At 42.4% G+C, this 288,358-nt stretch overlaps 1 protein-coding gene across 3 annotated transcripts; it reads left to right on the top strand.

The window, feature by feature from the left end:
* The first annotated feature begins 114,699 nt into the window (after positions 1 to 114,699).
* Positions 114,700 to 266,039, top strand: TPK1 (thiamin pyrophosphokinase 1). Of its 3 annotated transcripts, XM_066362946.1 has the most exons (9): positions 114,700 to 114,827; positions 115,136 to 115,194; positions 151,243 to 151,314; positions 175,031 to 175,100; positions 190,821 to 190,893; positions 202,889 to 202,984; positions 205,185 to 205,331; positions 221,667 to 221,778; positions 264,937 to 266,039. In XM_066362946.1, exons 2-9 carry the CDS (start codon positions 115,152 to 115,154, stop codon positions 265,053 to 265,055), a joined length of 732 nt encoding a protein of 243 aa, XP_066219043.1. In that variant the 5' UTR covers positions 114,700 to 114,827; positions 115,136 to 115,151; the 3' UTR covers positions 265,056 to 266,039. The 3 variants fall into 3 exon arrangements, with proteins under 3 accessions (XP_066219043.1, XP_066219044.1, XP_066219045.1); XM_066362947.1 differs by lacking the exon at positions 114,700 to 114,827 and having other exon boundaries at positions 114,845 to 115,194; XM_066362948.1 differs by lacking the exons at positions 114,700 to 114,827; positions 115,136 to 115,194; positions 175,031 to 175,100 and adding an exon at positions 119,633 to 119,669.
* The last annotated feature ends 22,319 nt before the right edge of the window (positions 266,040 to 288,358 follow it).

Here is a 288,358-nt window from a genome sequence, read left to right as displayed (position 1 = left end):
TTGCAGCATTGTTCACAGTGGCCAGGACATGGAAACAACCAAAAAGCCCATCAATAGATGACTGGATAAAGAAGATGTGGCACATATACACTATGGAATACTACTCAGCCATAAGAAATGATGACATCGGATCATTTACAGCAAAATGGTGGGATCTTGATAACATTATACTGAGTGAAATAAGTAAATCAGAAAAAACCAGGAACTGCATTATTCCATACATAGGTGGGATATAAAAGCGAGACTAAGAGACATTGATAAGAGTGTGGTGGTTATGGGGGGTGGGGGGAGAGAGAGGGGGGAAGGGGGAAGGGGAGGAGCACAAAGAAAACTAGATAGAAGGTGACAGAGGACAATCTGACTTTGGGTGATGGGTATGCAACATAATTGAATGACAAGATAACCTGGACATGTTTTTTTGAATATATGTACCCTGATTTATTGATGTCACCCCTTTAAAAAAATAAAATTATAAAAAAAAGTGATTAAATGAACAGTCACCTTGGGAGAGTTTTCAAAGACACAAAATTTCAGTAAGGATATAAAAGACTTGAATAGCATGATTAACAACATTCAAAGAAATTATATATATATATAGTAATCTATTTATAAGTTGCCAAAAACACTTTCTTTTCAAGTCACATAGAACATTCATCATAATCAACACATTCTGGGATATTAAATAAAGAATTTAAATTACATAGTATTCTCTGATTGCAGAGAAAGAGGTTAGAAATAAACAATAAATAACTGCAGAATCTCCATGTATTTTGAAATTAACAAGTGCATTTCTAAATAACTCACGCATTATAGACAAAGCCACAGTGGAAATCAGAAAATATTTTTAACTGAATGCATATGCAAATATACCAAAGTTGAAAAATGAAGAAAAAGTTGTGCTTATTCAAGAGCAAGGTAGAAGCTATAAGACTTCCCAAGAGCTGGGCTCACAATTATGCAAATTCACTTCTTCAACATTCCTCTCGTGAAATGCTTGTGAAAGGGCTAGTGTAAATTTAAGGGAGGCTGGCACAGTTGTTATAATCATACTTTTTTTCTCCACATAAGAATCCAAATTGACCCATCTATCAGATAGCCTTCCATAGTGGGGTCTTCTAGGTGCCCCACTAATGGCTGAATCAGTTTTCTTGAAACTCTCTTCCTCACTGAGAAGATGGGGGAAGATACGTGGGCCATGTCCTTTATCCAACCCTGTGGCTTCCATTGAATCAAGACATGGAGCATTCTAGCAATGTGTGCTGTCTTGGATTGACCCTTTCAGTCAGAGGGGAAGTGGCCTGTCTCTTTGGCCCATTTGGATCAAGTTATGTGATTGTCTTTAAGTAAAGACCTGCATGTGTTTAGGAATCACCTGTTGGAGTTTTCAAATTTTTATTTCATCAGGTGTTCAGTCTCTGCGATAGATCCTACCCTCTCCTGAGGGCAAATAATTTAAAGAACAAGGAGTTCTTTTCCTGGTGGGCTTTCCCCCCAAAGTCTGCTGTTTCTCAGGGCATTTGGAGGCATCCTAGTCTTCGAAAATGACAAACCACTGCTCCAATTTCATAAGGTCTTCCAGAAGGCCTTGGCAGGTAACAGGACAGACATTCATCTCACTGCACCATTTGAAGAGCACACCTCTGAGACCTCAGACACGGTGTTTAAGGGCTGGGGGCGAGAGGTCAGTGCTCCTGATGCAGAGAGCAGCAGCAGATGGGGGCCGTAGTGATAGTAGATGGGGTAGGTTCTCTTCTTCAATACTCAGCTCTCTATACACCTGACTTTATCATAGCCTTCCATAACCCCTCCTGTAAAAGTTAATCTTCTCGTTCTTTGAAGTCCCATGCTCCTTCTGCATGCAATTACGCTCACCATAACTGAACCTTTTTCTGTATGGGATTATGGGTACAATATAATATGATGTTGAAGGCAGAACTGGAGATATTGGTGACTTCCCGACACTAGTACTGTGTTCTCATAGAGTATGCCCTCAATAAATCTCAGACAAATGTGTGGATTAATGCTAATTTACCAAGCCATTAGAATGCGTACCATTCAAAAGCTAAGTAGGTGAGTTTGACATGACTTGTTCTGAGCGCGCACATGGTGGTTCCTAATCTTCATTTCTTCATTTTCCATCTATACTTACAGCATTTATAGGACAGCCCATGTTATAATTCTGGTGGGTGCTGACCTCAAGGCTTCCTGACTTGCATTTCAAAATTGAGTTCAATGATTTTGATAGGATGTCCAATTTGAGTTGGTAATTTTACAAATGAGACCATTTAATTATTTCCAGCATTAAAACAATGTTTCCATTGACCATGATCCCTCAGATTTCAAGAGTTTTTGAGAGCACAGGGTTGAAATCTTGGACTCCTCTTATATATGATGGACCTGGGATTAGAAAAGGGAAAATTAAACCTGATTAAATACACTGAGTATATTTTGTTTGGTCTTACTATTTGATTATTTTTTATTGATGTAGGATTTAAACTTTTCTTTGCAATCATTTTCTTTGGTGGAAAAAAGAGAAGGAAAAGCCAGAATCAATTACTTCTCCATTCTCTTTGTCAATAGTGCTGAGCCTTTATTAAGCACTTTATATACTGTGTTAAATAAATTAAATATATTCGTAAATGCTATGTTACCTGCTCTTCCTTCATTCATCTTAATGCATTAAAAAACAACTGTCTCAAAATAACCTTTTATTACCATTGACATTGTTTCCAAGTGTTAAATCACTGGCTTTTAAAAAAACTTCAGACACTATTGGTAGAGATTTCTGATGCTTTTTACTCATTTGTTGTTGTTGTAGATGTTATATAAATAGCCTTGCATTCTGCACTCTTTTTTTTTTTTTTTTTTTTTTCCTCTGACTTTCTCAAGGAATTCCGTCTGTGGTTCACCCCTCCACATTTGGTCTCCCTGGAAGGCATTTTTGGAGGAAGACCAGAAAAATCCCATCTTAACCCATGAATAATTCATGTTGTACAACTTCAACTTGACCTTCTCTGGCTCCCAGCGATTCTTGTACTCACCTTCCATTGTGTGTTCCTGGAGAGGAATCTAGCCTATGGAGAAAACTAAGGCCATGGGCATTCTCTTCTTCACAGCCAAGAATCAATGACCTTGTATTTATGCAACTTCCAGACTCAGAGAAAGAAGAGAGCTGTTATTATAATCACAGACCTGTAGAAATAAAGGGAAGTTTGGAGGTCACCTAGTCTAAGCCAAGAGAGGTAAAGCCGAGAAACCCAATGAGTCAGGGTTGTCTATTTCATTGACCTTTCAATTCCTTCTTTCATTTTTTACTTTATTTTTTTCCTTGTTATTGAACTTATTGGGGTGACCCTGATTGACAAAATTATTTAGGTTTTCAATGCAAAATTCTACAATACATCCTCTGTATGCTGAATTGTGTGTTTACTCCCTCCAAGTAAAAAAAGAAAAAAATTCTTTTATTCCCTCTCTTTACAAGATGCTGCTTAATTAAAAATCTCTTCCCTTGTTAATATATTTTCAGCATATCCCATTGAACTGGCAACTTTTGTTCACGCCATATGTCACCGTAGCAATCAGAAATGCATCAAACTATAAGCAAGAAAAAGCCTAACAGTTGCTTTAGAATATATGGTTTATTTTTCTCACACTTCAGACTGTCAGAAGTTGGGGAAAGGGGGGGGGGCTGTCACTTTGGTTCAGCAGCTCAAGGACACATCCTGGTTACTCTGTAATCATTCAGCCTTTTCGTCTTTAACTCAAGATCGTGGCTCAGCGTCTAGCCTCCCAGGTCTACAAGGCGGGGGGGTAGGGGAGGAAGGGCCAAAGGCACGGTACCAGTCAGAGCCTCACCTTTAACCAGAAAGCAGAATTTTCCTGCAAGCTGCACTCAGACATCTCCCACTTGTGTGTTTCTGGAAAGAGCTATCACCTATGGTGCTTCTGAATGCAAGGAAGGCTGGGGACCACAGTGGTTGCACTCTATTGGTGGGTGGGAGGTGGTTACACCATTTATGTGGTTTCATTTTTATATACTCATCACTAATAAAAATAAATATTTTCTTATAAGAATATTTCTCATTCAACAGTATATTGAACATCTACTATGTGCTTAGCACCGTTACAAGATGGCAAAAAAAAAAAAGTGCAGGTCCTTGTTCCTTGGACCATTGCCAAAATAGTGAGGGATGACGTGCGAACTGTCCATAAGTGAAGAACAATGTGTTTATATAATTGGGACTTCTAAAGATAGTCACACTTGTTGGCCACAGAAATTTTTGCTCATGGGAGTTTGATCTCTGCTCTATAATGTGACCTTTTCGAGGACGTGTGCTTGTAACGGAGAAAGTCTTAGACATAGTTTCAGAATGAGTGATTCAGTCAGATTTGTCTCCACAAATCTTTTTCATGTTTAAAAAAAAAAAGGTATGGGCGAAGAGAAGGTGGCTATAATGGGCCGGTATCATGTACCAACTCCAAGGAGAGATTTACAATTTGCAGAAAATTATGATGATCATCAATTCTAAAATGCCTACCACTTATACTGAATTTTAAGTGAACGTTAGAGTCATTTTTCTCTGGTATAAATGTATGAATGATAAGGTACTGCTCTTTGAGGTAAAAAATGCTTTATCCCTGAAAACATACTCACATCTTTCATTCAGATTAGAGATGAATGTATACATCTGGGCCACTTTCCTTGTCATCAAGAGGAAAAGGGAAAAGCTATTTTTCTTCTCTCTCACCTCCCCAGTATATGTAAATACTGGAATAGAAATGTAGATATACGTAGAATATGCATGTATATATTTTCAGTGTATCCTGAGAGTTTTACTCTCTACTTCTTTAATTCCGTGATTACCATCAACTTAGCATCTCTAGGTGTTATTTGAAGTAAGTAACTTGCCTTGCCCATTGCACTTACGTGCAACAGGAGTCTCAGGTACCAAGGCTAACCTGTTCATTTAAGTCAAGCTAATGCTGTCAGGGAGCCCAGAGGAGTGGGCAGGGCAGCAGCATGCCGCACAAGATACTCTTCCCAGAGTATCATTGAGGATAACATTTTTTTTTTGTATTTTTCTGAATATGGAAACGGGGAGGCAGTCAGACAGACTCCCGCATGCGCCCGACCGGAATCCACCTGGCACGCCCACCAGGGGGCGATGCTCTGCCCATCTGGGGCATTGCTCTGTTGCAACCAGAGCCATTCTAGCACCTGAGGCAGAGGCCACAGAGCCATCCTCAGCACCTGGGCCAACTTTGCTCCAATGGAGCCTTGGCTGTGAGAGGGGAAGAGAGAGACAGAAAGGAAGGAGAGGGGTAGGGGTGGAGAAGCAGATGGGCACTTCTCCTGTGTGCCCTGGCCGGGAATCGAACCCAGGACTCCTGCATGTCAGGCCGATGCTCTACCACTGAGCCAACTGGCCAGGGCCTGAGGATAACATTTTAAGCAGCTAGTACAGAGGTTAGAGATTCTGCTCTCCCAAACGTTTGGATTCACCTTGCTCTCTGGACAGGGGACAGAGGAGTAAGTCATATCAGAATAATATTTACTCTCATCTCAATTCTGCCTGTCCGTGTGTATTCTGGGCAGAGTCGTGGTCCGTGGTATTCAGAGCATCCTTCAAGGTGAATGCAAAGGGCTTTTTAGCCCTCCATTATTCATTTTTGTAATAAAGATGGTTAAGGCACACAACACATTGTTCTGATAGACACATGCAGAGTGAAATGGGTATGATAGTCAAGCTAATTAACCTACTCATCTCTTCCTGTGATTACATATGTGTCTGTGGTGAGCACGGCTCAGATCTACCCTCTAGGCTGATTTCCACTGAACAACATGGAATTATTAGCCATCGTCATCAGGCTGTGCATTAGCTCTTTAGAACTTACTCATTCTACATGAATGCAAGTTGGTACCCTTGGACCAACATTTCTCCATTCCCCTACCTCTTCACCTGGTAACTACCTTTCTACTCTCTGCATCAATGAGCTCAACTCTTTTAGACTCCACATATAAGTGAGCTCACTCAGCATTTTTCTTTCTATTGTCTCCTTAACACAAAACAAGAGAGATGAGGGGGACGCAAGGAAACTCTGCGAGATGTTGGAAACTCTACGAGATGACTATTATTTTGACTGTGGTGAGAGTACCACAGGTGTTGGTACATGCCCAAACATACTAAATTGTACACATTCAACATCTGCATACAAGGGATGTTGAAAAAAATAAACTAAGTGACAAAAAGCATGACAAATGTTCATTAAAATCAGAAAGGTATTAGTTTTTTTTCCAGTTATTTGTAGTTCTATAAAATTTATCTTGTGTTTGTTGTCATATTATTTCTGATTTATAGTTTGGAATTAGTTCATTATTGTATATGATTTCAGTAAATATGTAATTATAAATATACATACTTCTCTCTTGTTTATTTATACCATTGAGTCAGTGAGTCAAAAGTGTTTCTTGAACACGTATTATGTGCCAGGCACTGTTTGAGGCGCTGAGCTACACAGGGAATAAGACAGACCAGAGTCTCTGTCCTGAGGGAGCCTGACTCCATTGAGAAACCCAGCCCTTGAAGGATAGTCAGTTATTCAGAAACCCACTGAGTTTGAATAATAGTACCAAACAGGAAATAAAAGTCAATGATAATCAAATTTAAACATATGACACATCAGGAATTGTCGACAGGGTGTTGGGAGAAATATGGATAATGATTAGATCCCATTACTAAAGCATTTGGGTGGGTGTACAGAATTCTGCTGTCAATGTGTACCTAGTTAAGAAAGAAAAATTAACCTCCACAAGTCAGGAGAAAGGCTGTTCTATTTACTGAACTACATCCTGAGTATCACCCAGGACGATGTTGCAGTGTGGGAGAAAACGATCCTTAAATATGTCAAACGGTGATGTAAAATGTGTTTACTGCACCCTGGAAACTGCTTCATAATAAAAGACACCATGCAAATGTGCAAAGTCTTCTGCTGGGCTTGTAATTTATATTCATGAGAGCATGCATTCAACAATGATCATTTAATTAACAAATATAGAGTATCCTAAAATCCTAAAGAAAAATGATCCTTCCCTTCTACCAAATGTGTCACCCAACATCAATGTCACTGCTCAGGTATCAGGACTGTCAGATAAATCTTCAGGTGCCTCCTCTTCTATGCTGTGGAAGTAATTCCACTCAGAGAGAAAACTTCCATTGGCTCAGTTACCTTCCTACACTCTAATTCTAGAAGGCAGACATGTTTCTTTCTTAACACTCTTTTAAGCTCCCAGGGGTTCCATCACCAGAGTGATTCCCTAGATGTGGAATAGGTTTTACTTCAGCATTAAATACAGCTTAAAACCAAACAACTTTTTGCCTGACTAGGCGATGGTGCAGTGGATGGAGCATCGGACTGGGATGCAGAGGAACCAGGTTCGAGACCTCAAGGTCGCCAGCTTGAGCACAGGTTCATCTGGTTTGAGCAAAGCTCACCAGCTTGGACCCAAGGTCGCTGGCTTGAGCAAGGGGTTACTCCGTCTGCTGAAGGCCTGCGGTCAAGGCACATATGAGAAAGCAATCAATGAACAACTAAGGCGTTGCAATGAAAAACTGATGATTGATGCTTCACATCTCTCTCCGTTCCTGTCTGTCTGTCCCTGTCTATCCCTCTCTCTGACTCTCTCTCTGTCTCTATAAATTAAAAAAATTGGGGGGAAAGATTTTAGTGGGTAGTTTATATTTCCCAGCAAGCAGTTTCTTTTGTTTTGGGGGTTTTTTTTAAAGCATGCACAGCAATGAGAAAATGCAGTCATAGAAAGAAAGAAAGAAAGAAAGAAAGAAAGAAAGAAAGAAAGAAAGAAAGAAAGAAAGAAAGAAAGAAAGAAAGAAAGAAAGAAAGAAAGAAAGAAAGAGAGAGAGAGAAAGAGAGAGAGAGAGAGAGAGAGAGAGAAAGAAAGAAAGAAAGAAAGAAAGAAAGAAAGAAAGAAAGAAAGAAAGAAAGAAAGAAAGAGGAGGGAGGGAGGGAGGGAGGGAGGGAAGGAAAAGGAAAGGAAAGGAAATTAAATGAAATGAAAGGAAAGGAGAAAGGAAGGAAGGGAGGGAGGGAGGGAGGGAGGGAGGGAGGGAGGAAGGAAGGAAGGAAGGAAGGAAGGAAGGAAGGAAGGAAGGAAGGAAGGAAGGAAGGAAGGAAGGAAGGAAAGGGAGGGAAAGGAAAGGAGGAAGGGAGGGAGGGAGAGAGGAAGGAAAGAAGGAAGGAAGGAAGGAAGGAAGAAGGAAGGAAGGAAGGAAGGAAGGAAGGAAGGAAGGAAGGAAGGAAGGAAGGAAAGAAGGAAGGAAGGAAGGAAGGAAGAGAGAAAGGGAGAAAGAAAGAAAAGAAAAAAAAGAAAATAGAGTTATGGCATTACATTACCATTTAGGTTTTATAAACAACCTGCAGAACAGGGCTGGTATTTTATCAATGAGTTGTGGAGTGAGTAATTTCTACCAGGTCAAGAAAGACTTATAGGGAGCAGGAGACAGGTACTCAAAACCCTGTAGTTCTCTGCATGTACTGTTCATTCTCCATGGACTCTGCATGCTCCTGGTAACTTTTACACCTTGAGTTCCATTTATAAGAAGCACCAGCAATAAAAGGAATGTTACTGCCATACAGGGCAGAGCAAAGGTAGATTCACAGTTGCATGTTTGAGAAACACAGTTTATTCTTGTATCATTTATTAATCATTGTAGCATTTTCCATATGAACAACCATACACCTACTTTTGCCCCACCCTAGGTATGCACAATACAATATAAATCTCATTTTTTTAAAGAAAATTAAGTAATATTTTGGACACAATAACATTGCTGTATTTTTTTTAAGAACAAGGCATTATTTACCCATGAGCTGAAAGAGCAAATTTGAATATGAACTTGAATTTACCTCTTATTACAAGGTGCTTTCTATAAAGGTCACAATAGTGACATTTTTAATGAATAGTTCTTCAGTCTGGTTTTACCTAATGTTTCCTCCTGATTGTAGGGTCAGGTTATATATACATTCAGGGCCAGAGTATTGAATAGCTGATGACATCATCTTCTAATTACATCACAGCCAGGATACCTATCACTAGGTTAAAGAACTCTATAGGTTTCTCTCCCATAATAATTACTATTTTTCCTTTTGTTAAAAATGAGTACCTTTATAAAGCAATTTCTTGATTTTGTGCAAAGATTCTGCTCCTTGTCCAATCCCACATGCTTGTTTTAGCACCTGTTGAAAATTCGTGCCTGAACGATAACTACAGTGGTTGCAAAACTGAATAAATACAACGGTCTTAGTCAAAGTTGATGTCTGAACCAGGAAAGAAAATGAGCTCGTCTAGAAACAGACTATAGTCCCTTTTTGCGGATCCTCAAAAGGGTTTTACATATGCTTTTCTACATTTCTCAAACATGTATCTAAGAAATGATGACATCGGATCATTTACAGCAAAATGGTGGGATCTTGATAACATTATACGAAGTGAAATAAGTAAATCAGAAAAAACCAGGAACTGCATTATTCCATACGTAGGTGGGACATAAAAGTGAAACTAAGAGACATTAATAAGAGTGTGGTGGTTACGGGGGGAGGGGGGAGAGGGAGAGGGGAAGGGGGAGGGGGAGGGGCACAAAGAAAACTAGATAGAAGGTGACAGAGGACAATCTGACTTTGGGTGATGGGTATGCAACATAAGTGAACGACAAGATAACCTGGAGTTGTTATCTTTGAATATATCCTGATTTATTGATGTCGCCCCATTAAAAATAAAATTATTAAAAAAAATGTATCCCTTTTTTTTCCCTCACCCTCAAATAGATTAACCCATCACATATTTATCTTAGTTTATGGTACCACCTACCAGGCATCAAAACAGAAACTTTGACTCTTCCTACTTTAATATCAAATTGTTAAGATAGGGGCAAGAGAAGGACGTGAATCCTCATACGAGGGGAGCAGGAGAGTCAGTCAGTAAATTAAATTGTGTTGATTCTATTTCATATAGATCTCAAAGCCCCATCCATCATCCTGTATCCCTGTGGCCCTTGCCACAGCTCACAGATCTTCTCTAACTTGACTTATTATGATCATCTTCTAACCAATCTCCTAGCTCCAACCCTCTTCTCCCATTCATCTTCCTCTCTATCACAAAGCCAAAATTTAAATCTGTCATTTCCTGACACTAAGAAGGACCCCTTAATATACTATCTAAGACCTGTCACAATCGATTTGTAACCTCTCTTGCCATATATATAAATATTTCCAGTCTCTTATTTTTAGCCTCATGAGCCACCCCCACTCCCCCAAAAAAGGCTGCTTCAGTTCCCACCTGCTTTAGGCTTCTCGGCTTTCAGAAATATCATCATCACTCACGTCTCGGTCAACGGAGGCTCAGTTCCTCCTTCAAAAATCCACCTCCATTTAACTCGTTCATGGCCCCTTCTTTCTACCTTTGTGAGCATGTCGGTGTCTCCTTCCTCTGACCACACATTAGAGTCCTGTGCATATTTATGTAACAACTTCTCACACTGCTCTGAAATATATAGTTTGTTGGCACGCTTGCATCCTTTACTATTCTGTTAGCACTGGAAACTTATTTTTTTCTTTTAACGTTTGCCTTTGTACTTTCACACGCCTGGCGTAGTGCCTGGCCGACATTAGGCTCACAGTAAAAATGTGGTGAGTGAATAAAGTCAAGCTCACTAAATTATAGCTTTGGAAATAATAGCATGAGGGAGCGCTAAACTATGTTTCCTAAAGAGCTTCTAATGCCAGCTTGCATATGTCAATTTTTTATTACCTCTCATTTTATTATCAAGAGACGCTACACTGTACAATACTGGCTAAAAATACTTTGCATTAATCAGGGAAGAGGAAATGGAAGCTAACTATTTCAGAGGACGGCAGTTACAGGGGAGGCGGTGCCCAGTTTGTGGCTGCCATCGAAGGAGGCAGACACGGGGGAACACGAAAGATCAGTCTCAGGTTGCGATCATCATCGAACACCCGTGGTGCCTGGTCTCACAGCGTCTCAGTTCACGGCGTGTTCCAGCCATCAGTGCTGTCACCATTCTTAAGATGGGTCATTGGACAGCACCTTGACCGAAACGCACAGCATTCTCATTCTATTCCAGGATCTGGAACCCCGCTGCTTGGGGAGGCTGTGTGAGTGACACTAGGAGGGGCGGGTCCTATGTGCTCTTCCTCAAGGGAAACTTCTCAAGGGTCATCATACACAGCTTCTTCAGAGAGGCCAGGGTGGTCCAGCCTCGTTGTCCCCAGAGGGAACACAGGTGAAGTACACCCTGAATTGACTTTCCCTATTTTTCTGTCTTGTTCTTCCCAGTCTCCCATGGAAACCCGAGCTAAGGACACTGGTGTCCGGGTTGGCCCTAGAAATCAGACCCTAAAAATGGAATTCTGGAACTGGTCAGGGGATAGTGAGGTGAGTGGTGACAACCCTCGGCACAGAGTAGCCAGTGTGGCATACCAAGGTTGTCACAGGTGTGGAATTAGGCTGAGGTAGATGTGCAAGGTGAATACACCAGCCCTGTGGCCATAAACCATCTGAAGCACAGGTCATGTGAAAGGTTATGGAGTTGACCGCTTTGTTAACAACTTTAGAAGCTTTGAAAAAGAAATTGAGAGGGTCCAAGTTAGTCTAGTTACAACTCAAGGCATAGTGGCAAAGTCAGAAAACTCCCGGGGCGGAATAAAAGGAAATTTTCACTTTGTTAAGACCTGAGACGAACCGTGCTGAAAGTCATGCCCAGGACATAATTGTAAGAGTAGAAGAACTACAGAGGAGACAGCACTCATGAGCTCAACAATTTGATAGGAAAGGAGTTGGTCCCTGAGATGAGTCAAAGATGCTAGATGAACTGGACAATCTTGAATCCTTAAAATCCCCTGAACCCTCCAGGTCAGCAGAGTCAACTTCCTCCTCGCTGCTAGAAGAAAAGTGTCCTCTTCTCTGGACATCCTGAAAATACCTTATCTGAAGCAGATGTCTTGTTACACGGTATTCATCTTCAACAAGAGGTGGCTTTTTCAATGTTAATAGCAATGTGGAATCTAAAACCGTATCAGTGAACTTTTCTGACTTGGCTACTTAAAAACCAATTTGTCTCTTTTGTACTTTGAATGGATCTTTTTACCCATCCTTGACTTTATAACATCTTCCAAATGCTGACACAATTCATTATATAATATGAAACAATTAGCCTCATTACTCTCACCCCCGATTCCCTCAGAAAGGTCTTTGTGTATTGAGAAGCAGTCAAGGTCACAATGCAGTTCAATGTTTTCCCAAATTCTGATTGTGCTTCAAAGCTTGGATTTTGCCATTGGCAATAAATTCCATCAGTTGCTCCTCTTACTGTGACAAGGTCACTTCCTTCATTTTTAAGAGAACATATCTGCCAAGTATCCATGTCTGAATTACTATAGTTCACCTCTTGGTTGAACTTGCGAGTAACAATGATAGCCTATGAACAAGTGACCGGACAACTCATTCCCACGAGCACTTTCCTGGAGTGTCTCCGTGCCTTGATGTTCAACGGGAGTACTCCAGACACACTTCCCATTGCATTACACAGAAGGTGGAAACCTTGAGTGACTCTTAAGGTAAATGGCATCTTATGAAAAATGAATATATTTTCAAAAAACCATAGTGGAAAGAGTGATACCGTTTTTCTACAAGATCAGAGGTTAATTTTTTTTTTAACAGAGACAGAGAATCAGAGAGAGTCAGAGAGAGGGACAGATAGGGACAGACAGGAATGGAGAGAAACGAGAAGCATCAATCATCAGCCCTTCACCATGACACCCTAGTTGTTCATTGATTGCCCTCTCATATGTGCTCTGACCATGGGCCTTCAGCAGACCGAGTAACTCCCCGCTCGAGCCAGTGACCCTGGCTCCAAGCTGGTGAGCTCTGCCCAAACCAGCTAAGCCCGCGCCCAAGCTGGCGACCTCAGGGTCTCGAACCTGGGTCCTCCACATCCTAGTCCAACACTCTATCCACTGCGCCACTGCCCGGTCAGGCGGTTAATTCTTTTTGCCATTTTGTCGGGTCATTCTGAAGTCTTTATTTCATCAAGGAATTCCTGACTTTTATTTTTAATGAGTGTGTACAGAATATCCTGATGCCACGTACTGATTGCTGGCGCTGCTCTGACTTGTGCTGAGTACTGGCAGCAAAACCAGCCCGCAACTTGGCACCACCAGTGCAAATATCAATGTAGTGAAAAAGGCAAATAACACCTTAAATTAGTCTACAAATAGTTTGAATCCAGAGACCTTCTACTTCTTAAATATAAGAATCTGTGCAAACCACTTAGAAGATCAGGTTTTCCATGTCTGTATGTGTGTATGCTTGTATATATGCATACATACATATGCATGTATATAATACCCTCCTTTTTTTTCAGAGAATAAACAACCCATTTTGAGTCTTCATTATGACAAAATAGGCTCTCTCTGAAGTGCATGGAAGCACCTTCGTCTTGTCTTCTGAAATGCCCTCTACTCAGCTGCTCATAGATGAGTGCAAACTCTTTAACAGAAGCAAATATTATATTTTATTCACAAAAAGTTATGTTTTAAAATGTAGAGTTGAGGCTGTGATTTTTTAACTCCTTTATACTAAAGTATAAATGACTACAGCAAATGAATTCCCCATCTGGGGGGGAGGGCATAATCGCAAAGGACTAAGACTTTGAAGGTGCCACACCACAGTGTAGGGAAAGATGGGATGTCCTTAAGGGACAAAGGGAATTTAAAGAAAGGAAGGCCCAGACTCGCTGGTCACCAGTTGCACTGATATCTCAATTTGGGTCCAGCTAATTAAAAAAAAAAAAAAGTATGTTTTTTTTGCAATAGACAGCACTGTGCAATATAGCCTTATTTAAATAATTTTGCTGCAATGGTTTTAGGCTTCTGCTAGTTGTGGATTACACAGAACTGTCTTTATATCATAGCCATGTCATTTTTTAACCAGTCCACTGTTTCCAGGGGGAAAATAAATTTAGTTGTTGATGCTTATTTATTTCTGTAGATACACTAAAAAATTTGATTTTTGTCAGCTCTATACAACAAGTTCTGTAAATGAGCTGAAAAGTCCTAATTTTCTAGCAGTGCTCCCAGACAACTCATCCATCTCTTGGTTGTTGGTTGTTTGCATTGAGAAACCAGGGCCACCTCCCTTCCTCTCATCCATCTTTGCAACAAATCTCCATCCTTATCTTATAAATAACTCTTGCTAAGGGCCAGGAGGCTCTAGGTCTAGGAACAAAATACAGAATAAGAAAGCAAGGAAATAAAATTGTAGTGGGGCCTCTGGGCTTTCTGATTCAACAACCATCTCAGCTTGTGGCTGCTGAAATGCACCCAAGGAACTTGGGTATAAAATCTTGTTCTAACTCTGTTTCCAGAGGATTTTTTTGTTCTCTCTTTTCCCTCTGCCCTTCTAACTCTTCGTCTCCCTCTTTGATTGTCTCTCTTTCCACATTACGTCTTTGTCATGCTGACTGTGTCTCTTGATCTGTTTCACTGGGTCTTTATCTGTGACTCTCAGTCTTTAATCTTAGTTTAGTCTGTTGAAAATTGTTAACCTGTCATGTCAGATATGGACATCTATCTTTTTTTTCTTTTGGTATTTTTCCACATGCACCCGACCAGGATTCAACCGGCATGCCCACCAGGGGGCCATGCTCTGCCCATCTGGGGTGCCGCTCCATTGCTGCCAGAGACATTCTAGCACCTGAGGTGGAGGCCATGGAGCCATCCTCAGCACCCCAGCCAACTTTGCTCCTATGGAGCCTTGGCTGCGGGAGGGGAAGAGAGAAACAGAGAGGAAGGAGAGGGGGAGGGGTGGAGAAGCAGATGAGCGCTTCTCCTGTGTGTCCTGGCCAGGAATCGAACCTGGGAGGTCCATACACTGGGCTGAAACTCCACCGCTGAGCCAACCAGCCAGGGCCTGGACTTCTATCTTAATGATAGCTCTGGAGTTTAGAAACGGACTCCCAAAGGACTGTATGCTGGGGTTCACTCTAAATATGTGCCTTTATGATAGTTTTAGTTCCCTTTTTATGGTATGAACCAAGAAATGGGATGCATTTGTAATATATCAAGAAATGTGATGGAATACATATTTGCATTAAAATCTGTATGTAATGGCCCACCAAAATATAAAACCAATCAAGAACGGTCACAAACCCTGCCTTTCCAACAAGACTCCAGGATAGCCCTGTCTCCTCTGTGGCTCCACCTGGATCCCACCCCCTATCTGCACAGGTGGGGTTGGGGCACCAGGACATTTGTGACCTGACATTCACAATCCAATGGCTCTCCTCATCTGTGAGCAACACATCCTTCTGTTTCTACCCTTTGAAACTTTTAAAAGGTAGAACATTTTACAGATCTTTGTGGATTTATTCCATTTTGAAGAATAATCCCAGTGGTAATATGCTCGAGTGGTTTATCTTCTACTATATTTTAAATAGTCTCACAATCTTTTATCCATTTAAGGTTTTGGAGTTTTTTTTTTCCACTTTCATATTTCAGCTCTTAATTCTTTCTTCCCTTTTATTTCATGTAGAATACCAGTTTAAGCTTTCCATCTCACTGGTTTTTATCATTTCGCTTAAAATTTTTTACTACTTCTATTGCTAATGTTTTTAGAATTTGGTTTTAGCCTTTATTTTACATTTAATCTATTTTATCTCGAAACTTAAAACTTTAGCTTTAGGGTTTGACTTTCTCATTAGCTCACAACTCTGCTACACTTACAGAAATATGGGAGCATGCTCTCATTTGGTTAATTTTTCTTCTTTTAATATTTTATGTTCTCACAAATTTTTACAATTTCTTTGCCCGATTGCTTCTCTTCTCTCATTCTTTCTATACATTTTTATAATATTTGGTGAGAAGCATGGTCCACCTGGATTAAACCGCACCATGAGTCTAAGTCATAAGAGGATAGGGGAGGGTGAAGGCTTAACTTATTAAATTATCGTTATGTTTACATCTCTGGCTTTTTCATAGAGCTCTCCTAGTTCTCACATCTTGTAACAATGGATATTTTAAAAAAAACCACAAGCTTAAGATAGTCAGTTTAACCTATAGGTTAACTCTTAAAAGATATAGCTCTTTCCAGATAGGCTTTCCCTTGTAAAAATTACACATCACGCCGCATGCCTTGTGCAAAAACAAGGCACATTTTGACATTGAAAGTCTCTGCATGCACACACACATGTACCATGAGCCTGGAGGCTTTGCCAAGTCAAAGCTAAGGCAAGGCCCCCAATTTGGTGCCCCTGGCTTCCTGCCTGAAGCAACCAGGTGGTCATAAACTTTTTTCTGATGGTTGCTAATGATTAGTAAATATAGCAGAGAAGCCGTAGAAAAAATCTAGTTATACTTGTAAGGCTCTATATATTTTCTGCGCTGGGTCAGTTTCCTCCTCAAAGGAGTCGTCCACAAGTCCTTCTAGTGTTGGAAAACCACTGACCTCTTTCCCTCATTAGGAGAGTTGAGGTGAAGCTTTCAATGAGAAGGTCATCCAGGTTCTGGGAGAAGGGTGTCCTGTTTTTGCTGGGAACTACACTGGACAATGCCAGGGTGGAAAATATAAACATTCTACCTTAGGCCATGCTTTTTGGTTATCCCTAGGGAAATGCAGAGGTCACAACTTAGTGCGGTTGCTCTTCCTAAAGGAGATGGAATACCCTTCTGGGAGAATAGAATTTCTGAAAGACAACCTAATCTGCCAGAGCCTAGATGATAGTCAGATTTCTCCTGATTTTCTGCTCTCTGTCATTCCTGTATGTAGTTACACTTTATCATGGAGTTAGTTTGAATTTCCATATTGACCGATGGCATTTAACACCTTATCATATGCTTTTTAGGGGTTTGTCAATCTTCTTTGGTGAGGTATCTGAATCTTCTGCACATTTAAAAAAAATTGTTTTGTCATCTTATTATTAAGTTGTAGGAGGTTTAAATATATTCTTAAAACAAATGATTTGTGAAACATATTTTTGAAAATATCTTTTCCTATCTGTGACTTTGAGCTTTCTTAAAAACCCAGTGAGGTGATGGGCTTGATCGAGGACCACACAGAAGCCAGCGTGATTCTAATGTTGCCATTATTTCCCAATTGCAGTAATCCGGGCACGGTTTCCTTTTTAGAAACTTCGCTGAATACTTAGGAAACATATGAGCGGGCAGGGATCTAGAATCTCTGTGTTCCCTCTTAAGAAGAAAGCCCTTGGCAACTGCCTAAGTGGAAAGACTTCTAGGCTCAAGTATTAAGAGTTGTCTCTTTGTTTTTGTAATACCTTAAATGTAATGAATAAATCTTACTTTCTCTTAAAAAAACCACAATAGGCTAAAATATTGACTATATATAGACAAACTTAAGTTTAATAGAATGCAAAGAAAAATAGCTTTGCAAAAATTTTAGTGGGCCAGTTCCTACAAGAAGTAATTTATACATAAGCACAGAATTTTGCTGAGCTAACAGAACTAGTCATTCAAGACCGTAACAATGACCTCAGCATTATTCTCATTTGCATAGGAACATGCATTCTCACAGACCATCCCAAATCCATAAAGAGGATTGATATATTTGTGCTGATCCATTCATCTTCTTCTTCCTCGTCTTCCTCCTGAAGTAACTGGCTGAGTGTAGAAGGGGACCCAAAGCGACCCACATATATGGGTTCAATCTAAACCCTTTGCCTAATGCTTCTTCTAACCAACTTACTGAATGTTTTCCTCTACAAACAAAATGTATTAAATTGTTTCCTAATGATCTAAAAGAACTTCTACTTAGATTCTTAGCAACTAATACTAAACTTATTTATTTAAGAGAGTACTAAAATCAATTAGAAAGATCATATTTCCTAAATAATTAAAGAAATTGCAACAACTTCATTATCTACCAAGAAACTGTCCTGTCACAAAGAAAGAAAATGTCATGATACCTGCATTGTTTCTCTTCAATAGAGACAAAGGCATATTCTTCCAATTTTTAAAGATGTAAGTCACTGAGTTTCTGCAATGCTCTCTAATTTTCTAACATTTTATTTGAAAAGATGAAATAAAAAATAAATTTAAAAAAGCCACACACCTGGGGAAGAGTCCTTAACCCAAGAACTGATCAACAGTGCTCTGAACTGTGGGCTTTGATTACTGGTTGGTCATTTCCTTTTTTATCCACACTGTAGGCATGGTTCCAGCTACCTAGATGCAAAAGATAGTCCATCCCAAGTTTTAAAAGGGCAACTCATTACTTCCTTCCACAAAAACTGTGGACTCATTAATTTATTATACAGTCTCTCTAAAATGCATGCCGCTGCTCCCCTTGAAAAATGGCGCCCTGGGCCTTTCTGGACAGACGGGTCATTGGAACGATGTGCAGACTTTGGACATGGTTATTCCTCAGATGACTCCCATTCTAATGTTTGGTCTCAATATAAGTTTGGATTTTTATCCAAGTTATATATGCCTGTTTTTAAAAGTTAAACTTTTCCATCCTGTTGGTATATAAAATAGATGTTTCCCAGACTAATATCCATTGGCCTTATTTTCTTCTCTCCAAAGACATCCATGTTCAATTCTTCCAAAGCTGGCATTAAAAAATAATAATAATACTTTGATATTATTTAATAACATGCTTACTAGTCTTGATTATTCAGTTTAAGCTTTTGCAAAAGAATACACATCACAGAGGATGAGGCTAAAGCTTCAATTCCTCGTCTACATCTCTGTACCCTTATCCTCCCAACATAGTTAGAATTTAAAATAGATGAGTATTCAACATGGACTATGCAAACATCATTCTCCATTGAGCTACATAGTAAACTCTAACTGCTTGAGGCCCCCTAAGGCCCCCTAAGGCCATTTATCCGGCCCCCGCCACACTTCTGGAAGGGGTACCTCTTTCATTGGTGGTCAGTGAGAGATGCAAAGCATGGCATCGCTCACATACAGTACTACTTCCAGTGACGTGGGATGCACGTCTCATGGCTCCGGAAGCACGTCACATCACTTGTTACATCTAGCAGTGACAAATATGGAACCGGACACTGACCATCTCATTAGCCAAAAGCAGGCCCGTAGTTCCCATTGAAATACTGGTCAGTTTATTGATTTAAATTTACTTGTTCTTTACTTTAAATATTATATTTGTTCCTGTTTTGTTTTTTTACTTTAAAATAAGATATGTGCAGTGTGCATAGGGATTTGTTCATAGTTTTTTTTTATAGTCTGGCCCTCCAATGGTCTGAGGGACAGTGAACTGGCCCCCTGTGTAAAAAGTTTGGGGATCCCTGGTCTAAACGTTTGGATTTTGGAAAACAATTATGGACCAGAATAGTTTCCAAATATCTTTTTTCTGCCTGAAAGTACATGGTATCTCCCACATCCTCTGTCTAATCACGAAAAGAAACCACCTAGACAACCACAGCTAGCTAGTGTGAAGCCTGAACCAGCCCAAACTTAAATTTAGCAGGTTTAGATCTCACAATGCTGCCACGGTCTCCTACCCTACTCTCAGCAGACACCCACTTTTTTTTCTTGTATTTTTCTGAAGTTAGAAGCGGGGAGGCAGACAGACAGACTCCCACATGCACCCTACCGGGATCCACCCAGCACGCCCACCAGGGGGTGATGTTCGGCCCATCTGGAACAACCACCCACTTGAATTACGTGGTTAGGACATACTGTCACCATGCCGTAGAGATCTTTGTATCATTTCTGATGTCTCAACTATAAATTGCATGTTTTCTTAAAATTTTTATTTATTGATTTTAGTGAGAGAGGAAGAGAGAGAGAGAGAGAGAGAGAGGGGAACATGGATTTGTTCCTGTATGTACCCTGACCAGGGATCGAACCGGCAACCTCTGTGCTTTGGAGCGATGCTCTAACCCAGGGGTAGTCAACCTTTTTATACCTACCGCCCACTTTTGTATCTCTGTTAGTAGTAAAATTTTCTAACTGCCCACCAGTTCCACAGTAATGGTGATTTATAAAACAGGGAAGTAACTTTACTTTATAAAATTTATAAAGCAGAGTTACAGCAAGTTAAAACATAGATATAATAATAATTACTAACCAAGTACTTTATGTCAGATTTTTGCTGTTTGGCAGAATAAATCTTTATAAAACAACTTACTATAGTGAAATCTATCTTTTTATTTATACTTTGGTTGCTCCACTACCACCCACCATGAAAGCTGGAACGCCCACTAGTGGGCGGTAGGGACCAGATTGACTACCACTGCCAATGGAGCCATCCAGCCATAGTAAATTGAATGTTTTGAAGATTCAAGATTTAGCACTTATATTCTTATTCATATTATTTATGAAAAGAAAGATTCCATTAAACAGTAGAAAAATTTAATATGTCATAGCAAAGAACATAATTCATATTAAGTAAGCATTTTTCTCTGAGAAGTAATTTCTAAGGGAAACAAGACATCCTTCTAATCTTTGATAGTTATTAAAAACAGCTTAATCTAATTCTGTTTTTGTACTTACATTATATAGCATACTCCTAATACTTTTTGAATTCTAAATTTCAAGGCAAATTCAGCTTTAAATATTTACATAGGACTTTTTATCATCCACATACTTTGGCCTTGCAAGCCTGAAAGATTTTGAAACGCAACACCACTTTCCCTAATAGTTCATTTGTGTTGGCTACAGTACTCCACTGAGGTGTTAGGGATCTCTAGAAAAGTTCTCTTATACATCATTGGAGCAAGGAATACCAGGCGAGGAACCAAAACTCTACATTAGCCCAAAGCCTTTGTAAGAAAATTGCATCTCTACTCAACAATATAAATGAGCACACTATTGATCCATACAACTTAGACGGATCTCAAGGGCATTGTGTTGAGCAAAAAAAAAAAGCCACTCTCAGAAGATCATACACTATATGATTCAATTTCTGTAACACTCCCCAAATGACAAAATTATAGAGATGAAAATTAACTCATAATTGTCCGGGATTAAGGATGGTGGAGAGAGGGAGGTGGGGGTGACTATTACAGGGATAAGAAAGGAGAGATATTTGTTTCAATGGAATAGTTTAACAACTTTATTGTAGCTGTGGTTACACAATTCTGCACATGTGATAAAAAGTTATAAACCTATGCACATGGTATGCCAATTTCAATTTCCTGGTTTTGATATTGCACTATAATTATGTAAGCTGGAACCACAAGAGGAAAACAGTGAAGCGTACCCAGACCCACTCTGCAATATTCATGTAATTTCCTATAAATTTGTAATAATTCCAAAATAAAAATATTTTTAAAAGAATTAAGAAATTGATTTCCTTGAGTAATCAAAATTTGCATACCTGAAATTTAGAAATGAGAAATTTATTAGAAGTGTACCATCAATTGGGAGCAAATTGTGTTCTATTGTGTCTAGAAATGAAGATAGGTAGTAAAACTCCAAAATCTCAGGTAGGAACGAATAATTTTTATCTCATGACATCATGTTCCTTGTTACCATGGTACAATTCATTTATACCATTCAAGAATCTACATACTCTCATCTTTATATTAAATTTATAATTTAGTTTGGTGAGTCTTAAGTTCTTAATTTGTGCCTCTTTTCTGGTTCCTTGCTTCCTTCTGAAATGGTGGCTTCTTTTTTTAAAAAAATGCATTACACTTGAATATCTAAACTCAATAATATGGCATCTTAGACTTTTGTGTTTTTTCCTTTATTGCATGTCATACAGTTTTATTACCATATGAAAGATTGGTTTCCTTCTCTTGTTGTTTTGAGCTGGAAACTGTTAAAACAGAGGCAGCTGACATTCAGAATAATAACAACATTTTATGGAGAAATCTGGAAACTTTATTCCATAAAGAAAAGTCATTTTGAAGTTTTAATGAAGTCCTTGTCAATTGTAACAATAATGTTATTGTTTGAACCTATACCACTGCAAAACCATGCCTGACATTCCCCCAAATCAACTTTTAATGAGTAACAACTTGATATTTATTGCAAAGTTATTGTATTCTGGTAGTTTTAATTTAAACTTGAACCATATCAACCATATATTTAATTGATAATTGAAGGCATTCTCTAGCCTAAAAACTGACTGTTCTCTTTATAAATTGATGGTTTTTTTAAACATCAAACTTATTTTCTCATAGTAACATGGTTCCTTATAGTTAATTACCAGATTAATTGACAGAGTCATATTTAAACCTAGAGGTAGGTGTATGGCCACCCCGACTGTCATAGACCTATCTACCATCATTAAGGTCTTTTGTTGATGCTATTTCAAAAATGAAAGGAATGCATGGGTCTTTCACTAAGATGTATTCAAACAACCAAGCAAAGTCCCTCTCAAATTTTCTCCTATTCCATTTTCTAATGCTCAGATTTCTTACAATCTAGTTTACCTTTGTCCCGTTCTGGCCTTGCATGGCTCTCCTAACTTCAGGAGGAGGGGAAGCTAACAGCACAAGGCCCTGACCCTGTGCAAGGTCACCCGGTGTAGCCAGAAGGCGGGCTTCCCTCCGTCCCATCGGCCCTGCCAGGCGCCATATCATTGGCTCAGCTTGAGAGGCGCCCCTCCAGATCTGCTCTGTGACATTTCTCCTTTAGAGTGAGCGCAGTGTCCCAAGGTCGCTGCAAGGTCACTGCAAGAGGGACTCTCCTGCTGTCTCCAGCTGCAGCGTATGGTCCGTGGTACAGGTGTGAGGACCCGAGAGAGAGATCCGGACGCTGATCCTTGCCTCAGCCACCTTGCAGCCTCCCCCTGGCATAACCCTTGCATGGAAACCTGCACCCTTTGAAGGTGCCAGCACTGCAAAAGCCTTGTACCCAAATCCCCCCTGTAGTCCCTATACCCACTATGCTCCTTTTGTGCCCAGGGGGTCCCCACTGAGCCTCTGAACCCACCTCTTAACAGCGCATGTCAACGTGTACTAACCACCTGGCCCCTGCCTGCACATCCACGGTTGTTGCCTGCTGCCCGGCTCTCACAGACCCGCTCCTGCAGGGCCAAAGCTGTGAACTTTGTTGCCCCGGAAAGGAGAAGGGGACCATTAACCTTGAAGAGAAGGTTAATCCTAAAAGTAGGGTCATGCTCAGGCATGGGTGAACATCCATTATTCCAATTTCTTTTTCCGCTGAAGAATAAAAGAATTGTTCTATCTCGGAAAAGGAAGACTCAAAGAGGGAGAAGGCATGGGCTGGGATGGGCTTGCTCCGTCGGGCTACCTGGTAGACCTGCCAGTAGCTTGCCCAGCAACTGGAGAAGAAGTGGAGGTCACTGTCTAAGAGGAGAGAACAAAAGACGACCAGGAAACATCAGGAGTGGCTCCTTGGTCGTTTACGGGTGTACTTGCATTGATTAGAGCAGACATTTGTTTATAAATTGTGTTCTATTTTTGTGTTCTACTTGGGGGGAAGGAAGCATTGTGTGAGCTAATCTGTTGGCCTCATTAACAATATTTATTCTGTATAATGTTAACTATCTATCCCATCCTTGAAGAAGTCCAAGATTTTCTCTTTGTTGTTAGTTCAGCCTCAGAGAAGAAAAAGGGTCTCTGGTGATGTCTCAGAGTTTCAACAAAATCCCAATTAGACAACTAACTGGTCAATGATTTTTTAAAATAAATAAATAAATAAAAGCAGGAATGTATAAAGTACAAATTGTCTGAAGAGGAAGAGCCTGTTTAAGAAATCCTTTGTTTCCCATCATGAAAGGTGTTCGGGCAAGGTGGGCAGTAACTAATCTTGTAGAGTAGAGAAAGGACACAAACCACAGAGGTCTTGTCAGACCATGTGTTCTATGACCCTAAAAGTTCGGGAAAATTAAACATTAAAGTAATTAAAATAAAGCTCATTGAGCTCCAGTTTCACCTGTAATTCCAATGTACTGTTTGTATAACACACAATGCAGGCTCATTCTCTGCCTGAAAAGAGCAGAAGTCCTTCCAAGTGTAATTCACATGCATGGAAAAGACATTCTAAAAATATTAGGTGATTTGAGAAGGCATTGCAGCCAAAAACTTTAAGTCATAAGGAAATAACTACTTCTAAGTTTAGACATTGACCTCTGAGTATTATTCTATTTCCTACCTGTCTGATGTGATGAAGGTTTAGCAGGGGATATTGAAGCATAAATAAAGTTCTGAGGAAAATACTACTGTTGTTTATAACCATGCAAAGAATAGAAAGCAAGGTTGGTTTCTTGTGGGGTTTTTTTTTTTTTTTTGAGTTTTAAAATAACAGTCAGTGTGTAAGATAAACTGCAGAAGTAAAATCACACATTTTACTTCCAACATACTGTCTAAGTTTAATACTTTATTTTTTAATAAAAAAGGTAATTTAAACATGTCCTCTTGAGAAAAACTAATAGGAGTTTAACCTTCTTATATTATTAGTTCAGAGAGTTAGATAGGACCTAGTCATAAATCATTTACATTTTGACTTTCTTGTCTGTGTCATCAATATATTTTTCAGAGTTCACCAATGACCCCATGTTAGTGTTGGCAGAGTATGGCTCCAAAGCACGTCTAGAACTTCGGGTTGCTGCAAAGGAAGATGTGGTCACTGATTCAGAGGTTAGTGTTTAATTTGCTTCCTTTTGTAATGTGTATCACTCTGTTGCGATTGACCTCAAGCTTCCAGGTCTCTGGAATTCTAAGCCTGACATTGTATCTCTTCATCTGTTCCAGTGTGGTGAGTTTGTATGCAATTCTACATGAAATGTAAATGTGTGGCCACTCTCCTAGAGACATCTTCCATTGCTTGTATAAAGGTGTCCATCTCCTGTCATGAACAGGCGATTACTAGCTCATGCCTGAATAGGTGGTATTGATTCAGTAAACCCCACAGATTTTTGACCTTTTTAAAAAGTGATTCCCACCGCACAAGATATTTTACAAAGTAACAAGGACTTCTGTTTGTTGAGATGAAATCAGAACCATTTAAATCGAGCATATTTCCTAGGGAGACTGTTGACTGCATGGCATTCAAAACTTGTATAGTTAAAAGAAGGGACATTTTGAATAATTTCAGTTGTGCTTTTTCTGAAAAGGGAACGAGTGTAAAAAATAAAACTCTGTGTCGTAAATTGAATCTAAAACCAGCAAAGGGATTAATAACTTCAGGTGATATGAACTAGCAATAAGGCTGAATAATGCTTCTGAGTTTGAAGGAAGGATTAAACCAGAAAGTAATTAGACGATGAATGATCCAAATTACTATGTAGAATTAAGACCTGAAAGTATGTGTGATTTAGAGTCAAAAGGCCTGAGTTCTATGCCCACATCTGCCATCAGATGACATTTACTTCCCCTGCAAGGGCACAGTTTCTTCCCAAATAAGAGGAGTGTGCTCAATTAGATGAGAGCTAAGCTCTTCTCTGGGTTTGACAGCCTATGATTAAACAGGTCCATGTGACATTATATAGAAACCTATGGTGCACAAAGGTTAATTTAGATAAGAGTTCTACACTCATTCATTCAAAACCTATTTATTAAGCAGGTATTTGGAAATGCAATGTTTGTGGAAGGAAAGGTGAGTCTGACATGTCTGTGCATCATCCCAGTAGACCTGCTGAAACGCAGGTACAGAAGGTAGGAGACAGGTTGAAGCTGGAGCTATAGGTTTGCCAGTGATCAGACTGTAATTCTCATTTGCAATCCAAATGCTTTAAAAAGTGGGACTAATTCGGTCTACATACAGGTCAGTATCCCAGGTCACAGTTAGAGACTTAGAGACCCACAGTCTCCTGTTAAAGCAAATGAACCTGATAGCACACAATATTGTCACTGATCCTTCAGTCTCATGGACGGATGACCTTTCTTCTACTCTTTCCTGTCTTCTCCGTAGATATCGTCCTTTCGTCTCGTTTAAAATGTCTTGTGGTTATTAAAACAATTTCTCAAGAGTATACGCATTGCAAAAAGTAACAATTATTTTAGTGACCTGAAGAGACTAACTGGCAACAGGAATGTCAGGCATCTGTGATAAGTTCCTGGAAAGATATTTCTATGAAGAAGGTGTTAGTAAGGTGTTAAAATAGCATCGCCCAGGTGAGCAGCCAGAACTATCTTGAGACAGAACAAAGCTGGGGCTTCCTGTTTCATTTATTTAGTCAAGTATGCCTCTTGTTTTCAAGTTTGGGAGTTTGTGTATTCATATATCGATGTTTACCAGGAGAATTGGCTTATAATTTTCTTGCAGCTTCCTTGTTTGGTTTTGGTATGAGAGTAACGCTGACTTCATAAAATAAGTTTGGAAGTGTTCCTTTCTCTTCTATTTTTCTTTTTGAAAGAGCTTATAAAGGGTTTGCTTTCCTGCTTGAAAAAAAAAGTGTTCTTCATGCTAAAATTTAAAAACATTTTTTCATGTTGTCTTCCATACCTTTTACCTTTTTCATGTTTAAATTATTCCCATGCTACATTTCATTTTCTCCATTAAGTGAAGTAAGAATCTATGCTTGCATTTTTTTCCAAATAGACAGTCATTTTTCCTGCACCCTTATTAAATAAATCACCCTCTTCAGTAACTGAAGTAAAATACAACATTTGTCACATACTACATTTTTTATATGCTTGGTACATTTCCAGTATTGTTCTTTTCTGCTGACCTATTTATTTCTTTACTATTATGCTATTTCTTTATTATAGGGACTCTGTAGTCAGCTTTAATATCTGTTAGGCCAAAACCCTTTCACTGTTTGATTGTTTCTTAATTTGGGGACATAGTCACCAATATTTATTAATCCATTTAAATTTTAGATTTAGTATGTTATTTCAAAAAAAAAAGATGTGAAGTGGCACTTTGTTAGATGCATACATATATTTATAGTAAATTAAGGCCCTGGCCAGTTGGCTCAGCAGTAGAGCATTGGCCCAGCATGTGGAAGTTCTGGGCTCAATTCCCAGTCAGGGCACACAGGAGAAGTGACCATCTACTTCTTCACCCCCTCTTTTCTCCCACAGCCATAGCTCGAATGATTCAAGCAAGTTGGCCCAGGTGCTGAGGATGGCTTCATGGCCTCACCTCAGGTACTAAAATAATTTGGTTGCCAAGCAACAGAGCAGCAGTCTCAGATGGGCAGACCATCGCCTAGTAGGGGGCTTGCTGGATGGATCCCAGTCCGGGTGCATGCAGGAGTCTGTCTTTGACTCCCCTCCTCTCACTTAATAAAATTTTTAAAAAGAATAATTAGTTTTTCACATCCTGGGACATAGTATGACTTGAACTTTACTCAGATGTTTTTATAATCATTAATACAAGGTATAGATTTATGTATGGAGATACTGAACTCTCTTTTTAAGTTTATTCCAGAGTATTTTATTGTTTTGTCACTGTTTTATTTTTTTTTCATTTTTAATACAAATTATCTTCAGTGCAGATAAAAACCTAATGAGTTTTGAAATATTATTTGTTATCCAAATAGCTTACTATCTTCTCGTATTAATCTTAGTAGATTTATACCAGGGAATATATTCATAATAAGTCAAAATACTAAACAACCTAAGAGAAAAAATATTTGTAACAAAAATTATAGATAACAACACTTCTTAACACATTTAAAAAAAGCTTTTACAAACCAATCAAAAATGCAATAGGAAATCTTTTAAAGACTATGAAAATGTAACCACAAAGAACAAACACAAAGAAAAACAGAAATGGCCTATAAACATATGAAAAGATGTTCAAACTCATAATATTCAAGAAAGGCAAATTAAAGTGAATTAGTATCAGATTGGCAAACATTTTATAGTTTGCAATGGCATAGCTTTAAGATAGCCATAAAACCAGGATACTCTCATGGGCAACTCTTAACCATAAATTCAATTTAAATTAAACTTATCCATTGGAAGTACTTATTTGGTTGCTGGTCAGCTTATTTGGAGTATGAACATTCTTATAAGGCAGGAGTAAATCATAAGACTAGAGACATCCACAGGAATGAATTTGTGTAATGGAAGAAGAGAGGTCTATTCCCTTTTCAGATCCAAAATGTCTGCAAGGACCTGCTAAACAAGGCATGACCAAAACAAACACCTGGTTATTTAGATAGTCATGGAAACATGGAGGATTAAGCATACTCAGCTATCTCCTTCAGCTCATACAGAAGTACCTCTGATGCCTAACTGGTACCTAATCACTCTAACCATCCTGTCTTCTCTCCTTCCTTCATGTCCCTTTGAGTCTTTTCTATTTGTTCTTGACCCTGGAACTTTGGGTTTCATCTTAAAGGGGCTCGGCTGTTGGATCTATTCAACAAATCACCAGATAGAATGAAATATTCAGATTTTTAAGAGTGGATTATCTGTAAGACATAAAGACATTAATTGACTGCTTTTCATACCATAAACTATGTTATTCTATTAAACCATGGTGCTTTATATATTCCAAAGCCACCCTTTCCTTCAGGAGTGAATATGAGACAGGAAAGACGTGAAGGAAATTGGGTTATGCCCTGTCAGACCCTGTGAAATCTAGTAAAATATGTTAGAGGCCAAAATATTCCTGTCTTCCTCTGGTGCCTTTCTATAACTCAGCTCCTGCTCTTTTAAAGAGTAATACGTCACATGGGCTGTGAAATACTCAATCATGCTCCCATTGAATAACCGAGCCAGGATCTATCTGACCAAGAGAAATCTGGGAATACAGGTAATTCAGGAGGGCTGTCACCATCACTGGAAGGACAATGGCCTGGACATCCCAGGAACAGGATTGTTGTGAACCGCTGACGAGTTATCACGATACCTTCTCAGCTGCACAAAGAGAGTCAGGTGGGGACCCAGCAGAGAACCAGTGCACAAAGCCACAGTGCTCACTCTCAGAAGCCAATGACCTCTGCAGAGGAACTTCACCCTCCAACAACTGGGACAATAGTGGGGTCAATTGAAAAATTATTTCATTTTAAAACGAATGGCTTTCTACATGTACTGAAGGGAAACGAGATATTTCAAATCTTGAAGATGAGATCTGTAGAGGACATGAAAGCAAAGTGCCTCTGTGGGTTTCTTTTTGTTTCTTATGTAGATATAAAATTCAACCACCTTTCTAATCACTATGGTCATTTGATCTATGTCCTGGATTTTCTGCCCCAACAGAACCCATTACTCAGGTTCAGGCCAGTACTCCCAGGTAATGAATGACTGGGCCTTCTTTTTTTTCTCTCTCTCTCTTTTAAACCAATTTTTTAATGTCCTGTCTACATACCCAGGAACATAATAATTCAGGTTAAGGATATTAAGGATTAGCCGATAGGAGAATGCAGAGTCACTAAATCATTACATTAAACTCAGGGTCATTGCTTTTCCATCCAACTCTCCTTTAGAATTCTCTTCCCAACTTCCCAGTCTGTCCGATTGATAAACACTACTCATCCTTCAAAACTCAGCTAAGGTCAATGAAGCCTTGCTTACCTCCCAGCCCTTGCTCATGTGAAATTGACAAGCATATCCCTTTTGCTGTCTTCAGTATCCAGGACGGGCCCTTCATCACAGAATGTATTATTTGAGGCTTTTGATTGCAGTGTCAGTAAACACCTCCAGCAAATTTTAAAGGGTAATAATAGAAATAGAAAGGGCAGGAATGTAACCACCCTCAAGAAGAGAACTTGAGCCAGAAAAAAATATTGGAGTCTCTTCCTCATCTTGGCTTCTTTTTCATTTGTTTGATTATTTTCTTTTTTCTCTGTCCACGTACTGTAAGATGACTGCCACCACAGTTCTAGTGGGGACTTTCACACTCTAATCACACACAGAGATTCACTGTCAGAGCTCAATGCCATATTGAAGGAGAATGATGGAACCAGCTAAAATCAGGCGGACCCGGGATCAACCAATATCTGCTAAACAGCAAAGTCACAGCATGAATGCCAGAGCTCAGACTCAGAAAACTTTTCAGAAAAGTGGGTAACATTTTAAGCAGAAAATGTACCCCCAATTTTTTTGCTATAATGTATTATGTCTTCCTGTATTCATTTACCTAACTAAAATAGAATAGAAATACTTTGAGATCTGGTACCATATCTGATTATTAATTTTTCACAACATAATGCTCAGTTTGAGCCATGTAGTAAGTGCATAAAACTGTTCGTTAAATAATTCTTTTTTTTATTTGCTCCCTTTAAGGGAATTATTCATCCCAGTAGAAATGGATAGTCCTTTTGCCAGAGTAGTAAGAAAGTTGAATTCAACTCATAATAGGAAATATTCATAGGAGATGGGGCAAGAGTGTATATATTAGTGTTCCCATGAGCATATCATTGACTATGTATTGACAAGCCTAGCAAAGTGACTTTTAGAAAATGGGTATGATTCAAGCAAACCAGGATCAAATAGGGACTCTGCCACATTTTACTTATATGGCATGGACTAAGTTACAAGTAACTTCTAAATTCTACTTTCTCATGTATAGAATAAAGATGATAATAATAATAATACTCTATCGATATATTTTAATACTGAAATGAGATAATGCATGTAAAAGGCTTTACACATTAACAATTAAATGTGGGGATTTCCCCACACATACACACTTCTTACCTCCAGTTTAGCTCTCCTAAGCAACTAACACTTTGATGGTATAAAATTCTTATAAAGAAAATATAATGAGACTTGGAAGGCATGTATCAAAGCAAGTATGCTTCATGCTCTCCAAGTTCATTATAAACATATTGAATAATTAAAGAGAAATAAGTGATTTCTGAAATTGACAGAAGTTTAAGCATAAAGAACTTAAACACTGAGAGCATGATGACAACACAAGCAAGATAGTCCCACTTACGAGTGATGTAAGAGATGAGAAGCTTATAGAATTAAATACTTACAAAGACATAATAGCCAATGCAGCTGGATTTCTTAATGACCAGTTCATTTCTTTCCAAGAATATGGAAGGACATGAACTGAACTTACAGAGAATGATTCCTATCACTGGTCCATCCTATTAATCTATATAACCAAAATTAAAGTTTCAATGGCTCACTCAACCAGATATTAACCACACCTTAATTGTCCCAGCTGAACTGAATTCACTACAAATTCTCCTTTAGTCATCCACTCCTATGGTGGCAGAATTGACCTTGCCATCACTCAAAACTACTCTCAAACCTTTAATTCTATACCCAGCCCCATGATCACAACTTCCAATCCCTTCCCTTCATATCATGTATTTTTAGAGTAATTGATAGCTCCAGGTAACAAATTCCTTCCATTTTCCCCCAATCAGCATCTTCCCAGTATTTTTCATTCTTTCTCTTTTAGCTTTGATTCCATAAAATTCCACGGACTTGTTATTTACCAATAACCTCAGATCTCTGTGATCAAGTCCTCCCAAATACTATTTCTAAAGTCCACAGCCAACAAAATTAGAATCAACCTAGTAATATTCCTTTTCTGCCCCCAATACCTGGCTGCTGAGCTTTGCTGGATAAAAACTTTTAAAAAACTAGGTAAATTAGTTCTGTTTTAAATATATGGATTACAGCCTTAATTGGCCCCTTTGTGTTTCTTCATAACTGTTTCTCTCCCAACCACATCTTCTCCCTCTCTCTCACAGGATGAAGTATTTTCCCTTTCATTTTTAGACTTCCCCAACTGTGCTGTGCATCACATCTCTCTGGCTCTTTGAAAACCTCAAACCAGGGGTCCCCAAACTATGGCCTGTGGGCCACATGCGGCCCCCTGAGGCCATTTATTCACCCCGCTGCACTTCCGGAAGGGGCATCTCTTTCATTGGTGGTCAGTGAGAGGAGTATATATATATACAGTACTCTTGGAGTGCTGTATGTGGTGGTACCACAAAGCACAGCATCGCTCACGTACAGTACTACTTCTGGTGATGCGGGACGCATGTGTCACAGCTCCAGAAGCGCGTCATATCACTTGTTACAGCTAGCAGTGACAAATATGGAACCGGACATTGACCATCTCATTAGCCAAAAGCAGGCCCATAGTTCCCATTGAAATACTGGTCAGTTTGTTGATTTAAATTTACTTGTTCTTTATTTTAAATATTGTATTCTCGTTTTGTTTTTTTACTTTAAAATAAGATATGTGCAGTGTGCATAGGGATTTGTTCATAGTTTTTTTTATAGTCTGGCCCTTAACGGTCTGAGGGACAATGAACTGGCCCCTTACGTAAAAAGTTTGGGGATCTCTGCCTCAAACCATTATTTTTCCCCTTCAACTCCACATAGAAAGTAGAGTATAGAAACATAGCCAATATTTCTCATCTCAGATGCAATTGTTTCTTTTCAACCTTTCATTTCATACTTTCCTATGTCATGTAATGAAATATTATCTGATTACAAGGAGGAATAAAGTACTGATGCATGCTACAACATGGATGGACCTTGAACATATCATGCTAAGCAAAAACAATGAGACACAGCAGGCCACATATTATGATTACATTTACCATATGTCAAGAGCAGGCAAATCCATAGAAGCAGAAAGTGGTTTCCAGATGGTAGAGAGAGGGAGAAATGTGAAGTGACTGCAAGTGGCTATGAATATTCTCTTTGGGGATGATAAAGGTGTTCTAGAATTCACCATTTTGTGACTATACTAAAAACCACTGAATAGCACACTTTAAAAGGGTGAATTATATAATATGTGAATTAGGTTTCCATGAAGCTACTATCAAAAAAAGAAGAAGAATCAATTGAACTGCTAATACCACTATCTTCATACCAGCTGGGTCAATGAAACATGATTGATTATCTAAATCTGCAAGAGGAAGACCCTTGACCAATTACAGCTACATACAGAGTCCACTCATAATAGAGGAAAGTCAATAGAAAACATGACTCATATATAGTGAATCATTCAATAACTGCCTAATAAGATATGAAACCAAGTAACAATAAATATGAAATGTAAATAAAAACATTTCATTTTATGTATCAAAATTACTAGAAACTCATTTTACATATCAAAATTAAAATAGATATACCATATGCTAATTGAGATTTGAAGGAAATATTATCATCCATCATCTGCATAATTTTTCCTGGAAAATATTAAAACAATTATTTTAAATGCAATATAATTTTAAACAATAGGATCTAAATAAGGTGAAATGCCCAATAAAGTCCCCAGGATATTACATTGGGCTTTATGTATTCCAACCATTTGTTTTATGAACCTAAATAAGAAGATAAAGTTTCTGGAAGATGAAAATGATAATTAACTCAAAGAGATAAACTTGTGCTTTATTAGCACTTATTTGCATATTTATTCATTTGAGAAACCTTTGAATGTCACTATATACCAAGCACTGTGCTGGTTTATGTTAACTACTAATGATGCATCCACTGTGCATCATTGCCTCAAGAGGAGAAAAATAACGGAGCATTCAATGGTGCCTCTTCGCAATGTAGAATCTCCTAACTAAAAGAGACAGACTGCTATTTGATCTTTTCATCTGGGAAGATGAGGACCACTTGTCCAATAAAATGGACATTAAAACTTTACAGAATATGAGACTGTATTCGGGTGAATTGATTTGCCCTAACAGAGAACGGTCTTGGGAAAAATCTCTTAACATTTTTACTGAAGCCCAGATATCTTGAAGATTTTTTTTTTTTCTGAATTGCAATATTCTCAATTCTGCCAGTAGGTTGAAATGAAGAGTTACCTTTTTGATCAGCAAAGCTTATAAAGTATTCATTCACAGAACCTCCCTGTTCAGTCTCTTTCTTCTTCCACATCTGTTCTCTTGTTCAACATGGGATTTAAAATAGAATTATTTTAAAGTTTACAAAATTTTTTCCTCCCTCAAGACTTTTTTCAACCTGTAACTCTGAGTTCTCTTTCTTGGCAAAGATTACGTTTTCTTTCCGTCTCAGTTATTGATGGAATAACAGAGTCCTTTAATGATGCTGATCAAATGTTGTTTTTCTGTGCTGAAGGCGTGTTTTCCTTAGGGACTTCTGTAATCATGCTAGAGTCTACAAAGGAGGAAATAAATATTCGGGGGGGGGGGGGGGAAGAGACCTGTTTGGCCATCAAATGTTTAGTCTGGACCCCAAATTCCACCTATACTTTTGCCCATGTAGCAACTACATTTTAATCCACAAATATATATATATATATATGGGCTCATCAACTCAGCAACAAAACCAAAAAAAATTATTTGTAAATTAAAATGTAAACATATTGTGGTGAGGAAAGTCTGCCCCCTAATCTCAGATCAGTCCTCTTCACTCAGTCCTATATTTCTTTGCCCAAAAGAGAAAATTAAGAAAAAAAATAATCATAAAGCATGCCAGTGAATAAGACACAGAAAAAATAAGGGAGGTTATTTTAATTCAGTTTTCTTCAGGGAAGGTTGCACGAATGAGGATCACATTTACCCTTCCTTCCCTGCACGGTTCCCGCACGTCCTTCAGAGGCGCACCTCCTCCTTCTTCCACCTCGGACTGTTTGTTTTCATTTTACCGCCTCATAAGTTTCCACTCACTCACCTTTCCCTAACGAGGCTACCAGGTCTCTGAAGTAAAAGACACCATCATTTATGTACCTTCAAATACTGGCATGCAGTTAGCTCTCAATAAATATTAAATAAAAGGAGGGATGAAGAAGAAAAAAAGGAAGAAGAGGGAGGGAGGAAGGAAAGGAGGGAGGGAGGGAGACGGAAGGAAGGAAGGAAGGGCACTATATAGTATATGTTTGATAATGCTAAAAAAATTTTATGCTAAAAAAATAATGATAATGCTAAAAAAAAAATGGCACTTTTTCTAGACTCCATCATAATTTTTTCCTTTCTTCTTACCCTTACGTAGCTATAAAAAATTATTAACTCCTCTAATAATGACTTTAACTGAGGCTAATTCTCGCTGACATCAAAGGAAGCAGATTAAACAGGAACTGTCTCTTTCAGCGCAGAACGGGTGGTTTCTAAAACAGCCCCCCAAGGACTGCTGGGATAACTTTTACACATGGAAGTTTTTGTGATCCTGTTGCAAGCAAAATTTATTTTGGATGTTTTGTTTTTACTCACTTCCTCTTAATTAAACCTGTCAACATATGCAATAAATTGCCATTTTTCAATGATTGTTACTCATTCAAATCACACCTTTTTAATGTCAAATAAACCACTTCTTACTCTCAAAATATTATTTTTCTAAACTCTACAGAAATATTTTTGTATTTTAAAAATGGCACGGAGATAAAGGAGTTCGTAGTAAAATAAATTCCAAAAGAATAAAATGGTTAACCATGAAAATTAAAATCCTAAATTTCTAGAAGATAAATTTAATATTTATCTAATATTTAAAAAGATAACTTTCTTAGCTTTAAAGGTAGATTGTTGAGAGAACTAATATAAAAATGTTTAACATTTAGACAAAAAAAAATAAAAATAAGAAAAGAAGCTCTTGAGAAATGTCTTTATAATATATTAGGAAGATATTTAATACATACTTAAAATGTAAATACAAGTATTAAAATCCAGCCTGACCTGTGGTGGCGCAGTGGATAAAGCGTTGACCTGGAATGCTGAGGTTGCCGGTTCAAAACCCTGGTCTTGCCTGGTCAAGGCAAATATGGGAGTTGAAGCTTCCTGCTCCTCCCCCCCCCCCTCTCTCTCAATCTCTCTCTCTCTCTCCTCTAAAATGAATAAATAAATAAAAATAAAAATAAAGTAAAATCCAAAAAGTTGATCTAATACAAATTTTAAAACAATAATTACCCAAAAAATATGACATCATTGAGTTTACATATAAATAATGTATACATGAACCAAAACTCATATAATGCAAGTAGACGTGAAAATTAGTGTAACACTTTAGGAAGTAATCTAGAAAGATTTGTTAAAATGGTTATAACCCTTGATCAAATATTTACATTTTCCAAAACTTAAATACAACCACAGGAATAAAAACAGGTAATAATAGTACAATAGTATGAAGTATTATTGTCAACTATTATTTTCAATACTATATAATATAACCAGAATATCTAACAATAGATATCCATTAATAATGTAAATCATAAAACATAGAGCTATTGAAGTTAAAAATATAAAAACTCTTTAGGAAAGTAAAAATATTTATGATACACTGTTAATTACAGAGGCAGACAGAATATGACAAGTTCTACAGTGTAACTATGCCTGTGTGGAAATTATGTGTGACTATGGACAATATCTAGAAGGGAATCTGAGAAATCTAAACATTTACTTCATCGAAACAGAATGATGGATAAATTAATTTTATACATTGAGCTAGGGATTTAGAATCTTGGCTTTACAGTGTAATGTATACAGTAATTTTTAAAATGAAATAACAGACAGCTAAGTTTAAGGGAATCTTGCGTGGAAAGTTTCTGGAAGCCACACTAGAGGGCAGGTGCGGTTAGAGCAGCCAGACTTGGCAGACACAGATAGGGGACTGCGGTTAAAATGAGCTTCGGATAAACCATGAAGACGTTTTGTTCGTTTGTGAAAATACTTTTTATTTTGTTTGATTTTTTTGTAACGATTCTGGAAAACATTTCACCCCAAAGAAAAATTAAACTTCCTGTTCTTTTTGACTACAAACATTTCCCTTCATACATTGGAGACATACTTTGATTACAAAAAGTATCAGTTGGTTGTGTGGAATTCAAACTGAACTGAGTGTCTGGCTTCTGTCTGGCAGCCCAGCCTGTGCCACTTAGGACCCCGTATACCTACTCATTCATAATATCAGTTATGCTCCCTATGAGAATTAGGGTGCAGCGGGGAGCACCTAATGAAACAGTCATTGCGACTGTGGCTTTTACCAAACGTAAAAATGTTTCATTTTCTTGCTGTTACATGTCCTCTAGGAAATCCTGACTTTACCCATAAGGGTCAGGAATAAGAAAAAATCCTGATACAAAGTAGAGAGAAGAAAGGTGAGTGAGATCATAGGAGACAACAGGAACTGCTCTTTTCCCATGATGAAACCCCAGTCACCGTCCCTCGGCGTATCTGGTTTGTATTGTCAAAGGGCCTAGCTAACTGAAGCAGCTGGAAAAGACCTTGGACGGTCCAGGAACCTCGGTCTTGAGTTCATTGATTCTTGACAGATTGTTTACTTTCATCTACAAGATGTTCACAAGTCATCTTGGGTTGCCTAAAGGGCAATGCATAACTCCTGCCAATATTTATAGCTTTATTAGCTAATGAGATATTTCATTAAAATGTTAAATCTATTTTCTTCCTGATCTATTGTAAATCTCAGCATCATTAAGCAGCGGTATAAACAGCCCAGGCAGAAGGATGGACTGCAGCAATGACCCTAGAGCAGTCATCAGCGTGGGGCATTGGAAGCCGAGAAAGAATGCTGCTATGCGACTGGAGGTTCGTGGACAGAAGGAATAGGGACAGCGAAGAGTGCAGAGGTGGAGACAAGGGCTAAGATTTTGGACAAAGTATCTGAATTTCATCTGGACTGCTATGGGCAGCCTCTGGAGGGATGCAGAGGAAGGACTGCTATAGTCTGATTTGGTGCAGGTGACATGGGTTCATTTTCATGAATTAGGAATGATTTTATCAGACTCTTGTTATTGCCATGAATAAGAGTTATATTCAGATGAAATATTCTAAAAATGGAATCATAGTTTGTTTGGGTTTTTTTGGCTGACATCCCACAACATTCAACTGGCTTGTATTTAACAGTCCTATGCAATATGTCAACCCAATTTGATAAATAGGCCAACATGTTGCAAACAATATGTTACTGAGCCCAAGCGATGATCATTTGTCACCTTAGCTACTGGAATAGTCTCTTCAATTAATTGGTGTTTCTATTTCCACTTTTGCCTTCCTCCAATCCAGTCAACACCCAGGAGTCAGTATAATTTTTGAAATATCAAACGATCAAATCACATCATTTTCCTTCTTAACATTTCCTAATATGAGGACTTCTGGGTTTCTTCTCAAGACATGAAAAAAAAAAAAAAAAGACACGATGCAGACCTGGCAAAAGCATCCCTCCATTCATAGATCACAAAGAGGGGTAAGCGAATTGCAAGGTCATGGCTTTGAACCCATCAGGTGTGAAAGAGAAGGTGTACTTATTACTAGGAATAAAGCCTATTCGTCCCAATCTCTACGGTACTACACAAAATATCCAGCTCTCAATAAAAATTATGAGGCATATAAAAAGACAACAAGGAACAACATATTGCCAAACAACAATGTAATCAATACAACTGTGCCCCAATATGACACTAATGTTGGGAGGATCTGAAAGGGAATTTGAAATAACTGATTAACACACTAATAGCTCCATATGAAGGTCACCAGAGAGTGGAAGAAGGGTAAGAAGGAAGGAGGAAGGGAGGGAGAGTGGGAAGGAGGGAGGGAGGGACGGAAGACAGACTCCACTCTGCAAAAGGCAAAACTATCAATGGTTGTTAGAGATTGAAAGGGGAAGAAGGAATTAACTACAAAAACAGTATGAGGAATTTGGGGGATAATGAAAAGTATTGTCTCATGACTGTGAGGGTCAATATACAATTTAATGCATTTGCCAAAATCCATAGGACTGTATACCACAAAGAGAATATTTTACTGTACCTAATTTTTCTAAAACCTTTCCAATAGCCACTACAACACTTATTTCCATGTCCCAAGACTTTGAATAGTATTTCTTCTGTGTCTGTCTCCAACCCGGTCTCGTGGCTCACTAAGCTAGACATGCTCAATTCCTAGTAACCTTCGTTCTCTCCCATCTCATGCTGTTGCGCATGCCATCCAATTCCTAGGACATCATTTTTCCCAGGGTGTTTTTGGTTGGTTCCTTTTTATCCTTCACATTTCAACCGATCCCTTCTTTATGTCCAGTCTAAAGAGGAGTCCTCACGTATTCCTCCTGCCTTTGTCTCCAGGGCCTTGCTTGGGTACTTAATTATCAGAATCTGAAACTACCTCTTGTGTTTCATTTATTTTTCCCATATTTGTGAATTGTCCCTATCTCTAGAAGGCAGTCTCCATGGAGGCAGGGTCTATTCGTCTTTTTTCATAAGTAGAAAAAGTCCTGGACTCTAATAGGCACTTGATAATTACTTGTTAAATGAAAGGCTGAATTCAGAAAAAAACAAAACAAAACTATTATGTTAAACTTTCTGATCCAGTCCCTCCCAATGTCTCCCAGGAAACACTAGACCTTTTATTTCTGAAATGAGATAGATTATTAATTAATTTGCCAAATAATTTTCAATAGAGGCTATTGAGCAAGATCAGAAATCTCTACAGTAGCTTTCAGGGGCAGGATTCTGTTATCATTTTGTCAGGACATGGATTCATTCATTGTTGGACTCTAGGAGTAGTTGCTTGAAAACAAATATATTCGGATACAGGTTACTTTTTATCTGAAAAAATAATAATACCATAAATCTTATAATAAAAAACATAAGACAAAATCTATTTTATTTTCTCCATCTTGGTATTTCAGATATTTAGCATGGAGCCATGCACATAGTGGTAGCACAATAAGTGTTTGATGAATGCATCAAGTAATTAGTTAACATAACCCCTCCATAGACAAAGACAAATACAGGTTCTACCCGCCACTCTGCCATTCATTAGTGATATGACCCTAACCTTCCTGATCCTCAGCTTCTGTGGAATGGAGGCATTCAGTTAGATGGCTTTTCATGTCCTTTCCTAACCTCTCCTATTTCCCCCCTAGGCTGTGTTCAGAAATTTATTATTAGACAGTGTTTAGAATAAAAAAGATTTTTCCCCCATAGGCTCAGTGTTTTCAAATGAATCAACATCTCTCAGCTACCCCAAGAAAACCTGGTTTATCCTGAATTTAATGTATTTTTTTAAAAAGTGTGTGTGTGTGTGTGTGTGTGTGTGTGTGTGTGTGTAAAATCAAGCGGAACAATCAATTCTGGAATTGAATAAAACTGAAAAATAAGAGAATTGAACAGAGCTCACATAATCGTACATAGTTTTTACCTTGAAAGCAGCTCCATGAGGCACAGTCGTTTTAATTAGCGGAGAGTGATCTGGCAGATGAAAGCTTTCTTAGAAATTCTGAAAATGTTCTGAGCATTTTCAAGGCCTTTTATATCCTGATGACACTGTTTTCTTTATTATTGTTATTACTGCATCTTTTTTTTCCCCCAAAATGCATGACTTCTCTTTTTCTTGTGATATGTACCTTTCTGTCGTAATTCTTGTGCTTAACAATTGTGCCAAAGTTGTTCTTTGACATTCTCTGTTAAAGAGAGAAAGATGGAGGTGGTTATAGACTTTTCTGATCATATTAGTTTCCTGGGGTTGGAATGTGGGGCAGGAGTGTGGTGGGGACACAGAGGAAGGGGATTAAATTATGGCTGCACAACATTAACCACGTATATGGTGGTATGAGAAGGTCATCGTGATACAAGGAAAAGCAGCGGTATCAGTGGGATTACTGAGGGCCAGGAAAGCAGAAGAAAGAAAGGAGACAGTGAGTCAAATCATTCAGAGCCCCAGTCACCAGGGAACCAGAGGGAAAAGGAGAGTTGCTTCAGGGCAGGTGATGGGAAGCCATTTTTCCTTTCTTGCTCCTGAGGCATTTCTACCTCCTCCTTGCAGAACTGGGCCTCCTGTCTTCTTATGCTATTATCCCGGTCCATTGCTCACCTCATGGACTCATCCTGGGGGTCTTTGATATTATATATAGTCAACTTCCAGAATCATACAGCATTTTCAACATTTGAAACAAAATTCAAAGTCTTCCGTTATCTCCCTATATTAGATTATATATAATAAACATCGTATAATTTTGAGTGTATAGCTGCAAGGCAACAGTAAATTTCTGTAGGAAAAAAAAAGAAAAGAAAAACATTCTAAATAGTCTAACTGACCACCTTTTTGTTGACAAGGTAGCTTCTGATAATGCGGAGGTAATAGAGAGAATCTCTATATCACCGAACGTTGGTTGGAAAGTTATAAGGAAAAAAAGAACAACATCTACATGGTCTGGTTTAAAAAAAAATCTAAATTTTGTCAGCTGAATCCTTCATGTTGGTATTGAGAGTATGGTCTACAGATCACCTGCCTCAGAGTCCCCTGCGTCCTCCATCAGAATCTTCAGAGATGCGCCTATTCTTCTGAACATGAGCAAGCTTTCTGGATGGCATTCCTGTTCACTGAAATCTCAGCATCTCTAGGTTAGTGCAGGATCCTGTTGGGTTAGAGCAGGCACCATGCCACCACTTGACAGAGAGGAGTTTACCAACCACAGAGCAAACTGCCCTTCCTCTCTCCCCTCGACCCCCTGCAGGGCTCCCAGCCTTCCCTTGCTGATGGCGCAGAGTAAAGGCTTCGAGGTACTCAAAAGTCCAAAGGTTAACGAGGCATCTCATTCATATTTCATGATCGCTGTTTGCCCTTCTCTGCCTTTGGGACACATGATGGAAAAAGGGATCAATAGAAACGTATCAGGAGCACCAGACAATTAGAAGATACCAGAAATAATCCACGGGCTCCTACCGTATTGAAAGCCAATGTCTTGATTAATAAATTATCAACAGAGATCATTAATTTGCCACAGTTTTTCAATGTGTGAAAATTAGAATGCAGATATATCAAAACCTAGGAATAATTAGCACCTACCAATTTTTTTTTCTATGTCCCAGTTCTAAACACGCCTGTTCCCATCATGCCAGCCCTGTTCCTTGTCATTGAGACCGTCGTGCTAATACTTTGTTGTTTGTGCTTGGCAGACAGACTATTTAGGGCTCTTTACTCTCAGGCTTATCTGCTCCCACTTGGGATCATGATGGAAAAGACAGGAGAAATTCAATATGTCTGTGTCGAAAACTAATACCTGAGTTTTCACTGTCCAAACTCGAAATCTTTGCTACTTTTTAAGGTGTACTTATTGGGTCCAATGCCTCTTAAAACGTTTTGGGAGAGGGGTTCTTTATTAATTATTCTTCTTTGCATTACTGCTTTCACTCCTGTATTATTCTTGTGTGTATTTAATAACTTTACTTATTTAGAAATAATTTTAAGAGGTCAAGTTGAAAATGTATGTGCTGCAGGCAGTATGCGGTCGTGAGCTGAACATCATCTGTAGTTGGACAACCGGAATTAAACTATAGACCTGGATCCTATTATCCAGGTGACTGACATTTTCTTGAATTTATCTGTCTTTATTTTCTCAACTTGAAATAGGGATAATTAATACATGTCTTTCAGTATTCCAAGGCTATGTGATATAGAAGATGCCCACTACACGGTATTTAATATTAGTCATTGCAAATCACTTTGAAGAATTGACAATATAGTACATATTTTATTGTGTGTTTCTGTTCTGTATCTTTTGCTTCATTTACCTGTTCCTACATGCACGTCCTTGAAGAAAGCATCATACTCTGTCTCCTCTGCCATGTTTGCTTTTCCCTACCTGGTAATATCTTTAAAATACTGCAGGTTGAGTAAATAAAGTAGAAGTATGCAAAGTTTAGGCTTGGAGTTTATCGAGTCCAATTTCCAGTTTTATGACTAAGAGAATAATTGCTTGCCATGTTAATGACTTTATTAAATTTGTCAAATTCTTAGGGTGTGGTCCAAGGTGCCCGGCCTCATGGTGCAGTGTAGAGAATCCTTATGCAATGCTAAGTGACATCTGTCTTCCTGGAAAACCTTCCCACTGAACTCATACCACTGAGGTTCATTTCCTGATCACGGGCAATCATTCTAGAACAGGGAGTATTTGCAAGTGTGCGAGTCTGAGAACTGCAAGTACTTAAACTCTGAGAAGGCAGAGAGTTTGATGAGTAGAGGGAGAGGAAATAAGAATATGAATACAAGAGACACATGTCACCTCTTTGACTCTTCTCTAGATCCACTGGCATCGTGTCACTTAAGAATAACTTACTGTGCCCGCTTTGCTACATATGTATATTAGACCACTTTGTGCCCCGAGCAATAAAATTAGGGAATGGTAGAGTGTTGAAAAGATATCCCCTCTTTGCATTCCTGGTCCCCAGATTGATGAAGGACCGTTGGAATACCATGAAATACTTTTCAGCAGTTGTATTTCAGAGTTACATTAGTACATTTTTAAGTTTTGTATATTTCACTGCAAATAAAAATGACAACTGAGGTAAATATCCTAACTAAGTAGGTTTTTCATATTTAAGGGCTAAAGGATTAACTCCCTATGAAGCAAATAGTTTTACTTTGGGCAACAAACACTACAGAAATGATAGTCTAAAAGAGATGTTTTTCTATTACAAAATATTTTCAGTCACACAAACTGTATAAAAAGTAACATAATAAACCAGGTGTACCAAAAATATCAACAAGCAAACAAAATATTACAGATATAAATGTTGCACCTCTCTCCTTTCCTGTTGTAATCATGACCCTGAATTTGACATTATTCATTCATTTATGTGTTTGTACTTTGACTATAAAGTGTATATCCTAAACTATAAAGTATCATTTGCAAACATCCAAACTACACAGAAATTGTGTCATTCTTTATATAGCTCTAGACAACTTGCTTTATTTGCTGATTTGTTTTTGAGATTTATACATAGTGATACACATATTTCTGGTCTAATCTCTCTAACTGCCATTAGTATTGCTCACTTAGAAAAACATGGCATTTATCCATTCTCCTATTGATGAGTATTTACGTTGTTTCAATTTAATTGCAGATAGCATAGTAATAAATATTTGTGTGTATACACACACACACACACACACACACACACTTATAGCTTTATGCCATGAGCATGAATTATGTAGCTATTGGTCATATTCACCCTTGCTAGATATTGCCAAATTGTTCTTCCAACACATACCAATTTAAACTTTATAGGAAATTTTCTGATATTCTAATATCCTCATCAATATGTGGTAGGAGTCAACTTTATCATTTTGAAAAAGCTTGTTTTCCTTCTCTTTAAGCATATACTAAGCTAATTAAATGTGATTTATTTCTTGCAGTATATTTTGCAGGTAACATTAAGTAAAAGAGATACAAAGAAGGAAATTGATCAGAATTGGGATAAGATAAAAAAGGTACAATAATAAAATTTTGAAAGCCTACTAAATATAAAAATACGAGGAAATATTAAGCGTTCATTGTAAGGACTTTGACATAAGTGGAATTATAAATTCCCTTTACAAGTTGAGAACCCAGGGACTCTCTAAGATGAAGGCCCTTAATGTATGTGTGTGCTTTATGCATTGTACACACTTCCATGACACTTACAAGTCCCTTAGGACATTGTATCACACAAACTTACTAAATATGGTAACAGCAGTTTATTCTTGTGCTTACCGTTTGGAAAAATATATATTTGAAGTTAAAGTTTTGATATGTTTGGAATTTCATTCTGAACATGTTTTGTCTACAAACTCTCAAAACCATTTTCGGTGGCCCTTAAATTTCTTATTTTGTTGCTTTCTTTCTTGTCCACAGTTCCAAAACTCTCCTACAGGTCTGCGATCTAAAGAAGGTCAAGAATCAGTATTGCCTTTCACTGGACAATTAGAAGTCTGGAACTGTGAAGCTTCAATTGAATGACAGGCTTCATTCAAGGTGTTTTCACCTGGGTTTTTCAAAGACTAACATTGATTTCCTTCTCCAGTGCAATATCTCTTTTTCATGTAGTGATGCCTTAGGCAGAGCAGAGCCTCAGGAAGGTTTTTAAATTTTTATCTGTTGAATACTGATTTTTCAAAGTGTTCGCATACATTGCCCCTTTCCTTCCTATCAATTGAGCAGGGCAAATCATTTTCCCTCCAAATTATATGTCACAGTATAGGTAAGGGACTGTGTCAACCACCACAGTCACTTAGAGGGGACAGAGTTCAGTAAGGTCAGGGAAGCCCCTTCCCAGCTCCCAACCAGACTTATAGGGCAGCGCACCTTTAAGTTTCCACAGTCCAAGGTCTGGCCAGTTGTAGTGTTGGTTTGTCAACACAAAGATGGGGCAGTTACGTTAACCAAGTTTACAAAACTAACATATAAAATAAGAATATGAATTGATTGATTTACAATGAGAAAAGACCACAGAATAGTACTGATCACTCAAACCCTTTGGTTTCCGTACTATAGGTATGGCTCTGGAGAAACTCGTGCAGGTGTGCACCAGTGGATACATACTATAAGAATTTTCATGGAAGCATTGCCCATGTTTTTTTAAAATGCTAAAAACCAAATAGTGCCCATCAACAGAGGAATGAATAAACAACTTAAGACATAGTCATAAGGTAGCATGCTACCCAAGAGTGGAAATTAATGGCTTATAGGTTCACATATCACCATGAATAAATCTTTAAACTGTTGAGTGAAAAGGCGAAATTGTAAAAGTCATGTATAATAGAAAATCATTTCTAAAAATTTCAGAAACTGCTAAACCAAATTATACATTGCTTGAGGGCACCTTTGTATGTGGTAAAATTATAAGGAGAAGGAAAGAGAATAGTGACCACTACATTCAGTTCAATCCCCTGGGACAGAGGACAACAAGGCATTTGGGGGGAGAAATAGATGACGCGTCACTGACATCGGTTAAAGCAATTTGCTAAGGTTGAGTGATGGTTTCAGATTTGTTTGTTTTATTAATATGCCTCACAATTTTTATTTATTCCTTATATAAGATATTTTGACTATTCACCTATCTGTCACAGCTTTATCTGATGTCTTCTTTGGTCACATAGCTCTTATCACTTTGCTCAATTATGGACCTCTCACTTGGAACAACTCAAGTTCACACGTGCTGGCTATCCTGGGTTTTGCTATCTGTTTCCTGACCCTGGAAATGAATTTTGTGCTTCCAAATTTGCATGACCACATTTAGTCTGGATTTGTAGTCTAAGTTAGCACTTCACAACTCAAAATGAATATTAATATCTGCTTCTCGATTCAGGGGATATTGTCTTGCAGGTCAAATGAGCATGACCAATTCAGACAATCGACTGTTTACTCTGGTGTCATTCAAATATTGACTCTTCTTCTAATGGAGTGTCATTACCTAGAAGAATCAACAGTCCTTAAAATGTACAAAATGTTTCAGAACTTACTTAGGAGACTTTATTAACATTTTTCTACAAAATGCTGTTGATGCTATTTACTCATATTTCAAAATCATCTTCTTGGTTTACTTAAATAAATCTCCCCCCACTCTTTCCAATTCTTTATTAAATACTAATTTTTTTTGTATCCTGCTAGGTTTTCAAAAACAGCAGTCAGATGAGAAAGCTGCCTGTTAAAAATTATGTTTTCAGGCCCGGGCCGGTTGGCTCAGTGGTAGAGCGTCAGCCTGGCGTGCAAGGGGTCCCGGGTTCGATTACCGGCCAGGGCACACAGGAGAAGCGCCCATTTGCTTCTCCACCCCTCCCCCTCTCCTTCCTCTCTGTCTCTCTCTTCCCCTCCCGCAGCCAAGGCTCCATTGGAGCAAAGATGGCCCGGGCGCTGGGGATGGCTCCTTGGCCTCTGCCCCAGGCGCTAGAGTGGCTCTGATCGCGGCAGAGCGACCCCCCGGAGGGGCAGAGCATCGCCCCCTGGTGGGCAGAGCTTCGCCCCTGGTGGGCGTGCCAGGTGGATCCCGGTCGGGCGCATGCGGAAGTCTGTCTGACTGACTCTCCCCGTTTCCAGCTTCGGAAAAATACAAAAAAAAAAAAATTATGTTTTCAGTTATTTCCCATGCTGGTTTTCCAAAGCACTGTGTTTTTCATATTCATGTTTTAAAACAAATTATGTATTTAACCGCAACAGATGGATATTCTGGTTATTTTTTAATAATACATAGATTTTTAAATTATTTACCCTATTTTATTTTTAATTATAATGTTTAAGAGTACTCAACAATTCAGAAATTAAATATAAAGAAAAAACCAAATCAAATTAATAGAAAAATAAGCAGTCTTCCCCAGTTCGCTAAGCGTTTCTCACAGAGGTAAATTAAAGGGAGAAGAAACACACCATCCTCCAACAGTGTAACCACATCTTTCCACTGGGGTCATTGTTCCATTGTTTCTTCATTTACACTGCTCACAAAAATTAGGGAGTATTTTATTGCTTCATATTTATTTTGAAATATCCCCTAAATTTTGTGAGCAGTATATATACGGAAGTGTGTGCTGACTCTTCAGTAAAAATAAAAAATATCCATTTTAGTTTTAAAACTAAAACTAAAATCAATCAATCATTGATTGATTTTTAGAGAGAGAAGAAGGGGAGAGAGAGAGAAAGAGAGAGAGAGAGGGTAATATCAATTTGTTCTTCCACTCATTTATGCATTTATTGGTTGATTCTTCTATGTACCCTGACCGGGGATCAAACCCACAACGTTGGTGTATCAGGACGACTCTCTAACCACTGGGATACCCAGCCAGAGCTAAAAATCTATTTTAAAATAAAATATTTGGTCCATTAATTATTGTAATCCATATACACTCATAAATGACTTAATGTTAGGAACCCCAGTGCCAGCCTCATTTCCACTTTCACAATATTATAAGGAAACTCACAATGTCCCAAATAAGGAGTCAGAGTTAACTAAATCTGTAATAAATCTCCACCCATCACAACAAGGCCAGTAGAACTGGGCAGAAGACCTGTCAGCCAGGTGTGCAACGCCACCACCCACCAGGAAATAGCAAAGCCTTCCCTGTTGCTCCCGCATCCCCCACTGCCAAGTATTCCAGTGAAGCTGCTGCTGCTTGCACTTGCTCCTCACCATCTTAGATGGTTGAATCAGAGCTTAACCTTAATCACTACGGTAACAAGGCTACAAAACAGATCTGTAAACAAAGGGTATCGTTCTGATTACAATAGCAGGGGGGAAGCTCTTTATTTTTGCTCAGAGCTGTAAGATGTGGTGCAACTGAATTTGAATCGTAAAATCCATTCCAAGCACACCTCTTCAAGTTTTGGTCTCTGTAGATGGAGGATGTGAAACGAGGTTTCTAATTTACAGTTCGTGTTATGATGCACAAGGCAGCCATAGCTCTCAGGTAGGGAAAGTGGGGACTTGACACAGCAATTTGGAATTTTTATAGTTAGTATCATTTTCTTGTTAACAGGTCCATCGGCAATCATAACAGTGGACCATAAAAGCTGGTGTTAACTTTACTTTGCCATTCCCAAATTTTTACCTTATTTTTGTTCTTATTCAAATAATTATTGAAAATTATGGCTAAAGAGGATTGTAGAGATTATTAAATCCTGGGTTAGCAGTGTGGCAGTCTCTAAGCAGAAGTCTTTCTACAGATGGTTTATTTTCTCTCAACAGATTTTTACTCTCTCTCTCTGTTTTTCTTTATTCTTTCTTTCTTTCTTTCTTTCTCTCTCTCTCTTTTCCTTCCTTCCTTCCTTCCTTCCTTCCTTCCTCCCTCCCTCCCTCCCTCTCTCTCTTTCTTCCTTTCCTTTCCTTTCCTTTCCTTTCCTTTCCTTTCCTTTCCTTTCCTTTCCTTTCCTTTCCTTTCATTTGTTATTGCCCATTTCTGTTTTCCTCTTTTATTAACCAAAATATGACTTAAGATACAGAAAAGCACCTACCAGGTGGTGGCGCAGTGAATAGAGCGTCGGACTGGAATGCTGAGGACTCAGGTTCAAGACCTCGGGGTCGCCAGCTTGAGTTCGTGTTCATCTGGTTTGAGCAAAAGCTCACCAGCTTGGACCCAAGGTCGCTGGCTGGAGCAAGGGGTTACTCAGTCTGCTGAAGGCCCGTGGTCAGGGCACATATGAGAAAGCAATCAATGAACAACTAAGGTGTCGCAATGTGCAACGAAAAACTAATGATTGATTCTTCTCATCTCTCTCCGTTCCTGTCTGTCCCTATCTATCCCTCTCTCTGACTCTCTGTCTCCGTAAAAAAAATAAAAAATAAAATAAATACTTATTAAAAAAAAAGATACAGTAAAGTGCCCAAATCCTAAGTAAATTTTATATATGTATATACTCGTGTAAATCACATTCCAATCAGGATACAGAACATTTCCAGAGTTTTCTTATAGCCCTCTTAAATAACCAAAACAATGCAAAATAACCACTATTTTGATATCTCTCCCCACAGATTAGTTTCCTTTGCTTTTAACTTTTGCATAAATGGGATCCTATGTGTATCGCCGTTTGTGTACATAAACACAGCTGATATGGATAGTCTTGCACATGTCTTTTTATGGACACAAAAACTCATTTTCCAGATGTGTCTAGCAGGAATTAAATTGCTAGGTCACAGTTATAAATGGCTTATAAATGTACTTGTAACTGCTACACAGTCTTCCAAAATGATTAAATTAATATGTGTACTCACCAGCAATATATGAGTTCCAGTTGCTCTACATCTGCGCCAATTTGTGCTAAAGTGTTTTCAATAAATTTTAATTTAAATATGTCAAAGATCTGCATGCATCTTCGTCAGTCCATATAACTCCCCATTACCTTGCACCTAGCCATTTCATATGCTCAATTGAAGTCCATGGCCCTTGGAGGCTTATGAGTTAGTCCACTAACTACAAATCTCACCCAGCTTCTCATTTTTCAGATTAAAAAAAAAAACTGGTCCCAGGAAGTGTAACTGTCTAACTCAACATCCCATAACTACTGACAAATTTAGAATTAGCTCTCAGGAGGGATTTCCAGACTGGGTCTCTCCTACTGCCTGCCCACCGCACTCAGCCCTCGGGTTAAATCATCTCCCCTTGCTAAATCTCTCTTCAAATGACTTGATGAAAAGAAATGCACCATTCAATGAGGTGGGTGCCATACTGTCAGCCTCTCTCACCGCACCCTCTCCTCTTCTTTCTGGAACAAGAAATGGAAAGCATCTGCCTGACCTGTGGTGGCGCAGGGGATAAAGCGTCGACCTGGAAATGCTGAGGTCGCCGGTTCAAAACCCTGGGCTTGCCTGGTCAAGGCACATATGGGAGTTGATGCTTCCAGCTCCTCCCCCCTTCTCTCCCTCTCTAAAAATGAATTAAAAAAAAATGGAAAGCATGAATTCAAATATGTGTTGCAAAGGAGGTAACTTGCAGTAGTAAAAAATAAAAGAAATACTGGAATGGGAATCAGCTGAGCACCTGCTAGTTTTGATGATCTTATTCAGAGAGAGAGCAGTCTAGTAATAATGGGATAGGTCATTCTCATCCTGCCGCAAGGGCTGGATTACCAGATTCACTAAATCTTTGTGGAAAAAGAACAGAGGTTTCCTGGAAGGTATTTCTTCCTGGTCTCTACACTATTCATATGATGTAAGCTTTTTGTTTAAGAGAGGGGTGTAAACCAAGTTATGTGAGTCAATACGGTATAATATGAATTAGGCAAGGATTATTAAAGAAGGCTACAGGGTAACAGAGGACACTACTATGATGCCTATTCTTTTCTTCAGTTTCCGCACACGTAACATGAGGATTTACCGGACTGATTTTTGAAGACACCTTCAGCTTGGTAGTTCTATGATAGAACAAACGTAAAGATAGTTTTTTATGATAGAGGGAAAACAGAAAACAAATCCAAAGTTGATTTGTGAAAATCTAGTTTGAGAAACAGAGTTAGTTTTCTGAAACAGAAACACCCGTTGTCTGATAAACTGGCAATTTCATTCATCAGTCATTGACATGAACTTGGTCCTACTATTATTTCATAATCATCTTTTTTTCCTCACCTGCCTTCCAACTGTATTTGATTAAACAACTTCACCTTGACAAGGAAATAGTTTCTTTTTCTATAGAGTCACACTGGATCAAAGTGATATATCCTTTACTGGTTTATCTGAGAAATATGGGATCAATTAGAATGCTATACAAGAGTAAAAATCTGAGAGTAATAAATCTATCTTTGATGAATAATATACAATTATAGTTATAGCATCATAAATGAAATTAACATTAGTCATCTTTTTACCAAATGAACTGAAGCATATTTCCTTTCCCAAAATGACCTAAAACAATACACTAAAGAACTTTTGGGATTTCTCCTACCTAAAAAAGAATAAGTCCTGTAAAAAAAAAAAAAAAAAGCTAGATTAAAATGATCAGTGTGTTCATCTGTTTTGATGAATTGGGAACTCGAAAGATAAGACATTCAATGTCTTACTTAGGAATCACCTGTTCCCCTTGTCGTGGGAGGATTCATGCGTTCTTTAATTAGAAATTGATCAGAAGCCTAATAAAGCTTGATGAGTGATAGCACTAAAAATCCATTTCTAGATAGGCTCAACTCTATCTGCTCACAAATTTTCTCCCCTTGAGCACATTCCATGTCCCCAATCCATGTATGAAGAGAGGATGAGGGCGAATTCAAGTTATTTTCCCTTGGGCCTGTTTCGCAATAAATTTTCAATTCCAAGGCAGCAGTTCTAATGAGTAGGTGAGAGTTACTGAAAAACAATAAATTATCTTCTTTTGTATAAGAGCGTGGGATGAATAAATGTAAAGACTTATTTGAGGAACTTTCTACAGATTTACAGAGGAGGGGAAACTGCGGCATAATGAAGAGAAATAACTTAGTTTACACCACCGGGACCTGTGCTTTGTGATCTACTCAGACCAAAATAATCAGCTTTCCCCTGAACCGTGTCACCTCTGTTTTACAACCAAGCTCTGGATTTTTGTGTATATATACCCTAGTTATCACTTTTATTTTGTAGTGAATATTAGTGCAAAAAACATTGATTATGATCTGAATACAAGTTTAACAATTAATTCTTTTTTTTACCCTATTGATTTGAGATGGGAGAGGAGGGTGAAGGGAGGGAGAGAACGAGAAGCATCAACTTGATTAACTTAGTCGTTCTATTTAGTTGTGCACTCGTTAATTACTTCTCATATGTGCCCTAACTGGGGCTCAAATCCATGACCTCAATGAGGCCTACCCAGCCAGGTCCATCATTTAATTCTTTTTTTTTTTTTTTTTTGAACATGCACACATTGTCTTATTTTATTTTTATTTTATTTTTTTATTTATTCATTTTAGAGAGAGGAAGAGAGAGTGAGAAAGAGAGAGAATGGGGAGAGGAGCAGGAAGAATCAACTTGCATATGTGCCTTGACCAGACAAGTTCAGGGGATTTGAACTGGCGATCTCAGCATTCCAGGTCGAGGCTTTATCCACTGTGCCACCACAGGTCAGGCCCAACATTTAATTCTTGACACAAAGCACAAAGAGAATTAGTAGATTCAAGGTGTAGAACACAAGGCACTATAGGGGCTAAATTTTGGAGTCAAAACATTCTGCTTTGCATAAGACCCGAAACCATAAAACCCCTAAAAGAAAATGTAAGGGGCTAGCTCTTTGACATTGACCATAGCAATGATCTATTTATGTAAAATTTAATTGAAAGTGTAGATTTTATAGCAGTCACTGCAGGCTAGGGAGAGCAGAGACCATGCAGGAAATGGTTTCTGACCTGGGTCCTAAAGGATGAATAATATTTTAAAGGGTAGGGAGCATGGGCCAGGGGAGTGGGCAGTCTAGCCTACTGGGAACAGTCTGAGAAATTCAGGGAACAGGGGAAATGTAAGGCATCAAAAAATCAAACGGCGACCTTTTTGGCTTGACCATAGGTTTTAAGTAGGGAAGTAGTAGGAGATCTCGCTGGAACGGTAGGCTTGAGCCGCACTTAGGGGAAAATTCTGAAAACCAGGCTGTGTAAATAAGGGGTCATTAGAGAAATGTGAATTGCCCCAGGTTTCTGTTTGCTCGTTTGTGTCATCACAAATTTGATAGAAAACCTTCACACTCCAGGATGCTTGGAAGTTTCGGGAAAAGTAGCAGACATTTTTCACTAAAAGATAAGATGCAGTGATATAATTGGGCACTCTTCTAAGTTCTTATAAAATAGCACGCTAGAAAAAAGAGAATCCCTGTGTGGCACTTGTTCCGGGAAATGTTACCTCTTCGAACTAGTAAGTAGAATAAATTGACTGCAAATCCATCCCGACATTTTGACTGAGATCCAGGCCGGCGGCTCCTCTGCCTTCCGTACAACTGTCCGAGGACTTGGGACTTTTGTTCCTGGCTGTCCCATCAGGCGCAGGGCTCTTCCTCACATCTGCTCAGCCAAGACAGCTGTGGTCTCAATGGGAAGAAGCCTGGACGATGCAAGGTCGCGGGCCACTTCGGACCTCTGCAGCGGGGCAGCTGCCTTAACCTCACTGAGCTTCATTAACTTTCCCTGCTTGGTGGAGAATTTGACCAGAGGTTACCCCTACGCTTCCTTCAAGCTTAGACTCTCTCCGTCTCCAAGACATCTCTTTAATAAGCAAGCTACTCCGGCAAGTTCAGCACCGCTTTCTCCAGGGAAACACAAACAGTGCTTGAGAGCAGGTGATGAGAGATCAGGGTATAGAACAGAAATGATCAGCTCACAGAGCAAAAGCAGCTCTATGTTCAGCTTAAAATACTGACCTTACTAATTTGTGTAGTTTCCACCTACCCTTACGTGTATACAGCTGAGCTACCAGAAAACAGTCTATTTTTGGTCCATCATCATTCTGCCCCTTATATCACTGTATGAATTAAATGGGCACGAGAAAATATATCACGAGCAATCAACAAAAATCTTGATATCATGCCTTGGCCAATTTTTCAAAATGTAATATATCATTTGGAGAATGAAGCAGTTTGCATCATAAATAAATATTTCACTGAGCTCATAGGAAGTTGAACCTCCTATAATTATTACAAGGGAAATTAAAATAAAAATGTTAAAACACACACACACACATACACACACACAGACTAGGGCATAGAAACAACCCTAGCCAGTGGTAGCCCCAGATCTTGGTCTAATAAATGTGACTCTGGAGAGGTCACTTAAATTATTGGGGCTTCCGTTTTCTCCCTCCATCTCTGAAACCTCCTCAAGCTTCAGTAGTCCTTCATTTCTTCATTCTATGTCCTCTCATGTGTGTAAACATGAGAAGCAATGCTCATTTCCATGGCGTAAAATGTGAGTGAGTTTCTCCTTGGTGACACGCTGAGACTTAACATGAGAATTTGGGTCTGTTTGGACTTACTGTATTTTGGGGCTCGAAATTTGGGGGGGGAATGTATTACATAAAGTTACTGAACTCAAGTTTTATTCATCATAAAAGTCATACAACTCTTCATCACTGTCAAAACTCCCATCCATTAGCTTCTCTTCATCTGTGTCTGATGACGAATCACTGTCTTCATATATTGCCTTGTCTTCAGTTCCATCTATGACATTTGAAATGCCACACTTCTACAACCACCGTATAGGATGCAACCAGTGTTTAGACCCCAAATTTTTCAAAAAAAAAAAATGTGTGTCTTACACACGGGGAAATATGGTAATATCTCTCCATTACCACAAATAAGCTTACTTCCTAGCCTTAGTTCCTGTTCTGGGATTTGGGACAGCTGTTATTTAAGCAAAGTTAAACTCCTAACCAAGGCCTCCAAACGCATTGGCCTAAAGAAGATGGGAGTTTATTTCTCTTCCTACCTCATTCCAGCTGGCCTGGGTGGGGGAAGGGCACCCCAACAGGTCTGGCATCCAATGTCTTTCCCCTCCATTGCTCCTCCATTCTCCCCTAGAGTATTGCTCTGATCAGAATCAGAGAGTTGAAAATTGCTTCAGTAAAAAAATGTTCTAGTTTCATCACCTCAGTTTTTAGACGAAGGGAAAGTCATGGAGGGTCAGAGATTTGTCCAGTATAATAGATCATACGTATTTGGTTAGGGTTAACCCAGTAGTCTGTCAACCTCAGCATGAGTCATGGAGAACTTGCTTTCTTCTGACTTTTCCCTACTGCTACACGTAGACACATGTACACAAATACATAAAACGAAATACACAGTACATATTTCTCTGTGTGTGTGTGTATGTGTGTGTGTGTGTGTGTTTGCTTATTTGTTTTTAAGGAACTGAAGAGTTAACTATCATAGAATTTACACCAAGGTCAAAATTGTGGGTGGTTTGGCTAACTCTATAATATTTTATTTAAGGAAAAAATAAAAAGGTACTAAAAAAAGATTTGTAGTAAAATATTGACATTTGTCTATTCTAGATGGCAAGAGTAAGTACTTGCATATTATTTTTCATACTCTGTGCTCTTTAAAATGTCTTAAAGCTTTTAAAAAAATCAATGTTTGTATAACAGGTAACAGAAGTTTATGGTTGTGATGAATAAGAAAATCGTGGGTCATTGCAAGAACTATTGAAATTCACAAGTCATTTGGGGGATCTGGCTTTGCTTGTGAGATACAGCTTTGAGAGATCTGGGTTTTCCTTTTAATGGAAAAGGTAAAGTAAGATGACTTGAGCTTTAAAAGAGACTTTTTGTTGGTTTACCTTAAGTAATCCCCATCTGAAATGTTTGTTGGTAACACATAAACTTGAATGAATTCTTTTGTTCCCTGTTATCAGGCAGAGAAATTTTCCCCAAGAACATTTTGAAGAAAAAAAAAAAAAAAAAAAAAAAAAACCACATACAGGGCCATGCTCTAATGGCCCCATTAAATTGTTCCGTGCTTGGTCTGGTAGTTACAGTAATGCGTCAAGTATTCCCCTAAGACCCATCAAAATAGAGCTGAGATATTATATGTTCATTCAAACAAATGACTTGCAATTTGTACCTAATGAAATTTCCTCTAACATTGTTTCCTTCTTTCCTCCCTCGTTAATCAATTAAGAGGGAGGAGCATTAAGACACCAGCAGTTGCCCGGTATGAGAAAGTTTCCCCGCCTTCCAGAACCAGAGAGTAAGCAAAGAGCCCATCTTCACATCTGTGCAGTTTTTCAGAGTTAGAGAAGGGAAATGAATGTGAACTTGGGGGAAATAAATACAGCTAATATGGTTTAGGAGCAGATCTTGGATATGTTTTTCTCTTTGACTTTGAAATTATTGGATACTTTTATGGACTTTGCCAGTAAAATAATTCCAGTTTTATTACTATCCATATCCTGTGGTTTTATTTCTTAATAAAAAAAATGTATAGTGTTAGTGTTGTCTTGAAATGTAATTGATTTCTGAGAGGTATAATTTGCTGTCAGGGAGACGGTCTTTTGAATTTCTATAAAATAGTGCATGGATGAATGAGACGCTGAGAGAGAGCACAGTGCCAAAAAGTAATAATGGAGATAGAAATTATTTTTCATTATTTTAGCATTGGATGGTTTTGAGCTTAATTTACCGAGCTTTTAAAAGCTTTTATTGAAATGGCACATTTCAATAGAAACCTTCAAAAATAACTCAAAAATTACTTAGGATGCCATGAAATATTTTTATTCCTCAAATCATTATGCTATCAGGAATTTAAGTTGAAACCCTTCCCCATTTTTATTTCCCCCAGAAATGCAGACAAATACACGTAGGATAAATATCAGAGAGCATACATAGTACATTTAATCGGGTGGTCCTTAAACATGAGAATTTCTGATCTGTTTAGGGGCTAGCCCCAGTAACCTGTTGATATATCACAAGGAATTTAAAAGATGTGCTGAGGGCGTATGCAAAGGACACATCCTAAGCATGATGGGAGGCACGTAGACTGAAGAGCTAACTGGGGAGAAAAGATGTTATTAGCTCCTATTGCAGCTTACCACCAACAGGTAGAGCAGGATGCTCCCAAGCAATCAACCATGGAACATAGAATTTATTTTCTATAATAGGCTTACCACATTTTCTGCCTTAGTAAACCAAACATGTTTATTTTTCTGTTCTTCAAAGACATGAGCCATTAAGAAGACTATTATAAAAAAAAAAAAAAAAAAGATAAAGAAAACTCTTACAAAATCCCTATGTAATGTTGATATTTTCAGTCTTTAGCAATATTGTTTTCATGGAAACACCCAACAAAGGCATTCTCTGACTTTATTTTTAGAATTAGGCTAGCCAGTTTCTGGCTACTAGATTCCAATAAGTTCTTTTTCATACAGACGAGTTAGTAAAAATAATACGCAAAGATAACCTAAAACAAATGCAAATTGAATCATCACATCAAGCAGTAATATGTGCATTTAGATGTGCTTATATTTACTATAGGTTAAAAATAATTGTATTGTTACTAGAATTTTGTTTTTGTTTTTATTTTTGTTTGTTTGTTTATGAGCAATTTCCTCCTACTTTTCTAGCTTTCTTATTGGGTCAGCCAATTTTACAGGCAGCACAACTAGAGAAACATAGGATACAGAGAAGAGAAAGAAAAGAGCTGTTCATTTTTCTTTTTAGCTAATTAGTCTGTAACACCATGGAGCTAACTGTTAATGCTATTATAACAACATTGTGGCTAATTTCTCTGAGAAGAGATGTTGAGAAGAATCACAGAGTTTTGACTAAGTCACCCCATGAAAATTAATTCCTCTCGTCCCTGCCTTTTCTGTTTATACCATTAAGTATATCTGGTGTTAGTGGAGTGAAATCATGGCAGGTAGAGCATTCTAGAACATTTATGCACCACATTAGATTCTAAAGAGGTTATCTGATTTTCAGTTATTTTGATATAATTTTGTTTGTATAGACGCAGCCACAAAATGGATTTTTTCTTCTTTCTTAAATGAAAAACCAATGTAATCAACCCTGCCTCAATCCAAATTGCCATCTGGAAATCTAGAAACTACTGATTTATTATTTTTATTTCCATAGTACAAATACACCTGCAAAAAAAATGTGCCTAATTTTATGGGTTATTTTTAAGTATATGAAACCTTTCCTAGTATACCTAGTAATTTAATGAAAAATATGCAAATCAGTTTCCTCTTTTTCTAATGAATGTTAAAGGAAACATAAAAAGTATATACTCAAGATTCCTGTCAGTCATTTAGATATAATTCCAAATGATAAGAGAAAAAAAAGAAAAGAAACTTGAATGCCTCCTCTATTCACTGAAAATAAAATGTAGATTATAAAAACTGTTTTAAGAAAACCAGGAAATTATCTCATCCTAAATATATAATAATAAGATATGCAGATCTCAGCAGCCTTGAGATATCACTTTACTTTATTAACTTAGCAAAAGAAATTCTGATTTTAAATTTAACTTTGTTTAAAGTGTGTAGAACTAATATATTCCTGTGTTATTAGCGGCTTTCTTAGAAAGCAATAGAATAGCAAGTTGCAACTCTAAGTAAGAGAAGAAAACCTCTCACACACATTTGTTAGGATGACAGAGCCTTGCCTTTGGAGAACAATCAAAGGAGTATAAATTTTCTCTGCATCTGAAAAATCAGCAGAGAAAAGATACTATTTTTATGCTCTAGAATTACAGTATCTAAAACAGTAGTCACTATCACAGATAGAGTACCTGAAAAGTGGCTAGTTCAAAATGAGAGATACACTGAAAAAATAAAATATACTTTGGATTTCAATGACTAAATATTAAAAAAATATATATGCAAAATATACCAGGAATAGTTTTTATACTGATTATACATTCAAATTATATTTGGCTACATTGGCTTAAATAAACTATATCTCTATTAAATTAATTTGGCCTGCCTCTATTACATATTTTTAAATGTGATGACTAGGTCATTAAGTATGATCATGTGACTAAAGAAAGCCCTTCAACATAGAATTGTGAATTCTTAAGACAGGAATTCACCAAAGCTGTTGATGACCTGTTCAAGGAACAGGCCAGGGCACTGACACCTTCTACTGGAAGAATGGGGTATTGGATCCTTTGATTGGATCCCCTAATGTTAGAAAGACTGCTTTTTATCACAAGCAGCATGAAATTCAATTGCTACTATATTATATAATAAACACAATGTATTAATCATGGCAAAAGTACACAGATTGTTAGGGTCCTCCTTAATACTATGGCTCTACAGTGTCACAAACACACCTTCCTTTCATAACCAATGTTGACTTTCTCCTTAAAGAGCCCTGTTGTGGTTCTCTAGTGGCAGCCCCTAAGAGGAGCTTCGTGCTTTCTACTTTAAGACTAGAGTATGTGTCTTATTTTTTAATCTATTTTTTTTTTGGCTTTTTTCATAAAATGAAGGGGAAGTTTCTATATCCAGAACATGTTAACAAATACTCCATTGCATCTCATTAGCCTTAATCATGTCCTAGTGTTACCTCTAAACCAATCACTGTTGCCAAGCACTCGGCTGAACTGATTGGCTTATGGCAACCGGGGATCACCATCTGGATCTGTTAGCTGGAAGCTATGGGTCAGGCTAGCCCCACTGTACAGCTGGGGAATTCAGACTCATTAAAGGGAGGGAAAAAAAAAAAAGAAAAAATGGAAAATGATGCTACAGATGTACTCAACAAATATCCACGCTACAACCTCAGGCATAAATACAGAGGCAGAAATTCTAATGGGAGTTTTAATTAATATCTTAGCATGAGAAAAAATAACCACAGGGGAAAATGAATACATAAACTCTGTGAGAGATTTTTTTCAACTCTGTAGTATCCTAAAGTTCTTTGCTTATCATCTCTGTCTTTTTTTTCTTCTTCCTTGTCTCATAGTCTTAGCAATAAAGCCCTTAAACTCAAGGGGCATAAGTTGCTTCTTTTTGTCAGTATCAAAGGAAGAGCCAGAAAGGGGGTATTGTCTTGAAGAACTAAGAAGACCCAGACGCAAACCTAGCAAGGATTAAGGGTTTGGAGGGACGAACATCACTTCCCCTCTCCATACTTCTGCCTCTCTGTCCAGTCTTAACTCAGTCTCTCCCAGAGACGAGGGATTACAATTCTCAGTGTCAATGGCTGTTACACAGTCAGCACCACAATTAACTGGTAGGTGTGGTTTTCGTATATTAAATGCTGTGGTGCAGTGGATAAAGCGTCCACCTGGAAATGCTGAGGTTGCCGGTTCGAAACCCTGGGCTTGCCTGGTCAAGGCACATATGGGAGTTGATGCTTCCAGCTCCTCTCCCCTTCTCTCTCCCTGTCTCTCTCTCTCTCCCTCTCTCTCTCCTCTCTAAAATGAATAAATAAATAAATTAAAAAAATTTAAATGCTGGCACTCACTGAGAAGAGCTCCCCACGTACTTCCTTTATTCCTATTAAAAAGTAGGTTGGTAAGGCATTTCTGTCCATAACTGTGTCTGTTGTTTACCTAATGAACCATCACTAGAATAAGCAAGACTGAAGGCAGCCACATAGGTCCAGTTAGCTTAAACAGGGTGGGAGTAGGGAGAGAGCCGCGCTTAGACTATAGGTCTGAGGCAAGTTGTCCACCCCGACTGGTATTACAACCACCTCATTGAAGGGTACTGCATGTGTGTTCAGAAATTTAGATTTCTACTTTTGGTCTTTTCTGCTGCAATCCTTTGGGTTTATTCTACTGTAAGTGTCCTCATTTAACAAATCCAAAAGGATTAAAAGTGAGTGAAAGAATTTCAATAACAATCCCCAAATTTAAAAAAAAAAAAAAAAGGAAAAAAAATAACAAATTTCAAAAAAAATGGGGGGTGGGGGAAATAATCTGAATTGACTGGATTGGGTAGTAACAGGTAAAGAAGAGAGAAAATGGACATCGAACCTTTGCCATGACAGGGTTCAAGGGGACGGGCAGAGATCAGAGGTGGCTCGGGAAGGTCAACAGCAGCAAAGCACGCAGAAGGAGAAGAAAGCATGAGAACAGTTTTTATGTTTGGTTGCTGGTTTTGCTATGGTTGTATTAAACCCAATAATCGCTCCCAAGTAATCTTAAAAAGGACTTGAGCTACCTGAAGCCAAGTAAAAGGGGCAGAAACAGAGTTCCACAGTAGGCATTAGCAAACTAGTTGATTCCCGACCAACCATCCCACTAAGAATAACTAAAGGACATCAGAAAGATATTTTAAAAATCTGTTTGAATGCTTCAGAGAGGCAAACCTGTATTTGGGTTCACTGTCCCCTGTGAGGATTTGTTGATTTAAATCGGTGGTGGGGAGACTCAAGAGAAAGCTGGAGCGGAGGCTGAGACGCTGCAGGGCTGAGCTGAGCTGTCAGAGGCTCTCGGAGCTGGGAGCCGGGGCCTCGGTACTCAGGGAGAGCAGAGAGGAGAGGACCAAGCGCACGTCCCCAGCTTCCATTTGTCAGCATGAAGAGTTACCCCTTAGGAGTAAGAATGTACAGCAGACAGACCATCCTCTGGGGTTGAAGATCCGCTTTGATTTGGGACACTTTTCATTCATGTGATCTGCCCTTAGCCAACCTGCATGCCAAAAACAGGAGGGAGTCCATAAATTATTCCCACAGAATAAAAAAAAAACACTAAAAATATAACCAGGCATTAAAAACAAATAAATAAAAGCTATCATTAAGAAAACCAAGAAAAAATATTTATATGTGAGGCATAGAGACTAGCATCACTAGATAGAGATTTGGTAATGCTAGTGATATGAGTGATATATTTAATAAGACAGAAAACAACGATGAAGAAAAGTGCAAAACAAAAATCACATCAAAATTTTAGAATTACTGAAGGAAGTCAATGGATGGGTGATGTTACAAACAGAGTAGCAATAGCTGGAGATTTAGTGCATGAGGCGACATATCAGGAGAAACTACTCAAAGTGACATACACAGAGGCCAAAAAATCATTTAAAATTAAGAAAAAGGTCAAGTGTAATAGGCGTTGCAGAAGAAGAGGAGAGAGGCAGACTAGAATAGAACAGCATTGGGGGGATGAGTCTAGAACTTTTTAGAATTTTTCCAAATCTGGAAATCAATACCCGTATTCAAAATGTGCAATGAACCCCAAGTAGAAATAACAACAGCAACAACAACAAAAAATCAACCTAAGCGATAAAAGACATTTCATCATCCTTTTACACCAGAACATTAGCTCCTTCATTAGGAAAACAAATGGCTATAGATCTCATCTTTATGGTATGTGAGTATGTTTCTAAGAGAAGTGAAAGCCAACATCATTAAATCTATAGGGTGTTTGTTTCCATGACTTGGACTTTTTACATGAACATTGAACAATCCAGGACTGTCTTATTTCCCCACAATTACATATCCAACAGAAATGTGTGCATGTATACCAAAGACATGTTCAACAATGTTCATGGAAACATTATTCGGAAGAGCCCCAAACTGGAAACCACAGGAATGCCCAGCAACAGTAGAATGGATAATGACCTATTACAGTATACTAATGCAATAGAATTCCACATAGCAATAAAAATGAGCAAACCTTCTCTATGTGCCTCAAAACAGATGATTCTCACACACATAATAGCTTTAAGCCAAAGAAGCCAGACATAAGAGAATACATACTCCGTGATTCTACGGAACTAAAACTCAAAAAAATCGGCAAAACAAATCTAGGATGTTAGAAGTCGGACAACGCTTACCTTTGGCAAGGAGAATGGGGACAGCACGTGGGAGGGGAACAAAAGGGACTTCCCAGTGATGGTCTGTGTTGAGCTGGTGAGTGGCTACGCAGGTATGTGTATTTTATAAAACCCCCTCATTACGATTTACGTACTTTTTGTGTATTTTTTAAATTTTTCGATTACTGTTGACCTACTTTCTGTATATATTTTAAATTTTAAAAAATATATTTTTTAAAAGGGGGTAAATTCTCACAAGGGTTCAGCAGTTCTGACAGAAGTCAAGGTCAGCAGACGTTCTGGCCTTTGGAAAGCTAATGCAGAGATGAGACAACGACATCACCCTCTTTCCCCGCCTCCCCTCTGGGCTCCTCAGCCTTCTCTCTGTCCATGCTTTCCTCCAAGTGGGCATGACAGAGTCAGACAGCTGAAGCAGCAGAAGTATTTAATACTGTGGCCGATATCTTCTGCTCCTGAAAGATGTTGTTAATGGGGGGAAATATATATAGGCTGTGAGGGTCTCTGCTGATATTATTCCCAGCAGGAATTAGAAGAGAGCTGATATATTTTTCACCCTCCATGTTAAGTCAGGGTTGGCTTTTTTTTTTTTTTTTTTCTGATTGGCGCAGCCTTTTCCACACCTCTTAAATTAAACCGTTTGAATGTGACCTCTCGCCTAGATTTCACAAATAAATTAGGGGGAAAACTTTCAGTTCAAAGCAAAGAGACACTAATTATAAACTAAATGTTAAATTTCCTGGAATGAAAATAATTTCAATCGCTGAAAGAGTAAAAGAAAGCAATCTGACAGTTTTCCACGCCAAAGGGACCACAGGCGAGAACAGGTACAGGGAGAGATACCCCCACGGTTCCAACACCGTCCCCTGAAGCCTGGGATTCTCCCTCCCCACCCCTGCGGAAGACCCAGAAGCCCGTGGGGAAGTCAACATTTATTTCGAAGATAACCTTTAAAGTTTGGCACTAACACAGACCAGCTGTTTTCGTACACAAGAAAATGTGGCTGCATGCTGCCGGAGGCCCTGCTGTGGGAATTTCAGGGAGCAGAATCACCCGGTGCTGCTCCACCCAGGGAACTGCAGAACAAGCGTGGCTGACATCCCTTCAACCAGCAGAGAGGCAGAGAGGGCTGGCAACAGCGATAGGGATTCTGACTCTGCTTTGCCCTCAACTGCATGAATGTTCTTCTCTCTAAAATAGGAGTGCTCAGACTCTACCATGGGAGACAATGATCAAGGTAGCAGTTCTTTCAAAGGAAATAACTTGCAAGTTGTATTTGTAATTACTATTAAAATCTCCCAAGGCCTCTTTTTTTAATTTTTTCATCTGTTTCTTCTTTTCCTTTGTCCCCTCTTTTTCCTCTCCCTTTATGTTTTTTCCTCCCTTTTCTTTTTCTCCTCTCTCCTTACCTTTAGCTTTGTTCTTTCCTTCTTTTTCTATTACTTCCTTCACTGTCAATAGATGTTATTTTAACTGACCCTACAGTGTGTGTGTTGTGTATGTGTGTATTTGTGTTTCCATCTTAAAAATGAAGTAGTACACTTACTTTCAATGGTTTACGACCCCAAATTAATTTAGTTTCAATGGGCCACTGGTTTACAAGAGAAAAAAATAAAAATTTCTTTGCCTGGGTCTCAAAGAGTTGCCCTGGGACTTATGAAATAGAAGATTTAGTTTGCTGGTGAACAATGTTTCAGGGTCACAAGGAGCCAACCTACTAGTGATTTTCCTTTCAGGGACATTGAACCAAATGCTACCTCATTTCTTTTGGCCGCCCTGTATCCTACCCTTGGGTGAGTATGTATCCAGCATGCCGCCCCTCCTTCCTCACTTTCTGCATGTTAAATGAGATCCTGGGGTCTCTGATCAATGCTAATCAATCAATAAACCCTCCGTTAGCATTCATAGCACGTATGACTTGTGTTAGAGCTTTGGAAAACGTCTGGTGTGATTCTCGGACTTCAGATGTCTTGCTTACACATTTATACTGGGAAAGAGTATAAGTGTAATTTTATAAATAAGAGTAGGTGCGTTAGACTTTGTCCACTCTTTCAACAAACATGGACTCATATAGAGAGAGCAGGTTGACAGCAGTCAGTGGGCGGGGCTGGGTGAGGGGGATGGAGGGGTTGAGCAAAAAATAAAAAGACAAAATAAAAAAAAAGAAAACACTCATGGACACCGACAATAGTGCTGGGATGGAGGAGAGATAGAGAAGAAGATAGTGGAGATATATTATGGTGGATGAAGACATGACTTGGAGGAGGTGAACACACCATACGGTGTACAGAGATGTGTTGTAGAATTGGGCACCTGAAAACCCGTATAATTATATTAACCAATGTCACCCCAATAAATTCAATTAAAAAACAAAACAAAATAAACATGCTTTAGTGGATACCGTTAGACTGGTGAGGATATTGAGCAAGTTAGAAAAGAATCGCTAGCCTCAAGACATGTAACAACTAGAAAGGAAGACAGCCAGGTAACCGAGCAATTCTATTATAATAAAATGTAACAAGTATCCTAGGAGCAGAAAGGACAAGGGAGAATTAGCTCTGCCCGACGGAGTCAGGGCTTCCCAGAGGAGGAAGTGCCGGCTGGGGCTGAGGAAGCTTATAGGTGGGGGGAGGGAATGACAGATAGAGCATAGTGTGGTCATTTGTTGCCTTTTCTTCCTCGGTTTACCATTCAAACGCTGGTGTTCTCCAGAATTTCCTGCAGGATCTTCTTCCCTTCCTACTCTCGGTGCTGTTGGAGAGATTGTATCCACCTCATGACTTCTGTGGGAGGGCCCTCTAATTTGAGTCTTCGGCCTCAAAAGTATTTAAGTACCTGTCGTTGATCTACACCTAAAGAGGGGTCCAAAGCCACCTCATGCTCTTCAAGCCCACACGGAACTTCTTTCTTTCTGTTTCTCACCTGTAATAAGACCCGTCCCATTCACTGGTCTACTCTGGCCCTCTTCCCATACTTGGGACTGAATTGTATTTCTAAATTTCTAAAATACATATTTAGTTGGGAAATTTTCCTGTTAAAACCATTCCAAATCTTCCCACTGTTCTTAGAAAAAGTTAGACACTGGTTTTCTTTTGTTGGTTTTTTTTGTTTTGTTTTGTTTTGTTTTTAAACAAAATGCTGGATTACGGGGCCCTTGTTCAGCCCTCCGGCCCTCTTTCTTGCTCTCCTCACCTCTTATTTTACATCATGACCAGACTGAGATTCCTCCAATTTCTCAAACTTTCCACTTATCTGTTATCTCCCTTGAACACACTCTTCTCCTGGACGTTGTCTTGGATAAGTCCCTCTCATTCTCCAGGTCTCAGCTCAAAGGTTTCCACTCCTGAAATGCCACTCCTGATCTCCATGAAGCAGACACAAATCCCGTTGTCCACAATGACAGGAACTGACGAATTGACATTGCTCATTGACTAGTTTGGTTTTACCCTTCTCACCAGCAAGGTCCAGGAGAGAGTGAATGTGTCTGGCTTGAACACCGTTCTGCTCCTTGACACAAAGATGCTCAACAGCTTGACCGGGCGGTGGTGCAGTGGATAAAGCGTCGGACTGGGATGTGGAAGACCCAGGTTTGAAACTCCGAGGTCGCCAGCTTGAGCGAAGGCTCATCTGGTTTGAGCAAAAGCTCACCAGCTTGAGCCCAAGGTCGCTGGCTCAAGCAAGGGGTTGCTCGGTCTGCCGAAGGCCCGTGGTCAAGGCACTTATGAGAAAGCAATCAATGAACAACTAAGGTGTTGCGCAATGCGCAACGAAAAACTAATGATTGATGCTTCTCATCTCTCCGTTCCGGTCTGTCTGTCCCTGTCTATCCCTCTCTCTGCTGTCTCTGTAAAAAAAAAAAAAAAAAAAAAAAAAAAAAAAAAAAAAAAAAAAAAAAGATAAGATGCTCAACATCAACATGAGAAGAGGTAGGTCAGAGCTGATGAAAATCAGGTGAAAGGAAGAAAGAGAAAAAAAAGAATTTTAAATACATGTCAATCACAAAAAGAAAAGGTTGCCTAGAAGAGGGTGTGTAGCCAGGATTCCAGACAGACAGCCACTGCACAGAACCTGGCGGCTGACTTAGAGGTGATATCGACAAGCTCGTGTCTGAGTTAGGGATGGACTCAGGCACCGCCAACTTATGTCTAAATCTCATTCTCCTTTTTCATTCAGAGACTTTTTTAAGAGTAGGACTATGGTCACTTAAAATGTCACCTGAAAGTCCTGTTCGCTTTTATTGAGAAGACCTTTATTCAGTTTCTCAAACTAAGACCTTGGAGGACTTGAACTACTGCCTAGAAATAACACTATATCTGATATCACTCACACACACACACACACTCACCTCGGAATAAGGGGTATATTATTATGGAATCGTAATATGTAAACATTGAATTAATCTGACCATAAAGGCTGGTAGAGTGTGCTTTTCAGTTCAGTTAAGACATTTGTTCAAATAAGTTAATTGTCTCGTCTTAACTGATTAAAACAAATTTACCTGCCTATCCAAGTAGAGTGTAACAGAAGCAGGAATATAAAGAGAACTTCATTATTTATTAACATATCAACTTATTAGTTAAATAAACATATGGTCTATCTTCATTGGATTTGTTCCTGTGACTCTTGGAAGAGTGATTGATCTTTTACAAAGTGATGCCTTAAACTTCTTAAATTGTAACTTACCATAGGAAAGAGAATCTGCCTAATTCTATCTAATACAGCATCATATTTAGGCAAATGAAAGGAATAACTGCTTTTTATTACAAGAAATATTATATGCAACAGTCACAGAGTTATTTCTTTGTTATGTCTTTTGGGGTGGTTCTACTGTTCCCCTTCCTTTATAATTACTTTTTAATCTCTTTAATAGTGTCCTCAGTATAGAGGACAAGAAGCAGCAGTCCTTTAGGAGTGACAAAAATAACAGTCAGGATCACCTCATCTCAGGATGTGACCCTGGTCACAGAACACTGTGTTTCGTTTTTTCAGTATGCAAGGAAAATGACATCGTTTTATAAGACACGTGTTTTCCCTGAGAATTAAAGATGGCAGATTCTTTCTACTCAAGCCACTGACATCCACATCTCCGTATGTCACATATGCTTCTCTCTTTCTCTTTAATCTCTTATCTTACAAATAATGGAATTGAGACCCTTAGAGGTTAAATGGCTTGCTTACGGGGACACAGCTAATTAGTAGACTTGCAGACATCATTCATCAAACCTTAAAAATGTCCGTTCAGTATGTTGTTGAGTATAAACTATTACCCTTAAGAAAGCTCCTTTCCTAAGAGGTAGGAGTTTTGTCAATACTGCCCAACTGGCTTCCTTTATAATTAAATTTTGTTTTATCTCTCTTAATAGAGTCCATAAAATCGAGGCCAAGCAGGAGTAGGTATTTTTAACTTATTACAGTTTCTGTAGCTTATTAAACCAACTTAAAACAATGTAAAATTTTTAAAATAAGAGCAGCCATTCTCTCCACAACATAACCAAACCACAACTATTTGATATTGTTCTTCTCCAAACTTCTTTTTTTAAAAAAATCTATCAATATGTACTTTTCAAAGGTTGTAGTATAGTATTTGCTATATATGTGTTTATATTTATTGTGGTTCTGTTTTTTCTCTTAAATATCTTGTTCACTTTTCTTTCTAAAAAATTCTACCAAAAAATATCTATGAAATGAGTGTATAATCATTAAATAGGAAGATAATTTACTTAGCCTTCCCCCTATTTGGGGGCACATAGGATATTTCCAATTTTGCACTGTTAGAAGGAATGCAGAACAGAACACTTTGGTACAAATAGAAACACAACTGTCTGCACAGGAAACCAAGCTAGTGACAAGGATCCTCTGCCAAGTGGCAAATCCGGTTCTGATGTACATTCTCTGAAACAGAACTGGGAAATATGGAACATTGTTTTGACATAACTTCTCTGAAATATTCAAATGTGTTTCTTGGAGAGTTGACCTTTTTTTGCACTGTGAACTCTGTTGTGAGTGAATATTTCTTTTTCTTCAACTGAGAATGAGATAGGCAGTTATAAATGATACCATTGTACACCTACTGTTGACCAAGTACTTAATATTTATTATCCAGAACAGTCCCAGAGACTCTATAAGGGAGTTGCTATTGCTTTATTTTATACTTTACAAATGGAGACCCTGAGGCTCAGAGATGTTCAGTGACTGCCGGAGCCCATTGCCTATTCATTGACCTCAAGCCCATGTTCTTGACATTGGATTGCCTTACTGTGTTCTGCATCACATCAAGACTGAGCGGCTCTGAGAGGATGCAACATCCAGTTGTTTTATTTAAACAGCTTTGTTGAGATATAATCCAGATCTCATACAATTCACTCATTTAAAGTGTGCAATTCAGTGGTTTCTACCATATTCATGGACTTGTGCAGTGCTCACACAATCTATTTTATCACATTTTAATCACCTCAAGAAGACATTCCATAATTTTTAGCTATCACCCCTTCCAAACCCTCTCCCCAACACTAAGCAATAACTAATCTTCTCTCTGTCTGTAGATTTTCCTATCTGGACTTTCATATGAGTGGAATCAAGTAACATGGACTTTTGCATCTGGCTTCTCTCACTTACTGTGATGTCTCCAAGGTTCATCCAAGTTGGAGCATGTGTCTGTACTTCTTTTACTTTTCATAGCTGAATAATATTCCATTGCATAGATAGACCCCATTTTATTTCTCCATTAATCCATTCATGGACATGCAGATGGTCTCCACCTTTTGGGTATTATGAATAATGCTGTGTTAAACACATATACAATTTTTTTTGTGTGGACATATGTTTTTATTCCTCTTGATTATATACCTAGGAGTGAAACTTCTAGATCAGGGGTCCCCAAACTACGGCTGGCAGGCCACATGCGGCCCCCTTAGGCCATTTATCCGGCCCCTGCCGCACTTCTGGAAGGGTACCTCTTTCATTGGTGGTCAGTGAGAGGAGCATAGTTCCCATTGAAATATTGATCAGTTTGTTGATTTAAATTTACTTGTTCTTTATTTTAAATACTGTATTTGTTCCCGTTTTGTTTTTTTACTTTAAAATAAGATATGTGCAGTGTGCATAGGAATTTGTTCATAGTTTTTTTTTATAGTCCGGCCCTCCAATGGTCTGAGAGACAGTGAACTGGCCCCCTGTGTAAAAAGTTTGGGGACCCCTGTTCTAGATCATATAATAACTCTCTTTAATTTTATGAGGAAGTTCCAGACTTTCCAAAGTGGCTATACCCTTTTACATTTCTACCAGCATTGTATGAGCATTTCGATTTAACCACATCCCTGTCAACATTTGTTATTATCTGTGGGTTTATTTTTGTTCTGATCACCATAGTAGGTATTTTAAACTAGGTTAAAAACCTACGTTTTGACTTCATGTTATAGTTACTAGAAGTGTGGGAACTATGGAAGGTATTGGAACTCCAGTTGTGAACAAAACCAAATAAAATGCTCACCACCTTGGGACTTACCATATGGTGAGGAAGAAGTTATCAATTAAATAACTTCATGAATAAATATAAATCTATACCTGTGTTAAGTGGCACAGGAAACAGGTACTTAATTCATTGATTTACAAAAATGGTGGGTGTGGAAAAATGTGGGCAGTGGGTTGGCAGAGAAACTCTAAACTGTATTTGCATGAATGTTTGTGATGGGGAGATGTTAAATTTGTGGCAGTGTCTTAATAGTTCTATTCTATTACAATTTTTTTAATCAGGTCACATTAATAATTAGCTTCCAGGTAAAGCTTCTAGGAGTCCCCCACCTCCAAAAAAGAAAAAAACAGAATGTCCTTTTCCCTTATACTAAAAAAAACAATTTTACTAATTATTCATGCTCTGTTTATATATATAGCTTCTCTACTAAGATGTCTCAAACATTCAAATATTTTTTTTTCTTCTTTTCCAAGTGATAGGAGGGAAGATAGAGAGACAGACAGGATCCACCTGGCAACCCCTGTCTGGGGCCAGTACTCTGCCCATGTGGGGCCATGCTCGTACCAAGCTATTTTTAGTGTCTGAGGTAGAGGCTCCACAGAGCCATCCTCGGCACCGGGGGGGGGGGTGTTCGAACCAATCGAGCCATGGTTGTGGGAGGAGAAGAAAGAGAAAGAGAGAGAAGGGGGAGAGGGTTAGAGAAGCAGATAGTCACTTCTCCTGTGTGCCCTGACAGGGAATCAAACCCAGTACAACCACACACTGGGCCAATGCTGTACCACTGAGCAAACCAGCCAGGGCCTCATTCAAATATATTTTTATGGACTTGATTACATGATATCTATTTTCTTTATAAATTTTTTCTTTATTTTTTTGCCTGTTTATTTGAAATTCTACTTATTTTTTTTCAGGTGTTTGTTATTGCAGCATTTGTTTTATTATTTTATTTTATTTCAAACTTATCTGTTGATTTTAGAGAGAGAAGGGAGAGACAGACAGACAGAAACATCAACATGGTCCTGTATATGCCTTGGGCAGAGACCATCTCACATTAACCTATGGCCCTTTTTTGAACATTTGGGTTTTTACCTGTTATTTTTTATCTTTAAATAGATTCAAGTGAATTTTTTAAAAAAACAGTTTCTCAGAGATTTCTAGTTGGTTATAAGAAGAAATGGATTTGCTTTTTCATCAGTTTCTAAGCTTAACTAGACCTCTAATTTATATGCTTATAATTCCCAGTTGTTTTAACTTTGTTCTTTGGAACATTAGACTTTCAAATGCACAGAGTTTACCTGGATTTCACCCGGCTTAAGTACACCTTGATGTATGGTGTTGTACAACTGGGGTGGGCTCTGAGGGCCAACCTGAGCTTGAGTGCAAACTCCATTATTTACTGTTGGTGTGATCTTCAACAAGCTATTTAACCTCTCTGAACCTTTAGTTCTTTCATCAAAACATAAAATAAAATGCATTTGCAGGATTTTTAGCATTAAATCATAGAACTTATATAAAACATTTTGTTCATGTAACAAAAAAATATTACAGGCCCTGGCCGGTTGGCTCGGCGGTAGAGCGTCGGCCTGGCATGCGGGGGACCCGGGTTCGATTCCCGGCCAGGGCACATAGGAGAAGCGCCCATTTGCTTCTCCACCCCCACCCCATTCCTTCCTCTTTGTCTCTCTCTTCCCCTCCCGCAGCCAAGGCTCCATTGGAGCAAAGATGGCCCGGGTGCTGGGGATGGCTCCTTGGCCTCTGCCCCAGGCGCTAGAGTGGCTCTGGTCGCAGCAAAATGATGCCCCGGAGGGGCAGAGCATCACCCCCTGGTGGGCAGAGCTTCGCCCTTGGTGGGCAGAGCGTCGCCCCATGGTGGGCGTGCTGGGTGGATCCCGGTCAGGCGCATGCGGAAGTCTGTCTGTCTGTCTCTCCCCGTTTCCAGCTTCAGGAAAAAAAAAAAAAAAAAAAAAAATTACAGAAGAGTAGCCTATTCAATCATTATTTGGCTTTGTATTTCCACTGCTTTAGATTTCTCTGGAGTGGAGGAAAGCTTAACTTCCTCCTGGGAGAGTTACAAGGTGTTTTGTTCCTAAATACTAATCCCTCTGGACAGATGAAAAAAGGTGTAAGCAGGCCCTTTTGTGTTGACTAGGGCCTGAAACCTGGCTTCTTAAGAAACCTAATACTAGTTGATTAGCCTTTTAGCTCTGTTGAGGGAGGAATGTATCCGATGAAACGTGCAGTTTTGTTATATTTTTATCCGAGGAAGAGAAGGTAGAAAGACAACAGGCAGCTGTCCTAGGCGGAACCCTGGGGTCAGGAGGAGGGTCCTGGGAATTAGAGGGTAGAGGGTTTCACGGTGGCGGTGATGATACCTCTAAGTGCTGGGAGCTACCGAGGGATCCTATGCTGGGCCCCAGGCCGATGTTTAGGAACAGAACCTTCCGACTTGCTGGGTACGGGGCGCTGCGGTGGCACTGAAACAAGGTGACAGACTGATGGTGGGCATCCAGCTCACTCCCAGGTCATGCTAGGACCACAAGCAACCTCAGCAGTGGGGCGGCCACAGCACAGAAGACCTGAGCTCTCCCAACCCCAGTTGGGAGTCAGAAAAATGACCGCTTTTTAAAGGTCTGGGAATTCCTGAATAACTCTCAGGAAGAGACCAGATCACTGCTCAACACCACCTGATGCTGGGCTTCTTGCCCGTTTTTCTTTCACTGTGGGAAGGCAGGAGGGAAGCATTTTTTTACTTTTTTGTAATTAAAGCACAAAAGAAACCAAAAAAGTGGCATTCGTTAGACTCCCAGTGATGTGAGGCGATTCATCACTGTGGCACATAAATCAGAAGCAAGGAACAAGCAAGCATGAGTCATTTGATAATTGGAAAAGCCTATCTGTCGGTTTAGCAACAACATTACAATAATAAAGGCCTATGTGGCATTGTTCTCATCTCCCCTCCTGAATCCCTTTTCCAAGTTACCACCCTGCACTTTAGAAAACAGCTTAAACCACAGGAAGCCCAATCGTCCTGTACCCTCTCCCCCAACACATCCCCTCCCTTCCCCTCTATTTCTCCCTTCTCTGGTCTCTCCTTTGCACTCTCCCTTTTCCCATCCCTTTCCCTTTCTCCACATTCCAGCTGCTTGTCAGTCTCTCCCCTTTCCCTCTGGCCTCTGACTGGACCATCCCCGACAGCTGGCCCGCCTTCCTTCCCCACTGCCCCGCCCCCCATTTCTCCTTCCCACCCGCCATCCTCCCTGCCCACCTTCTCTTCGCCTGCTTCTGCCCTTAACCCCCGCTCCATGTCCACACCTCGCATTGACTTTTTCCAAACAGAATTGTCTCTAAATGGAATCGGCGATCTAGATCTAAATTCCCTCTCTCAGTCCACCAGGGAAACGTCACCACTCCGGCCATCAAAAAGGGGAAATTTCCCATTCGAACACTTGAATGTCTTGCATTCTGGATAGTGATGCTGGAATCTGCATGTGTCTGGGGAGAAAAGTTGATATTTACATAAAAAGTGCCTAAAGTCTCTAGGAAAACTGTTTATCAGAGCTTATCTTTTACTCAAATCAAACAGACAGACAGACAGATAAAAATGACACAGTCACTGCTAACAGAAAGATTTCTTTGGGTCTGAACTTAAGAAATTGGAAAGAAGGACAGATTCAGGTAAAGGAGGAAAGAATCCTATTACCTCAGTGTAATAGGATTCGGAATTAAAATAGCTGAAGTAGAAACAAGTACGTGGAATAGTCCGTCCACGTCCACGTAGGTAATGATGACTTACAATTCCTTTCACTGTTGCAACCTCAAGGCCTGGCCATGGTACCCTTGACACCTGCTTAGAGACAGAAAGAGCACCACGTGGGCGGAGTGGGGACAGCGGGCTACCTGACTCTGACAATGGTGGTGATTTGAATACAGGGACAAAGTGTTTCCTTTTGCTCTTTTGAGGACTGGCATTATTTTTCTGAGAGGCTAATCAACCACAACAGTAGAGTCAGTTAGTGTTACCTGTGGTGCACTTTTTGTACCCAGAGACCTTTTAAACAAATGCCTAATAGGAACCTAAGGCACATTTTCTGTGAACAGAATGTCCCCGTTGAAGAGGGATAATGCAAGTAGAGGAGAGAAATAGGAGAGGGGGCGGCTTATGTGTTTCTATTAATTATTGTTCATTTAAGACAAGAAATGGTGTCATGACACCATCAGGACTAAGTGAGGGGATATTCTCTCTTATTGTAAGACTGGAAGGGGAACTTTCTGACATTCAAAATATTGCCCACTCTTGCCTTGCCTGATATAATTTCTTTGGAGAAGTCTCCTCACCTCTTGTTAACTGCGGGTAACATATTAGAACAGATAAATCAGTAAAGGTAGCCTGGGGACAATTTTCAAATGGGATTGTATTAGAATTCAGTGCCATCCAATAAAAACATAATGTGAGTCGTACATGTCGCTTTGACTTTTCTAAGAACCACATTAAAAAAATAAAAGGAAACAGAAACAGGTAAAATTAATTTTAATAACACATTTTACTTAGCCCAACCTAGCCAGAATAGTATCATTTTTTGACATATAATAAAATTATTAGCAAGCTAGCTTATATTCATTTTTTTTATGCCATGCCTTTGGAATCTAATATGTGTTCACCTTCTAGGCTGTCACCTTCTGGACCTAGTGTAACTCTGAGGGTAGCGAAAGCTTGATCTCACCCTGTGCTTTATAGAATAACTGGCGGCAGTAATTAAATAATTGTTTCATGAATCTTTCCCCTGTGACACTTCATGTAACTAACCTCCATGAAGTCAGGGAGTTTATGCTTTCTTCATCAGTGTATTCCCAGATCCTTGGAAAGTCATGCAAATGGAGAAAGAGACAGGGGAGCAGAGAATCCTAAGGCAAGGGTGGGAATCACAATTTTAAGAGCAAGTTTCAAGCATTACCAGAATGAGTTAGCCAGAGTGGGGAGTGTTGTGCAGGTGTATCTAGCTCAGTGGTGGAGAATGCATGATTAAACCCAGAAATGGGTTCCAGTTCTACCTTGAAGGCCACCATGACCTGCCACCTTCTTCATATAATTCATACTTTCTGTGCATGACTTATGAAGGTGACTATACACCCTGCCAATCACGGTGCCCAGTACACAGTGGGTGTTCAACTGATACTTTGGAAAAATCAATTATTAATCAACCTTATTCATGTACCAATGTGAATGGTGCTTCTGACCTTGTAAAATAGAATGGTACTGTTCATAGAGTCTATTACCTTTTAATCTAAACAATCATAGGAAATAACCGTATGTTGCAACCATAGAAACAACACTATCTAGTTTTAGAAAACGTGACTTTTTAAGCCCTCTGACTTCAACGGTTTCTCCATCTCAAAAATTAGGGAGTTTGAATGAATGAACTCTCATTTCCTTCCAGATATACTATTATTTGAATTTGAGACACGTGTACTGCATCTAGATAAAGAGAAAATAGTAAAAGATGTAACTAACACAGTAAACAATTCTTTGTGACTCAAAGCAGTGCGGTAGCTTTGGGTGACCACAGTGTTCTGAGCAGCTTATTCATAACCAGCAAGTCTTAAGATACTGTTCCCAATCTTTCTGTAACATCAAGTGAGAACACTCCGGCAACTTCCCCCTGATGCTTCCCGTGGAGGGAGGCTACCCGAACCCACACAAACACTCCCAGATCTCCCATGCTGAAAATCAGACACTGGACAGAGACCCCCAGGAAAGCAGAGCCGTAAATACATCCACCCCACCATTCAACTCATTGCTAACTCATAAGAGCACACTCTACCCGCACGATTTCTGCATGCCTATGTATTTATCCAGCATTGTTTAATATAACCCAGGAGTATGCTTCTCTCTGCCTTCTAATTTAAGGGGTAAGCAGAAAGGTATCTTTCTTGCATCTGTTTTCCCTGGAGTGTTGTTTAGCTTTATGGGTCTTTCTTTCAGCTCCCGATTAAATAATAGAAATGATTAATCTTCTGAGGTCGATGTAACCATGACCTGACAGGGGTGGCCAGCTTGATAAGGTTGTGGCTGTCGCCAGTAAACTTTGAAAAGAGATGAGGGTACAATAATCTCTCTTTCCTTCTTGCCCTTTTGTTCCTTCACAATCACCAGGATTAGTACATTGGTGCGTGCGGGTGCAAGATGGGGTGATATTCAAATATGTAACAAAGAGCACTGCAAGAACATGGACCTGTGAGGAAGGATGAGGGTCTTTATTCCTAGGCTAGGGTCCTGGAGGCTCCCTGACACACCCGCAGTCAGCCGTTTACTTGCTGGGTCCAGAGGAGGTCAGGGGCCCTCGGGACAGTCCAGAGTGACTGCAATGCTTGGGCAAAGGAACGTTTAGGGAATCTCAGGGCAGCCCAAGGAAGAAGAATTTAAATATCTCGACAAGTATGACCATCATAACATTGTGTACCGTCAGAACATCAGCCTGGAGAACATGGGACTTGCTCTACTAAAAAGTAAACACAATTTCAAAAAAGAATTACAACAGGAGGGAAAAGGTTGAACTTCTAACTAAGTTGGACTTCCCCTTACAACTCTAAGGTTAAGGAAAGTAAAAATGTAAATTCTGATTCTCCACTCCAAAATACCTCCCACACCCTCAAGATGCCAGCACATTCCCCAAGTGGTACCTTAAATCTCTCTGTTTGAATTCCCAACCTTTTCCATTGGGGAAAATGCTGCCTCTTCTTATAGAAGGAAACCTCTTCCTATGGGTCATTCTTCCCTTCCCCAAGACCATGTCCAAGCGTGAATCAAGCAGGTTCGAGGGCTCCTGAGAAGCCTTGAGTCCGATGGACAATAACATCTATTATCTTTAAAAAGCTCGAGTGGGAAGGGCCTCCAGGGCTATTGGACGGCTGGGTTGGCATCCTCTAATCCAGGGGTCCCCAAACTACGGCCGCGGGCCACATGCGGCCCCCTGAGGCCATTTATCCAGCCCCCGCTGAACTTCTGGAAGGGGCACCTCTTTCATTGGTGGTCAGTGAGAGGAGCATAGTTCCCATTGAAATACTGGTCAGTTTGTTGATTTAAATTTACTTGTTCTTTATTTTAAATATTGTATTTGTTCCCATTTTGTTTTTTTACTTTAAAATAAGATATGTGCAGTGTGCATAGGGATTTGTTCATAGTTTTTTTTAAAGTACGGCCCTCCAACAGTCTGAGGGACAGTGAACTGGCCCCCTGTGTAAAATGTTTGGGGACCCCTGCTCTAGTCCGACCTCCTTTTCAATATCCTTGCCAGTGTGAGCAATAGGACTCTCAGTTCTTGTTTTTTATTTAAACTCTTATCCAGTAGTCCTTACAGTATAAGTACATTGACTTAAAACTCTCATTAATCATTTTCAGACTATATAGTTACTGTGGACTGATTCACGTCCTCCTAAAATTCATATGGAAGCTTAACTCCCAATTGAACTGTGTTTGGAGTAAGGACATAATTAAGGTACCTGAAGTTATAAAGGTGACCCCGTAATCTCATAGGATTAATATGCTTATATAAGCAGATACTAGCGAGCGAGCGAGCTCTCTCGCTCTCTCTCTCTCTCTCTCTCTCTCTCTCTCTCTGCCATCTGAGGACAGCAAGAAGGTGGCCGTCTGCAAGCCAGGAAGAGTCTCTTTAGATCCCAAATCAGCCTGCACCTTGATCTTGGACTTCCCAGTGTCCAGACCTGTGAGAAATTGTATTTCTATTATGTAAGACCCCTGGTCTCTGGTATTGTTTTTTTATGGCCACTCAAGCAGACTAAGACTAATCCCATATTGAGAAAGAAAATATTTTCTTAATGAGCATGAGACTTTCAGATCCTTCTAGTCAAATGGCCAAAATACCATGGGTTGTAGCCTCAAACTAAATAGATATTTTCTTTGATTTTTAATCCATCAGCAAAAGTCATGATATCCTGTATGCTCAGTCATGTGCTAAATACTGAAAGCAACTCTAATTTGGGGCTTAAAAAAACCAAACTGTGCAAAAACATTCCACCACAAAGAAGATAATAAATATGGTATTGCTGTCTACCGTGTACACGTGCATTCCGCCCACTCTGGTGAATAATGAAGCAGCTGTTAAAAGTTCAGTAAAAGATAAAATACTAGTGATCCCGAATCCCAGTTTAATTAGGACTGGCCAGGATTTATTACAAATGTAAGTCGAGAAGTTTAAAGTAGTGAAGCTTAGTAGAGATTATCTATGCCACACGCATATATATTTATAACTCCATTGGGCTCTTTTAACTCAACAAATAACCTTATTTTTCTCTTGCCCTGATAACTTTCTCTTTTAAGAAAATAAATAAATTTCCTTGAACAATAGGAACCCTTTTTGTGAAGTGGAGGAACTGGCTTTGTTCTTGGTCAGAAGAGGCAATATAAATTAAGGGCTTCTTGCTACGTTTGTGAAGTCTCTGACTGGCCATCTGGTGGGCTGAGATGCTTGCTGGCTGTAAGGGTCATACCGTGGCTGCATTTGATCCTAGAAGTCACATGTTTTGAACTGTCAGGGTTCCACCAACTTATAAAAGTGTAATTATGCCTTTAAGGCAGCGGTTCTCAACCTGTGGGTCGTGACCCCCGCGGGGGTCAAACGACCAAAACACAGGGGTTGCCTAAAGCCATTGGAAAATACATATTTATTATACAATACATTTTTAAATAAATGGCTTTAGGCGACCCCTGTGTTTTGGTATTTCGACCCCCACCGGGGTCGCGACCCACAGGTTGAGAACCACTGCTTTAGGGGATGACACTATGAGCCTCATTTCATGGTTAGAGGAAGTGACGAAATTATATTCTGGAAGTCTTGTTGCTCACTCAGTCAAGAAACATACTTTTCTGGGAACACACAGTCAGGTCCCTGAAAAAATAAAAAATGTCACCTCTGCATAGAATAGTCTTTCTTACACTTACAAATGGCCTTGCAAACAATGGAGTAGTTTACTCACATTATATTATCATGTCAAGTTACTCCGTTGAGTGAGGGTGTTGAACTTTAAACACCATCTGTTCTGTTGGTACATATTCTACCTTCTTTGTTTGGAGAAAATTAACATGATTCAATGTGCTATGTGAGTTTCCTGTGAGTATGAGAATTCCAGGAAGTTTAAATGCCATTATAGATACTCAAAACTTTATACTTTTAATATAATCTATTGTCTGGCCCTGGCAGTTGGTCCAGTGGTAGAGAGTTGGCCTGGCTTATGAATGTTCTGGGTTTGATTTCTGGTTAGGGCACACAGGAGAAGCGACAATCTGCTTCTCCACCCTCCCCCTCTCCTATCTCTTTCTCTCTCTCTCTTCTTCCCAAAGTCATGGCTCAGTTGGAGCAAGTTGGCCCCCAGCACTGAGGATGGCTCCATGGCTTCGCTTCAGGAGCTAAAAATAGCTCAGTTGCCAAGCAACAGAGCAGCAGCCTCAGAAGGACAGAGCATCTCCTGGTAGGTGGCATGCCAGGTAGTTCCCATTCAGGGCACATGTGGGAGTATGTCACTCTGCTTTCCCACTTCTCACTTAAGAAAAATAAAATAAAAAAAGGAATCCATTGTCATGTCAGAAGTGTCTTTCGGTATTATGCTGAAAACCTGGAACATTGCATCCTTGAATGTTTATTACAGTCACTAAGAAGGGGTAAGGGAATTCATCTCCATTGTATTTTTGCACTCTGTGTTTGACTCTTAACTAACCTATTTTTTTCCACCCTACTCTCTTGCCATCACCGGGCTAGTGAGTATTTGTACAGCTGTTCTCATCCCTGAGCTGCTGAATAAGGGTCTGATTATTTCAAACAACTTTTGTAATTAGCTTTCAAGAAGCAAATTGCTATGTTATGTACAGTATCTGCGATTGCAATAAACTGTTCTTTTTCATAATGTTTCAACGTGGGCTTTAATTGGCAAACTCCAGCAGCCTGGTGAGCATTCTGTGAACTCCCACAATATGTTGAAAAAACAGAATACTTAACAATCAACGGAACAAGTACAGTACGTTTAGCTCAGTTTGGTTTTAAAAGGATCTATCAAATCAAAAGAAAAAATCCTAAAACGCGGGGTCGATGTTCTCCATGGGAGTAATTCTGTGACTCAGTAATGGTAGATGATAATTCAGCAAGCTCAGTAATTCATTGGATAAATATCACAGGTTCTACCATGCTTTGGTATTTTTTTTTATTTATTTAGGCACTCACTCAAAAAATATTTATGCAAACACTTTGGACCCCTTATAAATATTATCAGGTATCTTCCAGAGAAATGCTCCCCAAAGCTCCTCTCAGATGTGGCAACAGAAGATGATGCCACACATACGGGGGACAGTGACCGTGGGCCTTGTTTCCATCCTTTTATCTCCAAAAGGGAAATGTCTTTTGCAGTCAGTTGTCATCCATTCATTCTACCCTCTTGCCTGGGTATGTGAGGTTGGCTAAATGTGTAATGTAAGCATCACTTCTTCCATGATTAGAAAATACCATACATCTGCGCATATCCAAGAACAACGTACTTTCCAGAAATCCAAGACATGGCCCTAGAAGAGACCTTGGAATTTGCCCCTTTTAGAAGAGGACAAATGCGCTTCTGAATATACATAGGACAGTCTCTTTATACTATTGGGACATGTTTAAAATTGTGAATATAAGCATATGTATTATGCACATTGGGAATTAACGGGCCCTGTCCCCAAATCCAGTTGTGGGAGAGGTAAGAGTTCCCATACCAGCAAGCCATTCTCAGACACTAGCTAAGTATCCCATAATTCAACTCGGTTCTGAAACTATCTACTCATCAGCATCAGATTCCACAGGTTTGGGGATCAATTCTACAAGACTGTCTCCTACTGCACCCCAATTTCAGATGCAGTCACCAGGCCAGATTATTATTTATGCTTCTGATTGAGTGACTGTTGACTGAAGGGTCCAGCGGTCCCACTCTTTGGTTTAATTTCCTGGAGTGGCTCACAGAACTCAGAAGTATTTTACTTACTAGATCACTGATTTATTATGCAAGGACAGAAGCCAAGAACAGCTAGGTGGAGGAGACACACAGGGAGGCGTAGATGGAGAAGGAGTGTGGAGCTTCCCCCTCCTCTCTGAGCTAACCATTCTCCCCAAATCTCCACATGTCCATCAAACCCAGAAGCTCTCCAGACCTCTTCCATTTTTATGCTTTTAGGGAGGCTCTCTTACAGAGGCATGATGGATCAAATCATTGGCCACTGGTGACTAAATCGACCTCCAGCCTCTATTCATCCTAGAGATTTTTACAATGCAGTATCTGGGGGTAGGAGACAGTTCTGTACTTTCATAAGAAGGTTACCAAATTCCATTTTAAGAATAAACTTAAAAATGTGAATAACTTTTAGATTAAAATATCCTCATGCACATGCATACTTTTAATTAAAACTCAGCATTAGAGCCTCCACTTGAGAACTACTCTGTTCTCAGTGAGTTGGCAATGTATATATTTGAAACTGTGTATTTGTTTAAAGAAATGTTCTCTAATATAACTTTTCACTGATTCAACCTGACTGTTCCTCTCATACTGCCTCACCTGCCCCTGTAATGTTCATTTAAGTAGGTGATGTTTTACTATTGTGTCATTCTCTCTCTTTTTCCAATTAAGAATGATATTAGGCCAATCAAATCAAAAATAAAGCAGAGCCTGCAAAACTAAGTTGAGACGTACAGAGATTGCTGATAAGGGAGGAACACAAATGAATAGATTACCCTGCTCTTTTTTCTTGAAAGGACTCACTTTGAATGATAGATCACTCATATTATAAGTATTGCAAAAGTGGGCTGAAATTTATCTGAAGTCATTTTTATTTTTTTAAAAGAACTTGAAATATATTTAAGCTACTAACATAGAATGTAAAGTGAATTAGAGATAGACATTTTCAAATGAGGAACACAGAGATAAGGTATTAATAAACAATCTGTTCTGTTTATGTCATCTATATTTATTTTGTTGTTTTTAAATTAATTGCACTGAGCTAATGAAAACATGAAATTGGCATTATAAAAAGAACTTGAGATCTAGAGTGTATAAATAGTTATTGAGTGCCTATTATTTAATAATACAAGACAAGAAACTGCAGAGGGAATATCTTTATAAGTGCATTCAAAGTAATAATTTGATTTTTTTTAAAGAAGCATTCCAGTATATTCCATTGGAGAGCTAAATATACCACCTTCCTCTAAGGTTTAAAGTTACCAAATTCTGAGGGTACTTTCAGGCATGTATGAAAATAGTGCTATAAGTCAGCATATATCATATAAACATAAGCATGGTGCAAACAAAACACTATTAGATTCAGAAGAGAACCAGCTATTTCTGTCTTTGGTGATCAGAGAAGTCTTTAGGGATTCAGTGCTATTTGAAACTAGCTTCAGAAAATAAACAGAATTTCAATAAAGGGAGTTGGAAGGACAGCACATTTCAGATTTCAGAAAGGGCTTGCTTAAAGAAAACAAGGCAGGCAAGCTGAACATGAGCTTGAGACCATGAACGCACCTGCCTCTCGTTGATGATGGTTGATTCATAGGTTGGCTGGTCAACAAGTGGAAAAGATATGGTCCATTCACTCGTTGGTGTTTTTCAAGCACTGTATTCATTTCAGGGGAATGATTCAATTAAGAGGGAGTAATATAGGGAAGATGGGCTTAAAAACCAGAGACCAAGGGTACAAGACAAGTTATATAACCCTCCAGGACCACCACTTTTTTTCCTACTAAAATGAGATTAATAGTTGGTTACTACAACACTTAAATAAGACTGCATATGTAGAACATCTAGCCCATAACTCTGATGGGATGTCTACTACCAGAAAAAAAACAGGATAAAGAAAGGCTTTGACTGTTAATAAAAATAATAATTTTCTTGAGTGCTTCTAATGTGCCAATCTCTGTTTTAAGCATTTGACGAGTATTAGTTTACCAGATATTGAAGGAGCCAATTCCCCCAAGTCACAGAGGTAGAGTCAGGATTTGGACCCCAAAACCAGCACTTGCACAGCTGTGGATGCCCAGGGTCAGATGCCCAGGGTGAATTCTCTTGAATTCATCACTTTCTATCTGTGTGGCACTGTCTGGTAATAACCATGTCTTTGCCTCAATTTCTTCTTCAACAGCAAACTTGAGTTAACCCCTCATAGGAATGAGTGGGTGTCACAGTAAAACTTTATTGATAAAAAAAGTGGGCTGGAGTTGCCTTTGGGTCCCCCAGCCTCATATCATAATTTGCTGACTCATGCTCTAGCCAACTACCAGCTCCACGACAACGGTTGGAAAACCAGTTAACTAACTTTTCCAACCTCACTTTCCCGTTTCGTTCTATCCACATCAAAGCATTCTTGTGAGGATAATATTAAATTAAGTGTGTAGAAATGTCTTGTAAATTCAAACTACTGTGCACTAAAATAAATAGATTTTATATTGTACAGCCTGCAGAATATAAATTGTTCTAACGGAAGGTAATGTCCATTTCTATGGAAGAGGCCAGTGCCCCAGAGCCTTCAAACTTCAGAATTCAGTGATGAATGAAATTTTCCTCCCTCAAACTTACAGGGATGCATGACTAATCTCAAAAGCTTCCAGTTGTTTCTGGTTATTTTTTTCTTATTATTATTTTCAGCTCTCGTATTAAGCCTGTTCTTCTGGCTTGGGGTTCTTGTGGGCATTATATTCTGGAACTAATAAGGCAAAGACCGTCCATTGACATGCAGTTAGTGAAACATGCCGAGAAGAAATCAATTACAGGAAACATTTGCCCATTATATTTAGCGATATACTGATTTGGTTTATTCTTCCAACAAGTATTGATTGTGCATCCATTACAAACCAAGTACTTTAATGTCCTCGTGATTCAAAATGAATGAGATGCAGTTTCTGGTCTGTGTAAGTGGAACAGTTACAATGAGCTGTATTGTTTCAGAAGGTGAACCTCTTCCACCTTGAATGGGTTCAGTGAGCAAGCAACCTCTGAGCTGGACACAGGGTTTGCAAAGTGGAGAAGGAATGTGTGTGCCAAGACATCCAGGAAGGACATGGGATGAGAGGGCCATGTTTCACAAAATGCATTCATCTGCCCGCTCCTTCCTAACGATTACCCTAGCCACATATTATGGGCCCTATTATATATTACAGAATTTTCTTTCCATCAACTCATGACTTTAAGTTCAAGTAAATTTATTTACAGAGAAAATTTTGGTTTTGTTGTACCAGTAACCTGTTTCTCTGATACTAAATTGAAATAAATTCCTGCCCTGGCCAGTTGTCTCAGTGGTAGAGTATTAGCTCAGCATGTGGAAGTTCCAGGTTTGATCCCAGCCAGGGAACACAGGAGAAGTGCCCATCTGCTTCTCCACCCTTCCCCCTCTCCTTCTTTCTCTCTCTCTTCCCCTCCTGCAGCCAAGGCTCCATTGGAGCAAAGTTGGCCTGGGTACTGAGAATAGCTCCATGGCCTCCAACTCAGGTGCTAGAATGGCTCCAGTTGCAATGGAGCAACATCCTAGATGGGCAGAGCATCGCCCCCTAGTGAGCTTGCCAGGTAGATCCCAGTCAGGTGCATGTGGGTGCATCTCTCCACCTTCCTGCTTCTCACTTCAGAAAAATACAAATAAATAAATTTCTAATTATATAAACAAAGATAGTGATTATTTAAAATGTTAATTCTTATACCATTAAACGTTATTTCCTTGACCACCAATGATGCATATTTCACGCTTTGGATAATAGTTTTTGAGGTGAATTCAAGTAGGGATTTAAATGTTCCTAATAGAATCACCAATTGTCTAGAATGAATCTTAAAAGCCATTTAATCTTATTGCCAGTGTTTTACTGAGGCCAAGGGAAAAAGTCTTTTGTCCAAGACAGCAAAGATATATCTTGACCCAAAAACTTACAACTTCTAATCTAATGTTCTTTTCGTTGCAACATGACATTGGATTTAGCTTTCAATACTTAGTGACTCTGATAAATAAATTTATAGATCTCCAATTTTAGTCTGAGTCATCTAGAAACTTGCTTGGGAAAAAAAATTAGATTCAGTATGCCCTGTTCTTTGATAGTGGCATTAATAACTTAAGAAAAACACTAATGAGATTTTGAATTTCACTTGATACCACCATTAGCCTACTGCCCAAAGTGAGAGAGTGAAGAATGGCACTTCTAAATAAACATGGCAGGTATCAGATGTGTTTATCTGTGTCCTGCCATGAAAACTCCACCAAAATAATAAGGATAAATTATTTTCAAAAAATTTAAAAGTATAACCCCCCTCCCCCAAAAATGGAATGTGCCTTGCCCCCAGACTGGCTTTCTAGTAACTATTTTAAATATGCATGAACAACAGATCACCAGACATTTTAAGGACTGCTTTAGCATAAAAATAGAAAAAAAATTTTAAGTATAGAGATAAGGAAAGTAGAAAAACTTAAGTATAATAGTATTTAATAATTTCTGAGAGTGAGAAGATATTTGAATTCATTAAAGAGGAACAGATTGCTTTAAAAAATGACAAACATTTAAAAATTGTTTTGGAAATTATAAATATACTAGGAGAAATATTTTTTTTAAAAAAACAGATCAGTGGAAAATTTGGAGTTGGAAAGAAGATATAACCCCCCAAAAAAGGTGAACCATAAGACAAATTAATACACAATAGGAATAGGAGAGAAAAAATTTTATTGAAAATGATCTCCCTAGTGATTGTATTTGATATAGAGTTGTATAGAGTTGATCTATTTTAATTATAACAAGGACTTTTCCCTCAGTAGCTTTTTGGGTAGCTTTACATCATATATGTTTGCATTAGACTGGGTCTAGAATGGTCATCAAGTGCATTTATTGAGAATATTTTAAATATTTAAAATCCATAAAGTGACTACTTAACTATAGGAACAAGATCATGTTCCTGTTTTATAAACTTTTGTCAAATTGGCTTTTATTACCTCCAGAAGCCTGCTCTGCTTCTGATTTGGGATTCTCGTTTCCAGAGACCCACTTGAGTGCTCTGGGGAGATGTGGCAAGGGAGGAGGGAGGCGGGATGGAGTGCCGGACAGAGGCCTGTGGCGGGGGCGTGGGTGTGGAAGAGCTGTCTGGTCAAAATGAGCAAAGCCCTGTAAAGTGATATTAGGTAGCACTTCAGCAATAATCCCCTAATAACATGGCCTCCCACAGATGCCGAGGGATTGATCACTGTCAAGAAAACCAGAACTGGGCGGTAGTTAAGGCAGTAAAAATAGATTTTATTCAGGGACTATTGCAATAGGGGGAAAGAGACCTCACTATGGAGCTGGGCTCCATTCCAAATACAGCATGGACAGGGAGGATTTATAGCCAAGAAACAGTGTGGGGATGGGGCTGTCTGTCCATAGAAAATTACCAGGAGGAAACATCAAGGAAGAGAGATTCTTGCTAAACCCACTCAATACATTATTGCTGAAAGCAGTCCCAAATGATCAGACACCACCTGGAGGATTATGGGAAATGAGGAAGTTTGAGCAGATATCGAGGGTGATTAGATATGAGGAGAGGAGGGTTGGTGCAGGGACTCAAGCTAAACTGATGTAGCAGGACTTGATAAAACTGGATGCTACAATGACATAAATGGAAGCCTATGGTCAGGACTAGTCCAGCAGAGGGCTCAGAGGGGAGGGACTAGAGTTAGTTCAAGGAGAGAATCTTTGCCAGCACTTTGGAACAAAATTAGCATTCAGCGCACTTATTGAGGAACCCCCCCCCCCCCCCCCCCCCCGCATCCCGTATCATTTTGTCGACTGGTATAAGCACGTGGCATTCTAGCCAGCTAACACTAATATGTGGAAACAAGAAGCTTTCCCAATCGATTTGCAACCCGGTAATCACTGTCCTGAGCTTTACTGTTTTCCATTTCAACCCGGACACTAGATGTGTGTGCATGTTCCGAGGGTCTGGAGTACACATCTAAGAGCTCAGACTGCAGGAGCCAGAGGGTGTGGCTTCTGACTTGGACTTTGCCCCTTGCTTGCTGGCCATGTCATCTTGAGAAAAATGACTTCACCCTCTCACTCAGTGTTGCCACTTGTAAAATGGAGATAATCATTGTTGCTCACCTCATTTAGAGTTATGAGGATTGCATTAATTTATATACAAGAACTTGGAGCAGTGCCTGGTACACAGTAAAGGCTCTATTACTGTTAATCATCACCATTAGATTTTCTTGATGTTAATTACTTTTCTGGGTTTATAGGACTTGTTAGTCCCCCTTCTCTCATTCTAAGATTTCCCACCCATCTTCTCCTTTGGCCCCCAAAGCCAAATGCCACTTGCTTTTTCCCAACAATAGAACTCTTTTCGAGACTAAACTAAGGCGGAATGGTAAAATTACACACGGTGCCATCTAATCTTTAAAAAGAGGGTGAAACAATCTAGATCAGTGGTCCCCAAACTACGGCCCGCGGGCCACATGCGGCCCCCACTGCACTTCTGGAAGGGGCACCTGTTTCATTGATGGTCAGTGAGAGGAGCATAGTTCCCATTGAAATACTGGTCAGTTTGTTGATTTAAATTTACTTGTTCTTTATTTTAAATATTGTATTTGTTCCCGTTTTGTTTTTTTTACTTAAAAATAAGATATGTGCAATGTGCATAGGGATTTGTTCATAGTTTTTTTTATGCTCCGGCCCTCCAACGGTCTGAGGGACAGAGAACTGGCCCCCTATGTAAAAAGTTTGGGGACCCCTGATCTAGATCTTCCTATCAGTGCAGCAATCCAGTTGATGTGGATCCTGCAATATCCAGAAACTCTTTTTAATGGGTAATATATTTCAATTATTAACTTAAAAATAGGAAGATGAGACTTTAAAACACAAAAACTACCTAAAGGTTTTTAATGAAAAGCAAATCCTTTTACACCCCCATGTGCTGCTCCTTTAACTTTTCCTACAAGAGGCAATAATTTTTAACCCTTGAATGTCTTCCTCAGTGTTGTTATCTCTCTAGTCTACATAATATGCTTCTATTCATAGCACTTATTTTTTCTCCATTATATGCATTTATCTATTGATTTTTTGCTATGATAGACGAGTATGGAATTTATGCACACTATTTCCATATTCTTCCCCCAATCTACCTGATATAACAACATCACTCTTTAGGTTTAAATCAATAAGCCATGGTTACATTGCTATAAATAGGTACTATTGGTTACCGCAGAGCAAAGCAGTATATTCTGATTATCTTTTTCCGTTCTTATATTACCATGTGTTCCCTTGGAATCTCAGATTGAATATTTTCCTTCCACTACTTGTCTTTCTCATATTTGAAAATGTTTCCAAGTCCTTGGTCACAGCCTATGCCCTCCCAAGAACTGGGTACCGTCTCAGTAGTTTCTATTTTTGTCATTGAAGGAGATGACAACATTCTCTCGTGTTGTCATCTCCTTCAATGTCTAAATTGCTCTGGATGGTAGAAGTAATTGCACCTTTTTCTGTGTGGTCCATCCTTTTCAATTCTGTCCAGGGGCTATCTTCATCTTCTTCTGGGCACTAAGACCACCACGCTGTGACCCTCTGACTTGTGATCCTTTATTTCCTATGACCAATGTACACTATCAAGCAGCAGGGAGGGCACAGGCTTAAAATCAGTTAAAATCAAGATTTAAAACCTAAATCTTCCAGTTACCAGACATGTGCCCTTATACTATGCGATCGGTCTACTCTGGTCTTTGAATTTGCCACTGTACATTAGGGCAGTGGTCCCCAACCCCCGGGCCGTGGATTGGTACTGGTCCATGGGCCCTTTGGTACCAGTCCGCAGAGAAAGAATAAATAACTTACATTATTTCCGTTTTATTTATATTTAAGTCTGAACGATGTTTTATTTTTAAAAAATGACCAGATTCCCTCTGTTACATTCATCTAAGACTCACTCTTGACGCTTGTCTCAGTCACGTGATACATTTATCCGTCCCACCCTAAAGGCTGGTCTGTGAAAATATTTTCTGACATTAAACCGGTCCGTGGCCCAAAAAAGGTTGAGGACCACTGCATTAAGGAATGTGTTAGAGAGTTCTTCAAGAAATAATGCGTCTTCTAAAAAAAAAAAAAGAAAAAGAAATAATGTGTCTTCTTACAACTGAGCCCATAACATGTCTCTGGGCATGGGTCTAAGCTCTTTCCCTCTTGCATTTTCTCTCATTCAATCCTCACACCAATTTAGGAACAGAGTATGCTAGCCCCCATTTTATGTAGCAGAAATCTGAGCCCTGTGGAGGTTAAGGAATGTGCCCAAAGTCACAGGGCAGCAACCAGCAAAGCCAGGAATCACGTACAAGTCTGACATCCGAGCCCAGACTCTGAACTCTGACTGCCCACTTCCCCTTACTGTGAAAATCCATCTTGACAAACTGTTCGCTTTCATGATAATAAAACCATATGGCTTCTCATATGCCTTCCATGGCCCAGCATTGATCTGTAAAGGATGATCAGTTTAATGGAACATTCTGTTTAAGAAAGAGCTGATCAGCCCAAAGCCAGCAGAGCAGTCACAAACAAGAGTGACTGAGTACATCCCATGCAGCGGATGGAGCCCAACAGGCTGCGCTTTAGTGAGCCTTCTTCACTCCGTGACTCCATTAACCACCGGACCCAGTAGAAAGTTCACTGTCCACCTCTGCTCTTACGAAGTCCTTAGTTCATTATCAAGAAGAAGCCCCTGTCTCTTAACCTACCTCATTGGCTCATTGAAAAGATTACACGAGCATTTGATTCCCTAAATTACTGGTCATCTGACTCACTTGAAAAGCATCTCAAGAAATTGAGATGACAAACAATTGTATATACACACATACATATTCCTGGGCATCTCATCTAGAGATTCAGGTGGAATAAGTCCAGGAAAGGGCCACATTCCACTTTTTTAAAATCTCCCCCGAAGAGTCTGATGATCAGCCAGGTGTGGGAAGCACGGCTCAGAGCACCTGGCTCAGGTGTGACCCGGGATTGGTAGCTCTTCCCTGCTTTTTCCTCTTCCCACGTGGCACACTGCCGCCAGCTGGCCTTGTTCTCTGACTTCTGTCTCTGCCTCCTAACAATGTCTGTCCAGATGTCAACCTATATATCCTCTTAGGTCATCCCTGAAGTAAAACCAAACACTTATTTTTTGGAATGGATTTCATTCACCTACATGTACTAGTTGCTTTTTAAATCAATTTCTCAGTAGGTCTTTTTACCTTCTGTCCATTTTCCATACTAACTCCCACGGAAATGTCTTGCATTATCACTTTCCACTGTTCCACTTCGCCTAAACCAGTGGTAGTCAACCTGGTTCCTGCCGCCCACTAGTGGGCGTTCCAGCTTTCATGGTGGGCGGTAGCGGAGCAACCAAAGTATAAATGAAAAGATAGGTTTAACTATAGTAAGTTGTTTTATAAAGATTTATTCTGCCAAACTTAGTGAAAATCCGACATAAGTTACTTGGTAAGTAATTATTATTATATGCTTTAACTTGCTGTAACTCTGCTTTATAAATTTTATAAAGTAAAGTTACTTCCCTACTTTATAAATCACCATTACTATGGAACTGGTGGGTGGTTAGAAAATTTTACTACTAACAGAGATACAAAAGTGGGTGGTAGGTATAAAAAGGTTGACTACCCCTGGCCTAAACCCTGCGCTGTGCCCCCCTGGCTGTCCCTGCTTCCTGACGCGCCCTCTTGTCCATGCTGCCTCACCCTGTGACCCCTTGCAGAGGGTGATGGCCACAGAAGGGGCCCAGACACGTGTCTGTTTGGGAAACAAGGAGGGTGCAAGAAAAGGAGAGTTAAAAACTCACCTCATTATGGAAGTCCCTGTTGTTTTCTTCCCAGCATCAGTTGCTTCTGCTGCTTCAGCAGGAGGCAAGGAAGTTGGAGATAGTGCTGGGAAGATGTTGTAAGGACAGAAGTGGGGAAGGGAGGGATCCAGGTGGAAAAGGTATCATTATCTAAAGATGGCTTCCATGAACGTCAAGACCGGAGAAAAGACTGAGAAAAATAGACGGAGAAAGAGATCTGTTGAGCCCAGTCAAGAGTAGCCAAGGAGCTTGTGCTAGGTTGTCAGAAAGTATTAATACAAAATCTGGGACCTTGAAAAAAGGATTATTTGCTATGCTAGAAGTGACGCAGGTTTGGGTGTTTGAAATAAAATTCCTCGTTTGTAAATGAAGCCAGATCCTGAAGAACCTCAAACGGATAGGAAGTAAGGGAATAAACCAGAGAGAGGCCTTTCAGGTTGGGTGGGCGGACGTTTCATCCCCCTCCCCCAGGAGAGGTCACGGCAGGACACATTCTGATCTGACCTCAAATCACACTGTGGATTCAATGATACAGTTACGTGATATTTTAATTTCTGATGGTTATCGGTTCGTATACCGTATTTCAGTAAAGTGAAAGTCTTGGGGTGGGTAGTTATCGCTGTATATATAATTTACATCATCCTGGGTTTGCCAAGCTGTCTGCTTATCCCACACCTGGTGCCTCGTTGTCACCCGGAGGACACATCTGCAGGACAGGGGGCATTGGCGTTGGCTGGGGCAGTGAGGATGCGGGAGGGCTGGGGCCGAGGCGTGTTATTTCTTTTTTAAAGTGTTACAGAACAGAAACCACAGCTAGACATCAATAGCATCACACAAAATATGCTGAGCTCCCACCTGGAACACCTTGCGCTGTTTGCCTTTCATTTATGCCTCAAAGCTCACCCGTGATGGACTCTTACACGAGCCCTTCCAGGCACTTCGCCTGTCTTTTCTAGGCCCCCCTCAACTATTTGAACCGACGCTATAAAGTACCTTGTTCATCATGATGGATTTTTTTTTTTTTCAATAATTTTTTTTTCCAATTATAGTTGACATACAATATGGTGTTAGTGTCAGGTGTACGACCCAGAGATTGGACATTATGTAACTTACTACGTGATCACCCTGATCCATCTAGCACGGGCATCATGATGCATTTTAAATAATTGGATACGTCTATCTCCCAATTACATTTTTAGTTCCTCCCAGTAACAGTGTGTTATTGATCTTCCCAGTGTTTCTGGGGCCGGCCAGGTGGTGACAGATAGGGAGGTGGCAGCTTACAAGTGAGCCGTGTAACCACTGATGGAAGTAAACAGTCTAGTGCACTTTAAGGGTGTGTAGGCGTGAGACCCTACCCAGTGTTCCGCCCACTCAGGGACAGGCTGAAAATTGGCTCAGGATTGCACAGACTGCAAATTCAGTTGCAAGATGAAGATGGAAGAAATTTGTCAGGGCTCTCAGAGTCCTGTCACTGTGTCCAATTTCACAGAGGTTCAGAGCTCTGGTGCTGAGTCAGACGGCATGGAATAGAGCAGGTACAAGGCCTGAGGCAGGTTGCTACCTATTTCAAAGCTAATCTCACCTGTGAGATGGGATGTTAAGAAAATGAAGTAAGCACAGTTCTTGGTACTCAATAACTATTACCGTTATTATTGTTGTAGTTTATTCAATCATATTGGTACGATGAGGAAGAACATTGTCCTGGGAAAATATTATCGGTCACTAGTCATGCATTATGAAAGTCAGAAAATCTTGTATAAAATTCAGAAGTAGAGACAAAGTAACGACACCAAGGCCATCTGCGTGCCTGTGAGGTATGTAGGTGTGTGTGTGTGTGTATGTGTGTACACGCACATGTGACTGAGACAGTGAGAGTGAGATTGAGGCGGAAAGGCTATGGATAAACACTAATCACTAGGTTTTGGTTCATCATATATGTTATAGAATAAAGAGCTTTCTTGAGTGTTATAGACTGAATTGTGTCCCCATAAAATTCATATGTAGAAGCCCTAACCCCCAATTGGACTGTATTTGGAGACAGCCTCTGTAAGGAGGTAATTAAGGTTAAATGAGGTCCTAAAGGTGAGGCTCTAATCCAAAAGGACTGGTGTCTTTGTCAAAAGACAGAGAGACACCGGGAGAGCACTACGCTGAAGAAAGGCCACATGAGGTCACAGTCAGAAGCTGGCTGTTAGCAAGCCAAGGAGAAAGGCTTCCCTAGAAATTGACCCTGCCGACACCATGATCATGGACGTCCAGCCTCCAGACCTGTGACAGGATTCATTTCTGTCTTTTCAGCTCCCCAGCCTGTGGTATTTTGTATGGCAGTCTTAACAAATGAACACACTGGGTAATAGCAGTCTTGTTTCTCGCAAAGCTCTCTCTGGATTCAGGGACTTGGGGACCATCTAGTCTGACCCTTCCTTCTCAGTGGTTACATTCCTCTTACTCAGGGTTGGGGCGGGAGGGGGTGGAGAGCCTGTACAGCAAAGTCCTTCTCAGTGCTTGCCTGGGGAGCAAATTGCTATGGCAGATTCCTTATCTCTACTGAAGAAATTTCTAAGGACCCATGAACAGTGATGGGAAGCCATGATTCCACTCCACAGATGCTCAGCTCCAATGTGCACCCTTTCCATCACAACAGCCTCTCCCCGATGTTCCCCAGCCTGGTGCGGAATAGAGGGTCAGAAAGCTCAGCTGAATGCTTACCTGAAAAAGGAACCGTGTGTCCATCTGTCCTAGTCACACTAGTTGATTTTATACACGGATATCTATACAGATATATCAATATAGATGTATAGTTAATATATATTCACTTTAGTTTAAGGTGAAGTTGACTTAGGGCAGAAGGAAAGAGAAAGCCCCAAAAAAGCAACTAAAGCATACATTTGCATAAGGGAGCTGGAAAAAAAAAAGGAAGAAAATAAAATTATCAGGAGCCTGCCCAGAAGTGTTTAAATTTTCTAATGAAAACTTTGGCATTCCTTTTCTCGTGCTGGATTTCAATACACAGATGTATTTTTTATTTTTACCTTTTTTGTTTGTTTTTCAGCAGGATCAGTCTTTCCTTTCTTCCTTATCTTCAGAAAAAGCATCTGTTTGGAATTTGTTGGGTTCCTGAGGCCACAGCGGGAGCCTGAAATGAGCTGACGCAGGGAAGTGCTTGCCATGTGCTGGCTGCCCTCGTGGCCCAGAGCGCCCCAGGCTGCCGTGGGCGGTGCTGACGCTGCACCTGCGCTGGGCGGGGCAGCTGGCCAGCTCGGCTTCCCCGGAGCACTGGGGAGAAACAAAGCTTCAGCCTGAGGAGGACGGAGGAGGAACAAGGCGAGCAAGGAAGAGGATCTGACCCACCTGCCTGTCTCCTCTTCCAGACCAAGGAAACCCGGCTGTTTTTCAAAGCTTTAAGTTGGAATGCTGGAGGAATACAATGCATTGATGTCTTTATTTTATATATATATAACTTTGTATTTCTAGAGAGTCACCTTGGTTAAATTGTGGTTTTCCTGATCTGTTTAGGTGGCAACTAATTAAAACTGAATAACATGTCACATTGTATAGTCAAAGATCATATAGAATTTGAGATGGCTTTTTCTTTCCTTTTTTTTTTAGAGAGAGAGAGATATAAAGAGAAATAGAGGGACAGATAGGGACAGACAGACAGGAAGATGAGAAGCATCAGCTCATATTTGCAGCACCTGAGTTGTCCATCGATTGCTTTCTCATATGGGCCTTGAATGGGAGGCTACAGCAAAGCAAGTGACCCCTTCATCAAGCCAACGACCTTGGGTCCAAGCCAACGACCTTGGGCTTAAAGCCAGCGACATTTGGGCTCAAGCCAGCAACCATGGGGTCATGCCTATGATCCCACACTCAAGCCAGCGACCCCACACTCAAGCTGGTAAGGCCACACTCAAGCCGGTGACCTCGGGGTTTCAAACCTGGGTCCTCAGCTTCCCAGTCAGATGCTCTATCCACTGCGTCACTGCCTGGTCAGGCTTTCTTTTTTTTTTTTTTTTTTTTCATTTTTAAAAAGATGTCCAGCAGTGAAATAAATACTGTTGCAGGTATTTACATGAACACAGTAGATAATCAGAATCATATTAAAGGGCATAGAGTCAAAAGTGTAAATCTTCCTACTTCAAATTTCCTGGTCTCTCTTCCTAGAGGCCACCAGTTGCCAATTTCATGTGCATCTTCCTGGAGACATACAATGGCTGTTCTATACCTACTCTGTCCTGATCTCTCTACCTATAGTCCACTATTGAGTACCTGAAACAGACTGCCTTTATTATTAGCCTTTTATGTGCATCAAAATGATGTTTCCCACTGAAAGTACCACTACACTTAGGACCTTTCCATTGTAGATCTCTCGGTAAATATTTGTTGACTGGCAAGGTTAGAAAAGACTGATCAGAAAATCTAGGCTCTCTGCTGACACTAGAGACCTTAAGAAGGAAAAAGAATAGACAGGAATAAAAGCATGTGGAGGAAACATTTTGGTGAATGTTTTCACAAATGCACAGGGGTAAAAACAGCATGTTGACTCCCATGAGAACAACCAAACTTGTTACTGCCCTTTGGATAATTTTATATATTGGCTGAAAGTAACCGTGAGGAAATTCATGACCAAATAATTACACTCATGAAATGTTACAGTTATACTCCCTAAATTAATACTTTTTTTTGTCTTGAGGTCAATGAGATATTCCACTGGATTATAAATTCATTCCTAGTAACATACATAAAGATTTCCTTCTCCTACTTCAAAACCTAAAAGTGAAGACACTGTAATAACAAGACAATTGCTCTATTCATGTCTCTATAAGTATTTGATTCTTGGAAGGAAGAAAAATAACGTTTCTTCTTTGCTAACTTTTGCAACACTTTAATCCCTAACTTTTGTAACAGTTTCTCTGCTCTTCACTGGGTTTCCTAGATATATTCTTTGATGTATCTGAGTCAGTCACCATTCTATTTCCTCCCTTTCTTCTTTCTACACAGTATTTAATAACAATATTAGTTTTTGTACTCTCTCCTTTCACTTGGCTTCACTAATAAGGAGCTAAACAAATATTCCCCGGAAGGACACAAAAACACCAAAGTGTAATGGATTCATCTCGCACTATTAAGTAATAATAGCATCTAAGCTAGTTCTCCAAGAGCTGCCTGTCTTCATTTTTCCAGTGAACTAGCAAGAACAGCATCTTACTAATTTACCTGGACAAAATGCTTGATATGAAACTAATAAACCTCACTAATTAGTGAGCTGGGTGAATCAACAGTCTGAATATATTATCATTTGAGTTGTAAGGTGATAAAAACAAGTAACCAGCCACTTTATAAATACAGAGTAACAATTGAAATAACCAAGTGGTTTATTTAAATGTTTCTAATTGCAGAACTTGAACTCTGTCGGTTGGTCATTTGTGGATATGCTCATTTGTTTCACTGTGCTTAAAATATTAATATGATTAAATATTTTATTTCTTACTTTTGTAGAGCAGCAATTAATTTTATATTGTATTGCAAGATTTTTTTCCCTCCATGTGCCTTGCCTCGACTCAGACTAATATGGCTAATAGCCCAAATTTTGCATTTTAGATGAAAGACTCCAAATTAATTCAAAAAATTTATATAATTTTTGGATAAGCTTGGTGGTTGACCTCTGGGCTGACATATAACTACAATAACCTCTTTCATTTATGTAATATGCTTAAGAAAACATAACGTTTACTTAAAAGCCTTTAAAATGCTAGTTAACAAATGATAGAGTATATATTACATTTGAGTGCCGAAATATTTTAAAATTACAAACATTGGGGCCCTGGCTGGTTGGCTCAGTGGTAGAGTGTCAGCCTGGCGTGCAGGAGTCCCAGGTTCGATTCCCGGCCAGGGCACACAGGAGAAGCGCCCATCTTCTTCTCCACCCCTCACCCTCTCCTTCCTCTTTGTCTCTCTCTTCCCCTCCCGCAGCCGAGGCTCCACTGGAGCAAAGTTGGCCTGGGCGCTGGGGATGGCTCCATGGCCTCTGCCTCAGGCGCTTGAATGGCTCTGGTCACAACAGAGCAACACCCCAGATGGGCAGAGCATTTCCCCCTGGTGGGCATGCCGGGTGGATCCTGGTTGGGCACATGCGGGAGTCTGTCTGACTGCCTCCCCATTCCCAACTTCAGAAAAATACAAAAAAAAAAAATTACAGACATTGGAATAATCCACTGAAGACCCAGGGATGATGAGCTATTTACAGAGTATCTCATTACCTTCTCTCCAACCACAGACATTATAAGTCCCTTTTGCTAAACTTAATAAGGTTACTTTGATGCCCTTTACTGCTAAGATTTAAATGGGACCTGTCACATGTCAGCCTACACCTGAAACTATATCATCAGACCTATAAAGAAGATGGAATGCACTAAAGACCTCACATGCTAAAGAAGAGTTAGGAGGCTCCCTTTCACTCAAGTAAGGCTATTTATAGCCTGTGGGAAAATGACAACTTAAGCAAAGACTACGCTTCTGAATCCTATGGGCACTGATGTTACTTTAACCTTTCCGGGTGGTGAATGAAGTACATCTCTGCCTAAGGTTGGCCTATAGAATCCTCAGCCCAGACAGTTCAAAAAGAATCATATAAAACTCTATTAAATGTGTCCATTAACATTTAAGTTACAAACAACTCTCGTGTTTCTGAGCCAAGACAATATCCATCAAGTGATTTTGTAAGACCAACGCATCCAAAGATTTGGCCCTTTGTACAGATGGAGTAATCGCATGTGTTAAGTGCATTTTACTACTGAACGAAAGGAATGGTCAGAAGAGTTATCACGTTCTGGTTTGTTTTCTGAAATAATAGGAAAATACTGAAGTCTTAGAGGTTAAACCGTTCTAACATCTGACGCTACCGTCCCATCTCTTGACAACTAGCCTTTTGGTGGAACGTGTTGAGTTACATGGTCCAGATTTAAAACTGTTTTCCTTCTGTTTAATCAAAAGCAGCATGCTGAAACTTCTCACTCTACCTCAGGGAGAAAACTTAAATCAGTCAAAATTCAAGGAATAAATAAAATTGTAGACAACAAAAAGTGCCTGCCAAACTTGCTTTCTTGAATTCTTTTTTTTTTTTTTTTTTTTTGTATTTTTCTGAAGTTGGAAACGGGGAGGCAGTCAGACAGACTCCCGCATGCACCCAACCGGGATCCACCCGGCACGCCCACCAGGGGGCGATGCTCTGCCCTTCTGGGGCGTTGCTCTGTTGCGACCAGGCCATAGAGCCATCCTCAGCGCCCAGGCCAACTTTGCTCCAATGGGGCCTTGGCTGTGGGAGGGGAAGAGAGAGACAGAGGGGGAGGGGTGGAGAAGCAGATGGGCGCTTCTCCTGTGTGCCCTCGCTGGGAATCGAACCCGGGACTCCTGCATGCCAGGCCGATGCTCTACCACTGAGCCAACCAGCCAGGGCATTTTCTTGAATTCTTTATGAAATAGCCCAACTTATATACAAGAGCTTCCCAAGGTGTATTTACTAGAATCTCAGTGAGCAAGGGAGGCCCTACCACGAAGAAAGACATATTGTGGACATCTGAGTGGTGATGGATATAGTTGTGAATACATTCCCCTCCACTTTTGTGGCCTTTACCTGGTTTCTTCATTCTTCCCTCTAATCTGGAACTCCTTTCCACGGGGGAATGATTCAGCTGAGTCTCTCTCTGGTGAAAGCACATGACGTTGTTGTTGTTCCAAAGAGATATGCGTAGAATAAGGGAATATCTCAGTTGGTGAAATGTAAACCTAGAATATTTTGGTGTTCTTCACCACTCCAAGAAACCAATCCACTTTCCGTTGATCTCAAGTTAGCCACAGTGGAGGGTAAACACAGAGAGCTATGGTGCATTGTTTAGTAACAGACGGCCGTGCATTGTTTGCACCTTGCAGGGAAGAAGGCCTGAGAGCCAGAACTAAACACAAGACAGCCTCTTGGTCTCTGGCAGGACATTATCCTCAGGGGCACGCGGTGACATGCCTTTCTCTTTCCAATGGCAGCACTGTTTTCCGGTTGAATTCTTTCTCTGCCAGCCCTGCGAAGGGTCGCACGACATCCCCAGCTCACAGGAGGAGGATGCATGCCCGCAGCCCCCGGAAGCCCCTCCTCCATGGGGACGTCATACATGAGGACTGCATCGGAAACCTAGTCACCAGCAGTGCGGGCTAAATGGGAATTTGAACTGAATCCAAAGCTGGATGCTTATTTGGACATTAACACTGTCAGGTGAGTCTATAAGATAGGGCTGCGGCTTGTTTCCCCAGGGCCAGTTGGCCTTCTGAGTGCACCGGCTCGCAAGTTTCATCCCACACTGTCAGATTCTAGAGGGAGAGCCAAGAGATAGGAAATTATTGACACCAGAGGACAGAACGTTTACAATAAAATATTTCATTTGTATTTTCTATCTATGCATTTTTTTTTAAATAAGGACACTTAAGAATGTTGGTCAGGGCATCAAGTCTTAAGCAGGCTTACCATTGAAACTTCACTGCGTAAACCTCTTATATCCACATATTTTTTTTTTTACTGTTGTGTTAATTTAATGATTAAATGCATCTTTTAAAAAATCTCAGTTTTTCTAAGAATTCATTTCTGTGAGATAACAATAGCATAGTATCAATAGCTTCTTTTGTTTTAAATGGACATTGTGTGGGGTTCTTTTTTAAAAATGTGTTTAGGAAGGCCTAACTTCCGTTTTGTACCCAGAGGTATTGCCAGGCCAATGGTTGTTAATGAAGTTTTCATTGTGACCGAAGGTAAGAATAAAGGACTGAAGAAAGCATTTTAGCCTTTCTATTTAGATGGGAGGCAACTTGTTATCACAAGTTGTTATGGGGAACTGTATGCTACTGTTTCTTTGGAAAATTTTCTTAGCCTAGCTTGGCATCAGATTTCTCACTTATGAAAAGCGAACTTGACTCAAAGGAAGCACTGAGCTACAGCCAGCCCTACTCACTTTATAAAATGGATATAAAAATATCATGTTTTATCAAATCTGAGACACTGCTCACTGTAACACACACCATTATTTTTATGTACTGCTCAGGAAAACCAAACACTGCTTAAAACTACAACATAATACTTTTTCTATCCTTAGTATTGGTATAGTTGTGAAATGTCTGTTTTTAGCCCTTTTAGACATATTTAATCATTATGTTACACCTTTGTTTCTTTGATTTTATGTGTGCATAATAATTCTCAGGATACATTAAAAAAAGTAAGAAAAAAAAGCCATAAGCAAAGAGTGAATTCACAAGCAATGAAACTATGTCGTACCATCTGCCCTTAGTATAGACACCTCCCATGGTCAGAGGTGACAATAAGTAAAGAAAAAAAATGTATCTTAGACTCTATGAAGTATGGAGCTATATTTTTATCAATACAAATAATTATTGTTGCAATTATTATGGTTGTTACTATTATCAAAAATCATTCATATAGCACACAATTGAATGTTTCAAAATGAACATCCCAAGACGATCTGCTCCTGCACTATGGAAACTGTGTTAAAGTTCAATTTTTAGTGTTGTAGGGAAAATAAAGGCTCCTTTCTTCAGTGTGAAATGTGTGGCGGCTTCTCTCTGACCAAATGTCATCAATAATTGGATATCCAATTATTTCGTTGTTTGCCTTTGTACCCAGAGCTACCAAGACTTCAGGCTACTGTGGACAGCACTCCTGTTGAATAAAGTAATTTTCTCTAATTAAGTAGACATAAAAAACTTTTAACAGTAACTCTCTGTGATATTGATCCATCAGGAAATCTAGTAGCATAAGCCGGGCCATCCTACTTGCTTTCTTTGAACTTCAACCTCCTTCTGTGACAGGGAATCTTAAAAAAAAAAAAAAAAAAATGAGAGCTCCATTCTTGTCAAGCTTTACAGACTTCAAGGCTTTATATAAATTCCACTGAACCTACATATTCAAACTCGATAACCCTCGTCTAGCTGCACACTGAACCGCTTCCCAATCAATATGAATATCTTTGAATCGTTTTGCCTGGGTTTTCTGTAGCATACAATACTTCAGAATCTTTTTCTCTAAGTGAAGCAACCTCCCTAGTTCACTCAGTCAAATAAGAAAAAACAATGGACTACATATTGTAAAAGTAAATTCCTAGGCGTGATCTGTGCAAGGACCAAAAATGTTTATAGCACAGCTTAAACTCCCTCTTTCTATGTAGTAAACACAAGCCCCATCTGTTAGAATGTATCACTTTTGTGTTTTAATAAACATAAGGATTAATCATTAAAAAAAAATAAGAAAAGCCTGGGTCTGCTATTGTCTATAATAGTATGTGTGTTCCTATCAGTGAGAAGAAAATATAAAATGGATCCTTTCAAAATCAACATACTTACAATTCTGTAGGATCTCCAAATTGTGAGACATTGTGACTTTACAGTCACTGCAACTTCACGACTTGTATCTTCTCGAATTGCTTAAATATTCCTTTAAATGGCCTAGGCTCTCAGCATTCCAAGGGGAGCCCCAACTCAAGGACTGTTTTCATCCTGAGATGTGCTCCTCTACTCTTCTACTGCCCTCTACTGGAAGCATCAGTCATTTCTACCAGGTTGCCGGAATGTACAGGATGTTTTTCCTCATTGAGAAGCGGAGTACCAAGTAAAAGCTGTCTTTTGGAAGGAAAATAAGCACACAGGTAACCTCAAAACAAGAGGTAGTAATTTTTCACTATTATAATTTAACCCCTAAACTTGCTACCTTGTCACCATTATTGAAACAATGTTCCAAAAACATGACAAATCAGGCTAGGCAGGGTCAGCTGTATTTGTAGTGCCAGGAGGAAATTATCTGCGGATCTCGCCTTGAAACATTTTGTGTTCATGCTATCACAAGAAAATGAGTTAAAACAAGATGTTTAGGAGACTTCGGCTCCAATCTCCCCTTTCTAGATGTCTCCTTTCTACACTGGGGAGGGGGGGGAAATGTTGATTTATTTTCCTCTTACCAAACTAGAATGGAACTGATGGTAAATGATTTGTCCTTGTTTATAGTTGGGTCAGTTTCACTTTATTCCAATTAGGGCTTTGAATGTTTCATTTCCTTCTTTCTGCCCTTCCTTTTTTCCTTCAATACATATTTAACAAGTATGTGCTACGTCCCAAGTACCTTGCTCAGAGCTGGACAAAAGTGGTGCCTGTCTTCATGGTCTTCATGGACCTTATGGTTCACGAGGGAATATTGATATTTAACAACAACAACAAAAATTGCCATGGATAAGAATTAATTAGAATATTCCAGAACAATATTACAAGCAGAGCAAGTAGTATATGTAGAGGACCCTGGTTGGACGGGCACGAGGAGCACTGAAGAAACCGAAAGGTCACTGTGCTACCGAAATATGGGACCGGATGCCAGGCAATAAGACAAGAGCAGAACACACAAGACCTTTCAGGACACGCAAAGAATTTTGGATTTTATCCCAAGACTATTTGGAAACCATTCAGTTACTTCAGACAGAGAAATGGCATGATCTGACTTCTGCTTAGGAGAGATCACTGTGTCATCCATGTAGAGCAAGTGGGGATAAGACTGCATGCCTGTTTTTTTCAGGGGATGTTGTCTAAGGCCAGTGACATATGGATGGAAGCCTGGAATCAGGAGGAAGCAGTGGACAACTTGGAGAACGTTTCAGAAGGTATGATGGAGAGGACGTGGTGTGTAAGATGGATGAGCGTGCAGAAGGGAGAGGTTGTGGAGCGGGTAGGTAGTAGGAACAGCTTGACCTTACCCCATCGCCCCTCCCCTAGGGCAGAACAGTGGAGGGCCCTCATCAAAACCAAAGATGTTACAAGAAAAAAATAGCATTAATTGATACTGCCTCATACACATAGATGCAAAATCTTTAACAAAATAGGAGCAAGTCAAACCCAGTAATATATATCTAAAGATAATAGATCATCACCTCATGAAGTTTTATCCCAGGAGTTAAGGGTGTTTTTAACAACTGAAAATTATCACAGTATAAGAATTAAGTAGAAAAATTATATAATCTTAACTGGCCAAAAAAAAAAAAAAAAAAAAGACATTTACAAAATGAACACTCATTTACAGTGAAAATGTCAACAAACTAAGGAATAGAAAGGCAACTCCTCAAGATGATGAAAAACTTTTATTAAAAAGCTACACATACGGTGGTAGAGCGTCGGCCTGGCGTGCGGGGGACCCGGGTTCGATTCCCGGCCAGGGCACATAGGAGAGGCGCCCATTTGCTTCTCCACCCCCACCCCACCCCTTCCTCTCTGTCTCTCTCTTCCCCTCCCGCAGCCAAGGCTCCATTGGAGCAAAGATGGCCCGGGCGCTGGGGATGGCTCCTTGGCCTCTGACCCAGGCGCTAGAGTGGCTCTGGTCGCGGCAGAGCAAGGCCCCGGAGGGGCAGAGCATTATCCCCCTGGTGGGCAGAGCGTCGCCCCTGGTGGGCGTGCCGGGTGGATCCCAGTCGGGCGCATGTGGAAGTCTGTCTGACTGTCTCTCCCCGTTTCCAGCTTCAGAAAAATACAAAAAACAAACAAACAAACAAAAAAAACCTGCACATAAACTCAAAATTAATGGTCAATTTAATAAATGCTCCATGCCAAAGATTTGGAACAAGGTCAGGAATTCTCAGTGTTTTCTTGCAAAATTACACTGAAGATTTTATCTGGTGCAATAAGTCAAAAAATAAAAATGAAGAAATAAAAGGCATACAGGTTGGAAAGCAAGACATAAAACTCGCCCTGGCAGGTTGGCTCAGTGGTAGAGCGTCGGCCTGGCGTGCAGGAGTCCCGGGTTTGATTCCCGGCCAGGGCACACAGGAGAGGCGCCCATCTGCTTCTCCACTCCTCCCCCTCTCCTTCCTCTCTGTCTCTCTCTTCCCCTCCCGCAGCCGAGGCTCCATTGGAGCAAAAGATGGCCCGGGTGCTGGGGAGGCTCCATGGCCTCTGCCTCAGGCGCTAGAGTGGCTCTGGTCGTGACAGAGCGACACCCCGGATGGGCAGAGCATCGCCCCTTGGTGGGCGTGCCGGGTGGATCCCGGTGGGGCGCATGCAGGAGTCTGTCTGACTACCTCCCCGTTTCCAGCTTCAGAAAAATACAAAAAAAAAAAAAAAAAAAAAGAAGAAAAAAAAAAAGAAAACTCTATTAGAGATGATATGATCAGTAGATTTGCAGGCAACATGATCTGTCGATTCTAATAAATCTGCCAAAAATGTTAAATGACCAATAAATGAATTCAACAACATCCAGCATGCAAAGCCAATGTAAAAAAATAAATTGTGTTCTACATACTAACAAGAAGCAATTGATGTATAACGATGTATAAATTATCCCTCTATTTTGAACATTAAAACTTTTTTTTACTCTTTTATACCCTGCAACACTAACACCTGTGTGCACTCATCAAGAAAAAGTATGTAAGTATTCTTCTGATATAGATTCTTAGAAAAGGTGGGTCACAGGTTATGTGCTGTTAAAATAAAGATAGATACAAATTTCACCTGCCTGAAAAGCAGGTGTATCCATTTACAACAAAAAGGCATATGCAAATGCCCATTCCCAGAGTCCTCTTAAACATGAATGATTAATCCTGCCCACTCTTCAATATATTTTATTGTTTCTTTTTGCATTTCATAATTATTAGAGTTAAGCATCTTTGATGTATTTGTTGACATTCTGTTGTTTTGTTTTGTTTTCCCCTCCTGTGAACCTCTTTCTGTTTTCTGACTGGTGTGCAGAAGCACTTTCATAACCTGGATAGTAGGTGTCTGCCTGACACTTATGTTGCACAATATTTCTTCCTCATGTGCTGTTTGTCCCTTTCTGTTGTTTTTTACTCTGTGGGAGTTAAACATGCCTTCCTCAAATCTGAGTTGACTTCTGAGTTTTTGAAATTGCTGAGTAAGACCTTCCTTATCCAAATATTATTTTTTAAAATCCTTATGCCAAAATAGATTTGACTTTTATATTTAACTTTGAATACTTTAGAAATGTATCTTTGTATGAGATGAAGTAGAAATTAACTTTTATTTCCATATATAGATAATTACATCCACAATATTTATGAAATATACCAATATATTTTCCCTCTAATTTAAATGTTATCTTTCTCATAAACTAAACTCCCACAGATGAATCTACTTCTGCACTCTACTTTGTTCTATCAAATTATCCTTTTCTATGTTAACGCTACCTTTTAAAAATTGCTATGGTAACATTTATTTTTCTATACCCAGTAGAAAATGTCTCTTACTGACCTTTTTAAAAAGAAAAAAAAAAGTCATTTTTCTGTCATACTTACATATTCATTTGTAAAATTTCAAAAGAAAGCTTGTTGGGATTTTGAAAAGCATATCATTAAATTAACTAGACTTATTTGGGAAATTTTTTTAGTGATAGTGAGTTTCTCAATTAAAAACATATGTCTTAATATTTATAAAAGTTTTTATTTTTTTTAAAAAGACCCATTTTAACAGTTGTTGTTGTTTTTTGCAAGCCCAAAGACTTCTCTAGTCTATGTTTTGAAAAACATGTAATCATTGAGACTACTGGATATAAAGGGAGGCCTTTAACTACTGAAGAGTGGCGGAATATACCACCCAAAATAGGTCATTTTGGCATAAAGAGTCTATGCTATAATACATATTTCTCAGTGATATATAGCTCTTTGGTGGTTAATAAATCCTTCACAAATATTTATATAAATTATATAAGTGGTACAGACAGCAATTATACAAATTCTGTGTATGTCTGTACAGACACACTATTTATACACTCAAATTCTTGCTCTGCCCCATTTGGCACTAACAGTGGACAGGTCAGGCCACATCCCTTGCTTCATCATGGAAAATAAGGTCAATAACTAAATGAACAAGTTACATGTTCTAGAGCAGAAAAATAATATGCTAAGATAGAAAGTAACTGGGAGAAGCAATTTTAGATGAGAAAACCAAGGAGGGCTTCCCTGAAGAAGTGACATTTGAGCTCAGTGTTAATTATGTAAAGAACATGGCAGGGCTGGGGCATGCACATTCTAGGAGAGGGGACAAGAAAGTCGGAAGGACTCATTCTGTTTAAAACATGGCAGAAGCAAGGTAGACTGGAGCTTGGTAGTTATGAACATTAATAAGAAATAAAACTGGAGATGGGCAAAGCCCAGATTATTCAGGGCCTTTTCTGGTTGGGTTTTATTCCACAATCAGCAGAAGAGTTTTCAGGAAGTGGGGACATGATCCGTTCTACAGCCTGTACAGAGCTGTGGATTCTAGGTGAGGACCAGATCAGAGAGTTGAGATGATAGACCAGGATAGCAGGCAGCAGTTACAGCGTGTAGCCTGTTGGCTAGTTCACGTTCAACAGCCCATCTCCCCTTCCTATTTAGTAATCACACCCTTTTCTTTTTCAGTATTTTAATTTTATTCATTTTTTAATTAAACTTAGTGGGATGACAACTGGTTGGTAAGTCTATAGGATTTAAGCGTACAATTCCCTATGTCATCTGTGTATTGCATTGTGTGCCCACCACTTAATAACACCCATTTGTATCTGGCTCTATCGCATCTCATTTAAAGTCTACATTTTCCAGCTCCATCAAAGCTGGAGGGAGCCACATGCTCAAGTGGTGGACAGGTAGGTTCAAGCAAAAGCATTGTCTGAAACTTTCAGGAAACTTCTATCACTGATGAACTTCCCCCAAGCCTGTGCTCCAGGGAAGCAGTGGCGGCTAAGAAGTCACCCCCACCCCCGGCTTCTCTTCTGACCCCTCCCTTCTTTCTGTGCTTCAGGAAAAAGGTCACCTCAAAGAACTACACTTCTCCACCTGTCTTAGATGAGACACCCATCTCATGACTTCCATAGGACTCTCGGTGTCCCTTGTTTTTATCTGCCCCTGTGAGGAGGTCAGCCAGCCCCTCTAACTCCCCACTCTGGAGTGAGCTAGAATTGACATACAATGTTACATTAGCGTTATTTGTATCCAACTTCCCATTCCTTGTCTCATGAATGATTAGCTGATATTGGAAATGTTGGATTGCCCCAAATAGCTAAGCAGAGAGATAAACATTTCCTGTTCAGTTAAGATGTTCCCTTATCACAACTATAATACACTCCACCCAAGACGCTTCTGCACTTTCCTATCAACCTCTAAGGCAAAGCCCATTGTGGACATCCTCAGATCTGAGAATCTAGGGCATGCTCTTGATTCTATAGCCTGAATGAAATTGTCCCCTTAATTTTCAGGCCCATAATCACACAACTTCTATTACAGTATGTTGGCATAACTGTTCTATTTTATTAGTAGTTGTTGTTAATCTCTTACTGTGCCTCACTTATAAATTGAACATTATCACAGGTATGTATGTATGTATGTATAGGGTATGTATGTATGTAGAGTTTGGTATTATCCTCAGTTTCTGGGAGTCCTGGTACATGTGCCTGGAGGAAAAAAGAGAACTACTTACTGTATGTCAGACTGTGGGAAGGGCTATTAAAAAATATATAATGAGTGGTGTAAGTTGGTGGTCTAGACCACCAACTTACACCACTCACAAAAATAAACTCAAAATGGATAAAAGACTTGAATGTAAGCCGTGAAACCATAAGCATCTTAGAAGAAAACATAGGCAGTAAGCTCTCTGACATCTCTCGCAGCAATATATTTGCTGATTTGTCTCCACAGGCAAGTGAAATAAAAGACAGGATAAACAAATGGGACTTTATCAAACTAAAAAGCTTCTGCACAGCTAAAGACAATAAGAACAGAATAAAAAGACAAACTACACAATGGGAGAATATATTTGACATAGCGACTGATAAGGGGTTAATAACCAAAATTTATAAAGAACTTGTAAAACTTAATATTAGAAAGACAAACAATCCAATCCAAAAATGGGCAAAAGAAATGAATAGACACTTCTCCAAAGAGGACACACAGATGGCCAACAGGCATATGAAAAAATGTTCAACATCACTAATGATTAGAGAAATGCAAATTAAAACCACAATGAGATATCACCTCACACCAGTCAGAATGGCGCTCATCAATAAAACAACACAGAATAAGTGCTGGCGAGGATGTGGAGAAAAGGGAACCCTCCTGCACTGCTGGTGGGAATGCAGACTGGTGCAGCCACTGTGGAAAACAGTATGGAGATTCCTCAAGAAATTAAAAATCGAACTGCCTTTTGACCCAGCTATACCACTGTTAGGAATATACCCCAAGAACACCATAGCACTGTTTGAAAAGAAGAAATGCACCCCCATGTTTATGGCAGCATTGTTCACAATAGCAAAGATTTGGAAACAGCCCAAGTGTCCATCAGAGGACGAGTGGATTAAAAAGCTTTGGTATATATATACTATGGAATACTACTCAGCCATAAGAAATGATGACATAGGATCTTTTACAACAACATGGATGGGCCTTGATAACATTATACTGAGTGAAAGAAGTAAATCAGAAAAAACTAAGAACTATATGTTTCCATACATAGGTGGGACATAAAGATGAGACTCAGAGACATGAACAACAGTGTTGGGGTTACAGGGTGGGGGGAGGAGAGGGAGGGGGTTGGGGGAGGGGAGGGGCACAAAGATCACGGCTTTTCAGCATTTGCCATATTCCCCCCTTAATCTATAGACAGACAGCAAATATTTACGTATGGTGTTCCCACTATAAAGACTGCTGTCTTAGGGACAAATGCTGATAAACTATTTCAGCAGTTCCTCCTTCTTCAAAGACTTATATGTCAACATAGAACTCCATGTTTCATAGAACATACTCAAGCTCACTCCATGCATCCTGGAGCTTTAGCACAAGGGAATGCCCCCCCCCTTTTCTTTCTTTCTTTTTTCTTTTTCTTTTTTTTTAGTATTTTTTCTTTTATTTATTTATTTTTTGTATTTTTCTGAGGATGGGGATGGGGAGGCAGTCAGACAGACTCCTGCATGTGCCTGACTGGGATCCACCTGGCATGCCTACCAGGGGGGAATGCTCTGCCCATCTGGGGTGTTGCTCTGTTACAACCGGAGCCATTCTAGCGACTGGGGCGGAGGCCATGGGGCCATCCTTAGTGCCTAGGGTGGCTTTGCACCGGTGGAGCCTTGGCGGCGGGCGGGAGGAGAGAGACAAAGAGGAAGGAGAGGGGGAGGGGTGGAGAGGTAGATGGGCGCTTCTCCTGTGTGCTCTAGCCAGGAATCGAACCCGGGAATCCTGCACACCAGGCCAATGACTCCGACGGGTCTACCATATTATGCTTTTTACTTAAAAAAAAAAAAAATTACATTTCTTTTGAATGCTGATGAACAGGAGACACCAAATCTTTTTTGCCTGCAAACTACTACCTTCTTTATTAGATCTAGCTATTCATACTGTTCTGTCTTTTTTCCAAATAGCTCCAGATATATGGAAAAGATTTATATAGGCGGACGGGATCCTCAAACCCCTCAACGAGATCTTCTGAGAATGGCTTTTAAGATACCTAGAGGCAGAAAAAGCCCAATAGAGATCAGGGGAACTACCAGCTTTTAGGATACACCCTTAAAGGCTCCAACGCCCCAAAGGGGTCTCATAGGATGCCATTTGGGTCCTGCTTCAATAGTGGAAAGGAAGGTCATTGAGCTAAAGCCTGCCAGCCTTACATGCCTCTGCTGTGAGGAAACAGGGACACTGGAAGGTGGGCTTCCCACTCGCTCCTCTAAGGGAGGGTTCAGTCTCTTTCAGCCCTGCTCCAGCCACCTATGACCTAACCTTGCCCAGAAAGCTGGGGTTTGCCACTGAAGGCTGAAGGTGCCCAGGGCCATCAGCCCCATCTACGACACTGTGGACAAGCCTAAGGTATTTCTTCCAAGAAGCAGGTAAACTGATCTCATTCGCACAAGGGCCACTTAACTATGTTTTGCCTGAATAGTCAGGTTTTTTATTTTTCCCTCAAAGATCTCTGTTGTGGGTGTTGATAGTCCTATTTTCTGCTGCTTTGATTAATATCTAGTGTTTCCTTTATCCCTCCTACCTCAATGCCCCACTCATATTTCAGGCTGGGACCTACTCCTAATTTAGAGCTCTCTTTCCTCCTTTTGCCAACTTGTATTATGAATTTACCTTTGCCACCCAGCTTAGTGTATCCCAAGGTTGTCTTTACCAGGCCACAGTCACAGAGCTCCAGGGAAAAGCAACCTGGTCTCAACTCTCCAGGCAGAGGAGAACAGAAGCTCCATATCCACGCATGCTGCAAATGGCTTTTTCCAGTCTACCTGAATCATTACCAGCTAGAAGCAGCGGTCATTGGGACTTGGACATGAGCTGCAAAGTATAGAATGGTGACAACAATTCCAGTGCCATGCGGACTTTTCCTGTGGGGAAGTTTCCTGGACTCCTGCTTCCTGTGACAGCTCCTAACAGACTGAACTGTGGTTGGGTTGCATTTTTCAGGGATTTGGCATGGTGATGGGGCCAACTTGGACTTGGTGAACATGTTAAGGACACTACTCTTTTAGGGATTCTTGCTGTATTGGCCAAGAGTTTGCTTAAAGGCTTTTAATCAGTGTAAAAAAAAAAAATAGAGGACTGGATGAAGAAGATGGGGCACATATACACCATGGTATACTATTCAGCTAGGAGAAATGATGACATCGGATCACTTACAGTGGAATGGTGGAGTCTTGGTAGCATTGTGTGGGGGTGAAATAAGCGAATCAGAAAAAAACAGGAACTGCAGGATTCCATACATTGGTGGGACATAAAAGCGAGACTAAGAGGCATGGATGGGAGTGTGGTGGTTACGGGGGGTGGGGGGAGGGAAGGAGGGAGAGGGGCAGGGGGAGGGGTACAGAGAGAACTGGATGGAGGGTGGCGGAGGACGATCTCTCTTCGGGTGATGGGTATGCAACAGAACTAAATGACAAGATAACCTGGAAATGTTTTCTTTGAATGTATGTACCCTGATTTATTGATGTCACCCCATTAAAATAAAAATTTATTTATAAAAAAAATATATATATATAATGAAGTTACACAGCAAACTGAAATTAATTGCAAGGGGCTTGAATGAATCTCGGGGATGACTTTTCCGAGCAGATGGTACTTTCGATAGGCTTTACAATAATGAGAATTGTGATTGATGGATGGGAGGAAGTGACGAAGATGACAGAATCTTGATCCAGATTGGCCTCAACAGGCTACAATAAGTGATCAATAATATAAAAGATGGCAACTTGCTGAGCTTCTGGATTGAAAGAAAAGGCAAACTGAAGTTATTTATCAGAGGAAGAACGGTGCCAAGGAGAGAGATGGAGACTCCCAGGAGAAGGATAAATGAGTGACTTCAGCTTTAGCCACTTGAATCAGAGGTAGAGGGGCAATATTCAAGTGGAGAGATCCTCAAGGCGGCCGGAATTTCTGCTGGAGCAATTAAGGTGGGGTCAGAGCAGATATGCATTTGAAGTTGAGAGAAGGATTTGATTTTCAGGAAACAGTGCAGAAAGAGATGAACTGAAAGTGGAAGGTTGGAAACGCCAAGATGACTGAGTGGCAGCAGTCAGGGGACAGCTGTGGCAGCCAAGAGGCTCAGGGTGTCGTAGTTTTCCCCCAACATCTGGAGCAACACTGTTCTGAAAAATTTTAAATGATGTGCCAAAAAAAAAAGTGTTACATGCCCAGTGACCTTTGAGAAATTCTGGGTTTGGAGATAAATAGCTTCCTTATTTCTGGTTGTTCCCAGATGTTCAAAGATAGATAATGTGTTGTAAATCTCCAAGGGGATGGATGATAGCATGCAGTTTCCAAAAGTTATTTCTCTGCAGAAAAATTTTACTATAGAATCTTTTGCAACAATATACTCTATAGTTTGATCTCCACCAGTTCAAGAAAATGGGGGCAGAGTGGAAGACAATTGGTGAAGGAATTGGGATGGCCATCTTCGTATCCTGGAGCAAGCCACATAATGTGCTAGCAGGAGTTCCTTCCTACCCTATGGAACTTGGTGGTGCTGATGGTGGTGGTCGTGGGGTCATAGAATCCATTGGAAATGCAGTTGAAGTTATGAAATCTCTTCTGGAAATTGTACCATGTCTATATGTGTATTGTCTTCTCTGGAAGCCCTCCACCACCCCCCAAAATTGCCAAGGATTAACAAATAATGTATATGGGGATGGAAAATGATTTGACTTTTGGTGATGGCCACACAAGGCAATCAACATCTCAGATGCTATAGAGATGTTCACCTGAAACCTATGTACTCTTAAAAAAAAGTGTTAAATTTTTAGTACACATTTTTGAAAACTTGAATATTTCTTTCATATGCTTATTGCACAAATATCAAGTTAACAAAGTGCAAAAGTGTATGAAATAATATTCTTTCTCTCAGCCTACTGCCTCTTACCCACTCCATCCCTTTTTCTCAGAGGTCACTTTTAACAATTCTCTCTAAAGGTATCCAAATGCATTTAAAAATATGTAAGTGGAGTCTTCTACCACTTGCATTTATAACACCTGCTTCATCATGGACATTTATTTTCCCACATGCAGGCATATTGATTTAGCATAATCTTTTAAAAAATTCCTGTCATGATGTACTCTAAATTTCCATTATCCCCACCATTATTAATCCACTTAGATGTTTAATGGAACCCCTACCATGAGCGAGGTATCCTTTTTGGAGGGAAAAAGAGCAATGAACAAAAAATAGGATGTTCCTACTCTCAGGGAGCTGAACTCCAGAATGGGCACACAACTTGGAAACAAGTAAACAGTGAAGTTAATTAACTACAGATCGTGAGTGTCGCCATGCAGGAAAACAGACAAACAATCATAGGCGACATAAAGTGTAACCAGGGCAAGGAAGTCAGTTGTGTGCTTAGGCTTAATAGATGAGTCCTCTTCGGGAAGAACCAGAGAAGCAGCATCCCAAGCTTTGGCAATCAATTGCATCATGAATATTCAACGAGCATTCATTAGTTACTTCCCCTTTGCCAGCACCTGTGCTAGAGAGTGAGGCTTCAAAGGTAAACAATTAAAAATCTGGTCCTTGTTCCGTTGGAACCTACATTTTAAGGTAATCAGATAAAATATAAAAGACCTTAACCCAGGGACTGAAACATAATAATTGCTTAATAAATGTAAGTTTTGTATTATTACTTAATAATTGTTTGCAAACTGGCAAGTAAATTCATCTCATTGTTCAGATGGGCTCCTTGGTGTGCTAGTGATGGTGTGTTCTTCACGTGTTTGCTATTTGAATATATTCTGTAATTTGCTTGTGTACCTCCTCAGTCATCATTTTACTGGCTTGTTTGCCTTTTACTGACGGATTTGCAGTTCTTCCTCTGCTGTAAATCTAGCAAACACATGCCTGGTACGTGTGCAAATATACTCCCTCCACCTCCAGTTTGCTGCCTTTTCATTTCTCTAATGGCATCTTTAAACATGCAGACTTCTGACATTGGTTGTAAAGACTTCAATTTTCTTCTTGACAACTTTGGGAGAAACTTGATCTAGATACACACAAAACGCTTTGCAAAGATCAGTGCTGCAAATATGATATAAGAAGCGAGGACCGCCAAGGGATCTGTGGGTACCATATTGATGGAAAGAGAGGGACATTTTTTGCAAACATATGTGCTAGGCATCTGACCAGGTGTTTCTCTGTAACCAAGTCATTTGATTCCTGCTGAACACTTCCAAAGTTGGCAACTTTGTTCCCATACCATAGCTGAGGACACTGAGGTAGAGTTCCGGTGTCCCTCCCTCAAGTGGTAGGTTAAATGGCCCCTTGCCACTGTGATTGCACACTCATAATATTTGACTTCATAACGTCCCGATTTTGGGGCCTACATTTGAGTACGCGATAGGTATACACTTGAGTGAAAAATGCCTGGAAGTTCTGTTTGATTTGGGTGCTAGAAAAGTTAGTGAGCACTGGCAGTGGTGTACTCTTCTACAGTTAGGTCACTCCTGCACCATTGTGACCAGTGGTTAAGATAAACATAGCCGAATATTAGTGAAGGCAGTGGACACATAAAAAATTTAGTAACTTCTGACCATAGGGGAAAGAACTGAACTCCATATCGATGAGTGATGTGATTGGGACATTTTAAAGGGAGAATAAGGTAGGGAGGGTATGGGGGGGGCAGTTATTCTCAGTAGTCAGAAAAGAAATCACACACCTTTGGTCAGTGTAAGTGCAATGAGGCCAGCTCTTCTCCAGCTGGCACTTAGGACAGTGAGGATTCTACTCTCCCACCAAGACTGGGCGACAGCAACCCTGTCCTTCCTGATGATTTCATTTTAAAGGAATGGCACTAGTGTCCTGATGCTTCTGAGTTGTTAGAGATGCTATTTACTGTGGTAAGCCATTTGGGAGGTAGGGGCCTGCCATCAGGTGTTGGCTAGACTCATTTCTCCTGGCTGCCCCAGCTTTCTCAGCCAGGCATTTTAATGGGTGTGGGTGTGGATGTGGATATGTGTCTGGGTCACACTGGGGACACACTCAATGCTGCTAGAAGCCACACTAGTCTCATCAGGTGTCCTAGTGCAGGGATTTGCATGCCTTGTTAGGTGCTGAGAGCCCTGCAGGTCTCACCTGTCCTGGGTCCACGATCTGTAAGCAACAGTAAATACCAAGTGCAGAGCAAGCACGATGGTGGAGTCTGGAACCCCCTCGTCAAATAAGAACTTTGTGCGAATCGCGTTTAGCCTTGAAAAGCTCTAGCCTGGGGCGCCTGTGTTCAAATATATTGAAAATGGTTAGGAGAACCAGGTATCCCTCCAACAGGTGCGGGTCCTGGGGCAGTGGTGGGGCAATGGCAGATACAAGGAGGGGCTTTGGCCCAAAGGAAGAAAGGAACTTTCCTGGAGGTTTGCACAGTCTAGTAAAAAAAAAAAAAAAAAAAAAAGCTGCCTAAGATCTTCACCTGGGGCTTCTTGGAGCGAGTGGAGCTGCAAGCAGGCGGCTTAAAGTTTCTTCCAAATAAAACTCTGATGGAGAGTGAGCTACGCTGGAAAAATCAGGCGGCGGGCAGTGGAGCGCGAGCACAGCTGGGCACGCGCACAACTGGGGCACGCACCGCGCACGCGCCGCGAGCTCCCGGAAGGGAGAGTGTCTTCCCCCGCGCGCCGCGTTACTTAAACCCTCCAGCGCCAGCAGCGCGCTGCCCGAGGCGTCTCAGCCGAGCGCCGAGCAGCCGATGCCCTCGCTCCCGCAGCGTTGGCTCCACCCGCCATTGTGTAAGTGCCACCGCAGCGCGGCGCGTCGCCCGCGTCGTCGGCGCGCGGGCCCGGGGCTGGGGTGGCGAGCGCGGTGACGGGGCGGCCGCCCCCCTCTCCTCCAGTGCCCGGATGGGAACGGCCCCGCGGAGACGCGCGCCGTGCTCGCGTGTCGCGCCCCCAGCTCTCCCGGGTCTCCGGCCTCGCCCGCGGCCCCGCGTCTCCCTGCGCTGCGCCCCCGGTTAAACCGGCCATTTCACGGGATTGTTTCATTAGACAGAAATCCTAACGTGGCATTTCTATTTCTTTTTTTTTTTTTTTTAACGCAGAGGCCAATAACCCGATATGGACCATGCCTTTACCCCGTTGGAACCCCTGCTTCCCACTGGTACCGTATGTTTCTCCACGTTCTAGTGTCCCCGGCGGGCTCGTGCCCGCGGTCCTGAAGACGACAGTCTTCCAAGTCCAGAGTCCTGAAAGGACGGTTCTGGCTAGACCCAGCGTCGTGTCCAGATCTGCCTGTGGTTTTCCAGCTCTGCGCCCCGGGGCTGGTTGCTCGGCCTCCCCTGTGCCTCAGTTTCCTTGTCCCGGGCGGTGCAGAGCTGCAGTGAGGGCTGAGCGACTCGTACATTGTATCCACCTGGAGACGAGTTCAGGGCTACCTGTGAGCTCATCTCTAACGCAGACCCTTAGACGGCACAGGTGTAAGGATCAGTCGTTCTGGCCTGGCCGCGGTGCAAAGTGCCCGAGAGACTGTCCAGTCAGTGAAAGGTTACTAGGTGGCTGTGTGAAAGTTTTCAAGATCCAACACGCAAGGGTTTTTTTTCCTTTTTGTCACTTGAAAGTTTCAGGTGATCGAAATTCACATGGAAATTGATGGAAGGAACCCTTTCTGAGGCTGGCAGTCAGTAGCGTTTATTCTCAGTGTAGTAATTAATTGACTTGTGTGGTAATTTTGCAATATTAAATACATATTCTTTAAAAATTTACCGGTTATTGTTTGTGTTGTATAGAACTTCTCCAGTTTATCAGTTTCATAATTCAAATGGAACGCATCTTTTATTAATGTTTAAATTTGTTTTCTGTAAACACATGAATTCATGGGTTTTGTTTAAGACAGTAATTTTCAACCTTTTTTCATCTCATGGCACACAAACTAATTACTAAAATTCGGCAAAGGAAAAATATTTTTTGTCAATCCAACAAAAAAAAATAGGTATAATTTTGATTTATTCACACTGGACGCTTATTGTGTTGCCTGTTGTCTTTTTTTTTTTTTTTTTGATAGTCTAAGAGGAAAGAGGTCAGTCAGTGCCCCTGATTAGTCAGCTATTGCATGTTTTAAAAATTCTGTTGTAGAAATAACCACTATTAACAGTTGGCATATGTTCTAACTATTTTTGCTACATATTATTACAACCCCAGCATATTATTACTGTTGTTTTAAACAAAATGAATTTGTATTATAAATTGTTTCATAAATAAAAATTGGGGCAGGGCAGAATGAAAATATAATTATTGCTAAATAAGTATTTTTTACTATCAACATTGGATGTCCTCTTCCTCAAATTTTCTCAAAAAGAAATAGAAATGTTCCTAAATTGAAAAGTGTATTCCAGTTGCCAGAGTTTATCACTCTAAAACCTTGTGCTTTTCTAAATTGTGTGTATATATAAATAGATCAGATAGGGCCTATTTTATGTCCTTTTCTGTGACTTTTTTTTCACTTACTACTTTGTTATGGACAGATAATCCCAAATTTCATTTTGTTTTACAGGGAGTAGAGACTCAAACGAACTAATCTTTTAAAGTAAATACTTAGATTGTTTCTGGTTTTTATTGTTACAATCTACAGGCTGTATCTTTAATCATAAGATTTCTGCATATTTATGGGAGTGTATCAGGATACATCTGTAGAACTGGAATTGTTGGATCAAAGGGTGTATTTGCGTTTCTGTTATCAAGTTGCTCGTGTATGTCCTTTGATACTAGGCACTGTGGGGTGTGCAGAAGTGGAAGACGTGATCAAGTCTGTGGTTGGAGCATCAAGAACAAAGCAGGTTGACTTCTAGTTAGCTGTTGAATTATTTTAGAACCCACAATAGGACCTGGAGGGACTGGAGGAAGGAGATGAGGACAGACAGACACCAGCTGGGCCTCCAAAACAGCTCTGGATTTAAGTTGTGAGGCTGTGAGGGGAAGCAGAGGAGCAGCTCAGCTGATGGGCTGTCTTTGAGTGAATGCTCAGTGCTGCCTGTGACCTTGAACGTGTTCACCTGGTGGTGAGTGAGGACAAAGAGACTTGATGTGGCTGGGCTGGAGAGGGTAGCTGGAGATTTTGGAAGAATGTGTTTGAGCAGTGAGGATAATACATATTGTGGAGAACAGAGAAATTTTTTGCAGGGTAGGGGAAAGAACGTTTTTTGAGTTTCTTTGTCGAATCTCATTGGAACATTCATACAAAGCGGCCTTTTAAATACCCTAAAACTTAAAATTGTGTCATCCATATTCTGGTTCTGTTCTGCTAAGCATGTGTAGGTTCAAGTCCTTATCTTGGCCTTCCAGGTCCTCCAGAGCTGATTCCTAACCACTTTTCCAGGATGCTTTCATCCTCCGCCTCTCTGCCCAAGCCAGGCTGAGCCACTGGCACTTGCTCAGGCTTCCATGCTCTCGCCTTAGCTAATTCGGAATTGATCACCTGCAATATTGTTTCCAATCCTTAGAATTGTTACTCTTGTATTTTAGCCATTCTGGTGGGTGTGTGAGGTATTTCTGTGATTTTAATTTGCATTTCCTTTAATGGAGAAATGCATGGAATTATTAATAGTGGACTCAGGATTTTGATGCCTCGTGGTCAAGTGGTAATGAATATAGGAAATTCAGTATAAGCTCAGTATAGTATTCATGCCATTGCTTTATATTTCTGGACTTTAATTTCCATTGGAAGTGCCTGATTACAGTCACAAAAGACATAATAAAATCTGAAGATAGGATCAGCGTTCCCCAGTTTACCAGTGGGTAATTTCTGTACCTGTAGTTCTGACACCTTCACAGTGGTCACTGTACCCCAGCCACCTGCATAAGTAAGTGGTCTTCTGTATTTTGCTCTAACAGATGGACCGCTCAAGAATGCAGGGTGATGTCAATTGTATGTACCAAACATAGCCCTAAACTAGTAACTTCCTTCTTTAATCTCTAGTTTGCAAATCGTTGTAAGAATGATTTGGGGTAGATTTAGGTCATTTGCTTTTTTTTTTTAAACTTTTACACACTTTTTAACTTTTAAAGATTAAAAGTGCGTCAGTATTGACATTTCTTGGTTGCACCTCCTGACCAGTTAAGCATTCTTATTAGAGACTTCTGCACTGTTCAGCTCAGCAGCCGCCTGCCGCATGTGGCTGTTGAGCACTTGAAATACAGTGAATATGCTTGAGGAAGTGAATTTGTAATTTAAGTGTAAAAACCAAAACCATTCAGTTATGGAACATTGTTTAAGTGTATTAGTGTACAAGGGCTGCCATACTGAGTACCCTGGGCTGGGTGGCTTAAATAATAGAAATTTATTTTGTCACAATTCTCAGACTAGAAGTCCAAGATCAAGATGTTGGCAGGAGTGGTTTCTTCTGAGGCCTCTTTCCTTGGCTTGCTGGTGACTGCCTTCTCGTTGGGTCCTCACCATTGCCCCTTAGTCTGTGTTACCTGTTCTCCTAGTCATGTTGAGGACACCAGTCTTCCTGAATGAGGGCCATTCCTACGACCTCATTTGACCTTGATTAGCCCTTAAAGACTCTGTCTTCAAATATAGTCACATTCTGAGGTTAAGCTTAGGACTTCCACACAAGAATTCTGGGAGGATGCAGTTCGGCCCACAACAAATTAGGTATGTCAGCTGTACATTTTTTTTAATCGACTTGGTTGTATTTTAGAATTTTTACGATTACATATAATGGAGATTTAAATGTCATTCTAATAGACTATAGCTGGTGTATGAACCAAAAAGAGGTGATTTCAGTCTTACCCAGTTGCTGGGTTATATGTAAAATTTTCTCTATTCATTCAACATTTCTGAGTATCATCTATTATGGGGAACGCCCTACGAGATGCTGTAGAAAAATTAAAGAGCTGACAAACCTTACTGTGAAAGAGTTCATTCTACAGCAGGCTAGCCAAAATAATAGGAAAGGAAGTTCACAGCCATTTAAAACTTTCCAGTAGCTTTGCTAAAAAGGTAAAACAAGTGAGTTTAATCTAGTTATGTATTTTATTTAACCTCATCTCTAGAATGTCATTTCAACAGGCAATCAGAATAAACAACTATTAATGCAATGGTTTGCCTTATTGTTGTACAGAACCTCTTACTCTCAGCTCATCTCAGTTCAGATGCTAGGTTCTCAGTAGAAACACTTGATCTATCGATATTTGAGTGATAGCTTGTTAAATATTTTATTTTTATTCATGTCATCATGAAGCAACTCATAAACTCAGTTTTAGAATGAACTTCATACCCAGGTAATAGAATATTCCGTTTCAAAGGTGTTGGGCAGATGAAGTTATTTTTTCTCACCCTTATTGTTAAAGATGGCTGCTGCCCTCACGTGATACAGCTAGTTGCCCTACTTGCTTGAAAGGGACATGGTTATGCTAATGTTATTGTTGAGAGAGGGCTTTTGTGCCAAAAGGTTTTAAAAGGTGGATCTAGGAGGCCATTTTGAGAGAGAGTGGCCAGTTCTTGTAGGGAGGAGGAGCTCAGGCTGGAGCAGGGCAGGGAAGACTCGTGCAGGAGGCAGCCAACATGTCGGAACGGGGGAAGGAGAAGCCAGTCATGGAGGAGAAGGAAATGGGGAACAGAGGTGAATTAGACTGGTAAGGTGGAAGCCTTTAATTCTAGGAAAACTCGGATGAGTTAGTAGCTTTGTGAGCACTGAATGAGTGGGTTTTGGAGCCCAGTGTGTTTGTTTTTACTCGCTTGCTGAGTGCAAGTCTAGAATAAAGAAAAATGCACTACCAGTTTTCAGCTCTGTTGATTCCTTACTGTCTGTCGAATCAAATGTGAACCTGCCTTGGCCAGGTGGCTGTGATGGTGGCCGTGAATGCTGGCTCTTCAAAAGGAAAAGCCTTCTGTAACAGGTGTTGGAGATAGGCCAGGGACTAAAACCTGGGTTTTCTGGCTGTATATTGTTCCTAATATCAACATAGCTTTTTTTTTTTTTTTTTGGTTCTTTAAAGCACTGTGGCTGCTTGGAGACTTGTATAACCAGCAGTATGTTTAAAGAAACTTGCATCTCTGTGGATGGCAAAGAAACCTCTGCCAAAGCTGCTGCTTAAGGATTGTGATATTTTGTAATCCAGGGCCAACTAAGGTACCTGAGACAAAGGAGAGGGTTTTTGAGTTTGAAGCTTTAATAATCTTACTCTACTTGTAGGTATTTCCCCACTGAGGAAGAAAGAAGGGCGTAGCCACGAAGTGTGGAATGGCAAAAGCTTTATTTAGTAGAGCGCTTCCTGGATGAGGTTCTTTGGTCCGTGAGACGGGGGCCAGAGAAGTCCCATGGATTCTTCTGCTGGGGGGTAATTTATAGGGTCGGTAGGGTGATGGCGAGTTGATATGAAGTGGCGAAACTTAACTGGCTGACAGATGGTTGTTCTTTTTCAAAGGGCTCCTGGGAAGTTTCTTTTGGTGCGCATGGGTGCGGGTGGTTCCAGTCAAAGTTCCCGGGCCTGGTTCCTCATGTGACCTTCCCCCATTGCCAGCTGACCTGGCATTCCAACCTTTTATGTTAGATAGGGGTGTTGCTATTCATCTGGCTACTTCCTGCTGGTTAGAGGAGTCGTGGGGAGGGGAGGTTGGAAGGTGGTGGCTCTGAGGGGAGTCATGTATATGGGTGTAAGAACATCTGTTTGACCATGCCTTGAGAAACCTCGTAGATGCGGCCCTGGAAGAATCTAAAATAGAGGAGTAAATATGAGTAATATGCTGATGACTAGAAGAGGACCTGGGATAGGGACAGCCTAGGTGAGGATAGGGGGCTGCCAGCAGGAGTTAAGCGGGTGGTAGGAGGAGAGATTCTTGCATAGTTTCTCTTGTAGACGGTTGAGGACATTGATGTATTCTTCCATCAGGCCAGTCTCATGGAACAGCATTGCTTCCTGCTCTAACTCACTCTGGCGGCAGGTTCCTGGTGGGAGGGACAGGAGCAACAGAAGGATCTGCAGGGTCCAACCTTTTGGTGAGCCCGAGACAGGTGGGACCCAGTGGTTCCGACTGCCAGCAGTCCTGCATGGGGGCAAGCTTGAGGCGAGAGACATGGTATTAGGGTGTTTGCCCTAGGAGCTTGGCTGCAGTAGGAGTAGTCAGTATTACCGTATGTGGTCCCGTCCACCTGGGCTGTAGGGAGCCGGGCTGGAGCTCCCTCAGAAGAACCCTGTCTCCTGGCTGGAGGGGGACCGCTGGCTGTGCTTCATCTGGACCCCCTATGAGAGGAAAGGTCCGGTCCATGTGTTCCCTGAGAAGATGGCGGAGTAAGGATAGAAAGGGGAGGTATGTGGCAAGAGGAGGCGGGTTTGGCTAAGAGAGAAAAATTGGGAATTCAGTGTTGAAAGAAGCCTATTAGATCGAAGAAAGAAAGAATATGAAGGAGTGTGAAAAAGGGAACTCCGTCCAAACTGCATGTCAGTGGTGGCATGTGAAGGAGAAAAGAAGGGGTCCCGTCCACTCCCATAACCAAGACCTGTGAGGGAACTAGAGCAGGGGTCCCCAAACTACGGCCCGCGGGCCGCATGCGGCCCCCTGAGGCCATTTATCTGGCCCCCTCCACACTTCTGGAAGGGGCACCTCTTTCATTGGTGGTCAGAGAGAGGAGCATCCGCATCCTGTGCTCCTGGAGCACTGTATGTGGCGGCGCCGCAAAGCACTGAGTCGCTCACGTACAGTACTACTTCTGGTGACACAGGACGCACGTGTCATGGCTCCGGAAGAACGTCATATCACTTGTTAGGGCTAGCAGTGACAAATATGGAACCGGACATTGACCATCTCATTAGCCAAAAGCAGGCCCATAGTTCCCATTGAAATACTGGTCAGTTTGTTGATTTAAATTTACTTGTTCTTTATTTTAAATATTGTATTTGTCCCTGTTTTATTTTTTTACTTTAAAATAAGATATGTGCAGTGTGCATAGGGATTTGTTCATAGTTTTTTTTTTATAGTCCGGCCCTCCAACGGTCTGAGGGACAGTGAACTGGCCCCCTGTGTAAAAAGTTTGGGGACCCCTGAACTAGAGTGTGATGGCAAAACTAGAGGTCCAGAGTGTGATGGCAAAACAGAGAAGGTAGCCCCCGTGTCCACAAGAAATGAGATGGACTTACCCACTACCTGCAGCATTACCCTGAGTTCGATGAGGGTGATGGGGGTCTCCCAGTCCGGGCCGTGTCAGTCGTCCAGGAGGCCTAGGAGTTCGAGTGGTGTACCCGCCTGATTGGCTTGGCCTCCCATTTGTGTGGCTTGTCCTCCACATAGAGGCGTTGAGAAAGAGCCTGTTACCCAAAAGGGGCAATCACTCCACCAGTGACTGGGCTTCTTGCAGTTAGGGCAGGGCTTAGTGGGTAGCCACGGGCAGGGGCACTGCCGGGACCAGTGACCCTCTTTGCCGCATTTAAAGCAAGCTCCTGGTGGAGTTCCTCTTTGTGGCCCAGACTTGGGTCAGGCATCTCCTGTGCCTTGCCCCTGTTGCTCTGCTGGCCTCAGGGCTGCCACAAGAGTCTGGGTTTGGAGAGTTACCTTCTGCTGCATGCTGGCCTGGTGAACAGCCTCAGCCTTTTCCTACTAGCTGTGAGCATTAAAAACTTTAAATGCCATGTTCACAGGTCTCGGATAGGGGTTTGGGGGCTGAGAATAAGAGGAGGGGGGCTCCTGGCACTCAGATCCAGCCGAAACGCTGGAGCCAGAAGCATGACAGGGCCAGGCCTTCCTGCAAGAAGACCGGAGTTGGGCAGTGGGGTCAGGAGCCCTGCAAACCCGTGTGAGGGCCAATGGCCAGCGGAGGAGGGCCTGTTGGAGGAGAGGCTTACGAACACAGTGGAGAAGGGAGGGGCTCCTGGCTGGCAGGGGAGGGGGCTTCCTGGAGGGAAGAGACCCGAGCGGAAGAGGTCTGCAGAGGGTCCAGAGAGGGGTCTCGAGAGAAGAGCGCCCTCGGGGGTTGGGCAGGAGTAGGAGAGAGTTGGGGGTCGGCGAAGGAGGAAAGATCAGGAGTGGAAGGTTTAGCTGAGGTTTCTCTGGCCAGAAAGGGCCTGTGCTGTGTAGCAGGTGGCACAGAGATTAGAATGGGAGTGCAAGTACTAGAAGCCCTGAATGTAAGGGATCTCCAACCATTTCCCAGTTCTTGGTCAATGGTGAAATTGGTGAGGGTGTTAAAATTGAAAGTCCCTTCAGAAGGCCACCTGGTTCGATTATCCAGTGGGTATTGTGGCCTGGCCACATCAGAAAAGAAGATCAGCCTGACCTGTGGTGGCACAGTGGGATAAGGCATTGACCTGGAACACTGAGGTTGCCAGTTTGAAACCTTGGGCTTGCCTGGTCAAGGCACATATGGGAGTTGATGCTTCCTGCTCCTCCCCCTTCTCTCTCTCTCTCTCTCTCTCTCTCTCTCTCTCTCTTACACACATACACGCACACACACACACACACACTCCTCTCTAAAAATCAATAAATAAAATATTTTTTAAAAAAAGAAAGAAAAGAAAAGATCAGAAAAATCAATAAATAAAATATTTTTTAAAAAAAGAAAGAAAAGAAAAGATCAGTTTCTTCTTCTTTAGGGAGGGAGAGATTCTGGATAAGGCACTTCAGGAGTGTTTTTGAGTCAGGTTTAGATTCCTGTGCCCCCCATGGCCGCCCTCAGCCCTCAGAGTGATCAGAGATGAGAATTGGCATCCCGCAATTCAAGCTCTGGCCACCGGATGGTTAGGTAGAGTGGGTGTGTCCAGGACATCTCCATGGGCACACACGCACTTGGAATGGATAAGAATTCCCTGATGCAGCTGCAATTACAAACAGGGAGTCTCGGAGGTAAGAACTGCGGGGAGGCCGGAGGCAGGGGACCTATCACACCGTGTACTGAAGTGGGTGGGAGCTTGGAGATCCTGTTCTTCCTCTGAAGGGAAGGGGAGAGGAGCGGCCCCAGCAGGCTTCAAGCTCCTCCCAGGTTTCCAGCACCAAATGTAAGGTATTTTCCCCTCTGAGGAAGAAAGAAGGGTGTAGCCACAAAGTGTGGAATAGCAAAGCTTTATTTAGTAGAGTGCTTCCTGGATGAGATTCTCTGGTCCACGAGATGGGGGCCAGAGAATTCGCCTGGATTCTTCCGCTGGGGGGTAATTTATAGGATTGGTAGGGTGATGGTGAGTTGACATGATATGGTGAAATTTCATTGGCTGACAGAATAGCCCTTGGTCATTCTTTTCCAAGGGCTCCTGGGAAGTTTCTTTTGGTGCGCATGGGTGTGGGTGGTTCCAGCCGAAGTTCCCGGGCCTGGTTCCTCACGTGACCTTCCCCCATTGCCAACCGACCTCACACTACTCTTCTGCCATTTTCTAAATTTTGAAATCCATCGAGATAGTCCTCAGGCCCCTGAGCAATCTTGCCCTCCTTGGTGTATAACACGTAATTGTCGGAGTCCTTTCTTCTTATTCTCCTTAGCGTGTTTCTGACTCATGACTCGCTGCTATAACTGCGTTTTGTTTGATGTAGTTTCACTCTCCCCTGTATTTTACTTGATTTTCGTATTTGCCTTAATTTCTGTTGGCCTTGTAATTAGCTTCATTATACTTGATGACAAAAATATTTGCTTCATCCTCATTGTAAATGGCCAAATAGTGTCTCTTGCCTTAAGTAATATCTCATTAACTCTCCAATCCATCTTTTTCCTCATCATCTAGAGATTCGATTTCCTTTGTTTGATGGGATGAAGTCTCTGTAGCATCCCCCCATCTTTCCATATTAGCATTTTAATAACTCTATGCTTTTAGAAACTAAAGCATTTGAAGTTAATTTAAAAATAATTTTAATTCTTTAATAATTTTGTAAATTGAAATTTTATAGCATTATTGGAAATAATAGTATTCCTTTAGCTGAACCAGTTGAAAAGTTCCCAGCGAGGCTGTGGGGCACTGTTAATATTCACAGTGCTGAAGTGGTACGGCTGGATGCCAGCAACAAAAACCCGTGGGTTGTGGTACACTAACACCAGATGTCTTTGAGGTCCTTTAGGAAAATGAGGAGTGTTTGTGCATTAACTGCCCATCAAATGAACTTGATTATCTCTTTTTCCTTGGTTAAATCCATCACAAAGAGTTATTCTTTGTAGGTGGCAAACAGATGCTCAAACAAATGGATTCCATCCTGAGAGTATTCCTGCGACTTTTATCACACATTTGTCTTTGAAGGTTTCCATTTATCACTGCAGAATAGCTTCTTTTGTTTTCATGACTTCTAGAGAATTTAAGCATTTGATTTACTCTTAGGTCACATGTAAGGTGGTGGCTTCTGGCCCAGTTGCTGCTGTCTATGTTGAGGCAATTTTATTTTTCTTTTTTATAGAGGGAAAACTGCTCTTGCAGTTTCTTCTTAATCTGAGGGAAATGGTGTGAATAGTGAATCCGAGGTGTGGGGAGGGGACCTTAGAAGTTAGTGTTTGGGGCAGATATGTCTTCTCAGTGTCCCTCTGAGACGGCCCCTTGGCTTTCTTGCTTGACCATATTCAGGCAGCTCTTTACTTTTGAGAAAACGTAAACTATTGTTGGAGAACTGATTGTTGGGACATTTGAATATTTAAAATAAACTGAAAATGACCTTTAGTTCTCTATTTTCTAACTGAAATGATAGAGAAGACTTTTACTGCTCTCTACTTAATTGCCCCTAAATATTGAGAAACCTTAGCCAGATTTTTCTTAATATCATAGTTATTGTTCAGCAATTACTCAATTGCCGGCCAAGTACCAGGAACCTAGGGACTGGAAGACATACCAGCAGTTTTCGTTATGTTTCCTACTTTGCAGATGCACTGCCCAGATTAGAACTCAGTAATTTCCTCCTGGTTAGATCAGATGTTCTCCTCAGGAATGCTTCCTGGGAGCCTGTTTTCCCTTTGTAAGAAGACCCTGTTTGTTTTGGAGCAGTTTTGGGTTTACAAAAAAATTGAGAGGAAGGTACTTAGAATTCCTTCCCATAACCCTCCTACCCCACACATGCGCAGCCTCTCCCCTTGTCTGCCTCCTGCACCAGAGTGGGACGTGTGTTAGAATCAGTGAACCTGCACTGACACAGCCTAGTCACCCAGAGTCCACAGTGACATCAGGGTTCACTCCTGGTGCTGTGCGTCCTGTAGGTTTGGAGAAATGTAAACTGTACGGACATGTATCCATCATCATGGTATCATATAGAGTATTCTCATTGCCCTAAGAATGCTCTGTGCTCTGCCTGTTTATTTATCCCCTGGCCCCCACAACCATGGTCTTCTCATTTTCTCCATATAGTATTGCAGTTTTCAGATGTCATCTAGTTGGAATCATACAACATGTGGCTTTTATAGATTGGCGTCTTCCACTTAGTAATATGCACTTAAGCCTCCTCTACTTCTTCTCATGACTTGATAGCTCACTTCTTTCTGACTCTATTGCAGTTTCTCCATTCGCCTGCAGAAGGACCTTTTGGTTGTCCAAAGTTTGGCAGTTATGAACAAAGCTGCAATAGATGTATGTGTGCAGGTTTTTATGTGGTCATAGGTTTTCAGCTCCTTTGAGTGAATACCAAGGAGTGTGATTGCCATGTCATATGGTGAGAGGGTGTTGAGTTTTGTAAGAAATCTTCAAACCCTCTTACAGAGTGACTGTGCTATTGTGTTCTCACCAGTAGCTGTTCTCCACATCCTCAGCAGCGTTTGGTGCTGTCAGAGTTCCAGATTTAGGTCGTTCTAACAGGTGTGTAGTGGTGTTTTAATTTGCATTTCTCTGGTGCCGTACGACGTGGAGTGCCCTTTCCTAGGCGTATTTTCCACCTGTATGTCTTTGATGAGGTGTCTGTAAGGTCTTTGGCTCGTTTTATAATTGCGTTGTTTTCTTTTTGTTAAGTTTTGAATGTTTTTTGTATATTTTGACACACAGGTCTTTATCAGATGTGTCTTTTGCAGATATTTACCCCTAGTCTGTGTGGCTTGTCTTCTCCTTCCCTTGACCTTGGCTTTTGCAGAGCAGAAGTTCTAACTTTTTAATGAAGATCAGTTTATCAGTCATTTCTTCAATGGATTGCACCTTTGGTGTTGTATCTAAGTCTTACCCATACCCATACCCAGGGTCATCCAGGTGTACTATTACGTTAGCGTCCAGGAATTCCGTGCTTTTCCGTTTTATGCTTGGGTCTGTGATTCCTTTTGAGTGCATTGCTGTGAAGAGTGTCAGGTCTTTGTCTGGGTTCCTTTTCAGTGTGTATCTGTCCAGTTGCCAGCACCATTTGCTGCAGAGAATATATTTGCCCCCAATACTGCCTCTGCACCTTGTCAAAGCTCAGCTAACTGTATTTATGAAGGTCTGTTACTGGGCTCTTGATGTGTATGTCAGATGCTTTGCTGATACTGCATGCACCGGAGAAGCTTTGAGTTTCTCACCATTAAGTAGGATGTTTGTTGGAGCTCTTTTGTAGAAGTCTTTTTAAGTTGAGGAAGATCCCCTGTATTCCTAGTTTACTGAGAGATGTTATCATGAATGGATGTTGGATTTTTTTCAGATGCTTTTCTGCCTATAGTCACGTGGTCATGTTTTTCTTTTTTAGCTTGTTGATATGATGGATAACATTGATTGATTTTCGATTGTTGGATCAGCCTTGCTTGCAAACCTGAAATAAGATACTTATTATTATATGAAACTTCCTCTAAGGCGGCCCCATAAGGTGGTTTTCTTGGAGCCTCACTGGTGTCTGCAGAAATGCTGGTGTGATAACACAGTCAGGACACAGCCAGCACAAGGGTGCTCACCTGAGTGACGGCTGCTGCCTCTCTCTGCACTCACAAGTTCTTGGAGCGCTTGTCCCCTTTGTTGTCAGTCCGTGTGCTTTTCCAAATGTCTGCGTATGCTTCTGATATTCTCTCAGTGTAATTGGGATATGACGTGAGGCTTTTCCTGTATATAATTTTGTTTTTATGCTGTTAATACTTGTAAGTATTAACATTTTTTAAAATCTCTGTATAGGAAACATTCTCGTACATATTTTTTAGGATGCATAACACTTTTTATTCATTGAGCCCGCATTCAAGTGTCTACTAGGCACGTGGCATGATGCTAAATCCACGCAGTTCAGGTACATGGTCCAAGGCTTCATGGAGGTCATAGACTAACAGGGCAAATGGATGAGTAAATTGGAAATCAGAGTGTAGTGTGGTAAGAAACATCATTGGGAAAATGCTGGTATTGGTGGATAGCTTGGAAAGGCTTGGGGGCTTAGTGAAGGCTTCTAGAAAGAACAGTTGAGCTGGGAAATCTACTTACCTTGTTTCATAATTTAAAAATTTTCATAGTTAATGCTGTCTGTGAGATAGACATATATCTTAGTCCACATCTGATTCTATATTGAATGAAAATCTATGGGAGTGGAATTATGTAACCCAAGGGCTGAGCCACTGTGGTTTCTAACATTGTTGCCAGCTGGTTTTCTGGAAAGGTTGTACCAGCTATATGCCCACTACAGTGCTTTTGTGTCCCTCTTGCTGTGCCCCTGCTGGCGACACGTGCTCTGCATGATGGCACAGATCGTGGATTGTAACTGCCCCTGCTCCGCCCCTCCCCCTCTTGTGACTTCAGCTCTGCCCCTGTTAGAACTAACCATTGTGTGAGCTGGGAAGATGGTCTGACAATTGGAAATGAGCAGAAGGGATCCCTGGGTGTCCTATCAGCAGAATGGTGGGCTTGTCTGGTGGCCCCCTCCAGTGACTGCATGGGGGGGCATTACACCTTTTATTCATTATCTTTTGGTTAAGCTCTTTGGCAGCTCCAGGGGGCGGGGGTGTAGGGAGGTAGAAGCTGACTTACAGTCCTGCAATGATTCTTATCTATAATAGTGCAAAAAATGTTCAAGATACAATTGATTTCTACTCTGAAGACGAGATATCCAGATGTTTTATTGCCCTCTAGTGGACATTTGCAACTTTCTTCAGTTTATGGTGCTGCCAGAGCTTCAGTCCTAGGTTCCGTCTGGTGCCACTGGGCGGAAAGAGACACCTAACGGTGCCCGTGGGAGGTGGTTAGGTTCACTGAATCACCCTGAGTGCCACGGTGCTCATCTAGCAAACCATTCCTATAATAGATTCACCGTTTTTGCATCTATTAGCAAGTTCATTTTAGTAACCCTGTTTGCTTCTATTCACATTTGTCCTGAAACCCTCATTAATTGAGTTGAATACCGTACTGTCTTTGGCATGTCTTTTTCCATTTTATATGTGCATGAAAGTCACGTTTTAAAACTTCTTGGGCCCTGGCCGGTTGGCTCAGCGGTAGAGCGTCGGCCTAGCGTGCGGAGGACCCGGGTTCGATTCCCGGCCAGGGCACACAGGAGAAGCGCCCATTTGCTTCTCCACCCCTCCGCCGCGCTTTCCTCTCTGTCTCTCTCTCTTCCCCTCCCGCAGCCAAGGCTCCATTGGAGCAAAGATGGCCCAGGCGCTGGGGATGGCTCTGTGGCCTCTGCCTCAGGCACTAGAGTGGCTCTGGTCGCAACACGGCGACGCCCAGGATGGGCAGAGCATCGCCCCCTGGTGGGCAGAGCGTCGCCCCATGGTGGGCGTGCCGGGTGGATCCCGGTCGGGCGCATGCGGGAGTCTCTCTGTCTCTCCCTGTTTCCAGCTTCAGAAAATGAAAAGAAAAAAAAAAACAAAAAAACTTCTTGAAGATTATGCTTTAGCAACAGTTAAATCATTTGGTTAATTTAAAAGGTCAGTAGGTAGCTACAAAGTTCCTTGAACTCAGTTTTCCTATCTAGAAATGATCTAGGAAAACATAGCATAAAGCCATAAGGAGAGTGTACTCTGTGGGCAGGGACACATGCACCTGCTGCGTCCTAACTACACCATACAGCTGTTCAGTAGTGTTTGTTCAGTGGGGAAACGGGCAGAGGCATAACTGAGCACACATGCTGCCAGGCTCTCGTCTGGCAGAGGGCAGTGTGGGCTGGGCACTGCTGGGCTGAGGCATGCCTGGGAAATGGCTGCAAGAGGGAATTTCACCTCTACTGTTCCCCTTATGTGCTGGAACCTCCAGGCACCTCTGTCACACCGGGAACTCTAGTCGCTAGAGGAGATTGCCTTTGGTCAGTCCTCGGTGGCTCATTTCAGCCTGTGTTTTCATTGTTGGCTCTTGACCTGCGAACTAGCTGCCTAGCCCCTTGGTCCAGTTATGCGGGAGAGGAGGAACATGAAGTAAACCTCCAAGGTCATCCGGATTGGGATTTTCTCACTTGTTATCTAGAAAGGTGAACTGGACATGGTAGCCATAACTTTACATCTATGCAACAGTTCTATAATTTGATGTATTTTAATTTCTGTTTGCTTGATATTCACGTGCTAAGTATGACCATTTAACTATCGAAATGACTTATTTTTCCCTGAATCAGAGTGTTACTGTCAATTCTGAAAATGATTTTCCCCCAAATTAAGAACTTATGGCTGAAATTGGGAAGTAGGGTATAGGATTGATCAGATCATGGACCCGAGAGTAAGAGGAGCAGATTTATCTGTGATAGAGTGGAAAGGCTAGGATCACAGACGGGATAGCTCAATCGGGCTAGGATCACATCAGGGATAGAGCAAGGCCTGGAAAATGAGATGGTGATGGGAGTTTACAGGTACCCAGTGCCAGAAGCTAGGAAGTAATTTTCCAAATCAGACAAATTTGGGAGTGGGAAGCCTGGTGCAAACGTGAGGCAGTTTTGTTTAAAACTATAAAACAGTTTACCTCTTTGATTTCTGCTGTCTCTTTCTCAACCCAAATTACTATTACCTAGGAACGATAATTGGTTTTAGAAAGTTCTCTGTTGCTGGTTATCAACTCACCTGAAGTAGCGTTACCTGTTTCCGTGGGTCTGTTAGGATATGGCTACAGTCATTCCTGTTGACTCAAGGATCTCACGTGAAGGGAGCCCTGTGCACGCTTGCTCATACTAATGCCATTCATAGGGACTAGAGACTTGGTGCAGGTGTGCATTGGACTGTGATGTCATCGGACTATGAAAGGATCATGCATACCGTAGTACCATACACTTGAAATTGATTATAAATTTATCCTTTCTGTTACTGTTAGGAGATGAGTTATTGTTTTCACTTATCAGGTAGGGACAATCCTTGAGATGACATCTGACATTACACTGTTGCCCTTGAACCGTTTTTGGAAGTGTAAATGCTTATATTTAGTCAATCTTCTTTGGCCCCTGGGAGCCAGAGCTGCTGATGCAGCTGTTAGCAGACACGCAAGCAGTACTTAATTGAGGCAAGAATGCTTTCAAGGGGTTGAAGCCGGTGAGGAATGGTTTGCGCACTTGTACCACCCGGTGTGTGAGCTGCATAGACTCTACTTGCTCACTTTTATCTATTGTGTCGGCAGAGTAGCTACTTGTGTTTGTGACCTCAGCATGAACATGACGATGATCACCACGGACATCTGCAGAGAGTTACTGTACACAGGGAGCGATGCATCCCTAGGGTGTACGTGTATTACCTTGCTTATGCTCACAGCCACTCTCAAGAAGAGTGTATGTGTTGTTACTCTCATTTTGGAGAGACTAGTGAGGTACAGTGAGACTGACAGTTTTGCCCAAGGTCATGTACTAGAATTCGGTCAATAAATGACCTATCTCAGTATGTTTGTTTTTGACAAAACTAAACAGTGTTTGAAAATACAGAAACCCAACCCAAAACGAATTCCCACAGTCATCAATGTAGGCTTGTGTGGTTGTGGTCTCCTGAGGGCTCTGTCCCGCAGGAGAACCGCATGAAGGCACGGGTTGGGCCATTGTCATGAACCTTTCAAAAACGAGGGTGTCGTGACTGTGAATTTAAGTCACGTATGGCATTTGTGCATAGTTAAGGAGACGATATTTGACTTAGTTTAATTAAAAGGAAAAAGTTAATTGTGAATAGTTGGAACTGGATAGTGTCAGATTTACCTTTATTAAAAAAAATACAGCCTTGTGCTGATTTGCTCTAATTAAAAGTAACTTTAAATTCATATAGATAGCTGTACCTAAAATGTGCTTTTTGTTTGTTAAACTCAGAATATATTTTCTCGTGGAAACAGAGTTGTAATGTTGGCAAAGGTCTCAGACTAGCCTGGAAAAACCATTTGAGGCACAATGTAGCAGAATTGTAATACTTTGAGCAATCAAGTGTCCCCGTTGGCTTCTGAGATTCTGGGAGGAAGCATGAGATCGGGTCCCTAGAAGTGGCCAAGGTTGCAGGTCCAAAGGCGGTGGAGGGATGCCCCAGCTGCCACGTGTACTAACACGTGGCTTTGATGCATGTTGGACCCTGGGTCCTGTTGAGTCAGAATATTCCCGTGTTGCAAATTCCGACTCATTTTTCTTCTTTGGGCTTCATTTTATTTATTTATTTTTTGTATAAAAGCTGTACTTGCCCAATAAATCATAGGCTGCATTATAATATTAAGGGGTTTCTTTCCTCCTTCACATAGTCATTGTGAGTGAGCAATTTTAACTTTGAATCGTGAAAGGTAATTATAATGAGAAACTGAAATCGGCGTGTTCTTTAAGATGCTGGGAATATATTGACAGCTCCTTCTTTCAAAATTACTTTAATTTCTTTTATCTTTGTTCAGTATCTTAACTTAAGCCTTTAAAACATGAACTAATTTTCTGGAGAGCTGTTCTTTTTCCCTGTAATGTCAGAATTCCACGTAGTGAGAGCAGGCTGTTTCCACGGAAGGCTTGAAAGTAATTTTTCTCCTTCTTTAATGGCAACACTGTCAAAGGATCGGTGGAACGATGCAGATAATTCTCGTGGGCTATGACTGTTACTGTCCTGCACACACAGTTCCAGGGACATTCAGTCTTTCTGCAACTGAAGTCCGGGCATCTGATCATCCCAAGCGAGAACTTTCTAACTCCATTTCCCGAAACTCGCATGATTAGGGCTCCTTTGATAACACCACAGTGAGCCCCGAGAAGACAAGATTTCTTTGCTTTAAAGAGAAATAATAAGTGTTGGGACGTGAATGTTACAAAGGAAACTCGCTCTGGCTTGGTTTAACAGTGATCAGCTAGCTACAGCTTTCTTCTGGTTTATTCTGACTGTGTCTGGGCGAGGCTCTGGATGGAACAATGTTCGTTTTAGATCGAAATGGTCATCTAAATCTAGACTTGGCATTTCTGTTCTCCAGATATTTCCCTGCACGTGTCTATGCTCGTGGGAGGGTGGGGTCTCTGTTCTTCCATGTTTACCACCCTCCTGACTGTGCTGGGGTGTTCAGGCAGAGGTCACAGCCTCGTCCCTGGAGAGAGGCTGGTGAGACGTGTTCACTCCAGTCCCAGAGTCTGCGCCCTGCACGCCCTATGGGGTGCATGCTTTGTGACGCAGACCGTGTCTCCGGTCACAGCAAGCTTTGGGGATTCTGGAGAGCTTGGCTGGGGTCAGGAAGCCCAACCCATCTCCTCTGGTGAAGGAACAGGAGGACAAGAACAAGGGACAACCACAGTTCAAACTCAATGGCCTGAATTGACCACAGGTCGCTCAGGGCTCCTGCTCCGGCTGAGCAGGAAGGAGGCACTAACATGTCAGATAAAGGGGAGAAAGGCGGTGGGCTTTTTATTAATATCATTACAGCTGTTGCCGACCATCCTGGCCTTTATCCCAAAAACAGAGAATGTGAAAAGGGACGTCTTTGAAAATAATACTAAGAAATGCATCACAGTTTCTGGAATTGTATGCAGAGATGTATTATTTAAAAAAAAAAAACTTAATAGAATTTGCATGAAGTGCTGGAGTTTTTCAGTGACTTCAGGATTCAAAACAAAGCTTATTTTATGATATTGAAACGTTATGATAAAATATAGGCAAACTAAGTAAGTGCATTTCCATCGCTACTGCATCATACATGGAGAGGAATGAGTGGAATCGGCTATGGAAATAGTCTTATTTGGACCTCAAGTGATATTTATATGTATTTGTGGGAATCTATTTTATATTTAGTTACACACTTAACTAAGGAACATAAGGAAGCTCAAATCGCAGGAGGATGAATTATTTTAATAGAATGTCATAACCACAATAGTAAATACGAGCTTACCACTTTTCTTTTAGAGTCAGAATTTTCATTATGATAAAATTTCACTTTAAAAAGAAACTTGCATAAATTTAATTGGTTGTTTATTAACAAACCCAGAAGCCTGGATTTGCTTAACTTGTGAATGGCATAGAAGCTGTGTGCTTACCTGTTTCTTCAACTTTATGATGTTAAATTGGGATTGCTGACATTTAGTGTACACAAGCACGTATGCTTTTGTAATTACTTTAGAAATATTTCCTTTATGTTAAGTTAAAATCCTTATTCGTGAAAAAGAAATGAACTTTTAAAGTTTTTTTTCCTAAATTTTTATTAGAGAGGATTGAGGTTCTATATTGTATTGTTATATTACAATTTGCATAATGCTGATTAGTAGAGGTTGGAGGTATAAATGCAAATTGGTTTTTGCAATCAGAAAAGTTGGTAAAACTAAGTGTTCCCCCCCTCCCCCACTTAGAAATATATTATGACCGGCAGAAAGGTAGAAAATGAAGACTACATTAGTTTAAGAAAATTTGCAATGAAGGGAGACTAGCATTGTTTTAAAGCCCAATGTTGTTTAGTCATTTTGTAATAAATGTGAATTTGATGCTCCAGCCAGTAGTATTTCAGAGGGAGGGTATTTGTGGCTATGACCAAAGCTAACCAAGCAAGCAAACTTGATACTTTTTTTTAGAGCTGAAAGCAAAGGTCAGAAGTTAAGGCTATATATCCAGGTGGTTTAGTATCTGCAGTAGGGAATTAGCTGTTTGTTAGGACAGCAGGAAGTGTAATTCAGATTGCCTGTCTAATGTATCAGCAAGAACGAACTGTTCGTATTTTAAAGTGTATCAGTCACTCCAGATTCCCATCAGTGACGGGCTCAGCCTACTCATGTGTGCTCAGAGCCAGAGGAAGTTGGCCAGTCTTTTAAAAAATAAGCCAATGAACCTCTTACATTTCATTGGTGTTCTTTAGTTGATTTTTAAGTTTGTATCTACTCAGTATTTTTTTTTCAATGTTACTGATAATAACCAGGAAAGTCTTCAGCCTGATCAACTTTCACATGTTGAAGGCACCTACGCAATCAGCACCCGAAGCTCCTGCGGTTCCTGCTACGGAGACCCCATCTGATGTTGGCGTTCAGTGGAGATTAGCCCCCTCAGTGACTCTGCAGTATTTCTGCACTTGCGAATACAATTACCAACATAATAACATTTACTTAATTTCCCGAAGCTCCTTGGTAGAAGTGTTCTCAGAGGGTCTCGGCATAGCCTTAAAATGAAACACTAATGGCTTCTTCTCCAGTGACGCTGCAATGTTTATAAACTCCTGTGTGCTTGTTTCTGCTTGTTTCTGCTTCTCCCCCCATGTTCCATGTAGTGTTCAGTTAGAATTAGCACTTTTTTAAAAACTCTTCATTTGTGCCAAGTTTTGGGCTAATCTTGAGGGACCCAGTAATGAACAGGCATTAGTCCTTCTTTTGTGATCAGAAAAAAGGGAAAAAAGACTTAACAATGTCTATATATTTATCTTGAAATGGAAACTTCTTCCAAACTGATGATTTTATTAATTTCTAAAAATTCAGCGAGTCTGTAGCTATTCTAAGGAAGGACGGTCTGTTGGGGGTGTCCGTTGGCTGATTGCCCCACCCCAGACTCCCGCCGGAGGACGGAAGCCTAGTGTGTGCACAGGGCCCCGTTGCCCTGAGCCTAGGAGAGGTTGTGGGAAGGAGGCATTTTTTGTAAGACTGTTGTAATTGAGTTGCAGTGAACCGTGGGGCCATGACATGTGCACTAATAGAAATGAATCTTTTATGAAAGCGGTGGAGCTATGGAATATTGGGCCTGGTTCTTAGCTTTTTAGATAAAAAGCATGTATTGGTCATCTCCTGAGTGCAAAGCCCTGCATAGGGCACTACAGGGCAGGCAGGAAATAAAGACCAGGTTTCTGCCCCTGAGCTGTGGGGTAGAGATGTATAAAATTTTAGATTTACAAGGACCACATTTAGTCTGTTCTTCTCCCTCCCCCACCCCCACTCCTTTCATCCATGAAACCAGAGTGCTCCATTTTGCTACTTACTCCGTGGTGATCAGTAAACGACACTAGGACTTTCCAGTGGACCAGAGGGGCTGGGCTGCTCTAACAGGGCCCTGCAGATGGGTGGCTTATAACCACAGACTTGTCTTTTTCTCAGTTCTGGAGGCTGGAAGCCCGTCAAGGGGTCAGCACGGTCACCGTCTGGTGGGGGCACCTTCCCGGGTCCCAGGCATTGTCTTATCACAGTGCAGTCACATGATGGAAGGGGCAGGGGAGCTCTGTGGGGATCTCCTAATCTCATTCACCCTCGTGACCTAAGCACCTCCCAAATGCTCCTCCATTAACACTGCCCCTTTTAGGGGAAGCCATCTAAAGGACCTGGTGAGTGCTGGCACTTCATTGGTGCGGCTCTGGGGTAAGAGCTAACAGTAAGGTGCCCTGTGGGCACTCATCAGCACTCATCTTTGAAGGAAGAGGAGGGCCGTGCCAAGGGAAGCCATCCTTGGGAAGGTGTGGCTGGATGCTGGCCTTCCAGCTGGGCTGGAAGGAACCAACGAGCCAAGTGCATTGGACAGAAACCCCTTCCTCAGTGCCCTGCAGACAGAGCCCCACATGGCCTGCTGGCCAGGGCAACGTGGACCGCACGTCAATGCTGCTCACTCAGAGCAGGTGGGGACCGGTGGGTTTGGAGCCAGGAGGCCAAACACTGATAACTGACAGAAACTATCAGCTCACAGGAAATTTGGGAATATACCAAGTAATACCATTAGATACAATCATCAAAATTCACAAGGCGGATAAACCACTTAGTTCCTTCGACAAATAAATCGTGAGGAAAGCAATAAAAAGAAATGGAAGGGAAGCTTGGATTATAAGAGACTTAACAGATATGTGTATGTATCTTGTTTGAATTCTCATTGAAATGGACCAAGTATAAAAAGATTTTGATCCAAGAGAATATTTGAACATACTAAATAATTGCTTTCAGCAATCACTGTTCATTGTTTTGGATGTGATAATGATAGTGTGGTTTTGTCTTTTAAAAAATAACAAAACTCATCTTTCACAAACACATACCGAAATATTTACTGATGAAATGATGCGGGGTCTAGGATTTACTTCAGAAATGCTTTTGTTGCCTTTCTATTGAAAAACACTCTTAAGAATGTGAGCATCATTTTTCTTAGAGTACAAAAGTTATTACCACGCTGTGGCCCCCTACCTCAGCTGTGTACAGAAGTTATCAATCATGAATGATGACCTGTCTTTAAAATAATGTAATTTAGACTCCTGTTCCTGAGTTTTGTTTACAATGGGCTGTTTGAAATTTATGATGAAGATAACTGGCGTTTACAGAGACATATTCCATGGCTACCCTCGTATGCACATACTTGGACTTGGTTGTTTATGTTGTGAACAAAAGTGTCTGGTGCTTTATGGGATAGTTAATATTGTCTTATGAAAGGAAAGAAAATCAGCTATCACTTTGGGCAGTCTTGTTGACATAGACATATGTTTGCTATCTGTAAGCCTGAATATGCATTCTGCTGACATATTTACTGTTTCTATAAACCGTGGTATTCTTACACATTTCAGAAATGTGACTTCTATAGTGTTTGTCCTCTGTCTGCTGTTCTATTATTTATAGCGCCGAGTTGTAAATACTGAGAAAAATTCGTGTAAAAACAACCATGACTTCCCAAGAGACAATGTTTTAGATACCAATGAGTGCTTTTATTAATTTCTGAAATTTTTTTAAAGAAAAACCTTTTAAGTCAACTTTCTAGTGTTCTTCAGCCCTGCGTCTTTCACTCTTGTTAATTTCTTAGCTAAAAGTAAAGTACTGGAAATTTATCAAGTTCAAATGACAAGAGATAGGTAATCAAATTGTGTGCTTATGATTTTGATGGGGGGGAGGCAGAGTAGAGGGGGAGTTGGTGCAGTCTTTGTTAAATATCTTATCCTGGCCCTGGCCGGTTGGCTCAGTGGTAGAGCGTTGGCCTGGCGTGCAGAGGTCCCGGGTTCGATTCCCGGCCAGGGCACACAGGAGAGGCGCCCATCTGCTTCTCCACCCCTCCCCCCCTCCTTCCTCTCTGTCTCTCTCTTCCCCTCCCGCAGCCGAGGCTCCATTGGAGCAAAGATGGCCCGGGCGCTGGGGATGGCTCCTTGGCCTCTGCCCCAGGCGCTAGAGTGGCTCTGGTCGCGAAATAGCGACGCCCCGGAGGGGCAGAGCATTGCCCCCTGGTGGGCAGAGCGTCGCCCCTGGTGGGCGTGCCGGGTGGATCCCGGTCGGGCGCATGCGGGAGTCTGTCTGTCTCTCCCCGTTTCCAGCTTCAGAAAAATACAAAAAAAAAAAAAAAAAAAAGATAATAAATTTCTTATCCTTTTTTTTCACTTTTTAGGGGTTTCATAAATGGTAGACAGCTCATTCTTGTACCTAAAACTATGATAACTTGTTTTTGATGCTATGAATGTCAAGAACTGTGAACAACCTCAGATTTTACCCCACGGGCAAGCTAATGAGTCAGCTGGCCAGTTTCATGGATACGGGTATGAGACAAGGGACTTCTAGGTCAGAGACGAAGGACACTACTACCCACAGCAGTGGTCAGAGGATTAGCACTTTTGTGCTAGTTTCCTAGACCTCATTTCCCAAAGGATGAGGTGAGGAGGGCATCAGATAGCACCTGTTGATTCCATGGGTTACGTTACAGAGAGAAACTCCGAGGTAGGCACCTGGTTTTTACAGCAAGGAGTGAATGCCCTGGAAGGAGACATGCTCTTCACTGGACTAAAAAGGAGGCACACGTCTACGGCCACACCACCCTGAACGCGCCCAGTCTCATCTGGAAAGGAGGCACACGTCTACGGCCACACCACCCTGAACGCGCCCAGTCTCGTCTGGAAAGGAGGCACACGTCTACGGCCACACCACCCTGAACGCGCCCAGTCTCGTCTGGAAAGGAGGCACGCCTGCACTTGGCTCCAGAGGCTACCTCTGTCTTCCCAGCTGTCCCCAAAAAGCTAGTCTGGAAAAACCAGTTGGAACCTCACTTGCAGATGCATACGAGAGCCCCAGAGAATGACTTCCCAACAATGTAATCTTGTTTCTGTGCAGTCCTGGCTTGTCGAATGTTCACACAAATACCCCAGTCTCTCCGCCACTCTCGTTAATCTCTGGATAATCAGACTGACAGGCACTCAGAACAAATCTGTTCAGTATGTCATACAAAATTTAACCAAGGGCACCATCAGTAATACTCCAAGCATCAGGGTGAGGCCAGCCTCAGCCAGGTCCCTGGCATTGCCCAAGGTTCACCAAGGCCGTGTTGGACTGAGCTATGGGCATGGCCTTGTGTTCTATCTGCTGAACAGTGACACCACGTGTGTTTGGCGTGCAGACGGGACAACTGCAGCTGCTCAATGGAGTTCAGGTTTCAGCTCAGCCCAGAGCCGCTTGAGCCAGTGACTTTGCTGAGTGGGGGACAGAGTTTCACCCAGAGGGATAGCTGCCACTTTTCATAGAAAGCTGAGATGCCCCTGCCACGGGGAACTGGCCGGCTGGGTCTTGAGCATGTCATTTCCTGTTTGCCAAGGGAGGCTTATTGGGTCCTTCCCACCTGGAGAGTCAGCAGGTTGGGCTTGATCCATCCCTCAGTGGGAGTGTCAGCTGGGAGACTCACCAGGCCTCCAAGAACCGGGCAGTTGGTTTCAGCAGGAGCTCATAGCTGCTTTTTATAGGGATGTCCCTGGTGACGGTGGCGCTGGGGTGGTTTCCAAGCGCAGCACAGGTCTCTGGCTGGGCTGCCCTCTGCTCCCCGTGAGCGCTGGGGAGGGGCTCAGTCACAGAGACTGGGCTCGGGCTGAGCGTGCCGCTGCAGCTCGCTGGGTGCTTTGTGTACGGCATTCAGAGGGTGCTCGTCTGCAAGTAGACAAGCCAATACAAGGTGCAAAGCCGAATCCGAATACTCAGGTGAGGGGCAGACTGTCCCCCAGAACCCAGAGTCCCATAAGGTACCGCGCCTCCTGGTGGTGGGGATGGAAACCCTCTCCTTGGCTGCTAGAGGGAAGGAGCGTGGACCCGCCCATATCGTCCCAGCGGAAGGCACTTGTGTAGGAGAGGGTCACCAGCTAGCTACCTTTGCAGGCCGAGGTGGGAGATGGGTGGCACCCAGCAGGCTGTCTTCTACAGTGAGCACTGGATGGTCAGAGATGCTAAATCCTGATGCCCAGCTGGAGGAAGATAACCTGAGGAGCCAGGTTCTCCCAGGGATACACTAAGGCCTTGCACAGGCAAGTCAGTTGTTCTTGGGCCCCGGGTACTTCTGGGACAGAAAAGGAGTTGTTGGCAATGCCCAAGATGGCAACCAGGTGCCATCAGTCTGCGGTGGCTTTGGTTACACTCAGATGGCTGGAGCGGTCGGAAAGCCTGACCCAGGCAGCCAGGTCACTGGAGAATCAGCTGGTGCTATCCCTTCCACGGCCACGTGGGGGTGTGGATGGAGCTGTTGTTCCTCTCACTGCCCTGCTGCCTGACATCCTTACTCGGGCTCTTCTGACAGCTCTTCTCCTGGGGTTCAGTTTGTTTTTCTTGAGCCACTACAGGGAGAGGACATGGGGACAGTTCACAGTTTGCCCAGGATTGGCAATGTGCGGCTCTGAGTATTCTTATTTACAGAATATATTGTATTTAAATATCTTGCTTTAAAAAATTTATTATGTCATGTTTTTGCAAGTTTGGCCCTACAAAAGGCATAGAAAACAGAAAAGATTTAACAAAGTGATTTTTTTTTATACCAACCAGTGGAAGTGACTGACTTGAGACCCTCTCGTTTACAAATGTTGCATGGATGCCCATTGTAAGTTTGTCTTCAAAAGACAAACAGACCCTCTTGGCTTTACAATCTTCACCAAAATATCTGAGCACTGTAGGTGGTCAATATCAGTGCCAACTGCTTAATGAATGTTGGATAAAGGGGCAAATGGCATATTAAATCAAGGGTGTCACAGCTGGCTGGCTGTAAATGTATTCGGACATAATCACTTAGATAATTGAGTACGTACTTGCATTTTAAAAAGCCATTAGAAGACTGTCATCAAGTTCTCAGGAAAACTGCATGTTCATTCCTGTTTAAGGAGTTAAATTAAAAAAAATAATAAATTTTTTTTAGCCTGACCTGTGGTGGCGCAGTGGATAAAGTGTCAACCTGGAAATGCTGAGGTTGCCGGTTCAAAACCCTGGACCTGCCTGGTCAAGGCACATATGGGAGTTGATGCTTTCTGCTCCTCCCCCCTTCTCTCTCTCTCCCCTCTCTATAATGAATAAATAAAATCTTTATAAAAAAAATGAAAAAAATTTTTTTAATATTTTTCCCAGCAGAAAAAAACACTTGAGTTGTATTTCCTCTTAATTTTACTACATTTATTGTTAATATATTTTCTTATACCTCTTTATTCCATACTTTCTATTCCTGTTATTTTGTTTTGTTTTAGGAGGTTTCTTTAATGTGCTATCTCATCACTATAATTTTTTTTTCAGGGATGATTTTGTTACTTATTGTGTGTATTGAAATAATTACTTTTAATTTTTCTCTCCCTCCTGTCCTTCCCTGTGTTCCTTCCTCCCCCTCTTTGTCATCACCTAATATCCTCCAGCCTCTGGGGAGTCGCTAAAGAAGTCCTCTTCTGTGCCCCATGTTGTGTGAGCCGCTTTGAAAAGAGCATAAGAGATATCTGCTCGTGAGGTTCGACTCTTGGCATGCCTTTTTTTTTTTAATGGATTCTTATAGACATTTTTCTGTCACATTTTAACCTTCTTAAAATTGAGATGGCACCTTGCAGTCACTGTCAGCCAGGTGGCAGTCATGACCTAGTTGTGTGACAAGCCATTCTTTGAAACTTTCTGGTAAGGCTCTGGCTTAGGTTCCATGATACAAATATTGCTTTTAAAAAAAAAATCAAAATAATATACTCATCCTATATAATTTGGGAAGCAATTTCTATAAGTTGATGAAAGACAAAAGTCTGAAAGGCAATGTGTTTTCATATTAGGAATCAGGAAAATTGAAGCAGGACTTTTATTGATTGATTGATTGATTGATTGATTGATTGTGTTTACATAGATTCAAATGTCCCACCAAATATATCCTCCCCACTCCTGTGTTCCCCTCCATATCGCCCTTGCCTCCCTCTCCCCAACACCCTCCCCTCTTCCCTCCAGGATTTGCTTTTCTGCTCTATAACACTGTGTTATGTATATATAACTTCACCAATCTCTTTCCCTTCTCTGATCCCATCCTCTCATCCCCTTTCCCTCTGTCCGCTTTCCCTCTGGGCCCTTTGATCCTGCCTCTATCTCTATTCCGTTCCTCAGTTCACATTGTTCCATTGGATTCCTCAAATGAGTGAGGTCATATGATACATTTATTTTTCTGCCTGGCTTATTTCACTTAACATAATAGTTTCCAGGTCCATCCATGTTGTCGCAAAAAATAATATTCCCTTCTTTTTCATGACCCCATAGCAGGACTTTTAAACGATGAAATCTCCACCTGAATTGCTTTTTGTCCTGAGATTTCTTTCATTTTCCCACCCGCTCTTGGTTTCTTCAAGGATCAGGAACAGCCTGTTCTTCTTCTGGAAACACAGTGGTTATTGACGGGTTCATGAAAATCTTCCACTTTGCTGAGTTTTATGCTGAATCAGACTCCAGACCTCAGCCTCTGGGTTTGCATGAGTGTAGTAATAAGTAGGAATCAGCATCAGGTAATGGAGGAGGCCTCCTCCAGGGACTTTGGTGGGAGTCTACCTTTGTTCTGCCATTCGGTAAATTATCTTGCTTCTCACGCTTTCTAATTTTTTTCTTTGGCACAATGGAAAAAGTAATAGAGTTTCCCCATTATTTGTAGGGATGCAGTGATATAGTGCACATCCACTACTTCAGTTTATAACTTGTGCCTTTCTTGTTATCCTTGTATCCAGTGATGCTCAGTGCTGAGCATGTGGTCTGTGCTTGGCAGTGAGGGTACATCCGTGACTAGGGGATGACAAGTCCCCTCCCCTCTGAGCTTCTTCCCTAGAGGGGCAGATGTCAATACTTGATACATAGTGAGCACTCGGGTGTTGCCTTACTGTATAAGATGTTGTTGTAACACCCAGTTTATGTAACAGTGTGACTTGCTGTTTAATAAAATAACAGCTCCTTATTGTTCTTTCTGGGCCGACAGTGCCTGGGAGGAGAGAGCACGGTGATCTCCTCTCCCCCTCTCCCTCTAGCTCCTGGTTCATCAGCCTCAGAGGAGGGAGCTGCCAGGAGGCTCTGGTGACAGCTTGCTGTGCAGGCACTAAGGACACAGAGGCTAATGGCATAAATCCTTCGGCTTTAACCTTCAGGGGCAGAGTTAACCTGTCTCCTTTAGCTCCTATTCATAATCCTAGTCACACGTTCCTTTTAGCTCACTTGAGAAGTCTGTAATGTTAGAAGTCCTACTTGCTGAAGCCATCATGCTGAAGAGCATGAGTTCATTAACAAAAATAACGTTAAAAATGATTTCATTTTAATTTTCGTATGTCAAGCCTGAAGACATTCGCAGTCTCACAGCCATCTGGAACACCTTGACTTTCTTTAAGCAATCAGGCCAATAATAGCCCTATCAGAACGGAGATGAAAAAGCAAAATCAATTACTCAATTCTTTAGAGTCTCTGGCTGACATTGACAGGGGCAAGGAGGGTAAGCTAGTGATCATTACTTAAAATGGTCTAAAATATATTCCACTGTGTGCCTCCTCTCTAGCTTTTTCTCTTGCCATTATCTTTGTTTAAAAATAATAATAATAAACTGAGGCACATTCAATTTTTCAAGAGTTGATTTGAACAAACATCTCTTTGAATCGGGCAGAGCCGTGCCCAGGCCACTTAGGGGTATTCCGGGGAGGGACTTTTCAGGGCAGACTCCAGAAGCCTGCGAGGAAATTATTTGATTGGTTACAGCGTAAGTGATTGCCTTCATTGGCTGTTTGTGATTGGTTGTTCTTAAATTTCCTGTTCTCCAAGACTTGCTTACCTGGGTTACCAAGACATTATATCCTCTGGAATGGAACCGCCTCTTTCTTTAGTTACTTTAACTCTTCTCTCACCTTCACAACAGCCTACAAATTTTTAGCGTGTGCTTTACCCTCTTTTGTTTGACCCTCTTTTGCAGACGGTGCTTTCTCTGCCCAGAGTGCCCCACTGTTTCTGCCCAGGGCATTCGTACCCACCTTTGCCACTGCTGGGGTGGGCCTTCTGTGCCCCTGGCCTCTGTTCCCCTGGAGTAATGACTTCTTTATTCTAATGGCATTTTAAGATAACAGTGATTATTAAAATTTTATTTATGTACAGTCAAGAACTAAAGACTGCATTTTCTCTATTAAAAGTTACTAGAAATAATGTCCAAGGCATTATTATTTTATTTCAAACCAGTTGTTGCTAAAGAAGTTCCCCGGCTGATGCTAAATACTCAGGAGATTGGAGAGCCATTTGTTAGCTTGGAGATGGCCACGTGGGGTGTTGGCAGCATGGAAATTGGCAAAGGCTAGAAACCAGGGTTTTGCCCCACGCTTAGCTCTTTGGACCAGTGATTCACAGTATAAGTTTGCTAATGTGTCTACCTTATAACGTTTTTGGTACTTTTGCATTCTGATATGCTTCCTTTAAAAGTATAGAAAGAGTAAAGTTATAGTCTGGCTCATGGACATGTGCCCAGGGTATGACAACTATTTTATGTGTGTCCTGCTAGGGAAAGGGGAGGAAAGAGCCATTGTATTCCCTTCTGCCCATGTCATCTCTGGGTGCGCGTGGGGGTGGGGGTGGGTCCAGCTCAGACAGAAACCTTCCAGCCATGTAATTGCAACTCAATTACAAGCTTTACTGATTAACTGGGCCTTTAAGTCTTTGGAGTTTTCCTTCCCCCAGCTTGAGAATCAATGTCTGACTTTATAACAAATGCCATAGGAATAGAATTCAGTTTATAGCTGAGTTAGAAATGGGTCATATGCATTAACTTAGGGCAGTGATTTTCAACCTTTTTTGAGCTGCGGCACATTTTTTACATTTACAAAATCCTGGGGCACACCACCTACCAAAATGACACAAAATGACACTCTAACACAGTACATATTATACATATAGTTAATAATATAGTTTCTAAATGTATTTATACTCACACTTGACCATGTCTCACGGCACACTGAGAAACAGTTGAAAAACTGACTTAGGGGACAGTACGTTGAGCTTATTGTGATGCAGGCTTTCTGGGGGTTGGGGACTGGAAGGTCCGACCCACTGAGGGTTCTTGGCTTTCCTCAGGAAAGAACTGACACATGAACCAACAGAGAGTTGAACATGAAGGTATGTTTACCAGTGAGACAGTGAGACAGGGTGGGCTACTTCACCTCCAGAGCAGACCCTCCCTGGGGGCAGTCACTGCTTTAGTTGAGGCTCATTTAGTGGAGGGAGGGGGCCGTCAATAAGGGGAGGAGCATCCAGGATTCTTTCCAGGAAAGCAGTAGGGACTGAAAAGGGGGCGAGCCCTCTTGGCTGTTTTGTGTTTTCAGATGGGCTTTCCATTTCAATCATGGGAGGCTGGGATGTGTCGTTTAGGATGCTGATGGATTACCATGAGGGCAGGGGTTACCTCAAGGTGACATTAGTCGCCATGTTGGATCCCAGCTGGTCTTTGCTGGCTCTGAGCCATAAACCCATTGGGAGTTGGTCTTAGTATCTGCGTGACAGTCCCTACCCCTTATCATTACAGCCGTTTGACCCCACACTCTATCTCAGTTGTGTTCTAAGATTGTGTTTTTGTTCTAACAAGGTATGGTGACATTGGAAATAACTTTGTAAAAACATAGAAAGTCTTGAAGATTAATTGGGAAGAGATCTAACCATGCTTTTAGAATGTTCTAGGTTTCTGTGCATGAGTGTATGTGTACTTTTGGGGGTAACTGTTTCAGTGATCACCGGAAACAGCACAGTGAATATTTTTAAAGTCCAAGTTAGAAACAGATATTCATGACTCCTTTGTGCCTGGGCCTAGGTGAAAATTTGAAGAGAGAGTGGGTGAGTAACTTATTTTCTTCTACATATGAAGTATTCAAACTGTTTTTAAAGGAAAAGTGTGTAACTATTAGCAGAAAGAATTAAATACTGGGGTTTACAGGTGAGAACAATTAATGAATTTGCTTACAAATTCCCCTTTCTAACCTTTAAAAAAAAGCTTTTAAATGTAGCAAACACAGACTTGATTTGAGCACTTATATGAAACAAAGGCAAATACAGAAAAAGTGAACAATTTCCCTCTCCCCTCCTCATTTCCATTCCCATTCTCTAAAGTAATTGGCTTTATCATGTGACAGCTTTTTCCAAGTTCATGTCTGATAACCCTTGATGAAAAGAAATGCTCTATGTGAGAGAAGTAGGAAAATGCTAATAGAATTCTTAAGCATAACACTGATTTCTAAAAGTATTTCCTTAAGCTTTGAAGACTAAATGTTTTCTGAGTTCTCTCCAACACGTTTCAGTGGAGGAAAAACTCTATTTTGGTCTTTAAAGTAGAGTGAGTTTCTTCTTCCTCCCTTGGCTGTCCTGAGAATTCTGTCCTAAGTTCTTTCCCTGGCTTCTTAAAAAACAAACAAAAACAACTTTAAAATTTACTCAGTTTAATTAGAATAAGTTACTTAGTGATTCTTGGAGGAAAAAACATTAGATAGAGTTTCACAAATTATCTGTTTTTAATATTCACTCTGAAACCCAAATAACCTGTTATTTTACTGAGTCCTTGTTGTATTCCAATGTGATATTTAAAGATTGTTAACTATCTTCTTCAGTGTTTGCATCTTGCTTTTTCCACTTATTTTTATCTTGAAGATTTTCCCATGTTAGAGCATGTGGAACTGTTCTGCATGAGACATAGTCCAGTCCTGTGTTAGTGGGTTGTTTCCATTATTTTTCTATTAAAAACAAACCCTTGGCTATCTTGGCTTACAGACTATTTTGTGTATATTTATTCTATGGAAAAAAAAAAAAAGAAAGCAGTAAACGAGAAACCTATAGTGCCCAAGATAAAAATGTCCACCAACCCTGAGTTTAGTAAGATTTCCTCCAGTGTGGCTTCTACTCTTGGTATGACGGAATCATGTGTATGTGACCAGAATTCACAGTACAGTTATTTTTAATTTAAATCTATGTATTCTTCTTCTACTTCTTCCCCTTCCTCCACTTCTTCCTCTTCTTCCTCTTCTTCTTCCCCTTCCTCTTCCTCCTCCTCTTCTTCTTCTTCCTCCTCTTCCTCCACCTCTTCCTTCTCACTTCCTCCTCCTTTTCCTCTTCCTCCTCTTCTTCTCAGAAGTCTTGTGACCCTAAGGTGGTGTGCTATGGAATCAGTGTCCATTTCAGAAGGCAGTTGAACGTGCTTAGTAAACTCTGAAATTCCAAATAGAGCCAGTTGTTTTCTCCTAACAAATTGTAGGTCTCAGAGAACATCAGTCTGTGCTCTGTGTCCCAGTTCAGCTTAATGTCAACTTATATTGATTATAAATATTGGTATAATTCTTGAATCAAAATTCTGTTCAAGGAATATTAAAACAGAATATTATACATTATTTTTATATAAAAATGAATATTATACATTCATAGAGTTGTTACACGTGAAGCCCCAAACCTGCAAAACCCACGCAAAACACTCCTCCCTGTACCCAGCCATGCCCCACTGGGAGGTGTGCAGAAGGGAGAGTGTGCTGGCGTGATGAACCTCTCTAACCCTCCTGTGCTGGGCAGTGGGAGGGACCCTGCGCCTTTTCAGGTGGTCAGACATGGCTAGAGCTTACAGGAGTAGCCTAAGGAGGAAAGGGAGGACTTTCTCTTTGTTTTAGAAGCACTTGCCAAACCTTGATGCATTCTGCCTTCAAAAAGCATTTTTAAACCAACTTCTCAAGTGTGAGCATTATTGTGGGCCAGGCTGTCAATGTGTCAAAACTAGAGTGATGGGCTATAATTTTTTAGTCCTTTATGATGAACCCTTAAGGTTATGACATTGCGTCTACAGTTTGCTAGGCAGGGATTGATTTTCTTGACTGACAGGAAACAGTTTATTGTGGCCCAGGTCCCCAGAGCTCAGACAGCTGACAGAGCAGCTTTGAACTCTGCCAGCAACTTGGGAGGTGTCAGTGGGTCGAGGTAAAGAACTCGGCTTCTTCCATTTGGGTTTTAGTGAGGATGTGTTTATTGGGAACAATGAGATGGCTAACCTTTGCAAGGGTAAAGAAAATGTTTCTTGGTATATAGTCTTCTCCTTTTATGTCAAGAAAGACTCAAAACTTTGTCAGACTTAACCTCCACCCCCTGTGCTCTCTACTTCTTACACGATAAAGGCTTACTAGGTTGTGAAATACAAAAAATTCTTTTTTATGAACTAACCTGCCTTTCTATCATATGTGGATGCCTGTGAAAATTTATTGGGGCAGTTTGTTCGCAGTGACATAGTTTTATATCATATTAGGATTACCAAACTTGGACAGACCCATTTCTGTTGCATCATGGGAGGTAATGATCTTAGATGGAAATTGACTTAACCTTTCAGAATCTATTATGCTTTCAACCTCAGTGGTTGAATAATGATAACTAGATATTTGTCCATGTTTTGGGGGCTCACTGTCGTTACATGGATTTCTTTCTTCTTAAATGGGTAGTTAATATAGACAGCCATTTAGCTTAAAAAGGCTTAATCTGTTCTCACAGGAAATATTTCCAAACTAATCATATGGTTGGACTCCTATGGACCATCTCCTCTTTCTTTAAGATTTTTCTTTCATTCCGGGCATGTTAAGTTTGAGGTGTCTGTTACATATCCAAGTGGAGCTGCTGAGGAAGCAATGAAACCCAGTTCTGGAGTTTGCAGGGGAAAGCCTCAGGTTGGAGACATGAATATGGAAGCCATCATTATGCATGGTATTTGTGCCCATGAGTCTAGAGGGCAGTACTTGGTAGTCAATATAGACTGATAGAGAAAAGCCCCAGGAGAGACACCTAGAGTACTTCTGGATTAGAAGCTGGGGGTGCTCGACATTTATTCAGTCTTTATTGAGGGCTTTCTGCTCAGATGAGAAGTGAAAATGGAGACTGAGAAGGAGTGGCCAGACAGATATGAAGAGAGCCAACAAAGAATGGTTTCCAAGCAGTTGAAGGAAGACCGTGATTCAAGAAGGAACGGTGCAGAAAGTGATGTGCTCTGTTTTGCTAGTGAGCTGTGTTGGCCAAGGTGACAATTGAGATATAGCCCTTGACTTCTACAATAGCAGGTCATCAATGACCCTGATAGTAGTTCAGGAAGTAGTGGGATGAAAACCTCATTGAAGTGGGTTTTCCTGAAGATTGAGACAGAGATAGTGTCTGAAGATGGTGTAGAGTAGAGTGACCATCTAATGCAGGGGTTGGGAACCTTTTTTGGCTGAGAGAGCCATGAACGCCACATATTATAAAATGTAATTTCATGAGAGCCATACAACGACCCGTGTACATTATACATTATCCAATAAAAATTTGGTGTTGTCCCGGAGGACAGCTGTGATTGGCTTCAGCCACCTGCAACCATGAACATGAGCGGTAGGAAATGAATGGATTGTAATAAATGAGAATGTTTTATATTTTTAATGTTATTATTATTTGTATTAAAGATTTGTCTGCGAGCCAGATGCAGCCATCAAAAGAGCCACATCTGGCTCACGAGCCATAGGTTCCCGACCCCTGATCTAATGTATCATCTAGACCAGGATGTGTGGCCAGTGGGTGGGGTATCTCTAGGGTATATCAAATAATTACCCTTGGTGTGGGGGGACCAGAGAGATTTTGCAGAGAAATACCTGTTTGTGTCTGTGTTCACTTTCTCAGAAGCAATTTTTTATATGACTTACAAATTCTTAAGTCTATTGGTAATTCGATCATTTTAATAGACTTTGGTATGGAATATTTGTTCAGAGTTTTTAAAGCGCTGCTTTGTCCACATACAATTAATTTCCGCAGAGGAAAAATTGGCTTGACAGTTTTGATTTCCCAGAGCACACTAGAAAAAATATCCTCTTATATATAAAGGTTGTACAATATGAAAATAAAACTCTGTGCCCTACGGTTTACATTACTTAATTGAAATACTTTCAGGGATGAGAAATTCATAATAATGGTTTTTGGTCCTCTAACAAAATAATTATTTTATATATAACAACTGGCATGTGTTTTGGCTATAATGATTTTATCTGAGTTCCATATATATAATATATATATATTTTGAACAGAGATCATAAACTATTGATAACTTGCTAATGCACTTCAGTACATTTTTTTTCTATTATAAGTTGTGCTTCATTTTAAAGTGTTTTCATTAAAGTACTGGTCTTTAATTCTTTTCTTTTAAAAAAATTTGATAACATATTAGTTAAACCATTTATGTTTTATTAAAGAAACAACATAATTTTTATGGTATGCTATACATATTTTTTTCCCACAAAACAATAATTAAAAGGGAAAAGATAAAATTGAACAGTATTTAAAAATAATATTGCTGTTTATGATAGCTTTCCACAGTCATTAGTTAATATTTTAAGGTACCACAGCAGGTTCTCAGCTTTGGTAACCTGCTGGGCTCTCTTATGGTGCTTTTAAAAAATTATGATGCGCAGGCTGAATTCAGGAACATTGATCAGAGTCTCTAGGGATGCAGCTCTGTGACTGACACACAGTGAGGTTGAGATCCTCCACTCCGTATACCTAAAGGTTATCATTTGTGATAACTGATATAAATCCAAAGTTCATATCTTTTAATAACCTTCCTGCCTGCCTGCCTCCCTCCCTTCCCCCCCCCCCTCACTTTGCCCTCCCTCTGCTAAATTCTTGTCAATGCTGGCTAGATTGTATTTGAAGGCTGTTAGGAGCCACCACTGGGAGGTACAAGTGATCAGTTCTGCCGTGTGGGTTGATGATCTGGACCTGTAAAATATGGTTCCGGACACAAATGCAGGAAACAGTAGACTCAGTTTACCTACTTATTATCTCTTTTTTCCATAGGAAACTTGAAATATTGCCTTGTGATTCTGAATCAGCCTTTGGACAAAAGTTTCCGTCATCTTTGGAGCAAAGGTAATCTTAATTACTGTGTATAGTTCTTAGCTTTCTACTCTATTTGGGATTGAGTAACATGACTATTAAATATCTCAGAACCAAAACATAATAGCAAAAAGTGATTTTCAAAATAAGGTGACTTAGTTATTGAATTTTCAGAAGAATCTATTATTGCTTGTCTGTTAACTTGTTTATATATGTGGTTTCCTCAGCATGGGACCCCCAAGTAGCATCACTCAGTGTATTTCAGAACTACTGAGTGGATGTTAATCCTGAGTCCTCAACAACTCTTAGTTCCAGTGCAAATATTTTTGGCACAGTGACAACAAAAGGCATCTCAAGTCTCCGTCTTCCCAGCTTCCAATAATGAGATATCTGCAGGGTGACCAGATTTGCAAAATTAAACAAGATCTGCCACCAGTATATTAGAAACTCCAGGGATGCTGAAAAATAGAGTTAAAAACAGACTAGTTTTGCAGAATTAATACTTCTGTGAGGTTTCATGTAAGAAACTGGCTTTCTTAACTATTTGTTATTCTTTGACTTTTATATCATGAACTCCAGCCTAGGAAATAATATTAAATATCATTTGCTGTTCTGAAACTCTGCTCTCCCATGAAATCTTGAAGTTTCTTGTTGTTGTTGTTGTTTTCCAAAGGGTTACTTCTGCTCAGTTACCAGTGTAAGTTTTAGGGCAAATAATAGATAGGCAGAAGAACTTGATTCTCAATGTATTGATGCCTATTCTTTATCCTCTCTCATCACTGCAGAATATTTGAGTATTCTCAACACTAAGGTTATGTGTCTCAGAATGAAGATGTTTTGTAACAAGCCTAATCAGTGGACAGAGGTTGTGCAGATCTTAGAGGGAATAAATCATCACAGATTTTGTATGACGAATTTTTCTTGTCCTATACGACTATGATGAAAACTCATGATATTCTAAATGTGTCCATCTTTAAGTTAGCCAACTTAAAATTTCACATTGTATTTGTACGAACATGGCCCTCAAAGTTGGAAAATTGTTTAACCATTAACTAATCTTCCAGTGCACTTCCTGCTTGCTTGCTTGCTTGTAATTAGGTGGTTTTTAGAGTGCTATAAAGATGTTAGGTCTTTTTGTCACCTTATCTCTAGTGCCTAGAATGTGACTGGCACCTAATTGCTTACTAATTAGAGTAAGTGAAAGAGTGAATTTAATATGTTCCTATTGCTAACATCAAAGAACTGTAGATACATTCATTTTTCTCTGAACTTCTATCAGGTTTTATTATATTTTTAGGAAAGTGTGTGAACAACTGTGTTTTGTCTCAAATGTTAGAGACAAAATAACCACTGATAGAATCTGTTAGGAACCTTGGAAAATAAAAACTACATCTTAAGAAGTCTCATGTTTGAGGGGTGAAGGGTCCTATTTTGCACAGGGTATGAGATGGTGTAGGTTTTTTTAGCTGAAAGAAGTTCATTTCCTTAGTTTTCCAAAGAGGTTTTTTTTTTTTTTTTTCTGAAGCTGGAAACGGGGAGAGACAGTCAGACAGACTCCCGCATGCGCCCGACTGGGATCCACCCGGCACGCCCACCAGGGGGCGATGCTCTGCTCCTCCGGGGCGTCGCTCTGCCACGACCAGAGCCACTCTAGCGCCTGGGGCAGAGGCCAAGGAGCCATCCCCAGCGCCCGGGCCATCTTTGCTCCAATGGAGCCTTGGCTGCGGGAGGGGAAGAGAGAGACAGAGAGGAAGGAGGGGGTGGAGGTGGAGAAGCAAATGGGCGCTTCTCCTATGTGCCCCGGCCGGGAATCGAACCCGGGTCCCCCGCACACCAGGCCGACGCTCTACCACTGAGCCAACCGGCCAGGGCAGTTTTCCTGAAGAGGTTTTGATTTGAAAAATTCCCATGCCTGGCAGACACCAACTAACCATTTGATTTGCATACAAAATGATCACTTGGTCAGTCTATATACACACATATGTGGAGAGAAGGGAAGGTAGCTAAGGTATCAAATGGATGGAATTGGTTAGAAAATTCGCATTTCCGAAAGAATGTTCCTGAACTTCTCTCCCATATACCTCTGGGATAATCTGCATTCGGGGTCCATTAATTCCCACAAAAAGCAGATCTGTTAATAAACACCAAGGAAAGGGAATAGCGCTTTTGTGATTCTAGTATCAGAAGCTGTGGTTTTATGTTTGTGTCTCTCTTCTTCCAAGAAAAGGCACTTTTTCATTTTTTCCGAGAGAGGCCAGAAGAAAGTAGGATGCAGCTCAGTGGATTGGGGTTTCTGCAGCGAGTGGAGGTATTTCCTGAAAGAGCAGGCTGTGGATGGAGACGCAGTCGCGGAAGGTGACGTAGTCCACCTTCATTTCCTCCCACGCTGGAGAGGCCCGTCAGACCTGTAGGAATCTGGAAACTGGTTTTTATCCTGGCTCCGCTTACAAGTTTAGGCTGCATGTACTCCTTTGTGGTAGAGAAGCATTTGTGTGTCTGTTCCGTTTTTGTCCCACATGCCTTAGTGGCTTCTCCCTTAGAATACACCGTTTCAGGATTTCATCTGAGTGTTTACTCAAGGTTGTGCTAGTTAATTGACTACACGTGAGTTAAAGAAGATCTCCCTGGTCACTCCTTGTGTATAATTACAGATGGAAAACACCACTGGAACATTTCTGGCAGTGCTGGTCTTTGGAGGAAGCTGAACCTCCCTGAGCTGTGAGGTTTAGGTCATAGCTACTTGGGGTCTTTGGAAAGAAGGCACCCCTGGGAGACACAAGATACAGTGTGATGTCTGTGCCTGCTCCTTCTTTCTACACCTAGAGTTTCCTGGTGATGTTTGGGTCAAGCTGAATGGGGCACGCAGGGAGAATCGGAGGGTAAACCAGTTGTTTAAGCTGGTAGGAGGAGGAACTCTAGGGGGAGGAAATACCCTGTTTTTAAACATATCCAGTAGAACACACTCAGTGTGAATTGTTTGACACATCTGAGGGCATCATCTCCATAGAAGTGAGACAGTGAGACCATCTAAGGAGGCTTCTTTGCTATGTAGTTATGTTGAGTTTAGTCTTTAAGGATTTGCTGATTAGGACTACCTGGATAGAGTATCCTGTATACTTTTGTCATTTAAATGCATCCCTGCAAAGACCCAGCAGGAACATTAGCTTGGAAAATTCTAGGTTTTAGGATACTGAAATTTCAGTTAGGATGATCTGGGAGGCATCTGCTCTAGTGATGAGCAGCTCAGTCGTTAGACTTAAGATGCCAATAATAGTTAGGCTTATCGCAGTTTACTGAACTACCAAATCGACACTACTTTTGTCATTTTCTGTGCTTCGGGTTTCACAGAACTTATGCTTTAAGCACATTTAAGAGAACATTGAGCCAAAGATCTGATGAGCAATTTGCATACTTGGTTCAAGTCCATTAAGCAAGAACAGTCACATAGGAGCTGCAGTCCCTGTAAATAAGGCTGGGAGAAAAGAGCTACACCAGCCACACAGAAACACTCAGGGACGGTAAAGAGATTACTTCAATATTGGAGACATTTAATTTATTAGTGGTGCCGAACGAAATATGTGTTGTTTGATATGAGGCCAGAGACACATTCTGCTGCTCCCATCCCCAAGATGGTGGTGCATTTCTACCAAATTAGATCTTTTCTCATTCTGGGCATTATTATACATTTATTTCCAGGTAATAAGGACTCCCATGTTACTTTCTTTCTCAGGGTTCTCTCCTGTGCTTTTCTGTTTTATTAATCTTAGTATTACAGGGCATTCACGGAATTGCTCCAAAATTTCGAGTATTTTATATTTGAAATGCACTTATAAATCTTCTGCTGTGCTTCCTAATTCCATGGCACTTTCTATGAGATGTTGCACGTGAAACTCTAAAAGAGAAGAGTCAGTTTTAAATATCAAGTTTCACAGGATTACATCACTTAATATGTTTACTGAGATGCAAAAAAAAATTCCATTTTATTTTGTTATTTAATCTATGATTTTTGAGCCCTATCTGTGTTGAGTGGTGTGCAGGGTTTGGGTCCCAGTGAGGTAGATGTGGGCCTTGTTCTCAAAGTATTTTACAGCCCAGTGTCCGGTGTGCAGTCCCACTGTCTGCATGTGTCACTATACTCCCTGCAAGTAAAAGTCTGGTATTGTTATGGACTGAATTGTTTTCACCCCCAATCATATGTTGAAGCCCCAAGCCCCAAGTGACAGTATTTGGAGATGGCACCGTTAGAGAGGTGATTTAATTAAATGGTGTCATAGGGTGGGGTCCTAATGCAATAGGTTGTAAGAAGAGGTGCCAGGGATGGCACCCCTTGAGGAATGGCCCTGTGAGGATACAGCGGTCTGTAAGCCAGGGGGAGAGGCTAAGGAGGGATCCCCTGCTGACACCTTTATCTTGAACTTGTAGACTCCTGAACTCACTTATTTTTGAAAATTGACCCAACTGTATTTTTACCTGCTTCATATTCAGTCTGAATCAAAATGAAAGGAAATGTATCCTGTTGAATGGATAGTGTCACTTCAGTAAATTTTAGTAGCATTTCATGTACAAGTAAACATTACTAACAGTTGGTTGAAATCCTGCTCTTTCATTGGTAGCATTTAATGAATGCTACCAATCTAGTTCTGCAACTTCTTTTAAAGCAAACCAATAATAAATACGTCAGCAAAATAAGTGAGGAATAGCTACAGAGATAAATAGCAAGTTATTTACAATTATGCAATTAAAAATTGTAAAGTTGAATGAACTTTAAAATATGTGTGGAAGAGAGTGTTTATCGCTGAACTTGTTATTACCAGTGCTCCTGCTGTGTTAGGACAGTCATTAGCCCACATCTAATTGATGTTTGGCTCATTGAACTGGGAGGTTATATCACCCTTGACTGACTAGTTGGATACCATTGTTATCTTTATTTCATTTGACCTCTCGAAAGAGCACATTTTCTGCTCTGGTACCATAAATAAAAGAGAGAAGAAACATTTCTCCAAAACAAGCTAATCCATGTTTACCTCTTAACTCTCATCTTCTTACAACATTGGTAATCAGATGTGCTTTTATTTGTTATTAACTTGTGAAATTGGTTGTATTTCTGACTGGTTTCTCCAAATTTGTGTGATTCTTGTCCATTTTTATTTACTCCCCTTGTTATTTGGAACCTTAAATGATATAATAGATGATAGAGGAACTTTCAAGTTTTGAAGTAGCTGTTGGGAACTTTGTCAAATAAACTAATAAATAATTATGTTAATACTGAAGAAAATTAAAGAATTGGAAAATCTATCTTGACCCATCAGTATCTAGAAAATAAGTCTGCAGGTAACCAATATTGTGAAGGGAAAACACAAATATATATTTTTCAATATGCCTAAACAACAAAAACTAAATTCCCACATCTGGATGATATAGAGAGCATCTTCCAATTTCAGAAATTCCTTTAGTTCTTATTTTATTGTCTCAGGGAAACGACATCTTTCCTGAACAGATTTTATAAGGATGTATGAACCAATGTTCCTTAGACCTTTGGGTGATAAAAATTATATAGTATCAAATAATGTGAGAGAAATTTTCAGGAGATTTAGATCCGTTAGCACTGTAAGGATAGCGATCATGGGGAGTAATCAGGACTTGATTCCTCAGGACTTGAGTGGTCACTCTAATGTCAGGGATGGAGGCTGTATTTTAGTATTTCTTCATGTTTACTAGTGTGCTTTCAACTTTTTTACTACCTATAGTCTGTGCCTAAACCAGTGCTTTTCAACTGTGTATTACCTCCTTCCCTGCAACTCGCCAGTTCTGTTTTATAATGTTGCTTGGAGAACAGCAATTGGTCATTTTAATTAAACAGTATGGAAGTTTTGCATGGGGGGAGGGGTGGTTTGCATCGCACAGAATTGTTTTAGTTGCTAACTTTCCATATCGGATTACGATTTGTTTTCACATTGCTGACACCAGCTCTGTTATTCTTGGCCTGAAGTATATTCACCACTGGATGTTTCTATGTATATCTGTTACTCAACGAATTTGAAACTACCTCATCGTTCTCTTAAAATGGAGATTTCTGTGGACTAACCTTTCTTTGCTGTTCACTAAGATGCATTATTTGAAGCCATTCTCCATCCCCCCCTTCCCTTTTTTTTTTCAGTCTTAGATCTTTTACCAGGGTTGTCAGTTTTTTTCTTGACTGGTGCTTATCCATTCTTTTCTCCTACCACAACTAATCTCTTCTAGATACTGATCCTGTCCTAGTCAGTGTTGGCTGATCTCAGAATAATGTGCCTCCCTCTGGTGGCTTCCTCTTTCTATCTTTCCTGTTCATCTCTGGATTCATTCCATAGGTTCTTACTCTCCCTACTCAGAAGCTTTGAAGGTGTCACCATTGCCTACAGGACCAACCTCTGATTCCCTAGGCTTTTAGGTTCAACATTTCTGTACCATCCTTACTCTAATGTGTGTTGCCTTTACAAGTAGACTCTTACCTTTTATGGGGGTAAGGTTTTTGGCTATTGTCTGGTACGTCAGTGCTGAATACAGCACCGTGCATGCTGTGGGCCATCAGAGACTGTTGGAGAGAACCTGCCTGGAATGCAGAGAGAACTCTTACAACCCAGTAAGATGATAAATGACCCAGTAAACAAAGGTGCAAAGGATCTAAATGGACAGATTTCCAACAAAGATATAGGGACAGCCAATATGCACGTGAAAAGGTAGATGCGCTGTATTATTGGTCATCAGGGAAATGCGAGTCAGTGAGAGTCCACTTCCCACCCACTGAGGTGATTGGCATCAGAAGGTTCGATCTGTGCTGGGAAGGGTGTGGAGAGGTCAGAACTCAAATACACTGCTGGTAAGAGCGTAAGATAATGAAGTCCCTTCCAGAGGTATTCTGTCAGCTTATTAAATATGGAGTTACCATTTGACCCAAAAATTTCTCCCCTAGGTGTATTCCCCAGAGAAATGAAAACATGTCAACACACACAGAACTTGCACGTGAATGTTGATTAGCACCATTATTTTTAATAGCCAAAAAGTGGAGACAATCGTAACGTCCATTAACTATTGAATGCATAACCAATTGAGTGGTATGTCCATAAAATGGAAAATTGTCCACAAAAAGATATAAAATACCGATACGTGCTACAACATGGATGAACCTTAAAAACATTAAGCTACATGAAAGAATCCAGGCACAAAAGACCTCATAGGGTTCCATTCATACGGAACATCCAGAACTGGTAAGTCTACAGAAATTAAATACATTTGTGGATGCCCAGAGCTGAGGGATAGGCAGTTAGGGAGAGGTCCAAAGATGTATGGGATTTCTTTCTGGAGTGATAAAAATATTTTAAAATTGACTGTGATGATGGTTGTACAACTCTCTGAATATTCTAAAACCATTGAATTCTTTAATGCAGCCTGTGGACACCAGGCAGGGACTTGCTCTGTTGTCAAACTGTTAGTTATAGTGAAATGGAAGGATAAAGCAAACAGCCCTTCCCAATCCATCCATCAAGTTTGAACAATAAAATGCCGTTACTAAATCATCATTATGCTGAACCACATGGGACAGATCCATAAAACACAACATGGAAAGGATAAAACTGCACATATCACCCCCCCAACTGGTTAAGGATGACCATTAAACTCGACTTTACCCTGACAATTGTGATTTAAATGGCAACCTACACGCATGAAAATAAATGGTCTATTCTGCCTCTTCTTTCTCTCCCTGCTTTCTTTATTTATGTTGGTCGTAACTCGGCAACCAATAAAGGGTGGTGGTGAATATTGCGTGAAGGCAGCAAAGTCAACTTTAACCAATAAAGGAAGGTCTTATCAGTGAATAGCAAACTGTAGGTTACTGAGAAAATAACACATAAATCCACAGCAAGACGTCAGATATGAATCCGGGTGTCCTGACTGCTGAATACACCTAATATATATTTTTACATAGATGATTGAATGGGCAAATCAATATGTGCAATTTCATTTGAAATGTCATTAACCAGAAGTCTAATTCACTATGTTTAATGTTAATGTCTATCAAGGAGGAGGAGAGATATTGAGTACTTCAGAGGCAAAGGCTGAGCAAGGCGATTTTTATTTAGAACTAAGCCCAAATCAAAACAAACTTAGTTTAAAAAAACAGCACACAGAAAAATTAAACTTAAATTATACTATAGTTTACATTAAGTTATTATACTTATATATTATACTACAAATAGGTTCCCAGATCATTTTGTATTCTGGATCACTCATTTCCTTAGAAAATTATTTTCTCTGAATGAATATTTTATTTCTAAAATGTCCCCCCCAAAATAAACTTATATTTAAATATTTTTTTTATAATGTGGCTGAACATTATACAAAACCTCAAAAATTATGAAAACAATTGGAAGATTATGCCTAAATAAGAAGAGGCTCTGCTGTGTGGCATTATTGTCTATGGGAACAAACTGTGTCACTTTTCAAATTAGGGTCCTTCTTCCTTACATGCAAATCAATCACATGTGTATACAATGACAATGACCATGTGAAAATCAAAATTTAAAACACAGTGTCACTAAAACCACTTCAAATAAATCAAAATACTTAGGTACAAGCCCAGAAATACATGTCAAAGATCTGTGTAGTAAAATTAAGATCTATGACTCCAGAATGTTGGAGTTGGGGCCACCAGGTAATCGGGATACGTGTGAGATCTGAGACCCACAGGCCCAAACTGCGTGGATATGTCCAGAAGTGAGGACAGAGTGTCAAGTCTGCTGTAAATTAAACCTTAAGGAAAGTAAACATCCCAATCAAAAACATTAAGAGTTATCAGAATAATGAAGATCAGACGATGCTAAATTATATCTTAATGTCTATTGTTTCTTGTAACTGCTTACTGAGATTTAATTCCCATCCCATAAAATTAACACACTCTAGGCTAAGCTGTGATGTTTGCTAGATTAAGTATATTAAATGCGTTTTTGAGTTAGGATATTTGAAATTTGCAGTGGGTTTACCTAGACATAGCCCCAGTGTAAGGTGAGGAGCATCTGTGTACATAATTATTTCAAAAGGAGATAGAGGTTGAAAAGGAGTTAAATGGCAGTGAGAGTTTTTATACCAAAACCTACCAGACACTGAGGGACTAGCATAACATCCCTACCACAGGTCCAAGGGCTGTGTGTGCATGCGTGTGCTTCCCAGTTGTCTACAGTGGGGAGCCTGCATTTTCTTATTTCATAAATAGAAACGATCAAAGATACCTTATGAGAGTACTGTGAGGATAAAGTGCGATCATATCTGAACCTGGAAGGTAGTAATTACTTGATAAATAGAAGTTATTATCAGAATTGTTATCTGGAAGAACAGCGCGCAGTTCCCACCATTGCAGCATCTTTGAGCTTCATGAATGGAGTGCGTCAGTGGTCCCATAAAGGATGCTTTACCATGGCGTGTCCTCTTCCTCTGCGTAAGGACTCTGAGTAGACTGTTTCTGTAACCAGATGCAGTGTTCCACTGGCTCTTAAGGATAACACCAAAAGAAAAACAAAAAATAAAAGGCAACCCACCTGTCTGACCCCAATATTTTTATCAAGATTGCAAATGCAATTTAAGATTTTAGACAAAGTATAAAAAGAAAAAGAGGAAAAGGAAGGGCATCAAGTTTTTGTTTATTTTTTTCTGCACCTTTACTGAATTTGTTTATTAGTTGTGACAGTTTCACAATGATATGGGGCCCACGGTATAAACTTCACATGCACCTGTTGCTTAAAACGCTTGACTCTGATGTATGATATACCTGGACTGTTTTGACTGACCGTCTAGTTTTTCACACTACACGGTCCTTTGTCCTTTTCAGTTAAGTTCCTTCTGCGTCCATCAGCTTCCTGTTTAGATTTAATTTCTTTGATGGATTTTGTGGGCTCATAATTCATCTTCTGTGATTTGGCCCTGTCTTTCGAGAGCTCTTATATCCCTTTGAATGTGTTTACTTTTTCATTAAGTTCTTGGAATTGCAGTGATATTTCTAGTCTGATTATCATGTGCCTGGTGGCAGCATTTCACTGCTGGCTTTTTCTCAGGGTTTCCCTTTTTACTTCTTGTCTTTCTTCTTCCACCCTTATTTTCTCTCTCCTTTAAGTTTTGGTCTATTCGAGATCCTGTGCTCTTTCCTTTTTATTGATCTTCGAATCAATTGACTCCCCCCAGACCACTGAGTTGACACAGGCTGATGTGGGGGCTGGGACAGCAGGGGAGCAGGGACTCCTCCGTTCACAGACGTGCTGTAGACACTGGGTTGTGTACTGAGAGTGTTCAGTGCCTTTCACGGCTGCCACGGCGGTGGGCAACAGAGGCTGTTCACGATTCAGTCCCGCCCCCTGTCCTCTACCTCGTGTCAGCGGCACTGACTACCTCCTGTTTCCTGCACTGACTTTGTACCTGAATCTTGAGCCCAAGGACCCCTCGGCATCTACCCCTGCTGTGGTACCCCTTCGGCAGCACTTTGGGGTGTATTGTGGTTGGGTGAGAGGGTTCCCCTAGTTTTCTCTAAGATATAATTTCTATTTCATTCTCTGAGGTGTAATTTCTATTTTGTTTTTTCATTCTGTTGTTTTGGGATGGAGAAAGAACAGAGACTTCTCCACACTGATGACTTAAAGCACTCATCTTTTCAAATTTTCTTCTTTAAACTTTTTGGTAATTTATTCCAGCTAACCAAAGCCTTCTGCAGAGTAATATTTAGGATGTGGCTTCTTGGCTCCTTACATTGCTCGTGTTACCTGAGGACTGGACCCTTCTGTCTCTGGTCTCGGGTGGGTTGGCCAGGAACAAGTGGGCCATCGCCACACTGTGAGGACAGCTTGTTTGGAGGGCACACCGTGGCAATGCGCTTATTAAAAATATTGTACAGATCAATATTTCTGTCTCGGTTCATTTCTCCGGGCTATATTGTCCTTCTTTGTGCATTTATGAGGTTGTATATCTTATGAATTTTTAAAACAAGCTTGAATACATCTTTTTAAAAAGAATGGAAGCATCTTTTATTATTTCTGCCTTCCCATCCTGGGGCACTGGATTCTTTTTATTACTGAATTCTACTTACTGTTGCTTTTTATGTTCCAGGGATCATAGTGGTAGGGAGGGAAATAGTTCCCTACTTCAGCAGGAAAGGAGATAGTTATTTTAGTTTCTATCATCAGATATCAAAAAAGTTATTTTCAGATGCACTGCAGCCAAAAAAAAAAGAAAGAAAAAAAACAACAAAACGCCCACTACCTGCCAGTCAGTGGAAATGACTAACAGCATGTGTCCGCCATGCAGAACTTATAATTGTTTCACATTTACAAGCGCAACAATGAAACACATTTTGCATAATGAAATATTTATTTTTACCCATCATGCTTGCAAGCTGCGCCCCATTCATCATGTTTGCAAATAGCAGCAACATTTGTGTAACCTGAGACAAATGTAATTTCCAGCTGTTGAAATTAATTTTTTGGGTCTCGTTTTAAAGATGATCATCTAAAAACAATCTCACTATTTTTCTTTGTGCTGTTTTTACATTTTCATTGTTTTATTATTATTGTTATTATTTTCACACAGATATTTTCCTGTGATGCTCCGTGTAAGGGAAAGGACTGGAGCTCAGAAGAGGCATTCCTGGTCTTGCCTTTGTGTAACCTACTGTCCATCACAGAGCTGATTAACATTCATTTTGCATCTATTTTCTTATAATTAAAAAAGGAAAGTTGCCTATAGGCTCTAGAACAGAGAAAAGCTAGCTATAATATTATGTATTTTAAAAAACTGCTATAATATGAAAATCCTATGGTGCTCATGCAGATTTGAGTCAAGACTTGTGCAGAAGCCCCGAGGTTATGAAATACCTTCAGCTTTTTCCTTAGGGATGTAACAGGTTCCTGTGTATAATGGATGAGAGGGGCTGTGTTCTGGGTACCGTTTTCCTTTATCGTGGGTGTTACTCAGCTGCTTGTTTGTCAGATTTGGCAGTTCTCAAGGTATGGAAGACTCGTAAGTAAAGTAATAGGGAATAGGAGGTAGATAATAGGTTGTTTCTTTTTTGTGTGTTCAGTGTTTTATTTCAGTTGTCTAAAGTTGCTCAAAGAAGGAATAACACACACACACACACACATACACACAAAGATGATTATTGTCGTATTTTTAAATCAAAAGTCTGGTCTTGCCCAGGCTTCCCCAGAGCCATGTGACCGTGTAGCCCGGGTCCCCTAACAGTGGTTTCTGCTCTCCTCTGGGCATCTGCCTGACGTGATTCCATTCTTTGCTTTTTATTTTTCCCACTTAACACACTCTACTTTTAAAATAATATTAAAGCACTATTTTTATATTTGTGGTCTTGGTTCCCATGGCTTTCCGAGGGGCTCTGTCCTTTCTACACGCTCCTGTGGGCTTTGTGATCAGTCCCCTCAGGTGACACCTCCCTCTGTTGTTACACTTGTCTCACACCTTCTTGACCAGCGCTGGTTGAAATAAACGCAGTGTGCGCCACAGGTATGCATCTAAGTCTTCTTGTAGCCACATTAAAAAAGCAAAAAGAAGCAGGAGAAATTGTCATACTGTCTTATGTAACCCGCTATATTCAGAATATTGTCACTTCAACATATAACCAATGTAAAATTGATAATGATTAATTTGATATCCTTTTTGTACTGTCAAAAACCCAGTGTTTATTTTACACTTACTGCACATTTCATTGAGACTACAGTAGTCACATTTCAGACACTCAGTACCAGGAGTGCCCAGTGGTCACCACGCCATCTAGTATGCCATACTGTGCAGATCTAGACTGTGACTCCCTTGAGAGCTGGAATGGTGCCTGGTTTTTGCTGTATTTGTGGTGACAGTTGGTGCTTATTCAGTGTTGCCTACAGACGAGTGAACAAGGAGCGGTTATTACGCAGATTGATGGCAATCGCTGTGAATAGCTGTGCCTACCGTTAGGGAGGCGCACTGACTGATGCAGAGAGCAGGGGGCAGCTCTGAAGAGGTGAGTTCACAAGCATTTACTGCAGGAGACAGACAGGAGCAGAAACGAAGAGGGTGGTCAGCCTCCATCCCGGGGGTAGTCCTCACTGGTGTCCCTGAGTCACAGCACTTGATGGTCAGTACCTTTCATTTTTACTAAGCTGCTTCCAACCCAGCAGTGGTGTTCAGATTTATAATCAAGCCCCCTGTGTACCTATTTAATATAAAGAGAGCCCAGCGTGTCTGCTTTAGTTTGCTACTTAAAAAATACAGTTAATACAGTTGTGTGCATCAGTACGGTCAATTCAGTTTTTATGTAGCAAAAGTAATAGTGGGCATATTCTGTGATCCAGTGATTTTCCACTTAGGGGTGGGCCACTGAGAGATGTTTTCTGTGTGCACAAGGAGGCATGTGAATGATCGCTGCAGAATTTTTCAAAACAGGAAATATATATAAACCACCTAAATGTCTACTCAGAGAAGATGAGATAAATATTTTTGACATATTCATTAACTCTGAGCAGCAATTAAATGCATCTAGTGAACTAGATTTGTACTTTCCCTCAAAAACATAATGTCGAACAATAAGAGCTGCAAACCCTGGGTGAGCCACACCTTCCTGGGCTCTCCAACAGCCTCCCGAGTGCATGCCTCCCACTCCTATCTCCTCTCACCTCTTCTAGCATACAAGGAAGCAGGGCCGTGGACACGGAAGTTAGAACGGGACACTCAGACGCAGACCCCTTAACGACCACCCTTTGTGCTGAACTCCATACGTCCCACGTTGTCCCACGTCGCCTCCGTCTGGTCTCCTCTCAGCCTGATCTCTCACCGCCGTTCCCGTATCTGACCAAACTCCAAGGCAACTGCCTCCTTTTAATTACTGCTGAAAATGAGATTTTTCATTCCTTAATAAATTATGTTTTAACAACTAAGATTAATTTATCTCTAAGAATGCCCTGAGATAACTTGCCGGCTCAGAAATGGGGTTAATAAGGCAGTTGTTCACCTCCTCAAGGCACTGGGCTCTCTAATCGTGCTTTTATCCACAGGTTGGTAACTCTTGACCCAGAGAAGGTGCACTGTGAATTTTTGAATTCTTGCTTTTGGCCTGAATCCAATCACTGGGGAACAATTTTTTCCCCCACTTTCTGTTGCATGAGGTTTTAGAACTCTTTTTATATATTTCTGCATCGCTGATTCCAAATCTGAAATCCGTTTTTTGGTGCATGCTCTAGTTTTTATGCAATTTTAATTTCTTTTTGTTACAGTTAATGGCATGCATTGGTTTTTAAATTGGAGTTAAAGGGCAAGGACTCTTGGATTGAACATAACCACAAGGCAATTAATGTTTTATAAACATCACTTTTACATAATTATAGTTGTTTTTAAATGTAAAAAATTATTATCTGATAAAGAGCACCCTCTTATTTTGTTTTAAGATTGAATCATGGCTTCTTCGAGTAGGCGTAAATGTAAGAATAGTCCTGACACCTTCTGTAATATATGTGGCAGTTACACACTTCAATGTCAAAGGTGCAATATTTCATCATTTGTGGCACGTGCATATATTGCCTATTTTCAAGTTCCCCTGGCGATCAAGACAAGAATTGGGCTCCTCATATCATATGTCATAATTGTGAGGAAATGCTTTGTGACTGGACAAAAGGAAAATGCAAAGGAATGCCTTTTGGTATTCCCATGGTTTGGTGTGAACCTAAGGACCACAGCAGTGACTGTTATTTCTGTCTGATGCATACATAGGGCATCGGCATGAAAAAACGGCATATGATCGCATATCCTAATATTCCTTTAGCAATACGACCTATCCCCCACTCTGAGACACTCCCAGTCCCAGTTTTCAATGGTTTTATTTCTTCTAAGGACAAAGAAAGTGAACATGGTGATCAAGTGTATTTTGATAAGATGCATGAGGAAATAGTTGTAGAATCTGAAGGATCTTCTTCTGATGCCAAGCAGTCATTAACCCCTCAGCAGTTTAGCAAACCTGAATTGAATGACTTAGTAAGAATGACATAAAAATTGTCCTCAACTTTCTGAAGTATGAGGAGCATAACTGGATCATTTGTGTGGATCTTAAAATGGCAAATTTCCTGCTAGGATAACAGAGAGGTTTCACGAAGTATCCTTGCTTTCTGTGTTTGTGGGACAGCTAAGCTCTGGAGAAACACTGGACACAGAAGGAGTGGCCGAAACGTGAAGCCCTGGAAGTAGGGATGCAAAATATTGTGAATGAACCTGTAATTAATTGAGACAGGATCATTTTTCCCCCACTTCACATCACACTTGGCTTAATGAAGCAGTTTGTTCAGGCTTTGAATAGAGAAAGTGAATGCTTTCAACATACTATTTCTGCTTTTCCTGCCTTGTCTTTCGAGAAAATAAAAGCAGGTGTATTTGATGGACCTCAAATTCGAACCCTCATACGTGATGAAGAATTTGCCAGGAAGATGAATAAGGAGGAGAAAGCAGCATGGCAGTATTTTGTGGCAGTGACAAAGAACTTCCTTGGCAACAAAAAAGCAGAAAACTATCATATAAACTTCTGGTTCAAAAGATGCTGTTGGCTTTTCACGACATTGGATGTAACATGAGCATTAAGATTCACTTCCTGAACAGTCACCTTGATAAGTTTCCCAAAAATCTTGGAGCTGTTAGTGATAAGCAGACTACTACTGGAACATTAAATGAGATTGTCCTCAACAAGTACACAAACACAAGAGCTACAAACGCAAATTTTTGCCTGAATAGAATTTAAATAAGTTTTGCGCAAATTTTATGATTAAAATAAATGTTTTAATATGTTCTATTTTGAAATTGTAGACAAATTCTGATGCAATCATATCTTTTAGTGTATTAGTGTATTTACTGCATTATATAAATTATTATATTTTCACAAAGATGATGCCCAAGAAGACATTCTACTTCATTATATTAAACTAAATGTTGAAAATTTTACAATAAGATGAAAACCTAAAATCTTGAATTGCAAAAAACTGTAGCTTACAGAGAAAAACTAATGTCAGATTTGATATCAGCACACTGAATTAGGTAAGAACAGGTGTTTTTGTGAATGCAACCAAAATTTTGTTCCCCAGTGTTATTCCTCTTCTTTCAATCTTTCTTCTAGAAATATTTTCCCTAATCATTTTTTTAATTGAGAGGAGGGAAGGCAGAGACAGACTCTCGCTAGCGCCCCAACCAGGATCCACCCAGCAAGCCCTCTACGGGGCGATGCTCTGCCCATCTGGGACCACTGCTCTTCTGCTCAGCAACCAAGCTATTTTAGTGCCTGAGGCAGACGCCATGGTGCCATCCTCAGCTCCTGGAGCCAACTTGCTCGGATTGAGCCATGGCTGTGCGACAGAGAGAGAGAAGTGATGGGAGTGGGGTAGAGAAGCAGATGGGCACTTATCTTGTGTGCCCTGACTGGGAATTGAATCTAGGACATCCACATGCTGGGCTGATGCTCTACCACTGAGCCAACTGGCCAAGACCTATCTCTTAATTCTTTTCCCCTAAGGAGGAAGAAGAATTAGCTTATGATTGTTTGTGCTCCGTTAAAAAAAAAAAGAGCATAGTTAAGTTCTAAGATCATAATGGGAAATTCTTATATTAGCAGTAAAAATATGTGATTATTTTGCAGTTTCTAGTTGTTTTATATTAAGATTGACTGGCTGAGACTAAGCTATCATTACTGTTTACATTGAGTGATTAGTGTTTAAGAGAATATATGTGTTTACCAGAAGTGCTCACTTAGTAAATTGTGTTAAAATGTTTTTTATAAAGATGTCAAAGATACTCAGAGAGGTACAGGTATGATCAGGTCAGGTATTTTCCTGTCTCTGCAAAATAAGATAAATGTATCACTTTTTCTGTAACAAACAACCTAATTTTGCCGCATTTTTACTTTTCAATATGTAACAATAAATCCCTCATTTGAGATGTGCCCTGCATGTAAGTTCTGAGATTTCATGGACCTCTGATGCGCAAAATGAAAGGAGAGGGGAAGAAATTCTGGTGCCAAAGGAACAGGCAAATCTGCTCCAAATCTCCAGGTCCTTCTATTGTGTTGTAATTTGCATCAACAAAGTGATTAAAAACAAACAAACAAAAAACAGCTTTTACTTTTGCCAAGCGGGGCAGCTACCACCATTGCTGTTTTCTTCTGTTCCAGCTCTCGGTAGTTCCAGGCACCCCTTTGTGGGTGCTCATTCAGAGGGCACTGCCACATCTCAGTGTTTGGTCCCTGTCACTTCCCCAGTGCTTGTATAGGATGCAGCACACTGAGCCAGTAGAAGTTGTCTCTTTCCATGCTCACTGTCTGAAGTGATCTCTGAGGGATGGCCATTTCTCATCTGACATGGGAGGTGATGGGGGACCACCCAGCAGATCCCAAGGGCAGTCACAAGGACCTGACCTTGGCTCTTGCGACCAGTGGTAGTAATTGAGTAATATGGTCTCAGATGAATAGGAGACACGGGAGGATGTGGGGTCGTGCTCGGAGGTTAACCAAAATATTATAGACATCCAACAGGTATACTGATTGTCAAGTCTGACTGATGATTAAAAGATGTAAAACCGAGGAGAATGTGGTCGCTTTGTGTCTGGGATACATATGAAGGCAGTTTAGCGAGAATGTAAGTTGGTTGGTTAACTCACCTGACTTTGGTAGCTAGGTAGACGAGTCCTGCTTTTAAACTGGAAGTTCAGAGAATAGCAGTGAGCTGGTTTACCGTACAGACTGTTGAGGTGTATGGTCCTCCAGTTAGGGCACTGGTTCTTGACTGGGAGTGATTTTGCCCAGGAGGGAACACTTGGCATTGTCTGTAGATATTTTTGGTCATTGCAACTCAGGGGTGCTATAGGCACCTAGTCAGTAAGGCCAAGGATGCTGCAACGCATCCTACAGTGTACTGGGCAACCCACACAACAAAGGCCCGAATTGTGAATAGTGTCAAGGCTGAGCAAGCCTGCATTATAGCAGAACCAGCTCAGCCTGGTTACACATTTTCTTATCCCCCCATAGGCTGAGAGTGCATATTTGACACCTGACCCCTAAAGTGTGGCAACCTTCAGTAAAAACGTAATGATTGAGAATGCCCTGGGCTTCAATCATTCCTAACAACTCACATTTGGACAAGTACGCATGATCCAACTTCACATATGTTTGTTTTTCTGTGCAGCTTGCACAATATGAGCTTTACTCATCTTTTAGAAAAATTCTCTTTTGTCACATTAGGATAAACAGACAGCTTGATGATTAACTGTTTTCAAGATTTGTTAGTAATGAGGTATTTGGTGTCAGTCAGTGTTCAAGAGGCACCCGGTCGTAGGCTTGATAAACAGCACCAGGAATGAGGAGATGTCAAACTGTTTCCATAGCACGTAACTAGGGGAGGAGTAGAAGGTGGCAGAGAGGAAACAATTTACACAGCATCGTTTACCTACAGGGAGTACAACTCTCCATTATGCGGCCTCAGCCAGGTCATTAGGACTGGGACAGCTCAGTGCGTGCAGGCACTCGGTACAAACACCACTTCCTCTTATTTGAAGGAAGGATAATTCTGTGCTGCCATCTTGACTAAAATTTAAGAGTATTTCACTGACTATTTGTGGGGTATTACAAATGTGAGATTTCCTAATAATGGCACATAAATGGAGTATGAATAAAACCTTTCATCTGAAACTCCAAGTTATCTAAGCAGCGGTTAAGGATGCATTTGGCACTCCTATGAGCAAAGCAAATTGTTGCTCTCTCTGGGAGAGCGTACATTTCCGTACAATGCCTTCAGTGACGGCTGTTCCCCACGAAGTCAAGCCTTGATAGGAAAACATGCTACTCCAGCTGTTAACTGTGCCCGTGAACTAACTGATTTGGATCATTATCAGGGCTCTGCTGATGGCAGTGTATAAAATAATAGGCAGACTATCAATCAACAAAAGTCACAGCTCTTTTTAAGGGCTTGGTCTGGCACAGATTTGGGGAAGATTGTGTCTTTGGAGCAGCAATTAATAAGGCTAGTGGCCGGCTGTTGCCATGATGGGGGGGACTCCCACAATGCTCTTGTCTCCTTGCTCATCTTCACTGTCTGGACGTCACTCTCTGGGGTGGCAGGGGAGGTCACAGACCCAGGTCCACCATCAGGTCGCAGAACAGTAGAAAAGGGAATCGGGAAAGTCTTCAGGTCTCATGGTCTTGGGTTAGATCACACCTCTGTCTCTGAGTCAGTTACCCCAGGTGGGAAATGGTCCTGGCACGGATTGAGCCATCTCCCAAATCTAGATTTGGGTGAAGATTAAATGCCAGTGAGTGGGGTCCCCTTGAAGAAAATCAGCTATGCACAAAACAAATCTCTGTTCTAACCTGCTCCTCTTCTGCGGAAGTGCCACTATAACCAATCTCTTGTGCTTATAATTGTGTAAATGTAAAAATCAATGCCTTTATTGTTTCATGTACAGATGATAGTATCTGATGTTGTTTTTCTTCTTGCTTTTATCATTGATCAACATATTTACTTGATAAACCTTGACAATGTAACCTTGGCCTGGTTCTTCGTTTTTTTGAATTTGGTGTTCCTATCTATTTGAGTTGGTACTGCAAGGAAGATTGGACCTAGAGATACTTAAAATTTTAAATAATAATTTATCTTATAAGAGATAACATGAACACAATATATGTGAGTTACTTTTTTTCCCTAATGGTTCCACATTAGAGCTGGTATATGTTTTACCAATACTCAATTGGTGGCCATTTCAGTGTGCTGCTAGCTTTTTCTATTTCTGGATCAAAGGACATACACATTTAAATTGCATATATCTGCCAAGCTGCCCCTCAAAGTTATAGCCTCATCAACAAGATGTTACAGAATTTGTTTTCCCGTGCTCTTTCCTTCCAGTTTTATCTATGTTGTCTCTCTAGTCTAAAAAACTTTTGTGAATTTGGTAAAATATATGTAATAATCTTCATTTTGCATTAGAATCAGCTCATAGCCATAGGACTAATAAGTACTTGATCTAGACTAGCATTGAAATCTATTTGTGGTGTTCTTTCGGACAACTGAAACTGAGAAATGTTTTTTTAATTTTACTTTGTTTTTTTTTCTCTTCTATCTTAATGCCTGGAACTTATTTAATAGTGTACTGTGCAGAAAGTCAAATGCTATCTCTCCAACTTTTCTTCAGTGGAAATTAATGAAATAGCGAATTACTTCCTCAGTGAGTGAAATTCTGCATTGTTGGTGGGTAACATGAACTTACATTGTCCAGGCTAAAAAAAAAAAATGTTAGTTTAAGATGTATTTACTGTATTTATAGGTAGTACCAATATATGAAGGCTTATGGAGATTTTAATGCATTTCAGTCTGCAGCTGTTTATCAGCCTGTACCGTGGTAAATAATTGCCCAACCATTGAAATTACAGTATTTGACAAATCTGCAAAAATTTTGCTGAACAAGCCAGTGAAATTTTTACTTTAAAAGATAACTCATGCAGTAACTTCTGTTCATGAAAGCTTAGAACAATCTAAATGATGATGGAATGAATGTATTTTTGAGGTTGATTCATTATGATGTGCCACAAATATCTTATTAAAGAAAGAGGGCCATCTACTTCTGGTCTCTTATTTGGCCACTTTCAGTAACAGTGATATTTTGTTTTTCATTTTTCAAATTGCTCTCACTGAATGTATGTCAACATTATTTATGGTATGCTTGAGGGGTTTTATTTTTCAAATGCAGCTTTATTTATGTACGTGGAAAAACATCTGAAGTAGTTAAAACATTTTTGTTAATAGAATTTTAAATGTGACAGAACACGTCATTTTTATCAAGCTTTATTGAAAACAAAATAGTTTTAGGGACACGACTGAAATTTGTTTTTTTAGAGGGGTCACCCCAACATCCTGGTGAAGAGAGTAGTCTGCAGGTTCCATCATGGTGGTTTTGGCTGCCTTTGCATTTAAAACAGGAAAAATGTGAAGAATTTACTTCCAGTGATCTAGTTATCGCTCTTTTTTTTTTATAAACTATTCTAAATTAGCCATTTAAATCTAGGTATGAGAAAGAACAAGCATCAGAGAAAGGTTGGATTGTAAAAGTAACACCCATCTTAGCTGAACCAGATTTATTAACAAGAAGCTTTAGACAGAGTCGTCTATTGAAATTCCTCTCCTCCCCTCATTTTCCCACTACTATTGTTGCTTTTGGTAGAGTTTACAGTGCATTGCGCATACATTTGCTTGTTTCTCTTTTTTTCTACTCTGATGTGAGTCTGAAGGGCTAGCTCTGTGTCTTAGTCATCTTTCTATTCCAGATAGGTCCTTGTGCATAATTGGTTTAAATGTTGAATTCAACTGATCTTGGCAAAATAACATACTGTGAAAAATTGACAAGTTATTTATTTGATAATCTTAGCCAATGAAAAAACTATCTCTTAGATTTTTATATTACTTTAACGAATCAATTTTTACATAAAAGGATCCCATGTGCTTGTTAATTTTGTTTACAGAGAACTGTTTTGTACAGTCTGATGTTAATTCTTAATCGTTCAGCATCTGTTTCTCTTTATCCATCTTTTCAATCTCTCTATTCAGTTACTCTGAACCATATTTTTTATATGTGAGATGGTCTCTCCGTTTTAGATTTTGATGATTTTGAATTTCTAGATTTAGGAAAATTTTTCAATGTGTCGAATATCCTGTAATCTTCTGCAAGTGATTTTGGTGGCTTGATTTGAATTTGGGTGCCTTTCCGTATGAGGAACTGGGTATTGTCAGTAACTGGCAAAATGAGATGTTGGTCTTAGATATCTTTGTAAAAGACTTAGTTTGTTTTTCATCTTTTAAATGGCTCAGGCTATATTTTTATAGCAGAACAAGGCTTTTTAGACTGTATTTTAATTCCAACAAAAATGGAGAAAGAGGGTTCTTATTTTTCATTTTTCTTTATACCCCTTTACCCTCCCCCATTCATAACATGTTCATCAGGATTTCCCTACATGCCTTTAGAACCGCACCAGTGTTACAACTTTGTTGTTTGTTTGTTTTCAATTACATTTGCCATTCAATATTATTTTGTATCAATTTCAGGTGTATCAATTAGAGCATAGTGGTTAGACAGTCACATAGTGTACAAAGTATTCCCTCTGATGTTTCCAGTACCCACCTGGCCTCGTTCATAGTCATTATGCTATTACTGACTATATAGTATTTATGCTGTCCTTGACATCCCTGTGACTGTTTTTTACCTACCAAATTGTACTTCTTACCCCCTTCACCTTTTTCACCCAGCCCCCCACTCCTTCCTCTCTGACAACCACATGTCAGGACTCCTACGGATTGAGTACTTACTGTGATCCAGTATTGTAATGAGCATTGTGTACATTTATTAAATTATTGTAATTGCTTAACAATTGATGCCACTTACAAATGAGACAGCTTGAAGGAAAATAAAGACTATCTTTTTGGCCACTTGGCCTCTGTTTTGTTTCTGATACAGATCAAAGAAAATAGTTCACGTGTGGATTAGTGGAAAATATGTACATTGAGACTTTTATTTCTGCCAATATGGCCAATTAGATGTCCTTTACCATAGCCTACCTGTTATTAAGCACCTGGAAATGTGGAGAATTTTATAAACACTCTTAAATATCTAAGTTTATGTCTTAAATGTCTTTAATGGCTAAATTTGCGGAAAGGAAAGGGGAGTTCTTAAGTGACAGAAAAGGAAGTAGCTCAGAATACTTTGTTTCTCTGCAGCTACGGGGCAGAGAAACTGACCTGTGGATTGGGCGACATTCGTTCTAACAGCTCCCTAGGAACAGGAAGCCAGGCTGTAGTCTGGGCAGGGTGAGAAGCTAGAGCCCCAAGCCTCTCTGCATGCTCTCTCCTCATCCAGCATGAGAGAGAAGTGTGATCTTAAACCGTTAGGTAAAGGGCGTTATAAAGAGAGGGACAGAAGGCATTGGGGCTAAGAGACCAAACGTTTCTAGGGATATGAGAAGTGAGAGGAGTAACAACACATATCGGAGTCTGTGGACTAAGAACATGTTAGGGCACACCAGCACGAAGCTTTAGTACTAATATCAATATCTGATACAAATGAGCACCATGAAATGCTAGAGTGACAGGGAGACAGCTTAGGAACGCAGCAGGGGACAGCCCCGTAGGGGAGACCAGACTGGCAGTCTCATCTGAGTACCTTAAACTTCCCAAGTTTCAGTCAAAGTTGCGCCACCTGCACCATTTTTACACTGTTCACGCAGTATTAGTTACTTAATACTTTCAAATACACTTACAGTTTTATGCTTATTTATTTTTGAAGGAGACCTTCTATATCGCCATAACATCTGGAAACCCATAATACCTGCCATTAATGGAATGTATTTATAAACATTAACTTCAATAAAGGGCACAGGTTATCTCTGTTATGGAGTGTGAGGTCTGCCTTCTGTCCTAAAGGAGGAAAAGCAGGCTTTAGGGGACACTGAGGACACCACGTACAGTGACAGGAGGGGACAGACAAGAGGCAGGAGGAAATGCCCGTCCACGGGTGCTTCTGTCTGCCTGTGTGTGCCGTGCGCCAGTGCTTTTGGGACCAGCAATGTCCCTGGCTGAGTGTGACGTGGCGTGTGTCTGAGTGCCCGGTTTTCAGTTTGACTTGTGGAAGCTATTGCTCTATGCTACCCGTGTTGACAGGCTCTCTGTGTTTTTCCTTGAAGCTCTTTTAAAAGCCTGTGCTGATGGAGGTGCCAACCGCTTGTACGACGTCACTGAAGGGGAGAGGGAAAGGTAAGCTTCCTCTTGGCTGGTGTCCATGATGCCACTAAGTCTGCTCTTCAGTCTGTGTTACCCTCTTCCTAGTAAGTAGTGACTGTTAGTTTACCTTCAAAACGAACAGAAGACCATCTCAGTGAGAAGAGCCGCTTAACCATGCTGTGCTGTTTCTTTGCTTTGAATGGTGTCTCTTGGTAGAACAAGGCCAATCATATTCTTATTGAAAAAATAAAAATAAACCCATTCCACTACTTCAAAAGCCTCAGAAAATAGCATTATCAAATATCGATATTTGCGAGGCCTTTGAACATTGACTAAATAAAACTCCTAATGGTAATTGGAATTGTTGTTTAGTTTAAATGAGTAAAAATGAGTCTCCCGCATACGAAATCCATCTTCTGTTGCAGAACATATGAGATTTTTGTATTAGTGTTGAGTCAAGCTCAGTACAATTTACTCCTAGTTACTCCTGAGTTACGCACACATGCATGTTAGGAGATGAATAATTTATTTCTTAATGATTTGTTGTCTGTGCTGTCTGGCTTTCCTGATCTTTGCAAGCTGAGCTATTTTTAGAAAAAAAGAATACATTGACAAAAGCAAAATTTAAATCTAGCTCATCATCCACATGTTTATAGTTCAACTGCTTGGCAAACAGGAGAATTTATAGACTAGAGATAAGTAGACTAGCTATGAAATTTAGTTGCAGTTCTAGCGTAAATGTTATTAAATGTAGTGAAATAGTGACAGTTTGAGAAATTGACTCCTTTCTGCAAAAAATAAAATGAAGATATTATGATGCAATAGACCAGAGATATGAATTAAATATATGTATCTTGAAATACATCTTTGTGGCATCAGATTTTTTAACTTCAGAGTTCTGGAATTGGGGTTCCTCTTTGGAAGCAGCTGGCTGCTTATAGAGGGAAGGTTTGTTTCCTTTGGAATTGGGCATGCTCATGTCTGGGGCTGAGTGCTTCATCAAAGACTACGGCATAGGATCAGCCCAGGGAATGACTGACTTCATAACACTGGGCTTCTTTAGTTTTTAACTCCATGGATTCTCCTGATGGTGGAGACCTGACATGGAGAGTGTGTGAAAAAGTGCCTGGGTTGGTTCATTCAGGGAAAAGCATAATACCCATGAGGCCGAGAGGATGGATTGGGTCATGTTTGTTCTGCTTGTGGCCAGCTTGCGGGCAGGCAGTCCGGTTCCGAGTGCAGCTTCCCTGATGGCAGGTGTGGCCCGTGAACGTAACTATGACAACAGAAGCAGAGGTCCTCATGGTGTGCTTCCCACTTTCCCTCAGTCATTAGAACCACTCAGCATGTGTGTGCAAAATACCTATTTCTGGGTTGGTCACTTTTATTGGATTGGGCTGGACATTGATAAGACAGAGAACAATGACAGGTGGAGCCCAGCTTTGGCTGTGGACATGGGTTAAAGAGGAAGAAATTTTAGGAAGACTCAGTCTTTGTGCTGTGTTCCTCATATTCTGAATTGACTGTTTTCCTAACCCCCGTTATCTAGTTTTAGAAATACAGAGTGAGAATGTGGGGTATCAAGGTATTTCTTGGCCAGTACCTCCAACTCTGCAGCTGTCACCTGGCTGACTGGACTCTCAGGTTTATAGTCCAGGGATTGAACAGTCCAGTGGTGGCCTTGCAACCTCTGCCCCCTGCTTCTGCCAAGTAGGTAAAGCCACCATGGTCAGGACCAGAATGATGAAGTATGCCCCACTCTGAATAATTGCAGGCCATGGAGATGGGGAAAATACAACGGAAGCAGGCTGAGGTTTTCTAGAAAAATTTATGGAGCGGATTTATTTCTTTCTTGCTCATCACCAATAGGCATTGGAGGTTTGTTTTGTTTCTCTAGTGATGATTTTATTGATACCATATTAGATCAGCAAAGTGCAAATTTTCTATGTTAAAGAATATTGAAGGATTGTTATTTGTGCGTTCCCAGTAAATAGTAATGATCCCCCTCTGCCCAGCCGCCATTTCTCCCTCCCAGTCCCCCACCCCCGCCCATTACTCCTGTCCCGGCACCTGTAACAGAGACCCAAAGAGCAGAACAGCTTCTGCATTTAGTCGCCTGTGGCGGTATTACCAACCTCTTCCACCAGAGGGAGCATGAAGAACAAACAAACGTGCACATTTCGATGTTATAGCTCAATGAATTTTCATCAAGGGGAGCACGGTGGTGTCTGCAGCCCCGAGATCAGCTATTAGAATGTAATGCAGTTACATTACATTCCGGCAATGCAGGCCTCCCTCGTACCCCCTGGCGCCTCCCCTGACATAGTTCACGTGAGGACACAACTGAAGTAGTTTGGCGCCATGGGAAAAAATGTTTATATTGATCATTCGTTTTTAAAAATCATGCCTGTGGAGATGGGTAAACATTTGTAAACCCTGTTCTATTAGAAGATTAAGGTAAACTGACCAAAATTTATAAAAATATATTAAAAATGAGAGAGAGCTTTGGAGTGAGCTGGGATCTCTTTAGAATAATCCAGTGGCAGAAATAAGAATATAGCATCTGACTTGTGGTTTTTTCATTCAGTCATTAAGTTAAGCATTTATTGAAGACTTCCTGTAGTTATTTAGATGTGTTGATAGTTACTAGGTAAATACAGTCCCTGCCCTCAAGAAACCTAGTGTCACAGACGTAAGGAAAGAGGAAACTAGTCTTCCGTGTGATAGATTATAAAGGCAGAGGAGAAACCTGTAGTTCAGCTGATAGGTCCTATGACAAAGGGAAGCATGGAGGACAGTTTCTCCAGAGTGACGGGAGGTTGTCCTTTGTGTCCTGGGTGAGATCTAAAAGCTCATCACCTTGAGAATGAGGGTTTGGCTTTCAGCCTTTTCCAGCCATGCTCGTTTCCTCTGTGCCTTCTACCGGACCCCCTCACGGCCTGTGTGCAGGTCCCTCTCATATCGACACTGCCGGTCACCGGGTCCTGTCGTCTGCATCTGCCCTGATTGGTCAGTCTGTGGACCCTGCGCTGCACTGACCCTCAGACGGCTGACTAGCACGTGCTAGTATTCCCTGTACAGTCTCCCTGAAACCCTGCTCAGCTGAAGGCCGCGGGCTCCCTGAGGCCCCTCCCCTTCCAGCCTGGTGGGCCATGACACCCCTCCCCCTGTGATAACACTTCTAAATTACAATGTCAGGTTCACGTCGCCTTGATTTAGAGCTCTGAAGACTTCCATCCTTTACTAGGTTATAAATTTCTAGTGATCTATGGTCCTTTAACTTTGCATAATACTTTATAATTATTTACTCCCTCATTTTATCTTATGATTTATCTGTGTGTAGAGGTAGCTGATCTCTCTATGTAGTGAACTCCTTCAAGGCAGTGATTGTAATTAATCTTCCCTACATGCCTCATACTATCTAGAACACTAATGAACATCCGAGAGTTTATTGAATTAATGATTTTTCATTAATATCTTAGCAGAAATGTCACAAAGACTAAGCTTTTTTTTCCAGGGGTTTCTAAGCTGTAAGATCAGTTATAGAGAAGAAAATTAGGATAATTATATATCTTATTAGTATGTATAAAACCACAGCATCTTATATCTAAAAAGATTACATGTTTTGACTAAAATCATTTATAGGACAAGTCCCACTTTATGTCTAGAGTGTCACTGCATTCTAATTTCTATCTAAATGAGCCTCTTATGAAACTAAGATCCTCGCATTTGAATTCATTGGTATTTTGAAAGCAGTGTGAACATCAGTGCTAAATGTGAGAGAGATTTTTGTGTGTGTGATTTTGTGGGACTTCGAGACTCTCAAACTCATCACCAAAGTAGTCTAAGACATTGCTATGAATTTTGTGTCATTAATGTGCAGGAGTTTGAAATAGGGGCGAGTGTTATTTTTAGGTCAATTTTTTCAGAGTCATCGATGAATGTAACATCTTAAATGTGAGTTCCTTCAGAAAGTTATATTTATATAAACATTGTTCTAGCATAGCTGAGGTGCTTTGGAGTTGCACTTCTGTTTAAAGGATTAGCACCTAGAAAAATGTCCCTGAATATGTGCCAGTGCCCATTCCTTGAAATACACATTCCCAGCTGTGGGATGAGGAGGACCTGTGGTGCTTAAACAAGAAAAACAGGATTTCAGTCTTGATTTCGTACTCCTCTCCATTAATTTCTTCCTCGTTAAGATTTTGCACTTTCTAGCTTTGTGTATTCTTGCAACTTTCTCATCAGTAGATCAATACCACTTTTCAGTGTGATCAAGTGGGAAGAGAGGATGTCTGTTGTCACTCTAAAAGGAACTGGGTCCCCACACCAATGGCAAGATATAATTTAAATAACTGAATAATTTGGGAGGCTAGCTGTTAAAAATGAACTTGCAAAGACTTTCTCAATATAATTAAAATGGGCATCTGGCAGCAAGCATCTGATAGACCCTTGAAGAAATCGATGACTTGTCTGTCAGTCAAGTCTACCCGTGAGTAAACTTTAATGATGTTGCTTTCTGTCCAGTCCACTGTAGGCGGCAGTTGCTTCTGGGTTGGGGATCATGTAGACAGAGGGTGTGCATGGGTTCATTAGTGAGGTCAGGACTCAGTGTCTGATTCGTGACTTTAGTACTCTGAGATGTCTGATGTTCATTTTCCTTCCTTGGGCTGTAGTTTGTTCATCTCTGACGCTTCACAGAGAGATTACTACCTTCTGGAGTATTCAGCGCAGTCTTGATGAAGACATGTATTATTTGAGCTGGTTATAAAAGATTTGGAGGAGCTTGGAGGGTGGCCTTTCAGAGTTGCAGTGTGATGAATGGTAAAACAGTTGAGTATGCATGTGATGCAGATTCAGGCAAGAGCTGTACATATTCTTCTCATAGTTCATATTCTTCTTGCAGTAACTGTATAACTTTTTAGAATGGTTAGCTTTCCATATTGTGGTGAAATGAAGGAATGTGGTGTTTGGCTTCTCTGATTCCTTTTGGTCTTTAATCAGCTTGCTCAGGTATAATTTTGTACAATATAATACGTTTGTTTTAAGTCTGTGGTTCGATTAATTTTGAACTTGTATCCACCACCACAGTTAGGATAAAAATGTATCTATTACCACAAGAGGTTCCTGCTCGTTCCTTTGTACCCCAACTCCCACACCGTGGCTCCTGCCACTTTCTCGATGGTCACATAGATAGAATTGTACAGGTTGTCTTCCATGTCTGCCTTCCTTCACTTATCATCACTTATTGTGTCAGTAGTTTGTTCCCTTTCTGGGCTGAGTAGTGTGTCCGTTACATGGTACACATAGTTTTGTTTGTTCATTTAATGCAGCTGATGGGTCATTCTTAAGAATTACCCTTTTAGTTGGAATCTTGTTTTTTACAAGTGCTTCTCTGGGAGGGATGTTAGTTCTTCTAGTTAGAACCCCCCTCCAAAAAAATTTCAGAGTTGTTAATTGAGCCCTAGAGATTACATAAATAGTAGGAAAAATTCTGCAAAAGCCTCAATGTTGTTAGGTTTCTGTGGAATAAGGTGATAAATATGAAACTATTATGGAATAAGTTAGTGTTGTATCTGAGCATACATGCTGATCTTGGTGACCTCCAATATATGTGATAATTAATTTCAGTTTACCTGTGGCTATCATTTTCTCAGTGACTTAGATTTACTTTACCTAATGTCCAAGCATTTAATGGCACAGTCTAAAAATGTACTCTCACATATACTGTAGCATATACAGGGGTGGGCAATGGCACTATTGTGCCATTGTGACATTCTTTGGAGATAATAAAGTTGTAATAATCATAACCCACATGTCTTTTTTGCATACAAATAACTATAAACCTACTTTTGCCCACCTCATGCAGGAAGGAAACAAGTATGTACTTTGCTTAAGGAAAACCCAAAGTCTTTGGTTTAGCTTGATTTTTATAAGTCCAGCCTCAAGCAATACATAGTCACTTGCTTGGACCAGTTTTCTTCAAAAAGTATTCATGCAATCAGATTATTAAGGTCTGTAAGCAAGTTAGCATTATTGGGTCTTTAAATCAAAATGATGGAAAATAGAAATGATGAGCACATTTAAAAGAAAATTTACACTAGGAGTCTTGCTATTAAAGAGCTCTACCCAACAAACTCTGAGGACACATTTATTTAGACTTATTGATTGCATCAGTTTAGTGATATATTTTTAGTCTGTTGGTTATCAAATGCTATTAATCAGAGGTCTCAGAGCGACCCACACATAGCTCTGAGTCATTGGGGTGTGGGATGGAGTATGCAAAGATGCTATGCTTGTCAGACCAGGCATGAAAGCACCGTGGATTTTCAGTATGAGACTGTCTTTAAGCAGCTGCAGGAAGATTGTTTTACAAATAGAGTCTCTCCCCTCTCTCCCCCCTCTCCCCTCCCCTCTCTCTCTCTCTTCTCTCTCCTCTCTCTCCTCCCTCCCCTGTTCGCTCCCCTCCTTCTTCCCCTCCCTCCTTTCTCCTCCTCCCCCTTTCTTTCCTCTCTCTCCTCCCTCCCCTGTTCGCTCCCCTCCTTCTTCCCCTCCCTCTTCCCTCCTCCTCCCTCCTCCCTCCTCCTCTCCCTTTCTTTCCTCTCCCTCCTCTCTCCCCTCCCTCCTCTCTCCCCTCCAGCCACTTTGGGAAGCAATCACAGCAGAGGGCAGCTGTGACCTTCCTAGTCCCCTGGGCTCCTCCCCCATTTCAGACTTGCTCTGCACCCCTCACACTTCCTGCATTTCTTCTTTCTGTTGCCTGAATAGGGACATTCTCAGTCTCTCACCTCCTGTTAGGATCTCATGTATTTATAACTTCCCGTGCAGTACCCATTATTAGGAAGCATTTCCTTCCCCTTGACTTACTCACTGACTCCCCCAAGCCTGGCTCTTCCTGGTTCTTTCTTTTCCCCCTTTTAAAAATAATTTTATTGGGGTGACATTAGTTAGTAAAATTGTACAGGTTTCAGGTGCACAATAATGTACTACATCCTCTGCATGTTGTATTGTGTGCTCACTTCCCCAAGTCAGGCCTCCCTCTGTTAGCACTCACCGTCCTGCACTCTCTCTGCCTCCCCACCCCTTCTCCGGCAGCGTTCTGTACTTCTCGTGTACAGACACTGTTCTGTAATATCAACGCTTACACTTCAAACCTTTGGGGCTGCGGTAACTTTTGTATCCACAGTGTGGCCCATACGGTATATATTTAATGAATATTTGATAAATTAAGTATCCTATATGTGGAGGATTCACAAGTATATTGTTTACTTCCCCTCAGCTGTCTCCATATTTACAACTTCTTGCTGAACTTGCACACTGAAATGCTCTATAATTTCAAAACTCTCCTGTCTAAGATCTAGTTCCTGTTTTTTTAACCAGTGGTATTAAAGTTAAACCACATTTCTGAGATTTAACAAATTATAGAAATGATCCCTGAAAGTATAGTCTTCATTTCTGAGATTTAAATACTGGTTTTCATCTCTTAAAATTAAAACTGTTTATTTACTGTTTATGGCGAATGTTGAGAAGGGTGATTAGACAGATTGGTTGAACCAGCTTATAGATGCCTGAATGACTAGTCTCTCACAGGAATAATTAGTTGTTTTTCATATGTGGCAACGTGTTAGAAGAGTTTCACACTAAGTCATCCTTCCTGTGTATGTGTGTGTGTGTATGTGTGTGTATATATACGCACACACACACATACACACACACACACACACACACACACACACACACACACACACACGAGCAGCAGAAAGCCCAGTGTGTATGGCAACTCTGTCTCCTCCCTGGCCCATATACCTTATTTCTACTCAAAAAGTTAATAATGGGTCTTTTAAAAACAGCATCTTACAGAAACGATGAAAATAAAATGACTATAGGCTATGTGCTGAGTGTAATTTACATTACCAATTTTGTGTTCTGGAAACCCACTGTATATATATGGTCCATTAGGCATCCCCATCTTTTTATACAAACTCTTACTATTTGCACATTACTCACCTCAGAGAAAATTTGCTAGATTACGTGCAATATATACAAGTTCATTTTAACAAATTGTTTATTGTATCTGATGTATGTTACGTGATTCAATGGGCACATAGTTTTTGTTTGGTCTCCATATATATATGGAGACCAAACCCTAACACCCTAACACCCTCCCCCCTTCCCTCCAGGATTTACTTTTCTACTCTCTGTTATGTGTATATAATTTCACCAATCTCTTTCCCTTCTCTGATCCCATCCTCTGCTCCCCTTTTCTTCTGTCTGCTTTCCCTCTGGTCCCTTTGATCCCGCTTCTGCCTCTATTCCATTCCTCAGTTCACATTGTTCATTGGATTCCTCAGGTGAGTGAGGTCATATGATATTTTTCTTTCTCTGCCTGGCTTATTTCACTTAACATAATAGTTTCCAGGTCCATCCATATTGTTGCAAAAGGTAAGATTTCCTTCTTTTTCATAGCCCCATAGTATTCCATTGTGTATATGTACCACTGCTTTTTAATCCACTTGTCCACTGACAGACACTTGGGCTGTTTCCAGATCTTGGCTATTATAAACAATGCTGCCATAAACATGGGCGTGCATTTCTTCTTTTGAATCGGTGATTTGGTGTTTCTTAGGATATATTCCTAAAAGTGGGATGGCTGGGTCAAAAGGAAGTTCCATTTTTAATTTTTTGAGGAATCTCCATAATGTTTTCCACAGTGGCTGCACCAGTCTGCATTCCCACCAGCAGTGCAGGAGGGTTCCCTTTTCTCCACATCCTCTCCAGCACTTATTGTGTTGTTTTGTTAATGAGAGCTCTTCTGACAGGTGTGAGGTGGTATCTCATTGTGATTTTAATTTGCATTTCTCTGATGATTAGTGATGTTGATGTTGAACATTTTTTCATCTGCCTATTGACCATCTGTGTGTCCTCTTTGGAGAACTGTCTATTCATTTCTTTTGCCCATTTTTTGATTGGATTGTTTATCTTCCTGATGTTGAGTTTTACAAGTTCTTTATAAATTTTGGTCATTAACTCCTTATCAGATGTATTGTCGAATATGTTCTCCCATTGTATGATTTGTCTTTTTATTTTGTTCATATTGTCTTTAGCTGTGAAAAAGCTTTTTAGTTTGATATAGTCTCATTTGTTCATCCTGTCCTTTATTGCACTTGCCCATGGAGATAAATCAGCAAATAGATTGCTGCAAGAGATGTCAGAAAGCTTACTGCCTATGTTTTCTTCTAAGATGCTTATGGTTTCACGACTTACATTTAATTCTTTTATCCATTTTGAGTTTATTTTTGTGAATGGTGTAAGTTGGTGGTCTAGTTTCATTTTCTGGCAGGTAGCTGTCCAATTTTCCCAACACCATTTGTTAAAGAGACTGCCTTTACTTCATTGTGTGCTCTTACATTCTTTGACAAATATCAGTTGTCCATAAATGTGTGGGTTTATTTCTGGGTTCTCTGTTCTGTTCCATTGATCTGTATGCCTGTTCTTATGCCAGTACCAGGCTGTATTGAGTACAATGGCCTTGTAATATAACTTGATATTAGGAAGTGTGATACCACCCACTTTATTCTTCTTTTTCAAGATTGCTGAGGCTATTCGTGTTCTTTTTTGGTTCCATATAAATATTTGAAATATTTGTTCTATATCTTTGAAGTATGTCATTGTTATTTTAATGGGAATTGAATTGAATTTATAGATTGCTTTGGGTAATATAGACATTTTAATGATGTTTATTCTTCCTATCCATGAACACAGTATATGTTTCCACTTGTTTGTATCTTCCTTGATTTCTTTTATCAATGTTTTATAATTTTTCGAGTACAAGTTTTTAACCTTCTTGGTTAAATTTACTCCTAGGAACTTTATTTTTTTGTTACAATAGTGAAGGGGATTGTTTTCTTAATTTCTCTTTCAGACAGTTCATTGTGCGTGTAAATGACTCTGACTTCTGAATATTAATTTTATATCCTGCCACTTTGCTGAATTCATTTATCAGGTCCAGTAGTTTTTTTACTAAGACTTTAGGGTTTTCTATGTACAGTATCATATCATCAGGAAATAATGATAGTTTTTCTTCTTCTTTTTCAATTTGGATGCCTTTTGTTTCTTCTTCTTGTCTCATTGCTGTGACTAGGACTTCCAGAACTATGTTGAATAAGAGTGGTGAAAGGGGGCACCCCTGCCTTGTTTCTGATCTTAAGGGGATTGCTTTTAATTTGTGCCCATTGAGTATGATGTTGGCTTTGGGTTTGTCATAGATGGCCTTTATCATGTTGAGGTATGTTCCCTTTATTCCCACTTTGCTGAGAGTTTTGATCATAAATAGGTGCTGGATTATATCAAATGCTTTTTCTGCATCTATTGATATTGTCATGTGATTTTTCTTCTTCCTTTTGTTTATGTGATGAATCACATTGATTGATTTGCAAATATTTTACCAGCCTTGCCTCCCCAGAATAAACATGATGTATGATTTTTTTCATGTATTGCTGGATCTGGTTTGCTAATATTTTGTTGAGAATTTTAGCATCTAAATTCATATGGGATATTGGCCTATAGTTTTCTTTCTTTGTATTGTCGTTGCCTGGTTTTGGAATCAGAATTATGCTCGCCTCATATAAGGAGCTTGGAAGTCTTCCCTCCTCTTGAATTTTTTGAAATAGCTTGAGAAGGATAGGAGTTAATTCTTCCTTGAGTATTTGGTAGAAATTGCCTGTGAAGCTATCTGGCCTAGAGCTTTTGTTTGTTGGGAGATTTTTAATAGCTGTTTCAATCTCATTTGTTGTAATTGGTTTGTTTAGGTTTTCTGGTTCGTCTATATTGATTTTTGAAAGATTATGTGTTTCAAGGAATTTGTCCATTTCACCTAGGTTGTCTAATTTTTTGGCATACAGTTCTTCATAGTATTTTCTTACAATCCTTTGTATTTCTGCTGTGTCAGTTGTTACTTCTCCACTCTCATTTCTAATTTTATTTATTTGAGTCCTCTTTTTTTCTTGGTGAGTCTGGTTAAAAGTTCATCAATCTTGTTTACCCCTTCAGAGAATCAGCTCTTGGTTTCATTGATCCTCTGTATTGTTGGTATAGCCTCTATGTCATTTATTTCTGCTCTGATCTTTATTATTTCCTTCCTTCTACTTCCTCTGGGCTTTACTTGTTCTTTTTCTAGCTCTTTTAGATGCAAGGTTAAGCTGTTTGAGTTTTTTCTTGCTTCTTAAGGTATGTCTATAATGCTACGAACTTCCCTCTCAAGACTGCTTTTGCTATGTCCCATAAATTTTGAGTTGTTGTTATGTTCATTTTCATTTGTTTCAAGGAAATTTTTGAATTTTTCCTTGATCTCATTGTTAACCCATTCGTTATTTAATAACATGCTATTTAGTTTTCAAGTATTTGAGTGTTTTTCAGTTTTTCTATTGTAGTTGATTTCTAGGTTCATGCCATTGTGATCAGAGAAAATGCTTCATATGATTTCAATCTTCTTAAATTTGTTGAGACTCCTTTTGTGCCCTAACATGTGGTCTATCCTAGAAAATGTATCATGAGCACTTGAAAAGAATGTATATTCTGGTTTAGGGTGAAAGATTCTGAAGATACCTATTAAATCCAGTTGATCTACTGTGTCCTTTAAGTCTGCTGGTTCTTTGTCAATTTTCTTTCTTGAGGATCTATCCAGTGATGTTAGTGAGGTATTGAAATTCCCTACTATTATAGTATTGCTGTTGATCTTACCCTTTATGTCCATCAAAATCTGCTTTATATATTTAGGTGCTCCTATATTAGGTGCGTAGATAATTATAATGGTTATATCTTCCTGTGGGATTGCTCCCTTTATCATTATATAGTGACCTTCTATATATATCCCTTACTATAGCCTTTGTTTTAAAGTTTATTTTGTCAGATATAAGTATTGCTACCCCAGCTTTTTTTCATTTCCATTTGCATGAAATATTTTTTTCCACCCATTTACTTTTATTCTATGTATATCTTTTGTTTTGACGTGGGTCTTTTGTAGACAGCATATGTACAGATCCTGTTTTCTTATCCATGCAGCTATCCTATGTCTTTTGATTGGAACATTTAATCCATTTACATTTCAGGTTACTATTGACATGTAGTTGTTTATTGCCATTTTATTCTTTAATTCTACATTCCTCTTTTATTAGAATTTTTCCCCTTTGTTCTGTTTACAACAGGCCCCTTAACATTTCTTGCAGCATTGGTTTGGTTGTAATGAATTCCTTTAGTTTTTTGTTTGTTTTTTTGGGGATCTGGGTAGCTTTTTATTTCTCCTTCAGTTTTAAACGATAGGCTTGCTGGAAAAAGAAGTCTTGGCTGTAGGCTCTTGTTCTGCATTACTTTGAATATTTCTTGCCATTCCCTTCTCGCCTCAAGTGTTTCTGTTGAAAAGTCGGATGTCATCCTTTTGGGTGTTCCTTTGTAGGTGATTGACTGCTTTTCTCTTGCAGCTTTCAGTATTCTTTCTTTATCTCTTATTTTTGGCATTTTAATTATGATGTGTCTTGGTGTAGGTCTCTTTGGGTTCCTCTTTAATGAGATTCTTTGTGCTTCTTGAACATGTATGACTTTTTCCTGCACCAATTTACAGAAGTTTTCATCTATGATTTCTTCATTCAGGTTCTCTATCTCTTGTTCTTTCTCTTCTCCTTCAGGAACCCCTATTATGCAGATGTTGTTTCTCTTTGTGTTGTCACAGAGCTCTCTTAGAGTTTCCTCAGACTTTTTGATCCTCTTTTCTTTTTGCTGTTCTGCTTTTGTGCTTTTGCTTATCTTGTCCTCTAAATTGCTGGTTTGATCCTCTGCTTTATCCAGCCTGCCTTTAATTCCTTCTAGTATAGTCTTCATTTCTGATATTGTGTTTGTCATTTCTGTCTGATTCTTTTTATGATTTCAGTGTCCCTTTTGATGCCTGCTATCTCTTTGTTTAGGTGCTCATTTTGTCCATCTATTGTTGCTCTAAGATCCTTGAGCATCCTAACAATCATTATTCTAAACTCTGCATTTGGTGTCTTAGTTAGTTCTATCTCATTCATTGCCTTTTCTGGGGATTTCTCTTGTTGAATCATTTGAATTGCATTTCTCTGTCTTCCCATTTTGTCTCTGTATAGACTGCTCCTTTGGATGTGTTGTTTGTGAGCTAGCTAAGTATAGGGTTGGTGTCTGCCTCCAGCTTTCAGTTGTGTTCTTTCTAGATCTTCTTGGGTTGGCTTCAACTGTTTGTATTCCACTGTGGGCTACATGTCTGCTGCTCCTACTCTTATTGCTGTTTCTGACAGCGTTTTCTATGCCTTAGCTGGGTCAGGTGTGAGGAACCTTTCCTTAAGATACTACTCTAACTAGGGTTGTTAGGTCCTAAGCTGATGCTGTCCATATCTGGCTGCTGAATGTACTAGCCCTGGACCTCCCTGGCCGGAACCTGGTGCAGACCAGTGAGGGTCACTGCTTTTGACTATTCCTTAGCAACCTTCTTGGAGCTACAGGCTATCCAGAATTTGTGGCTTCCTCTGCTGGACCCTGGTGCTGTTGTAAATATCAGCTGCACTCCTAGGCTGGCTTTTATCTACTCTTGGCCAGTGTGTGTGGCCTCTTTATTCCTGAAGTGTGGTCTTTCCACCGGCCCCCGCTGCCTCCTTGGGCACTCAGACACTGGCAAAGGCTCGTGAGCCGCAGGTCAGGCTGCTCCGTGGGCACAGGAGACACCTTGCCTCTCTGAGCTCCACCCCCTGCAGGCACACAGGACACCTCTCCGTGCTCCACCCCTTGCTGTCATGCGTGGGCCGCCTGGCTCCACCCCCCATGGGCGCATGGGACACCTTCCATGCTGGGGTCTGCCCCAAGCCAGCACAGGGGACACCTCACCCCGCAGGGTTCCTCCGCCCACAGGCACGCAGGATGCCTCTCGGGGCTCTGCGCCCTGCTGCTGCTGCTCAGGCTGCCTCGCTGGGCTCCGCCCTTGTCCACCACGGGCCAAGCGCCCTAGCCGCCTCCGCAGGTGGGCACTCCCGCCCTTCAGAGGGTACTCAGCAGGTTGGGGGGGGGCGTGTAGCTCAGACCTCAGCACTCAAAACCTGTGTCCCTGATGCGCCCCCTGCTTCTAAGTGTCTCTGCACTGGACAGGAGAACCTCTGTTGGGTGGGGTAATTGCTTTACTTTGTTGGCTTGGTTCTCCCAGGTAGAATTCCACTTTAGGTTTGGGGAGTGACCCAGTACAGGGGTCAGGGTGGCTGTCTCCCACAGTCTGTCCCTGTGCCCCCGAGACTACACTCTCCTCTTGCAACTCCAGTCCTCTTGGCGCTCCCCACTCCCAGAGCCCCAGATAAGTGGCTGTGAATGAGATTTTCTGCATAGTCCCTTTAAGATGGAGCCTGGGTCTGAGAGTTTTGTCTCCCTCTCGCAAACAGTAACCTGGCTCTTCTTTCAGCTAAATACTGTTCGTATGCCTCCTCTAGTCTCTGGGACTCCAGGCTGGGGTTCCGGTCCTGTGGCTGAGGACCCACAACTCTCCAGGCAACCCACCCCACCATGAGATACCCTCTAGGTCACCTCTCGCTCCTGGGAGCAGGGCAGCCCTTTCCATATCTCTGCCCTTCCTACCAGCTTAGTGTGGTTCCTTCGGTGATGCTTGGTTATAGCTTCTTCTTAGTTTAGTCCAAACTTGATTTTTCAAGATGATTGTTTCTAAGTTAAGTTATAATCCACTTTGGTTCTGGGAGGTGGGAGTTGTAACATCCACCTACTCCATTGCCATTTTCACTAATCCCTGGTCTCCATATTTTTCGTACAAATATTTCAAAAATTTTATTTCTGTAGTGCTCATTTCTTCCTGTTTCCATCTTTCACGGGCTCTTTCTGGAGCAGAGGGAACAGCAGCACATTCTGCACACAGAATGGAAACTAAATTTTACAACTGCTTTTCTTCTGAAATCTTTTTTACCTTAGGTTTGGCTGCTGAATTTATTTTTTCTTCTTTACATCTCTTTTTTCCTTTGTCCCAACTAGACAGGTGATTAATTAAACATGTAGCTCTAATTCTCACAGTAGGAGTAGAGGCGAATATTTCTGGACGATGTGAAAGCGAACATTCCCTTCTTTCCATCAGCTGCATTTTGGAGGCTGGAGGCCAGGGCTTAGTGCAGGCGCCCTGAGTAGGAAGAAATTCTACCAGGTCATGTAAAAAATAAATAAATAAAAAGGATGGCTTATATAGCGAAAGGTAAGATCTCTGAAGTGAGTTCTGCAAAAAATATAAATGGTAGAGAAGAGAATGAGATAATTGTGATAGAATGAGAAACATCCACTCTTCCTCTGTTTAGTAATGTGACCTTTGTAGGATTCCAGACCTACCTAGAAGATTGCTGTTTCTAAAAATATGTTAGTGGAATATTTGGGCAATGTCTCTGAACAAAGAAGGCCTGGTCCTCATCCTCATTTCTTCTTTTCAAATTTGTTATAGGTTGTGAGCTCTTGTGAGGGCACAATATCTATCTATTGTTTGCAGCATGATAAATACTGAGTGTGACTATGTTGATGAGTTAGTTGGTTATGTGGAGCTCCCCTGGTCATACAATCTTGTAACCAACAGTAAGACTTGACACCCCATTCACTGTAAATGAGACTGTCTCCTTTGCTTTAGCTCTCTCTCTGGTCATTGTATAATCATAGTTTTAAAGATGAACAAGTAAGTAGTCTTAGTTAGGTGACTTACCTAGAACTCTTTTCTTTCAGTTTTTTGCCTGAGTTCATCAATGGAGACTTTGATTCTATTAGACCTGAAGTTAGAGACTACTACGCCATTAAGGTAAGCCATAAGCACTTTTATATTTACAGTGTTTCTTCTATGATCACCTCCCTGTGTTCTTTCTGGTTTCCATGGTACGTGTGTAGGGATTGAGAAACTCATGGATTATTTTTTTTTAATTTATAACAACTATAATTAATACACATTCAGATGGAAATCTAGAAAATGGCAAGTGGAAATACAATCTTAGAAATTCAGTCACCATCCTATAAACGTGAATGCTTAGTAATTTAAGCACACATATTTTCAATAAGTTTATAGTTTGTGGGCAATTTAATATATTATTGCCTACATTCTTATTTGTTATTAAATATTTCTCACAAATCACTTTTAATTTCATTGAATGAGTGTACTGTATTTTACTAAACCCATTCCCAATTGATTTACATTTGTGTTCTTTTTTTTTCTTTTGTATGGTAAAGTAATAAAAAGATTCTTGTAAATGAATTTTTATAAAAATGCATAATTATAGAGCCACAATTTTTTTCTGTAGCATTTAGTTTTTTGAAACCTTTACTACCTTGTTCTGAATAAAACTGTTTGTTACAACTTGAAATAGACAATAAGATTAACATATAGCTTCAGGTGTTCATTTTGTGACTGCTCGTGTAAAAATCTTCCAGAGGTCCTTGTGGCTAAAGAAGACACACACTTGACCTAATTGAGAATGACAGGAGGCATAGGAGTAGGGTGGCGATTAACTATTCAAGTTAGCATGGACTGAGGAGGCCAAGTGCAGAGTTTTAAAAAGGAAAATTATAGTGTCAGCAATTCTCACCACTGTACCATCATCCGTGTTACTCTAAACTGGCATTAGCAAATTATATATATTTTAAAAAGAAACAGCAGTTATTGAAATATTGAAACTTTAAATTCTTTATAAGGTTGAGGGGATGGATGAGATAAAATCAAAAAGGAGGAGGAGGAAACCTCTTACAAGAAGGAGGGAGGGAGGAGAGGGAGGAAGAGAGAGAGAGAGAGGGAGGGAGGGAGGGAGGGAGGGAGGGAGGGAGGGAGGAAGGAAGGAAGGAAGGAAGGAAGGAAGGAAGGAAGGAAGGAAGGAAGGAAGGAAGAGGAGAAAAGAAAGAAGAGGGCTCGTGTGGGGAGGCAGAGGGGCCTCGTTTATGAGTGTGGCTGTCGTGAAGGGATTGTGGCTGGCAGTGACTGTGGCCCTGTGCATGTCCTGTCTGCCCACCAGTTGATCAGACTTCCCATCAGCAGATGACGACTGTTCCCAAGTCAGTGTTTGATATTCATGCTCAGTCACTCGCACATTGGGATGCTCTGTTCACTCCCCACAGTTTCACTTCTCATTAACTCCATACCTCAACCTCACTGCGATGGAAAGCCCTCCACTTTGCTTACAACGCAGACTTGTACAAACTGATAGACACTCATCGGATTTCGGGAGGGGCAGAAACAGCGGGAGAGGCAGAGACTGGCAGGCTCAGACACAGGTTGAGGATCCGGCCAGCTGTGACTTTCCCCTTCTCTCTTCAGCTTCAGCTGTTGGCTTGGCAAAACTGGTGTTGTCCATCCAAGCATTCCTGTCCCGGGTGAGGATAGAACAGGAAATAAGGAGAAACCAGCTTTCTAATTTCTGAATGCAGTAAAAGGGGGTCGCGGATAAAAGATAATTTTGAATGAATACCTTTTGGTGAATTTCTCAAACATTTTTCACTTTATTTTTTAACCTCAAAAGCCAATTCAGATTTGTTAAGGTTTTATTTTGAAAGTAAGTTAACTGAATCTTTGGATTCCTACAGGGCATAGTTGTGAGCTGATATGGCACAGTCGAGTCTTTCCCGTATTTATGAGAACTAACTGCTTTTGAACACTCTGGGCCTGCCCCTGGAGGGCATCCGCGATGCCCACCATAGAGCTGACACGCCCGGAATCGGTCACGGGGAAGGCTTAGCTACAGCTCTAATGGTGACGATAATGACAGCAGTTAATGCAGCATTACAGCCAATTCGTATAAGCCATTATCTCCAATTTAAACAGCCTTTTAAGCTGCTCTGTTACAAATTAAAGGAGGTTATAATACACTTTTTTTTCTCCCACCTGGTCTGGGTTTCGGTGAAGCTGAAACGAAGGCTCTAATGAAGAAAGTGTGAAGGGACCAGAAAGAACCTCATTGACACAGACAGCAGTGTGGGGTTGGTGACCAGAGGGAAAGCGGGTGGTGTGGGCAGGCCGGGGAGAAGGGGTACAGGTGATAGGAGGGCACCTGGCAATCAACCGGTGGTGTATTACAGAAGTGTACACCTGAGACCTGTGTAATAATTCTTTTAACCAACATCACCCCAGTAGATTCAATTTTAAAAATTTAAATACAAAATTGAAAATGCTAAAGGTTTATTAAAATTATAAAGTGGGTATTGTACAGCTTACACCCCCCAACAGATATGGCTTTGGCTTACAGACAAAATTCAGGTTTATATGACTAGACAGAATTTTAAATGGTTTCAGTTTAAATTTTAAGTGGTTTTCAATTGGTTTGCCTGCTTAATTTCTGAGAGCACTAAAATATAAAAGATTTGATTTGTCAGCTTTTAAATGGAATACTTTATACCCCTCGTCTTGCAGTCTGCGACACAGGTGACCCTTGGATAGTTCAGGGGTTATGGGCACTGACACTGTGCACAGTCAGAAACCTGCCCCATCACTTTTGACTCTCCCAAAACTTACCTGTTCATAGCCTACTAGTAAGCAGAAACCTTACCAATAACGTAGTCACATAGCACACATTTTGTGTGCTATATGTACTATATACTGTATTCTTACACTAAAGTAAGCTAGAGGAAAGAACATGTTAGTAAGAAAGTCAGAAGGAAGACAAAATAACAGTTACAGTATTATACTATATTTATATTGTAATTTTACACCTGTTTACAAGATGAATTATTTCTATTGGAACCTACATCAGCATTGTCTTATCAGATGCAAACTCTGTAGATGTTGTGTGTATTGCTAACACCAGACATCAAAAGTGAAAAGATAATGTGAGAAAGAAATCCACATTTATAGGCAGGTACGACAATTCATGAATCCATAACAGGGAAGCAGCTGTGTGGTTGCTGTAGTGTGATCAATGAAGGTCATTGTGGTATTGCAGCATGCTGTCGCAAACCCCGCACAGTCAGTAGTGTGATCAATGAAGGTCATCGTGGTATTGCAGCATGCTGTCGCAAACCCCGCACAGTCAGTAGTGTGATCAATGAAGGTCATCGTGGTATTGCAGCATGTTGTCGCGAACCCCGCACAGTCAGTAGTGTGATCAATGAAGGTCATTGTGGTATTGCAGCACGCTGTCGCGAACCCCGCACAGTCAGTAGTGTGATCAATGAAGGTCATTGTGGTATTGCAGCATGTTGTCGCGAACCCTGCACAGTCAGGGTTTAACACCGTGTCTTCATGTTTCTCTGCATTCCTCTTGACTGTGAATGGCGCCATGACCAGACAGTGTGCACATAGTTTTGATAAATTTTTTAACTTTTTTAAATAGATTCATATATATTTTGTGATAGTAAAGACTAGTCTCTGTATATATTTTATGCATGGCATGTCATATCTAAATTTTTCTTAATTTTTTCTGTATTTCATGGAGATGTAATTTGTGAGTTTTTTCAAATTGTTGCAGATCTCTTTTTTCCATATATTTATTGAAAAAAAATCCACCTACAATTGGATAGCCCACGCAGTTAAATCCATCCATGTTGTTCAAATGTTTGCTGTAGTTATCTATTGTTGTGTAACAGTTTATCCTAGAATTTATCAGCTTAAAACAGCAAGCGATGTTTATCTGACACAGATTTCTCTGGGGAAGGACTGCGAACATCAATTAACTAGGTCGTCTGGTCAGGGTTTCTTGTGAGATTATAATGTAGCTGATAGACGTCTCAGGGTTCTGCTGGGGCTACAGAGTTCCCTCCCAAGGTTGCTCATGTGCTGTTGGTCGGTGTCTTATTTCCGCCTGGCTGGTGGGTGCAGGCATCAGCCCCTTACCGTTGGGTGGCCCCAGCACTGCGCCTGCCTTCCAGAAAGGCAGAGAGTGACGAGAGACTTTGCATGCGAGAGCCAGCCAGGCAGAAGTGGCTGTCTTTGATGGCCTCGTTTTTCAGTAGCGCTAGACCATCTTAGCCTCTCTTCTGCCTGTGCTCTTATTCACACAGACAGCCCTGCTCTGTGGTGGGCTCAGACGACATGCACAACAAGACTGTCCACACCAGCTGGCAGGAGTCCTCGGCAGCCTCCCTGGAGGCTGGCTGCCACACCCTCTGCCTGACGTGGTCCTGACAAAGCCTGAGTTGTAGGCAGTGAGAAAGCCATGTTAATGACATCAGAGTACATTCTCGGTCTTTAATTAGTAATATCTGAGAAGAAAGAGGAAAGCATGGCTACTAGCAATTTCTCTTGGACTCAGTCTTTTTTTTTTTTTTTTGTATTTTTCTGAAGTGAGAAGCAGGGAGGCAGAGAGACAAACTCCTGCATATGCCCAACCGGGATCCACCTGGCATGCCCACTAGGGGGCAATGCTCTGCCCATCTGGAGTGTTGCTCCTATGCAACCAGAGCCATTCTAGCGCCTGAAGCAGAGGCCATGGAGCCATCCTCAGCGCTCGGGCCAACTTGCTCCAATGGAGCCTTGGCTGTGTGAGGGGAAGAGAGAGAGAGAAAGAAAGGAGAGGGGGAAGGGTGGAGAAGCTGATGGGTGCTTCTCCTGTGTGCCTGGCCGGGAATTGGACTCAATCTTTTTCTGATAAAACCTGCTTCAATATGAGTCACATATCAACAACCCAGTTACTAGTTTTTAAATCTAGAGCCCTCCATCACTTGTTCCTTTGGGTTTTAGACAAGTAGAGGAAAGCTTTGATCTACTACCTCATTCCATATGGTCCATAGGGTAAGACACAATACCCAGATTACTCCTTCTGGTAATTAGCGTGTTGCAGTTTGAAAGCTGCATGTTTGCCTGACACAACACTGCTGCCACTAGATCAATACTAAAGTTGTCATTTTACTGTGAACACAAGGCCATGTTCCTGACAGGGTGGGGAAAATAGCCCTAGTCCTAAGTCAGGCATAGGACTCTAGATCTGAGTTCTGGTTCTGTCTTCCCTGTCAATCTTGCCAAGTTCTGGAAGAACACAGTATAATAACCTAACAGTGGTCAAGGATACTGGGATATGAGACTGGCCAAAGAGCCTGCTGAAACTGCAGGTGTAAACACAGGTCTTGACTGAAGGATGCGAGGAGCCCTAGTCTAAAGGATGCATGAGACCAGCAGAAATGCTGGGCTGGTATGAAACACCAGTTTTCCATTGCAGACGTAACAGGATTATTCTGGGCCACCAGGCAGTTCTAAGTAGAGACCCAGGGTGATTCTCTTTCAGGTAAGGCAAGAGGTCCTGACCTTTCATTACTTTTTTCTCAGAATTAGGAAAGATAAGATTTTTTTTTTTAAGGCAAATAAGTGAATTATCGAAGAATATCTTTTATTCAATCATTGCTTCTTGGTGATGTTTTCCCATCATCATCTAATGGTGGCATGTGGCCGTCCCCAGATTTTTGAAGACTATTCTTGATGGGTGAGGGTAATGTGTCTCACTGCTTTAACCTGTGCGTCTTTGGAGAAGTATAAACGTTACATAGATGGTATGAAAGTGTTTGTCTTTTATATCTCATTATGAAGGCTGACACTTTCATAAAGAGGATTCAGTTACATTTTAGTAGACTGAGGATTTGAATTTGCATATAACTTTTCCCAGTCAAAAGAAAGGGACGTTAGCTTCTGGTTTGACTTTTGAACAATTCTATTCTTATTTTTCTATAAATGGAATAATGATATGAAGAAGGAAATGCCTTATTTTAATTCCAATTTAAAAACATTGACTCTCAAATAGTGGGAATGGGAGGTATAGGTAAGTTTAGTGCTCAGGCAGAAATGTCAAACCACTGATACTCAGTCTTGACCATTACTAATGGTCATTTTATTTCTTAGGTTTTATAAAATAATAGAGTGATTATGGTTTCTTAAACTAACTATGCAAATTATTTTTGAGGTGTTAGTTTACATACATGGAAGTCTGACCAAGGAATGTGAAATTAATCGTGTTATATAACTCGGGCTTTCTCAAACACTTGTAATAATGACCAAATAATGTTATACACATGTAGAAGTGCTCTAGAAACACTAAAGAACTACTTTAATAATATAAGAGAAAGTATTTTGTTTTACTTTCTAAAATTGTTTACTTCAGAGCTTTTGGGGAGCATCTCAGTAACATTACGTTTAAAAAGATTTCTAATCAGTTTATATCCACAAGTGTACAGTTTATGAACCTAGATTTAATTCATAATCAAACTCACTTAAAATATCCTTTTGAGTTTCATAATACCTCGAGTCTAATTCTATTTAAGTTTCACAGAATCTCCACAGATGTTTTTATTCTCATTAAAAGCATCTGCATCGATCTGTCTAATCTCATGAATCTTACTGTTTGTCCTTTTAGCTGTGTCTCTTCCCAGTTCTGCCTGGCCACATGACGATGTCCTTTAGGCATGGTAAAATTCATTAATTTAGAGAAAATGGAAAAATGGGCTGTTAGCCGGTATAAAAACGTTAGCAAGTTTGACTAGTGCCACACAAGTGCAGCGATACCAAATACATAAAGCTCAGCTTCATTTGTGAATATATTTCTTTAAAAAATTTTTACAAACCTCGTGTATAATACATTTTTAGGCTTAAGCATTAAGACAAATTAACATATGCTGAGCTACAAAGGCTTTGCTACAGGAATGATAGACAGGTGGTTTCCCTGGACACCTGAGTGATGGGCTGTCCACTTTATCATCTTACACCCGTTGGCACAGCCTTATTAGCGTCTCACCAAGGGAGTCATGAGACAGGCGCGGGCATTATGCGAAAGTTTCTCTTGAATACACCTTAATTCTTATGCTTGCCTCTATCACAGGCCTTTCAGATTGACTTTATTTTATATTGTCTGGTTTATTTCCAAAGCCTGTTTTGTTTGAACTTGTTTAACATACTTTGGGTGTTTAAAAGGAAGAGCCTGTGCCGTTTACATTCTAAGACCTCCCAGTGCCTCACTGCGACCTCCTTGGCGCCTGCCTGTCTCTCCTCAGGCACATACTGTCCGTTCTCCAGGTTTCTCTTCCCTCACTCGTATCTGGCTTCTGGGGCCCCTGCTTACTCCCCTGCCCCCTCCTGGTTTCTGCCGGGACAGGACTCCTCTTTCCTTTGTACTTCTCTCGGAGAGCTTGATATAAATCATAATTTTCCTCCTGACCCCTGTTCATATGTGATCACTTACAGCCAGAAGTCTGTGGTCATTTGTCCTGGTGTCTCTAGTAGTCGGATTCTATTTGACACTTAAATTAAGCAAGTGTCTAGAACTAATTTCAGAACCAGAGCGGCCAAGCGCTGGTACTACAGATACTGGTATAAAAAAGGTTTCTGTGATCAAGTGAATTTGTGAAATTTGACTTTCTGGGTATGCCTTTTGGAAATTCACTGTGCACAATATCATTTTAAGCAGGTCTGCTAAATATCTAATTCTGCTTGCCTTAGTATTTCTCAAGTGAATTTGACCATAAGACATTATTCTTCCCCCACCAACACCTAATGTAGTTTATGGGTTACCAGCAAGGCTAAAATGTGTTGGGATGGTTAGAAGCTTGTTTTACTGTTTCAGAAAGTTCAAAAAACCATACAGATCATCTCTCTTTTTAAAAGCTGATAAGAAAATAATCTGTACAACCTTGAAAACAATAACAGCCAACCACTTTTAAAAAGTGCTTTACAATATGCCAAGCAATTGTAGGTGTACTTTTATTTATGAACTCATTGAATTACTTCTCAGCCTTTTGGCTAAGATCAAATGTAGTATTTATAAACTCACTGAATCCTTGCAACAAATGTCATTAGGCTGGAACCCTAGCTTATTGTACAGAGTTTGAGCCATGCCCACGCTTACACAGCTAGGGAGCGGTTGCAGTGGGAGTCAGGCTGTTCTAACCACTGTGCCACTGTCCTCAGAGCAATGCAGGGGGTTTTCCTAATGCAGAGTGTGGGAGCAGCTCGACAAGCTGGGGACATTCTGCAGCCTCCTTCTCTCTGTGTCAGCATTTAGCATTTCTGTTTCCACTTAGTTCTAAGTAACTGAGCAGTAGCCTCCGCCTGGCATGCTGCAGTGCCCCCTCCGGCTCCCCCCCCCCCCACCATGCCCTTGCCTCTCCGGGGAGGAAGGGGGCTCGGCAGAGAGCCCTGGTGCAGACTGCTGCTTCCCTCAGCGTGTCCCCAGTGGTCCTGAAGGGACAGCGCCCAGACACAGAGGGGCTCGCGGTAGCATTGCGAAATAGCTTATTCAAGCATGTCATTGAGGAAGAAGTTTGTTAGCTCCTTGTTTTGGGGGTCCCCAAGTTGGGTGATTCGATAGGAGGGTGACAGGGCTTGGCTCTGACCTGCTGCAGCCGAAGGATTCCAGGCAGGACCAGAGAAGGGGAAAGACAGTGGGAACAAGCCAAGCCTGCAGCGCGGTCACCAGTTCCAAGAGTCCTTTCCAGGTGTAGTCACGCAGGTTGTGAGTGATCAGATCGTGATGACCAGAGTGGGGTGTTGTCATCAGGGAAGCTTGTTGGAGACTCAGTGCTTAGACTTAACTTCAGGTACCTACGCGTAGATGCTCCCACCCAAACTTCCCGATTCCCAGAGGAAAGTAAGCAGGTGCTTAGCCTAAACCAGATTGTGTATACAAACAATTTGGGCACAGTGAGCCACTGTTAGCATTTGGGGAATTTTTTTCATCAGTATAGGGAACAGTGTAGCATTCAAGTTCTCGGGAAGCCTGCTATGTTCACTGTTTTGGAAACCCTCTTCCATCCAGACCTCTGGCTTAGGTTTTAGCAAGGAAGCCATCATTTAAGAGCTTTTGCCAGTCGAAAAAGACTTTCGACTTCCATTAACACAAGTGGTGACTTTCTTGTCTGAAATCCTGTAGTTTTCATCCAGTGCTAGGTTGAATGGAAAGGTTGTCTGGTAGCACCCAGCGCTGTGAAGATTACACTAGATTAGAATGTCTCTTTATGTTTGGGATCAGGTGGAGAATTGCTACAAGGTTAAATTGTGTTTACTCTTTTCTCTTATATACCAGCTAGGAAACCAGAAAGAGGCAACAACTTGTTACTTACAGTTTAATCATGTGACATTCTTGCTGAAGAAATTGTTATTTTGTAGGCTGTCATGTGATGGTTTAAAAAGAAATATTTGTTTGTTTGTTTGTTTGAAAAGTAGAAATGTGTTTAGGAGGCTGGTAAATACAACTGAGGGAGCAATCTGCCGCCGCGTGCTCAGAGGAGAGTGGGGAATGGAACTTCTGTGACTGCATCTCCACAGGGAGGAAGGAGGGCTTCATGTGGGCGTCGGGAACATGGACCGCTTAGGTTCCAATTGCTTTTATCTAGCTGCTCCTCTCAGCACATGTGAGAACCAGTTTGGGCTAAGTTTAGATCTGGATCTTTGATTGTCCAGAGTATGTATGTCATTTTGTTTCGTGCCCACCATTTTGAAGCTGGTAAGCTGTTTCGTATTACAGAGTTCTGGTCAATTCAGTTTAAGGAATGAGTGTAGAGACTAATTAATAAAAAGTTAATATATTCAGGTTTTGTAAGACTCTGGGATAGATCTCCCCCAAATATTTTAAGGTGTATGTCGGACTTATATACAAGAAGAAGGCAAATTCAGCATTGAACAGGGGATGATAAAATATGGAAGAGCTACATTTTAAGACTCAGTAAAACTCATATCATTGCTGATATATATATAAAAAAATCCATATCAGTATTCTAATGTCATGGGATAGTAAGTTTTACTTCATGTTTGCAGAGCTACTTCAAAGTTGCTCTTCAGTAGTTTTTTGTCTTCTCTTCTGTACCCTACTGACACCTATTTTCCCCTTCAGAAATGTCCGTCTCTTTGATACTGTTCTTTAGCTTCTAAGTCCTCATTTGGACGACCCACTCCCAGCCCCACCCTGGCTTCAGCCCACTCCAGCGTGATCTTAACTTTCTCCTCCTAACCCCTCCAATGGAAGACATCTTCCCTTGAATGGAACTGCTCTTTCTCTCTCTCTTTCTCTCTCTCTCTCTTTCTTTTCCCAGTGAGAAGAGGGGAGATAGAAAGACAGAAAGACAGACTTCCACATGTGCCTTGACCAAGATCCACCCAGCAACCCCCGTCTGGGGCCGAGGCTCTCCCCATCTGGGGCCATGCTCACAACCAAGCTATTTTTAGCACCATCAGCACTGGGGGCCAGTGTGCTCAACCAATCAAGCCATGGCTGCGGAGGGGAGGGGTAGAGAAGCAGATGGTCTTCTCATATGTGACCTGACCGGAAATCGAACCCAGGACATCCACATGTTGGGCAGACACTTGACCACTGAGCCAACAGACCAGACCTTGAAACTGCTCTCTGTTTGTTATTGAGGCAATTAATTAAATTAACTCACAGTAAAAATTCCATGATGCATTATCTTTCCTACTGTTAGTTATATTCTAAAAGAAGAAACTCTTCACCTTCACATATTATCAGTAGGAATATATATTTTTGCAACCTCCCTAGAAAGCACTCTGGAAATTTTGATCAAGGATTTTTTTAATGTGCTTATAATTTTCCTAGCAATTTTATTTCTAGAATTCAAGTCTAAGGAAATAACTGTATTCTCATGTCTGCTTTTCTTAGGATGGTTAGTCTGAGATGAGTCAGCCTCTTTATGCCCAGGCTTGGTAATTATAGTAGATCTTAATGTTCTTTTAGGGTCAGGAAAGTACATGTTGATGATCTCATAACGATGACATATACATCTTTTAGGACAAAGTATACTTCTGAGTGATGAGAAATTAATTTTTTCATTGGTCACTACAATGTAGGACAGTCATAAATGAAAAAAAGCACAGGTTGAGCTTGACTCATTTAACCAGACCTTGAAGTTAAAGAAGAACCTTTAAATCTCTGAGAATGGTTCTTGGGATAATTTAAGAGGCAGTATGGGTGTTTGGTATCCTTGAAAACTCTTTGAATGGCAACTTTATGTGGTAGATTATATTTAACTTTCCCTTACTCAGCTGTTTGTCAGAGACCACACATTGTTCTATCCCAGAACTAAGTCTGAAGTCCCATCACACTCTGGTTAACACACCTTTCCCTCTGTAAGACTGGAGATAAAAGTCATTTCCAAAATATCGTTTCTTTAGTCACCTGTGTTCACTGGTGCCACTAAGCGGGCACTTTTGTAGCTTTATATTTATAAATATATTTCAGCGTTTTCCACTAGGCAAGGTAGCTGTTGTAGAAGAGGCAGAGAACTTATAAATTCACTTTCTTATATCCGAAAAATAATACAAGAGACATACTTACACAGGCAGAGATCTTCATGCTGTGTTTTACATAGGGAAAAAAAGTTGCTTCAAAGGAATTTTATAGGACACTCCACTTGATTTTACCTAAAATTGTTCTTTTATCATTAGTTTAATACTAATATTTTTCCATTCATATAAGTAAACTTAGGAGGTATTCTTAAAGAAATTTAAAGGGTTTTATTTTAGCAATACCTTTAAGGTAATTTCACTGTGAATGCATTTTGTAATACTTATTCCAGGATTCTTATACAGTATTAATCTTGAATATAATCACAGCAATGAATTTTAAAGACCAATAATGTAATCTGATCTGTATTTTTCTTGGGTAAAACGATTGTCACAGTCAGACCATTATTGAGCTATTCCGACACCATCCCTGAGATGTCCTACGAGGTGAAGTGAAAAAGGTCATTGCAATGAGTCTAACGATCGGGATTTGATACAGACAGAGTAGGATGTCTCTGTTGATATCTTACCTTCACTTTATGGCTCCTCGTGGTGATCCGGAGGTTGACATCAATATTTATTCTTACCTTTCTCTTCTGTTAACACGCAGGGATGTGAGCTTATTTCCACTCCTGATCAAGACCATACTGACTTCACCAAGTGCCTCGAAGTGCTCCAAAAGAAGATAGAAGAGAAAGACCTACAGGTACGATACTCACCTTTTTGTTGGCTCAAGTCCTGTTGCCAAGGACAGGAAAGATCCTGTTTAAAATCTTGACTCATCTAAAACGTCCTTTTTTGTGTGTGTGTGACAAAGACAGAGGGACAGATAGGGACAGACAGACAGGAAGGGAGAGAGATGAGAAGCATCAATTCTTCATTGCGGCACCCTAATTGTTCATTGATTGCTTTCTCATATGTGCCTTGACCGTGGGGCTACAGCAGACTGAGTGACCCCTTGCTCTAGCCAGCGACCTTGGGTTCAAGCTGGTAAGCTCTGCTCAAACCAGATGAGCCCGCGCTTAAGCTGGAGACCTAGGGGTTTCGAACCTGGGTCCTCTGTATCCCAGTCTGACACTCTATCCACTGCGCCACTGCCTGGTCAGGTAAATATCCTTTACTTTTTAAAATAAGAAATCATTATTTACTTTTGTGCTGGTTTTTGGATTTCCTGTCAGGCTTTTTTCAGTACATTGAATAAATCTGTGCACTTAAATCAGAGGTTGCAGATTCACACGCCGTACAGCAGAGAGGTCACAGGATGGGTGAAGTGGACCTTGTATCCAGTAATCAAAGCTGGCAGCTCATTTTCAGTTTACAGGGAGAAGCTGCTTTTCATCTCTAGCTGCTTGTTGCCATTCAGAGCTGTGTTGCTTTTTATATGTGTGTTTAAATATTGTGCGGGAAAAACAAACAAACACGGCTTAGGTTTGGCCCAGGGGTCATCATCGTAAATTTTTATATAAACTAGCAAAATAGCAACTAAAAAAAAAATCCTAGCAGAGTCTGCTGCTTTTCATTTGTGGGCGTTTAAGGTAGTCAATAACACTTTCCACCAAGCATCCAAGTGTTTAATCCCATTAATTTACTACACAAGTTTACGTTTTATTATATTTTACAACATTTTTTTTTTGTATTTGTTGAAATGATATGCAATGTTAGAACCAGCTAAGTCGGTAAAATACTTGGCGTGTGGTCAGTGTCAGAGCTGCTAGGAGGAGGTTCAGATTGGGGGACGGGGCTGTGAACTGTTGTCATGGGGTAGGGGACATTTGTAGGTAGACAGGCGATGGAGGAAGCAAGGCTGTTATCCCTGACTGTGTGTGTGGTAAGGAATAACGATGTCACTTACTTTGGGGGCTTTCGATGATGGATGAGATGCAGGTATCGCGCTGCGGTGTATGAGCTGGAAGAGCCTGTTATACTCACAGGAGTCAGGGAGAGAGAAAGCGTGCTGGGGCCACATGGGAGGAGAGTCCAGGAACTGGCCCAGCCGAGCAAGTAGGGAGCTGGGAGAGGGAGTGAGGACCCATGGGCAGGAGCCTTTCCAGGGACCAGGGTCTGTACACAGCCAGAATCATGAGAGGATTTCACTGGTGGGTTTGAATGTCCCAGGTCCCAGTCAGCAGAGGGCAAGAAGGGGCACCTGGGAGGGACCAACCTGGGTGGCCTGATGCACCAGGTCTCCTGGGCTGCACGCTCGCAGCCTGCTTGTGGGGATGTTGAGGCATCGGGAAAACATAAGTTTCAGCCGTTCACAGTACACCGGGTAAAGAGAGAAGTAAGTGCATAGGGCCTTGGGTCCACGTGGAATTCTGTGAAGGTTCCATTTCAAATTGAACACTCTATCCCAGGGACACTATTGTCCTAAAGACATAATTTTAGACTTGGAAACCTTTGTAACTACACAGGGTGGTGTCTATGTCCTTTCTCCTGTGGCTGTGATGGTCAGACACACAGAGCGAGGACCCACAGGCGGACCCAGGCTGACTCTTCCCGCCCACCGCAGCTTGCCCATCCCCTGGTGTTGTTCATCAGTCTCGCTAAGTGCTTCTTGTAGGGAAAATGAACAGAGATGGGATCTGATCTGCTGCTTCTCTAGTCTGCAAAATTCAGCGACAGATTTACAGATACTGCTTATTCAACACGAGACCCCCATGTTGAAATGGGGGTTAAATTCAGGCTGAGAGGTTCTGGGATTCCTCGAGGCTTGGAGTACAGTCATGAGAAATTGAGAGCCTGAAAAAGGATCCCAGAATCTGCGCAGTGCATGCGCTTTGACCACGGGCTGTGCTCCTGGTGTGGATTCTGGACGATGTGGACAGCCGTGTGCCGCGCTTTCTTCAGGTGTTTGACGCTGTGTACTTCCTTAACTATGTGACTCTGCTTCCCTCTGCCTGGCTCAGGTGGACGTGATCGTGACCCTGGGTGGACTCGCTGGGCGCTTCGACCAGATCATGGCGTCCGTGAGCACCCTGTTCCAGGCGGCGCGCGTCACACCTCTGCCCATCATCATCCTCCAGGAGGAATCGCTCATCTACCTGCTCCAGCCGGTGAGTGACGGGTCAGTGTCACGTCAGTGCGCGGCTTCCTCTGGCCTCCTACATCTGAACAGACGAGGAGAGAGCAGCCCCGTTTGTGTCTGGGAACCATGAGTGAACTTGATCATGTTCGCTTCCCTGTGCAAACATGACTGAGAATTAAATTCAGCACTTTTGCATTTTGAGCAGCTGAATATGAGAAAAATTCCAATAGAGGGAGTCCAAAGCTTGGCTATAAACGGAACACTCATATATTCTCAGTGTCACCATTATCACTGGAAACAGTTTGATTTTGTTCAGCTCTTAAGGAAATTTCCAGCTTTTTCTGTTCTTAAGTTGCCTGCCTATTAATTCCACAGCCTCTGCATAAATTTCTAATGATATTATTCATTTCCAATGATATTATTCATTTCCAACAATAAGCATTGCAGAAATGTTCTGTTAATGTAGCACTTAGAGCAGATGTCTTACTAAGTTTTATGAGGTTGATTGATGGATTTTAGTTTGATAAAAAAGTCCATTGCTTCTTATTGCAATGGACTACAATTGCTTTGGCTCCTATTGCCTCTGTGGCCGCCCCTCAGATGCCTTGTTTGGTTAATAGAGTGCGCATAATGGGCGCTCACCATGGTTCAGCCATGTTTGCGTTGTTCTCTGGTTCACTGCATTGCCTGCTGCTTTCTAGAACCTTCTTTTGAAATGTGGACGGTGAGCTGAAGAATCTGGTTTTCAAACTCTGTACGGTCATCTGCTGTGGTGGTGGTGTGTCTGCTCCTTACCTTTGCACTGCTAGGCAGCTGGTGACTTGTCAGACATTTTTGGACCATCTGGGAAGTGAGTTCCAAAGCTAATTCTGCTGGAAGTTTGAATGCCGGTTGCAAAGGCTCAGGGAAGACTCGACCCCACCTCCCGGCCGTGGAGCACTGAGGTTCGAAGGCGGTCTCCTTGCGGTCCGGTGGGCATGCTCCCGTATCTCTGCACATACCGAGGGTCCTTCTTCACACAGGGCAGTGTCCTTGTGCACTTCCACCTTGGGCAGACCTTGGGCTCCATCTCCTGATGACCTCTCATACTTGGAGGCCGTCAGAACTGAAGTTCAACTTCCTCTGATATGGTAAACGCCCAGTGTTTAAAACAGGAAAGGTAAATTTGGTGTCCTTTTTGAATGGAAACTGAGTTTTTTTTGCTTTGTGAGCATTCTTTTAAACAAAACAGATATTTGATGCATTTTAAAAGAACCCTTTTAATTTTTTCTGTCTTTTTTAAAATTTTTTTAAATTGTTTTCGGTTGGTAAGGGTTCCTAACCTACCCCATGGCCTCTGTACATCGGTCTGCCCTGGTTGGGGTGCAGTGCAGAAGTTGCAGAACCCGCAACATCTCGAGGCTAAACCAAGATGAAGTGTTGTCCTCGTTACTGGACAATCTGGTGTGGTTGGGCAGCATCCTCCATTATACTTAAGCCAACTGGGATGTGTTTGGCTGATGAATGTTTTAGTGCTGTCTGCTATGGGACAGTTCAGTGACTGGGCTAGCCCTGCACTGCAGGGCTAACATAGTTGCTCTTGATCTTTCTGAAAAGCCTCCCTGTCTCAAACTACCTTAGTGTCTACATGTGAGACTGTCATAAGACGGGGTTGTATAAGTGCCATCCTTTGTGCATTAGCGCTACCATTGTCGTCATCTGGGACTGACCTGCATGTCCCGGAGCAGCGCACTTGAGACTGTTTCGGCTGTTTCAGCCTGAAGCCTTCCCTCCCCATTACCTTCAATCCCCTTTCCATAGGTAGTTTTTGTTTACTTTCCATAGGTAGTTTTTGTTTATTGCAAATTAGATTTTAAAACAAGGAGACAATAATGTAGTTTCAGGTCTGTATAAATATGGTAAAATGTTGAGAATTTTTTAGCTGATTGGCTTTTTGTGTTTGGGTATATTTCATGACTATGGATCAAATGTCAGTGTAAGTGAAAACCTCAGTAGGTAGCATTTCCTTGGAAGGAAGATTTAATCTGCCATTTTAAAATAGAAAGTTGGAAATAGGAAATAGAGTGCATTATAGGTTCTTCCTTAGAAGTAAGCACCCCCCCTTTATTCCCAAAAAGGTGCTCTTAAGCCAGCATGACCTTTCATGAGCAGCAGAGTTGAGATGGGTGGGAGAGAGACCTTTAGACATGAAGCCCTGATGGCAGATACTAGTGGAGCCAGGTCCCTCATGAAGACAGAGACAGCCTGCTTGGAGCCATGTGTGTTACGCCATACCCCTTATGAGGACAGCCACTCGGAGCTGTGTGTGTTACGCTGTACCCCTCACGAGGACAGCCCTCACGAGGATAGCCCGCTCGGAGCTGAGTGTGTTACACTGTACCCCTCACGAGGACAGCCCGCTCGGAGCTGTGTGTGTTACGCCATACCCCTTATGAGGACAGCCACTCGGAGCTGTGTGTGTTAACGCTGTACCCCTTACGAGAACAGCCACTTGGAGCTGTGTGTGTTAACGCTGTACCCCTCACGAGGACAGCCTGCTCAGAGCCGTGTGTGTGTTATGCTGTACCCCTCACGAGGACAGCCCTCACGAGGACAGCCCACTCGGAGCTGAGTGTGTTACACTGTACCCCTCATGAGGACAGCCCTCACGAGGACAGCCCGCTCGGAGCTGAGTGTGTTACGCTGTACCCCTCACGAGGACAGCCCGCTCGGAGCTGTGTGTGTTACGCTGTACCCCTCACGAGGACAGCCTGCTTGGAGCTGAGTGTGTTACGCTGTACCCCTCACGAGGACAGCCTGCTCGGAGCTGAGTGTGTTACGCTGTACCCCTCACGAGGACAGCCCGCTCGGAGCTGAGTGTGTTACGCTGTACCCCTCACGAGGACAGCCCGCTCGGAGCTGAGTGTGTTACGCTGTACCCCTCACGAGGACAGCCCGCTTGGAGCTGAGTGTGTTACGCTGTACCCCTCACGAGGACAGCCCGCTCGGAGCTGAGTGTGTTACGCTGTACCCCTCACGAGGACAGCCTGCTCGGAGCTGAGTGTGTTACACTGACCGTGCGGAGCAACAGCTCCAGGTTTCCTTACATACTTGCTCATTTTCTGCTCTCTGCTTCTACAGAAACATGAGCTTCTTTACACTGAGCATAAATTATCTTTTATCTGCAAGCTTTATGGCAGCAGGTAATACAAATTAGTAGGATTTATGACCAAGAAATGAGATGTCCAGGAATTAATAAGGCGTGCCTTTTGCCTTATCCTGCACCGTGCTCGGTGATGGCGGCTCAGGACTTTGGGTTTGGCTGCAGGAGAGCGGTGTCACGGAACAGATGTCTCCGTTTTTATCTCACTCGAGCAAACTTCTGAAGATGTAAATATTTCTTCCTCGTGATCTCAGTCACGTTGACTACTGCTTGATTTTTTTCTTGCACGATATCAATAAATCACTGTATGCATTCCTGATGTTTTATACATCGTACAGCTGCAGTGCTGGGAACGAGTGCGGTGGACCTGCGTGACCGGTCTGGCAGAAGGAAGCTGCACGTTCATGCGGCAGGTTTGGCATGGGTGATGGGTTCTGCTGAGCACGAGAGTCTGGGTCTGCCTGCCCACGTGGGCACGCGCCAGCCCTGTCTCACCAGGGATAACCCCAGGGGAGTGACTCTCAGGGTTGGCGTGAGGACAGGAAGTTCCCAATTCTAAACAACACTGACGACCTTGTCACCATTGATGACCCAATTCTAATTCCTTCCATTGGAATTGCCATTGTCCTTTTGTTCATCCCCTTCTGTATGTCCTTCTCATTACGGCTTTGTTGTTGCTTGGCCTTTTGGAATCTCCAGTATAAACTATACCGTTAAATATCAATGTAAATAGTATAAAGATTTTATAGATGAGCAAGTGAAAAGACTTAAAGGTAAAGTGATTTGCCCAAAGTTATATCCAGTATTTCTTTGAGAGAAGATTTATGCTGAAATTGAAGTAGATCCCATGCAGTAAGAGTCAAGAGAACAAAGGGTTACTAAGCATTTTATATCCATAAACGGCCAGTCACACTGAGCTCACAGCCTCCCTTCCCCCTTCCATAAATAAATAAGCTTAAAAGTGAGTATGGGCATGAAGAAAAGATGAAAGAGTTGGTGAGGAGGTGTGCTTAGAAGTGTCTGTTGGAAGAGCCAGAGAGAGGAGTCAGTGTAATGACCAGGGTTCTGGGTTAGGTGATGGGTGCTGTCCTTTGAGACAGAGAATGTGAGAACAGTTGAAAATGGATGATGGTCAGCTGACTTTGGGACGTAAGGAGGTTCATATGTCTTTAGAACGGAATAGAATAGCCTAAAAGAAGATAGATAGATAGATAGATAGATAGATAGATAGATAGATAGATAGATAGATAGATAGATAGAGCGAACCTGACCTGGTGGTGTACCTTGAGAATTATTATTATATATGTATCAACACTAAAAACTTGGGAGTGGACTCATCACCTGGGAAGCAGGTATATGTAGGTGGCATGTATAAATTGTACCACTATATACTGGTGAAGTGGTTCTCAACCTATTTTATTTAATTTTATCTTTAATTTTTATTTTTTATGGAATTTATTGGGGTGCCATAGACTAATAATTAGATATGTGTCAGGTGTACAGTTCTACAATATATCACCTGTGTATTGTATTATATGTTCACCACCCTTTTCAACCTATTTTAAATCCATGAGCAGAAGGCTCTCGTGCCCCCCGCCCCCCTCTGCAGCCCTGACCGGCCACCTTCTCTCTACATCACTGGGTCTGGGCACACGGCACCAAGGAACCTTCGAGTCCACACTGTAAATGTCCCTCTCTGGTCGGTTGTCTTCTCAGTGTGACATGGGGTACAGAAACTGGCCAGCTGCTGTCCCCGACCTGACCCCCTGCTCTCTTCTCTGCATGGTTGATCCCACTGCGCTCTGCCAAGAGTGCTGTTTACGTTGCTCTTTTCTTTTAAATCCCTACTCAGCAGTGTCTGTCCTCTCTACAGAATTTCCAAGTAAAGCTCTCTAAACTTCTCTCATCTGCATTATTTTCATCACTTTTTAAATCTATGGGCCTCAGTTTAGCTATGAAACAAAATTTATTAAAATATAACTTTTCAAAGGAGGTTGAGGGGCTGGATGAACAGGGTGAAGGGATTAAGCAAAGGAAAATGCTCAGGGACACGACAGGAGTGAGGGGCGTGGGGGGAGGTGGACGGGGGCCGGGGCTCCTGGTGCTGGGGGGGGGGGGGCATGGTGTGCGGGTGACGTGCTATGCAGCGGGACTCCCAAAACCTAGGCAATTTCATTAGCCAATCTCACCCCAATAAATTCAGTTTTAAGAAAGATAACTTGTTTCCTTTCCTAAACCTTAAAAAAACATATAATTACATATTTTTGATAAAAGGTAAAATAATTACTGCACTTAGTTCATCTGATTCTACCCAAGTCCAAATAAATAGGGAGTTTTAGGTGCTCTGAATGTATTCTTTACATTTTTAAACGTGCTCATTATCACCTCCTCTTGTACATACAGGCGCGGGGTGTCCCAGAGGCATCCCAGTCCGGGAGCCTGAGGCTGCAGCTTGTCCCTGACGCCCCAAGTGGCAGATGCTGTCTTCCTTGCTGTCGGGAGCTCATAAGGGGGTGCCATAGCTGCTCTCGGTGGCTGGGAATGTGCTTGTGTCTTGAGCAAACGCACGAGGATGGTGGGGGCAGGGGTGACGCAGCCGGGCTCTGATGAAGTCTCAGGGTGAAGGAGCAAGGCCACAGCCCTGACGCCTGCCACCCACCCGCACGCACACATGGTTTCTGACCCTAGAGAAATCTCTCAGGGAGGTTTGTAGAAAGACGCCCCTCAGCAGAAAACCCGCGGTGATCATACAGTGGTTCCAGGGAAGCAAGGGAGGAAATATCCAATTCAGTCAGCATGGAAACTATTTAAAAACATTTGAATGTTGGTCTTGCATTTCATTTTCCACCAAGAGTGACTGCGAATTGGTTCTGGACACTGAAGCAATCCGTAAGGAGCCCGTGTGCAGGTACAGCGTTGAGAGGAACTCAGCAGCGTGTCTGAGCTCTGTCATCGTAACTGATCCTAACCCAGTTCTCGCTAAAGTCCTGGGTTAGTGAGTGCTGGGTGTTATCTTCTCCTCCCCCTCCGCCCCCCACAGCCCTCGGTGGCAAGGACACAGGCACGCTGTGTCATGTAGACTCAGTTCAGTTGAGCACTGCTTCAGCATCTCTTTAATTGAAAACAAAAGGTTGCCAATGCCGTATCAATGCACCATGCAGTGATCCGAGAGTCGCCCACAGGAAGTGAAATGAGCCTCCAAGAAAAATGGGGCCACAAGTGTGATTTCTGTCCTAAGAGTGTCCCACAGCTCCATCTGGCTGTGTTACTTCTCTTCCAATTAAGTCTTGCCCCTGTATGAGGGAGCTGTTTGTATCTTTGTTCCAAAAGAGATAAAAACCGAAAGGGAAGAGAAAGTGGGAAATTTATACAAATTAAGGTAAGCTAGGAAGGCCGAAATTTGAGGGTACGTATTCAAGCTATACATCAACCCTGGATACCCAAGGTGTGGGTAAGCTGCCTCATCCTCTTACAGACACACATATACATACACACACACAGCACATGTAATATACATGCACACACACACCAGCAATCTCAGCTCTTCTAAGCCAGTCTTACTGAAAGAGGAAGTACGTGTTCTATCTTTCAGGTCTTTGATGGAGGATTTTTCTTTTTAAAGCACTATCTGATACAGTTGTCTTTTAAGAGCTCCACTTAGTCCTTCATAACTTTGTCATGATCAGAATTAAGAGGGTTGACTCAATGCATGTGGAGTAGTTTAACAAGCATATTTATAAAAACGCACCAGAGTCAGGACCGAAGTTAACAAAGCAGAGTATAACCCAAGATGACCAATACGGGGGGAGGAAAGGGGGAGGAGAGATGCTCCAATTTTATATTGTCTCTAGAGCACACTAAGATTCTGCTGATATGCTAAGTAGGCAGGATAACCCAAATGCCAAAGTTATTAATAGGCAACTGAAATCTCTTGAAAGCCCCATATATAAAAATAGCCTCTGTGTCTGAAAGGCTGGGAAATTACCAAAAATACTATCTGGAGAGTTCTGCCGCACTTTGGGTTTATGAAGACTCTCCTGGGCATCTCCCTGGCCCTCAGCAGCCCTGTGCGGAGGAAGGTGCATTATTTCTCAGATGAGAAGCCTATTCATAAACAACACTGCGAGTGCACGCTAACTACGCACAGTCGAGGAATTTCCCCGTCCTCGCCCTGTATCCCGGGCTTCAGAGCTGTCACTTAGAATCCATGCCCACTGGGTCTTTTCTTATGCAGGCTCAGGAAGAATGAGCAGAGGTTACCAGGCGCAAGTATCCATCTCTGCGCGGAGTGTGACTTTCTTGGGGGTACATATTGCAATCACCTGCGTAGCTACGTTTTCCTTCCTAACCCACTTGGTTCTTATGAACATGGTCACATGTACTGAGAATTTGGAAGAATAGAATAATGAACAGCATATTCCAACCATTTTTAACTTGTCATTTTATCATGAAGGTTCTCTCCATCTGGGTGTAGATGCATTTGTGGGGGTGGAGGGTGGTAGCCAGTTGACAGGAAATCTCAGATATCACATCACATTATCCTGAACCTTTCAGCATGGGCAGGGAGCAAGATGCAGGTGACAGGTGTGCTCATTGCTCCGGGGATGGCACCACTTCTAGACCATTGCAGTGGCCGGAAATGTGTATAAATCATGAGTTCATATTGATATTTTGAATTCAGTTTAAATATAGTTGTAAAACTGTTATTTTATGGTTTTTTTAATTTTTTACCCTGTAACCCCTCCCCCCAAATTCTGGTTGGAAATAACTTACTTTTTAATATGGTAATATGTATTAACTAGTTTCAGATATAATACCCACATTACTCCAGATAGAAAAACTACTGAATGAAATGTAAAATTCTTGGCAAGTCAGATTCTGTCTTTAAATTATATCCCAATCAGAGTATTGTGTCTAAATTTTGTCATTTCAAATATTGAATTTTGTTCTTTCTGTTGATGTGCACTAATTTATAAATTAGGTTAATTTATTTTTGCAGTTTATAAAGTGAGAAGACTTTATTTTTTTTTAATTCTCATTTTGAAACATTTGAAAGGAATTGCCTAGTTCACCAGGCAACGCCTGATAAAAAGATGTCCTCTTCAGAGGGCACACTGCCATTGCTGTTCCCCTGGCCCCCGCCACCCTCTTGGATTCTTCCAGATTCTTGCAAGAATAAAGGTAAAAGCGGCAACTATGTATATAGTTTCTCATTTCTCCTTTTTCAGCTATGAATTTAATGTACTGAGTACATCTGTCTCTACCTTTCACTGAGTGTATTTTGGAGGCTGCTCCATGTTCAGTTTATGGAGCTATCCTCTCTTCTTGGTGGCTGCGTAGCGCAGTACTGAGTGGGGGCAGCTAACAGGCCATAACTTGTCCACAGGCAGCTTTTTGAGGAAACATGCTGCAGACTCAAGCTAGGTGGTTCATCAAGTGGTGGCCACGTATGTTCTGAAAATGTTCCTCAGGTGATTCTTTGCAAGTTGCCCTTACAGACATAGTTTGCTCTCAAAACCCTTTCTGAGGAGGAGACAATATGACCCAATTGGACAGCATGACCCAATTGTAAAGATGAATAAACTGGGTTCTTAAAAAGATGAACCGACTTGTCAAAGATTAATCCACCAGTGAACAGTAAAGCCACACTCCACATCCCCGTCAGACCTAACGCTTCCATCTCTCCACTCCGTGATTCCGTTTCCAGTGACGGGATTCATGAGCTTGGTATGATGCCATTCAGTGTAGAAGCAGCAATTTTGAATGAGACACTCATTACGGAAGCTAAATGATAAAGACCACACACTTCTTCTATAACAGAGAATCGGGCTTCCCCGCCACCTTTTGTAGAGTGCAGGTGAGTTTTTAAGTAGAAACAGATGAATGAACAGAGCCTGTTTCCTCGTCGAGGAGAAGACAATTCCATTATAGCTGCAACAGTCATGGCAACGTACCCGTCTTTCGTGTGTGGAGAAGTCACGCTGCTAGAGAAGCCTCAGAGCTGATTAACTGTGTGCACTTTAGCCTCTCCAGTTGTCCAATAACAGGAAGCCAGTGTCACCCCTAACTGACACCCTTAAGGGAGAAGACAGAGTGTGGAACGCTGGTCTTTTGTGTCAGGCGAGTTGCATGTACAAGACCATGCAAGGGATGATGAGGAGGATTTATTTTCTCCTGGGTGAAGCCAGCCCATTAAAAAATGGGCACCTTTTGAAAATTTGATAACAGTAATTGAAAAGCTGTGAATAGAGCTTAATATTTTCTTTTCTGAGCATATTTGACACTGTAAAGGATTTCTAGGAGCAGAGCAAGCCTTGTGAAAAATTAAGAAAGAACTTGGACAATTTTTTTTTTTCATTATTCAGCCAATGTGTTATTAAGGACTTATCTATGTCAGGTATTTTGCTAGACTAAAAATGAATAAGCTACTTAAAGAGCCAGTTGTACTGTCACAAACTGGATCGTTGTTTCACATCAGATGAAATAAGCTCAGTGTTGCAGATACAGACTGTGATGGGAGCCCAGAGCAGCAGCTGTACCGCACGGCATATAGGGGCAAGGAGGGCTCTGAAGGGGGTCCTGCCTGAACTGGGTCTCACGGTCGGCAGAGGGGTACGCGTCACCAAGACCAAAGGGGTCATGAGACCCCTAGAGGGGACATCGTGAGCCAAACTGTGCCGTGAGAAACTGCCCCACCGTTTATTAGGGAGAGCTGTGGAAAGCCCAGTGTGTCTGGGGGACAAGGAAAGGATATAGTGATAGACGGAGATGAAAGCAGATCACTAGAGAAGAAGTTAAAGGTCACCTCCTGTGCCGTGGGGAGGCATGGGGACCTTAGTGGTTTAGTTCAGCTGAGGTGAAGGTGCCCATGGTTGTCCTGCGGTGCACTTGAGTTGGATGGACAGACAGGCTGCTCTCATACCCGTTGTTACTTCAGACCTAATGCATCTCATCGGGTACTTACTTGTGTCTTCGTAATGGTCACCTCTTTTCAAGCACAGAACTGGAAGGCTCAGCCACACAGAGGCATGGCACTTCTCCCAGAAATCTGACCATAGTTTGACCTCACAACATCAACAACTATTGCCTGAAAAAAAAATCAGCATTTTAACCTTTCTGATGTTAAATACCCTTACGTTATATGTAAGAGGTACCAAAATAAGACTAATAGAACGATTAAGACTATGATGGACATACCGTGAAAGGTATATTTATTCCAACATGTCGCCAATACATAATACAGAGAATATTACGGGGTACTTTTCGAGTTGCCTTCAGAAGGTATAATTATCCTAACACTCTTGACACAAAAAATAAGAGGCAGGTAAATCGACTGTCTAAAATTAAATGTAATTCATTGTTTGGTTGCCCATTTTAATCCTCCTGTGTAAGAATAATAATAATAGTGCATGTTTATAGATCCATTTCCGGTGTGACAGGCACTCTTCTGGGTACCTCCCATACCGAGTCACTTAATTCTCACAGTGACCCTTTTATGCTGCTTTTGTAGACATGGAGAATGAAACTCTGACATGGCAGCATGGGGGTCAGGTCCATGGAGTCTTTGTTGAGCACCGCGCTCTCAGCTAGCGCTATGCGTGGAATGGACTCGCTGAGGCTAGCGCCGACCAGGGCTCATTAATAATGACGTTGCTTCTCAGACACTCACCATGGGCAGAATGTAAAGTTGAGCCAGGGGCTGGAAGAGGGAAGGGGAAGACTTTCAGGAAGCTGAGACAGTTTCTCTCTTGGTTTGGAGGTAGGGAGGTCTGATTTATGAGAACAGACTCTGGTGGGACAAGGGTGGATCTTGTGGTGGTGACTTGGATAAGGTGGTAGTGAAGGAAACTGTGAGAAGTGATGGGAATCGGGTTGTATTTGGAATATGGAGTAAATAGGGTTTCCATATGGGTATGAAAAAAGAAGTATTTTCACCTAAGCATTTGGAAGGATGGAGTAGATATCAATTCAGATCAAGAGCTGTGAATAGGGTGCTTTGAGGTAAACAGTCACGATGTGTCAAATAAGGAGTTAGATGTTCAAGACCAGGGTTATGGAGAAAAGTCGAGGCTGGTGTACAAATTTGAGATTCACCAAGCTGTACAGGATGAGATCATCAGGCACGTAAACGTACAGGGTGTCATCTGAGGGGGTACAGGGAGTCTATAATCAAGGAAGAGTGGAAAATACTTGCTCAGGTAGATGACCTAAAACAGCTCGCATCCTGATGTGCACTAGACTTCAAGAAGAGAATCTAAGCAATAATGTTCTGTGGAATGTACTTTGAAAAATGTGGTTCTGATATGATGTGGAACTCTAAAGTCTATAGATGAATATTGCATCTTCAAAAGGAAATATTTCAAATTTAAGATATGTATATTTATATGTAACATTGATTCAGTATGGGCTCTTTTGAATAAAAACAGTATACTTGTGTGTTTGAGTCTGTATTTACAGAGTAGAATAAAAGAAAATATGCAAGTCTTTGGTTTTGAGATTTTTAAGCTCCAAGTTCACTGGGGAGACCATTCATTTCTCTTGTGACAATTTCCAGCCTCGTGAATGGTCCCACTATGACAAGATACCGGCACAAACGTCTGTCTTTGTGTGGGGCAGGTCACTACTTCTCCTGGTGAATGTAGTGTGTAGATCAGGGGTCCCCAAACTTTTTTCACAGGGGGCCAGTTCACTGTGCCTCAGACCGTTGGAGGGCTGGACTATAAAAAAAAACTATGAACAAATCCCTATGCACACTGCACATATCTTATTTTAAAGTAAAAAGACAAAACTGAAATAAATACAATATTTAAAATAAAGAACAAGTAAATTTAAATCAACAAACTGACCAGTATTTCAATGGGAACTATGCTCCTCTCACTGACCACCAATGAAAGAGGTGCCCCTTCCAGAAGTGCGGCGGGGGCCGGATAAATGGCCTCAGGGGGCCGCATGCGCGGGCCGTAGTTTGGGGACCCCTGGTATAGATCCTTCCTCTGACTTCTTTCACTATCTTTTCCTGCAGGGTAGTGAATTTCGCACGGTTTTTGTTGATAAAACTTTAAGTACCTGGACAAACTAACCAAAGATGAGCTACCAGAGGTTAGCCTTGTATTTGATGCATGCACAGCGGTCTTCCCTCATACTGGGTCTACCTATGTGCCAGAAATTTTAGCTGCAATTAGCCCCGGGGCATAAGTTCAACATTAACAGCAGTTTGATGAATGGTTATCCACTTTGTAGACTGGCGTGGCCATCTGCTCCTGGAATCTTTTACACCCAGTAGAGAGTGTGTCTGTGCTCATCCCGTACTCAATTGCTTTGTGCAGCTCTTGTTAAATTGCTGTGCACTTTCTGATGTCCACACCAAGAAAACTGTGCAGTAAAGCATGGCACAGTCATTCGATTTAAAGATTTAGGGATGGAAACGGGATCCAGATGCCTCAGTGTTTGGTGTTTTCACAAACACTGGTGGTTTTTCACTTGGTCATGTCCTAGTCCTATGCACAGAGGAGGTGTAATACAAGCAAAGGGACAGTGATTTCTCCTGCTGTCATGAGGCAACTGTTTGAGTATCTCCTGCTCTACCTGGGCATGACAGTCCAGGGAGAGTGACCCCACCTTCCTGAGGCTGCCTGTCCCTAACACTCATCAGATGGTTTCTAGCAGAGATGGCAAGCAACATCTTTGCTCCCTTTCACTAAATTACAATTTTATACATTTTTGAGTTACTTAAAGTGTTAAGAAGAAACATGATCAAAAAAGCATAGTGTCTGGTTGATCTTTGTTCCATCTTGACTATATAGAAGTGCCCTGACTTCAAAGAGTCATCTCAGAACAGGGGACAGAGCAGGAGCCGTGCAGTGGCCCCTGAGAGTAGAGGGATGTCAGTGATTGGGTCAGGTGCCTCCAGTCCCCGTGATGGCATACATCCTTAGGGAGTTCTTTACTGTCGGGCTGTATGCCTGCCTGTCAAATCACATACAAGCTAGGATATTTTCCATGTCAAGAAATCTGAGGGAGGAATAAAAATTGCTTTTGTTGCTCATTTTTGAAAGACATCACACAGATGTGAATGTGCAGGAGAAAGCACCGCCTCCCTCTCCTTTAAGCATACAAAACTAAGTTTGCATGTTTGTAAACACCAAGACCATGCCTATGCAGCTCAACATCTTTTTGGAACAAAAGAGAAAAAAAAACATTTGATTGTAGGCTAGAACTATCTGTAAAGTTATTGCATCCACACAACAGTTTAGTCTCCGATTAGAAATGTCAAGGAGTGCCTGACCAGGCAGTGGCGCAGTGGATAGAGCATCGGACTGGGATGCAGAGGACCCAGGTTCGAGACCCCAAGGTCCCCAGCTTGAGCGCAGGCTCATCGGGTTTGAGCAAAAGCTCACCAGCTTGGACCCAAGGTCGCTGGCTCAAGCAAGGGGTTACTCAGTCTGCTGCAGCCCCAAGGTTAAGGCACATATGAGAAAGCAATCAATGAACAACTAAGGTGTCGCAACGAAAAACTGATGATTGATGCTTCTCATCTCTCTCCGTTCCTGTCTGTCTGTCCTTATCTATCCCTCTCTCTAACTTTCTCTGTCTCTGTAAAAAAAGAAATGTCAAGGTGTGTTGCATCTTAAAATAATGGCAAAGGCAGGGAACACACAGCAGGGCTCTCTGTGCGGCAGAGCCTCCCTATCAGTCCTCCTCCCCCAGGACAGGAACACTTCCGTGCCCACAGGCGCTTCCTCTGCGGTATTCCTTATCCCATACAAGTTGCAGAATCTTAAGGACTTAAGAGCCACGAGCTGAGAAATGATTCCTTCAATCCTCCATCATTCTCTCCTTGTTAGCACCCTCAGAACTTGTTAGAGTATATATTATTTTTGGCATCTACGGATAATAATTGCCATTATATTTAGCATCTGCAGCTTCAGAGAGAATCCTTTCTGTAATGGAAGGGAGTGGGCAGACAACCAAACCCAAATTCATGTGGCAAGCTATTCAGTGTAAATCAGTCTAGGGAAAAATTCTATACCAAGAAATTAAGGCAGCTTAAACAAAAAACAATAATACCACCCTGTTTTTTAAGAAGAAGAAATCATTTTTTTTTTTGTAATGGCTACTGAGGGGCAGCCACGTGTTCCTCTTTGCACCTGTTGTCTGGCCAGCACAGGTGTTAAACCCACCATCACGTCTCTGCAGTCCCACTGTACTGGTGGGAAACAGAGAGCTGCTTGTTGAGAGCCTTTTTTTTAAAGTAATAGGCCTTCTTTGTAGAGCCGTTTCAGGTTTACAGGAAACTGAGCAGAGCAGATGTTGTTCTCACACTGCCTTGTGTCTCCAGTCCTCCACGGTTCTCTGTGCACACCTGACACGTCTCACCCATTGCTGCTTGTGTCTCCAGTCCTCCACGGTTCTCCATGCACACCTGACACGTCTCACCCATTGCTGCTTGTGTCTCCAGTCCTCCACGGTTCTCCGTGCACACCTGACACGTCTCACCCATTGCTGCTTGGTGTCTGTCCACCTGTGGCCTAGCTTTTCTCCCAATGAACACCAAGTTCAAAATGTGTTTTAGGTTTTCTTTTAAAAATTTCCTTTGCATTTGAGCATATTTAAGGCCTTTGAATCGAGTTTGTGCCCTCTGACCATATGTTCAAAACATACCTCGTGTGTGTGAATTATAGAGGAACAGAAGACCCAAATGAACTTTAATTAAACTTTAAGGACCAATATAAAACCTGAAAAATTAGTTTCCTAATACCTCCTTTTATTAAGATGAAGAGAGCTTATTCATATGTTGAGACCTTACATATAGCAAAATAAAGCGCTTCAAAGCTTATAACAGGAAATACAAAAGTCATCATTGGAATAAAAGTAAAATGACTATAAAAGGAGACTTAGTACCTTAGTCTGGTAATAAGTCATAATTATATATATTTTTTAATTTAGAGAAAACTGTTAGTTTCTGTAATCAAACCCATGTTGATTAAGACCTTACATATTTAATACAGTGTGTTACCCCTATACCGATGGAAAAATTATGTTGACTCTACATCCATATGGTTAATTTCTGTACAAAGCCAACCCAACACGGTACAACTGGGATTTTTCCAAAGTTTACAGCACAGCTAACGTTTCTAAAAATTCAAATGTTGTATATACAAGTGTATGTGTATTTATTTATATAAAAAGCCCAGTAGCTGGCCCTGGCTGGTTGGCTCAGCGGTAGAGCGTTGGCCTAGCATGTGGAAGTCCCAGGTTTGATTCCCAGCCAGGGCACACAGGAGAAGTGCCCATCTGCTTTTCCACCCTTCCCCCTCTCCTTCCTCTTTATTTCTCTCTTTCCCTCCCACAGCCAAAGCTCCACTGGAGCAAAGTTGGCCCAGGCGCTGAGGATGGCTCTGTGGCCTCTGCCTCAGGCACTAGAATGGCTCTGGTTGCAGCAGAGCAACGGCCCAGATGGGCAGAGCATCACCCCCTGGTGGGCATGCCGGGTGGATCCCGGTCGGGCGCATATGGGAGTCTGCCCCCGCCCCTCTGAGCTTCTCACTTGGGGGGGAGCCCAGTAGCTGTATGTTATGCGTTAATAGCAGCAACAGCTTTCCTGGGTTCTGTGGTCATCTGAACAAAGTTATAGACGCATCCAGTCTCTATACATTTCACAGGTTCTTTAAAACATTATTTTATTAAAAAGGAATATCTGTTGGAACTTACTCCTTCTGGGATATATGGGTGATGGAAAACACTTTTATTCTATGACCGAATGCACACGGACCTTGCATTTTTCTCATGAGGGCTTGCGCATCTCTCTCTGAGGACCGTGTACCCCACATTTAATGAATAGGACAGAAAAGGAAAGTCATTACTTCGTAGACAAGGAGCTTCCAAGTATTCTATCTAAAAAGCTAACATTGTGGCTTCAATTGAGCATTACATTGAACGTTAATCTTCTCGTAAATGGGAAAACCTGGAAGGCATGGTAAAGCGACTTTTTATAACAGAATGCAGGAGATGTTGTAGTTCCTTAGGGCAGATACTGTTTCCTCTTTACCCCCCCCCCCCATGGCGTCTCCTATGTGTCTGTGGGAGCAGGAAGCAGGGTCACTACCGTTAGGATTGACATGAAGGCTGAACTTTAGACCCGCCTCGCAGCAGGTCTCTGGTGCCCATTGATGCCCCTCCCCTACTCTTCCTGTCTCATTGAGCATGCCTTCTCTACTCCAGGGGAAGCACAGACTGCACGTGGACACTGGACTGGAAGGCGACTGGTGTGGCCTCATTCCTGTGGGACAGCCTTGCAGCCAGGTGACCACAACGGGCCTGAAGTGGAACCTGAGTGAGTATAGGCCCTTGCACAAAGCGAGGTGGCCTTTCTTTTTCACATTGATCTTAGCTTCTTTGCTGCGCACCTGGGAGTGGAGATGCTGGCTCAGAAGGTAAGTCTCCGTGTAACCTCCCGTGGGGCTGCCGGACTGTTCTCCCAAGTGGCTGCATTGTTGTGCGTCCCCACCAGCGATGTGCGAGGTTCCTGTTTCTCCACAGCCTCACCACACCTGTTCCCCACTTTTCAGGCCACTTCTCAGCGGGCAGGAAGGGTTACCTCGTTGTGGTTCTGACTTGATTTTTCCTGGCAACTCATTGACATTGAATAATTTTTGATATGTTTACAGGCCTTTTGTGCATTTTCTTTGGAGTCACATCTATGCAGACTTTTGTCCATATTTTAGTCACATTGTTTCTCTTAGGTTGAGTCATCAGATTCCTATATATGTTCCAGATACAAGTCCTTTATTTTTTTTCTGTACTAGTTTATGAAAGTAAGTGCATAGCAACTTCATGGAGTATTCAAAACAACAGGATTTCATTAATTATCTGTGATGAGTGCTAATTAATGGGGTCTTCTGATAGGTGATAGGAGCTCATTAAAAGTGACAATAACTGTGACATGACATTATGGTGACTGGAAGAGAAGTAGGCAGATTTTACCTGGAGGAGCACCTGCTCACTCAGTGTCATTGTCTGAGGGCAGAGCCTGTGCTCAGTGTCGCTGTGTCAGCGACACCTCCAGAGTGACCGCTAGGGCTGGGCCTGCGGGGGGGAGGGGAGTGGGCATGCGGTGACTCCGTTAGCAGCTGCTGCTCTCTGGGTCCAGGACAGCCAGCCGGGCCTTGTAAGGCAGTGTGCCGGAATGTCCCTCGGTGGTCCCCAGGCTTGAGGTCAGCTCTTCCGGTCTGCACCTGTTCTCAATAGGACGCCGCATGTTTGCAGAGCCATCTGATGTACCGGTTTCAATCTGCAGTACCTCCCATCATGCTCTGCCTTCTTAAAAAAGTGTGATAGATGCCTGCATATCCATCCCCCAGATGCGGCTCTCCACAAGTACTGCTGCTGCCTGTGCTACAAGGTCTTATCTCACAGCAATGAGCTGTGGCCTCGCAGTGACCCGTCTGGTTCGAGAGCGTCTCTGGCTGTGCGTGGTGGTCAATACAGGGGCTGCGCCTGGACGGTACGCCCTCACCTTGAGGAGAGGCCCCACTGCCCCGGGGGCGGCTGTGTCGGGGTGCGCCCAGGTGTGCACAGGAGTCCCCGTGCTCTGTCCTCACCCCGTCTTGGTGATGTCAGGTTTGACCTCTTTGTGCTCTGCTCAGTGCCGGTGACGTTGCGCTCTGGGCTCAGCCGTAGCTGTTCCCTGTGCGGTTTCCTTGTCTGGATCACTGCTTTTCGTTTTGCCCGTTAGCCATGGGGCTGATTTGGTTTACTCCATCCTTGTTCTCAGAAGTTCCTCAGACCCTCATTGTCATCTTCCTGGCTGTGCTCTGCTTGTTCCGTTCATGTATGGCATTTTCATATCACAGAGTTACGAAAGGAACTCACACTTTTGGTGAATTAAAGGTAGTCAAATTTATGAATCTTTTCCTTTTAAGATTCGTAGTTTTTGCGTCTTAGGCCCTCTTCTATCTCCATGGTCATAGAGATGTTCTCATAGTTTAATGTTTTAATTTTAGGTCTCTTCTTTCCCTTGCAGTTGATTTTTGTGAATGACATGAGTTAAGAGATGCAATGTAGTCCTCCTTGCTGAGAGCCGGTGGCCCCAGCCTCGTTCCTCATCCTTCCTCCAGGGACTTGCAGCATGCCAAGAGCTGTCCTCGTCGTGAGTCTGCTCCCTGAGCCTCTGGTCTGTTCCCTGATACACTCTTCCCGTGCTAACGTCACACTGCCCTGGGCACCACAGCGTTGTGACAGATGTGGAAGGGTGCTCGGATGAGTCCCCTTTTCTTATTCTTATTCTTCATAATTTTCATGGCTGTTTTTGGCTTTTTTCTCTTCATGAATGTTAGCATTGTTTGACAAGTATCATACACAATTCCGTTGTAACTTTTATTGGAATTATGTTTAATTTACAGAGTAATTTGGGAAGAATAGAACAATTGAGAAAGAAAATTTCTGTATGAAATTGTACATATTTCTGTTAACAGAGTTTATAGTTCATCTCTATTTATTTTGAACTTTTCATTGCTTTAAATAATTTAAAAGTTTTCTCCTTAAAGATACTGTAGCCCTGGCTGGTTTGCTCAGTGGATAGAGCATCGGCCTGGCAGATGTCCCAGGTTTGATCCCCAGTCAGGGCACACAGGAGAAGTGACCATCTGCTTCTCTCCCCCTCCTCCTCCTCTTCTTCTCTCTCTCTCTCTCTCTCTCTCTCTCTCTCTCACCACCTCCCACAGCCAGTGGCTCTATGGGTTTGAGCATTGGCTCTAGACGGGGGTTGCCAGGTGGATCTCAGTTGGGGCACATGCAGGAGTCTGTCTCTCTCCCCTCCTCACAAGTGTCTGGTCTGATCCCTGGGAACCATGGAGGAAATCAGAGGGTTTGCACAGGCCAGAGCTAACGCTCCATTTAACTGTGCATTGTAACCAGTCTCTTGTTAGACACACTCCTTTTTTCCTCGCCTGTTCATATCTCTTCTCTTCTTTAGCCTTTGCAGCTGCACTCATGTGAGAAACTGAGAAGATTTCTATCAATAACAGGCAAAAATAAGATGTGAGATTAAAATGGTGAAGAAATAAAGGGCAGAAATTTGACCCTTACTTTGCTTTTATAGCCACATGTTATTAGAATCTCAGGTTCCAGAAGTCCTTAAAGATCAGTCAAATATGTAGTAGTTAATTCACTGACCACATACCCCATCCGAGCCCCGGGTCACTCTTATGCCACCACCAGCCCTTCCGCACACACAGACACTTGGCCACAGTTGTGCCTGTGTTTGTGCGCCCATTTGTCACAGGTTTGGGTTTTCTTGCTGTGTATATAGATTCCTTCTGGGGTTATCAGCTGACACTTGGGCTTAGTTCTGAGCATGAGCACTGAGGAGTCATTGCAGAGAGTGACAGGGACGGAAGCTCCAGGCCCCTGCTTTTGTGAAGAAGGCAAAGCCGAGGGGAGGAGGTTGATAAGCAGCAGATGGTCTCTTTTCTGGAGAGAAAGTACAAAGAGGAACAGGTAATTTTTGGATTATGTTATCCTGAAGGATTTTTAAATACTCTTTTTTTAAAATGCATACTACATTTTCAGATGCTTCGGACTAAAGACAGAGCCTACTACAAACGTGTAGAAGTACGTGTTTCATCAGCGCAGCCCGCAGCCCCGGCTCCGTTCTCTTGCTGTGGGCTCTGAGGCAGACGTGAATGACTTTTCTTCCCTTCGGTTCTCGCCCTCTGCGATCCCGCTGAGAGCACGGGAACCAACAGTAATTTACTACAGGCCATCATCATGCTTTGTTTCTAGAAAACCCCCAACAACCTGCCAACATGCATTTGTTATAGTTGAGTCTGGGCATTTAAATGTGAAACCAATTAACGTGCATTTGGAGGGAATATGATGAATGGGAATCTGTGAGCAGACCGATCCTTCATTGGCCCACGCTTGGCAACACTGTTATAAGGCAAACCTGAGTTATAGTTAAGGTGTTCGAGTGAGCTGGTCCCCTCGTATTTCTGTGGACAGGCAGACAGAGGATAACGGCTTCTGTGTGAGCTGCCGAGGCTGTCTGTCTCCCCTCCCCCAGGTCCCACTCCTGTGTCGAGTCAGATACGAGCTCTGTGCAGCCGTCCAGCTAACAAACTGAGACCAGAAAGCAGTGCCCTCAATCATTGTATGGATTATAGACAAAGAATCGGGGTGCAGGTGAATAGACTTTTACCATGTGAACAGCTTAGAGAATATATTTATAATTTTCCACGGGGCCCCCATAATCATACCTTGTATTTTGAATACCGCTTTCATGTAGCTCCACCTACCTTTTCTCTACGCTCATTCTCATTCAGGCATAGGTAGCATCAGTGCATTCATAGATACCGAGGAAGTATTATTATTTCCAATTTATAGATGAGGAAACTGAGACACTGTGTGTTAATATGAATTGTCCAGGTTCCTTTTCCTAACCCAGTCCTCCCTGCACGTAGAAGCCTCTACCCTGGTCATTTAGGCATGCATTTGTGAAAGCCGGGAACGTGGTGAAGTAACCTCCCCCACACTCCTTACCCTGAACGAACATAGACCTTGTCCTGAGTGTAGGCAGGGTTAGAGACAAAGGAGACAGGGGGTTGGCACCTGGGCAATGACAGCCCTGCTCTAAGTCGGCTAAGACGCTGCTTCCCACTCTGCCAGCCGCAGAGCACGGCCGGCACACAGGGGTCTGGGGTGCACGGGTTGTGTCGTCTCCGCCCACCGTGGTATCTGATTGCCAGGGTGATTATAAACCGAATGTTGGCATTCGTTAGCATTCTCAAGGTTCTCGTAGGGTTCAAGAAATACAGATTTATTTACCTCTCACAGAGGAAGATGGATGGTTACAACAGGATTTGTGAATGTAAAGGTTCAGGACAAAGAAGGACTGGGGCTAATGGGAGAGGGGTTATGGCATTGAGAGTGCGTGCATCTGTCTGAGCAGAGAGCTGCCCCTCGTCCTATACGCTGCTCGGACCCAGGCTGGAGAAGCTGAGGCATTTGGAGAGCACCAGGCTTAAATGAAAAGGAGAGCTCAAACTGGCGAAATGCCCAGGATGTGGACTAAAAGAGCAGCAGCCACATAACAGGGCTTTTAAGTGGAGCTCTCTGTCTCAGATAAAGTTGGTAGGTAGTAAAGAAATAGTTGCTTTTTTTTTTTTTTGGCTATCATTCAAGGAAAATTCAGGGCCCAGATTACATAGGAAGTAAGTTGTCTCGCTAATGGGGTACATCACAAGACCACGCAGTAAGTAGCCTTTCCTCTTCTGGAGAGGGGAGGAGATTTGAACTAGCAAGAGAGGCTAGAGGTTACAAAGCAGCCACAGGGGGACAAATCAATCCTTTACGCCCCTGACACAGTAATTCTCTGGAGATTCATGGACACCACGCAACTTACCTTCTCTCTATGTAATTCGTACCTTGAGATTCCCTTGAAATGTTGCAAAAAACAAACAAACAAAAAAACAATGTACGTAGCTATTTACTTCCACTAATAATGTGGAGGAACAATGACAGTCGGGTTTAGGTTCCGACTCTGAAAGGTCTGAATTATATGGTTCTGGGACATCAGGCAGAGGCCTCTTCAGTTGAGAGAGGGTCGGTAAGTGATGTCGCAGGTCCTTCGGTGTGGAAACTGTGGCGGCTGAAGCTGCAGAGAAATGGTGGCACCAGAGCATAGATCTAGGAGCGGACGCCTCTGTTCTCCATTTCCCTGTGCAGTGGCCATGGAGCGTCCCCGTGAGAGCCAGTGACAGGACCAGAGCCAGGGCACTTCTGTTTGGGAGCCGTGTCAGGGACGGACGGCCTTGCGTTGCTGTACAGACCTCTCTCGTAGATGTCATGTGCCGCGGTCAGTGTTTGAAAGTGGCTTTGGGCAGCGGAGGGGGATGTCAGTGTCCTCATAGCAGTGTACAGGCTCCTGCTGAAGGGTCTCACTCTTCAGAAATTCACAGTGGGACCAGGACTGGGAAGGGACTGTTACTCCTCATTTACACCCAGACAGAGGAGAAGTCAGCAGGATACTCTTTGGTAACGATTCATCCGCCCTGTCGCTGTCTCCTGGCAGTTCAATGCTGTCTTGTCAGTTTAATCGCAAGGTGTCACTTTGGGGGAGTCACACCAGCCTTTTTTGTGTATCTGTTTTCTAGACCACACTTAATTGCAAATTAACAACTTGCCTCTCTCAACTACCTTTCCCTGAATCTGTTTTTTTTTCCCCCTTCGGTGTGTGTATGTGTGTCTTAGAAAATAGGCCTATCAAAGTAAAAAGGCTTTCTTATTATTTTTTTTTAACAGCCACAACTGATAGACAACTTTGATTTTAACCATTTAAAATGTTTGCTTGCAGTCTATCGGTGGCTATGTAAATCTGACATACAGTTCAGAAAAATACAGATTGAAACCTGTGGTGTTTTTAATCAGCCTGCATCCCACCAAAGGCTGCTATTCCATAACAAAGGATGAAGTTCTATTTTTCCTATACTGCCTTCCATGGTACATGCTAATTACCACGTGAATTAAATAAATTCGCTCCTTCTGCAAAGATCCATCACTGCAGAGGGAAAAGTCCAGTGTGTGGCTGTGGGACATAGCGAGTTAGGACGGAGGAGCTGGGCTTCCCTGATCTGACGGCCTGCCTGGGCCGCACAATGGGCACATGCACGCTCACCTGCCTGCAGGAGGCGTTGCGCGAGCACTAGCCTTTCCTCTTTACTCTCAGTAGCAAAACTGTGCCGTTTTGTCCTCTGCTCCTGAATGCCTGTGAAGGGCACTGAAGGCCCAACCCCCATGCTATTCCCCATCAGATATGGTCCTCACTCCTGGTGTTCCCAGGGTATGTCCTCACCCCCCCCCCCCCCCCCCCAGTTTGGAACACCTGAGTGTCTTTACTTCCTGTTGCCTGCTCCCGGACTGCGTCCTCCTAGCTCTGCAGCCACTGGGACCACTATCCCTGTCACACCTGTCATGAGTCACACTGCCCTGTTGGTTTCTGCCCAGGGTTTTTTGTACCTGCTCTTCCCTCGCCTCACAACTCCTTGTGGATGCCCCACCTTGTATGATCTAAGTCTCAGCTTAGAGTTGCTTCTTCACAGAAACTTTTTCCCAAAAGCAGAACTAAGTTAGGACCCCTCCCCGCCCCTCCCAACAAGACACTGTAGCAGGTTGCTTTGTTTTACTTCCGTCAGCCATCACAGTTTGATATCATTTTATTAGCTCATTGCAGTCTTCCCTGTGAAAGAAGTGAAGCTCAGGACAGCAGGGACACTCACTGCCCAGGTCTGAGCTGCCCCTTGGTCATTATGTGTGGCCACGCCCAGAGCCAGCACAGAGCAGGTACTGCTGACTGCAGACCCTGTGGGACCGGCTCTGATGGCGAGCGCCCGGATCAGATCAGGGGGAAGGCCAAGCCTGATCATCAGGACCCTCAGTCCAACCGTGTCACTGACAGCGATGACTGGGTTGGGCAGTTCTCCCAGGGAGAACCAGGACAGTGGACCCTTGAGCAGAGCAGAAGCTGTAGGTGGAGGTGGTGTCTGTGCCCGCCCAGGAGACTGCGTTTACCAAAGACACGCGGGATGTGGAAGAGGCGACACCCAGATTGGGACCAGACAATACGCAAGGTGAATCTCAATGTGGCTTTTGTCGAAGGAGCCCTTTCTTTTTAGCAGCCTGACTGGCTAAGATGTTGTATGGCCAGTAGTCGCAGCCGTCACGGGCATGCACATGCAGGTTCCCATTAGATTTGGACAGACGGTAAAGAAACAGTGGAGCCAAAAAATGTTGGGCCATTCTTTTATTAAAGTCTCACACCAGCCGACGAGCAACACACAGGGAAAACACTTCCCTTTCACCCAGGGTTCACAAAGCCCTGACACATTCTTCAGTTCCACAACCAGGAGAATCTTCTCCGGTTTCTCCTGGAATCAAAGGCCCCACCAGTCTCAGCGGAGCTCACAAAAGCCCCTCAGCTCTGGTTCCCCATCTGCACACCTTCTCCCTTCTCTGCCAACATGGCTTCTTCCTCAGCACCCTGCATTCTGTCTGCAAAACGTGGCTTCTCTCTCTCTGCCTTTTCTCCTTCTTCTGTCCTTTTCAAAACTTTCTGGCACAAAAACCTCTCCTCCAGCAAACATTAGCAAAACAATGGCCCTTCTCAAGCAGGAAGGTGATTTGCAATGTCACAGATCACAGATACCTGGCGCTGCCCAGCCCTCAATGCAAACTATAAGCAAGCAAACATAAAAATCCTATTTTACCAACTTATTTTCCCAACAGATGTGCTTTGGAAACCCCTCCAAACAGAAGTCTTAAAGAGACCCTGTTCACTACCATGGTCCAGTTCTGCCCTGTCCCGAATCCAGGAACCTCTCATATCTGTGGATCCGCCACAGGAGGGCCGGCTCTCAACTGTCATTTGCAGCCCATGCCCAGCGCCCTGGTGGGCCATTTGTGATGCCCCGAAATCCACAGCTCATTTCTGAGTCCCACCTCATTTCCTAGGCTTCATCTGTATGGCCAGTAGTCGCAGCCATCGTGGCCATTCACATGCAGGTTCCCATTAGATTCGGACAGACGGTAAAGAAACAGTGGAGCCAAACACTGGGCCATTCCTTTATTCTAGCCTCGCACCGGCCGGCATGTAAAAACATGGGCTCCAAAACCCACTCATATATTCTCCGGTTCCACGACCAGGAGAATTTTCTCTGGTTTTTCCTAGAATCAAAGGCCCCCACCAGCTCAGTCACCTCTGCTCACCATCTGCACGCCTTCTCCTCTCTGCACAAACTGGCTTCTCATTCAGCACCCCGCTATCTTGGCTTCCTTCCCGCTCGCACTCTCCAAAAATGGCTTCCTCCTTCCTTCTCCTTCTTCCTTCTCCTCCTTCTCTCTCCTTAAAACTTTTTAGTGTGAAAACCCCTCCTCCAGCAACACTAGCATAACAATGGCCCTCCCTAAGCAGGAAGGTAATTAGCAATTTCACAGACCAGTGCCATTTTTAACAATAAAAGTGAGCAAACTCAAAAAACACAAATTGTACAAACTTATTTGCCCAACATCATCAAAGCAAGTCTTCCCCTTTGAAGAACTATCCCCCCTTACTAGATGGGATCTCTCATTTCTCTGAATCTTCAAAGCATTTGCTAGTGTCACTTTAAGGCACCCATAATCTTAGATTTTAATATTTGTATAGTTGTCTTAGGTCTCTTTCCCTACCTTAAACCCCTTAGATTCTAAATCCTATGGAGGCAGAAACTGGGTTCTAATCATTCCTATAACCTCTGAAACACAGTCGTACGCCTTAGACATTAAGGAGTCGGCATAAAGGTACAAAGGAACATGGCAATGCATTTAAATACTGGTTCCACTACTTTGATTTGTGACCTTGTGATTCACTTCTCTAAGCCTACGTTTTCTTGTCTCTAAAACTCAAATAATGATAGAGAAAGCAATAATCATGTCGTAAGACTGTTGAAAGAATGAAATGAATAATGTGTACACAGGGCTTGGCTCCGAGTACAGTAAGTAGTAGATACTATTATGGCGATGACTTTATGGTTACCCCAAATGTCAGTTATAACAGAATCTAAGAGTGGCCCATGTCAAGTGACTCTGTGATTCTAATATTGATGACATTTAAAAATATTAGCTGTTGTGGAACCCATAATAAATATAGTACCAGAAATTCAGCTGTGAATTAAGAAAAAGTTAACAGTGGAAAAATCACTGCTGAGACTTATATATAGAAAATTGGATTTCCTAATGGGTAATTTAAAATCCTTTGGGAGCATAAATACACCTGGAATACTCAAGCTATAAGTTAGCAACTCAGAGAACAAGGGCACAGAATCCTGAAATAAGCAACAGCAAATGGCCACTTAAGCTCTTACAGAGCAAACTGCAGAAAACAAATTAATCCATTTAAATTATTAAACAAGTCTCCTGAGTGGGGGGCTACGCGGAAGTGTTGCTGAACATCCCCTTAGTGTGTGCATTCTGAAGTATGGGCACTGCCTGGCTCTGGGCCTTGCACCTTGGGTTAGAACAAACCTCGGGACCTTTGGCCTCTTTAAATTGTTTTTAAGTGATTTAGATTATAAAACAGGGAATTCCAGTCAGAGAACAGATGGGTTTCATTGATTTGGGAAAGTGGATAGTAGCTTTATCAAAGGAGAGCTGGATCCTGGAGGGAGTGGAGAGTGATTGTGATTAAATTGTTGGAAAAGAGCTTTGGAGAGGCTGACATCACTTTGCAGAAACTCCTTAAAAGTTTGAAACTCACCACCCTTCCCCTTAACATGCATGTGAAGATTTTCTCAACCTCTCTGACTCTGGGTGACCCAGTAGTTTAAGTTCTAAGAACCAATCTACTCAAGGGTAGACTGTAGGTTTATATTTAGAATATTAGAATTATTGTTCAATTATTTCCAGTCCATCAGATCTTTTAATTTTCATTATGAGAACCACTGATATGGAAATCGTGGTATTTTATGGCTCTGTATACTCAAAAATAACTTTTGTGGTTATGTAACTGAATAAGTAAAAAGAGAAGCAAACTACAACTTAAGGACTGTAATATTTGAGGCTCGGTTCTCCCTGCGTTCTGGAAGGAGAGGGAGGGGTAAGGAATTCACTGCGAGCCCTGCGCACACTGACTGTTAGGGCAGCGTTCCATTTGACGCCACAGCCTTGAAGGAGAATGAGTCTGCAGGACCAGAGCTGGGCTGTGGAGACCCGAGCTCGGGATAAATGGAGCTTAGAAAAGGATTGAGGAGAAATAATGAAAAGAACTGCCAAGAAGCATAAAACCAGGAGAGTGGGGATATGAAATACATCGACTTGACTTGCTGCGCATGGAATAATAGTAAATCTATTCTAAGTCTGTTAACTATTATCCATGTATTTTTGGGAGTGTCTGTTATTACAGTAATTTCTGTTTTGCCTTTAGGCTCTGAATAGGATGGCATCAGAAAAGTCTTTTGTTGTTTATTTTTTAACTTTGGAAAAACATTCCCACACAGGGTTTAGATAATTGGTAATACATGCATAAGAGCATTATCCATGTAGTTGAATATTTTCTTTGATGCCAAAGACTCATTATTTGTATGCTAATTTTTTCCCTTGGGAAGCAATGATGTGTTACAATTACAAATAATCTTTGAAGAGAAGGCTTTTGGAGCAACTATAAAAAGAAACAGTAGCGCCCTGGCCGGTTGGCTCAGTGGTAGAGCGTTGGCCTGGTGTGCAGAAGTCCCGGGTTCGATTCCCGGCCAGGGCACACAGGAGAAGTGCCCATCTGCTTCTCCACCCCTCCCCTTCTCCTTCCTCTCTGTCTCTCTCTTCCCCTCCCACAGCCGAGGCTCCATTGGAGCAAAGATGGCCCAGGCGCTGGGGATGGCTCCTTGGCCTCTGCCCCAGGCGCTAGAGTGGCTCTGGTCGCAACAGAGCGACGCCCTGGAGGGGCAGAGCATCGCCCCCTGGTGGGCAGAGCGTTGCCCCCTGGTGGGCGTGCCGGGTGGATCTCGGTCGGGCACATGCAGGAGTCTGTCTCTCCCCGTTTCTAGCTTCAGAAAAAAACAAAAAAAAAAAAAAAAAGAAACAGTAGCATATTCCAGGAAGATGGCTCCGCACTTGCAAGAATGTGTCACAATAGGTCGGAAGGTATTTATATGGCTGAAGGATGGGTAGGGGCGGTGGAAGGTGAGGAGGCACTGTTAGAAACCCAGGCGGATAAGAATGTGAGTGTACGGCTCTGTGTGTCCTAAGCAGATGTCTGGATTTATACTCTAGGTGTGGGGAGAGATTGCAAACAGCAGAGAGAGGTGATCACCTCTGTGTGTTTACAAAAGATGGCTCTAGAGGGCCCTGGCCGGTTGGCTCAGCGGTAGAGCGTCGGCCTAGCGTGTGGAGGACCCGGGTTCGATTCCCGGCCAGGGCACACAGGAGAAGCGCCCATTTGCTTCTCCACCCCTCCGCCGCGCTTTCCTCTCTGTCTCTCTCTTCCCCTCCCGCAGCCAAGGCTCCATTGGAGCAAAAGATGGCCCGGGCGCTGGGGATGGCTCTGTGGCCTCTGCCCCAGGCGCTAGAGTGGCTCTGGTCGCAACATGGCGACGCCCAGGATGGGCAGAGCATCGCCCCCTGGTGGGCAGAACGTCGCCCCCTGGTGGGCGTGCCGGGTGGATCCCGGTCGGGCGCATGCGGGAGTCTGTCTGACTGTCTCTCCCTGTTTCCAGCTTCAGAAAAATGAAAAAAAAAAAAAAAAAAAAAAGATGGCTCTAGAATCATTGCATGGGTTGGATAGGGAAAGACCGTGAATAGATTTGTTTTTTCCTTTCTAAAAATCAGTTTGTAAATGAAACTTGAACCTTATATCATAATAAACATTGTAAAGAAGCATTTCTCACTCATTCTAAAGATGAAAGATCTATTGAGTGACATTTTTGGAAAACGATGTCTACATTAGGTATGTTATAGAGTCTTTATTAGTATGTACCATTGATCTTTAAAACTCCAAATTCAGCTTTCAAGTCTGTTTATGAAAGGAGTCTCTTCTTCAGGCAAATGACTTGTACAATCACTTGTTTTCATTCCAGAAAGAAACAGTGAATTGCAAGTGTCTCTTCTCCTTTTGCTATGTAACAAACCTTTATTTCTGGACGTTTTCTGTCCTACTTCTCTGGCCCAACCAAATGACCTCAGACTCTTTTGTTTCAAACAGAGAGATGCAATTTAAATGAGCAGATATACCACAAATGCAGTTCTTTAGCCATTAGAAAATTAGTTACCTACTCACAACTATGCTCACACCCAACTGTTTTCAGCTCCCTGCTGCTCTCAATGGGACAACTGTACTTACCAGTAGAATTCAGATACTACTTATGGATTGTGAATATATTTTAATATGTGCTTAAGGTAGGTACTAACTTTCCCTGATGCTTCTTTAAAGAGCATGTGTCTTATATTAAATTGAAAAGCAGAATCTTGAGGACCTTTGTGTGAAATCTTGTTCTATCTCTGCAATGTCTAGCAATTAACTAGTTTTTTCAGTAGCCCTGGGAGATGTTTTTCTAATCTAGTGCACACGAGCTGTAATCAAAACCAGAATTCCTGATTCTGAGCTTACACAGTTGGAGACCAACCAAATCAGGACCTTTAATAAGGTTTATAAGGAAAAACCTATCAATCATTCATTCCCTCTCCCTAGCTCTGCATATATTAGGGGAAATGTTATCAGAGTTTTCATAGTAAAAAGCCTTTAAGAAATTTGAATATCTTAAATATTGGCATGTAGTATTACTTAATCAAAATTTGATTTGTGAGGGTGAATCAGCTAATGTATTCATAATTTTAATCATGTTAACTCTGAAATTGGCTGATAATTACTTTAGAATTAGAACCTCTAATTTGTACATTGGTAATGTGTTTCCAATCACCAGTCGATGTAATAATAATAATAAATTATACTTCTGTCTTCATTGAGATCATGATGGACAGCTGAAATTGGGTATTTACATCAGCACTGATGTTTTCCCTGAATATGAAAATCTTATGAATGTTCCGAAGACTCGGGACCTTGTTAGCATTGAGCTAGCCAGGGCCTATCATGTCCCCAGCAGTTTTAATTCAATTCAAGTATGTGACCAGGAATAGTCTTATCAGCATCATTATCCCTGTCAGCACAGTCTCCCAAGCACAGAACCAAGCAAAATGCTCTGAAATCCAACAATTTGGCCATAGAACCTGAGCCGCATGCGTAGTAGGCATCCATCTAATTAACATAGTCAGAGAGGCCTCAGAAAAGAACATGTCATTGTCCCCAAATATTCCTAATGTGTTCTAAATCTGTACAATAAAGATTATGTTAACACAAAGATTTTTAAACACTTTTTTAAATTACAGAACTCTTTGCTCAACCAAAATTTTACCTAGAACCTTACACAACAAAGGTAGATAAGCAAACCTTTTGTTTGAAGTCAGTGTAATACAGACTCTGTTGCATATAGTGAGTTCTTACATAGTTTGTATTAGAGTCACTGAAATCATTTCATACCATTGTACATATATTTCTGACTTTAATGCTGGCCTTTGCTTTATGTTTTCCTACAAGAAATAATATTTAAGTGAATACTGAGTGTTTCCTTATGGATCAGAAACTGTTTTTGGGTGCTTTCTGTGAGTTCTTTCATAATCCAACAGCATCAAGGGCCATTTTACAGGTGGGGAAACTGAGGTAGAGAGATCCTAACTTTGTTGCTGAGGGTCACCAAGCCTTTAAGCCAAGCTAGTTCTCTGGTCACCCTATATCCGAAGCCCATGTGTTAACTATAAGGTCAGCCAAAGGAAGACACCCGAGTTCAGGTTAAGAAAAGTTTATTAGGGAGTCATGTGCCAGGCTGACTCCTAAGGCGGAGGTCAGTGACCGGTTCTCTAACAGGTAGGGTTAAATAGGGGATTCAAGGGTGGAGGTTGGTAGTCGTTAAGGGAAAATGTAACTTTCAGCAATTTATGTTAGGTTAACCGTAAATAAGCTAGGGGACCTTCCACACCTGAGTTAGTCACCCGGATGCCCAGGGGGTAGTGACCTGGAACATCCAGTTTGTCAGTGTCCCTTTGTCCACTTAAGGGAGGAGGGGTCATGACCCCCACCTGCAACCCTATCCTTAACCACTCATATGCGGCCTCCTCCCTAAAGTAAGTGTCAACCTTCTCCAGGGTCCCCATTCGCAGGGCTGCTGTGGAGAGAGATTCGTCAGTAGTACTTGAAGACAGTTTTGCAGAGAATTAGTTGCCTTCCGGCTTTCTAATACATCAGCCTACAGGCCAGGGTTTGTCTGATACCTTCTGGGCTACCTCTGGGACTGTTTTGGGAACAAATGCAGCATCACCCCTGGCTGGACACTGAGATCAGCTGGGAGCTATGAAATGGACGCCTGTACTTCTCGTCCCCCACATGGAGGGTCTGGTTAACTGGTCGCAGGTATGGCCCCGACGCTGTTTTTGTTTTGTTGTTAAACTTTCCAGGTGTGTGCTGGGCAGTTGGGGTTAAGAAAGGCTGCATCCAAAGCCAAGCTGCCCTGCCTGTGGGTGTCTCTGCCCACCCGGCCCATGTGCGGTGGCCGTATGTGACGGGAGGGACTGCTGCAATGAAGCCATTCTAAGTGTTCCTGCAATGGGACCAGTTAGTGGTGCTGAATCATGACACCACTCTTCTTTGTCTCTGCCAGCCTCAAAAATAAAACGGCCAGTTGTTTTTCCAGCTGAAAGAGTTGATTCAGGAAAAGCACAGAATTGCAGTTTGGGACAGGAAGCTTTTGGCAAACCATGGACAAGTCCGAAGTGACAAAGAGAAGGTCAGCTTTTGTTAGGTTTGAGGAGGAAACTGGGGACGTTGTGATCAGAAGTTCACTGGAGACGAGGAGTCGGAGGTTGTGGGTTTCTTGTTGGCTGCATGCGGGGGGCCTGCGCCGTCCCTGGGGCAGGGAGCCATCTTTCTTCGTCTGTTAACAGCGGGAGGTGAAATTCCATCGTGAAAAATGTTCTCTTGTCAAAGTAATTCTTGCCTTCCCTCTTCCTGTTGGTGGTAGCTGCAAGGAGCCTGCAGAGTATAGGAGAGCCCCCCACTCCCAGGCTTCATGACTCCATTTTAAGTAACATTTCCTTTATTCACTCATTTTATACTGCAAAACCTGGCATTCCCTAAGGGTGCTCAAATGGGTCCTTAAAAATAGTCTAGGTGGTCCTATTTATCATACTTATGTTTAGGACACCTAGCTTTATACCTTATTTGAGATGTGAAAAGCAATCAAGTATCAAGTTTGGAAAAACACTGTCTTGGATAATAGAACATAGGACTGAACATGGGAAGATTCTATAGAAGGGAACCTCTATTTATGTCAATTGGTAGCAGTTGGGATTAAAAACCTATTCCTTGTATGGAGCTCTATTTTTCTAGTAGCTCATGCTGCTGCTTTTAGCTAGAGGGCACGTCATATAAAAAGAACACCTTCGCTATGACTGTAACAGAGCAAATGACTCGTATCCCGGGAGGGACTCTGCCCCAGCATGCACGCACCCGCTTATATATACATACATATTATTATACATACACGGACACATGGGGATGGGGGGATCAGAAAAAGAGAGAGAGACAGAGAGAGAGAAAGATAAGACTGATTTGCATGCTTATTACTAAAGCATTATTTGGGCAAGTAGCTTAGTCTTTTCTGTGACGGCCAGTTCCGCTTTCATTGGGAGGAAACATACTCGTGTGTTTTCCCAGAAACAACTTGTAGTAGGTTATAAGCCATCAAGAGATTTTCATTACAGAAAAAAAATGCTGTGCAGTGAGTAACACCACCTTCCCCACAGACCCATACTTTCCTCGGCCCCACCACCAGTGTTGTGATTTTTTTTAATCGCCATTATTTAGTTCCAGTAAGTTCACTATACTGTTCTATTAAGGTGGTTCCTTTTTAATTTACAGATAAAAGTTTATACTGTGATTTATTCCTTTTGTTCCTTTTCACATTCATTATAATTTTTTTTTCTTTGTAGGTTTATATATACTATAGATAAATTTTCTTTTTTCTGAGGATTTTGTTACTCCATGGATTAATGGAATACTTGGAAGCATGATAACAAATACTTGACCTGGGAGAGACCCAAATGGAGGGAAAAAATAACTGATAGCGTTTGAGTTTATTTGTGTCGGGAGCCTCCCGTGCCCCTTGTGGCTGGAGGCAGACTTCTCTCCTGGTTAGCTCCCCCGTTTGGGAACTGCTTGCTGACTGTGAATGCACAGACTAATTAGTGTTGAATCAAGAAACCACTAAAAAGTTAATTTTTTAAAATTAAAATATGCCACGTGTGGTGTTAGAGTAACTGAAATTATTGTCAAATAATACACCGACGTTCTATCACATTTGGGAAACTCTTTAAAACCACCCTCCCCGCACGGGAGCCTGGGAGAGGGGAGGAGAGCCCTGTCGCTGTTCTGACAGCCAGTTGTTGGTTTCCTGACCCAGACTGTTGCCTGTCATGGTTCTGGGAGCCCTGGGGTTCTCACTGGGCTCCTTTCAATACCTCATCTCCCAGATAATTGAAAAATAAAATCCCTGCAGTTCGCTGGAGGAACTGGGGATCAGGATGGATGGAGCCTTTCTTTCTCTGTCCAAATTGTCGTTCTGTTTTCCCATCATTCTAGCACGCTCACAGCTACTGGGTCTCCAGTTCTGTCTCTGCGGTATTGCTCCGTTTCTCTCACCGTGGTGAATCTGGCCAGACAGGCAGGCAGCATCAGTGACACCAGCTCCAAGGAAGGAGCCGCAGGGCAACTCGGCTCTCCCCGCCAGCTCAAAGGGCGTGAGAGAGGCCCCAGCGCTGATGGCATAGCTGACCTGGTATCACCACCAGAGCTCAGCAAGGCGTCACCTTCAGTACCGAGCACAGATGGCCAAGGGGCTGAGGGCTGCAGGGAGCTGTGTCTGCTTATCAGTCTCACTGGAGAGGGAATTTCCTTGATTCGGGAACTTGATCTTGACCCTTGCACAGCCATGATTAACTGCCGGACTTGTCCATGCCCCCTGAACGTCTCAGGGCTCACCGATAAGGAAGTGGGTGCATGTCTCACGTTGTTGAACATCTGATCAGCTGACTTGTTTTCTAGCCCAGAAAATAAAAGTGTAATGCAAGCGTATGGGCAAAAGGAGTAGTCAGAACCCATGACATAGTTTGAACTGTTTCGTCTCTCTTCTATGGTTACATGAGCCAGTAGGGACTCCTGCTAAAAGGTTAATCAATCATTCTATCACCATGAAGTAAAAGAAAAGACTGGGTTTCAGGACTGGAAGGCTTGACCTTTCTCTTAAATACCTGAGCCGGCATGCAGCCGTTTCTTGGTCCCACCAATATGGCAGACTCCCCGCCGCGGCCCTGCAGCCCGACTGCTGTACGATGCCCTGCCTTTAACCCTTTGTCCTTTACCTTCAGCAGACCTTAACTCTACCTTTCTGCAGAAAATTACTTAACTACCTGGGTTCAGAAGTAAAATTCCAACTCCATAAAAAAGCATTCTTTCAGTGGAGCGAGTCTCAGAACCCACAAGAGTGGTTTATTATGTATCAGCTAATCAATGAATCACATGTCCACTTCAAGAACAGACTGTATACTGCCCCTGGCAGCACACCAAAACAGATACAGCAGGCTGAACGGAATGATTTCAGCAGTTCAGCCTTTGTGGTGATCCACTGCTTTATAAGGAAAGATTTAATTAAATTATAAATTAGAACCGTGTCCTGCCACTGCAGAGTGATTTCTGCTTTCGGAGTGAATGTGGTTTTCATAGTATCCAGCATGGTAACTGAGTTTGTGCCTGGCAGTGACCACAGACTAACGAGCAAAGGCTCATTGCTGGACCCGCAGCACCATCTACAGAAGAGACTGAGTACTGCAGACTCACTTGTGCAGGTCACATAACAGCCATGGGGAGTTTGAGGTGGATGGCTTTGAAGTTAGCTGTGTACATACAGTAGGACTGTTACATTTTTTTTAAATGGTTGAATGTTTGAAAAATGATCTCATCATACTTATAGCTGTATTAGCTAGACTCCTAAGTAATAGAGCAGGGACCCCCAAACTACGGCCCGCGGGCCGCATGCGGCCCCCTGAGGCCATTTATCCGGCCCCTGCTGCACTTCTAGAAGGAGCACTTCTTTCATTGGTGGTCAGTGAGAGGAGCATAGTTCCCATTGAAATACTGGTCAGTTTGTTGATTTAAATTTACTTGTTCTTTATTTTAAATATTGTATTTGTTCCCGTTTTGTTTTTTTACTTTAAAATAAGATATGTGCAGTGTGCATAGGGATTTGTTCATAGTTTTTTTTATAGTTCGGCCCTCCAACAGTCTGAGGGACAGTGAACTGGCCCCCTGTGTAAAAAGTTTGGGGACCCCTGTAATAGAGTGTTGTTTCATTTTGCTTTTTATTACATTAACTGGAGAGCCTATTTGTTTCAAAAAGCCATTTGATAATTTTTATAGGATGGAGTATTTAACTTCCTGGTTCCTTGGAATAGATTGCATTGGACTTAATATTAGATTCATGATTTATTTACTTATTATGTCTTCTGCTGCTATCTGTCCATCCTTGCCAGAATGTAATTACCAGGAGAGAGAGGTGTTTCTTTTATTTACCACTTTTTCTCAAGAACCTAGAGTAACACATGCACAAAAGCCACTACTCAACGTAATTGCTATGCATGAGTACCTATTGCAATGCAGTGCCCCTAAGAGGACCAGATGCAGAAGGCTATCACTACTGACCCCAAATTCGAGGGTCTTGCTTTAACGTGGGGGTGCCAATACCTGTTCTTCCTGACTTCCTGTTTTGAAAATGCAGTGAGATAGATCATGGATGGCAAAGTACTATAAACCGTTAGCACTATAAGATCAAGGCATTTATTCCAAGTATCTTTTTCTTTTTTAAGAGCTCTAGAAATGAAGAAAATATAATACTCCTCCCTTTTACACCTTCTGGCATAAAAGAGGTTGAAATTAAATTGAACCCAAATGAAAAGTCTCCCCTTTCAGACCCCGTCCTCAAATGTTTACTGAGAGGAAGTTGCTTCTGCAAGGGTGCATGTCCTTGTCATAAGGAAAATATAGAAAAATTGAATTGCTCTGTTATTGCCTATGGTGCAGAGCACCACCTTTCATAGAAGTTTAGAATAGAGGGATCTAGACATACATAAACAAACACTCCCTTAATACGTGCAAACTATTTAGAGATTTTTATATATAGTTCACAAAGTAGGATAAAAGTGTTGTTAAAAATATTTAAAAGGAAGCAAAGGGAAAAATACCTAAACTTTTATAAGACTGACTTTTAGTTTTATGTAAGAAATGCATGTGTTAATTTGCATGCTAAAAGGTTATACAGTGTATTTATATGCTATAGCATATAAAAGTAGTTAACTGTGTAGCGTCGAAGTTAATTATCCACCATCTTCTTTTTTGAAACAAGTGGGAAAGGCTGTGACTTTGAGACAAGCAGACTTGCAGATTAACCATGTAAGAGGTAAAACATTTCTGTGTGCGGTAATAGGCTTACAGGTAGGTAGACAAATGCTTCTGGGGCACATCAGTCTCTCCTGAGCCAGTTACATGTTTTCAGTCATCTTTATTTCTGGTCTTATCTTGAGACAGTGTCTTTATTTGAGTTACCTTCTTTCCTTCAGCTCTTATGTGCAGTGGAATGAATGAATGATATATTTACTCTACAACTGAGCAGGAGCACTTTGGGCTTGGGCTGAACGTGGGACTTGGAATTCTCAGGTGCACATTCTGGCTTGTTAACCTTCTAGGTATCCTATCCAATCATTCATATATATATATATATATATATATATATATATATGGTCATTTAAAGTGGTATGCCCATGTACCACCAAGGCTCCCATGACCCATTTGGGGATGGGGGGGGGATGAGAGTAGACAGATGAAATACAATTACAATAAACAAGTAAGGTAATTGGACACTGTGATCATTTGTATGGAGGAAATTAGCAAATTACAAATAGAGTAACCAAGGAAAGTCACATAAGGTTTCCATGGCAGGCCCCGTGGGGGAGGTGAGACTTGGAGAATGAGAAAGGACTCGCCGTGAGAGGACTGAGGCAGGGAATTCTGGGAAGGAGGGAAGCTAGTGTGAGGTAACGGGCGGGGGACAGTGGGTGCACAGGGCATGGGGATGATAGGATACAGGGGTTGGCAGGGGGAGCCTCAGAGAGCAAGAGGGACCGGCTGAGGGGTTCATGAGGGAGTGCTCATTATACCTCCAAAACAGTCCTGGAGTCATCCCCATTTCCAGTTCTAGAACTCTGGCCCCAGATGAGTCGCTCCTTGCTCATCCGTCTGCTAATGGGTCCCCCGGCCTTCAGTTCTGCTCCTTCAAATGTGTGATTTCCACACCTGCTGGAGTGCGCTGGACCACGTCCCTCCCCTTCCCATGTCCGCTGGGTGCCCAGGCCGTGCACGCGTGGGATGAAGTCTGTGCTCAGGGAGCAGCTCCTTCCTGGCCCGGCCCCCCGCGGCTTCACTACTGTGCTTTGCAGCTCTGGGCTTCACTCTGTGTGCTTCAGCTCCAGAAACTGCCAGCAGACCCCTGCCTCCGCCCTGAACCCGCCGTCCGCCTCCCGCGTAGGCCTGTCTCGCTGTGCCCCTGCTCCTGTGTCGGGAACTCACGTGCTGTGTTCTATCTCATGTCCTCATCTGCTCGCGAGTGTCCCTGCAGACAGACAGCGGGGCCAGCAGCCCAGAGGCCTTCAGTCAGTGCTAGATGGCGACTGTGGGGTCAGATAGCTTGGGGCAGAATGAGGGCATGTCGATGGAGTGCCCAGGTAGCTCAGGGGGCACCATCAGCGGACACTGCCAACCAGCCCACCATGCGGTCCTTCCCTCTCTCCCCTTGTCTGTCTCATGCACGCCTTCCTTGTGGTGGGCACCTACCTCATGCCGGGCACTGCTGCTTTGCATGCAAAGGAACAGACCCCAGGCCTGTCCCCAGACAACCTGGAGGCAGGCAGAGGGCTGGGTGGGCGCATGGAAGAACAAGCACTCTGCAGAGGTGCGGGAAGGCACGGTAATGAGACTGCGCAGGAAGAGGTGGAGTCTTGAACTGAAAAACTCTCCCCTCATTTATTTCCTAGAAGAGAAGGCTGGGGAGAAAGCTCACAGTGCTTTGCCTTCATTACTTCCCCAAACTATCCTGCAGCGTGCTTACTAATCTATTACGGAACACTCATGAATAAGTCACTCTAATGTCCCATCTCAGAATACGTGCACAAGGGTATTTCTTCAAGTTTCTCCACATACTTCATTTGTACGTTCCCTCTAAGAGATGATGTATCTATAGTTATATATATTTATAGATTTGATGTGTCAGGAATCCCATTACTCTTGGATAATCTTGCTTAACTGCTGATGGATGTATTCTAAGTTTTATTACTTAGGATATGTTTAAATTGGTTTTAGTATCATAATATATCTCTGTTCAAAGCATTTTAAAGTTCAAAAACATGATTAAATGTTTAATCCGTTCAAGTTGGGCCTTATATGTAGACTGCAGCTCTACCCTAATTGGCTTTGACACGCCGTTTCGTTAGTTTCCCAGAAATCTAAAAGTATCCAATTTCTAAATATTTAAGAAATAAGATTGTCCTTCCCTCCCAGATAATTAATTTAAAAATCCAACTTCTAAGAACCGTTAATTTAAGTACCATTCTTTTCCATAAGTCAACCTCACACAGTATTTAGGGATGACTCAGGAACACTGTCTTCCCTTGGAAGAGGCATGACCCTGTACATACATGGCAAACACAGTGTGTGGTAAGATTCTGTCACGTGTTCCAGAAGACGTGCAGTAAGAAACACATGTAAGGAGAAATCGCTGCCGGGCTCTGGGAAGGTCTCACAGTTCAGGGTGCAAGGGCTCAGTGGAACGTCATTCCCTACAAAGGTTTCCAGATACCTTAACACAATCCAGCAGCAGGGCCAGCACTGGCGACCGGGGCCCGTGTGCCACAGCGATCCGCACGCCTCCGGGCCCTTGTACCTGACAGAGCGGTGTGCCGTGTGAGCCCCACGGGGATTTTCTTCCTCAGCAACAGAATCATCTTGCTATCACCTAGGTGCTGTATTATTTACATAGTTCCTTTCAACCTAAAATTAGTCGTGTTATATATAACAGAAGTTTGAAAGTCTAAGGTCCTGAAATTACGTCATGTGCAGAAGAGAGTGGTATATAGGCTCGTTAATGACATAACAAGATAAGAACAGTATGTGTGACCAGGGACGTATGATTCTGACTCAGAATATACACACACAACACCACCACCACCACCCCCAGACAGGAGCTGCGTGACAGACTTCCAAAGACAGGAACAAAGAAAGGTCGTTACTCTTCATCAGTGACTATCCTTAGTTTTATTGTTGTTGATCAGTGTCCCCAAAACGACATCACAGGTGGTGAATCTATAGAAACTCAAAGGTTGATTGTGACAGAAACTACAGAGGAAGCCTGGGAGGGAGAGAGGCAAACACAGGCGGAGAGGAAGGGGCTGGCGCGCTGTGGACGCCGGCACAGCACAGCGACATGACGATGCTCTGGACACGAGGACGTGCTTCCAACCGCAACCCCGGGACCAGCTCTTCAGAGATGGGTTCCTTCCCACTGTGCAGAAATGGGGTGTGGTTACCTCTATTCACCACCGCCCCGCCCGTAGTCTCCCCACCCCGCTTCAGCCTGTGACGTGGGGGGGAGGGGTACATGCTGTTCATTTCAGTGAAACATGAACTATGTATTTGACGGTGCGGGAGCATTTGTGGTGGCTGCAGTTTGCTGGCTGTCCTAAGCTGGTTGGGCTGTCCGTGAGTGGTGGCCACTGCAGGCTGTGATGAGATCAGTGGCTGCACATGGTAATTACAGTGATGAACTATGGATGATGGCGTGGTACACACCCTTGGCCATAGCCGCTGGCCTCCTGGACATGGAGCCTGTAGCTGGGGGATTGATCAGTCCAGAATGTGGCCCCACGTGTGCTGCCTGCTGGTGGGTGCTGGGGGGCCATAACCCAGGACGACGGGGGCAGTGCCCATCTTACCTCTTCGTTGCTTCCCGTGTCCGATCGGTTGTGGCCACCTCCAGGACGAAGGCCTGAGGAGGAGCCCCCTCAGTGGGGGGAGGGGTCAGAGCCCCAGTAAGTACTGCATTGCTGATTTCTCAGCAGGCTTGGTGGGGGGGCGCAGCCCGCACCTCGGGATTTGGGGTTTATCGTAGGGCCTACGGTTCTACAAAAATATTTTAGTGCAACTGCATTTCCTAGTGTTTGAAATGTTAAATAGGTTATCTAATGCTGCTCCGGTAAAATGGTGATCTCTCCAAAGGGGGATGGGTGGCTGCTGTGTGTGAGGGGGAGACAAATAGTGGTCATGTTAACTGAGTGTATTTGACTCTCTGAGGCAAAGGGATGAGCGACTATACAGTAGAGTGGAAGAACAAACGCGAGGAGGAAATGAGTAAGGCTCCGCCAGGCACCGGAGTTCATGCACAGCAGACAGGGTCTCTTTGGCCTCTGAGCCCAGGGAACGTCCTCCTGTCTGTCTGGCCCATCTTTCTGAACATTCGCCCTTCCCAGGAAAGTCTCACTGAAGTGAGGTTGTCAAGAAGACAAATATGAACTGATAAAAATTACTTGGAATTTACAATGTTGAGCAGCTGATTTATGACAGGAGGCTCACAGTGGGCCGGCCGCATATCCAGCTGTTCTCTGCTGGTTTCTGGTGGTCAGGAGCTCATGATTCTGGGCAGGAAAAGGAAGGTCATGGGACTAGGGGGGCAGCATGTTAGAGCCTGGAGTAGGAGGAGGTTCTACTCACATCACCCGCGTAGTCAGAGTGTGTAGTCTTGCAGAACTGTGTGGTTCCCAGTTTTCTGATGTGCGAGTCTTCTTCCTCTTTTTCTTTCTTTCCTATCATCACTTTTTTCCACAGAGTATATGGCGGAGTGTACAAGTCCTCTAAAATAAAATGTCAAAATAGAGGAAGAGGCCCTGGCCGGTTGGCTCACTGGTAGAGCGTCGGCCTGGTGTGCAAGAGGTCCCGGGTTCGATTCCCGGCCAGGGCACACAGGAGAAGCACCCATCTGCTTCTCCACCCCTCCCCCTCTCCTTCCTCTCTGTCTCTCTCTTCCCCTCCCGCAGCTGAGGCTCCATTGGAGCAAAGATGGCCCGGGCGCTGGGGATGGCTCCTTGGCCTCTGCCCCAGGCGCTAGAGTGGCTCTGGTCGCGGCAAAGCGATGCCCCGGAGGGGCAGAGCATCGCCCCCTGGTGGGCAGAGCATCGCCCTCTGGTGGGCGTGCCAGGTGGATCCCGGTTGGGTGCATGCGGGAGTCTGTCTGACTGTCTCTCCCCGTTTCCAGCTTCGGAAAAATACAAAAAAATAAAAATAAAAAAAAATAGAGGAAGAAATTGAAACCATGCCGAGAGTCAGACCACAGGTGCTTCAGACAGAAAGCAAATGATTCTACCCAGGCGGGAATGTTGCAAAATTCAAAAAACATAATCAATGCAAAGCACTTTACATTCATAACATATTGACTTAATACTAATTATTTCAGATAGCTTCAGGTTCAGGGACAAAAACTTGGAACTGTATGGACTCTTAATTTCTACAAGTTTTTTATCTTTTGGTGGTGTTTATTTTTTAAATATTGACTAACACCTGCTTATTAAAATAGAATTTCAATTTGAATGAAAGTCCAAATACTCACAAATAAGTGAAATGAACTATAGTAGTCAATTCATTTTGTGGCTTAAAGTGAAATGATGTATAAGAAAACCAGTTTACCACAGGCTACGTGATATAAACGAGAGGTAAGCGCCTAAGGCATGTAATCAACGTTATAACCAGATGACACCAACCAAAACTACAGTGTTATTTGAGGACCTGTGTACTCCTGTTCAAACAGAGGGTCGTGAAAGAAGACAATATTAACAGACCACCGGTAACAAATGCACGGATTGTCCTTACCCCCTAAACACTGGACTGCATCATTTTTCTTAGGTCTGGACATTTCTCTCTTTAGTGGTTTAGGAAGAGTGTGGTAAGAATCCTGAGGAAATGTGCAGTGCTTCTCTGTCTGGAAGTAGGTGGCATCTTACCCACCATCCAGCCCTTGTGTGGACTTCAAGGGCTTCTAAAGATGTGGGCTTTGTGGTGGGTATGACAGGAAGTTTTCAGTTTTTCCTCTGGCTTCTTTTATTTTCTGTAATTTGAAAACGGTATGTCTGTAATTTTTTTGGCATTTATCCTGCTTGGTGGTGTTCTCTGAGCTTCCCAGGTCTGTGGTTTGGCATCTGACATTCATTTGGGGGAAATTTCCAGTTATTGTTTCAAATACAGTATTCTTCTGTTCCTTTCTCTCTCTCTTCTCCTGGGGTTCCCACTGTATGTTTGTTACACCTTTTCAGTTGTCCCTTGATTCCTATTCTGTTCGGGGGGTTTCCAGTCCTTTTTCTCTTTGCTGCCCTGTTTGGAAGTGTTTCCATGATACATCCTTGCTCTCTGAGTCTTTCTTCAGCCACATCCCGTCCTCCGAGGAGTCTGTTGACGGCGTTCCTCGTTTCTGCTGTGATCTCTGAGTTTTCCAGCATTTCTTTTGATTTTCTTAGAATTTTCATCTTTTTCCAGTTTCTACCTGTCATGCAAGCTATTTGATCCATTAGAATGATTAGCATATTAATCATAGCTGTTTAAATTCCTGCATCCCTACCATATCTGAGTCTAGTTCTGATGCTTGCTCTGCCCCTTCAGTTTTTTGTTTGTTTGTTTGTTCTGCCTTTTAATATAGCTTGTAGTGTTTTTCTTGCTAGCTGCGCATGATCCCTAGGTGAATGGAGCTGCTGAGAGTCAGCCTTGAGCAATGCGGTGGTGTGTGGGGCAGCTCCTGCTGTCCTGTGACCAGGTCTCAGCCTCTCAGGGGGCCTGTGCTTGTGGACTGGGCACTTTGCTCATGCTTGTAAGATCCCCCCCCCCACACACACACACACACTGTGTGAAAGGACGGCTCGGGTGGGCTGCCCCTGGGTGTTTCCCTTCCCCCCGCTGGTCAGGCTCCGGGTGCACCGCTCCTCTGCAAGGCAGGCTTTGTTGGGAAGAATAGTTTCTGGTGTATTTCAGAACAGTTCCTTTTCCCATGCACTGTGCCAGAAGTGGGGGTGGGGTCTGAAGTAAAGCTCACAAAAGTGTGGGGGCCCCATCACTGGAACTCCCCCCCCATAGTTTTTAATCTCTCAGACTTGTCCACACTAAGCCACCAACAGCTCATCAGTGTCAGTTCAGATGTCCTGTCTTCATGGTTCCGTGGAGCTTTCAGCCCCAGCAAGGGGCACTCCGCAGTCACCTGCTGGGCTCTCCAGTGTTAGGGACAGCTGTTTGACCTCTGACCTCACTGCTCTTACGGATCAAAGAAGAATCCTTGCTTTTTCAGTTCAGCTTTTTACTTGTTGGGATAGAGTTGAATTGAGAGGGTTTTAGGCAAAGCAAAACATATCTGAGTTACATTTTACAAGAAATAACTCTGGCCACCGTGTTGTAGAAAAACCACAGGTCACCACGCGCCTGCATGTTGGAGCTCTGCTGCATCGAGATGCGTTGAATTATTGAAAATCGTTGTATTTTTTATAAAGCGTAGCTTCCTCTTCTGAGGTGTGAGGGATTGGTGTGTGGCTACGAGGCCGGTAGCATCGGGTTCCGGCGGAGCAGGGGGCGAGTCTACCTTCCCGAGAACATGGGTGTCGGGTGGACAGGAAGGGTGGGGGTACATCAGTGAGGTACAGAAAAGCACAGCTCTCATTCTGAATCTCACCATGTGTAAGAGGAACATCATTCAATAGTTGAGGGATTGACTAGCAAACTTAATTCATTTTTAAATATCATAATAAATCTTAAGGCTGATTTGGGGTATAAAATTAGTTCCTACCCTCATCAAGACAGGATCTGGTGGCTCCACTTACACAGCTGTCCCGAGTACTGGCCCCTTCTGCCTCACCGGTCTTGGCGGGGGTAGGTGGGTGGGATTCATCCTCGTGGTCACAGATGGCAGCCAGTGCCATACTGTTCATGCAACATAGATGCCAAGAAGCAAAAGCATCAGCTGTTTCTTTAAGGAACATCCCTTTGAGCTGATGTAAAACCTCTGCATACATCTGTTGTCTGTTTACCCAGCGCCTTATCTCACGGACACACTCGGGAAAGGGAGACCAGGAGAGGTCATCTCCATTCTCAGGGGCAGGGCGGCGTCCCCAGCTACACACCTGGTTCTGTTGTTCTGGATGAAGAAAAATGTGAATATCTGAATTAGAAGCACTTTTTGCCTAGCCTGTTTTTATTCTCTCTCTCTCAAAACGCCCCAGACCTGTGGACTTGAACTGTAACAAAAGATGTGGGAGGTGACTGCGCATTTGTTCACTTGAACTTAGAAAAGTATTCAGCATTGTAAAGCCAGAAGCCACGGCCACCATCACAGCAGCCTGGCCCATGCAGGTTCACATTGGATTCGGACAGTCGGTAAAGAAACAACGGAGCCAAAAACTGATGGGCCAACATCTTTAATCCTAGCTTGCACCTGGCGGGCAAGTAAAAACACACACTGGGCTCCAAAACCCACTCACATTCAGTGCTCACAAAGCTACTGACTTATCCGAGTTTCCTAGAATCAAAGGTTTCTAGCTCACCAGACTTATTCACCTCTGTTCCCCATCTCCTTCCTTCTCCCTGCATAAACTGGCTTCTCCCTCAGCACTCCACCATCTTGGCTGCTTCTCCTGGCCACATGGCCAATTTCTGCTCTCTGCTCTGCTCTCTCTGCTCTCTCATGCTAATCTCAGGAACCAAGAGAACAAGCTCCTATTCTGCCCCTATTTTACAGTGTAGAAATCCAAACCTTTAATCCAATATACAAAATAGGGAAGTCTCTAATACAAAGTCACTTCTCTGAGGCATGATTGGATTGTACCACCCCACATCAAAATGGGTGGGAAAGGCTTAATCGCAAAACCAAGCCCCAGGCTACAAGGATTCTGCCTGCCCACAGCCGCCCCCAACACACATTAATATCACCTGGGCAATGGCCTCCACGTGGGCAGCGCCATCTTTAACAAAGTGAGCATAATACATTTTATCTGCCCAACAAGCATATTTCCTACCACTCACAGCATTCACTGGGCCACTCGAGCTGCTTCATCCTGAATCCGTCCCCTAACTTAGACTCTGATGGAATTCACAGGGTTTATATAAGTCGCCACCAGACAACTGTTCAGCATAAGATTCGCTATGACCCAAATCTATAAACTTCGAGGTTTATATTCTGCCCCACGTGAGAGCTGGCACCCGAGAATGAGAGCATGTGTGTTCAGAAAGCACTGTGAATAACGTAAGGAGAACCCTACAGAGTTGCTCTGGATGTAGGACAAAGTAGAAAAGTGATGATTCTGCAAACCAGGAGCGCCTGGCAAAGCCCGACTGACTTGAACCGCTGTGATGGCTCCCCGTGTGTGTCACACACGTCAGAGAGACGGGAGGAGGGAACCGAGCCTTTTGACATAAAGAGCCTAATAACCTGATGGGTCTTTTAAATCACCCATTTTTACTCTTAAGATATGACTCTTTATCAGATGTCTACTTACACTATTTTTAGCTTATCTGCTTTCTCCCCTTTTAATTTTAAACATAAAGTCAAGACTGGGGAGGCAGAGAGGTGATGTCTCTTGTCTCTCAAATCAAAATGTCAATTCTGTCAGACTGTGAAAACCATGACAAGTGAGACTGTAAAGCCAATATACACGGCCACCATCACAGCCACCTGGTCCATGCAGGTTCGCATTGGATTCAGACAGACGGTAAAGAAACAACGGAGCCAAAAACTGGTGGGCCATCATCTTTAATCCTAGCTTGCACCTGGCGGGCAAGTAAAAACACACACTGGGCTCCAAAACCCACTCACATTCAGTGCTCAAAAAGCTACTGTCTTATCTGATGTTGGGCGGATAAAATGTATTATGCTCACTTTGTTAAAGATTACGCTGCTCACGAGGAGGCCGTCGCCCAGGTGATATTAATGTGTGTTGGGGTGGGCTAAAGGCAGGCAGAATCCTTGTAGCCTGGGGCTTGGTTTTGGGATTAAGCCTTTCCCACCCTTTTTGATGTGGGGTGGTACAATCCAATCATGCCTCAGAGAAGTGACTTTGTATTAGGGACTTCCCTACTTTGTATATTGGATTAGAGGTTGTGAAGCTACAGTATAAAATGGGGACGGAGCGGGAGCTTGGGCTCTTGGTTCCTGAGATTATCATTAGAAGAGAGAGAGCAGAAGAGAGCAGAGAAAGGCCACGTGGAGGAGGCCAGGAGAAGCAGCCAAGATGGTGGAGTGCTGAGTGAGATGCCAGTTTGTGTTGAGTTTGTATTTGGGATAAGGAAGGAGATGGGGAACAGAGGTGAATAAGTCTGGTGAGCTAGAAACCTTTGATTCTAGGAAACTCGGATAAGTCAGTGGCTTTGTGAGCACTGAATGTGAGTGGGTTTTGGAGCCCAGTGTGTATTTTTACTTGCCCGCCGGGTGCAAGCTAGAATTAAAGACTATGGCCCATCAGTTTTTGGCTCCTGTAAGGCCAGGAGCCGCCATCGTGGCCATTCACATGCAGGTTCCCATTGGATTCGGGCAGACGATAAAGAAATGGCGGAGTCAGAGGATGGGGAGCCATCCTATTTATTGGTGTCTCACCAAGACAGGCAAACCACAAAAGAAGACAAGGGAAAAGCAGAAAACCAGCTCTTCCCATGAAGGGCAAGGGATCAGGGAAGCCCCTGCAATTGTGATAGCAGGAACTGTGTGTCCAAGCTCCTGGTCTGTCCCACTTTATAGTGTAGAAAACCAAAATCCCTTAATCCAATATACAAACAAGGAAGTCTCTGACACAAAGTCACTTATCCAAGGCATAATTGGATTCCTCATGAGAGTGCACCACCCAGATCATACAATCAGTCAAGGGTGTGGGGGAAAGCTTAGTCCCAAAACCAAACCTTAGGCTACAACGACCTGGCCTGCTTATAGCCTGTCCCCCACACCCAATATAAGTCACAAGCGAGCAAACATATATATCATATTTACAAACTTATTTGACCAACAGCTCCGCTGTTTCTTTGCCGACTGTCCGAATCCAATGCGAACCTGCATGGGCCGGGCTGCTGTGATAGTGGCCCTGGCCGTGGCTTCTGGCTTTACATCTGAGTTTCCTAGAATCAAAGGTTTCTAGCTTACCAAACTTATTCACCTCTGTTCCCCATCTCCTTCCTTCTCCCTGCATAAACTGGCTTCTCCCTCAGCACTCCACCATCTTGGCTGCTTCTCCTGGCCTCCTCCACGTGGCCTTTTTCTGCTCTTCTCTCTAATGCTAATCTCAGGAACCTAGAGAGAGCAAGCTCCCAGTATGCCTCCACTTTATAGTGTAGAAATCCAAACCTTTAATCCAATATACAAACAAGGAAGTCTCTGATACAAAGTCACTTATCTGAGGCATAATGGGATTCCTCATGAGAGTGCACCACCCCACATCATGCAATCAGTCAAGGGTGTGGGGAAAAGCTTAGTTTTAAAACTAAGCCTTAGGCTATAACGACCAGGCCTGCTTACAGTTTGTCCCCACACACAATGCAAACTATAAGTGAGCAAACATATATATCAATTTACAAACTTATTTGGCCAAGACATAGTATGTCACTTAGTACGTTGCTTCTAAGCGTCAATGCCTATTTTTAAAAAGATAATCATTTTTCCTACAAAAGAAACCTACCAGCATTTTCCGCCCATGTCCCTGCCCGTTTCTGGATTCTGAAGGGGATGCTCGCACTGTGGGCGGGGCAGGTGCACCAACAGACCCGGATAGTCACTTTTACTTCTTTTAAACACTCTTTCTACTTGAACCTCATCCAGGAATACCGTCCGGTGACGGCAGTCTGGTGCTTGCAAAGCTTGCTTTAAAGAATTCAGAAATGTCTACCAAGGGCAGTCGGGAGACTGGCTCACTGAGAAGCCAGTGAAGGGTTTCGGGAAGGCTGCGTGGTGAGGAGAGGCTGTCGTGAAACAAGGAGGAAAGAGCAGAGGGGCTCCGACGCAGCCCGCTCTCAGGCCTGTGCGTCCACCTTGTCCCACTGAACTGCACATCTGTCAGAATCGTCCCTGTGTCGCTGTGGTCAGCTGTCACAGCAATCAGGGAGAAGCAAGTGGGGCAGTTCAAGTCACCTAACGGCCAGGTGGCCGAGGAGGGGGACAGCGCATCATTTCTCCTTGGCCTGAAGCATGCCTCCCCTAGTCACTGCCCCGTACAGACACAGCAGGTGCACAGGGCTGACGGATGCGGTGGCAGAGGCTTGTGTCCCAAGTTTGTCACCTGTGGACTCTTGACTACTTTCCAAACCTTACCCCTGGGCATTCCCTTCTTCTGACATTTCAGTGCCAGTTAACAAATATATTTTTGATCCAGTCCTTACACACTGCTCCAGGGATCGTGAAGGGTTCAGAAATTAACAAACATGAGCTAGTCAGAAACATACAGTCTAGAGCAGCGGTTCTCAACCTGTGGGTCGCGACCCCGGCGGGGGTCGAACGACCAAAACACAGGGGTCGCCTAAAGCCATCAGAAATACATATTTTATTTAAAAATGTATTGTATAATAAATATGTATTTCCGATGGCTTTAGGCGACCCCTGTGTTTTGGTCGTTCGACCCCCGCCGGGGTCGCGACCCACAGGTTGAGAACCGCTGGCCTAGAGGATGGAAAGTCGTGTGTGTGTAAGGAGGTAGGTTGTGTGACTCCTAACTTTAGACCAAAAACAAAACCATACATAAAAGTAAACTAGTTTCAATTTTTTTTAAAGATTAGGTAAAAAAGAAAATCTCTTTGCTGTGAGACATCCATTAAAAAGCAAAGTGACCTAAAAAGGTGAAGGTAAACGAAGAAGCACGCACCAGAAGAAAGCCATTGTTGAGATTTTTATTAGACCAAGCTGGGTTCAAGATTCACTAAGACAGCAGATATGAAACAGGCATTTCTAACACTGAAGGGAACAATGAGGGTGTAAGTGTAGGCTCCAATGTTATCGTACCATAATCCATAAAACAAATTACATGGAAGTTAAAAAAGTAGACGGACAGAAACACTATGGTGGTTATAAGCTGTAATTAACCTCTGTCAACCCACGACAGATCAAGGACACAAACAAAAAGATGGGAAAAATCTGAATTACAATTAGTAAGGTTTACATAATACATAACTATATATATTGCTCACAAAAATTTGGGGATATTTTATCACTTCATATTCATTTTTGAAATATCCCCTAATTTTTGTAAGAAGTATATATAAACATATAGACATATATGGTTTTGTGTGTATATACATATGAAATACAAACACTATAATTAGTTAAGTTAGGAGGAAGTAAAAAATTATATGCAGGCCCTGGATAGCTCTGTTGGTTAGAGCATCGTCCCAAAGCACAGAGGTTGCTAGTTCAATCCCCAGTCAGGGCACATACAGAAACAGATTGTTCCTGTCTTTCTCCTGCTCTCTCCCTTCCTCTCTTTAAAAAAAAATCAATAAGGCCCTGGCCGGTTGGCTCAGCGGTAGAGCGTCGGCCTGGCGTGCGGAGGACCCAGGTTCGATTCTCGGCCAGGGCACATAGGAGAAGCGCCCACTAGATAGTGCACTAGCAAAATCAGGAGCACAGAAGACGTAGTTAGAAGTGAAAAGGTCAGATAACCACAGTCACAGGACAGATTAAATGAATGATAAATGTAATATGCAGGTGTCTCCCTGATACCTGAAAAGCTCTAAGCATCCCAGCAGGAACATGGGATCTCTGCTGAGATCCCAGAATATCCCCACAAGGAGAGAATACTATGTTTATAAACATCTTAGTAGATTAAAATAATTCCCCTCCTGTCCCTCTTGAAATGACTGCTCTTTCATGATGAAGAGACGAGCTGATTGAGAAACAATTTTCATGTGGAAAATAAATTTAAAAACCTAATTTAAAAAATTGCACACGCTATGACTGAACTTTGCGGAACAAAAACCATGTGCATGTAGACTGAAAGTGGGAAAATATATGTAATTAGAGTAACAGGATTATAGGTGATCTTTGTTATTTTCCAGCCCTTCCAAAATACCGTTTGCATAAGAGAAACCCAGGATAAAGAAGATACCTCCTGGACCTGAGCCCAGCTATGTAACAGGGCTCCCAATTTGCTCCTTGTTAAGAGGAGGAGTATGTCTTCCCTCTCGCGATTGGATTGTTGGCGAGGTCCTGTTACCTTCACAGGTCGCTACAGTGAACCGTTTCCTTAGCTGAGTGCATAACTCGTTAAATATGTACCAACAATAGCAGCAGTCCCGAGCCTCGTAGGGAGGCAGTCATACAGGAAGTCTGAAGTGCCGATTCAGTGTGTCCATTCTGTGGGATGTAGAGCACATTTCTAAATTAACAGATCCTACTAGTGGGCATTCTAGTGTCCTTTAGTAGAAGGGACCACAAGGGAACTGTGGGTGCTCCGCTAGAGATGACAGATAACGGGAATGATTCGGGTCTTGGACTTGGAAGGGATTCGCTGGGGTGACTGTCAGGTACTTGAGTTACTCGGGCACAGAGAGAACGGAGGCAAACTCTGGACCAGGTGCCTAGGACCGTCTCTCCCTTCACATAGTGAAATGATTTATTTTGGAACTGGCAGCTAAACTGCTCATTTTACAACGCCGTGGGAATTTGTTGAGGTTGGTGGCACTGCTTATCAAAAGACACTGTGGGAAATTCTGGGTTGCCGCCTATGCTGTGTCTCAGGAGCCAGTGCCACCGACTGTGAAAGCTGGACTCCGGAGCAGGTGCCTGCAGGTTAGCATCCCCTTTGCACAGAGGGTCTGGCCGCTGTCCACCTGTGTATTCAGTCTTTCTATTTCAACACTTTATTATTGTCCAACTTACAGTGACCTTCTATTTAGAATATATTAGTCCTCCAGTTAGATGAATGTGGAACCTGAGAGTCAAGAGACCCAAGAAACAGCCAGTTATGGAGCGGAGGTAAGGAAAGTCACAGGAATACACTTCAGGAATTAAAATGGAAGTTTCGGCTCTACCAGACAGGCAGGATTTTTTCAAATACCACATCATATTATTGTGGACCTGGGACAAGGAAACCCAGGCTGGGGACGTGGAGTGTCAGGCCAGCCCTCTCAGAGCAGGGCACTGGAACACAGATGTCACCTTTCAGTCAAACATAGTAAGGAACTTGCCTCGGGCTCTCACAGCCTCCTGTGACTGGGCTCCCAACCGTATATCCTTTCTGGACATCATGTCAGGCATGTTGAAAATTTTCTTTTCAAATCTACAATCATGACATTCAAATAATGCAGGACATTGACTCAAACATTCCATTAATTACTCCCCAGAGCTATTATGAATACCTGTTATTCATACTGGCTGTTTAGGCTAAGGAGAATTTAAACTTATGAGTGTATGACCATAAGGTATGATAAATGTTATGATTAATGGTCTATTGGAGTAGGAAAACTTTTAGAATTATTGTTACTGTTGCAGAAATCCCCTTGTTCTATAAGGATATGTGCGGGCAGTGTCCCTGATAAGAGAAACAAGGGTGTGTCACCATTGATTGATGACATGGTAAACCTTTACCGTGCCTCTGTTCACATAATCAATCTCTCTTCTCCTTGCTGCCTGATGGGAAATTTTAATGGATGTCTCCTCCAGCAGTAAAAGCACTGAGCCACAGAGAAAGTGCTTTCTGCATCGAGTGAGAGAGACACCTCCATACCAGCCCGGAAGGGTCATGAATCCCCCACTGACGCCACGCTAGAATGAAAAGCCAAACCAAACCCCAGTTTATCAGAAATGCACTAACATTGCTCCAAGTTCTGTCCATGCATGTGCACTTTACAGATCAAAAGGCTGCGATCCAGAGTTGATCTCAGAGGGGAAGGAAACAGGTGAGAGGGACCACACGGGAAGCGGCAGTCCAGAGAGGAGGGCGCACCTGGGTGCGATGACCTCCAAGCGGAGTTCAGTAAGTGTCAGAGCAGCTGGTGGCTCGGTTCAGTCCGTTACTGCCAGTTGAGGAAACGCTGAGTGCTGAGAAAAGGGTCTTCTCGGAGGTCAGTACAGAGACCCTGGATTTGCGAGCTCAGGGAGAACCGGTGCGCAGGAGCAGGGGCGGGTGGCTCTGTCGGCCCCTCCGGGAATGGCCCGGCACCCAGACGCGCCTGGTGGCAGAGCAGATGCCACTTGCAGGTCCGGTATTTTTTCATGAATACCAGTCATTCTCAGTCTTTATGATGGTTGCCTTAGGTATTCATTTATTCATGCAGTAAATATTTATAGTCGGTCCACTGTGTATGCGGGCCCTATGCTAAGTCTACAGGTGTATCGGAGAGCAAAACAAACCTGCTCTCTCGTGGGCTTACATGATGCAGACCAGGGAGCAAATTGTGGAAATCACACTTTTAATATTAATACTTTTGTATAATGTAAACAATTAGGGAGGCAGCTTTGGGGATTTCTTGTTCTTATTGGAGCTTCTTGAGTTGGCAGACTGTACTCTATTAATTGAGAACAGCCCCGAGCAAAATCGTCAAATGCCCGTCCTCACTCCATTTTCATAAAGTTCTTTGTTCACAACACCAGGCTTCCAAATGTGCCGCGCCCTGAGCCATGCTCCCCGCCCGAGCTCAGCCTGTATGTGATCAGACTGGCCTCCTGACCCGCAGGGCGTGGCCGGTCTGTGGAGGGTGCACAGGGCAGCGCCTCCCAGCCTCCTCACTGAATGCCTGCCTCTATCACAGTAAATTTTGCACTGAAAAAGAGATGAACATAATTGCAATTTTAAGAGTATTTTTTCAAATGACACAACATCCTCCTCTGCCCCTGGCACGGGAGTGTCTGTAGATTGCAGTAATCTGGCACTCTTCATAATTTTTACAAAATACTTTAAAATTTCAAGGATATACAAAGGGACAGAGATTTCAAGCACCCTAAAATGGCAATTTAATGGACCTACCAGTTTACTGTAGTCTGTAAGAAAAGAGATGGGTCTTGGAGGTGCATTTTTTGCCTTTCCTATTAAAATTTCACTATCAAATTCCAATGTCATAATTAGCTATACGGGTGGGACTTAAGAAGAGAAGACAGTCTGCTATTTTTGTATTTCCTACAATGGCCTCGTAACTGTTCTGAAGTTGTATAAATCCCCTTGTACACTGGGTTTGGGCTACATCAAAAGAGAAAGTAGTTCTTAGCATTTTAGAAACCAGCGACCTAAATCGCATACCAGAGTGCGTCTTTTGCAGTTTTCCACAAGCGTAGGTTGTGTCTGAGGTTAACTGTGTGCAGTCAGCCGCGCTGTTAAAACTTGAATGTTTGCCTACAGGGGGCGCCAGTCTACTAACTTGGTGGCTCCCTGAACCTCTCCACTGAGGGTCAATGGGCTTACATCCCTGAGGCTGGTAGTGATATAATCATGTTTAATATTATGAATATAGCAACCTTTTTTTCCAGAAAAAAAAAAAGCTTTTCACTTTGGTTTTCCAGGTGTTTTTTTAATGACATATAAAATCACAAACATAAGCTGCACCAATCCTAAAACACCACCATTACCACACTGCGCATTATCAAAGCTATATAGGACTAACTACTGTTTTTAAACCAGTCTGCATTTGTAGCAAATTTTTAAAATTAGTTCCTTTTTATTATTTTTTTATTCAAAAACTTTGATTATTGCTTGAGGTGTACAATGATGTGACATTTATATACCTTACCAAAAGGGATTGGTATCCAAAATATATAACGAACTCACAACTCAATAACACAAAATAATTTTAAAAGACATGAAGCTACATTCCTTTTTGATTTAAAAATTTAGGCTGTTAGGGCAACACAGAGAAAAGAAGTCCTACTGAAGCGGCAGGTTTAGTAGACAGACTGCATGACGTTTATTTGGCACGCTGATGCACTTTACATGCTGCAGTAAGAAGAGGCCTGGCACCCGCTCAGGTGGCATGCCCAGGAGGGACCAGGGAGAGGGCGCTCCAGGGCCCCCGCCACAGGCAGCGTGTGAGCAGACGCCTAAGACCGGGCCTCCACCTGTGGGGGTGCATCCCTGCTCCCAGGTAGAACTCTACACACCTCTCTTAACAGGAGGGCAGATAGTTGGCCACGCTGGTGCCGCATCCCTGGACGGGAAGCAGGGCCTGGACCGGGTCGTTTGCAGCCTTGGCTTTATGTGGAAGAATGAGCCTTCTGGGGAATGAAGGCCAGGATAGAGAGAGGTCACCCGTCGGATAGAGAGAGGTCACCCATCGGATAGAGAGAGGTCACCCGTCAGATGAATGCCGACAACAGCTGGCACCCGGCCCCGAGGTGTATTCTGTAGGAACTGCCCCTTTAAGGCGGAGGAGACAGGTGTCACTGCTGTGTCCGGTAGTGTGTGCCAAGGGGGACACTAGCACTAGCAGAATGAGTCGCAGAGGCTTTCTGGCCACTAGTCACAAGTGAAGTTGCCCCAAGGCCAAGGTCAGAGACAAATGCTACTCCACACCCATGAGACGGTCACAAGTGCCCAAGTATAATAGAAGACAGTCTGGAGTCCCCCCCAGTGAGCTCTTGTAGTGAATGTAGGAGAGACGGCATAGCTGTGTCCATCGTCCCTGCAGTGAGCGCTTTGCTAGCACTCATAGGGCAGCAGAGGACTGGCAAGTGTCTGTCCCTGAGGCCCAGGGGAGCCCAGCGCCAGCACTTGCGTTTGCCCAGATTGTAGGAACATGCCAGGAAGAAGAAGGGGACAGGGATGCTGCTCCAGATTGCATATTGAAAAATGTCATAAAGAGAAACAGCCGGAAAGTGACAAGTCATAGTACAACCGCCAGGACGGTGAGTTAGGATGCCCCACACACCACTGACTGGATCAAAGTGAGGCGCTTGCTTAGACCCTGCTCGTCAACAGGGCACCGTAAGGGCCGATTAGAGCTGCATCAGGCACAGCCCTCCGCCCCCCAGTCTCCCCCTCCAGCCTAGGCGCTTGCAGGGAATGCATGGGTTGTTTGTTTCTTAATTACTAATATAGAAAACGTATTCACAAGCTGTTTCTACATGTACATACCTGTTGTGATTTAGCACATTTTTAAACAGTATCATTTTAGTAATAACCCTGTTTACCAAACAGGCTCGAGTTGTAGATTTGTCTCTATCAAATAGGACTTCTTACCCTGCAGCTTTGATACAACTTGAGCTTGTACAAACCATGTGACTCAATTTTGAAGGAGTGATTTTATTTTTCAGCATAAAATTGCCATTATCCATCCTTCCCTCCCAATACTCCAAAGTAATATTGTTTTCTACATAAAAATTTTGTGCTCACCTGACTTGGCTTTAACTGATGTAGATATTTTAAAAGCATTCATTTTCATTCTGATTAATGGTTGCAAATACAGCCATTCATTACAAACAAATTTATTTTTTATCTTCTGTAACAATATAATTTCCCCTAGAACTACAAAAAAAAGCTCTGCGATTTAAATCTTGCATACCATGAAATAATTTACCCACATAAAAGCGAACTCCTGTTAGCCGAATGTCACCTTAATTTTTATCTGTGTTTTCTAGAGATATAGCAAATTGTTTTTAGTAAAAGCCAAGTATTGAACCATGTCTAGCTGCTAATCCTGTTGACTCATTTTCTTGTCCCATCTGGACTGTTAACACTACTTAACTAAGCACTGACCAGCCTGACAAGCCTCCTACAAGTCGTGTTTTATCAGTGGAGTTACGTGGTGCGTTTTCTAAGTAAGAGCTCAGCGTCCCCTGCCTCAGTGCATGCCCCATGCCTGTGTGCATGCTCCGTAGCTCACTTCCTCAGAGACGAGGGTGGAAGTCCTCGGAACCAGGTTTTCTGCTGGCCTGACGCCCATAGCACTGGTCCAACCACAGGGATCCCTTCCTTCTTTTGTGGGGCTAAGCTTTAGAAACTCTCAGGTAACACACCCACATACCCAGCAATTTAAATAATCAGGATGTCATTTCACTTTGACCCAATCTGAAGGTGATTCTGGAGAGCCCGCCAGTGGGGTGCATGGCACAGTTTAACTCCACGAGAGCAGAGGGTGCACTGGGCAGGGAGGCTGAAGACCCAGATCCTGGCACTGTGAGCTCTTAGGTCAGTAAGATATCCTGAATCGTTTTCCCAGCGTGAAATAAAGGGGTTGGATAATAGGTCAGTAGCTCTTGCATGATATTTTCTGAAGCCCTAAAGACCTAGTGAGTTCTCTGGGGTCACCTTCCAGTGGCAGGGGCATTACTGCCAAGTGGACAGAGCCCTGAGCCCAGCACCCTGGTTGGTTCAGGCAGCAGCCTGAACTCTTATCTGTGTCAGACCTCCGCACCAGATAGCACAGTCCCTTTCAGACTACAGATCCTGTGCTAACTCAGCACAGGACCTTAGACCAGGTCACATCCTGATCGGAAGAAAAAGACATCTGACCAGTTAACTTCAGGATAGATAGAACACACAAGCCAGCACTCACCAGGAATACAGTAAATGGTAGGTAGAAAGGCATAAATTTGAGGCCAGGATAATATACTATCAACTTCGCCTGCAAATAGTTAATACAAAGGAAGTTCAGGCTGTCATCAGAAAGGATCTATGGCCGGGTTATCATAACTAGAGCAGGGCGGAAATCTATTAATTGTGAAATAAAGTAACTTCCTTTTAAGAATGGCTAATATTTTTAGACTCATTAGAATATTCATATAAGATGTCAGCTACTTCTAAAATGAAATATTGTCGTGTATCAGTTAAGGGGAAATGGGAAATGAAAGCAGGTCAGGACGAAATGCATTTGGAGCAAGCATAAAAATTTACAGGTTTGTGGACAGTCTAAGGTTCTGTTTTACCACCTTTGGAACCCCACACAAGTTAAATAATATTAAGACCAACAAAAGAAACCAACTGACAGATGAACAAAGAAGTCACTAAGCAGGTAAGTTAAATAATTAGTTTTTGGATTATTAAATACAGTTATATATTACAATTATAGATTTTTGTTATTTAAACTATAAATATCATAAATTATGGGTTTTTTTCTCTAAGTGACACACAACCCAAGTTGTGCTCAGTTTTTTGGTGAATTTTGACACACCAAGCTCAAAAGATTGTCCATCACCGTTATAGCCTAAGGCTTAGTTTTAAAACAGCTTTTCCCACACCCTTGACTGTTGCATGGGTGGTGCACTCTCATGAGGAATCCCATTATGCCTCAGATAAGTGACTTTGTATCAGAGACTTTGTATATTGGATTAAAGGTTTTGATTTCTACACTATAAAACGGGGCAGAGGAGCCCATGCTGGAGCAGGGCAGAAAAAGGCCACGTGGAGGAGAGGAGAAGCAGCCAAGATGGCAGAGTGCTGAAGGAGAAGCCAGTTAGTGCAGAGTTTGTGCAGAGAGAAGGAGATGGGGAACAGAAGCGAATAGGCTGGTGAGGTAGAAACCTTTGATTCTAGGAATCTCGGATAAGTCAGTGGCTTTGGGAGCCCTGAATGAAAAGAGAAGTGTTTTCCCACTGTGTGTATTTCTCGCCCGCCAGGTACGAGCTAGGATTAAAGCTATGGCCACCAGTTCTTGGCTCCGTTGTTTCATTACCATCTGTCTGAATCAAATGTGAACCTGCATGGGCCAGGCGGCTGTGATAGTGGCCGCGGCTACTGGCCATACAGGCAGTTTTGGATATTTTACAAAAAAATAAATGAACAGTTGGTTACCTAGGAGGGATGAGCAGCTAGATGTCTGGGGCACAGGACAGGGAGGTGACAGGAAGTGAGGTCTGTCAGTTACTATGTCACATAGGAATGACACTATCAGATGCAGGCTCTAGAGAAGTGGGAAGGAGAGGTGATGACTTGGAACGAGTATAATTAGAAGCTTATTTTCTGTGGGTCCGGTTAGGAGTCTACTCATGAGTCTACTCATGCAGCAAAAGCAGTTCTCCTTCAAGAATATAGCAACGATCTCAGATAAACAATCTGACACTTGTGGAACCAGAGAAAAGAGAGCTAACCAAGCCCAGAGTTAGCAGAAGAAAAATGATCAAGATCGCAGAGAAGAGCTACAGATGAAGAGCTGGTTCTTTGCAAAGATAAATAAAATGAACAAATCTGTAACTAGACTAACCAGAAAACAACAATCCTTTGAGCCCAGGTAAAAACTAGGATTTTAACCTAATTGGTTTCCAGAATCTTAAAAATGCATTGTGTCAAGTTCAGGTGGGGTGAGCACACCCGGTTCTTCTCTGGAGTGTCCACTTTCCAGCTGGTGGGCCCACGGAAGCGCCCGCCAGGCCTTCGGGAACAAAAGGTGTGACACGTTCAGGCTGCCACCCCCACCCCCACCCCGGGGCCTGAACGGCAGGAGGGCCGCCTAACACATTCCCAGGTGGCGGTGCAGTGCATCCCCCACCCTCCATGTTGAGTGTCTGCGTGTGTAAACGGACGTGCATATTAATACACGTAGACACTTCACGTCGGGAAAGTTCCAGATCACCGACAAGGCCAGAGCTTCATGCCCCAAATCACGTTAGAGTAACGGCCACGTGAGGTTCACTCTACCCCTCTGTAGTCTTACTTTATCACTCCGTACTTATGTTAATAAAGGTGGTGACTGAAAAACTAATACTGTGAGTTCTGATAAGTAAACTGTGTGAACTGGTAATACTAATTATATACATTATCCTGTAATAAAACTTTCTGAATGTTAAAATTGGCATGTCAAAGACGACCTCAGAAAGAGACTAGGCTCCCTCTAGTGGGAAGCGAGCATATTGCAACCTAATCACAGACGGTGGAACTTCACAGCTAACCTTCTGAAGGGAAGGGGCGTCTGACTCTGTTGGGGAGGGGACTACAGAGGGGACTACACGAGACTCCACAGCACCTGTTTGATAACAGTATTTATAGACCAGTGATGGCGAACCTTTTTATAAAAACCGCCCACTTTTGCAGAGCTGGTCAACCTGGTCTCTCCTGGTCAACCTGGTCAACCTCCTCTGCGGGAGAGATCAGGTTGACCAGCTCTGCAAAAGTGGGCAGTTTTTATAAAAAGTTTGACTACCCCTGTGTTAGAACATGTGACTATAGATGTGTATCTATACATAATTTATGACTATGTAAATTCTCATTATATAACAACTCCGAAGCCTGTACTGGGATAATTAAGCCGTTTAAAGGACCACCTCGTCTCTCACCCTCGCGTTACGGCTGAGCAGAAGTGGTTTGCTCGGGGTTGCATTTTGGGAAGTCTGCCCTGACCTTTGAGTCCCTATTAATTTTACAGAAAATTAAGCTTTGTCCGTTTTGGCTTTTCTTAATTTATGAGGAGACCAAAAAAAATGATGAAAATCTTATGCTTTCTTGAAGGAATTCATTTTCTGCCTGATACCATTTATACTGGAAACTAAAAGTATCACTCTGGAGTTTAATAACTGATGTAAAATGTTCTCAAATCGTCAAGAAAAATTAAAATTGCACCAGGCGAGGAATTAAGTAGCACATTACAGAAATGGGTTTTGGTTTTCCAATTGGCAAAGAAAAAGGAAATGTAATGAAATTTTGTATGAGAACAGCACATATCCAATGGCCAGCTCCGGGAAGAGTGAGCATAGCAAGTTATAAAAACTTTCTGTTTTAAAATCCCGTATCAGATATTCCCCCGTCCCACATCTTATATGTCTTGTATCCAAGCACGTGCCTCGTTACTTCCTGGTGACGGCGGACAGTCGCTGGCACTGGACCAGTCTGGCTCTCACCACGTCTTCTCCTTTCCTTCCAGCAAACCAGGTGCTCAGTTTCGGAACGCTGGTCAGCACTTCCAACACCTACGACGGCTCTGGCGTTGTGACCGTGGAAACGGACCGCCCGCTCCTCTGGACTATGGCCATCAAACACTGACCCAGGCCCGGCATTCTCGGTGTGCCTCTGACTCGCCTCATCTGCCAACGGCTCGTTGCTCAGTAAGAACAGCTCGCCTGGTCTGCAGGAGTCTAAGCCTTCCCAGGAGCCCACTTGCTGTAAAGATGTTCATGTTTAGGTGACACTGGTAACGGAAATGACGGACCTCCGTTTTTAGAGCGAGGGGGGAAATTGCTTTCTTTTTTTTTTTTTTTTTTAATTAAGTGCTATTCCATTCAGTTGGAAACTAATGTGGATCATTCCACAGCCCCCTTCAGTACTGATCATCCTTATGTTACTAATCATTCCGTTTGTCCTGGAAATCTGCTTTCGCTCTGAGGCCGAGACGGCTCTGAGGGCCCCAGCTCCGCAGCCCGCCCCGCACAGCCTCCCTGCGGGCACCCCGGGCTGCCGCTGAGCGTCTGTGAGGGTCACGTCCTCTGTGACACAGAACAGCGCTTCTGCCCAGACTCAGATGTCAGAGCGGCACCCCTTTACTTTGGGGTGCCGTCTTTGGTCTTGTCTCCTAAAAATGAGAATTGACCTAATTATCACATTTGAAAACGGGCCATCATGGCAGCCCTGGGTGAACAGAGAAATGGCACAAAAGATCAGTGACAGTTCATAAAGCCCTCCTGACACAGCTTCCTGGTGGAGGGACCCATCAGGGCTGCCCTCCTGTAGTTATAGCCCAACCTGGAACCATGGTCCCCGGGAAACAGGTGTCAACACAGAGCTGCGCCCGCCGTTCCTCAGGCTGGGCAGTACGTGCGTGGGCACCGCGCTCCCCCAGCTAACGGACGTGAGCTCGGCAGTCGGGGGCATAAGTGGGCACCGCGCTCCCCCAGCTAACGGACGTGAGCTCGGCAGCCGGGGGCATAAGTGGGCACCGCGCTCCCCCAGCTAACGGACGTGAGCTCGGGGGCATAAGTGGGCACCGCGCTCCCTCAGCTAACGGACGTGAGCTCGGCAGCCGGGGGCATAAGTGGGCACCGCGCTCCCTCAGCTAACGGACGTGAGCTCGCAGCCGGGAGCATAAGTGGGCACCGCGCTCCCTCAGCTAACAGATGTGAGCTCGGCAGCTGGGGGCATAAGTGGGCACCGCGCTCCCTCAGCTAACGGACGTGAGCTCGGCAGCCGGGGGCATAAGTGGGCACCGGCGCTGAGGAGCCGGGTCTGAGCCCGTGCCCGGCCCATCTGGCCGTGCACCTGGGAGACGGAGGGCCGGGGGAGGGTGCCCGGCCGCGCCCCACACTCAGATTCTAGGTGCCGACAGTCACCGGCAGACAGCGCACAGGGTGACTGCGGTGAAACCACCGGGCACTGAGATACAGTCACGTTTCTTTCATGAGCCTCTCTTCTAGCTTTTCGCCCCGTTCTGTCCCATTTCCCAAACCTGTGTGCTGCTATATGGACCACGAAGCAGGGCGATCCTGCCCGCCGGGTCCCCACCCACGCCCCGTGTGGCTGTGTGGAGGGCCAGCAACTCCTCTCTTCCCGGTGCTATGACAGCGTGGGCAACAGAGGGCACCTGGTGAACCAGCGTGCGGCTGTGACGGTTAATCACTAGAGATTATTTTAATTATTTATGCAAATATATATGAGATTGAAATCCAGACGCTAAATAAAAATATTTAGTTAATGTGCATATCTGTGGTCTGTGTTTAAGAAAATAATGTTTACCTATATTTCGTGATCAGCAATCTCTCAGCAGTGTTTCTATATTTAAAAAGATATTTGCTCAAAGGGTGATTAACAACAACAATACTTCACTCACCTAGACCCAAATCTAGGCCGTTCTGCGTCTTCTCATCACGGGCGCAGCCCGGTGGTCCTGCCTGCGCACGCTCAGCACAGACCCATGCAGACAGCCCAGACAGGTTGGCGGCTCCGGGCCCTCTCCGGCTCACCCAGCTCAGAACCTCCCACGGAAGAGCTTTCCTAAGACTCCAACCCCACCTGCACCCACCAAAACTAGAAAGAAGAGACCTGGGGGTCGAGTGCGGGCATTCCTGGCACCTGTTGTTACTTGCCACCTCATTCATTTACAAGTCAAGGCTCAATTGCTATGTATTCACTACTATTCACAACATATAAAAGAAATATGGCCATTGTTTTAAAATTTTACTACAAAAGAATGCATGTGCTAGTCGCTCTGAAAATCTTACCAGTGTTAGTAAACGGGTGCTTAGCAAAAAGGAATATGGTCTCTGAACCTTAGCACTGACAGGCGGGGGGGGGGGGATGACCCTGCCCCCTGTTTCTCTGGTGCCCACAGGAGGCTTCCTCTTACACACAGGGCACCTTTCCCGCGCCTGCCAGGCTGCTGAGGAATGAGGTGTCTGACCCCTTTCCCTTCCCTGAAACTCCCGCTGTGCCATTCTCTGCCACCTAGCCACACCGTTAAAGGAGCGTCACTGACCTGGAGATGATCGTGCAAAGTGAAATAAGCCAGGCAGAGAAAGACACATATCACATGCTCTCACTGATGTGTGGAACCTAAGGAACACAGTAAACTGAGGAACGAAACAAACAGGAACAGAGGGACAGCTGTCGGGAGAGGGGAGAGGGGAGAGGGGACGGGATCAAAGAAGGTGAAGGGATTAGCCAAATTATATAGATACATGACAGACAGATAACAGTGTAACAGCGGGGGGGGGGGGGAGTAAAAGGTGGGAACTGGGGGGTGAAAAGAGTTCACGTGGGGCATGGGGGGGCACAACGCAGTGTGGAAAGGGGGTTATTTTGAGTGGGACACTTGCAACCATGCCAACAATAAATTAAAAATTTTTAAGTCAGCATACATTATTATTTCAATACTAACGCTCGGAGTCTGCAGATGGTGAGTTCCTGGGTGCACCCCCACCCTTCCCCACCCTCCCCCAGAGCGGAACCTCCCCCACCCTCGGGCCACCGCTCTGCATGCGCTTCTGTTCAGTCCGGGTCCTGACCTCCCGCCGGTGGCCCCAAGAGAAACAGGAAGCTGGGCCCTGCTGCAAAAGCCACCCGGTGGCCCTCTGACTTCAACCTTTCTTCTTCACACGGCCAGAGTGGCAGCTTTGATAAATCTAGTGGTCACCCCAACATAAGACCGGGCTACCTAACTCTGGTTAGTGACCGCATGATCTGGCCCCTCTTCTCTTGGGAAGCTGGGACTGTCTGCAATAGGCCGCGCTGTGGGAGTCACAGGACCTGGGAGCAGACCACGCCCCGGTGCAGGCTGGGCAGAGTAACACGGGGGAGGGGCAAAAGCAGGTTTACAGCTGTGAGTTCACGAAACAGTTCATGCTAGTATTGTTGTTAATTTCTGCATCTGGTTACATACAACTGTGAGCCTACTTTTGCCCACTCCTTCATTCCTTAGTTTTTGATAAGCAGTCAACGAGCAGTTTTCTCTTGGGATGGGAACTAGGGCCATTTCATGCAATACAGAAGGTCACTCAGCAAGTAGGAGGTGGCCGGGTCAGCCTGGGCCTCCATAAAGCTAGCTGCTCGAGCATTCCTACTGGGCATCTACCCGAAAAACCCCACAACACTGGCACACAAACGCACGTGCACCCCCACATTTGTGTGACCTTCTAACATGTGCAATGCATTCGTTAACACACCTGGCTTACGACTCCTGCTCACATTCAAGACTTCCAAAGATTTACCTGAATGAACAAAATAAAGCAGCACACAGATTGGATGTGAACGACTCTGGTGACCTGCGCCAACTCAGTCAGCAGGAAGAAACTGTCCTTCTCTCCCCACCGCTGTGATTATAAACGGGGCGTGTCTGAATGGTGACTTTCAAACAATATTCACAGTGACTCACCAGGAATACATTTTGTCTTGTGACCTAGTCTATGCACACACACACATACACACACACACAGTACTCCTAATATTTTATTCTAAATTGAAAAATACCAAGACATCTATTCTATATTGAAAAAAATACAACCAAGTTAAAAATGCATAAAGACTTTTTTAAAAAATGTGTAGGCATGTGCAAAAATTCTGCCTTGAGCATATACTTCTTTCCTAGATTTAGGACCATTTGAGTATAATTTACCACATTATCATTAGCACTTAATAGTAATAGTTTGCATTTTATATGTTTGTCAAGAGGACTAACCTACCAGTGACAGTGGGCTAAGTGTAATCCTATTGGGGAATAATAATATCAAAGTAACCTCACTGGGAATGGCTACATCTATGGTGTCCTGTTCAGAATGAAATAAATGATCCTTATCCCTGGGGGAGATTAAAATTGAAGCACACGGGCAAGCCATTGCCAAGGAGTTAATACACAGGAAACGGAAAATTCCTTGGCCATCCAAGCAAGCCTTTCCCTGCCCACAGCAGATTTCACTTCTCCTGGTTTCCTTTTTTTTTTTTTTTTTTTTTTTTTTTTTTTTTACAGAGACAGAGAAAGAGTCAGAGAGAGGGATAGATAGGGACAGACAGGAATGGAGAGATGAGAAGCATCAATCATCAGTTTTTCATTGTGACACGTTAGTTGTTTCTCATATGTGCCTTGACTGTGGAGCTACAGCAGACCGAAGAACCCCTTGCTCTCAAGCCAGTGACCTTGGGCTCAAGCTGGTGAGCTTTATTTTTTCCCTCAAACCAGATGAGCCTGTGCTCAAGCTGGCAACCTTGGGGTCTCGAACCACGGTCCTCCGCATCCCAGTTCGATGCTCTATCCACTGCGCCACCGCCTGGTCAGGCTCAGTTTCCTTTTTTGATGAGCCCCATCTCAAAGCGTTTTCCAGGCAGCCAGGATCAATTACTGCCCACTGGCTTGGCACTCTGGAGGCTCGGAGCTCACGTGCGATCTCACCTCTGCTCATGGAGCAGCTACGACCCAACGGGGGAAGAGGTTGTAGCCCGACATCCTTCACAGGTGATGGATGAGTAAACAGGTCCAAGGACTCGGTTCCTGTGGCTTCTCTCTGACCACTGCAAGCGATGCTTATACAGTGTGTCCGTAAAGTCATGGTGCACTTTTGACCGGTCACAGGAAAGCAACAAAAGACGATAGAAATGTGAAATCTGCACCAAATAAAAGGAAAACCCTCCCAGTTTCTGTAGGATGATGTGGCAGCATGTGCACAAGCGCAGATGATGACATAACACTGTGTATACAGCAGAGCAGCCCACGGCCAAGCCAGTCGAGAAGTGGACAGTACAGAGGAAAGTTCAGTGTGTTCTGTGGCTTGCTAAATTCGAATCCGTGACCAAAGTGCAACGTGAATATCGGCGCATTTATAACGAAGCGCCACCACATATGAATAACATTACTCGGTGGGATAAGCAGTTGAAGGAAACCGGCAGTTTGGTGGAGAAACCCCGTTCTGGTAGTCCATCAGTCAGTGACGAGTCTGTCAAGGCTATACGGGATAGCTACCTAAGGGGCCCTAAAAAATCTGTGCGTGAGCCCACATCGAACTGTACTAAATAGGTATGAAACTGGGAGAGTTTTCCTTTTATTTGGTGCAGATTTCACATTTCTATCGTCTTTTGTTGCTTTCCTGTGACCAGTCAAAAGTGCACCATGACTTTACGGACACACTGTATCTATGGCCAAACAAAAACTAACACCATCCCTGCAGATGACTTGCAAAACATAAACAGAGCCCTCTGCCATCACCCACAGTTAATAAGAAATTTCTAATAAAGACAGCTGTCCCTGAGCACCCAAGAAGCGAAGACATACAACACTGTGTTAGCCCAAATGTTGAAACGCACTTTTCACTAACCGTGAAAGGAGTTGATAAAAGATTAAAAATTATACCTCAAATATGTATTTCTTTTAGAGACTAGCAAATATATAATAGTTATATTTTTGGACAACGGACACAGGAAACTGAGTATAAAATTCTGCAGGAAGTGAGCCAAGTCCCGTCTGAATGGCATAATTCACTTTCGTGTTGAGTTGCTTAACGTGATCAAGTCTCTGCTAGACTATAACCCTCCTGGGGGTGTGGACTTGGTGTCTCTGCATATCTGCTACATCCTCTGTCCACGAGGGGGCCTTCCTCGTGCAGCAGGTGTGCAGAAAGTCTCCGTGTGGTACGTGGGTGCAGTCACTGAGCCCCGCACGCAAACCCGGGCCCCAGGCGTACAGTGCGTGGCTTCCCTAGTCTCTGACAACCAGTCCTGTCCCTCCCCGACTCCTGACCATGCAGGATTTAAGAAGACATGCTGAGGTTTCCCTCCAGTAGGTTCCTCAGTCCTCAAGACAAGGGCTCAATTCTAGACCGAACAGTCCTGGTTGCAGACACTTGCTCGCTCACGATCTGAAGAAGGAGCCCAGGACCGAGGCTGGGCTCCCAGACCTCATCTGAGGCAACATACGGCTCGTCACAACTAAAGGCAAATCAAGAGGCCGGGGAACTTTGAGGTGGCTTGAAATGGATAGACAAGGTTAGCAAAAGCCGTGAGGCAAGGAATGACAGACGATTGGAAGATGGGTATGGACTGAACTAAAAGAATCACGGTCAAAATAAATGCAAAGGGCATGCTTGACTGGACAGGAGGAGGTTAACAAAGACTTTTTCAGAGCCAGAAAGCCTGTGGCTGGAGCGGTTTCCAGCTTTGGGGGTTCAAGGCATGACCTTGGCTGTCGTTAAGTTGAAGTAGTCTATAGACAAGAATGTGTTAATTTTGAATACGTTGAAACAATGGCATTCAATTCTGATAATTTATTTATTTGTATTTAATCTACTTGTTCCACAAATTAAACCTTTAACGTTTATGAAGTTAGCTTGAGGAATCTAAAACCATAAACCACAAACGGTACGCTGTCTCCCACTGAATTCCCCACACGGAACCTGTAATCGGTCCATTCGATGCAGTACCCTCTATAATAAGCACTGTTACCTAGCTTTTTAAAAAATCATTGATGTCACAGAGTTAGTATTTTTAATTTATTCTGAAATTAAATCTAATGGGAAGGACAGTGATTAATAAGAGTACATAGGGTTTCAGTGAACATCTCTAGCATTTAATTGGGGGGGGGGAATAACCTCTCTTCTCCAAAAAACTTATCTTCCTATTACTTTTATTAACACAAATCCTCAGCAAGTATCTGTCGAATGCATAAGGTAGCTTTCTGTGTAATAGTAAGATATTCAACACATCTGTCCCTTATGGAAATTCCCACACTTAGGGCCCGCCACACCCTGCTGGACAACCTCAGTAATTTGAATATTATCGGTTATAACATTTGAAAAATAATAGCCTCAAAAATAGGCTTTTGGGGCCCTGGCCAGTTGGCTCAGTGGTAGAGCGTCGGCCTGGCGTGCAGAAGTTCCAGGTTCGATTCCCAGCCAGGGCACACAGGAGAAGCGCCCATCTGCTTCTCCACCCCTCCCCCTCTCCTTCCTCTCTGTCTCTCTCTTCCCCTCCCACAGCCAAGGCTCCACTGGAGCAAAGTTGGCCCGGGCGCTGGGAATGGCTCTATGGCCTCTGCCTCAGGCGCTAGAGTGGCTCTGGATGCAACAGAGCGATGCCCCAGAGGGGCAGAACATCGCCCCCTGGTGGGCATGCCGGGTGGATCCCAGTCGGGCGCATGCGGGAGTCTGTCTGACTGCCTCCTCGTTTCCGTTTCCAACTTCAGAAAAATACAAAAAAAAAAAAAAAAAGGCTTTCGGTTCAACAGCTGTGGGACCAAATATATGAAGGACAAAGGGTCAGGGCTTTCTTAGAATAGCCCAGAGGTTTCCCTTTTTTTGTGCTACAAGAAATACTAACTGTCCTTCACTCTCTACTCTGTCAACTTCACTCACTTAAGGAATCTTTTTCACTCTACCTTTCATTCCTTATTCATGAAAAAAAAATTTTTCCTGGACCCAGTGGTGTGCACATTCCGCCCTTTCATTGATACTTCTTAAAATTCAGGGACAGCCGACATGAATAATGAGACGAGGAGAAATGGTGCAGAAAGTTTTTAGGGTGGCTCTTAGTGAATTTATTATGCATATTTTAAAGCTGACCTTTCCATCCAAATTTTCATTCAGTACCATTGTGAGGACAGAGCAACATGGTCAGCTCGAAATCTGTGCCCAGCGGCACCGAACAAGGCGTTTCGTGAGAAAAATACGTCAGATTAAATCATGAAGAAGCCAATATAGTCTTTTTAAAACTAAATGCAGGTAGGAGGGGGTTTTTTGTTTTTGTCTTTTTTAGGAAGAAAGTCAATTGTCCACAAAAAGAACAATTTGCCCTAAATTTTAAGAAGTAGATAGCCATATCATTTAATAATCTCTCCTCTAGATGAGAAGTTGCTAGTAATTGTGTAGCCACAGAAATACACATACAGGTGTCAGTCACATGGCAATGAGTTACTCATTCCCATTTTCAAGAAGAAATCGCTATCCATGAGCTGCCCTAGGCTTAACCTTTCTCTTGGCTAGGCTAGTAATTTTTAAGAGCTGAACTTCCCAAGTACAAAAAACGAGTAACTAATATTAGATCAAACAAGATAGGACAGATGGGTTAACTACAAAGACACAGGAGTTACAGAAGCCCTGAGTCACTGAATTTTCCAATCATTCATATTCTAGCCTCCTCAAAACATCCCACGTGCCAGGTGCTTGTGTAGACTGTGGGAGGCACACTGCATCTACGTGCGGAAAAGAATCGCCTATCGCGTCCGCCATCCAAAAGCCACAGGATGGACTCACTCCCTGTCGACATGGCGAGCTCCCTGGGGTTCAGCCCAGGGTCGGACAGACCTTTGTGGGAGCTGGCCTCTACGTTAATCCGAAAGACCCTATGCTGAATGATGGCCCCAGGAAAGCCAAGACTGTCTCCCTCTACGAAGTCTGAGGGAGAAGATATGTATATACTGCTTTTGAGATTTGTGCCGCTTAGCTCAAGTCATCAGAGGCGAGCTTCACTTCGCATTATTTGCAACTATATTCTTACGGCCCCACTGACAATGTCCTGCGGTTGCACCTGCTCGTCAGGTTTCTGGGCTGAAGAGTTGTGGCTGGGAAAGTGAGCGACCTAGTTAAGGACGCGATGAAATGAAGGACGAAGGACGGAGAGGAACCTGAGCTTGCTCGGTTCAAGGAGAGCGCCAGAGTCCCAGGCGCTGCTGCTTCATGGGGACAGTGAGGAGAGCACTGCTGCTTCATGGGGACAGTGAGGAGAGCACTGCTGCTTCATGGGGACAGTGAGGAGAGCACTGCTGCTTCATGGGGACAGTGAGGAGCACTGCTGCTTCATGGGGACAGTGAGGAGAGCACTGCTGCTTCATGGGGACAGTGAGGAGAGCACTGCTGCTTCATGGGGACAGTGAGGAGCACTGCTGCTTCATGGGGACAGTGAGGAGAGCACTGCTGCTTCATGGGGACAGTGAGGAGCACTGCTGCTTCATGGGGACAGTGAGGAGCGCTGCTGCTTCATGGGGACAGTGAGGAGCGCTGCTGCTTCATGGGGACAGTGAGGAGCGCTGCTGCTTCATGGGGACAGTGAGGAGAGCACTGCTGCTTCATGGGGACAGTGAGGAGAGCACTGCTGCTTCATGGTGACAGTGAGGAGCACTGCTGCTTCATGGGGACAGTGAGGAGCACTGCTGCTTCATGGGGACAGTGAGGAGTGCTGCTGCTTCATGGGGACAGTGAGGAGAGCGCCAGAGTCCCAGGCGCTGCTGCTTCATGGTGACAGTGAGGAGCGCTGCTGCTTCATGGTGACAGTGAGGAGCACTGCTGCTTCATGGGGACAGTGAGGAGCGCTGCTGCTTCATGGTGACAGTGAGGAGAGCGCCAGAGTCCCAGGCGCTGCTGCTTCATGGTGACAGGGAGTTCACTTCCCCTTCCTTGCAGTATTATTGCCCATGACCAGAATATGATGAATGAATGGCCAAAGATGCACACCATGGAACACCGCTCAGCCATAAAAAAGACAAAATATCGCCTTTTGTAACAACATGAAAGGTATTATGCTAACTGAAATAAGTCAGACAGAAAAGAACAACAGAAAAGAAAAAAATGTGCAATTTCACTCACCAAACTCATAGCCACAGACAGCAGAATGGTGGTTACCAGACAGTAAGGGGGTGGGGGAGGGGAAATTAGTTAAGGGGGACAGTTATAGTGCTCACAAAAATTAGGGGATACTTTATAGTTTCATATTCATTTTGAAATATCCCCTAATTTTTGTGAGCTGTAGATATGGCAGCAGACGGGAACCAGACGTTTGGTGGTGCACAGACTGTAGTGTAGACAGACAGTGAATCATCATGTTGTCCTCCTGGGACTTATATATATAATGGTAATAACCAATGTTACCCCAATACCCAATAAAGAAAATAAACACACTGAGTGAACTGGAAAGCATGTGAGCATCACCTTCAGATAGTAAGAGCCGTTCACATACCAGAAGGTGGACTTCTGCACACCCGGGAAAAAAAAAGACGTTTGTGAAAAATAACAGCAGGTTAAGGGCAAAAAACAACAGCACATATGAACAGTTTGATCACCATTATGTAATTATCAGACAACAGTGGAAGAGAATGTATTTACATTTTTACCATGGTTACCTGTGAATAATAAAATCTGAGGTCATTTATTTCTTATATCTACTTCTGTCTGTTTTCTAGATTTTTAAGACAGTAATCAGCATGTACAAGTTTATTTTTTTGAAATATAATTCTATCATTCAAATTAAAAAATTTTAAATTCCTATATGTAAGAAAAGTAATAAATCATCACATTTTAATAAAATCATTTTCTAACATGACAAAGACATTGAGGCCAACAGGCCCAAACAGACACATCGAGGCAGGTACAGCCTCAAAAGTACTAGTTAATGGGAGTGCACAGACAGACAGGCCCAGGAGGACAGATGGACAGAGCAGGGAACAAGACTGACAGGCACACACAGGACACCCTCCAGCACAGAGAGCCACTGTCTGATCCGCTCTGTACGGTTTCAGGCATTAAGAGACAACAGTAATTTAATTATTCCAAAACACATTTTTTTTTCACTTTTCATAAACAAAATTTCAGCTTATCATTCAATCATGTATTCATTTAACAAACGCTATTGACAAATCCATCCTGACTCCAGACTTCCAATCAAGATCACCAAGTACGTAATGCTGCACTCACCTCCTCCCATAACCAGGTCAAAATTGCAACTAAATTCCAGAAAAATCATCATAGACAACCACCTAAAGAGAAGTCCCATGACTAAGGATACAAAGAAGCCATGTGGAGACAGGTAGGAGGGGTGGGGACATGAAACAGGCACGTCCCACTCCTAAAGTAAGGGTTAAGAAAGAGGAGGGGCCTGGGCCTGTTGGCTCAGTGGTAGAGCATTGGTCCAGTGTGTTGAAGTCCTGAGTTCAATTCCCGGCTAGGGCACACAGGAAAACTGCCCATCTGCTTCTCTACCCTTCCCCCTCTCCTTTCTCTCTGTCTCTCTCTTCCCCTCCCTCAGCCAAGGCTCCATTGGAGCAAAGTTGGCCTGGGCGCTGAGGACAGCTCCATGGCCTCTGCCTCAAGTGCTAGAATGGCTCTGGTCGCAATGGAGAAAACCCCAGATGGGCAGAACATCGCCCCCTGGTGGGCGTGCCGGGTGGATCCCGGTCGGGCACATGTGGGAGTCTCCCTGCCTCCCTGCTTCTCACTTCAGAAAAATACACACAAAAAACAAAGAAAGAAACAAGAGGGATATTTCAGCTTGAGAGCCCCCTACCTTGAGGAGCAAGGGATCCCATCCCCCCATCAAGCTCCCCAGCCCAGGGTACCAATGCCAGAAAGAGGGGTCCCCATGACGTCTGGCTGTGAAAGCCAGCGGGGATTGCTGCTGACTGAGACACAGGTCTGCAGCTCTTAAAGAGCCCGCACACAGACTCACTCTGAGCTGCGGCAAGGTGCAGCAGTTTTAAAAGCACCAGGGACATCTAGGGAGGAACTAAACTGACACAGACACACTTCAGTGCAACAGCTGCAGGGACTGAGGTAGTTCTCTCTCCCAGGGACAGAAGTGCTGGCAGGCCTGAACCTCTTCCAATGGCGTTCCCACACAGGCGAACTCTCCTACAACCTCTCAAAGGTCCACAGCTCCCTAAAAGGCAGTGGCTGGTCTCAGTGTGCCTCTTGCTAAGCAGCCACAAGCCCACACAGGCAGCAGCCAACCACAGGCTCCTCTGTGGCCCTGGGCCGGGCACGGCACACCAGAGCATACCTGGTTAGGTCCACAAAAGGGTGGGCCCAGAGGTACCAGGGCCCCAATGGAGCAAACCCCACTCCATGCGGTCAGTCTCCACATAGCAGCTCATCTGCTATAGTCATGGCCAGTCCTCCCGGCCAGTCAGTGAAGGGTCAGTCCCACTAACCAACGTGCCAACAGCACTCAGGGATCAACTACAAATAGAGGGCACACACAACCCACACAGGGGACACCCCTGGAGCACCTGGTTCAGGTGACCGGGGATGCACCACTGGGCCCAGGGGACACCTATTACATGAGGCCACTCTGCCAAGACCTGGAGACGTAGCTGATCTACCTAATACATAGAAACATGTCAGGAGGCATCCCAAAATAAGAGGACAAACGTGGCTCAAATGAAAGAACAGGACAAAACTCCAGAAAAGGAACTAAACGAAATGGAGACAAGCAATCTACCAGATGCAGAATTCAAAACTGGTTATAAGGATGCTCAATGAACTCAGGGGAAGAATAGATGAATTCAGTGAGAACTTCATCAGGGAAATAGGAAACGTAAACAGAGACAAAACAAAATGAAACGAATAAGAACCAGTCAGAAATGAAGACTGCAATCACTGAAATGAAGAACATTAAAGGAAATCAACATCAGATTAGATGAAGCAGAGGACTGAAGCAGCCATCTGACAAGGTAACAAAAACCACCCAATAGGAGCCACAAAAACACAAACAAAAACAAAAGCAAAAACGTGGATAGTTTAAGGGGCCTCTGGGACAGCATCAAGCATACCAACATTCACAACCTAGGGAGACCAGAAAGAGAAGAGAGCACGAGCAAGGGATTGAAAACCTATTTGAGGAAATGATGATGGAAAACATTGCAAACTGGGCAAAGGAAATAGACATACAAGTCCGGGAAAAGCCAAGGGTCCCAAAGAAGATGAAACCAAAGAGACCCACGCAAAGACACAACATAATTAAAATGACAAAGGAGGCAAGAATATATAATAGGGTTGAAGACCGTCTTTTCAATAAATGGTGTTGGGAAAATTGGGCAAATGCATGTAAAACAATCAAGCGAGACCACGTTCTTACACCATATAGAAGAATCGACTCAACATGGACAAAAACTTAAATGTAAGACCTGGAATCATAAAACTCCTAGAAGGCAATATAGGCAGTAAACTCTTTGACATTGCTCTTAGTAATATATTTTTGGGCATGTCTCATCAGGCAAGGGAAGCAAAAAGAAAAATAAACAAAGGGACTACATCCAGCAAAAACAGTGCCTGCACGGCAAAGGAAACCATCAAGACAATGAAAAGACCTGGACCGCTCTCACTGGTAAGAGAAAAAGACAGTTTCTTAAATACACCAATTCTTCTATTGACCCCACTTCAAACAGCTACCCCCTCATTTCTCTGTTCTCCTTTGCAGTGACTTCTTCATAAATTTTTCAAATAAATGCACGTTTCCAATTCACCTCCTCCCACTTCTCTCTAAAACCCACTCGGTGGTGCCTGGGTGCCAGCACCCCACCAAGCTACCGTCTCCCGGTACCAGTGGCACCCACACTGCGAGAGCTAGTGATGACGCCTCAGTCCTCATCGGACTCGAGCCACCGGAATATTTAACACAATGAGCACGTTCCTCCCCTGGTCGAGGGCCTCACACTCGCCTCGTTTTTCTCCAACCTCACCAGTCACTCCTTGCCTCCATTCTTTACAAGTTCCTCTGCTTCTCCTCCAACCTTTCCACGGAGGCAGCTCCTATCTCTGTCTGCTCTTTCCTCTTTCCCTGTGTCCACTCACGCTCTTCGTGGTCTCGACAGCCTCAGACGTCTTCATGGGAACTCATGTATCCACCTGCCCACTAGTGGACTCTTCTCACCGAGCATGTCCACCACTGATGCTGAGTTGTTCCCCCCAAAGCCTGCTCCGTCCACTGCCTTCCCAGCTCGACGACGGGAGGCCCACTGTTCCAGTTCTCCAAGCCCAAAGCCCTGACTCCCCTTGTCTCCTCTCCCTCAATGTCTGGCTGTACTTTCAAGGCATATTTAAGATCTGACCACTTCTCAGCACCGCTGCCATTGTCCCCCTGGTCCAAGCCCCTGTTGACTCTCATCAGAAGCATCACAATCACCCCCCAATGGTCCATAGTTCTTCCCCAACTGTTCCCAGCATGACCACCATCTCCCACCATACCGAAACCCCAGTGCTTCGGGCAAAAATCCCAAGTCCTAACATGGACCCAAACATCCAGGTGATCTGGCCCATGCACCCCCCCTGCCCATTACCTCTCCCTCACTGTATACCCTCCGATTGCTCACTCTGCCCGAACTTCACAGACACCCAGCCACTCTGCCCGAACTACACCCAGCCACGCTGCTGCCTCAGGGCCCTTGCTGGGCTGTCCTCTCTGCCTGGAGCGCACCCCCCGCCATTACCTCTCCCTCACTGTATACCCTCCGATTGCTCACTCTGCCCAAACTTCACAGATACACTCAGCCCCACTGCTGCCCCAGGGCCCTTGCTGGGCTGTCCTCTCTGCCTGGAGCGCGCCCCCCGCCATTACCTCTCCCTCACTGTATACCCTCCGATTGCTCACTCTGCCTGAACTTCACAGACACACCCAGCCACACTGCTGCCCCAGGGCCCTTGCTGGGCTGTCCTCTCTGCCTCGGGGCCCTTGCTGGGCTGTCCTCTCTGCCTGGAGTGCGCCTCCCGCCCGTTACCTCTCCCTCACTGTATACCCTCCGATTGCTCACTCTGCCCAAACTTCACAGATACACTCAGCCCCACTGCTGCCCCAGGGCCCTTGCTGGGCTGTCCTCTCTGCCTGAAGCGCGCCCCCCGCCCCAGAGAGCCAGCAGGCTGGCGTTCCAGCGCAGCAGGTAAAAAAGAATTTTCCTTGGCGACACTAAATATTAATAACAGCACACAAAATAACTGGCAGAAGACACTGTCATTCAAATCTTTCAACAACTCCCTTCCAAAATAAAAGTGCATGTTCTGAACGAAATGTGCCCGTTAAAAAACTTCCCCTCAAAAAAAGAAAAAAAAAGCCTGACCAGGCGGTGGCGCAGTGGATAGAACATTGGACGGGGATGTGGAGGACCCAGGTTTGAGACCCTGAGGTCGCCAGCTTGAGCGCAGGCTCATCTGGTTTGAGCAAAAAACTCACCAGTTTGGACCCAAGGTCACTGGCTCAAGCAAGGGGTTACTCGGTCTGTCAAAGGCCTGCGGTCAAGGCACATATGAGAAAGCAATCAATGAACTAAGATGTTGCAACGTGAAACTGATGATTGATGCTTCTCATCTCTCCGTTCCTGTCTGTCTGTCCCTATCTATCCCTCTCTCTGACTCTCTGTCTCTGTAAAAAAAAACAACTTCCCCTCACAGCCATCAGGTTTATTCAACGATCAGCCGACCCTAAACCCTTCCTTGCCCATTTTTCCTGCAGTTCCGGCAGAAGACTGATAACCCCGGGCAAATTTTAATTAGCATCCTTTGAAAATAGTTTGCTAAATGAGTCAACTATATGAGATAACCTCACCCCAATGATTAAGTTCAAACTGCATTTCAAACTCGTCTCTCGTTTGCACTGGGCAAACTCCCCGTCCCCCCAGGGCCGGCCGTGACCATGCTCAGGGGCTGTGGTCCCGCACGTACAGCAGCGCACAGTGGGCATCCCAGCTGGCTCGTCCCCCACCACCACCACCCCACGTGGCCGGCCAGCCGCTGGGTGCTGACGCTCCTATTACCAACACAGCTCCGGCTCCGTCCTGTACCCAGTGCAGATGGTGTTCACTAAGCCTCCGTCTGTCCCGGAAAGCCACCTGTGTTACTCAGTGTGGGAAAAGCCAGGACGTGCTCTAGTAAGGACTTGCTGGTGGCCACGCATAACTGGCATGACAGCTGCAATCGTGGAAGACCACCCCGTCCTCACACCCTGCACACCAAAAGAGCGTTCCAGGACGGGAGCATCTATTATTTAGCAAGTGTATTCATATGATCTTATGTAACTTCAAAATAGGACTAGGAATTAGGTAGTGTTGACTCCCAACACACAGGTGAGAAAATGGAGCACCAGCAGGCTCAGAGAACTCACTCAGAGTCAGACACAGAGCCACAGCTGGACCTCTGGTCGCCTGACTCCCTGTCACCTGCTGCCAGCGCGGGCCACCAGCCACATCGGCCTCCATCCCCTCCCCTCACTTGTCTCCCTTTCTCCAGCTTTGTCCTCTCCAATCACACCTCTAACACTGCAGTGAGATGACCTTCTTCAACAGCAAACCTGACTGTTCGACTTCTGCACGTGGCTCACCATGGCACCCGGGCGAGGGTCTGAGGTCCTCCTGCAATGCCCTGGGTTGTCTTTCCCTGCCTCCCTCCCCCAGCTGCTCCCCGTCTCCGGCCACGCTGACATCTTCCAGCTCTCTGATCTCCATCTGCTCGCTCGCGGCCTTCCCACAGCTCCTCCTCGGCCCCTGGCCCAGCCCCTTCCCCTTGCGTGTCCACTAGACTTGTCACTGGGCTTCCCGCAAAGCCACTGGGGAAGCCCAACCCCAGGACTCCACTGAGGTCCGCCTCGGCCTCTCCCAGGGAGGGTACAGCATGGGTGCCCATGCTCAGCTTGCCTAGACTCAGGGAACCCGGCCTTGACCCTGGGGGAGACAGGTGGGCATGGTGTTAGGTGAGCAGACTCTTCTGGACCAAGCAGCCAGCGGCCTGGTTAAAGGGGGGCATGGGAATCTGGTAAGGGGTATCCATTTGAGCCAATATATTATATCAACCCTTCTACAACATCAAGGTGTCTTTCTTGTATCCTGGATGGTTTCAGAACCCAAAGGCAAATAGATCACTTTCCCTTGGCATGTGTGGTCCTCGTAGACATTGGTAAGGAAGACATCAAACTCAGGACAATCTAGCAGAAAACAATCTTTCATAAAACTCCTTTTATGAAAACTGACCTTGCCCTCATTTGCATTTTACCTTTACGGGCAGGAACGGACAGGATTCTGTTCTAGCGCCAGCTGGCAGAGGACCCGAACATTTCCGGCCTCAACACTGTTCTCCAGATACCCCAAGAGTCCACCAAAAACTACGAGAGCTGATAAAGTAGCAGCAGACACAATCAATGTTCAGAAACTGGTTGCATTTTTATACACCAATAATAAATTATTAGAAAAAGAAATTAAGAAACCAATTCCATTTATAATTTCATAAAAAAGAAACAACAACAACAACAAAAAACCCCTAGGAATGAATTTAACCAAGGAGGTAAGAGACATGTATGTGGTAAATTATAAGACACTGAAGAAAGACAATGAGGAAGAAACAAATAAATAATAACAAATACCCACGTTCGTGCATAGGAATAATTAATATCATTAAAATGTCTGTATTACCCAAAGCAATCTATAGAAGCAGTCTATCCCTATTATAATACTGATGGCATCTTTCACAGAACTAGAACAAAAAAATTCAAAAATTTATATGGAACCAAAAAAGACCCTAAGTAGCCACAGCAATCTTGAGAAAAAGCAACAAAGTCAGAGGTATTATCACACCACCTGATATCAAACTACACTATAAGGCTATAGTAATAAAAACAGCATGGTACTGGCATAAAAACAGCCACATAGATCAGTGGAATGGAATACAGGGCCCCAGAAATAAAGCCCATGCTTTTATGATCAATTAATATTTGACAAGGGAGGCAAGAACATACAATGGGGTAAAGACAGTCTATTCAATAAATGGTTTTGATAAAACTGGACGGATACAAGCAACAAAAAAAAAGATCATTTTCTTACACCATACAAAAGAATACACTCAAAATGCATTAAAGCTTAAATGTAAGACTTGAAACCATAAAACTTCTAGAAGAAAACAGTATTTTTTTGACATCTCTCTTAGCAATATGGCAAAATAAACAAATGGGACTATATCAAACTAAAATATTTTTGCACAGCAAAGGAAACTATCAACAAAATGGAAAGATAAATGGCAGGCCCTGGCCGGTTGGCTCAGTGGTACAGCATCGGCCCGGTGTCTGGAAGTCCCAGGTTCAATTCCCAGCCAGGGCACACAGGAGAAGCACCCATCTGCTTCTCTACCCTTCCCCCCCCTCCTCTCTCTTCCCCTCCTACAGCCAAGGTTCCATTGGAGCAAAGTTGGCCTGGGCACTGAGGACTGCTCCATGCCCTCTGCCCTAGGCACTAGAATGGCTCCAATTACAGTGGAGCAACGCCCCAGATGGGCTGAGCATCGCCCCCTTGTGGGCATGCTGGGTGGATCCCGGTTGGGCACATGTGGAAGTCTGTCTGCCTGCCCCTCGCTTCTCACTTTGGAAAAATACCCCCCAAAAAGAAAAGATAAATGGCAGAAAAATTTACAGTTGATATATCCAATAAGAGGTTATTATCCAAAATTTATAAAGAAATAACACAACACTAAAAACATCATGCAATTGAAAAATGGGCAGAGGACCAGAACAGACACTTCTTCACAGAGGACATACAGATGGCCAACAGACACATGAAAAAATGCCCAACGTGACTAATCATTAGAGAGATGCACATTAAAACCAGAGTGAGGTATCACTTCACACCTGTCATAATGGCTATCATCAATAAAGCAACACACAACAAGTGCTGGTGAGGATGTGCAGAAAAGGGAACCCTCCTGCACTGTTGGTTGGATTTCAAATTGGAGCAGCCACTGTGGAAAACAGAATGGAGGTTCCTCAAGACATTAAACACAGAACTACTTATGACCCAGCAATTCCACTTCTGGGTACATACCTGCAGAAATCCAAAACACCAATTCAAAAAGACATACACCCTGATGTTCATTGCAGCGTTATTTACAACAGCAAAGGTATGGAAGCAACCCAAGTGCCCATCAGTAGACAAGTGAATAAAAAAGCAGTGGTAAGCCCTGGCCGGTTGGCTCAGTGGTAGAGTGTCGGCCTGGCGTGCAAGGGGTCCTGGGTTCAATTCCCAGCCAGGGCACACAGGAGACGCGCCCATCTGCTTCTCCACCCCTCCCCCTCTCCTTCCTCTCTGTCTCTCTCTTCCCCTCCCACAGCGAGGCTCCATTGGAGCAAAGATGGCCCGGGTGCTGGGGATGGCTCCTCGGCCTCTGCCCCAGGCGCTGGAGTGGCTCTGGTCGCAACAGAGCGACACCCCGGAGGGGCAGAGCATCGCCCCCTGGTGGGCAGAGCATCGCCTCCTGGTGGGCATGCCGGGTGGATCCCAGTCGGGCGCATGCGGGAGTCTGTCTGACTGTCTCTCCCCGTTTCCAGCTTTGGAAAAATACAAAAAAAAAAAAAAAAGAAAAAAGAAAAAAAAAAGGCAGTGGTACACATATATACAATGGAATACTAATTGGCCATAAAAAAGGGGGAAACTTACCATTTGCAACATGGATGGACCTGGAGGATATTAGGCTAAGTGATGTAAGTCAGACAGAGAAAGACAAATGCCGTATGATACTTATATGTGGAATCTAAAGAACAAAATAAACAAAACAGAAACCGACTCAGAGACAGAGGCCAGACTGGAGGGGTGGGTGGGTAGATGAAAAAGGTGAGGGGATTAAGTGGTACAAATTGGTAGTCACAAAAATTGCCACAGAAATGCCAAGGATAGCCTAGGGAGTAGGGTCCAGACTACTGCAATAGCAATCTATGGTGCCAGGAGGGTGCCAGGCGGGTGCCGGAATGAGGGGGGAATCACTTTATAAATTTTATATCATTGTCTGGCCACTGTGCTGGACACCTGAAAGTATTATAATATTGAATGTCAACTGTAACTGAAAAATAAAGATAAATGGAGACATTTTTCTCACCTTAGGATTTTTTAAAATAAAATTAAGTAACGCAAACATTGTGTTCCAGGGTTGTGTATAGCCGTGTACAACCTCAGAGCCGGAAGGAACTCGAGGAGACACGTGTTCGTGAACCCTCTGAGAAGTGCGAGCGTTCATGTACCTCGTGCCTCCTGACCATCCAGAGCACAATTTATTTTAGAAATGTGTAAGAAAACATTAAAAATAGGCAAATGTATGTTCTTCTTGTTTATATAAATTGGTTATTAAACAAACATGATTTTAAGTTAATAAAACTGTAACTGTAACTAATTTCATTTTTTGAAAAATAAATTCACTCCCAGCAGTCAGTGAGCATGAAAAAAACTCACTACTGAAAGTGTTAATCAAATACACTTTGAGCAAAGTCGGTCCACATACACACCCTGAACTCTCCATACATACCGCAGACACAGTTATACTCATGTAAGTCTTGAATTCCCCTAAGCAACCAAACTATTTCAGAATAGTTTTCCAGGCATCCAAACATACAGTTGATTATGGGCACATGCACATCTATCTCATCTGTTCAAGATTAAAATATACCTGTGGGGAGAATTTTCTCCACCAGGTGGCAGCCAAGACTTACTGAAATATAATGTGTCACTATCACTGCCCTGATCAATGACCAGTCAGTAGCTATAAGACCAAATTGCATATGGACATGCCTGTCCATTCGCTTGGGTCTGGCTCATGGAAATGGCAGTCTCTGGAAGACGTTCAATATCAACAATGCAGATGATAATAGTATCTGATGGGTCCTTCCAAACCCAGATATGACACGTTACCACTGACAAAGCCAAGCCACAAGGAAGACTGTCTCAAGGCAGCTTTTCCGTTTAGGATGCTCTACTGTGTCAGCTAGATGGGCTATTGTCTTGCTCTTGGCCAGAAGGGCCTGGACATCAACACTACCACGGTGTCAGCACAGGCAGGCTGCACGGTGCTCAGGACCAGCCTTCCTCTGGGTGCCCTGAGCCACCGCTTCCCAGCGTGACTGTGACCGAGCTCCGCCTGCTTCACTGTTCCCTTGCACACTGTCTTCCACAGGCAGAGACTGCATGAATGTCTTTGTTCCCTTTCTCTGTCCCCAGTGTTCAGTCCCTACACACTGGTTCAATTTCTTCTCTCACTATTTGTTCTTTAAAAAGAGTTTTTTGATTGATTTTTAGAGAGAGGAAGGGAAAGAGAGAGAGAGAGAGAGGATGAGAGGAAAGGAGAGGGAGGAAGGGAGAGGGAGGGTGGGAGGAAGAAAGGGAGGTAGGGAAGGAGAAAGGGAGGGTGAGAAGAAAGGAGAGAAGGAGGGACATAAGGAGGGAGGGAGGAAGAGAGGGAGGGAGGAAGAGAGGGAGGGAGGGAGGGAGGGAGGGAGGAAGGGAGGGAGGGAGGAAGGGAGGAAGAGAGGGAGGGAGGGAGAGACTGCTAGTCCCTGGATCTGAGCAGGAAGCAGAAGCTCAGACGTAAAGACTGAGGACCAGAGACACTGCCCTGGTGGCTACAGGCTGCCGACCTAGGACAGCGCTGTTCCCGCTCAAGGTCAGGAACGGAGACCACGTACTCGCACGTGTCTCCTTCCGTGGTTAGCATTCTTGAAGTCCAAGGTCACACTTATGACGCAGAACACTCCGGAACAAATGGTGCTTTCTCATCTTTTGGCCTCGAATGATTTACTGCAAAACCATCCTCTAACTCAGAGTGCAAAGAGTCCAAGACATTGAGTCCCCCTCCCCCCTTTTAACTTTTAAGTTCAGACGTACAAAAAAAATTTCAAGATGAGAAAGACATAAAAACCATATCGGTATATAAAGTGTAAGACAAAAGGAAATTGTACAATCATCTTAATATGAAAAGAAAACAGCTGTCAGTGTGGAGAGAGGCAGCCTCTCTATTCTAACCCGTTCAGACCGGACAGAGAGGAAGGAAAGAGAATTTATGTCAGGAAGCGTACAAAGAACCTCTGAATGACTTTATGTGAACAGCTCCACGTACAAAACAAACCTCTGAGCACACCATTAGGTCTGAAAAGGAAGATGTCTACAGGAAATGCTAAGGGCGTGATCATAATAACGCACCCAAAGGAGGGAATGAATGTTCGCCGTAGGCCCCGCTCAACACGCCAGTTTGCAGAACATCCCTGGTGCAGGGCCCGAAGGTCACCAATCACCAGCCCGACGTGACTGTGCAGGTGCCTTAGGGGAGGCCTGCTGGGGGGGGGGGAGCCCCAAGAGCTACTGTTCAGGATGACCAGGACTCCGGCCAGGCCTGCCGCCAGCACCATTCTGACTGGTCAGTCCCGTGCCTTCCCACGTCGCTAACACCGTATCTCCAGAGAGCAGTCACCCACAGCCTCCTCCCGGGAAACACAGCCAAATCCCAAGGGAGATAGAAAGTAAAAAGGAATGTCCCTCTGGCTGCTTGATGTCACCACCACAGAGATGCCCATGAGCAGTTGTCATCCTAGCGACGGGGAGACAGAGAGGTTACAAAGCTGGCGGGTCTTCGGTGACCAGAAGAGAAGGCTCGGGCCGGGACAGTCCTGCTCCCCAATATTCCCAGTGCCCCTGCAGTTAATCGGGGCCATGTGACTAGTTCGAGCTCATGACCTATGAGAAGGGACGAGGTCAGTTCTAAGCTCAGGCCACTGAGCGGCCCTCTCTCCTCCTGCTGGGAGGCCTGAGGAACACCATGTGCTCTACAGATGATGGGTCAACCAGGTGGTCACCAGGGGTCCCCGAGTATATGGAGCAGGATGCTCTTCTGACCAGCGCTGGACACGTCGCATGAGTGACCACTAAGCCTTGTGGTTTCAAAGCACTGAGACGTGAGGGTTTTTTTCCAGCCTCGCTGGTGCTATTCAACCTGTCCTGGCCACTCACTCTGCTATCGCACTTCCCCCCTTGAGTAGGGTCACGCTGTCCACATCATTCACGGGTGGCCTCTTACGTACAAACAACCAACATTTAGGACCTAGAGAAGTTACAGTAACTGCAGTGTTGTTTTGCAAGTCACTACCTACCATACACTTTGGTCTAGAAAAATCCTTCTAATCGCATTACCAAACGCTTCAAACTAAATGTGGTAAGAGAATGTTCTGGCAAGAAAGGTTAACGGGTCCCCTGAGGCTTTAGGGCCAGTAATCTGAGTCTCAGTAATACAGCAAGGTGGCCGGTACTCCACCTTGTTCTCGGGAACCGGGGCATTTGTTAGTTTATAATCCCAGTGATTTCTCCGTCTCCTGGAATCCCCACACCTTGACGA

Source organism: Saccopteryx leptura, chromosome 2 (genome assembly GCF_036850995.1).
Source record: "Saccopteryx leptura isolate mSacLep1 chromosome 2, mSacLep1_pri_phased_curated, whole genome shotgun sequence".
NCBI lineage: Eukaryota > Metazoa > Chordata > Mammalia > Chiroptera > Emballonuridae > Saccopteryx > Saccopteryx leptura.
This window is presented reverse-complemented; position numbering and strand designations above follow the sequence as displayed.

What these genes read in the sequence shown, in the direction of transcription:
- TPK1 (XM_066362946.1), top strand. Translation starts at nt 115,152, where the DNA reads ATGGACCATGCCTTTACCCCGTTGGAACCCCTGCTTCCCACTG. An exon ending in GAGACTACTACGCCATTAAG is followed by an intron (nt 190,894 to 202,888) that starts GTAAGCCATAAG and finishes GTTAACACGCAG; the next exon opens with GGATGTGAGCTTATTTCCAC. An exon ending in TCATCTACCTGCTCCAGCCG is followed by an intron (nt 205,332 to 221,666) that starts GTGAGTGACGGG and finishes TCTCTACTCCAG; the next exon opens with GGGAAGCACAGACTGCACGT.